The sequence below is a fragment of the Pseudophryne corroboree genome, chromosome 10 (genome assembly GCF_028390025.1).
Source record: "Pseudophryne corroboree isolate aPseCor3 chromosome 10, aPseCor3.hap2, whole genome shotgun sequence".
NCBI classification, from domain to species: domain Eukaryota; kingdom Metazoa; phylum Chordata; class Amphibia; order Anura; family Myobatrachidae; genus Pseudophryne; species Pseudophryne corroboree.
In genome coordinates, this window is record NC_086453.1 from 336,392,952 (window position 1) to 336,681,309 (window position 288,358).

General features: G+C 48.1%; 1 protein-coding gene and 1 pseudogene across 1 annotated transcript; both read right to left on the bottom strand.

Annotated features, from left to right (window-relative positions):
* Positions 1 to 36,429: 36,429 nt before the first annotated feature.
* LOC134967201 (5S ribosomal RNA) lies at positions 36,430 to 36,547 on the bottom strand (annotated as a pseudogene).
* A 3,453-nt stretch (positions 36,548 to 40,000) lies between these two features.
* JAM3 (junctional adhesion molecule 3) lies at positions 40,001 to 209,044 on the bottom strand. Its single transcript, XM_063943610.1, has 9 exons — positions 208,858 to 209,044; positions 121,269 to 121,334; positions 118,926 to 119,039; positions 79,760 to 79,918; positions 72,816 to 73,018; positions 72,625 to 72,724; positions 71,219 to 71,351; positions 51,353 to 51,407; positions 40,001 to 43,343 (listed from the first exon to the last, which is right to left on the bottom strand). Exons 1-9 carry the CDS (start codon positions 209,033 to 209,035, stop codon positions 43,308 to 43,310), a joined length of 1,044 nt encoding a protein of 347 aa, XP_063799680.1. The 5' UTR covers positions 209,036 to 209,044; the 3' UTR covers positions 40,001 to 43,307.
* Positions 209,045 to 288,358: the final 79,314 nt, after the last annotated feature.

Sequence of the window (288,358 nt, forward strand, 5' to 3'; positions counted from 1 at the left end):
TTGTTTTTTTTTTTTTCTATCTTCTTGATACTAGTAGCTTACTTTAGGAGTCTGCAGTGCTGAGCTGACAGTGTCCAGCAGGTCCGTCATTATATAATATATACCTGTCCGGCTGCAGTAGTGATATATATATATATATTTTATATCTCATTATCATCTAGTCTATATTAGCAGCAGACGCAGTACGGTAGTCCACGGCTATAGCTACCTCTGTGTCGGCAGTCGCTCGTCCATCCATAATTGTATACCACCTACCCGTGGTGGTTTTTTTTTTCTATCTTCTTGATACTAGTAGCTTACTTTAGGATGCTGCAGTGCTGAGCTGACAGTGTCCAGCAGGTCCGTCATTATATAATATATACCTGTCCGGCTGCAGTAGTGATATATATATATATATTTTATATCATTATCATCCAGTCTATATTAGCAGCAGACGCAGTATGGTAGTCCACGGCTGTAGCTACCTCTGTGTCGGCAGTCGCTCGTCCATCCATAAGTATACTAGTATCCATCCATCTCCATTGTTTACCTGAGGTGCCTTTTAGTTGTGCCTATTAAAATATGGAGAACAAAAATGTTGAGGTTCCAAAAATAGGGAAAGATCAAGATCGACTTCCACCTCGTGCTGAAGCTGCTGCCACTAGTCATGGCCGAGACGATGAAATGCCAGCAACGTCGTCTGCCAAGGCCGATGCCCAATGTCATAGTACAGAGCATGTAAAATCCAAAACACCAAATATCAGTAAAAAAAGGACTTCCACCAAGCAATTGACTGTCCAACAGTCCTTTGCGAGGAAGATGAAATATCACAGCAGTCATCCTGCTGCAAAGCGGATAACTGAGGCCTTGGCATCCTGGGCGGTGAGAAACGTGGTTCCGGTATCCATCATTACTGCAGAGGCAACTAGAGACTTGTTGGAGGTACTGTGTCCCCGGTACCAAATACCATCTAGGTTCCATTTCTCTAGGCAGGCGATACCGAAAATGTACACAGACCTCAGAAAAAGACTCACCAGTGTCCTAAAAAATGCAGTTGTACCCAATGTCCACTTAACCACGGACATGTGGACAAGTGGAGCAGGGCAGGCTCAGGACTATATGACTGTGACAGCCCACTGGGTAGATGTATGGACTCCCGCCGCAAGAACAGCAGCGGCGGCACCAGTAGCAGCATCTCACAAACGCCAACTCTTTCCTAGGCAGGCTACGCTTTGTATCACCGCTTTCCAGAATACGCACACAGCTAAAAACCTCTTACGGCAACTGAGGAAGATCATCGCAGAATGGCTTACCCCAATTGGACTCTCCTGTGGATTTGTGGCATCGGACAACGCCAGCAATATTGTGTGTGCATTAAACCTGGGCAAATTCCAGCACGTCCCATGTTTTGCACATACCTTGAATTTGGTGGTGCAGAATTATTTAAAAAACGAGAGGGGCGTGCAAGAGATGCTGTCGGTGGCCAGAAGAATTGCGGGACACTTTCGACGTACAGGCACCACGTACAGAAGACTGGAGCACCACCAAAAACGCCTGAACCTGCCCTGCCATCATCTGAAGCAAGAAGTGGTAACGAGGTGGAATTCAACCCTCTATATGCTTCAGAGGTTGGAGGAGCAGCAAAAGGCCATTCAAGCCTATACAACTGAGCACGATATAGGAGGTGGAATGCACCTGTCTCAAGCGCAGTGGAGAATGATTTCAACGTTGTGCAAGGTTCTGCAACCTTTTGAACTTGCCACACGTGAAGTCAGTTCAGACACTGCCAGCCTGAGTCAGGTCATTCCCCTCATCAGGCTTTTGCAGAAGAAGCTGGAGACATTGAAGGAGGAGCTAACACAGAGCGATTCCGCTAGGCATGTGGGACTTGTGGATGGAGCCCTTAATTCGCTTAACAAGGATTCACGGGTGGTCAATCTGTTGAAATCAGAGCACTACATTTTGGCCACCGTGCTCGATCCTAGATTTAAAACCTACCTTGGATCTCTCTTTCCGGCAGACACAAGTCTGCTGGGGTTCAAAGAACTGCTGGTGACAAAATTGTCAAGTCAAGCGGAACGCGACCTGTCAACATCTCCTCCTTCACATTCTCCCGCAACTGGAACATATGGGAACATATTGTATGATTTAACAATATTTCTCTGCAACTTGCTGGAGGTAAACCAGCAGTCATCTGCAAACACTCATTATAATAATCTGGGCAGTGTGCCAGAATCCTTTAGATGAGCCAGTACAACAACATTGTTACATCTATTAGTCTGGGAGAATTAAAGAGTAACATTTGTGTAATATTTCAGAGAAACCCAGAAGCAAATATCTGTTCCTTTATTACTGCAGTACTATTGTATTAGAAAACACTATTAGTCAGATAAGACAATATACATTAGCTAGTAGACATAAAAGACGCCCAGCTGGGAGTTTTTAAACCAACTTATTTTTGTTTTTCTTTATTACACACAGTCTTGTCTATTTTCGTATCACCTTATATTTTGTTTTGTTTTAATATTTCGCATTTAGTGCATCCAGGTAATTCTGGATGCAATAGTAGATTCAATCCAATCATTTTAAGGAAATAATAAAAGTTAATTTTTATTAAAAACTTATGTGCACCGGAGACAGATCTCTTTCTCTCTTCTCTCTTTTGTCTACATTAATGTTAAGATCTGTGGTAGCACCCCCTATTCATATACTCTTATAATAGAAAAATGAATAACAGGGTTTTTTTTCAAGCATATATTCTGTAACTCATAATAAATAAAATCAAGTTCATCTGAGTCTCCTGTGCAACGAATTTCCCTCTTCCCTTTAATGTGATAGATATAGATATAGACATAGATAGATAGATAGATAGATAGATAGATAGATAGATAGATAGATAGATTTTAGACACATACTGTGCATGTTACATGTACATCGTAAAAACAGGATTTTAATACCTACCTGTAAATCCTTTTCTTTTAGTCCGTAGAGGATGCTGGGGTCAGATGGGATCCGCAGAAGACATGGGCACTTTAAGACTTTGAAAGGGTGTGAACTGGCTCCTCCCTCTATGCCCCTCCTCCAGACTCCAGTTATAGGAACTGTGCCCAGGGAGACGGACATTTCGAGGAAAGGATTTATTGTTAAACTAAGGTGAGATTCTCCATTTATTGTCTTTAGTTATCACGATTGCCAAAAAGATTATTCTCATTCACTGGATTCATTCCTCCTCTCCCTCGCTATCAGAGGTCAAACAAAAACTGTTGCAAATAATGTATTACGAGCGAAGGGCTACTATTCCTGATATTGATATGGGCGTGGAGAAATTTTACCGTAAATGGGAATTTTTTATTAACACTTTGGAAATACAGACACAAAATCATATTCTTAAATTATTCGAAAATACTACCTGGAACTTGCTTAGGAATCTCTCTGCCGATTCTTAAATATGTCTCAGCTATATAAGTATTTTAAATATTATATATGACAGGGTTATGAACCCCTGATTCCCGTTCACAGTTTCTCACCTCCCTTCCCCCCCCTCCCGCTCCCTTCCCTTCTTCCCCTGGATGTTGTTTGTAGTGTTTTGTTTTGTTCGTCTTTCCCCCCTCTTTTTTTTGGGGTTTTATATTCATACTGTACCGTACCATGAAGATTATTGTTAGACTCTCGTATTATTTTATGTTATGTCTGCCAATGAGCTGGTAGAGTTTATTTTTTTTTTACATATCTCCCCCTAACCCTCCAGCTAATGTGGTAAGATTGTTTTTCTGTTGAGATTTTCATTGTCTATGCAAGCCACTAGCCTAATTGTACTTGTTCATGCCTATTCGGTACTGTAATTGATTTTCTCTATTCCTATTAGAAAACCAATAAAATATATTTACAAAAAAAAAACTAAGGTGAGATTCATACCAGCTCACACCTCAAGCATGCCGCAGAACGTGGCATTCAACAGAACACAAGCCAACGGCATGAACAATTGCAGCAACATGCTGACAATAACGTAACACAACATGTGTGTAACCACAACGAATAACTGCAGATACAGTACGCACTGGGATGGGCACCCAGCATCCTCTACGGACTAAGAGAAAAGGATTTACCGGTAGGTATTAAAATCCTATTTTCTCATACGTCCTAGAGGATGCTGGGGTCATCATAGAACCATGGGGTTATACCAAAGCTCTCGAATGGGCGGGAGAGTGAGGATGACTCTACAGCACCGATTGACCAAACTTAAGGTCTTCATCGGCCAAGGTGTCAAACTTGTAGAACTTTGCAAATGTGTTTGACTCCGACCAAGTAGCTGCTCTGCAAAGTTGCAATGCCGAGACCCCCCGGGCAGCCGCCCAGGATGAGCCCACCTTTCTAGTAGAATGGGCCTTCACCGATTCCGGTAACGGCAATCCAGTCATGGAATGAACATGCTGAATCGTGTTACTATATATTATATACTGGTGGTCAGCAAACTGTGCAAAACTTAAATGCACCACAGGTATGGATGGATAGTATACTTGATGACACAGAGGTAGGTAGAGCAGTGGCCTACTGTACCATACTGCTATATATTATATACTGGTGGTCAGCAAACTGTGAAAAACTGAAATGCACCACAGGTATGGATGGATAGTATACTTGACGACACAGAGGTAGGTAGAGCAGTGACCTTCTGTACCGTACTCCTATATATTATATACTGGTGGTCAGCAAAATCATGCACTGTACTCCTACTATATACTACAATGCAGCACAGATATGGAGCGTTTTTCAGGCAGAGAACGTATAATACTGGTGGTCACTGGTCAGCAAAACTCTGCACTGTACTCCTCCTATATAATACTGCTGGTCCCCAGTCCCCACAATAAAGCAGTGTGAGCACAGATATATGCAGCACACTGAGCACAGATATGGAGCGTTTTTCAGGCAGAGAACGTATAATACTGGTGGTCACTGGTCAGCAAAACTCTGCACTGTACTCCTCCTATATAATACTGCTGGTCCCCAGTCCCCACAATAAAGCAGTGTGAGCACAGATATATGCAGCACACTGAGCACAGATATGGAGCGTTTTTCAGGCAGAGAACGTATAATACTGGTGGTCACTGGTCAGCAAAACTCTGCACTGTACTCCTCCTATATAATACTGCTGGTCCCCAGTCCCCACAATAAAGCAGTGTGAGCACAGATATATGCAGCACACTGAGCACAGATATGGAGCGTTTTTCAGGCAGACAACGTATACTGGTGGTCACTGGTCAGCAAAACTCTGCACTGTACTCCTCCTATAATACTGCTGGTCCCCAGAATAAAGATATTTGCACTGCAGCCCCCTGAAACAAAGTGAGAGGACGCCAGCCACGTCCTCTCACTATCATTTCCAATGCACGAGTGAAAAATGGCAGCGACGCGCGGCTCCTTATATAGAATCCGAATCTCGCGAGAATCCGACAGCGGGATGATGACGTTCGGGCGCGCTCGGGTTAACCGAGCCATACGGGAGAATTCGAGTATGCCTCGGACCCGTGTAAAATGGGTGAAGTTCGGGAGGGTTCGGATTCCGAGGAACCGAACCCGCTCATCACTAGTGAAAATCCTCGGAGCCGTGGACAGACCAAACGGCAACGTTTGAAATTGGTAATGACAATCCTGAATTGCAAACCTCAGGTAAGCCTGATGCGGAGGATAAATGGGAACATGTAAGTAGGCAACCTTTATGTCCACCGACACCATAAAATCCCCTTCCTCCAGACTGGAGATCACTGCTCGGAGAGACTCCATCTTCAATTTGAATTTCTTTAGGTAGAAATTTAGGGATTTCAGGTTTAGGATTGGTCTGACCGAGCCGTCCGGCTTCGGGACCACAAACAGGCTCGAATAAAAACCTTCTCCCTGTTGTGACTGGGGAACCCTGACGATAACTTGATTTTGACAAACTACCTCCCTGTCCGGAAGAGAAGCTGGTAAGGCCGATTTGAAAAAACGGCGAGGGGGAACGTCTTGAAACTCCAGTTTGTACCCCTGGGATACTATTTGGGATACTATTTGTAAAACCCATGGGTCTAGGTCCGAACGTACCCAAAACTGACTGAAGAGTTTGAGACGTGCCCCCACCGGTGCATGGGAGACCCAACGTCATGCGGTGGAATTGGCAGAAGCCTGGGAGGACTTCTGCTCCTGGGAGCCTGACAAGGCTGGTGATCGTTTACCTCTTCCCCTTCCTCTAGTAGCAAGCAAGGAAGAACCTCGGCCCTTTCTGTATTTATTGGGCCGAAAGGACTGCATCTGATAGAGATGAGTTTTCTTTTGTTGTGGAGGAACATAAGGCAAAAAGGATGACTTACCCGCGGTAGCTGTAGATACCAAATCATCAAGGCAGTCATCAAATAAGGCCTTACCTTTATATGGTAGAGACTCCATACTTTTCTTGGAATCAGCATCAGCATTCCATTGGTGAATCCACAATGCTCGTCTAGCTGAGACTGCCATGGCATTGGCCTTTGATCCCAAAAGACCAATATCTCTGGCAGCTTCCTTAAGGTATGCTGCAGCGTCCTTGATATAACCCAGCGTCAAGAAGATGCTATCCCTATCTAGGGTATCTATTTCAGAAGACAAGTTGTCTGCCCACTTTTCGATAGCACTACTTACCCACGCAGATGCAATGACAGGTCTGAGTAGCGTACCAGTGGTCGCATAAATGGACTTTAACGTAGTTTCTTGTTTACGATCCGCAGGATCCTTAAGGGCCGCCATGTCAGGTGACGGGAGCGCCACCTTTTTAGATAAACGTGACAGGGCCTTGTCCACGGAAATGGATAAGCTACCGAGGGAAATGGATAAGCTACCGTAATTCTTTTGGGAATCTGAAACTGTTTGTCAGGAGCTTCCCAGAGTTTTTCAAATAACATGTTCAGTTCATGAGAGGGAGGAAACATTACCTCAGGTTTACTTTCCTTATACATACAGACCTTTTTATCACGTATAGCCGGGTCCTCAGTGATATGTAGTACCTCTTTAACCGCCACAATCATGTACTGAATGCTTTTTTTTGCCAATTTTGGATCTAATCTGGAATCGCTATAGTCGACACTGGAATCAGAGTCCGTGTCGGTATCAGTGTCTGCCAACTGGGCCAGCGTACGTTTCTGTGACCCTGTGGGGACCTGACTTTGCAATAACATATCTTCTACAGATTTCTTCCATGCCTGGGTCTGAGACTCAGACTTATCTAGCCTCTTACTAATAAGAGCCACATTAGCATTCAAGGCGTTCAACACATTTATCCAATCCGGCGTCGGCGGTGCCGACAGGGTCATCCCCACAGCCGTTTGTGTCCCTAATACAGCCTCCTCCTGGGAAGAGCCTTCAGCCTCAGACATGTCGACACACATGCTCCAAACACCCACAGACACACCGGGCATATAGGCGACAGACCCACAGTAAAGCCTGTTAGAGAGACACATAGGGGATTTGCCAGCTCACACCCCAGCGCCCAATCAGCGGTTCTGAAGCGCCCAATAAATGCCTCAGACCTGTAGCGCTTTTAATATAAAGTATATTGCACCAAATTAGCCAGTGCCCCCCCCCCCCCATTTTGCACCCTGACACTTGTCAGTGTGAAGGAAGGACCAGCGCCTCTGCAGTCTGATGGAGAGAAATGGTGCCGAGTGAGCTGTGAGGACAAAGCTCCGCTCCCTTAATGGAGCGCTTCCATCCCGCTTCTTCTGTAATTATACTGGCGGGGGTTTTGGACAGTGCCGCGGCACTAATGTCCCTCTTTTGCCAGTGTCCACTGAGGATTTATTTGCAGCCAGGGCGTCCCCTTCCCCCCGCGCCCTGCAGTGCTGTGTATATGTGGGAGCTTGGTGCGCAGAGAATGCCGTCACTGAAGTCTTCTTTTCTTCAGCTACTCACCTGTCTTCTGACTTCTGGCTCTGTAAGGGGGTGACGGCAGGCTGCGGGAGTGAGCATCTAGGCGTACCCAGCAATCAGCACCCTCAGGAGCTAATGGTATACTAATGGTATGTAGCCAGAAGCAGAGCCCTTGAACTCACTGGAAGTGGGTCATACTTCTCACCCCTAAGTCCCACGAAGCAGGGAGACTGTTGCCAGCAGTCTCCCTGAACATAAAAAAACCTAACAAAAAGTATTTTTTCAGAGAAACTTAGTAGAGCTCCCTGTAGTGCCTCCAGTCTCACTGGGCACAATTCTAAAACTGGAGTCTGGAGGAGGGGCATAGAGGGAAGAGCCAGTTCACACCCTTTCGAGTCTTAAAGTGCCCATGTCTCCTGCAGATCCCGTCTATACCCCATGGTTCTATGATGACCCCAGCATCCTCTAGGACGTATGAGAAATTACTGTGATGGCAGGGTCACTGGCTCAAATCCCAGGTTTGAATCCTGGGTTCGACCTGTGTTTATAGTATTGGTCATTTTCCACCTGATAATGATAACAGTCTCAGAACATGATCGGCCACGTGGTGGTTTAGTGAATACCCTGTAAAAGCTTCCATATGGCTTAGATTACCCTGAGCTTGTGAATGATGTTTGTTTTCTCAGTTGGGTGTTGCAATGTGTTTGTTATTATTATTATTATTGATTTTATTAAAGTTCACCATCAATACTAAATACACATTGAGAAAAGTATCTCTACTATGCAAACACGTGGGCAGGCTCTGTGGACTAGTGGTTAGGCTTCCCACCCACAATGCAGACGATGATGGCAGGGTCACTGGTTCGACTCCTGGGTTCATATTGATGGCAGGGTCACTGGGCAGACGATGATGGCAGGGTCACTGGTTCGACTCCTGGGTTCATATTATTGGTCATTTTCTGCCTGATCAGTTGGATGACTGAGAACAGTCTCAGAACATGATTGGCAATGTGGTTGTTTAGTGAGAACCTTGGAAATGCTTCCATGTCTTAGAGTACCCTGGGATGTTGTGTTCATTATTATTATTATTAATATTTTTATTAAAGTTCGCCATCAATACTAAATACACAGAATACACATAGAGAAAAGTCTCTCTGCTATGCAAAAACTTGGGCAGGCTCCGTAACCTAGTGGTTAGGCTTCCTATCCACAGTGCAGATGGTGATGGCATGGTTTGTTTTCTCAGTTGGTTGTTGCAATGTGTTTGTTATTATTATTATTATTAATTTTATTAAAGTTCACCATCAATACTAAATACACAGAATACACATTGAGAAAAGTCTCTCTGCTATTTAAAAACCTGAGTAGGCTCTGTAGCCTAGTGGTTAGGCTTTCAGCACACAGTGCAGATGATAATGGCAGGTTCACTAGTTCGAATCCTGGGTTTGACCTGTGTTTATAGTATTTGTCATTTTCCGCCTGATATTGATAGCAGTCTCAGATTATGATTGGCCATGTGGTGGCTCATTGAGTACCTTGGAAAGGTTTCCATATGGCTTAGAGGACCCTGGTCTTGTGGCTCATGTTTGTTTTCTCAGTTAGATGCAGCAATGTGTAAAATTGATTTTATTAAAGTTCACCATCAATACTAAATACACATTCAGAAAAGTGTCTCTGTGCTTGCTTAGGTTTCCTCCAGGTGCTTCCCAAGAAAAATGTACCCTAGGTGTGTGCAAGAGTGATTCTTATCTGCCGTCAACATTTCTATGTAGTTTTGTAATACGATTTTGCTGAAAAATGTAATTTTACAAAAAATAAAAAAAATTGTCAGAGCTAGGACTCGTTACATTATGTAAGAAATATCTGACTGGGTTCCTCTCTTTCTTCAACATATGTGTGGGCCTTATCCAAAATAATATGTCTACCCTAGAATGTCTTATGTGTTTCTATAGGTTTGCTAAATATATGACAAAAGAAACCCATGCATGGAAGAATGGATACTAAATATCAAATCTATTTTGGGGAGATATTACTTTTTTTTTTTCACACTAGGGAACAATTATCTATACAAAAAAAAAAGATAATACAGACAGAGCATATTATCAGCAAAACAAAAACAAAGTATGATTAACAGAGACGACCCCGCAATGCACACGTGTCTGGATCATGAGAATACACTGGTATGTTCCCTCGTGTGCTCAGTGTGAACTTTGGTTACTATTAAGTCTCTGAACATGCTCAGTGCAGATTTTCTATCCAACCACCTCCAGCTGTAACATACTGTATCCTTGTGATCACTGGACTCAAAGGTAAGCAGTGCCAGATCATTAATTCACATTATTTCCTCTCTTTCCTTGACCCCAACCCCCACTGTAGTCCTCATACCTACTCTGGTAATTGTCCGTGGCTTGACTCCTGAAATACCCATGGTAAGCTTGCTCTTGGAACATATACCCTTTTTCCTGCCATAATAAACAGCATTGTTAACTTCAAGTCTGGCTGCAGCTGTATTCATCCCAGTGTGGTCTATAGCTGAAGAGACATCAATTTCCATCTACTTATACACTTGAGACAAGTCAGCCAATCAGAATACAGCACTGTCATCACACAGGGAATCTGGAATTAGGACAACCACATGTGTCACTGGTCTGAAGACATTGCTAATTATTAGGAAATCATTTAGAATGTCAAAATTTGGGTGTGGATGAAGAACAATCGTTCACTAGCTACAAATCACACATCTGTATACAAGCACATGTATGTAATATGCTTAGAGATGAAAGGAGAAAAAATTTACTCCGATACAGCAAACATTTAACTATGTTTAAAACCATGGTGGTCATTCCGAGTTGTTCGCTCTGTAAATTTTTTCGCATCGCAGCGATTTTCCGCTTAGTGCGCATGCGCAATGTCCACAGTGCGACTGCGCCAAGTAAATTTGCTATGCAGTTAGGTATTTTACTCACGTTTTTTTCTTCGTTCTGGTGATCGTAATGTGATTGACAGGAAGTGGGTGTTTCTGGGCGGAAACAGGCCGTTTTATGGGCGTGTGGGAAAAACCGCTACAGTTTCTGGGAAAAACGCGGGAGTGGCTGGAGAAACGGAGGAGTGTCTGGACAAACGCTGGGTGTGTTTGTGAAGTCAAACCAGGAACGACAAGCACTAACCTGATCGCACTGGCAGAGTAAGTCTCGAGCTACTCAGAAACTGCACAGACTCTCAGCTTCCACGCTGCACATTTACCATTGCATTTGTTTCTGTTATTACCAAGTATTCCTGCTGCCATATTGTACCATACTGTTCAATAAACAACATTGCGCACATGCGCAGAAATCTAATCCGGCCTCCTCACTTCTTCCATCCTACCTCCACTGACCCACTAGCGCACCCTCCGGGGACACACACACTAAACAGAACCTGACAGTAAGTCCAGGACCGATGGACTCGGATGGTGGTCAGATTGTGGGGTCAGGGGCCTTACAAAATCTGGTCTCCCGCTTGGATGGTCAAGAGGCTGCGCAGCAGCAGATGTTCTAGTTCCTGCAAGGAATGTCCTCCCGTCTCAATACACTACAACAATCTCTGCCTAGTGCTCTTGTTTCTTCAGTTCCAGTCACCCCTGCTCCTGCAAGTGCAGCGGGTTCTCCTTCACCGGCTGCATCAACTCCAGTGTCACGCTTGCACCTGCCCAGCAAATATGATGGCAGTCCCAAGCTGTGTCGCAGGTTTCTTAATCAATGTGAAATCCAGTTTGAGTTGTTACCACACAATTTCTCCAAGCCAAGATCCAAGGTTGCCTACATTATATCACTGCTCTCTGGATCAGCTTTGAGTTGGGTGTCTCCTCTGTGGGAACGTGCTGACCCTCTTATGAATAACTATACAGAATTTGTGTCAACCTTCAGACACATCTTTGATGAACCAGGTCGCGCAACATCAGCTTCTGCAGATCTTATCCAACTTCGTCAAGGTACCCGTAGCATGGGTCAAAACGTCATCCAGTTCTAGACGTTAGCCGCAGAGATTCAATGGAATAACCAAGCGCTGGTAGCAGCCTTCTGGCATGGACTCTCTGATCGGATCAAAGATGAACTAGCCACCCGTTACATTCCTGAGCAATTATCAGAGTTAATTTCCTTGTGTATCAAGTTGGACTCTCGCATTCGCGAACACAACAGTGAGTGTGCTCGTAGTGAGTCCTGCAAGCCAAGAATGGTACCTCCGACACAATTTCAGCCTCCACCTTCTGACAAGCCTATACAAATTAATAGGTCCCGCTTAACCCCTGAGGAGCGGTCAAGAAGACTTCGAGAGAGACTGTGTCTTTATTGTGCGGCTACAGGTCACCAAATCAATTCTTGTACAGCACGTCGGGAAACGCCAGATCCTGACTTGTTAAGGAGGAGTCAAGTTGGGATCTTCTAGACAAGCTCCTTCAAATCAAGACCTTATCCTTCCTGTGACTTTAGAGACTAGGGCGGGACTCCAGTCTGTATCCGCGTTAATGGACTGTGGAGCGGCCGGAAACTTCATTACCCAAGCTGCAGTTGATAAATTCCGTCTGCCTATCTGCGAACTCATATATCCACCCTATATCACTGCAGTGGATGGTAGCCGAATTTCCAAGGGTACCATCTCTCATCAAACCAAGCCAGTTGTTCTGAAGTCGGGTTTCTGCATTCAGAATTAATTGAGTTTCTAGTCATCCCTCAGGCAACCCAGGAGATCGTTTTGGGAATGCCCTGGCTCCAGCTACATAATCCGCAGATGGACTGGTCCACGTTACAACTGACTTCTTGGGGTTCACACTGCCATCAGTCCTGCCTAGCCCAAGTTCATCCTGTGAGGTTTTCAGAAGGTAAAATTCAGTCAAGTCTTCCTGTGGCCGACCAAGATTTCTCTGACGTCTTCAGCGAAAAGGCCGCCGATGTTCTGCCGCCTCATAGAGAGTGGGATTGCCCCATCGATCTCATTCCCGGCAAGAAGCCACCTAGAGGGCGTACTTATCCGTTATCCGTACCTGAAACCGAGGCAATGAGTGAGTACATCAGGGAGAATTTACAGAAAGGATTCATCTGCCCTTCGTCTTCACCCGCTGGAGCGGGTTTTTTCTTTGTTAAATAGAAAGATGGAGGATTATGTCCATGTATCGATTACTGGGGGCTCAATGATATTACCGTCAAAAACAGCTATCCACTACCTCTCATCACTGAATTATTTGACAGAGTCAAGGGAGCCCGCATCTTCACTAAGTTAGATCTCCGCGGTGCCTACAATCTCATCAGGATCCGAAGTGGTGATGAATGGAAAACTGCCTTTAATACTCGGGATGGTCATTACGAGTACCTAGTAATGCCATTCGGGTTGAGCAATGCCCCAGCAGTGTTCCAGCACTTTGTTGACGAAATTTTCCGTTATGTCCTGTATAAATATCTCGTAGTCTACCTTGAGGATATCCTTATCTTCTCTCAAGATCTCTCCTCACATCGCCTACAAGTTCGTGAGGTCCTCCGACGTCTTCGTGAGAACCGTCTCTACGGCAAGTTGTCTAAATGTATCTTCGAAGTTTCTTCCATACCCTTCCTAGGGTATATAATTTCTGGATCGGATCTCCAGATGGCCCCGTCAAAATTAGAAGCTATTGCTAATTGGTCTATTCCGAGTACTCTCAAGTCCATTCAGCGATTCCTGGGATTCGCTAATTATTATAGGAAGTTCATCAGAGGATTCTTAACTCTCATTGCTCTTATTACCAGCCTAACTCGAAAGGGGGCAGATCATTCCAACTGGTCAGAAGATGCCTTGGCTGCGTTTTAAAAAATCAAGCAGGCTTTCATGTCCGCCCCAGTTCTGTCGCAACCAGATGTTAACAAGCCATTCGAGTTGGAGGTAGATGCTTCCACAGTGGGAGTTGGAGCAGTTCTCTCCCAAATAGGGGCTGATGGGAAGATTCATCCTTGTGGGTTCTTCTCTCGCAAATTCCTTCCTGCGGAAGCTAATTATTCCATTGGTGACCAAGAATTACTGGCGATCAAGCTGGCTTTTGAGGAGTGCAGGTATCTCCTGGAAGGGGCAAAGTTTCCATTTAACATCTACACGGATCACAAGAACTTGCTCTACTTAAAGGCAGCCCAGTGTCTTAATCCTCGCCAGTGCCGGTGGGCTATGTTTTTCTCTCGTTTCAACTTCAAGCTTCATTTCCGCCCAGGTTCTCAGAATACCAAAGCTGATGCTCTGTTCCGATCTATGGAATCCGAAGAGGAGACGTCAGTTCCAGTTCCGCATTCCATTCTGAATCCAGTTGTGTTTGCCTCGTCTCAAGTTACTCCTGGCAAGATTTTTGTTTCTCCTGAGCTTCGTTCCAAGTTGCTGTCTTGGGCTCATCAGTCTAAGTTAACTGGGCATCCTGGTGTCCTAAAGACTTTCAAGTTCCTGTCTGAAACTTACTGGTGGCCGAAAATTAAGGTCGACATCAAGGACTTCATGGCATCCTGCCCCAAGTGTGCTCAACACAAGACTCCCCGTCAGTCTCCGGCAGGTCAGTTACAGCCGTTATCAGTACCCAGCCGTCCCTGGTCACACCTGTCCATGGACTTTATCTCTGATCTACCCTCCTCTCAAGGATTCAATACCATCTGGGTAGTTGTCGACAGGTTTACCAAAATGGCCCATTTTGTTCCACTCCAAGGTCTTCCTTCTGCTCCGAAACTTGCTCAAGTCTTCCTACGGGAGATTTTTCGTTTACATGGACTGCCTACTGAAATTATATCTGACCGTGGAGTTCAGTTCGTGGCAAGATTTTGGAGAGCCCTTTGTTCTGCCCTGCAAGTCAACCTTAAGTTTTCGTCAGCCCACAACCCTCAGACGAATGGACAGACGGAAAGGGTGAATCAAGAATTGGAGACCTTCTTAAGACTTTATGTTTCATCTTCCCAAGATGACTGGGTAGACCTGCTTCCGTGGGCTGAATTCGCTCACAACTTTCGCTATCATACTGCCACGGAAACCACTCCGTTCTTTGCTGTATATGGGCAACATCCTCGTGTCCCAGATTTCCAAGATCTACCTAACATCGATGTTCCTGCAGCCACTTCTGTTCTAAGTCCGTTTTCATCAATTTGGAAGAAAATTCATGTTTCCCTTAAAAAGGCCTCAAGTCGATACAAGTTCTTTGCCGACTGCAAAAGACGTGCAGTTCCCAGCCTAAAACCCAATGATAAGGTTTGGCTTTCCACTCGGAACCTTCGTCTCAGAGTGCCGTCGATGAAGTTTGCACCACGCTTCATTGGTCCCTTTCCCATTGACAAAGTCATCAGTCCTGTGGCCTACAAGCTCAAATTGCCTCCTTCTTTACGAATTCCTAATGCCTTTCATGATTCTCTCCTCAGACCTTTGATCCTGAATCGTTTCCAAAGAGCTCTTCCAGTTGGTCCCAAAATACGAACCCAGCGGGGTATTGAGTTCGAAATAGAGAAGATTCTGGATTCCCGTTGCCGGTACGGTCGTCTGCAATATCTCATCGACTGGTCCGGTTATGGTTCTGAGGAGAGGAGTTGGGTAAATGCTACAGATGTCCATGCTCCAAGGTTGGTCCATGTTTTCCACAGAACTCATCCCTCCAAGCCACGTGGGTGTTCGGTGCCCACCCGTAAAGGAGGGGGTACTGTCAGGAATCTACTTACCACAGCTGCATCTGTCCGTCGGTGCGGTCTCCATCCGGGGTCCCTACATCTTGCTGTCGCTGGTCTCCCTGTCGCCGGATGCCATCCTGGGCCTAGGGACGCTCCTGTTGTCAGCGGGCGTGCATGCACACCGCATTCCTGCCGGGCCGCGGCATGGGCGCCGCCAAGACAGTTTTCCTCAGACTGCCGCGTCAGCCAATCCGGAGCTTGGCTGGCACCTCCTCATTTCACTTCCAGCCAATGCCTGCAGACCGGGGGTATATCGGGAGCAGCAGGGTGAGTCAGTCCTTGTCCTGGACTTCGTGTCACTCCTACGACCTGCGTGTCTGGCTCCGTTCTCCAGTTCCTCTGTGTACCTGCTTGCCTTCCAGTTTGTTCCGGTACTACCGTGGAACCACAAGCACCAGCGATCCTTGCATTTGTGATCAAGCTTCACACCTTAAACAACCACAGTGTGCTCCAGCCATCTGCAGTAGAGACTCTCCTCCAGGTGCATCTCATCATCTACACCTGTTCATCAGCCTGCAAGCTGCCAGTGTTATTTCCAACTGCACTGAGAACTTTTTACACTTGTCTCCTGCAATTGCTACCAGGCTTGACACTTCCATCACCATCTCTGCTGGCTCCACGGACTAACTACCTTCGGTTCCCATACCGACATATCGATCCCCTGATCGATTGAACTACCATACAGACTTTGCCATAGACTCTCAGCTTCCACGCTGCACATTTACCATTGCATTTGTTTCTGTTATTACAAAGTGTTCCTGCTGGCATATTGTTTACCTTACTGTTCAATAAACAACATTGCGCACATGCACAGGAATCTAATCCGGCTTCCTCACTTCTTCCATCCTACCTCCACTGACCCACTAGCGCCCCCTCCGTGGACACAAACTAAACAGAACCTGACATCAATATAGTCACATTAGGAGGCAGAAGTACATGAACAAGATGATGCACAGATAGATTGAAATCTATTTTGCAGAAAATATTCTTCAACTAACCAGAGATTGTGGTCCAAATGCAAGAGTCTGCGAGTTGTGCAAAAGAGACATTACAGGCATGTAGCCACTATACTTATAGCGGCAATTTCTTCTTTAAAAAAAAAAAATCTTAAATAAAAAAAACTGCTGACTTTAATTCAGTGACAAAATCATGAAAGACACTGATGGCTACAACTCCTAGGGGTCTATTCAATTAGAGTTGGAATTTCCCACACCCACTATTCAATTGTGGGCTATTCTGACAGTTTTTTGGCCCATTTTCGACTATGCCGATTCGACTAACATTGTCAAAAACGGCCTAAAAATACTGTCGGAATCGGCCACAGATTCGCCAAAAACCCGTGGATCTGCTGCTAATCCGCCCCATCCACCTGTTTTCCGACAAGTCGGATTTTTAAAAAGCCGGAAAAACGGCACTATAATTTAATAGGTCGAATCCAAATTTGACCTGAAAAAGTAGAAATATACGTTATGGTAAGAACTTACCGTTGATAACTGTATGAAGCGACAGCGGATTTGCACCAATCGGGAAAAGTTTTTCGGCCTGCCAGCATGCAACGGGCCCGTCCATATATCCCCACCTCCAAGCTCAGGGAAATCAGTTGTATTTCCAAAGCTCAAGGCAGAAGCATCATAGAAACCCTAATCAGGCGAGAAGAACACAAATACACACCATTCCGTACAAGAAGGAAGAGGTTAGTGAGTAAAAGGATCCTCAAATCAGGTGCATCAGGGTGGGATCCCTGTGGAACCTGTGGACTTAGGAGAAATACCGTTATCAACGGTAAGTTCTTACCATTACGTATATTTCACTGGCAGGGTCCACAGGTTATCCACAGGATAACAATGAATTCTCCAAAGCAATTTAGTGGTGGGGTCGCTCCTAATTGGACAGGAGAATCCTTCGCCCGAATTTAGCGTCGTGAGAGGCAAAGGTATCCACGGCCTAATGTCTAATGAATGTGTTAATGGAAGACCATGTGGCTGCCTTACATATCTGTTGTGCTGCCCATGATGAACCTACCTTACGAGTAGAGTGAGCAGTGACATTATACAGAACAGGGAGATCAGCTTGAGAATATGCTTCTGGAATAGTCATCCGAGGCCACCTTGCCAGTGTCTGCTTATCAGCAGACCATCCTCTCTTGTGAAATCCTTTCTGATGGCACTGGTACAATCCACGTTGATTCTTAAGGCACGGACCACGTCCAGCCATGCATCTCCCGCAGAAAGGCCTGGTACCTGGAAAGCCGGGACTACAATTTATTTGTTAAGGTGGAATTTAGACACCACCTTAGGAAGATACCCAGATCTAGTTCTGCGAACTGCTTTATCTGGATAAAAAAAAAAAATCAGAAATGGGGAACGACATGACAATGCTCCTAAATCTGACACTCTTCTAGCGGACGCCATGGCCAGTATAAAAAATAGGATTTTGGTTACTTACCGAATGCTGGGGTCCACATTAGTACCATGGGGTATAGACGGGTCCACTAGAAGCCATTGGCACTTTAAGAGTTTGAGAGTGTGGGCTGGCTCCTCCCTCTATGCCCCCTGGTACCAGACTCAGTCTAGAAACTGTGCCCGAGGAGACGGACATCTTCGAGAGAAGGATCTAAACACAGATAGTGGCGAGATTCATACCAGCTCACACATACAAGGCACATCAAGCTAGCTTAGCTTGAAAACTCAGCAACTGCTGAAACATTACCAAGTAACAATGCAGTACATAACTAAACAAAGTCGTACTGAACCAGATAACGGTTGCAGGAAAACGAAGCGCTCGGCGGGCGCCCAGCATCCTCTACGGACTACGAGAAAAGGATTTACCGGTAGGTAACCAAAATCCTATTTTCTCTTACGTCCTAGAGGATGCTGGGTCCACATTAGTACCATGGGGACGTACCAAAGCTCCCAGAACGGGAGGGAGAGCACGGAGGCTCCTGCAGAACTGATTGACTGAACTTCAGATCATCAGAGGCCAAAGTATCGAACTTGTAAAACTTTGTAAATGTAATCGACCCAGACCAAGTTGCAGCTCGGCAAAGTTGTAATGCCGAGACACCCCGGGCAGCCGCCCAGGAAGACCCCACCTTACGATCAGAGTGGGCCTTAACAGATATTGGATACGGCCATCCTGCGGTAAAATAAGCGTGCTGGATAGTGAACCGAATCCAGCGAGAAATAGTCTGCTTAGAAGCAGGACACTCAATCTTCTTGGGATCATATAGGACAAACAGAGTCCGACTTTCTGTGACGAGAAGTTCTCTTCACATATATCTTCAGAGCCCTTACAACATCCAAGGACTTTGATGTAATTAAGGAGTCAGTAGCTACTGGTACCACAATAGGTTGGTTGATATGAAATGCCGACACAACCTTCAGAAGAAACTGCTGACGTGTCCGGAGTTCAGCTCTATCTTTGTAGAAGATCAAGTAAAGACTTTTACAGGACAAAGCCCCTAATTCTCTCTCTCTTAGAGGTTCAAACCAATCCGACTGGAGAAACTGCAACACCACGTTAAGGTCCCAAGGCGCCGTAGGCGGTACAAAGGGAGGTTGGATGTGCAGAACTCCCTTCAAAAAAGTCTGAACCTCAGGGAGGGCAGCAAATTGTTTCTGGAAGAAGATGGAGAGGGCAGAAATCTGGACCTTCACAGATCCCAACATCAGGCCCATATCCACACCTGATTGCAGGAAAAGGAGAAACCGTCCCGAGTTGAAACTCCACCGTAGGAAACTTCTTGGTTTCACACCAAGAAACATAATTCTTACAAATACAATGGTAATGTTTAGACGTTACCCCTTTCCTTGCCTGTATCAGGGTAGGAATGACCTTCTTCGGAATGCCCTTCCGAGCTAGTATCAGGCGTTCAACCTCCATGCCGTCAATCGTAGCCGCGGTAAGTCTTGATAGGCGACCGGTCCCTGCAGCAGCAGATCCTCCCGAAGAGGAAGAATCCTCGGCTTTTCCTGCAAGAGATTCAGAAGGTCCGCGTACCAAGCCCGCCTTGGACAATCCGGAGCAATGAGGATCACCTGAACCCTTGATCTCCTTACGAGCTTTAGAACTGTTGGAATGAGTGGAAGAGGTGGAAACACATACACCGATCGGAACACCCACACCGACCGGAACACCCACGAAGACACCAGGGCATCCACTGCCACTGCTTGTGGGTCCTTCGACCTGGAACTCGAAGCTTCTTGTTGAGACAAGAGGCCATCATGTATATTTGGGGTAACCCCCAAAGATCTGTAATTTCCTTAAACACCTCCGGATGGAAACCCCATTCCCCTGGATGAAGATCGTGTCTGCTGAGGAAGTCTGCTTCCCAGTTGTCTACTCCGGGAATGAAGATCGCTGAGAGTGCCAACGCGTGTCTTTCTGCCCAGAGGATGATTCTTGTCACCTCCGACATTGCAGCTCTGATCTTCATTTCGCCCTGTCGGTTTATGTAGGCCACTGTCGTTACATTGTCCGACTGCACTTGAATGGCCCAATTTCTTAGAAGATGGGCCGCCTGGAGAAGACCATTGTAGACGGCTCTTAATTCCAGGATGTTGATGGGCAGGCCGGCTTCCAGACTTGACCACCTACCCTGGAATGTTTCCCTCTGAGTAACTGCGCCCCAGCCCCGAAGGCTCGCATCCGTGGTTAGAAGGACCCAGTCCTGAATCCCAAACCTGCGGCCCTCCAGAAGGTGAGGCAATTGGAGCCACCAGAGGAGCGAAATCCTGGCCTTTGGCGACAGACGAATCCTCTGGTGCATGTGGAGATGAGATCCTGACCACTTGTCCAGGAGATCCAGTTGGAAGGCCCGAGCATGGAACCTCCTGTATTGGAGAACCTTGTAAGAGGCCACCATCTTTCTCAAAAGGTGAATGCAGTGATGAACTGACACCCGGGCTGGCTGCAGGACATCCCGGACCATTGTTTGTATCACCAATGCCTTTTCCTGCGGAAGAAACACCCTCTGCACTTCTGTGTCGAGGATCATCCCCAGAAAAGACAACCTCTGGGTCGGTTCCAAATGTGACTTTGGGAGATTCAGAATCCAACCGTGGACTCTGGGTAGGTGCATTGGGAAAACAATGGACTGCAACAGCTTCTCCTTGGATGAAGCCTTTATCAGCAGATCGTCCAGATATGGAATAATGTTCACCCCTTGTTTGCGGAGAACCATCATCTCTGCCATCACCTTGTGAACACCCTCAGTGCTGTTGAAAGGCCAAATGGCAGGGCCTGGAACTGGAAATGACAGTCCAATAATGCGAAACGGAGATAAGCCTGATGCGGCAGCCAAATCAGAATGTGGAGGTAAGCATCCTTGATATCCAGGGATACCAGGAATTCCCCCTCTTCCAGACCTGATATCACCGCCCTGAGAGACTACATCTTGAACTTCTTTAGAAAGGGGTTCAGTGATTTTAGGTTCAGAATGGGCCTGATCGAACCATCCGGTTTCGGTACCACGAAAAGGTTCGAATAGTAACCCTTGGTACAATGACCTGTGCCTCCACCAACTTCTGGACTGCTTTCTGTAGTACAGTTCTGTCTGCCAGTAGAACTGGCAAGCCTGATTTGAAAAATCGGTGAAGAGATTTTAAAATTCCAGTTGTATCCCTGGGACACAATATCTATCACCCAGGGATCCAGGCCGGATGATACCCAGATGTGATTGAAATGCCTGAGTCTCGCCCCCACCGGTCCCACCTCCAGGACGCAAGGTCCACCGTCATGCGGAGGACTTTGGTGTACCTGAAGCAGGCTTTTTGTTCCTGGGAACCTGCAGCAGCAGGTTTCTTGGATTTAACTCGACCTCCCCTAAAGAAGGTATTGGACGGTTTGGCCCTTCTAGGCTTGATAGACCGAAAGGAACTGTGATGCTGATGAAGAGAAGAATTTCTTCGGAGCAGGTGCAGCTGAGGGAAGAAAAGGAGACTTACCCACTGTAGCCGTGGATATCAACGCATCCAAAGATTCCCCAAAAAGAACCTGATCTGTGTAGGGTAGGGACTCCACACTCTTTCTGACTTCCGCGTCAGCAGACCACTGGCGCAGCCACAGTCCCCGACGAGCTGAAACAGACATGGAAGAGATCCCCGCAGCCATGGAACCCAGGTCTTTCATGGATTCTACCATAAAACCTGCTGAATCGTGAATCCTCTAGTAAGGTAGCCGACCACTTTACTATAGCCCTTGCAATCCATGCACTTGCAATAGTGGGACGTAATATGGCCCCTGAAGCAATGTACATTGATTTAAGTGTATTATCAATTTCTCTATCAGCCGGCTCCTTTTAGGCGGTAGATACTATAACAGGTAAAACCTCCTTTTTTGAGAGTCTGGACACAGATGCGTGTTTTCGCATTTTTTAATATCCTCCTCCGGGAAAGGAAAGCCACCTGGACCCTTTTAGGGTTCTGGAATTTTTTTCTCCGGGTTTTCCCATTCTTTCTCAAATATAGCATTCAATTCCTTTGACACAGGGAAGGTTAGCGAGGCTTTCTTACTTTCAGTGAAAAAAGCCTCCTCAACCTGTTCAGGTGTGGTATTCATTTATATTTAACACATCCCGGATAGCCTCTATCATTAATTGCACCCCCTTTGCAAGAGAGGCAGACCCCGCAACACAACCCCATTACCATCTGTGGTATCAGAATCCGTATCTGTGTCATCTTGCGTGATGTTAACAAGCGCACGTTTTTGGGGGTATATAGCGGGACATTCTGAGGTACCAGAATCGGGCCATACTGCCATGGAGTTCTGTAATACCTGGGTTGCAGACTCATTACTCGCAACCCTGTCAGAAATCTGAGTAATCCAAGATTTGATAGAGTAAATCCATTCAGGTTCCCTTGCTGGAACTGTGCTAGCAGACTAGATGGGCCAAGTGGTTCTTATCTGCCGACAAATTCTATGTTACCTATGTAAATTCTATGTGCTAAACCAGTGCTATCCTGATTACATGGACCGGGATCATCCTGTGATGACATATCCTCCGCAGCATATGACACAGTGTCCCTGGACATAGCTGAAGGGAACCACCAAACACTCCACACACAGGTGAGGGCAGACAGTTTCCCCCCCAAGAATGGCAAGAGAGAGACAGAGATTGGAGCCAAACCACACACAGCGCTTTTACCAAAGGGAGACCCCTTGTCAGCGCCGACTGTGCACCTTAATAGGATACACAGTTGTATTGCAGCCTCCCCCTCCCCCCCTTCTACAACCCCCTGGTACCGTTTACAGATAGCTGGAGTTGCTGTGGAGGGACCTTCTTTCCTGGTCAGCGCTGTGAAGGCAGGAAAATGGCGCTGAAACGCTGCTGGGTCCGCACCAGAAGCTCCGCCCCCAAAATGGCACTGTCTTCCCACTCTTCTTCTGCTTACACTGGCCTGAGGATTTAGTACTGGCTGAGATCCTGGGACCCCGACAGGCTTCTGGACCAATGTAGGGTGTAGTGCTGGCTCAGGGCGCCCCTCACAGCGCTGCACAATGTACCACTGAGCCATCCACAGAGCGCAATTAATACTGCGCTCCTACCCTGTTGCTGCCATCTTCACACCGACCTTCCGCTTGCTAAGGGGGTCGGTGTCTCACTCGCCACCTATTCTTCAGCTCTGCAAGGGGGTGGCGGTATGCTGCTGGGGCGAGCAGTCCCCTGTGGCGGAGAACGATCAGACTCCTCTGGAGCTCAGTGTCCAGTTAGCGGCTCAGACCCCGCAGGGCGGACACTGCTCCCCCCCTCAGTCCCTCGATGCAGGGAGGCTGTTACCAGCAGCCTCCCTGTAAAACAAAAAACTAGAAAACATCATTTTACTAGGAAAACTCAGGAGAGCTCCCCTAACTGTGACCGGCTCCTCCGGGCACATTTTCTAAACTGAGTCTGGTAGCAGGGGCATAGAGGGAGGAGCCAGCCCACATTCTCAAACTCTTAAAGTGCCAATGGCTCCTAGTGGACCCGTCTATACCCCATCGTACTAATGTGGACCCCAGCATCCTCTAGGACGTAAGAGAGATAACTTTAGCTATCAACCATTTAAGATCCACTTTATTAAGTGGTTCAGATGGGGCAACTTGAAGGGCCTTTAGGACTAAATTTAAGTTCCAAGGCACTGTAGGAGGAACAAAAGGAGGTTGAATGAGCAGCATTCCCTAGAAAAAAGTACGTACATCCTGTAAGTTGGCAATTTTTTTTTTTTTGAATCATAGTCAATGCTGGCACTGGCACTCTCAAGGAAACCACCTTCAAACCTTTTATCCATTCCTGCCTGAAGGAATGCTAAGACCCTGGAAACTCTGAAAGACCTAGGGTCCATTTTCCGTTCACTGCACCAATGAATATAGGTTCTCCATATTCGGTGATAAATGCGAGCTGAGTAAGGTTTCCTTTGTCTGAGCATTGTTTGAATTACCTGTTGTGAGAATCCTATTGACTTCAGGATAGAGGTTTCAAGAGCCACGCCGTCAAAGACAGTCGATCCAGATGTCTGTGATAACAAGGACTCTGCATCAGTAGATCTGGACATTGAGGGAACAGGAGTGGAGCATCCATCGACATTCTCTGAAGATCTGTGCACCAATGCCTTCTGGGCCAAGCCGGAGCTATTAGTATCACGGAACCCTTTCCTTGATTTATCTTTCTCACCAACCTGGGTAATAGGGTGATTGGTGGAAACACATAAGCCAGATTAAAGTCCCATCTCACCGACAGGGCATCCACAGAGATTGTTCTGGGACCCTTTGTTCTTGACCTGTATGCAAGAACCTTGTTGTTCTGACGGGACAACATGAGATCTCTGTCTGGCAACCCCCACTTGTCTACTAGAGTCTGGAAGACCTCCGGGTGTAGAGCCCATTCGCTTTCCTGAATAGCGTGTCAACTGAGAAAATACGCTTCACAGTTTAGGACTCCCGAAATGAACACTGCGGACAAGGCTGGATGATGAAGTTCTGCTCACTTTAGTATATGACTTACCGCCTTCATCGATTTTTGGCTACGAGTTCCTCCCTGATGGTTGAGGTACGCTACTGCCGTCGCATTGTCCGAGCGGATCTGAACTGGTTTTCCGTGAAGAATGTCCTTTGCCTGAATCAGTGCCATGTATATGGCCCGAAGTTCCAATATATTATTGGCAGGCAACATTCTTCCTTGGTCCATTGCACATGGAAACACAACCTTCCTGACACTGCTCCGCAGCCCTGGAGACTGGCATCTGTTGTCAAAATTTCCCAATCTGATATCCAAAAGGGTCTCCCCTTGTCCAGATGGGATGTCTGTAGCCACCAGGCTAATGACCTTCTTACTTCTATCGCAAGAACCATAGTCTGCATTTTTATCATCTGATGCAACCCATTCCATTTGGCAAGAATCAGATGCTGCAGAGGCCTCGAGTGGAACTGTGCATACCATGTCGAATGTTGACACCATCAATCCCATCACACACATTGCTGCGTGAATTGATACCTTTTGACTGTGTAGTAAGTCCTGAATCCTTGACTGTACCTTTGATATCTTGTTCAAGGTAAAATTATTCTCTGAAGACTCAAATCCAGTTCAGCCCCCAAGTGAGTCATCCGCTGTGACGGAACCAGAGAAGATTTTGCCCAGTTTATGAGCCACCCGTGCCTTTGCAGACACGTTATTGTCTGTTGCAGATGAGCTAGGAGCAATTCCTGCAACTGTGCCAGGACTAAAAGATCGTCGAGGTATGGAAAAAATTCTTATCCCCTGCTGGTGGAGAAAAGCTGCCATTACCACCATAATCTTGGTAAATACTCTGGGGGCTGTGGCTAACCCAAAAGGTAGGGCCTGGAACTGAAAATGCTGTTGGAGGATAGCGAACCTGAGATAACACTGATGGGACAGTGCTATAGGAACATGTAGGTAAGCATCCTGTATATCCAGGGATACCATATAATCCCCTGGCTCCATGGCCAAAATTATGGAACGTAAAGTCTCCATAAGAAACCGAAGACCCAAATGTACTTGTTGAGCACTTTGAGATTGAGAATGTGTCGAAATGACCCATTTGGTTTCTGAACTACAAACAGGTTGGAGTAAAAACCCTGTCCTCGTTGTGCAGTAGGAACTGGAATGACTACTCCTGACTGAAGAAATTTCTGAACTGCCTCTTGCAAAGCCCTGGCCTTCGTCTCTACCCGAGACAGGCTGGTACAAAAAAAAACCTTTGAGGAGGGTGCTATTTGAAGGCAAAAGCATAACCTAGAGATACCGCTTCCTGCACCCAGGCATCTGTGGTAGTCTGCTGCCAGATCTGTGCAAACTGAAGAAGTTGGTCCCCCACCCCGGGATCCCCCAGGTGGAGGCCCCGCCCCATTAGGCTGATGGCTTATATCTGTTTTACCAACTGGTCCTCTGGTAGCACAATGCTTTTCAGTCTTAACAGACTTGTTGTATTAGGACTGCCTGCCATCACTTTTTCCTTTAGCTTTTCCTTGAGACTGAAAGGGCAGAAAAGCCGGAACTTTAGGTTTGAAATTGTATGTGGAAGGAAACTTTACCTTCTTGGAGTCAGCTTCTGACTACAAAATATCTGTCAATTCTTTACCAAAAAGAATATCTCCAGAAAAAAGCAAAGATTACAAAACCTTCTTAGATTCTGAATCAGCTTTCCACGATCGTAGCCAAACTGCTCTTTAGATGCTGCTATTATTATTATTATTATTATTATTATTATTAGTACTACATTTTATGTATAAGGCGCCACAAGTGTTTTGCAGCGCCGTACAAAGGACAGTACCGGGAGACAAAATGTAGCATTACAGTAAATAAATAACAAATAGAGTACAGATAACAAAGAGCACCACAAGTCTCAGGACATAATACAGCTAAGATGTAAGTAGTGAGGGAGTGATCATCATACTACTAGGGGCTGGTGGCCATCGATGGAGATGAGCCTTTACCAGCAGGAGAAAATAGGATTTTAATACCTACCGGTAAATCCTTTTCTCTTAGTCCGTAGAGGATGCTGGGGACAGTTCAAAAACCATGGGGTATAGATGGGATCCGCAGGAGACATAGGCACTTTAAGACTTTCAAATGGTGTGACCTGGGTCCTCCCTCTATGCCCCTCCTCCAGACTCCAGTTTAAAGGAACTGTGCCCAGGGAGATGGACATTTAGAGGAAAGGATTTGTTAGACCACGGTGAGCATTTTACCAGCTCACACCTTAAGCATGCCGCAGAACGTGGCATTCAACAGAACACACGCCAACGGCATGAAGAACATGCAGCAATATGCTGACAAAAATCGTAACACAACCTGTGTGTAACCACAACCAATAACTGCAGATACAGTACGCACTGGGACGGGCGCCCAGCATCCTCTACGGACTAAGAGAAAAGGATTTATCAGTAGGTATTAAAATCCTATTTTCTCATACGTCCTAGAGGATGCTGGGGACACTTCAAGAAACATGGGGTTATACCAAAGCTCTAAAACGGGCGGGAGAGTGCAGATGACTCTGCAGTACCGAATGACCAATGTGAGGTCAACCTTGACCAAGGTATTCATACTGCAAAACTTAGCCCAAATGTTTGCTAAATAGCTTCTCGGCAAAGATGCAATGCCGAAATTCTCTGGTCAACCGTCCCGGACGAGCCCACTTTTCTAGCAGAATGGGCCTTCACCTATTTCGGTAACGGCAAACCTGCCGTGAGATGAGCATGCTGAATTGTATGCTGTATTGCTGGGAGCAAACCGGACAGACAGAGCCTGTTTTCCTAAACGGAGCCGTACTGCCGACATACATTTACAAAACTCTGACCACATGCAGAGACATTGACTCAGCGAAGACATCCGTAGCCACAGGCACCCAATAGGTTGGTACATGTGGAAAGAAGGAACCACTTTCGTAGAAATTGTTGACGAGTTTCCAACTCTGCTCTATCCTCGTGGAAGATCAAATAAGGTCTCTACTAAGACCAGACCACTAACTCAGACACTCGCCTTGCGTATGCCAAGGCTAACCTGACGACCCCTGAACAAGTGAGGAATTTCACTCCGCCTTACGTAAAGGTTCACACCCATGTGATTGAAAGAACTGTAACACCCCATTAAGATTCCCTGGTGCCACTGGGGCACAAAAAGAGGTTGGATGTGCAACACTCCCTTCACGACAGTCTGAACTTCTGACAAGGAGTCCAATTGATTCTGAAAGAAAACCGATAAGGCAGATTTTAATAGTTGAAAACTCTGCCGTAGGAGTCTTCTTGGATTCACACCCAAGAAACTTATTTCCTCCAAAAACGGTAGTACTGTTTAGACATTACCCCTTTTCTAGTCCGAATAAGTGTGGGAACTACTTCCGTGGGAATACCCTTACGGACTAATATCTGGCGATCAACCGCCATGTCGTCAAACGTAGCTGCTGTAAGTCCTAAAACACGCATGGCCCCTGTCGCAACAGGTCCTTGCACAAAGGAAAAAGACAGGGATCTCCTATGAGTAATTCCTGAGCTCTGGACACCAAGCTCTCGTTGGCCAGTCTGGGACCATGAGGCTGGGCCGAATTTTCTTTGTATGAACCCAGAACTTTCGGAACAAGAGAAAACGTAGGGAATACATATACCGACTGAAAACACCCACGGTGTCACCAGTGTATTCACTGTTCCTGTTTGAGGGTCCCTTGACCTGTAACTCTGAAGCTTCTTGTTAAAACGAGATTCCATCATTCCTACTTGAGGAAATCCCAACAACATGTCACCCTTTCGAAGACTACTTGAAGGAGGTCTCCCCACTCCTGGATGTAGACAGTCTGCTGAGATATTTGAATATCTTCACTTTATATGAACTGTTGGAAGCAAATATCAATATACAGCTTGGTCTTAAATAAGTGATTCTTTGGTTACAAAAGTGTCAATGAAGTATAAATCCTCATCTTGATTGGAATAGAGACATTTTAACATCTAAAATAGAGCTGGTACACTTTGTAACATCTTATAACATTCAAGTGAAACAGTGTGAGGTGATCGGCTAAAGCTGTATGCTGTGTGTAGTAAGGGAGAATTAAGTGGTTTTAGAGAGCAGAGGATTACCACTAACTATGTTGTGATTGTTTATTTATTAAGCCATGATTTTAGTTAACAATATTTTTATAATTGCATGCAATTAGCCTAAAGGCCCATACACACTTGACGATAAAATGAGCGACGTCGTTCATTTCAGACCTCATCAACGACGTCGCTCATTATATCGTCAAGTGTGTATGCATCCGACGACCACCGATGCGCGGCCCCGCAGGACGTTAACGACCCTCGCTTATCTGTGGAGCATGTATGCTCAATTTCCACTATGGTCGTTACCGACCAGAGACGTCGTTGAATGTGTATGGTGTGAACGACCAACGACCAAGCCACTGTTCACCAGCCCTGTTCCCAGCTCATTATTTTAATAAACTGTTCAGCTTGGATGCTTCAACGATGAATGGTCTTTGGTCGTTGGTAGTGTGTATGCTCATGTCGCTTGCTCAGCTGTTCAAGGGAAGTCGTTAACGACAAGTGCATCGTCAAGTGTGTATGGGCCTTTAGAGGTAAGAAAGCGATGATTATTTAGAGTTAGGAATAGAGGATAATAGATTAAATGAATAAATTAGTATTTTAATAAGAAATCAGCTAGCGCTGTCTGTGTTTTCTTTTTTTCTGTTAGCACACATACTAGCAGTCAGTCACATGTTAAGGCATTATATATTGTCATATGAGAATACAACCCCCATAACAACTTACAAGTAAGTAGGAAAATTGTACTTCTGTTTTAACTGATTTTCTCAAACATAACATGCAGAAAACACAGTAATATACAGATCTCATATGCAATATGTACTAAAAATTAACAATTCATACTAACAAGTAGAGAGAATTTTTAGTACTGTATACCCTTCCTCCGTAGAGTGGGATATAGGGAGACTCACCACACTTCCATATCCACAAATACGCTCGCAAGACGCTGAGTGGATTCAGACGCTACTGGTGTACACTGCCTTTCGGATAACTGATGCAAGACACGGACGCTCAGTGACTTACACGTGTATACAGACGCTAAGGCCTGCGACTCGGTCTAGGTGGGTTCTCTAGTGTACACAACCGCAGCGTCTAAGCTGCGACCGAGTACCCTCGTGGTAGCATTTGAGACGGAAGTGAGGTCATTCAGTTCATGGACGGGAGACACCCGGAAACCGGTCATGAACTTGGAGGAGGGACTGCCAGGAGAGCGTCTGATTCCCCCCGTTGACTTAAACTTTAAGGATCGCAGTCTCAACCTAGTTCTGGCGCCTATGATCCCTAGAGCGTAGCGCTGTCGCACTCGAGGTGTTCGGCGCATCAACACACTGATTGTAGTCTCCACCAATACAGTGTAGCTGTGTCCGGAACCCCTAGAAAGAGGAAATCCATAGACTTAACTTCCCCCCATGCTCCGGCAACTGCCTGGTTACGTCTGCTGGACCAGCTAAAACATCAGACACAGATGCTCGTAGAGACAGCACTCTACCACAAAGGCAAGTGTTCTTGCGACCCGGTGGGGAGTTGTTGGAGCGACTCTTTCCCTATGCGTTTAAGACGCTGTTAGGAAAAAGTCACTCAAAAAAACATAGTAAGACTATAAAAACAAAATAATAAAAAGCTTCAGCCTGCTTTATCTACAGCAGCCCTGTGACCATGGTCCGGCTCCTGCCGCACCAAACAAAAACTGATTTGACTTGAGTCAGTGGGCGGGATTACATGGTGAAGCCCCGATGCATCCTGGGAGGCCAGAAAGCTCGTGACCATGTTGGTGCCATTTCCGCTGTCGCTCCGGCATATCCCAATGTTATCCTGTGGATAATCCTGTGGACCCAGCCACAGAAAAGGGGAATCTGTATCTATTATGCCGAAATGACTGCATCCGACAATGATGCGTCATCATCCGTTGTGAGGGAACATATGGCAAGAAGGTAGACTTACCAGCGTCATCTGCCGAGATCAAACTAACGAGGCCGTCACCAAACCAGGCTTTACCTTCATAGGAAAAGAAACTCCATTTTTTCCAGGAGTCAGCACCAGCATTCCAATGGTGAATCCACAACACCCTCCTAGCCGAGACCGCCATGGAATTGGCCAGCGAACCCAAGAGTCCTACATCCCTTGTAGTCGCACGGCAGTATGCTGCAGTGTCCTAGAAATGACCCAATTTAAGGAGTATCCCATCTCTCCCCAGGGTATCTATATCAGATAACAAGGTAACCGATCATTTCTGACTACTACTACTCCCCCATGCACATGCAATAGCAGGTATAATTAACGTACGCGTGGACACATAACTTGAACTTTCTTTTTATTTTTTGGCCAGATATTGGTGGTGACGACAGGGTCACCCACACACTTCTGTGTCCCCATATAGTTTTCTCTTGGGAAAAACATCTACCGACATGTTAACACTTTTTTCCATGCACCATCAGGAGTCGGCGGTGCTGACAGGGTCACTCCCACAGCCGTTTGTGGCATAGCACTCAGCCTCACACATGCCAACACACGTGTAGGAAACACTCACCGACATTACACTGGCTATAAGGGAAGGACCCCAGTACATTCTGTCAGGGAACACAAAAGGAGTTTACCAGCTCACCATCCAGCGCTCAATCCTTATATATTGTGCTTTATTATTAACTTATCTTGCACCAATCAACTGTGCCCCCCCCCTTCATTTTTCACCCTGTTATGTACAGTAGTGTTTTGGAAGGACCAGCGTCTCTGTGGAGAGAAAATGGCGCTGATGTGAGCCGAGAGGGCTAAGCCCCACCCCCTCAATGGTGCGCTTCAGCCCCGCTATTTCTTTAATATATTTATACTGGCAGGGGTTGGATATAGTGCCTAGGCACTCATATTAGTGTTTGCCAGTCTTTATTTGAGGATTTATATGCTGGATTTATATGCTGCCCTACACCCTGTAGTGCCGCTGTGTGTGGGAGCATGGTGCGCAATGCGATTGCTGTGCGGTACCTCAAAAGCAGTCACTGAAGTCTTCTGATCTTCTTCTACTCACCTGTCTTCTGGCTCTGCAAGGGGGGTGACGGTATGCTCTGGGAGTGAACCCCTAGGTGTACCTAGTGTTCCAAACCCTCAGGAGCTAATGGTGCCCTGTAGCCAAGAAGCAGAGCCTTTAAACTCATCAGAAGTAGGTCTGACTTCTCTCCCCTAAGTCCCACGATGCAGGGAGACTGTTTCCAGCAGTTCTTCCTGTAAATAACAAACCTACCATAAGTCTTTTCCGAGAAACTCAGTAGAGCTCCTCAGTGTGCATCCAGTCTGTCTGGGCACAGATCTAAACTGGAGTCTGGAGGAGGGGCATAGAGGGAGGAGCCAGGTCACACCATTTGAAAGTCTTAAAGTGCCCATGTCTCCTGCGGATCCAGTCTAAACCCCATGGTTCTTGAAGTGTCCCCAGCATCCTCTAGGACGTATGAGAAAAAGCGTGTATAGATGGTCGGTGAGTAGGGGAGAGCCGCTAGTGAAATGTGTCGAGAAGAGGGCTTAGATAACAAGAGGAAAGAGGGCCCTGCTCTGAAGAGCTAACAATCTAGTGGGAAGGGTCGACAGACAGATGACATGAGGTGCAAGCAAGCGGGCGGTAGCCTGATGGCAGTATGTAAGCAAAGCTGAGATGTTCAAGGCATGAGGCAGGGGGATGGAGGAGCGGCCTCAGGACTCGGTTATGCGTCAGGAGGGTATGCTTTGATGAATAGGTGGGTTTTTAGTGCCGTTTGAAGCTTTGAAAGATCGGGGAGAGTCTAATGGAGCGGGGGAGTGCGTTCCACTGAAGGGGTGCAGCACGGGCATAGTCTTAAACTTGAGCATGGGAAGCAGTGACCAGGGTGGTGGACAGGCGACGGTCATTGGTCGATCGTAGGGAGCGGGAGGGAGTATGAAGGGAGAGGAGGCTGGAGATGTAGGGAGCAGTGGAATTAGAGATGGCCTTGTATGTGAGGGTGAGGAGTTTGAAGAGGATTCTGTAGGGGGAATGGGAGACAGTGTAGATTTTGTCGAAGGGGAGTGGCAGATGTGGTGCGACGGGAGAGGAAGATGAGCCTAGCTGCGGAGTTCAGGACAGATTGGAGGGGAGCAAGTGAGGCCAGTGAGGAGCACATTGCAGTAGTCGAGTCGTGAGATGACCAGTTAGTGGATGATAAGTTTAGTTGCACTCTGGGAGAGAAATGGCATGATGCGAGCAATGTTGCGTAGCTAGAACAGACAGGATTGTTCCAGAGCTTGGATGTGGGGTGCAAAGGAGAGGGAGGAGTCAAGAGTGACACCCAAGCAGCGGAGTTGGGGAACGGGGGAGATGGTGGTGTTGTCAACAGTGATAAGAGATAATGGTAGGGAGTGTTTCTCTGGATGGGGGAAATAGGAGTTCAGTTTTGTCCATGTTGAGCTTCAGAGAGCGCTCCGACATCCAGGAGGAGATTGCAGAGAGGCAGCTGAAAACCTGAGAGAGGACAGAGGGGGACAGATCAGGAGAGGAGAGATAGAGTTGTGTGTCATCAGCATAGAGGTGGCATGGAAGGCCAAAGGAGTTAATGAGCGCACCCAGGGAAGAGGTATACAGGGAGAACAGAAGGCTGCCAAGGACAGAACCCTGAGGGACACCAACAGGAAGGATGGAAGGTTGTGAGGTGGTGTCGGAGGCAGACACAGAGAAGGAAGTTAGTGAGGTAAGAAGAAAACTAGTCAAGGACAGTGCTACAGAGGCCAGAGAGGCATGCTATTGAAAAATCCCCCTCCAATGCATCAGCCCAAGCAGACAGCTTTTGCCATCCAAGCTCAAGCCATGGCTGGGCTTATGACTGCCCCAGGCAGGGAAAAAATGTTTTTTAAAAAATCATCCACTCTCCTATCCGTGACATAATTTAATGATTTTGAAGGCAAAGGTAATTAGATTTTAGCACTAATCGAATCACATGCGTATCTACTTTAGGAGCCACCTCCCTTTTTAAACAATCCCCATGCTGGAAGAGGATAATTGGAATTCCATTTCATAGGAATTCTAAACTTCTTACTGGGCGTGGTCCAAGCGTCTTCCATGATTTCCGTCAGCTGATCTGACCCTGAAAACTCAGTCTTAACTGTTCTGGGACGTTTAAAAACAGGTGCCTTGGTTTTTAACACAGGCTCTGCTGAATCCTCTAAAGATAGAATGGCTTTCATTGCTTTAATTAACTCAGCTATATCTACTGAGCTGAGACCTTCCTCCTCCTCTTCATATGCCAAAGTAAGAGTTTATTGAGCTTCCAACCTCTGAAGAATCCTCATCTGAAACGTGTGTAGCCTGTGTGGATTAAGATTTACTTTCCACTGGCTTCTCAGCCTGTTTCTTTTGAGGGTGCTGCTGGAAGTGATAAACTGCAGGTGGGAAGCTGCATGTAAGGGTTAATCGTGTAACCTATCCCTGGTACAGGAGTTGGAGGAATGATCTGTTCAGCTATACTGGATAATGTCTGTGCAAACATAGCCCAAGGTGGATCAACTTTCACCTGAACCTACCTTGTATTTTTCAAGAGACCTTGGTGAAAGCTAAAACAATTTGCACACAAACCATCCTGAACCGCATCCTGAGAGGTTAACCCAGCTTTGCAAAACAAACATGATGAGCGTTGGTGTTGCCGCTCTTAGACATGATAAATAATCAACACTTCCCCAGTGTACTACAAAATTTGTGACTGTAATCACTTTAAGCTTTTTAAAGTGACATACAATCCGACCCTTACCCATGCACCAGCATTGAGGATCAGAATAGAAAAAAAACCTGACAGAATATATAGTAATGTCAGCAATCACACTAGCAGTCAGTCATATGTTATACATTAGTATAAGCAATATGAGCACATCATCAACTACAATTCAAGTATGTAGGAGAACAGATCTACTGTATTCAGAAGCATAGCAAAAGAAACAACTGCAATAGTATACAGACTCATATGCAACTGGCATTTAGCTAACTATTCGTACTCAAAATATACGTTCTGGTAAGAACTTACCGTTGATAACGGTATTTCTCCTAAGTCCACAGGTATCCACAGGATAACATTGGGATATGAGGGAGTGACAGCGGATTGGCACCAAACGATCACAAGCTTTCAGGCCTCCCAGAATGCACCGGGCTCGTCCATATAATCCCACCCACTGACTCAGTCAAATCAGTTGTTTCCAAAGCATATAGGCAGGAGCATTATGTAGAACCCTATTCAGGCAAAGAAAACCCACATGCACACTCTTCCATGCAAGAGGAAAGAGTTTAGTGAGTATACAGACTCTCAAATCAGGTGCGTCAGAGTGGGATCCCTGTGGACTTAGGAGAAATACCGTTATCAACAGTAAGTTCTGACCATAACGTATATTTCTCCGGCAGGGTCCACAGGTTATTCACTGGGTAACATTGAGATTTCCCAAAGCAATTTTTAGTGGTGGGGACGCTCCCGATTAAAAGGAGAACCTTACGCCCGAATTGAGCATCATGAGAGGCAAAGATATCCCAGGCATAATGTCTGATTGATTCTGTTTATTGGAAGCCATGTGGCTACCTTACATACCTGTTCTGCTCAAGCACAATATTGTGCTACCCATGAAAGATCTTCCTTACATGTAAAGCAAGCAGAGACATTAGCTGGGACAGGGAGAACAGCTTAAGAATATGCTTCTGAAATAGTCATTCGAAGCCATCTTGCTAGCGTCTGTTTAGTAGCAGGCCATCTCCTCTTGTGAAAACCGTAAAGGATGAAAAAAGAATTTGTCTTTCTAATGGCACTGGTACAATCCATGTAGGTACTTAATGCCCGGACTACGTCCAGCGACGCATCTCCCGCAGAAAATCCCGATTCCTGAAAAACCGGGACCATATTATCTTTTTTAAGGTGGAATATAGATCACCCCTTAGGAAGATACCCAGACCCAGTTCTGAGTACTATTTTATCTGGATATTATCAGAAAAGGAGATTAGCATGAAAGTGCTCCTAAATCTGACTCTCTTCTAGCTGATGCCATAGTCAGCCGAACGAGAACTTTAGCTGTCAACCATTTAAAATCCACTTCTCTTAGTGGTTTAAACAGAGCAACTTGACAGGCTTTTGAGGACTAAATTTAGCTTCTTGCACGCAGGCATCTACTTGTAGACTACGATCAATCTGTGCAAACTGAAGAAGTCGGCCCCTTATCCTTCTGGAATCAGCCAGAAGGAGACCTGCGCCAACATACTGATGGCCTCTGGTTTGGAAGCTGGCCTCTGGTTGCCTTTGCTTCTTTGCCTTACCAAACTTATTGTATTAAGGCTGTTACGTTCCTTTATTACCGACAAGGCCGAAACAGACCCCATTTTGGGGTTGTATGTGGAAGGGAACGTGACCTTCTTGGACTCTGGAATAACTGTTAAAAAAAGAGACTTCCATCCAAGGCAAAAAAAAAATCCAGAACCTACTTAGATTCTGAATCAGCTTCCTATGTACAGATGAAAGATTTATACTATAAGTCATGTTGTGCCTAGGCACTAAACTAGTCAAGATAACCGAGGACCTATCTGTACGTGAACCAAGCTGTTCTTGAACAGCGATTGTTATGCTGATGCCCTAGAACAGAGGTTTTCAAACTCGGTCCTCGGGAGCCCACACAGTGCATGTTTTGCAGGTATTAATTACTCCGACACATTTTAAAAGGTCCACAGGTGGAGCTAATTATTTCACTTGCGATTCTGTGAGACCTGCAAAACATGCACTGTGTGGGCCCCCGAGGACCGAGTTTGAGAACCTCTGCCCTAGAACTTTAGTGTCCATATGAGCTACATGGGATTCTTACTTCCTTGCAGGCGCTGAATCCTGGCTTCCGGTACCTAAGCCTAAAGAACCTACAGCACCTGGTATTTCAAGGTGGTCCCCCTCCAAGAACTAACCAGGCCGAACACTGCTTAGCTTCCAAAATCTATTGAGATTGGGCATATCCAGTGTGGTGTAGCCGCAGACTACAAGGTGAAGTCCTGGCTGGCCTTATCACTGCCCCAGACAAAGACAATATGGTCTTATTCTTTTGATGACAGAGGCCCTACAGATTTTTGCATCATCAATGATATGCATATCTATTTTGGGAGGCACTTCCCTATTTAACACAGTCCCTAAAAAGATATTAGAATCCCATTTACTGGGCTTCTACTTTATTGGGTGTAACCCAAACCTTTTTCCTGAAATCTGCCCTCGTGCAGAGACCTTTTGGGACGTTTAAACCGAAGTGCCTTATTTCCCCAGGCTCTGCTGCCTCTGTTGACAGCTAGCCTATTTTTGCTCTCATTTATTCAGCTTATTTATTTAGCTGATATCTTCTACCTGTTCTTCGTATGCTGAGGTAGAGTATATGGAGCTTTCATCATCTGATGATTTCATGTGTAGTCTGTGATAGTCGATTTATTTACATTCGGTTCATCAGCTTGTCTTATTGAAGACGCTGTTGGGGATACCACAATTAATGAGCAGCATGTGTTAATATTGTAAGATTTCACATTTCAGCTAAACTGTACAAGGTCTGCAACATTGTCCATCTATAAATGATGTAATCAGGAAATGTATTATGCTAAACAGCAAATCAATTTTATACATAACGATCTTGTACCAATCATAGAGGATATTACAGTTTTTGCCGATCAACATATAAGTGTTTTGCTACCCTTAGGCATGATAAATACTCAGCACTTTCACAGTGTACTACACAATTTTGTGACTGTAATTAGCTTTCTCTAAAGTGATGTGTGACCCTTCGCATGCACCTGCATTAAGGATCAGAAATATCAACAATCTATTAAATCAGCAACACACTAGCAGTCGGTCATATATATATATACACATATACACACACATACATACTCATATATATATATATATATATATACACACACACATCATATGAGCAGATTATCAACTACGAACACATCTCAAAGCATGTAGTACTGAATTCTGTCTTATACAGATATTTAAAGTATTCAGCCGCATTGCGAAGAAAACTACAGTATTGTACATAAAACTAATATGCAATAGGCACTAAAGTTTACTATTCATACTACAAAGGTAGATAGAATTTTATTGCTGTATAACCTGTACTCAGTAGAGTGGGATACAGGGAGACACACCCCACTTCCAGGATCGATCAATACGTTAGCAAACGCTGAGTGGATCTAGGCGCTACTAGTGTACACTACCGCTCCGGTCATTATTTGTGGACACAGACGCTCAGTGAATGTTAGTGCATGCAGACGTTCCTGTCTGCGACCCCGTCTCTTTGCAGTAAACCTTAGTGTATACAGACGCAGCCCTAGGCTGCGACGAGTCCCCTCGTGGTAACGTCTGATACGGAAGTGAGGCAATCAGTTCATGACGGGAGACGCACGGTAACTGGTCATGAACTGGGGGGGAGGGGCGACCAGGAGAGCGTCTGGCTCCCCACTTCTGGCATCAACCCTAGGGATCGCAGCCTCAAACTAATCCTGGCGCCTTATGATCCCTAAAGTCTAGCGCTGGAGCACCCGTGGTAGTGCGCGCCAGCTACTGTTTGGTAGTCTCCTCCCAAACAGTGCGGCTGTGTCCGTATTCCCCTTCTAAGCGGAACCGATGCCTTACCTTCTCCCCATGCTCCGGCCACAGCCTGGTAACGTCTGCTGGACCTGCTAGTTACATCCGACACAGACACCCGTCGAGACAGCACTTGTACCGTGGGTAAGCATTGTTGCGACCTGGTGGAGAGTTGTTGGAGCGACTCTTTCCAATATGTGTGTAAGACGCTGTTAGGCAAGATTACTCAGAAAACATAGTAAGACTATAAAAAATAACTCAAATAAAACATAGGGCTGCCAAACACAGCAGCCCAGTGACCATGGTCCGGCTCCTGCCGCAACAAACAAAAAACTGATTTGACAATCAGTGGGTGGGATTATATGGACAAGCCCGGTGCATTCTGGGAGGCCTGAAAGCTTGTGATCGTTTGGTGCCAATCCGCTGTCGCTCCATCATATCCCATTGTTATTCTAATGTTATCCTGTAGATAACCTGTGGACCCTGCCGGAGAAAAGGTAGATAGAGACTTAGTGCTGTATTACCCGTACTAAATAGAGTGGGATACAGGCAGATTCACCTCGCTTCCAGGACCGATCAATACGTTTACGAACGCTGAGTGAATCCAGACGCTACTAGTGTACACTGCCGCTCCATGAACCTATAGTGAACACAGACGCTCAGTGAACACTGACGCACCAGTCACACAGCCGCCTATGCTGCGACTGGGTCCCTTTCATGTAAAGCGTCCGAGACGGAAGCAGGAAAACAGTTCATGGCAGGAGACTCGGAGGAAACTGGTCATGAACCGGAGGGAGCAGGGACCAGGAGAGCGTCCGACTCCCCACTGCCGACATCAACCCTAGGGATCGCAGCCTCATACTATTCCTGGGGTCTCTGATCCCTAAGGCCTAGCGCTGGAGCACCCGAGGTGGCAGACGCATCAGCGACTGTTTGGTAGTCTTCTCCCAAAACAGTGCGGCTGTGTCTGTATTTCCCTTCTAAGCGGAACAGATGCCTTACCTTCTCCCCGCGCTCCGGACACAGTATGGTTACGTCTGCTGGACCTGCTAGCATATCACTGTACTCGTGGGTAAGCGTTGTCGTGAACCGGCAGAGAGTTGTTGGAGCGGCTCTTTCTAAGGTACGTATAAGACGCTTTTTAGAAAGATCACTCAAGAAAAAAATAGACTATAAAAATAAAATAAGAAAGCTTAGGGCTGCTAAAAACCAGCAGCCCTCTGACCATGGTCCGTCTCCTGCTGCACCAAAAAAAAAAACTAATTTGCTTGAGCCAGGAGGCGGGGATATATGGACGGGCCCGTTGCATACTGGGAGGCCGAAAAGCTATGACCGAATGGTGCAAATCCACTGTCACTTCATCTTATCCCACTGTTATCCTGTGGATAACCTGTCGACCCTGCCGTAGAAAAGTAGTTTTCCCGAATTTTCGGAAAATCCGACACGAATTGAATAGACCCTCTAAACTCTTACTTTTGGGATTGTCTTTTGCCAAACAGTATACAGTAGAATAGGAAATTAAAAATCATATTCTATGAGCAATCCCACCTGGTCTATTCAGAAACCTGGTGGCTCTTTGTCACAAATGGGCATGTGTATAAATGATGTATGCAGCACCTATATTATACAACAATCATTTAAAGTATGGCTTTGCGGTTTAGTTTGATGAAAGTGTAGAAAGCCCCGGCGAATAGATTTGGGTACTGCATAAACTATTCTCCAATAACAAAGAAATGGGCCCTCTGAATTATAGCTTAGGGGCAGTGAAGGAGGACTACTGTATTGTCGTGTGCACTCTTAAAGTGAGAGTATTACTTTGACAACGAGAACACGTAATTGACAATTACCAACACTGTGAGGTTTTGCATTTCTGTAGTTAAACTGTATTGGTTATAAAGTAACATTTCACAGTAAAAATCACAAACTCCGCAACTTGCCTTGACATTTGAGAATCTAGAATCAAACGGTTACTAACTTACAATAGCAACTAATCCCACATTGCCTTTTGACATTTGCCTGGTGTCCACTAGGGGTCGCACTGTTCTATTTTTAACAACAACAAAAAAAAATGGATTGTCAATTCCATATGGTGCCGTTTTTGAATGATGTCTCTTTCCTGAAAACAAGCGTTGCATGGTAACCGTCTCCGTTACTGGCTCTCATCCACTGGAAGAGTGAAAAGAATCAAAGGGGGCAATTCAATTCAGAGGATGTGTCGTGATGATCAGATGGGCACATACAGTACCTGCCATATACGGTACCTGCAACATCACAAAGCTTCCAGCACACACCTAACGGTATGATGTTGCTGGACGCGATATGCAGTTCCGAAACAGCACACAGCATTTTACTGAATCCCCCCCCCCCACCCCCCCAAAATTCTATTCTAGGTGTACAGATGTGTCCTTACTTAACTTTGCCCTCCGCATGACATTCAACACAGTAGTGTGAGATGGTGCACTCCGCCAAATATACCATATCGCAGTAAAATCACAAAACATAAGTAGAAAATTAACAAAAAAAAGTAGCAAAACAATTTTGCAAAATAAAAAAATAACAGATTAACAAACAGAAATATTAGTTGTTTGCTACAAGTCATAGATTGTTGTATATGTACAACTTCATCTTCCACTTTTAACGCGATCGTATCGGGATATCGGCACTTGTAATGCTGGCGGTCAGACTACAGACAGCGGCATCCCGACACCTGTAAGGTAAGTGTTCTAACCCTAAGCTGCCCTTCCCGCAGCCTGACCCTAACCTTCCCTGGTAGTGCCTAACCATAACCATCCGTCCCTGCAGCCTAACTCTCCTACCTTAGTGCCTAACCCCCCCCCCCCACACACACACACTTCGTGCACAAACCTAACACTCCCTCCTGGCAGCCTAAATTTAAGCCCCCCCTGAACTTAATCCGTCCCCTCATACTTACGATTGGGATGCCAGCATTGAGATCCATGATGGGATCTCCGGGTTGGTATTTCGACTGCCAGCACCTTGACCGCTGGTATGCTGATCAGACCCCCTTTAAACCACATTGACAGTCTTATTAACAAACCGCAATTTTGACTAGTCTTTAATATCTGTGCTGGGTTTATTTTTGTTAATTTTTAGCAAATGGTTTTTTTTTTGGTTTTTGCAAATATTCACAAACAGGAATCTTTTGGGAGAACTGGCAAATTCCGAGAACTGTGTTAAGTTAAAAGTGTGTGTGTGTGTGTGTGTGTGTGTGTGTGTGTGTGTGTGTGTGTGTGTGTGTGTGGGGGAGGGGGGGGGGGGGGGAGGTAGAGAAAAAGAAGGCTCTTGTGTGGGCGCACTCTTAACTACTACTACTGTTTCATAAATTAGAATACAGGTAAAATAGTAATTTTATTAATAATCCACCACACTGACACGGTAATGAAGGAACAGACTCAAAGAGGTTTAGAAATAACAAATGTTCTGATCTTTGACGTTTAGTTGGATACATTGAAAGAGATGTAGACACAATCAGTAAGTACTGCATCTGTTTCCCTTTGACCAGTACAGATAAATCTGTATTAATAAGACCATCACAGGTCAGTAGGAGACATATCGCTACCACAAATGGTCAGAACACCTCGAGTAGCCTCACTCCAAATTTATGTGGGGGGGTCCTGCGTAAAAGAATATCTCTATGCATACAGGTCCTCTTAATAATATAAGTACTGATTGCTGTGCTGTTACAGACTAAAATTAAAATAGAAAGGAAAGTGGTGATACTGCTGTTAGAGTTGCATCATATGGAGGCCCAATAGATCGTATTTGTATTCTAATTTATGAAACGTTATTAGTTACACAAGAGCCCTCTTTTTCTCGACCCCCTTTACTTAACAATGTTTATTACTGGATCAGGGCGCACCACCAAGCGATATTAATCAATCTATTCTTAGATAGTATCCTTTTATTCTCAGTTATAGTGTATCCTAGGACATATTAGGAGACTTGTGCGGAATCACAATTTCTTACATTACCAAATTCCGAGAGCTCACAGGTTACAGGCAGAACACTGGACACCTGGTGGCTGAGTTTAGCATTGCTTTTTTTGGAGGGCAGCCGATAACATGGCGTTGCGCTCTATAGAGGGGTTTTTGGCGCGATTTCAGCAAAGCAAAAGTACGGACACATCTGTATAAGAAAAAAGTGGTCTCATCCTTTTCCTGGCAGAATATCTATCATGTTAACTCACTGCGGTATCATTCTCCCCCTCTGCACTGTCTGTACCAGAACTCCTTTAATGCAAGACTTACACGTATAAAAATAACGCAATAAAAACAATACTGAACGTATCAAAGGAAGAATAAAAAATACTGGAAAAACCTTGTGCCACAACCCTGGTGCCCAAAAACATAAATATATCAGGAAGAGCTTGCTGTGAGGTCACTGCTAACACTAAATATAATCAATACATCATAGGGGAATAGGTCATTACCATGTACTTAATCACTTCTGTCCTAGCAGGTCTATTACCCAAGTAAGGGTTCTCCAGATGGGACCCACAATATTAACCAACAGCTACAATCATTTTTATCATCTGGGACCGGAGAAAAATAAAACAGAATAAAAAACTATTTACATTTAAATAGAATAGTCTGCTAAGTAGTCATAGCATCAATAACACCGCCTTTAACCCAGTCCGTGCCTGAGAGAGTCAGCAAAGAGGGGCAACCTCTTCTGCTCACAGGGCATTCAGAAAAACATCACAAAGGTTTAGAGTTTTTTTATGTTTTTTTTTTTTTAAGTACTGGAGCCTTTTGTGCTTTGGTGTTTGGATTAAAGAAGGGGGGGGGGGGGGGGGCGGAAAATCGGTTAAAAAGCTCCTTGTAACCTCTTTATAAAAAAAAAAACACTGTATGGAAATCCCATTTCTGGCAGATGAAGGTTTTCTGTCAGCTTACAAATAAAACTTGTATTTGGCAGTGATCTTGTTAATACTGTAAATTGGGTCCCTTAGCCGGCGGTTCCAAAGTCACATCCAGCCACAAAGGTTTCTGTCTTGTTTCCATCAGATGCTGTCCGTGTTCCAGCTGAGGGCAGACTGGTTATACTTTGGCAAAACATGAAAGGGTCCATACGGACGTGTGGTCTTCACCCTTTGGAGTGCAATTTTGGGGTCGATTTCTCAAAGTCCCTTGTCCAAGCCATTTTTTTAGATGACAAACGAGGATTTGTGTCTGAAATCTCCCTGGAAGATAGAAGAAGCCAGATTAGTCTAGGCCGTTATTCATCAGCTTAAGCAAAGGAGAATTTTGGAGTTAAAAAGCCACTAACCCTGATTGTAAGTGAAAAGGCATGACTAAATGTGCACTAACAACTGTGTACATACACATACACATTATGGTTTGTAACGCCAACACATATAGTAGTAAAGATAGATGGACAGCTATAGATCGATCATCAACTAAAAAGGTTGCCCTCTAGTGGAGGATATTGAAATTTAACCAGTGCTCACAACAATCTGTCCCAAGAGTGCAGGCATATAAATAAAACAGCATAGCAACATCTCATCTGCTTATAGATCTCTCTTCCAGATTCCCCTGAATGTCTCCTCAGACATCACTTTGCAGTTGAGTTCAAGGGTGGAGTCATTCAGATGAGGAAATGGGATCAGTATGTAATCCCGGTGCATGGGATCACTGCGTTCGAAATACCGACGCCAGGATCCCGCTGGAAAAAATCTGACAGGGGTGAGTAAGAGGTGTTCTCCACTCTCCCCAACCCCCTTAACCCTCTCTACCCACAGTCTAACCCTAACCTCCCCCCTTAGCCTAACCCTCCGAGGGGGTCCCTAACCCTACCTACCCCAACCCCCCACACCCGCAGCTTACCTGTCCAGCGTCGCGGTATCTCTTCATTCAGGATCCAGGCTGTCGGTATTCCGGCGCCAGGATGGTACACCCGTTCTGGATGCCGGTGTTGACAGTCAGAATGGTGTCGAGATTCCGCCGCCTGTATTCTGACAGCTTCCCAAGGAAATATATAAATATAGCTTGTATTTTTCTGAGGTCTTAGCAGACATTAAAAAGAATCCAGAGTAGACAGATGTAAGCAGACTACTACATATACTATTTTCTTATATGCTAGCACTTCTGTGGACAGATTTTGGTTAAATTCAATATTAATATAGTCCACTAGAGGGCACCTTTTACATTTATAGTTTTTAGATATTCATCTGATCGAATACCAGTTTCTGGGAAACAGCAGCCCAATGAAGTTACAGGAGTGGATCCTTAATAAAAATATTTACTTTAAAAACAAAAAAAAACCCGGTAAATCCTTTTCTCGTAGTCAGTAGAGGACGCTGGGGTCCATATTAGTACCATGGGGTATAGACGGGTCCACCAGGAGCCATTGGCACTTTAAGAGTTTAACAGTGTTGGCTGGCTCCTCCCTCTATGCCCCTCCTATCAGACTCGGTCTAGAAACTGTGCCCGAGGAGACTACATACTTCGAGAGAAGGAAATACACAGATAGTGGCGAGATTCATACCAGCTCACACAACAAGGCAAATCCGGCCAACATGCCGGATAAACTCAGCAACAGCTGAAACAGTACTTAAACAGTAAAAAAACGCAGAACTTACCTATAAACCAGGCAGTACTGAACCACAAGTTCCACAGGGAATAACATCGGGGATGTCCTAAAGCAGTTCCTCATAGGAGGTGACGCACTGTAGCGGGCACAAAAACCCGGTGTTCAAAGGAAGCATCCTGGGAGGCGAATGTATCGAAGGCATAGAACCTTATGAACGTGTTCACTGAGGACCATGTAGCCGCCTTGCACAATTGTTCAAGGGTCGCACCACGTCGGGCCGCCCAAGAAGGTCCAACAGACCGAGTAGAATGGGCCTTGATAGTAGCAGGAGCTGGACGACCAGCCTGTACATAAGCATGCGCAATCACCATTCTAATCGATCTGGCCAGGGTCTGCTTGTGAGCAGGCCAGCCATGTTTGTGAAAACCAAACAGTACAAAGAGAGAATCAGACTTCCTAATGGGAGCTGTTCTCTTCACGTAGATATGGAGAGCCCGTACCACATCCAAAGACCGCTCTCTGGAAGACAATTCAGGAGAGACAAAGGCCGGAACCACAATCTCCTGATTAAGGTGGAAAGAAGACTACCTTAGGTAAGTACCCGGGACGTGTTCTAAGAACCGCCCGGTCACAGTGAAAAATCAGATAGGGGGACCTACAAGACAAGGCACCCAAATCCGACACCCGTCTAGTAGAGTCAATAGCCAGCAGAAATATTTCCTTAAGAGAAAGCCACTTAAGGTCTGCTGATTCAAGAGGCTCAAACGGAGACCCTTGTAATACCTCCAGAACCACCGACAAATCCCAAGGAGCCACAGGCGGGACGTAAGGAGGTTGAATCCGTAACACACCCTGAGTGAATGTATGAACATCAGGTAGAGTCGCAATTTTTCTCTGGAACCAAACAGACAAGGCAGAAATATGAACCTTGATGGAGGCCAGACAAAGGCCCAAGTCCAGGCCCTGTTACAGAAAGGCCAAAAGTTTGGCCGTGCTAAACTTGTAAGCGTCGTGATTGTTAGTTGCACACCAAGCAAAGTAAGAATTCCAGACCCTATGATAAATCGGGGCAGAAGCCGGTTTCCGGGCCTTCAACATGGTTTAAATGACCGCCTTAGAAAAACATTTGGCCCTCAGGACCGAAGCTTCAAGATCCACGCCGTCAAAGCCAACCGAGCCAAATCCTGATATACACAAGGGCCCTGAACGAGGAGATCTGGGCACTGCGGAAGTAGAAAAGGGACGCTATATCGAGAGACCCTGAAGGTCTGAGAACCAATGCCGTCTGGGCCACGCTGGGGCAATCAGAAGCAGAAGTCCTCCTTCTTGCTTGAACTTCCTTATTACCCTGGGCAGAAGTGACACCGGAGGGAACACGTAGGGCAGCCGAAAGTTCCATGGAATTGCCAGTGCGTCCACGAACGCTGCTTGAGGATCCCTTGTTCTTGCTCCGAAGACCGGAACCGTGTGATTGTGTCGAGACGCCATCAGGTCCACATCTGGGAGGTCCCACTTGTCCACTAGGCGTTGAAATACTTCTGGATGGAGGCTCCACTCTCCGGCGTGTACATCCTGGCGACTGAGGAAGTCCGCTTCCCAGTTTAAGACCCCCGAATGAACACTGCCGATATGGCCGGCAGATAGCGTTCCGCCCACTGAAGAATCCTTGATACTTCCCTCATTGCCATACGGCTTCGAGTGCCCCTTGATTTATTTACGCCGCTGTGGTGGCGTTGTCAGACTGTACTTGAACAGGTCTGTTCTGTATTAAATGCTGGGCCAAGTTTAGTGCACTGAACACTGCCCGCAGTTGTAGAATGTTTATCGGGAGGAGAGACTCCTCCTTGGTCCACCGACCCTGAAGGGAGTGTTGCTCCAACACTATGCCCCAACCTCTCAGACTGCCATCCGTCGTTAGAAGGACCCAGTTGGAGATCCAGAAGGGACGATCCCTGCTCAATCGCTGATCCTGCAGCCACCAACTTAGTGACAGACGGACCTCCGGAGACGAGAAGATCATGTGAGAACTGATCCGGTGAGGCAGGCCGTCCCACTTGGCAAGAATCAGTTTCTGTAGAGGGCGGGAATGCAATTGAGCATACTCTACCATGTCAAAAACCGACACCATGAGACCTAGCACTCGCATCGCCGAGTGTATCGACACTTGCGGACGAGATAGGAAGCATCGAATCCTGTCCTGAAGTTTCAGGACCTTCTCCTGAGACAAGAACAACCGCTGATTGTGAGTGTCCAACAATGCCCCCAGGTGCACCATGCTCTGAGCAGGGACCAGGGAAGATTTCTTCCAGTTGATGAGCCACCCGTGGGCTTGCAGAAACTGGAGCGTCAGATCCAGATGACTTAGGAGAACTTCTGGGGAATTTGCCAGGATCAACAAGTCGTCCAGATACGGGAGGATCCTGAGCCCTTGACGCCCGAAATTGATAATGGAGGTTGCCGACGGCAAATCTCAGGTACTGCTGATGCGACATTGCAATAGGAATATGCAGGTAAGCATCCTATATGTCCAGGGAGACCATATAATCACCGGGCTCCAAGGCTAGAACAATAGAGCGAAGAGTTTCCATACAAAACTTGGAGACTCTCACAGATTTCTTCAAGGACTTGAGGTTGAGAATGGGCAAAGAGGACCCATTCGGTTTTCGGGACTTGGAACAGCGGTGAATAGTACCCCTTGCCTCTCTGAGCCTAAGGCACCTGTACTAACACTCCTGTGTCCAGGAGGGACTGTACCAAGGAATGAAGAGTTTTTGCCCTCACCTGATCCGAAGGGACGTCTGTCAGGCAAAATTGATGAGGGGGACGATTCTTGAAGGATATGGCATAACCACGAGTGACGACTTCCCGTACCCAGGCGTCGGAAGTGGTCTTCAACCATTCCTGGGTAAACCCTAGAAGTCGGCCTCCCGCTCTGGGATCCCCCAGAGGGAGGCTCACCCCGTCATGCAGCAGGCATGTCAGTTTTGGAAGCTGGCCGACGGGCAGCCCAGGCACGTTTAGATTTGGGCTTAGTGGTTTTTGAAGTGCGAGCCTGTTTCGGATACATCTGACCTTTTGCTTTACCTGAAGGACGAAAGGAGTGAAAGGAAATACTCTTAACCTTCAGCACCGAAGGAGCAATACTAGGTAGACACGCTGTTTTAGCAGAAGCTAAGTCGGCCACTATCTTGTTGAGGTCCTATCCAAAAAGAATGTCTCCCTTAAAAGGGAGCACCTCCAGGCTTTTCTTAGAATCTAGATCGACAGACCAGGACCGTAACCATACACATCGGCGAGCCAAAATGGACGTAGTAGAAGCCTTGGCCGCCAGAATACCGGCATCAGAAACCACCTCCTAAATGTAATGAGAGGCTGTGACAATATACGAGAGACATTGTCTAGCATTATCAGAAAAGTTGGAAGGCAGCTCCGCTTCCACCTCCTGAGCGAAAGCTTCAATAGCTTCTGCAGGCCAACTAGCTGCAATAGTGGGCCGATGCACTGCTCCTGCTAGGGTGTAAATCGCCTTTAAGCAACCCTCCACGCGCTTATCCGTCGGTTCTTTCAGAGAAGTGACGGTAGTTACAGGCAGAGCTGTGGATACCACCAGCCACGCCATTTGCGAATCCACTGGCAGGGGTGTTTCCCAATTTTTACTTCGCTCCGCAGCGAGGGGATAGCGAGCCAGCATTTTCTTGTGAGGTGTGAATTTCTTTCCTGGACTTTCGCAGGATCCCTGACGTATTTCAACTAAATGGTCAGAGCGAGGTAAAATTTGTTTAACTATCTTCTGACGTTTAAATCTGTCTGGTTTCTTAGAGGTAGCATCAGGCTCTGGGTCATCAGTAATTTGAAGAATTAGCCTGATAGCCTCCAATAAGCCAGGAACATCCACCTGAGAGACAGATTTCCCATCAGAAGTATCTGGATCAGTGTTTGTGGGGTCAGTATACACGCCATCCTCATCAGATGAGGTGCCTGGGACATGGGTGGATTGTGAGGAAGTAATGGCCCGCTTAGAGGACACCTTGGTCTTAGGCGGGCGAGGGTTAGATTTCTGTTTAGTCAGTAAGTGATTCAATTGCTGTAATTGAGTGGACAGGAGATCTGCCCATGGCGGATTACCGCAGGGACAATGTGTGGCTGTACAGACACGTGAGGTCCCATAGGGGGCGTAAGTCTAGTTACCAGCGTATTCAGTAAAGTAGAGAAAGTAGCCCAAGGTGGATCATTGTGGACCCCCGTTGCTACGGCCATACTGGGGGGCAAACCCCCCCCCCAGAACCTGAACCCTCCACAGCTATGTTTTCCTCAAATGTGTCTGTAGCGTCACCACCACGTGTTGTGGGATCAGTCGCAGACCCATCGCCCTGAGAAGCTGACATAATATGACAGAGTGAACCACGGGCAACACAGAACAATATCAGCAGAATAATACCTGACCAAGAACCCCCTGTGCAGTGAAAGCACAAACAGAGGATTCAAGAGGTATTTGGTGACTGAAAATCACAGAGAAAAATACACAGAGTATATCCTGTGAGACACCTATATTAACTAGTAACCCTGACACACTTAGCCCCCTGCAGGGTACAGAATATAGGGATAGCAATCTGAGTGAGATACACGGAATGGAAGTCACGCAGCAGCTGTATATGCACAGAGTCACATGTACAATGCAGAAATTATGACAGGCAATAAAACTGCACTGGACTAGCAATACTAAGTAACACTAAGTAAAGCTATACAGATTAACAGATATATCAATGCACAGTAAAACACTGGATGTATATCACAGGGAACTTGTACTACATTATCCTGAATAAATGCACTGTTTCTTAACTAACACTGTCAACAGACATGTAGAATACTTAAGTGTCCTGTAAAATGCACAGCGCTGACATGCAGGCGGCTTTACAGAGGAGGATTTGCCCAAGCAGTCCCAGTATCAGCTCAGCATGTGAAAATGGCGCCCAAACGCTAACAGGGAGTGAGGGGGAGAGAGAGAGAGATGCAGTTCCGGGGAGGGAACATTTACTCTAAATGGCGCCCTGGGGCTGGGGGAGGGGCTACAGGTCAAAGCCTTATCCCCTTGCTGGATTTCACAACCGGATACTGTGGGCCACATAACAAACGGCTTTTGCCAAAACCGACCTGTGCCCTTGCCCTGGTGGTCTAGTGGGGTCCCTGTACTGCCACAATTTCCACACCAGCGCGCGCGGCCCGCCTCCCACCAGATAGCGATTTCCAGCAGGTCCCGCCTGGGGGAACCTCTTACCTTCTCCCTGAGTGCGGCCACGCGATCCTGGAGACTGCGGTGGTGTGTGTGCCTGTATGTTGAAACAGGAGCCCCCGCTGTAAGTACCCGGCAACCAGGGCGTGGGAGTATACAGCGCCGCTGGGGGAGGTGATGGAGCTGCAGCAGGAGATGTCAGACTGACATCTAACACCCACAGTGTCTCTGCTGCAGCCCTTGAAGTCTTCAATTTTCACTTAAAAAAACTCTTCTGAGGGCTACTTGGAGCAGCCCTGCCTGTTGTCTGCCTGCACTGCAGGCACCAACTACAAAACTGAGCTCCTGTGCACGGAGGCGCGGTTATAGAGGAGGCGGCGCTATGCATCCTGGGAACAGTCAAAGCTTTTAGCCTCTTGGTGCCTCGGATCAAGATCCTACTCTACACCCCGATGTTATTCCCTATGGAACCCATGGTACCCCGCTGCAGAACGGTATCCGTTCACATGGTCGACCATGTTATGGTCGACAGTCATTAGGTCGACCACTATTGGTCGACATTGACATGGACACATGGCCGACACATGAAAATGGTCGACACATGAAAAGGTCGACATGAGTTTTTTAACTTTTTTTCTTTTGGGGAACTTTTCCATACTTTACGATCCACGTGGACTACGATTGGAACGGTAATCTGTGCCGAGCGAAGCGGTAGCAGAGCGAAGGCACCATGCCCGAAGCATGGCGAGCGAAGCGAGCAATGCGAGGGGACGCGGTGCACTAATTGGGGTTCCCAGTCACTTTACGCAAAAAACAACACCAAAAAAGTTAAAAAACCCATGTCGACCTTTTCACGTGTCGACCATTTTCATGTGTCGACCAATAGTGGTCGACCTAATGACTGTCGACCATAACATGGTCGACCATTCATACCGGAACCCTGCAGAACAATTTGTGGTTTTATGCACTGTGGTGCACACCCCTTCTTAATTGAGTTGTATATCTATCTATATCTCACTACAGAGATCCTATTGTCTGGTCCTAACCCCCTCCTTGTCCCCCAGCACGCGGTCTAACCTCACCCACTATAATATGTGATGGGACCCAGATATAGTGGAGTAGGACCCCAATTTTTTTAAAGTGAAGGGTCCCTGGGACCCACAAATTTTTTCACTTAGCGCAATCACTGTGCACATGTTACGGACACTCTGAAGGCATGTAACGGATGATTTGTGGTGGTTCGCTTGTGTAAATGCAGCTCTCACACAAGGACACGGACAATCTTATACAATGTAGGCGAGAACATGTGGATAAGCAGAAGTACTTGTCCATATCAATTCACATGGACGAGGAACTACCCACATTTACATCCCCTTACAATGACGAGAAGAGGGCACAGAAGGGAACAACAGATGTCAGCCGCTTCTCACCTCATCACTTGTCCGCAAGTAGTTCACCCCATCAGTCTTCGTTGCATTCTTGTAGCTGCACAAGGAGGGGCAGAGGAATCATTAGTAACAGAATAACTCAGACATCAATCTAAGCAAAGTGGAAAACATCACATTACCTGAGCACTATACCATGTCTACATAGGAGTCCTAAAACCCCTGCACACCACACGTATTAATACAGTCATGTCGTCCTGTGCATTGCTGCAACAAACTAGAACAACTTTTATTTAAAAAAACAAAACAAAAAACAACAATATCAGAGGAGCAGATGTACTAAGCCTGGAGAAGTGATAAAGAAGTGATAAATGAAAGGTTATAACACATCAGCCAATCACTACGGTTTGAAGAATGACAGTTAGGAGCTGATTGGCTGGTGCGTTCTCACCTTTCACTTATCACTGCTTTTTCCATTTCTCCGAGCTTAACAGATCTGCCCCATAATTTGATAGGTAACAATTATACAATCCAATGACAGAGTACATAAGTATTGTCTGTATTATTAATAGTGTGCACACAGAAATTAATTCAACTATAGAATGATAGATCAATGAAGATTAATCATGATCCAACTGAAGATGACCCGTATAACTAGTAATTTAGGAAATAAAGTGAAAACATAATGGTTCTTAAGTTAGTAAGGGGGAGAGTTATCAAATCCTGAAGACATATGAGAAGTAGAGAAAGATAAAGTACCAACCAATCAGCTTCCAGTATTCGTCTCAGGCTAGTAGCAGAATCCCGCGTTACTACATGTGAATGCGCAGCAACCCAGGAATGTGCTCGGTCTGTAATACCACTTTCACACGGCACAAATAACCCGGTATCGACCCGGCATATTGTCGGGTCGGCGTGCGGTGTGAAAGGGGCATAGCCGAAATCGCGGGTCGCCTGACCCAGCAATTCAACCCGTTTACTACAGCAGGGAGAGGCGGCGCGGAGATGATCTCATCTCCCAGCCCCGCCTCCACCTCCGTCCCCGCTGCTATGGTAACCCGTCCGGCTTATTGCCAGGTCGGGGAAGCCTGCAGCAGCGGCCAATGTCGGATCCCACCCGGGAAGGACCCGTTTCCAAATCCTGGGTGAGATCCGGCATTGGCAGTGTGAAAAGGGTATAAAGGGCCAGGAAAAATAACCCTGCATTTCAACCTGGGTACTTACCAAGGTTGGACACAGGATTGACCCAGGTTGCTGTGCAGTGTAAACAGGTTACCCGTGTCATACGACATGGGACCTGTTTAAAGTAAAGGAAGAGCCAGTGCTTGGAGATGATCTCACCCATGTTCAGTGACGTGGCCGACTCGGAAATAAACCGACTGTGATAAAGGGGCCAGAGTTGGGTAGCAGCCAGGTTGGATACGTGTTCAAAATCCCCATGTGACCCGGTATTTAGATACGAAAGGGGAATAACTGTCGTTTTATTGGTGCTGAAAAAAGGAGATTTATGGTAGAATTACCATTGTTAAATCTCTTTCTGCGAGGTATACTGGATTCCATAAGGAATAACATCGGGATGTAGAGTTGGATCTTGATCCGAGGCACCAACAGGCTAAAGCTTTGACTGTTCCCAGGATGCACTGCACCACCTCCTCCTCTATATCCCCGCCTTCAGGCACTGGAGCTCAGTTTTGTTAACCTGTCCAATGCAGTAGCAGATAAGAGAGACGATAGTAGTTAGCCACATAGAAACACATTCTCACAACAGGAGAAGGTACCAGCGGCTAATGCCATACAAACCCAAAGAAGCTAAGTGCGTCAGGGTGGACGCTCTGTGGAATCCAGTGTACCTCGCAGAAAGAGATTTAACAATGGTAAGTCTTACCATAAATCTCCTTTTCTGCAGCGGGGTACACTGGGATTCCATAGGGAATAACATTGGGGATGTCCTAAAGCAGTTCCTCATGGGAGGGGACGCACTGTAGCGGGCACAAGAACCCGGAGTCCAAAGGAGGCATCCTGGGAGGCGGAGGTATCAAAGGCATAGAACCTGATGAATGTGTTCGCTGAGGACCACGTAGCCGCCTTGCACAATTGTTCTAGGGACGCGCCACAGCGGGCCGCCCAGAAAAGTCCAACAGATCGAGTAGAATGGGCCTTGATAGCAGCAGGAGCTGGAAGGCCAGCCTGCGCATAAGCTTGTGCAATCACCATTCTAATCCATCTGGCCAAAGTTTTCTTATTCGCAGGCCAGCCACGTTTGTGAAAACCAAAAAGGACAAAGAGAATCAGATCTCCGTAAGGGAGGCAGTTCTCTTCACATAGATACGTTGAGCCCGTACCACATCCAAAGACCACTCTTTGGAGGACAAACCAGGAGAGAAAAAGGCCAGAACCACAAACTCTTGGTTAAGGTGGAAAGACGACACCACCTTAGGTAGATAACCAGGGCGAGTTCTAAGAACTGCACGGTCACGGTGAAAAATCAGAAAGGGTGACCGACAGGATTAGGCACCCAAGTCTGAAACCGGTCGAGCAGAGGCAATAGCCAGCAAAAATGCGACCTTAAGCGTAAGCCATTAAAGGTCCACAGACTCAAGAGGTTCAGATGGAGACTCTTGTAGGGCATTCAGAACAACAGACAGATCCCATGGAGCCACAGGAGGAACATAGGGAGGTTGAATCCGCAAAACATCCTGAGTGAAAGTGTGAACATCAGGAAGAGACGCAATCTTTCTCTGAAACCACACCGACAAGGCAGATATATAAACTTGGGGGAGGACTAGTGATGAGCGCCGGAAATTTTTCGGGTTTTGTGTTATGGTTTTGGGTTCGGTTCCGCGGCCGTGTTTTGGGTTCGACCGCGTTTTGGCAAAACCTCACCGAATTTTTTTTGTCGGATTCGGGTGTGTTTTGGATTCGGGTGTTTTTTTTCAAAAAACACTAAAAAACAGCTTAAATCATAGAATTTGGGGGTCATTTTGATCCCAAAGTATTATTAACCTCAAAAACCATAATTTACACTCATTTTCAGTCTATTCTGAATACCTCACACCTCACAATATTATTTTTAGTCCTAAAATTTGCACCTAGGTCGCTGGATGACTACGCTAAGCGACCCTAGTGGCCGACACAAACACCGGGCCCATCTAGGAGTGTCACTGCAGTGTCACGCAGGATGTCCCTTCCAAAAAACCCTCCCCAAACAGCACATGACGCAAAGAAAAAAAGAGGCGCAATGAGGTAGCTGTGTGAGTAAGATAAGCGACCCTAGTGGCCGACACAAACACCGGGCCCATCTAGGAGTGTCACTGCAGTGTCACGCAGGATGTCCCTTCCAAAAAACCCTCCCCAAACAGCACATGACGCAAAGAAAAAAAGAGGCGCAATGAGGTAGCTGTGTAAGATAAGCGACCCTAGTGGCCGACACAAACACCGGGCCCATCTAGGAGTGTCACTGCAGTGTCACGCAGGATGTCCCTTCCAAAAAACCCTCCCCAAACAGCACATGACGCAAAGAAAAAAAAGAGGCGCAATGAGGTAGCTGTGTGAGTAAGATAAGCGACCCTAGTGGCCGACACAAACACCGGGCCCATCTAGGAGTGGCACTGCAGTGTCACGCAGGATGGCCCTTCCAAAAAACCCTCCCCAAACAGCACATGACGCAAAGAAAAATTAAAGAAAAAAGAGGTGCAAGATGGAATTGTCCTTGGGCCCTCCCACCCACCCTTATGTTGTATAAACAGGACATGCACACTTTAACCAACCCATCATTTCAGTGACAGGGTCTGCCACACGACTGTGACTGAAATGACGGGTTGGTTTGGACCCCCACCAAAAAAGAAGCAATTAATCTCTCCTTGCACAAACTGGCTCTACAGAGGCAAGATGTCCACCTCATCATCATCCTCCGATATATCACCGTGTACATCCCCCTCCTCACAGATTATCAATTCGTCCCCACTGGAATCCACCATCTCAGCTCCCTGTGTACTTTGTGGAGGCAATTGCTGCTGGTCAATGTCTCCACGGAGGAATTGATTATAATTCATTTTAATGAACATCATCTTCTCCACATTTTCTGGATGTAACCTCGTACGCCGATTGCTGACAAGGTGAGCGGCGGCACTAAACACTCTTTCGGAGTACACACTTGTGGGAGGGCAACTTAGGTAGAATAAAGCCAGTTTGTGCAAGGGCCTCCAAATTGCCTCTTTTTCCTGCCAGTATAAGTACGGACTGTGTGACGTGCCTACTTGGATGCGGTCACTCATATAATCCTCCACCATTCTTTCAATGGTGAGAGAATCATATGCAGTGACAGTAGACGACATGTCCGTAATCGTTGTCGGGTCCTTCAGTCCGGACCAGATGTCAGCATCAGCAGTCGCTCCAGACTGCCCTGCATCACCGCCAGCGGGTGGGCTCGGAATTCTGAGCCTTTTCCTCGCACCACCAGTTGCGGGAGAATGTGAAGGAGGAGATGTTGACAGGTCGCGTTCCGCTTGACTTGACAATTTTCTCACCAGCAGGTCTTTCAACCCCAGCAGACTTGTGTCTGCCGGAAAGAGAGATCCAAGGTAGGCTTTAAATCTAGGATCGAGCACGGTGGCCAAAATGTAGTGCTCTGATTTCAACAGATTGACCACCCGTGAATCCTTGTTAAGCGAATTAAGGGCTCCATCCACAAGTCCCACATGCCTAGCGGAATCGCACCGTGTTAGCTCCTCCTTCAATGTCTCCAGCTTCTTCTGCAAAAGCCTGATGAGGGGAATGACCTGACTCAGGCTGGCAGTGTCTGAACTGACTTCACGTGTGGCAAGTTCAAAGGGCATCAGAACCTTGCACAACGTTGAAATCATTCTCCACTGCACTTGAGACAGGTGCATTCCACCTCCTATATCGTGCTCAATTGTATAGGCTTGAATGGCCTTTTGCTGCTCCTCCAACCTCTGAAGCATATAGAGGGTTGAATTCCACCTCGTTACCACTTCTTGCTTCAGATGATGGCAGGGCAGGTTCAGTAGTTTTTGGTGGTGCTCCAGTCTTCTGTACGTGGTGCCTGTACGCCGAAAGTGTCCCGCAATTCTTCGGCCACCGACAGCATCTCTTGCACGCCCCTGTCGTTTTTTAAAAAATTCTGCACCACCAAATTCAAGGTATGTGCAAAACATGGGACGTGCTGGAATTGGCCCATATTTAATGCACACACAATATTGCTGGCGTTGTCCGATGCCACAAATCCACAGGAGAGTCCAATTGGGGTAAGCCATTCCGCGATGATCTTCCTCAGTTGCCATAAGAGGTTTTCAGCTGTGTGCGTATTCTGGAAAGCGGTGATACAAAGCGTAGCCTGCCTAGGAAAGAGTTGGCGTTTGCGAGATGCTGCTACTGGTGCCGCCGCTGCTGTTCTTGCGGCGGGAGTCCATAGATCTACCCAGTGGGCTGTCACAGTCATATAGTCCTGACCCTGCCCTGCTCCACTTGTCCACATGTCCGTGGTTAAGTGGACATTGGGTACAGCTGCATTTTTTAGGACACTGGTGAGTCTTTTTCTGAGGTCTGTGTACATTTTCGGTATCGCCTGCCTAGAGAAGTGGAACCTAGATGGTATTTGGTAACGGGGGCACACTACCTCAAGAAATTGTCTAGTTCCCTGTGAACTAACGGCGGATACCGGACGCACGTCTAACACCAACATAGTTGTCAAGGCCTCAGTTATCCGCTTTGCAGCAGGATGACTGCTGTGATATTTCATCTTCCTCGCAAAGGACTGTTGGACAGTCAATTGCTTACTGGAAGTAGTACAAGTGGTCTTCCGACTTCCCCTCTGGGATGACCATCGACTCCCAGCAGCAACAACAGCAGCGCCAGCAGCAGTAGGCGTTACACGCAAGGATGCATCGGAGGAATCCCAGGCAGGAGAGGACTCGTCAGAATTGCCAGTGACATGGCCTGCAGGACTATTGGCATTCCTGGGGAAGGAGGAAATTGACACTGAGGGAGTTGGTGGTGGGGTGGTTTGCGTGAGCTTGGTTACAAGAGGAAGGGATTTACTGGTCAGTGGACTGCTTCCGCTGTCACCCAAAGTTTTTGAACTTGTCACTGACTTATTATGAATGCGCTGCAGGTGACGTATAAGGGAGGATGTTCCGAGGTGGTTAACGTCCTTACCCCTACTTATTACAGCTTGACAAAGGCTACACACGGCTTGACACCTGTTGTCCGCATTTCTGATGAAATACCTCCACACTGAAGAGCTGATTTTTTTGGTATTTTCACCAGGCATGTCAACGGCCATATTCCTCCCACGGACAACAGGTGTCTCCCCGGGTGCCTGACTTAAACAAACCACCTCACCATCAGAATCCTCCTGGTCAATTTCCTCCCCAGCGCCAGCAACACCCATATCCTTCTCACCCTGGTGTACTTCAACACTGACATCTTCAATCTGACTATCAGGAACTGGACTGCGGGTGCTCCTTCCAGCACTTGCAGGGGGCGTGCAAATGGTGGAAGGCGCATGCTCTTCACGTCCAGTGTTGGGAAGGTCAGGCATCGCAACCGACACAATTGGACTCTCCTTGTGGATTTGGGATTTCGAAGAACGCACAGTTCTTTGCGGTGCTTTTGCCAGCTTGAGTCTTTTCAGTTTTCTAGCGAGAGGCTGAGTGCTTCCATCCTCCTGTGAAGCTGAACCACTAGCCATGAACATAGGCCAGGGCCTCAGCCGTTCCTTGCCACTCCGTGTGGTAAATGGCATATTGGCAAGTTTACGCTTCTCCTCCGACAATTTTATTTTAGGTTTTGGAGTCCTTTTTTTACTGATATTTGGTGTTTTGGATTTGACATGCTCTGTACTATGCCATTGTGCATCGGCCTTGGCAGACGACGTTGCTGGCATTTCATCGTCTCGGCCATGACTAGTGGCAGCAGCTTCAGCACGAGGTGGAAGTGGATCTTGATCTTTCCCTATTTTTGGAACCTCAACATTTTTGTTCTCCATATTTTAATAGGCACAACTAAAAGGCACCTCAGGTAAACAATGGAGATGGATGGATACTAGTATACAATTATGGATGGACTGCCGAGTGCCGACACAGAGGTAGCTACAGCCGTGGACTACCGTACTGTGTCTGCTGCTAATATAGACTGGATGATTGATAATGAGATGAAATCAATATATATATGTATGTATATATAATATCACTAGTACTGCAGCCGGACAGGTAGATAATATATTTATTAGGTATTGGTAATGATGACTGATGACGGACCTGCTGGACACTGTCAGCTCAGCAGCACCGCAGACTGCTACAGTAAGCTACTATACTATAGTAGTATGTACAAAGAAGAAAGAAAAAAAAAAACCACGGGTAGGTGGTATACAATAATATATATATATATATATATATATATATATATATATATATATATATATATATATATATATATATATATATATATATATTTATTATATACAATTATATATATATTAAACTGGTGGTCAGGTCACGTTGCAACTTGCAACTAGTACTCCGAGTCCTAAGCAGACAATCACAAAATATATTATTATACTGGTGGTCAGTGTGGTCACAACAATGGCAGTGTGGCACTGACTCTGGCAGCAAAAGTGTGCACTGTACGTTATATGTACTCCTGAGTCCTGCTCTCAGACTCTAACTGCTCCCCACTGTCAGTGTCTCCCCCACAAGTCAGATAATACACTTACAGTCACACTATCTAATCTATAAATATCACTTCAGCAAGTAGTATACAGTATAGTAGTACTCCTCCTAATAATGCTCCCCAAAATACTGTGTCTCTCTCTTCTCTAAACGGAGAGGACGCCAGCCACGTCCTCTCCCCCTATGACTCTATAATATCACTTCAGCAAGTAGTATAGTAGTATACAGTATAGTAGTACTCCTCCTAATAATGCTCCCCAAAATACTGTGTCTCTCTCTTCTCTAAACGGAGAGGACGCCAGCCACGTCCTCTCCCTATGACTCTATAAATATCACTTCAGCAAGTAGTAGAGTAGTATACAGTATAGTAGTACTCCTCCTAATAATGCTCCCCAAAATAGTATACTGTGTCTCTCTCTTCTCTAAACGGAGAGGACGCCAGCCACGTCCTCTCCCTATGACTCTATAAATATCACTTCAGCAAGTAGTATAGTAGTATACAGTATAGTAGTACTCCTCCTAATAATGCTCCCCAAAATACTGTGTCTCTCTCTTCTCTAAACGGAGAGGACGCCAGCCACGTCCTCTCCCTATGACTCTATAAATATCACTTCAGCAAGTAGTAGAGTAGTATACAGTATAGTAGTACTCCTCCTAATAATGCTCCCCAAAATACTGTGTCTCTCTCTTCTCTAAACGGAGAGGACGCCAGCCACGTCCTCTCCCTATGACTCTATAAATATCACTTCAGCAAGTAGTAGAGTAGTATACAGTATAGTAGTACTCCTCCTAATAATGCTCCCCAAAATACTGTGTCTCTCTCTTCTCTAAACGGAGAGGACGCCAGCCACGTCCTCTCCCCCTATGACTCTATAAATATCACTTCAGCAAGTAGTATAGAAGTATACAGTATAGTAGTACTCCTCCTAATAATGCTCCCCAAAATAGTATACTGTGTCTCTCTCTTCTCTAAACGGAGAGGACGCCAGCCACGTCCTCTCCCTATGACTCTATAAATATCACTTCAGCAAGTAGTATAGTAGTATACAGTATAGTAGTACTCCTCCTAATAATGCTCCCCAAAATACTGCGTCTCTCTCTTCTCTAAATGGAGAGGACGCCAGCCACGTCCTCTCCCTATGACTCTATAAATATCACTTCAGCAAGTAGTAGAGTAGTATACAGTATAGTAGTACTCCTCCTAATAATGCTCCCCAAAATACTGTCTCTCTCTCTTCTCTAAACGGAGAGGACGCCAGCCACGTCCTCTCCCTATGACTCTATAAATATCACTTCAGCAAGTAGTATAGTAGTATACAGTATAGTAGTACTCTTCCTAATAATGCTCCCCAAAATACTGTGTCTCTCTCTTCTCTAAACGGAGAGGACGCCAGCCACGTCCTCTCCCTATGACTCTTAATGCACGTGTGAAAATGGCAGCGACGCGCGGCTCCTTATATAGAATCCGAGTCTCGCGAGAATCCGACAGCGGGATGATGACGTTCGGGCGTGCTCGGGTTAACCGAGCAAGGCGGGAGGATCCGAGCCTGCTCGGACCCGTGGAAAAAAGCTGAAGTTCGGGCGGGTTCGGATTCAGAGGAACCGAACCCGCTCATCCCTAGGGAGGACAGTCGAAGGCCTAAGTCCAGGCCCTGTTGCAGAAAAGCCAAAAGTTTGGCAGTACTAAACTTAATAGCATCAAAATTCTTAGCCGCACACCAGGTGAAGTAAGAATTCCAGACCCTATAATAAATCCGAGCCGAAGCTGGTTTACGGGCTTTCAACATAGTTTGAATGACCGCCTCAGGAAAACCTTAGGACCTCAGGAGTGAAGCTTCAAGAGCCACACCGTCAAAGCCAGTCGAGCCATATCCTCGTAGACACAAGGTCTGGGAGTTGAAGTTGAAGAGGATGCTCTATCGAGAGACCCTGCAGGTCTGAGAACCAATGCCGTCTGGGCCACGCTGGAGCGATTAGAAGTAGTATTCCTCCTTCTTGCTTGAACTTCCGAATAACCCTGGGCAGGAGCGACACTGGAAGGAACACATATGGCAGCCGAAAGTTCCATGGAATTGCCAGTGTGTCCACGAACGCTGCTCGAGGATCCCTTGTTTTGATCCGAAGAGCGGAACCTTGTGATTGTGTCGAGACGCTATTAGGTCTACATCTGGTAGGCCCCACTTGTCCACTAGCAGTTGAAAGACTTCCGGATGAAGACTCCACTCTCCGGCGTGTGTACGTCCTGACGACTGAGGAAGTCTGCTTCACAGTTGAGGACCCCCGGAATGAACACTGTCGATAAGGATGGCAGATGGAGGTTCCGCCCATTGAAGAATCTTTGACACTTCCATCATTGCCATGCGGCTTCGCGTGCCTCCTTGATGATTTATGTACGCCACCATGGTGGCATTGTCCGACTGTACTTGAACAGGCCTGTTCTGTACCAGAGGCCGGGCAAGTTTCAGAGTATTGAACACTGCCAGCAACTCCAGAATATTTATCGGGAGGGAAGATACCTTCCTGGTCCACCGACCCTGAAGAGAGTGTTGCTCCAACACCGCGCTCCAACCCCGCAGACTGGCATTTGTCGTTAGGAGGACCCAGTTGGAGATCCAGAAGGGACGACCCCTGCTCAATTGTTGATCCTGTAGCCACCACCTCAGTGACAGACGAACCTTCGGAGTTCAAGGAGAACATGTGAGATCTGATCCGGTGAGGAAGGCCGTCCCACTTGGCAAGGATTAGCTTCTGCAGAGGGCGAGAGTGAAAATAGGATTTTGGTACTTACCAGGTAAATCCTTTTCTTTGAATCCATAGGGGGCACTGGAGTACTCTTGGGATATGGACGGCTTCCATAGGAACATGGCACTGAATAGTTAAATTTAGAACTCTCCTCCCCTCCATATCCCAGAGTACCTCAGTGTTTTTTACTGAGCCGAACAGGAGCTAAAGAGAGGTTGACAATGAAGAATTACATATAACATAACGGACAACAATAAAGTTGACACATAACGTGACTGACAACTAAACAGTTGGCACTATAACCGCTAGAACTTGAAACTTTGAACCAGTCGGTGAGAATGTGTTACCAGAAGATCCTCTGAACTTACCACAAACCAGGTAAAACTGCTCTGGGTGGGCGTCCAGTGCCCCCTATGGATTCAAAGAAATGGATTTACCTGGTAAGTACCAAAATCCTATTTTCTTTTTCATCCACTAGGGGTCACTGGAGTACTCTTGGGACGTACCAAAGTTTCCCCCGTGGGCGGGAGAGCTGTTTGGCACCTGATTCACTAGGCGGCCAAAGCTAGATGCGGATGCCGCAAACGTATCAAACTTATAAAAGCCCACAAACGTGTGCACTGATGACCATGTAGCCGCACGGCAAAGCTGCGTCGTAGAAGCCCCACAACCAGCTGCCCACGAAGTTCCCACGGAACGTGTGGAATGAGCTGTTACTGATGTAGGCAGCTGTAACCTAGCATGAAGTTAAGCCTGACGAATGGTCAGTTTAATCCATCTGGATAAAGTCTGCTTAGAAGCTGACCAACCCATCTTGGCAGCATCATAGAGAACAAACAACGTATCAGTCTTCCGAACTGTAGACGTTCGGGATACATAAACGCGTAATGCGCGTACCACATCCAAGGTTCCAGAATTTCCTGTCAACACAGGAACTACTATTGGTTGATTGATGTGAAATGATGACACTACCTTTGGTAAGAAAGTGGAATTCGTCCGAAGTTCCGCTCTGTCATCATGAAACACCAAATACGGTGGCTTGCATGACAAGGCACCCAAATCTGAAACACGCCTTGCCGAAGCTAAGGCTAGTAGAAAAATTGTTTTCCAAGTGAGAAACTTTATATCCACTTGTTGTAAGGGTTCAAAATATGAAGACTGTAAGAAATCTAAAACCAGATTCAAGTCCCATGGCGCTGTAGGTGGAATGAATGGAGGCTGTACTCTGAGGACTCCTTGCAGAAAAGTGTGTACCGACGGCAATAGAGCCAATCGTCTTTGAAAGTAAATTGACAACGCAGATATCTGCACCTTTAGTGTAGATAAACGCAGTCCTCCATCTAACCCTGTCTGTAGAAATAACAAAAGACGGGATAACTTGAAAGATGAAGTCGTAAACTTCCGATCTTCACACCAAGCAATATAGACACGCCAAATTCTGTAATAATGAGCCGCCGTAACCGGCTTCCTAGCTCGTAACATGGTTGGTATAACTGATTCTGGAATGCCCTCTCTTCTTAAGGGGGAGGTCTCAACAGCCACCCCGTCAAACGCAGCCGCGCTAAATCGGGGTAAAGGAACGGACCCTGTTGTAACAGGTCCGTACGTAGTGGGAGCGGCCAAGGATCGTCTGCGAGTAGTCCGCGGAGATCCGAGAACCAAGCTCACCGAGGCCAATGAGGCGCCACTAGTATTACTGTGACGGACTCTCTTTTGATCCGTTTTAGCAACAGAGGGAGCAGCGGAAACGGTGGAAACAGATACACAAGGCTGTACGGCCACGCGATGGTGAGAGCATCCACCGCCACTGCCTTTGGATCTTGTGTTCTGGACACATACTGGGGCGTTTGGCGATTGTGGCGAGATGCCATCAGGTCCACTTGAGGGTAACCCCACCTCTGGACCAACATGTGAAACACTTCTGGATTTAATGCCCATTCTCCTGGATGAAAATCCCGACGGCTGAGATAATCCGCCTCCCAGTTGTCCACTCCCGGAATGAACACTGCTGACAATATCACTTGATGATGCTCGGCCCAATTGAGGATTCGAGCTACTTCCCGTATTGCCATGCGACTTCTCGTTCCTCCTTGTTTGTTGATGTATGCGACCGCCATCGCATTGTCTGACTGCACCTGAACAGTCTGAGACCGAAGCATGTGCACTGCTTGTCGTAGCGCATTGTAAATTGCCCGGAGTTCCAGGACATTTATAGACAGCAATCTTTCGTGATCCGCCCAGAGACCCTGGAGCTGACAATTTTGAACTACAGCTCCCCAACCTCTGAGACTCGTGTCCGCCGTTAGAATTATCCAATTCCAGGCACTGAACCGTTTCCCTGCGGTTAGATTTTGTACTTTGAGCCACCAGAGTAGAGACAATCTGGCCCGTGGCGACAACCTCACCCTGTGGTGAATCTGCAGATGCGAGCCCGACCACTGTGCGAGCACATCCAGTTGAGAAGGACGCGAGTGAAATCTCCCGAACTGAAGCGCTTCGAAAGCCGCCACCATTGTGCCTAAGAGGCGAATGCACAAATGTACCAGATGACGAATGACCTGTACTTTCTGTTCTGGTAGGTAAATTCTTTGATTTACCGTAACGAGAATCATACCTAGGAATTGAAGTCGTTGAGACGGAATCAGATGCGATTTCTTGAAGTTGACAATCCAACCGTGCTGAACCAGTACATTGTACGTAAGCAACGCATGTTGGAGGAGCATCTGGTGAGACGGAGCCTTGATGAGCAAATCGTCCAAGTACGGAACTATTATCACTCCCAGGGATCTGAGATGAGCTATCATCACAGACATCACCTTGGTGAATACCCGAGGCGCTGACGAGAGGCCAAACGGTAGAGCCTGAAACTGATAATGGTTCTGCCGTATTGCAAACCGCAAGAACCTCTGATGAGTTGGCCAAATCGGAATGTGTAAGTACGCATCCTTGAGATCCAGTGCAATCATGAATTCCTGTGGCTCTAAACCTGCAATTACTGACTGCAGAGATTCCATCTTGAATCTGTAGTAAGTGATGTACTGATTGAGACCCTTTAAGTTCAATATTGGCCTTACCGAGCTATCCGGCTTTGGTACCACAAACAGCCTGGAATAATAACCCTGACCTCGTTGGTGTACAGGGACCGGAATCAAAACTGTTGCATCCAGCAGAGACTGAATGGCAATTTGCAGAACCGCTCTCTTGTCGTCCGACACAGGCAGTCCTGTCTTGAAAAACCGCAGTGGCGGTAGACATTCGAACTCTATTTTCTAACCCTTTAACACTAAATTGCGGATCCACCCATCTGTGGACGTCTGTAGCCACGCCAACTGGAACGTCTGAAGGCGTGCTCCCACAATTGGAGATCCGAGATGGGCTGGGAGCCCGTCATGCCACTGGCTTGTCAGTGACCTTTGCGTCCTGACGACTGGTGTTGGTTTGTTGGAAACCACGTCCTCGACCTCGTCTACCAGGCGTGGCTGTTCCTCTGCCACGCCCGCGAAAGGACTGAGGTCTAAAGGATTTGAACGCAGGTCCTGAGTATCTCCGTCTAGGTACTGTTGGAGGCAATGGTAAGAAAACAGACTTTCCTCCTGTGGCCTCAGAAATCCATTTGTCCAATTCAGGACCAAACAACTTCTCGCCACCGTAAGGTAACGCCTCTATACCTTTTTTGACCTCCGCCTCCGCTTGCCAAGACCACAGCCAGAGTGCTCGTCGTGCTGTAACTAGCGAGGATGAAAGGCGAGAAGTGAGCTGACAGACGTCAGTAGAAGCTGTACAAAGAATCAGCAGCTTCCCAGATTTGATCAGCGAGAAGTATAAGGTGATCGTCACTTAAGGCAGACTTGAGTTCTGTTATCCATACCATTAACACCTTAGTTACCCAAATGCCAACCAACCCAGGTCTAAGCAGCACTCCTGCTGCTGTATACATGGACTTTAGCATAGCTTCTATTTTACGGTCCGAATGGTCTTTAAGCGTAGTAGCAGTTGGTACTGGTATGGTTCATTTCTTTGTAAGTTTAGACACAGACGAATCCACCAATGGCGGATTCTCCCATGTAGCTGTCACAGACTCTGGAAACGGGTAACTAGACTTAAATCTGCGAGGTATAGAAAACCGTTCATCCGGATTCTTTCGTGTTTCTAGTAACATCTTATTAAGAGACTCCGAAACAGGAAAACACATTGGAGTTCTCTGTCGTTTAGTAAAGACGACCTCATCATTTGTCAGAGGCTCCTCAGTTTCTGTAAACTTCAGAGACTGACGCACTGCTCTGATGAGATTATCAATGCCCGGGCTGTCATAATCGTCACTATCTGACTGCTGGTCTACTTCGCCCTGCTCACCGTCATCTTGCGCAAAGAGGTCAGGCATAAAATCGTCAGAATGCAACATAGCAGAAACTGGTAAATCATAAGACAAATGAAATTTCTCCCTTTTACCCAAAGTGGACTTGGACTTTTGGCAAGGCTGAGACCCCTCCGGTAGTTCTAGCGGTCTCACCCTAGACTCAGATCTTGCCGCTTCCCGCTCTTGTCGAACGGCGGCCAATTCTGATTGCAATCCAGCCATAACCTGTGTTAGCATAGCCCATGGAGGGTCTGGGGATGAAACCAGCTTTGTAACCGGAGTCAAACTTGTATTCGTAGCTGAATCCACAAAACATACTGTACATGTGGTAGATCCATCCGGTAACACATTCTTACAGACATGGCAGTGAAACTGCTTTTTTGTTTTTGCTGATGCCTTAATCATTATGCAGACAGACAACACAGAATACAAAGACAGACAACTTGCACGACTCAGTAAAATTGTACTAAGGTGTCTCTATATATATATATATATATATATATATATATATATATATATATATATATATATATATATCTGGCCAAGTGCAGTGCACGCCAGTCTATATGAAATCTGATCCCAAATTCCCCCTAACACCCCTGCGCCTTCTGTGTAGTAGAGATGTAGTACAGGAACGTCTGGAATCACAACAGGAAGAAACAGGGAGCATGGTGAAAATGGCCCCCCCATGCTTACAGTATAAAAGAAAGTGCAGATTATAACTTCCCAAACAGATATAATCAGTAAATATCCTGTTAAAAAAGGCTTAACAGCCTCTCTATCTAATAACCCATGCAGCGTTCTGCTGCTGCTATGGGCACACTCTCCCCCCTTGTGTGTGTGCTCCCCCCCCCCCCCCCCCCGTACTCCGTGTACCGCTATCTATTACACGGAGCCGGGGATTACCTGCGGGGAGCTGAGGTAGAGGGAGCCGAGGAGCTGAGGTAGAGGGAGCCGGGGAGCTGTAGAGGGAGCCGGGGAGCGCACTGCATAGAGCCGTAGGGCGTAACAATACAATATAGCCAGACACAGTACAGGTTGAGTCTCCCTTATCCAAAATGCTTGGGACCAGAGGTATTTTGGATATGGGATTTTTCCGTATTTTGGAATAATTGCATACCATAATGAGATATCATGGTGATGGGACCTAAATCTAAGCATAGAATGCATTTATGTTACATATACACCTTATACACACAGCCTGGAGCTCATTTTAGCCAATATTTTTTATAACTTTGTGCATTAAACAAAGTGTGTCTACATTCACACAATTCATTTATGTTTCATATACACCTTATACACAGCCTGAAGGTCATTTAATACAATATTTTTAATAACTGTGTATTAAACAAAGTTTGTGTACATTGAGTCATCAAAAAACAAAGGTTTCACTATCTCTCACTCACTCAAAAAAGTCCGTATTTCGGAATATTTGGATATGGGATACTCAACCTGTACCTGATTAGAAAAAACCTGTGGCGTGTGACTGCAAATGCAGAACACAAACAGAGGATTTAAGTGGTATATGGTGACTGAAATACACAGAGAAAAATACAAAACAGTATATCCTGTGAAACACTAAAAAAATATACACACATATATTTATATATATATAATGACCCTGATGCACTTAGCCCCCCTCAGGGTACACAATATAGTGATAGCAATATGTGATACACGGAATGGAAACCACACAGCAGCTATAGGCACACACAGTCACATGTACAATGCAGAAATTATTACACACAACAATAAGACTGCACGGAACTAGTAATACTACATAAAACTATGTATACAGATATAACAATGCACAGTAAACACTGGATGTATATCACAGAATACTTGTACTAAATATTCATATAATTATGCACTTGTTCTTAAGTTTTCTACATGTCATTTAGACAGTGTTAGTTAAGTGTCCTGTAAATGCACAGCGCTGATAAGGCAGGTGGCTTTACAGAGGAGACAGGGGGTCATTCCGAGTTGATCGCTTGCTGCCGATTTTCGCAGCGCAGCGATCAGGTAAAAAAAACGGCAAAACTGCGCATGCCAATGCGCAGGCGCGTCGTACAGGTACAAAGAGGCTCGGTGCTGGATTTAGCAAAGATTCCATTCGCACAGCCGAACGCAAGGTGATTGACAGAAAGAGGGCGTTTATGGGTGTCAACTGACCGTTTTCTGGGAGTGTTTGGGAAAACCCAGGCGTTTGCAGGGCGGGTGTCTGACGTCAAGTCCGCCTCCAAAAAGACTGAAGTGATCGCAAGGGCTGAGTAAGTCCAGAGCTACTCTGAAACTGCACAAAATGTTTTTTGCTGCGCTCGGCTGCAAAGGCGTTCGCACACCTGCACAGCAAAAAACACTACCCCGTGGGAGGCGACTATGCGTTTGCACGGATGCTAAAATTTGCTAGCGAGCGATCAACTCAGAATGACCCCAACAGTGCCCAGCAGTCCCAGAATCAGTGCAGCTCTGTGTAATGGCGCCCAAATGCTGACAGGGAGTGAGGGAGAGAGAGAGAGATGCAGCTCCAGGGCGGAAACATCTGCTGTACAGATGGCGCCTGGGGCTGGGGATACAGGTCAGCGCCTTATCCCCTCTGCTGGACTTCACCACCGGGTACTATGGAGCCTGTAATAAACGGATTTTAGTAAATCCGACCTGTGCTCCTTGTCCTGGTGGATATAGTGGGGTTCCTGCACGGCCACAGTGTCCATGCCAGCGGCGCGTTCAGTCTCCGGAGACTGCAGCCGGATCGCAAATTCAGCGGGTCCCACCTGGGGGGCCCTCTTACCTCCTCCCTAACGTGCGGCCACGCGATCCAGGAGAGCAGCGGCGGTATGTGTGCCTGATGAGACCGGAGCGCCGGTAAGTACCCGGCAAACAGGCGCGGAAATATACAGCGCCGCTGGGGGAGGTGATGGAGCCACAGCACGATATGTCAGAAAAGCTCTTTTCAGGGCTGCCGAACGGAGCCCATCCTGTTAGCTGCCTGCACTGCAGGCACCAACTTACAAACTGAACTCCAGTGCCTGGAGGCGGGGATATAGAGGAGGCGGTGCTGGGCATCCTGGAAACAGTCAAAGCTTTAGCCTGTTGGTGCCTCAGATGAAGTTCCAACTCTACACCCCGATGTTATTCCCTGTGGAATACCAGTGTACCCCGCTGCAGAAAATAACATTTACTCCCAAGTCTGAGGGGCTGGATCAGATAACAAATCAAAAATGTGATACCAGTTTAACAGGAGATGGTTTTTCTTATTTAATGTTGTGAAGTTCGGCCTCCATATACTGCATTAAAGTACTATGAGTCGAGAATTTCCACAATGCTATAAATTATTTTCTGCATACATTAAGTTACCATTTCATTCTAAGCTTGCTCCGGACAATTGTTACATGTAAAACTCTATGCAATGAATGTACCGAAAAATACATTGTTAATCCAAACGGCTCAGATAGGGGAAAACAATATTGCACTCTAATTTTGCCGACAGGGCAGGTAGACCACTGCATCCCCTCACGCTCATCAGACTGCTCCTTATAACAGTTAATAGAGCAAAAGTCGTGTTTTAGCCAACGTGACTCCATTTTGTGTGTTCAATTGAAAGGTAACAGACAGAGCCATATGAGAAGGGTTTTTTTTTTTTTAAGACAGTTATACTTCAGTCAGGAATGTATCCATGCACCATAAATCCTTTTTAAATAGCATGTTTCTTTTTAACCAGTTAGAACCACAAGATATATGCTTATACTAAAGATAAGATTATGTTAAAGAATGTAGACCAATTATAATTTTGTAGATCGCCATTGTCAAATGTATCTTGTCCAAGGCCAATGAATATCTTTGTAGACTATAATTGATGACTCCCTGTTAATTAACATGAATAATGCTCGTTAGAAAAATGTAGTTTGCTTATTAATAAATTTAGCCAATATTAGTAAGTTAGGCAATACTGCCCTCTATTGATGAATTATGTAATGCATATGTAATGTTTAAAACCAGTTGACATGTGCATTAATCAGAAAACAATAAGAACCTACTGTATATACCCCTTTGAACACAATAAAACACGTCAGAGTGATTTAAAAACATTAAGCTGGTCATGTCAATTCACTCTTCTTGGCCACATCTGTATGCTGATCTGAAGACTGCTTGCTGTAATTCGGTTAACTGAAGGGTGACAGAAGCCGCAGCTTTATCACAGTCATACTGTGCCAACATCAGGTGCAAGATGGCGGGGCTGATGGAAACGTGGCCAAACATTCAGGTGCGTAATGAGATCAGATCTCTGCGCCTAAAGGGCACATCCGCAGCTGAAATTCATCACCTACAAATGCTTCTGTCCTCCTGAATCAGACCTTCAATGCGGCACAAATTGTCAGCTGTAGTGGACTTGCTTGGCCTGCCGGATTGATGCTCATCTTGAACGTCTGTCCTGCCATTATCAAAGGCAGTGCACCAAACTTGTTTCCAAGACTTGACGGTATCACAGTACACCTCGACAAGTTCACAATGAATTTCGGCTGCTAATGTGAACTTTAGACGCAGAAATCGGTTCACATTACGCACCTCAATGATGTTGGGACAGTATGACGGCTATGAGGCGCAGTCTAAAGGGCGTGAGGAGAAGCAGCGGTCTACCTGCTCTGGCGGGAAGTTAGAATGAAATAGGGAACCTTATACATGTAAGAGGTCTTGTTACCTTACTTATTGAGCCACCCTAGTAAATTCATGTAACCAAGACATCTGCTTTTACCATAGTTATACATAAATGTTTTAAAAGACGTCTTTTTTTACAGTCTGCCATAATTGTAGGTGGGGAACATTTCATTTGTGCAGGCATAGCAAATTTCCCCTTAATTGCATGTCCCTGAGTTCCCCCAAAACATTAGCATACTGAAATCCTTTAAAAGGGGCAATTCAATGATGCATGTAGCATATGGGGACTTTCATGAGGGCTCCTACTCAGCTCCATTGTAGAGCCCTAGATGGATGAAAGTGGCCCAAATGAGAACCGCAGCACTATACAGTCCTAACAGCCACCATTTCTCACATGGTAGGGAGGGGGGACAACTGGACAACCCCTGTAAAGTCACAAGGGACTAACTAAGGATGGTAATCACGCACCTCTGTCCATTGGGTCTGCTATTACCGGCAAAGTAACCTTTCCGATAGGCACAGCAAATGCCTACTGTGATAAGGACAAGCACCACCACCACCACTAGGATTCCTCCCACGATACCACCAATGTTCAAGTCATCTGTGAAGAAATACATACTTGTTAAAGAAACACCCAAAACTATAGCTAAAAAATTAAGAAAATCAGATTTAACTATTCCATTTACACAACATTAACCAGAGATATTGAGAAATAGCTATTGAAATCATTTGTGGTCATTCAGTGTTCTCCCCACGCTTTAAATTACGGGCGGTCAGCCTGGCAAGTCCCCCCTTGTCGCTCGGCAGCCAAGACCCCCTGTCGCCCGGCAGCTCCTACCGCCACTGTGTCCCCTGCAGGATCGCCCGGCAGCCCCAGTAATGTGCACATTCCCCGACGTTCTCCTGACACCCTCTCCAATGTTAACATGTTTCCGGTGGAAAGGGATGCTGGACGGAGCTCCGGATGTGACATCTGCTTCAGTCACAGTTAGTGCGCTCCATCCGGCATCCGGGGACGTGCACACTGTGACGTTGATGGAGGGCAGAGATCCCTCCCACTACTTAAAGGAAGACGCGCGCTGTCTAGGAGGGAACAGATGCCTGAGCATATTAGAGAGTGATCAACCAACATCCACCCTCAGAGACTCTGTTCTGTATATCACTGTGTTTTGAGTCAGGAGCTGTAAAAACTTGTGGAGCTATCAAGTGGGGGCAAATACTTGTTTTAGTATCTGAGAGCTGTTTGTTGGGGCAATTCGTATTCCGAAAAGCTGTTTAAAAAACAATTGTGCCAGTATCTGAAAGCTAATTTAAACATTTATTGTGAAGGCCCCTACCCGGCAACTTCTTGATGCCACCTGGCTGGAAAAATTTACTGGGGAGAACACGGTCATTATTAAATGGACCCTTGTGCAGTAACGAAGAAGATCCTCATCCTCAAGCTGTACTGACAAATCTTTGTTCCTTGGATTCAAGGGGTCCTTGAGAGGTCTTAGGGGACCTCAATATGGGACCTAGGTTGCATCTTCTGAGCCACATGGGATTACATTCATATGTTATAAGTAATGTTATACTAACCAATACATTAAGGATAATATGCTAGGTTGGTGGTGCTCCCAAGAGTCAAAAAAGCAATGTTAGAATTGTAGAGAGAAAAGAGGACTCTGGTGAGAGCATCCCAGCACCAGAGTCCTCCTTTCTAGCTACAATTCTTAAGGTTCAGGTCTATAACAACATATAATATGTTACCCCTGATGAAAAGCATAACTGACGCAGACAGCAGGAGAGGGGAGCAGGTAAGTAAGCCACTGAGCAGAAGGTGCACCATGTGAGTAGCTGGCCACCATTACCAATCCCTAGTAGTGAGAACTTACACACTTCCAGCAGCTGAGCATCACACTGTGCCGAGCCAGCACCATTGCTGGCGATACAGTAATACTGCCCCATGTCGCCTTTGTTTACTACTGAAAAAACCTGGGGAGAGAAAGATGAGAACAGTGAGAACGGTGAGCTCGGCGTCAGGTACTGCAGCCACAGTGTCACAACCAGACCCCCTGGCACTTACCACGGTACCTGTATTTGCATTTAGCTTGAAGGAGGAGTTGAGGAATTTTGGGTTGTCTTTGGAGTCTGCAGGAAGAGAATCACTGTAGCGGAACCAGCTGTACACAGACTTGGGATAGCCCTCACTCTCCTGACAATGCAGAACGGCAGATTTGCCCACAGGGACGGACTTGGGCACTTGGCATTTTGGAGTCACTGGTTTCACTGAAGAATGGAACAAAGTAACAGTCAGCTCCATAGAGATAATATACTTGGATAAACAGGGACAGTTCCAGGAGACAGCAGCCATTAACTAATTGTACTCCTGTGTTAAGCGAGTTGGAAGCCATCCATGCTAACTCTTACCAGTACCTGAAGTGCACTGACGCATCGTAAAGCAGGCTAATATACTTATTACACTGTATGGCATGCTGGAAAACATTGATGGGGGGAAAAAAAGCTAAAAGAACTTTTTAATAAAACAAACAAGAAGTTTGTAAAATAAGATTCCTTCACCTCCAATCTCTACGGGGTTACGTACATCACTGAATCAGGCCCTTAGTTTGTAAATAGTGTACTAGGTACTTAGGATTACTGCTCTGGCTCAGCTAGGTAGCAAATGCAATAAATTGGGCTACTTGGCGCAATTTGAGGATATGTGCGTGTGGGCGCATCTGTACATGCATGTGACATCCAACAGATCTAATCGCAGACTCGCCAGAATGGTAGTCTCTGACGTTATCTATAGTTACATATGGGATCTCAGAGTTCCCTCAACACATTCTATACATACAAGTCGTATCCAACTGAGTCACCAGAACCAATGTTCCTGACAAATTCTACATACATGTGGGAGCAAATTGACCTAGCCTGAGAGGACTCTCCAGAATCAATGTTCCCAACATATTTAATACATGCAAGTGGGAGCTAACTGACCTAGCCTGAGGCTCTCCAGAACCACTTTCCCAAATACTATGGATACATATATGTGGGATCCAACTGATCTAACCCAAGGATTCTCCAGAAACCCTTTCCCAAATACTACAGATACATACATGTGGGATCTAACTGACCTAACCTGAAGACTCTCCAGAACCACTTTCCCTGATACTATAGGTACGAGGGGTGATTGCTAAGTACCCGTGTTTGGCAAGAAAATAAAATTGTGTGTGTGTGTAGGGGGGGGATTTTGGTTCTTACCGGTAAATCCATTTCTCTGATTCCACAGGGGACACTGGAGGATCTTTACGGTAAGGTATAGATGTTGGACTAGTGGGAGCCTGGCACTTTAAATTGTTTAGAATAGTGACTGGCTCCTCCACTCTATGCCACCCCTACAGACCAGTTTGAAAACTGAGCCCAAGGGGAGATGGATCAACATACTCGAACAGAGGAGGAGGTGAAATATAGAAACAGTCAAAAAAAAAGAAAAAGGATTTTAATTACCTAACGGTAAATCCTTTTCTCGTAGTCCATAGAGGATGCTGGGGTCCACATTAGTACCATGGGGGAATAGACAGGTCCACCAGGAGCCAATGGCATTTTAAGAGTTTGAGAGTGTGGGCTGGCTCCTCCCTCTATGTCCCTCCTACCAGACTCCGTCTAGAAACTGTGCCCGAGGAGACGGACATCTTCGAGAGAAAGATTATACACAGATAGTAGCGAGATTCATACCAGCTCACACATACAAGGCAAACCAAGCTAACTAGCTTGAAACTCAGTAACGGCTGAATGTACTGAACCAGACAACCACTGCAGGATAACGAAGCGCTGGGTGGGCGCCCAGCATCCTCTACGGACTACAAGAAGAGGATTTACCGGTAGGTAATTAAAATCCTATTTTCTCTTACGTCCTAGAGGATGCTAGGGTCCACATTAGTACCATGGGGATGTATCAAAGCTCCCAGAACGGGAGGGAGAGTGCGGAGGCTCCTGCAGAACTGATTGAACAAACTTTAGGTCCTCAGAGGTCAAATTATCGAACTTGTAGAACTTAGCAAACGTGTTCGACCCAGACCAAGCAGCTGCTCGGCAAAACTGTAAAGCCGAGACACCCCGGGCAGCCGCCCAGGAAGAACCCACCTTATGAGTAGAGTGGGCCTTAACAGTCCTGCCACAGAATATGCATGCTGAATAGTGAACCTGCTCCAGCGAGAGATCGTCTGCTTAGAAGCAGGACACCCAATTTTCTTGGGATCATACAGGACAAACAGAGAGTCCGATTTTCTGTGATGAGCAGTACTCTTCACATAGATTTTCAGAGCCCTCACAACATCCAAGGACTTTGACAGAATTGAGGATTCAGCAGCAACTGGTACCACAATAGGTTGGTTGATATGAAAAGCCGACACAACCTTTGGAAGGAACTGTTAACATGTCCGGAGCTCCGCTCTATCTTCATGGAAGATCAAATAGGGGCTTTTACAAGACAAAGCCCCCAACTCCGACACACATCGAGCAGAAGCTAAGGCCAACAAAGTGACAGCCTTCTACGTGAGAAACTTGACTTCAACCTCCTGTAGAGGCTCGAAGAATCCGATTGGAGGAACTGTAACACCACGTTAAGATCCCAGGGTGCCGTAGGCGGTGCAAAGGGAGGTTGGATGTGCAGAACCCCTTTCAAAAAGGTCTGATCCTCAAACCTGAAGCCAGCTGTTTCTGGAAGAAAATGGTTAAGGCCGAAATCTGGACCTTTACGGATCCCAACCTCAGGCCCATATCCACCCCTGCTTGCAGGAAGAGGAGAAACCATCCCAGTTGAAACTCCACCGTAGGAAACTTCTTGGATTCACACCAAGATACATACTTTTTGCAAATGCTATGGTAATGTTTAGACATTACTCCTTTCCTAGCCTGTATGAGGGTAAGAATGACTTTGTTCGGAATGCCCTTCCGAGCTAATATCTGGCGTTCAAACTCCATGCCGTCAAACGTAGCCACATTAAGTCTTGATAAGCGAATGGCCCCTGTTGCAACAGGTCCTCCCAAAGAGGAAGAGACCTCGGATCTTCCAGCAGTAGACCCGCGTACCAAGCCCTTCTTGGCCAGTCCGGAGCAATGAGGATTGCTTGAACTCTTGTTCTCCTTATGAGTTTTAGAACTCTTGGAATGAGTGGAAGTGGAGGAAACGCGTACACCAACTGGAACATACACGGAGACACCAGGGTGTCCACTGCCACGGCTTGCGGGGTTCCTTAACCTGGAACAATACCTCCAAAGCTTCTTGTTGAGACAAGAGGCCATCATGTATATTTGAGGTACACCCCAAAGATCTGTCACCTCCGTAAACACCTCTGGATGGAGGCCCCACACTCCTGGATGGAGATAGTGTCTGCTGAGGAAGTCCGCTTCCCAGTTGTCTACTCCCGGAATGAAGATTGCTGACAGCGCCAACACATGTTTTTCTGCCCAGAGGATGATTCTTGTTGCCTCTACCATTGCAGCTCTGCTCTTCGTTTCGCCATCGTTTTATGTAGGCCACCGTTGTTACATTGTCCGACTGCACTTGAATGGCTCGATCTTGCAGAAGATGGGCCAATTGGGGAAGACCGTTCTAGACAGCTCTTAGTTTCAGAATGTTTATTGGAAGGCTGGATTCCTGGCTTGACCACCTTCCTTAGAAGGTTTCCCCCTGAGTGACTGCGTCACAGCCCCAGTGACTTGCATCCGTGGTTAGAAGGATCCAGTCCTGAATCTCAAACCTGCGGCCCTCCAGGAGGTGAGGTATTTTCAGCTACCAGAGGAGTGAAATCCTGGCTTTCGGCGACAGACGTATTCTCTGGTGCATATGTAGATGAGATCCCGACCACTTGTCCAGGAGATCCAGTTGGAAGGACCGAGCATGAAACCTTCCGTACTGTAGAGCAACCATCTTTTCCCGGACCATTGATTGAATCACCAACGCTTTCTCCTCCGAGAGAAACACCCTCTGCACTTCCATGTCGAGGAGCATTCCCAAAAAAGACAATCTCCTTGTAGTCTCCAAATGTAATTTTGGAAGGTACAGGATCCAACCGTGTTCCCTGAGCAGATGTGTTGTGAGAACAATGGACTGCAACTACGTCTCCCTGGACGATGCCTTTATCAGCAGATCGTCCAGATATGGGATTATGTTCACCACCCTGCCTGCGGAAGAGAACCATCATCTCTGCCATCACCTTGGTGAACACCCTTGGTGCTGTGGAGAGGCCGAATGGCAGCACCTGAAATTGATAGTGGCTGTCTAACAATGGAAATCTGAGATCAGCCTGGTGCGGCAGCCAAATCGGAATGTGGAGGTATGCATCCTTGATATCCAGGAATACCAGAAACTCTCCCTCCTCCACACCTGATATCACTGCCCTGAGAGACTCCATTTTGAATTTGAACACCTTCAGGTAAGGGTTCAGTGATTTCAAGTTCAAAATTGGTCTGACCGAACCATCCGGTTTCAGTACCACGAAAAGGTTTGAAAAATAATCCATGTTTTGCATATGAGGTGGAACTGGAACAATGACTTCTAACTTTTCCAATTTTTGGATGGCTTCCTGTAGGATAGCCCTGTCTGTCAGCAAGGCTGGCAAGCCTGATTTGAAGAATCGGTGAGGCGGGAGTTCTTGAAACTCCAGTCTGTACCCCTGGGACACAATATCCTGTACCCAAGGATCCAGGCCGGACGACCCCCAGACGTGGCTGAAACGTCTGAGTCTCGCACCCACCAGACCGTCCTCCAGGCTGTGCGGTCCACGGTCATGCTGAGCACTTTGATGAACCAGGAGGTGGTTTCTGGTCCTGGGAGCCTGTGGGAGCAGGCTTTTTGGATTTCGCCCGACCACCTCTAAAGAAGGTGGTAGGAGGTTTGGACTTTTTTGCCTTAGCGGTCCGAAAGGACTGCGGAGCAGCTGAAGAAAATGGTTTCTGTGTAGGGTGTGCAGCAGAGGGAAGGAAAGGTGACTTACCCACGGTTGCCGTGGAAATCCACGCATCCAATGCTTCCCCAAATAGAGCATGACCTGTGTAGGGTAGCTTCTCCACACTTCTCCTGGACTCTGCGTCTGCAGACCATTGGCGTAGCCAGAGTCCCCTGCGAGCTGATACCGACATGGAAGATATTTGCGCAGTCACCGTATCAAGGTCCTTCAACCATGAACCCCGCAGAATCCTGTAAGTTATGTAAAAACAATTCAATGTCACTTCTATCCATTGTATCCAAATCCTCTAGTAATGTGCCGGACCACTTTACTATGGCTTTAGAAATCCACGCACAGGCAATAGTGGGTCTTAACACCACTCCTGAAGCAGTGAAAATGGATTTGAGCGTAGTGTCAATCTTACGATCATCCGGCTCTTTTAACGTGGTAGATCCAGGGACAGGTAAAACCACCTTTTTTGACAGTCTGGAAACACATGTATCAACAATGGGTGTGTTTTACCATTTTTTCCTATATACAAATATAGCGTTTCATTCTTTAGACGCAGGGAAGGTTTTCTTATTGTCCGTGAAGTAAGCCTCCTCAACCTGCTCAGGTGGCGTGTCTGTAATGTGTAACACATCTCTAATGGCCTCAATCATGAGCTGCACGCCCTTAGCAAGGAATGCTGCCCCCCTCAGCACATCCCCATCACCGTCTGCTGTGTCAGAGTCAGTATCCGTGTCATCTGGCATAATTTGGGCAAGTGCACATTTTTGTGGGAACATGCTAGGGGATTTTGCAGGAATAGTAACAGAACCTGACCAAACTGCCATAGACTTCTTCAACAACTGAGTTTCAGTCTCAGTATTAGCTACACTAGTAGAGATCTGAGATATCATTCCTTTGATAGAAGTTAACCACTCAGGCTCAACAATAGGGATCTGAGACAAAGTATTACATTCCTGTGTACATGGAATGAACTCCTCCTGAGAGGAAACATCTTCTGCAGCATATGACACAGAGTCCCTAGACATGGCTATGGGAGATATTAAACACCCACACACACAGGGAAATGTCAGACACAGTTTCCCCCCAAGTATGCCACAGAGAGACACAGAGATTGGAGCCAACCCACACACAGCGCTTTCTGAGGTATAACTAATAAAACTACCAGAGCCATCTGTGCACCTTAATAGACTACACAGACTTTACACAGCCCCCCCCCCCCACCTTCTACAACCCCCTGGTACCGCACAGGATAGCTGGAGTTGCTTGGAGGGACAGCTCTCCCTGTCAGCGTCTGTGAAATAGGAGCTGCAGGCAGGAAAATGGCGCTGAACGCTGCTGGGTCAGCTCTGAAAAGAAGCTCCGTCCCCTGAAGATGGCGCATCTTCCCGCACAAATTCCTTATACTGGCCTGAGAATTCCTTCGCTAGCCGGGGGATTCAGTCACCGGTTAGAGTCTGTGTACCCCCCCCCCCCCCCCTGAGTCACACGAAGCTGTTGCCAGCAGCCTCCCTGTGCCTAAACTCTAATTAAATAATAAAACTAGAAAAACTCCTATGGAGCTCCCCTAGCTGTGACCGGCTCCTCCGGGCACATTTTCTAGACTGAGTCTGGTAGGAGAGGCATTGAGGGAGGAGCCAGCCCACACTGTTAAACTCTTAAAGTGCCAATGGCTCCTGGTGGACCCGTCTATACCCCATGGTACTAATATGGACCCCAGCATCCTCTAGGACGTAAGAGAAACACAGGAACACGTCAGTGGTGCCATCTGTCTTCAAACACGGGTACTTATCAATCACCCCTCGTGCATACATGGGGATCTAACAAGCCTAACCCGAGGACTCTTCAGAACCACTTTGCCCAATACTATAGATACATACATGTGGGAGCTAACTTGCCTAACCTGAGGACTCTCCAGAATCAATGTTCCCAACATATTTCATACATGCATGTGGGAACTAACTGACTTAACCCAATGAGTCTCCAGAACCACTTTCCAAGATACTATGGATACATACGTGCAAGGACCTAAAAAAATCCCCATCTCAGTTTCTGCTGTGGGACTTACCTTTCACTGTTAGGTTGATATTAATCTCAGAAAACTTGTTGTTATCATCATCATTCATAGCGGCCACCTCACAGCGGTAATTCCCAGTGTCTGCGCGGCTGGCATTGAATATGACCAGAGAACTGTGTGACTCTATTTCAGCTCGATTTTTCAGGTCTCCTGACAATAAGAGGAAAAACTGTTTTAGCATCTGGCACAAGAGGAGATCATAGACCATGTTATTACAGCAAGAGAGCATCATAGGGGAACCGTAATAGCCTTATACAAGAGTGACAAAAACCAATGTACGTAAGCATTATAATAGAGAGAAGAAAAATTATTATATAGCGTATAAGGACACTAGGAGGCGGCCAGTAATATTTTGCAGTAATAGTGTCATTCCTTCAAACACAAGGATTACTTTTATAAGTAATTTCCCATACTACCTGTAGTGCTCATTATCAGAGTACTTTTGTACAGTATTCACACAACCACAAGGTGACAAAGCAAAGCCTTCACTTACTATTGGTGCGGCAACAGCCGCAGTCCTGCGACCGCTTCCTAGCCACAATGAGCATGGCTACATCTGTAAACCTACTATACCCCTATAGCCACCAAGTTGCAGATTCAGAGTTGGGAGTAGAGAAAAAGGAAACGGCACACCTTTGCACCCGGCCACACCTGTGCAGGCCTAATTTAATTTCTACACATAAAAAGAGAAAATGCAGGTGCACACTGTAAGTACTGCGAACACTGATAATACGAACAATTATTTAAAAAAAAACCTCTGAAACTGAGGTTCTTAGCATAATTGTGGCCAAAAATATGGGCCCACCTACCACGGACAGGTGACCTCATAAGGTGTTTTCCAGTTCTTCCATTTGTTAACTGATCAGATAATGGCTGCTGAGTGCACCATGCGCATCACTGTGTTGGCCCGAGCGCACGTGCATAGCGGATCTATCCCGAGCCTGGACTGTTATTAAACTTTACAGAGAGATATTGCCATCATTCTGTATTTGTTCAACGGGGAGTGAGGACAGGGTTACAGGGTGCAAAGGGTCACACTTGAGGGACGGTGTGCATCATATGCCTGTTCAGTCTGACATGCATGAGCTCGCCCCAATGTGAAGGCATCATTTTTTATCAGCACTTTATTTTATTATTTAAATCATTGACATTTTTTCTCATCTTCTTTACTATTGTACTTTCGGGACATCCTCAACTTTTCTCAGTTTTTCTTTGTGTACAGTATGTGGCCTGTGCAGCACTACCCTTTCCTTTCTCCTATACGGTTATTTTGGTTGTGGAGAATGTTGCCACTGGGTGATTTTTATGAGTGTTTGTTTCCATCATGAGATGGGTATGTGATAAATATGAAAAATTATAGAAGTGTTTGGAGACCATAGATGTGTGTTACACCGGGACTTTCTGGAAGTGACATCACTGACACTGGTGGGAGGGGTCAAACCAACTGTCATTACATGGAATGTGATGACATAATATTTAATCAGCAGTTGACTTTATTATATATCCAACCTTGCACACTTTACTATATAAACATGTACATTTATTTGTATATACTCTGACAGATCTGGCATAATTTACTGGCTTTATAATATTCTTATATGATGGAGTCACAGACGAAACAATAGACTTCAATGTACTAAGAGAGAGAGTGGAAATGGCAAAGTATCTATTTGTTTAAAGCAACTGTAATAGTATTTAATGAAAAATCACCCAGCGCCAGCTGATAATATTTAAATATCTGCAGCCTCTAAAGTGGGTATGCTCCTCCCACAATATAGCAAGAGGACTAAAAAGTTTTTTTCCACGAATGGAAAAAGATAGAGGCGCTGATATAGAAATATTGTTGATAAACATACAATGTAACAATGTATATAATTAATAATTTATTTAAGCAATAAAAAATGGTTACTTATATTAATATCGGCCGGTAAGTATAATCAAATACATTTCATGATTTATACAATCCTTAAAAGTAAACAATTTAAAACAAATTAATTCCTGTATCTAAAGAACTACAATACAGAGTGTCCTTTAGAGTGAACACATATCCAGGTACTAGTGATATGTTTCACCAATGCGTATGCCCAACTCAATAATTATAATCACTCTTCCCGTCCGCTGGTAGCAGTTCCTTTATATGCGGACATATCTGGAAATGAGGTGAGTATATTTAATTCAAAGCTGTTTTTTTGCGATACCCAGAATTGATGTTGGTTTGCCCAATAAGGTTAACTGTGAGGCAGTCCCTTAATTGCTATAGCACAGGAGGGGCACAGTTTTCCTTTATACAGATGGTAATTTAATTGGTGATAGGAGAGCTAGACGGCAGTGTTTCCATTTAGGCGAGGTGTATAATAAAGTGCTCACCTCGTCTTCTATACTGGACTACACACCGCTTCCAAGCTGAGCCGCCGGCGCTACCCCAAGCGCTCGTCTCCCCTGCAGCCGCTTCTCGACCTGCTCCCTCTGTGCTATAGTGTCGGGCTCCACACTGCACACGAGCCGCACAGCAATCACTGCTCCCAGTGCTGCTCGCCTCCGGACCAAGCTGCCGGCGCTGCCCTGAGCGCTCGTCTCTCCCGCAGCCGCCTCCTGGTTAGCTCCCTCTGTGCCTGCAGTGTCGGGCTCCACACTTTTTGTGAGCCGCACGGCAAGTTGCTGTTCCCAGTGCCGCTTCTCCTCAGATCTCGGTTCACTTTTAGGACATGTGAGCCAATAAATGAAATGCCGGCTTGTAGTAAAAAGTATAGAAAGGTTTACGCGTTTCTCTGCCTTTAGATCCACTCGGCAGCTTCCTCAGAACATAATGAGGTTGTCTGTATGGACAAAATTGTTTATATAAACAACACCTATTATAATCTGAGCAGAGGAGAAGTGGAGTGACAGATTACTATAATACCACCTACCGCTAAGTTTAAAACAATTTCTAGTTCAGATATATATAATTTCATAGAGAGAGAGAGAGAAAGACTTCCAAAAGTTAGCACGGTCGTTCCATGTATAGTGACATAGTGGTATGGTTATTTTATAAATATACGTAGTAGATATATAATGTATACACATGGAAATTAACTATATCTACAGACTCAATATCAATATAAATATGTGTATATATACATAATAATAACCATATAGACAGGAAATAAAATATATATTAGTATATATTCCATATTTATATAACCATAAGTTGGTTGACACAGAAAAAAAAACCCAATTATAAGAGAAATATATGCAAACACTCTGTGGGAACATATCCTAATGAAGCTATAAAAATATACACACTTTGTATCTTTTTGTGATTTTAATATGTATATACATAAGCAATGAGAGGCTGTCTGTATTGGTAACAACATATTGGAAAGAGTTAAAATAGGAGTGGTTAAATTTAAATTCCATACAGGTGTATGGAATCATGAATGTTTTAAAAACACACTTCCATACAGACAACCTCATTATGTTCTGAGGAAGCTGCCGAGTGGATCTAAAGGCAGAGAAACGCGTAAACCTTTCTATACTTTTTACTACAAGCCGGCATTTCATTTATTGGCTCACATGTCCTAAAAGTGAACCGAGATCTGAGGAGAAGCGGCACTGGGAACAGCAACTTGCCGTGCGGCTCACAAAAAGTGTGGAGCCCGACACTGCAGGCACAGAGGGAGCTAACCAGGAGGCGGCTGCGGGAGAGACGAGCGCTCAGGGCAGCGCCGGCAGCTTGGTCCGGAGGCGAGCAGCACTGGGAGCAGTGATTGCTGTGCGGCTCGTGTGCAGTGTGGAGCCCGACACTATAGCACAGAGGGAGCAGGTCGAGAAGCGGCTGCAGGGGAGACGAGCGCTTGGGGTAGCGCCGGCGGCTCAGCTTGGAGGCGGTGTGTAGTCCAGTATAGAAGACGAGGTGAGCACTTTATTATACACCTCGCCTAAATGGAAACACTGCCGTCTAGCTCTCCTATCACCAATTAAATTACCATCTGTATAAAGGAAAACTGTGCCCCTCCTGTGCTATAGCAATTAAGGGACTGCCTCACAGTTAACCTTATTGGGCAAACCAACATCAATTCTGGGTATCGCAAAAAACAGCTTTGAATTAAATATACTCACCTCATTTCCAGATATGTCCGCATATAAAGGAACTGCTACCAGCGGACGGGAAGAGTGATTATAATTATTGAGTTGGGCATACGCATTGGTGAAACATATCACTAGTACCTGGATATGTGTTCACTCTAAAGGACACTCTGTATTGTAGTTCTTTAGATACAGGAATTAATTTGTTTTAAATTGTTTACTTTTAAGGATTGTATAAATCATGAAATGTATTTGATTATACTTACCGGCCGGTATTAATATAAGTAACCATTTTTTATTGCTTAAATAAATTATTAATTATATACATTGTTACATTGTATGTTTATCAACAATATTTCTATATCAGCGCCTCTGTCTTTTTCCATTCGTGGAAAAAAACTTTTTAACTGTAATAGTATATTGGCACCATTGCATTATAAACCGGTAACTATACAGTGTCAATCTCTCTGCAATTCCCTGACTTGGTTACTAGGTACAGTATGTAGTTGCTTATGTGCAGTTTCGCCATAGGACGGAGATTCATACAGCGATTCATGTGTGCAGAGATTTACAGCACTTTCAAGGAAACACTAACTTTCTGACTAGTATTAAGGCTTCTACATGGAATACTCCTCCTTACTTGTAGAGAGACAGTTTTATGCAGTGGTATACTTGTGTAATCAGAATAAGCTAATTAAACCAATGATTGCAAGAGCATGGAATTCCTGGTGCGGTTACCGTCTATGTACTAAGCCTTGGAGAGAAATAAAGTATATGGAGATAAAGGCGCCCAGTGCTTCTACGGACTACGAGAAAAGGATTTACCGGTAGGTAATAAAAATCCTATTTTCTCTGACGTCCTAGAGGATAATGGGGTCCACATTAGTACCATGGGGATGTACCAAAGCTCCCAAACCGGGTGGGAGAGTGCCGAGGTCCCTGCAGAACTGATTTACTAAACTGAAGGTCCTCAGAGGCCAAAGTATCGAACTTGTAGAACTCAGCAAATGTGTTCGAACCTGACCAAGTCAGCTGCTCGGCAGAGTTGTAAAGCCAAAACTCCCCGGGCAGCCGTCCAGGAAGAACCCACCGACCTAGTAGAGTGGGCCTGTACAGATTTTTAATACTGCAAACCTGCCTTGGAATAAGCATGCTGGATAGTAAGCCTGATCCAGCGTGCAATTATATGCTTTGAAGCAGGACACCCAATTTTATTGGGATCATAGAGAACAAACAGCGAGTCAGATTTTCTGTGACTTGCTGTCCGCTTGACATAGATCTTCAAAGCCCTCACCACATCCCAGGACTTTGAAGTAGCAGAAATGTCGGTAACCACCAGAACCACAATACAGTAGGTTGGTTGATATGAAACGCAGACACCACCTTTGGAAGAAATTGCTGACGAGTTCTGAGTTCAGCCCTATCTTCAAGAAAAATCAAATAGGGGCTGTTGTGAGACAACGCCCCCAGCTCCGACACAGAAGCCAACGCCAACAGCGTGACGGCCTTCCACGTAAGAAACTTGACGTCAACATCCTGTAAAGGCTCAAACCATTCCGATTGCAGGAACTGCAACACCACGTTGAGATACCAAGGTGCCGTAGGAGGCACAAAGGGCAGTTGGATGTGCAGAACTCCCTTCAAAAGTGTCTGAACCTCAGAGAGAGAAGACAATTGTTTCTGTAAGAAAATGGATAAGGCCGAAATCTGGACTTTTATGGAGCCCAAATGTAGGCCCACATCCACACCTGACTGCAGAAAAAGGAGAAAACGTCCCAGTTGAAATTCCACCGCAGGAAATGCCTGTACTCGCACCAAGAGACGTATTTTTTCCAAATACGGTGGTAATGTTTAGATGTTAGCCTTTCTGGCTTGGATCAGGGTTGGAATAACCCTATCCGGGATCCCTTTCTGGGCTAGAATTTGACGCTCAACCTCCATGCCATCAAATGTAGCCGTGGCAAGTCTTCATAGACAAACGGCGCCAGTTGGAGAAGGCCCTTGCGAAGAGGTAGAGGCCACAGGTCCTCTAGGAGCATCTACAGTAGATCCGCATACCAGGCCCTTCTTGGCCAGTGTGGAGCAATGAGAATTGCTTGAACCTTTTCCCTTTTTGTTCTTTTGAGAATCTTTGGGATCAATAGGAGTGGTGGAAACACGTATACCATGTGGTAGACCCATGGAGTCACCAGAACGTCCACCGCCACTGCTTGCGGGTCCCTTGACCTGGAACAATACCGCTTGAGCTTCTTGATGAGACGAGAGGCCATCATGTCGATTTGTGGCATTCCCCACCAACGTGTCAAGCACCTGAACACCTCCGGGTAAAGGCCCCACTCTCCTGGGTGGAGGTCGTGTCTGCTGAGGAAGTCTGCTTCCCAGTTGTCTACTCCCGGAATTAAAATTGTGGACAACGCCACAGCATGTCTTTCTGCCCAGAGTAGAATCCTTGTTACCGCTGACCTTGCTGACCTGCTGTTCGTTCCGCCTTGTCGGTTTATGTACGTTACTGCCGTCACATTGTCCGACTGAACCTGAATGGCTTGATCTTGAAGAAGATGCGATACCTGTAAAAGGGCGTTGTATATGGCCCTTAGTTCCAGAATGTTGATTGGAAGAATGGCTTCCTGACTTGACCATTTTTCTTGGAACTGTTCCCCCTGGGTGACTGCTCTCCTACCTCTGAGGCTTGCGTCTGTGGTTAGCAGAATCCAATTTTGAATGCCGAACCTTCTGCCCTCGGTCAGGTGAGAAGTCTGAAGCCACCACTGAAGAGAAATCCTGGCTTTTGGCGACAGACGGATCCTCTGATGCATGTGAAGATGCAATCCGGACCATTTGTCCAACAGATCCAGCTGGAAGGGCCTTGCGTGAAACCTTCCGTACTGCAGCGCCTCGTAAGCAGCTACCATCTTCCCCAGAAGGCGAATGCATAGATGCACCGATATCTGGGTTTGTCTCAGGACATCCCACACCATTGACTTTTCCAACGGAAGGAATACCTTTTGTACCTCCGTATCCACTATCATCCCCAGGAACGGAAGCCTCCGTGTTGGTTCCAGATAAGATCTTGGTAGGTTCAGAATCCACCCGTGATCCTGGAGAAGTCGGGTTGAGAGGGCAATGCTGACTAACAACCTCTCCCTGGATGGAGCTTTTATCAGCAGATCGTCCAGGTATGGTATTATGGTGGTCATTCCGAGTTGATCGAAGCCAGCAACTTTTTGCTGCTGTTGCGATCAACTAGTACACGCCTATGCGGGAGTGTATTTTAGCTTAGCAGGGCTGCGATCACTTGAGAGTGGTCTCAAACCAGGAAAAGATCCATCTTTCTGTCAGAATTATAGACCGATCGCATTACTGAACACCGCTCTAAAAATCTTTTCCAAACTTATTGCTAATAGGCCATCTCCCCTTATCCCAGCATTAATCCATCCGGACCAAGTAGGTTTTGTGAGAGGACGACAGGCTTCAGATAACACGAGGAGAGTCTTTGACCTGACCGAATATGTCTCTCACTGGGGTGAGGAGGCAATTTTTCTTTCCCTTGAGGCTGAGAAAGCGTTCTACAGGCTACATTGGGGCTTTCTCTACGATACTCTGTCCAAATTTGGTTTACAGGGCCCCATCCTGTCCTCTATTTCAGCGCTGTATAGTTCCGACTGCTGTTGTATTTAGTAACAGTTTCTCTTCTTCTCATTTTAAAATTTTGTAACGGGACCAGACAGGGGTGCCCTCTGTCTCCCCTTATGTACGTATTAGCTATAGAACCCCTTGCAATGGCAATACGTCAGTCCCCTGCTTTCCCTGGTATAAACGTGGGGTCATCTCTCCATAAAGTAAGTCTATTTGCTGACGATGTCCTCCTATTTATTACGAAACCTGTCACTACATTACCGGTCCTCCATGAGATTATAGACCGCTTCTGCGCAGCGTCATTTTAGAAGTTAAACAAAGGCTTTGCCATTTAATCTGAGTTTAGAGAAGCTTTCCACACTCCAACTCCACTATAAATATAACTGGAAGAAGGACTTTCTTATCTATCTTGGTATTAATATCCCTAACTCCCTATCTGCTGTAATGGAAATTAATTACAATCCGATGTTGTCCCAGATTGAAGCCCTTTGTAAATCATGGTTTGGTCCGGAGATTTCCCCTATATAGTTCCCCTGAGAATTATAGGTCGCATACACTCACTAATATTGAACTATATTTGGAAGAAGAAACCACCCCCTCACCCCCCCCGAGAAACAATGGGTGGACTTAGAGAGACAGTTATATACCCCCACTCCCTTACTTGATCTACTGTGGATCCCGACCCAAAAGAGACCCTACTCATTTATCTCCACACGTGCTATCACAGACTCCCTCACTGCAAGGGAATGCCTAGTGGTTTCCTCTAAAACTATTTCTCTCCCTTCTCGTAAGTTGTCCCTACTTGCTCTTTCGAAATTGATTCCTGACTTGAACCTCACTAGGTGGATTTCTTGTGGTTTTGAGAACGCCAAATTGTTTCCTCACAAATATTTAAAATGCCCGCTCTAATATATATTGTAAACGCCTGCACCTTTTATTGCCATATCCCATGAATGTGCGCTATACATCGCAAAACACTGCATCCCATAAGAGAAAACAATACACCCACACATTATCTGAGTTCCAAAGCTCATTGATGTATATATTTGTTATTAAAAGGATATGGATTCAATATATTACAAAGTACAGTATACCTATAGTTACATGGTTACACTCACAGAGTTAGCAGCTAATACATACAGTTACATGCCATTACATAGTTTCAGTTACAAGCCAGCGATACAATTACCATTCCCTTCAATGCATCTTATGTCTCTCTCTCATTGTAAATAAATACAGGAACTGATCTGCCAGCAACTACTTCATCCTTTGGTCCCAAAAAGCCACTAAGCTCCTGTGTGATCAATGTGTTATCTAGTTTCTGGGGGAGGGATTCACGAAGAGTCACTAGTTTCTTTGTATATGCTGAACAGGTTCAGCCTTGAGGACGTCCAAAGGGGCTGGCCTGAGCTTCCTGTTTGGAATATCTATTGTTCTAATAAAAGTGATTTTAGCTTTCATACATTCAATCATAACTATCTGTCACAATGTCCTACAACTTAATAACAAGTATCAAATGAATCTACACATCAATCTGGTTGCTTCAATAGTAAACATGACCGGTCTATCTTGTTTTGTTCAAATAATACACATACATGACACCACTTCATTACATATACCGTAATTTTAAATCACCATGATGTCCGGCGCTTGATATTATAATCATGTACTGCATGAAATAAGTGTTGAATCCATCTCTGTGGCATGTCCGTGTAAATGCGTGTGTTACCATATTTTGCTGTGCTCGCTGCGCGTATTTGCAAGTATAGCGACTCATATGTGTGTAGTCTGTATGTTCTCTTTATGTATTTTTTTTTACTTCGACAGTCCACCCTTTGACAGTAAACAATAACTGCCATCAATTATTAACAGAAGAAAAAATATTTCATACCATAATCGGTGACCTAGATACAAGTATGTATGCATTTCGCAAATCAAACACTTGACTATACTAGGGGAGGATGACGAGACATCCTATATATGCACTCGGTGGTCACGGGACCACTGGTTGGGTGTGGGACAACATTCAACCTATAGAGTATGCTGGGACAGTGCTTTGGCCTATAATGTCTGATTTGCGACGAACATTTCACACATACATGCACCTACGTCTTCGTACACTGATGTTTGGATTCGATTGAGGTTCTGCTGGGTAGATGAAGAAGACACAAACAAATCGTGAAAATGACATCTAAAATTTTCATGATCTACATATTCCTATCATTTTCTGAACATTGTTAGCATTTCTGGAACGTATGCTAGGTCTGTTTAATCATTGAACAAGGGATATAAGTAGTGTCCTTCCTAAATAACATAAACCTTCGGAGTTCGGGGAGAGCCACTCATAAACCTTTCTTCCACATATATTAATGAGCTCTTTATCTGCAATGTGTGAATAGCCATTGTCTGATTGTTCCTGATTACCTCTGAACTCCATAACTACTAGAACTTTGATTTTTCTCTGATTTTAACAAACTGATCGGCTAATCCTGGGATCCTATAAGGAAATCACTCCTTCCTCCAGAACCAGTTCCATTCCCACACTCGACTCCTCATAAAAAAAAACTCACAAAAATAGAATATCCTGAAAGAAAATGTTTGTCAGCGGGAAAGAGAGAAAAGAGAAATAGAACAAAACAACTCTTGTTCATAACCAATCAATTACAATGACTGGTCTTTCTGCAATCCTTTAGTACACTCAGGTAGTGTTCAACGGTGCCGCCTCTCAGTCTTCACGGAACAGAGTCTCTGGTGATACTTTTGCGATCTCTTTGCCTTGCTCTTTGAACACACAGTTCACTTGGAACACACAGTTCACTTTGCTCTCTACCTTGCTCTTTGAACACACAGTTCACTTCGAACACACAAACTCGATGAATGTGAGCAATAAACTACTTTGTCACGAGTTCTCTCCGGGTCAGCGACCTTCTTGCAGTGGGACGAGTGGACCCAAGTCTCTCTTTCGGCGACCTTTAGTGCTGTCAGCAAATCTTGGTATGGTCCTTCACACCTGTCTATTAGACAACCGGAGCATAAGAACAATCACACAGTCTCTTGGTTCACAATCAAGACAGTTAGTATTTGGCATACCAGCAATCAACAGTTTCAAGTTCTTTTGTCAAGTTCTCAAATGCTGGCTCATCTCAATAAGGTACTGTACTGTCACCTCATTGGTGTATTTCTGATCATTGTGCGGATCAATCATGACATGAGGTTGTCTTCCAAAAACAACCAAAAAAAAATAAGAATTTACTTACCGATAATTCTATTTCTCATAGTCCGTAGTGGATGCTGGGGACTCCGTCAGGACCATGGGGAATAGCGGCTCCGCAGGAGACAGGGCACAAAAAGTAAGCTTTTAGGATCACATGGTGTGTACTGGCTCCTCCCCCTATGACCCTCCTCCAAGCCTCAGTTAGGTACTGTGCCCGGACGAGCGTACACAATAAGGAAGGATCTTGAATCCCGGGTAAGACTCATACCAGCCACACCAATCACACCGTACAACTTGTGATTTGAACCCAGTTAACAGTATGATAACAACGAAGAAGCCTCTGAAAAGATGGCTCACAACAATAATAACCCGATTTTTGTAACAATAACTATGTACAAGTATTGCAGACAATCCGCACTTGGGATGGGCGCCCAGCATCCACTACGGACTATGAGAAATAGAATTATCGGTAAGTAAATTCTTATTTTCTCTAACGTCCTAGTGGATGCTGGGGACTCCGAAAGGACCATGGGGATTATACCAAAGCTCCCAAACGGGCGGGAGAGTGCGGATGACTCTGCAGCACCGAATGAGAGAACTCCAGGTCCTCCTTAGCCAGAGTATCAAATTTGTAAAATGTTACAAACGTGTTCTCCCCTGACCACGTAGCTGCTCGGCAAAGTTGTAATGCCGAGACCCCTCGGGCAGCCGCCCAAGATGAGCCCACCTTCCTTGTGGAGTGGGCATTTACAGATTTAGGCTGTGGCAGGCCTGCCACAGAATGTGCAAGTTGGATTGTGCTACAGATCCAACGAGCAATCGTCTGCTTAGACGCAGGAGCACCCATCTTGTTGGGTGCATACAGGATAAACAGCGAGTCAGATTTTCTGACTCCAGCCGTCCTTGAAATATATATTTTCAATGCTCTGACAACGTCCAGCAACTTGGAGACCTCCAAGTCGCTAGTAGCCGCAGGCACCACAATAGGCTGGTTCAAGTGAAAAGCCGAAACCACCTTAGGCAGAAACTGAGGACGCGTCCGCAGTTCTGCCCTGTCCGAATGGAAAATCAGATATGGGCTTTTGTACGATAAAGCCGCCAACTCTGATACTCTCCTGGCTGAAGCCAGGGCCAGTAGCATGGTTACTTTCCATGTAAGATACTTCAAATCTACCGATTTGAGCGGCTCAAACCAATGGGATTTGAGAAAATCCAAAACTACGTTGAGATCCCACGGTGCCACTGGAGGCACAATCGGGGGCTGTATATGTAGTACACCTTTGACAAAGGTTTGTACTTCAGGCACTCAAACGCAGTCGCGGTAAGTCTTGGAACATACAAGGTCCCTGCTGAAGCAGATCCCTTCTTAACGGTAGAGGCCACGGCTCTTCCGTGAGCATCTCTTGAAGTTCCGGGTACCAAGTCCTTCTCGGCCAATCCGGAGCCACGAGTACTGTTCTTACTCCCCGTAGCCGTATAATTCTCAGTACCTTTGGTATGAGAGGCAGAGGAGGAAACACATACACGGACTGGTACACCCACGGTGTTACCAGAGCGTCCACAGCTATTGCCTGAGGGTCTCTTGACCTGGCGCAATATCTGTCCAGTTTCTTGTTGAGGCGGGACGCCATCATGTCCACCTTTGGTTTTTCCCAACGGTTCACAATCATGTGGAAGACTTCTGGATGAAGTCCCCACTCTCCCGGGTGGAGGTCGTGTCTGCTGAGGAAGTCTGCTTCCCAGTTGTCCACTCCCGGAATGAACACTGCTGACAGTGCTATGACATGATTTTCCGCCCAGCGAAGAATCCTTGCAGCTTCTGTCATTGCTCTTCTGCTTCTCGTGCCGCCCTGTCTGTTTACGTGGGCGACTGCCGTGATGTTGTCCGACTGGATCAACACCGGCTGACCCTGAAGCAGCGGTTTTGCCAGGCTTAGAGCATTGTAAATCGCTCTTAGCTCCAGTATATTTATGTGAAGAGACGTCTCCAGGTTCGACCACACGCCCTGGAAGTTTCTTCCCTGTGTGACTGCTCCCCAGCCTCGTAGGCTGGCATCCGTAGTCACCAGGACCCAGTCCTGTATGCCGAATCTGCGGCCCTCTAACAGATGGGCACTCTGCAACCACCACAGAAGAGACACCCTTGTTCTTGGTGACAGTGTTATCCGCTGATGCATGTGCAGATGCGATCCGGACCATTTGTCCAGCAGATCCCACTGAAATATTCGTGCGTGGAATCTGCCGAATGGAATTGCTTCGTAAGAAGCCACCATCTTTCCCAGGACTCTTGTGCATTGATGTACTGACACATTTCCTGGTTTTGGGAGGGTCCTGACAAGTTCGGATAACTCACTTGCTTTCTCCTCCGGGAGAAACACCTTTTTCTGAACAGTGTCCAGAATCATTCCCAGGAACAGCAGACGTGTCGTCGGGGTCAATTGAGATTTTGGAAGATTCAGAATCCACCCGTGTTGTTGAAGCACTACTTGGGTTAGTGCTACTCCGACTTCCAGCTGTTCTCTGGACCTTGCCCTTATCAGGAGATCGTCCAAGTAAGGGATAATTAATACGCCTTTTCTTCGTAGAAGAACCATCATTTCGGCCATTACCTTGGTAAAGACCCGAGGTGCCGTGGACAAACCAAACGGCAGCGTTTGAAACTGATAATGACAGTTTTGTATCACGAACCTGAGATACCCTTGGTGTGAAGGGTAAATTGGGACATGCAGATAAGCATCTTTTATGTCCAGGGACACCATGAAGTCCCCTTCTTCCAGATTCGCTATCACTGCTCTGAGTGACTCCATCTTGAACTTGAATTTCTGTATGTACAGGTTCAAGGATTTCAGATTTAGAATAGGTCTTACCGAACCGTCCGGCTTCGGTACCACAAATAGTGTGGAATAATACCCCTTTCCCTGTTGTAGGAGGGGTACCTTGACTATCACCTGCTGAGAATACAGCTTGTGAATGGCTTCCAATACCGTCGCCCTTTCTGAGGGAGACGTTGGTAAAGCAGACTTTAGGAACCGGCGAGGGGGAGACTTTTCGAATTCCAACTTGTAACCCTGAGATACTACCTGCAGGATCCAAGGGTCCACCTGTGAGCGCGCCCACTGTCTGTTGAAAATCTTTTGTCGACCGCCCCTGAGTCCGCTTGCACAGCCCCAGCGTCATGCTGAGGGCTTTGTAGAAGCCGGGGAGGGCTTCTGTTCGTGGGAAGTAGTTGCTTGCTGCACCCTTTTACCCCTTCCTTTGCCTCTGGGCAAATATGACTGTCCTTTTGCCCGCTTGTTCTTATAGGAACGAAAGGACTGCGGCTGAAAAGACGGTGTCTTTTTCTGTTGGGAGGTGACCGGAGGTAAAAAAGTGGATTTTCCGGCTGTTGCCGTGGCCACCAGATCCGATAGACCGACCCCAAATAATTCCTCTCCTTTATACGGCAATACTTCCATATGCCGTTTGGAATCCGCATCACCTGACCACTGTCGCGTCCATAAACTTCTTCTGGCAGATATGGACATCGCACTTACTCTCGATGCCAGAGTGCAAATATCCCTCTGAGCATCTCGCATATAAAGAAAAGCATCCTTTAATTGCTCTATAGTCAATAAAATACTGTCCCTATCCAGGGTATCAATATTTTCAGTCAGGGAATCCGACCACACCACCCCAGCACTGCACATCCAGGCTGAGGCTATTGCTGGTCGCAGTATAACACCAGTATGTGTGTATATACTCTTCAGGGTAGTTTCCAGCCTCCTATCAGCTGGATCCTTGAGGGCGGCCGTATCAGGAGACGGTAACGCCACTTGTTTTGATAAGCGTGTGAGCGCCTTATCCACCCTAGGGGGTGTTTCCCAGCGCGCCCTAACCTCTGGTGGGAAAGGGTATAATGCCAATAGCTTCTTTGAAACTAGCAGTTTTCTATCGGGGTTAACCCACGCTTCATCACACACGTCATTCAATTCCTCTGATTCTGGAAAAGCTACAGGTAGTTTTTTCACACCCCACATAATACCCCCCTTTGAGGTACCTGCAGTATCAGAGATATGCAAAGCCTCCTTCATTGCCGTGATCATATAACGTGTGGCCCTATTGGAAAATACGTTTCTTTCTTCACCGTCGACACTAGATTCATCTGTGTCGGTACCTGTGTCGACTGACTGAGGTAAGGGACGTTTTACAGCCCCTGACGGTGCCTGAGACGCCTGGACAGGTACTAACTGGTTTTCCGGCCGTCTCATGTCGTCAACTGACTTTTGCAGCGTGCTAACATTAAAGCCATCCATTCCGGTGTCGACTCCCTAGGGGGTGACATCACCATTACCGGCAATTGCTCCGCCTCCACACCAACATCGTCCTCATACATGTCGACACACGTACCGACACACAGCAGACACACAGGGAATGCTCTTATCGAAGACAGGACCCCACTAGCCCTTTGGGGAGACAGAGGGAGAGTTTGCCAGCACACACCAAAGCGCTATAAAAATGTATATAAACAACCCTAAAAGGTGTTGTTTCTGTTATATGTGCTTAATATATAAAAATATCGCCAAAATATGCCCCCCTTCTCTGTTTTACCCTGTTTCTGTAGTGCAGTGCAGGGGAGAGTCCTGGGAGCCTTCCTCACAGCGGAGCCGAGCAGGAAAATGGCGCTGTGTGCTGAGGAGAATAGGCCCCGCCCCCTAAAACGGCGGGCTCTTCTCCCGGAGTTTGCGATATATGGCAGGGGTTAAATACATCCATATAGCCTCAAGGGCTATATGTGATGTATTTTAGCCATAGAAAAAGGTATTATACATTGCTGCCCAGGGCGCCCCCCCCAGCGCCCTGCACCCTCAGTGACCGCTGGTGTGAAGTGTGCCGACAACAATGGCGCACAGCTGCAGTGCTGTGCGCTACCTTATGAAGACTGAAAGTCTTCTGCCGCCTGTTTCCGGACCTCTGGACCTCTTCAACTTCGGCATCTGCAAGGGGGGTCGGCGGCACGGCTCCGGGACCGGACTCCATGGCTGGGCCTGTGTTCGATCCCTCTGGAGCTAATGGTGTCCAGTAGCCTAAGAAGCAAATCCATCCTGCACGCAGGTGAGTTCACTTCTCTCCCCTAAGTCCCTCGTAGCAGTGAGCCTGTTGCCAGCAGGACTCACTGAAAATAAGAAACCTAAAAAACTTTTTCTAAGCAGCTCTTTATGAGAGCCACCTAGATTGCACCCTGCTTGGACGGGCACAAAAACCTAACTGAGGCTTGGAGGAGGGTCATAGGGGGAGGAGCCAGTACACACCATGTGATCCTAAAAGCTTACTTTTTGTGCCCTGTCTCCTGCGGAGCCGCTATTCCCCATGGTCCTGACGGAGTCCCCAGCATCCACTAGGACGTTAGAGAAAAACAAATACCAAAACAAAAACAAATTTCGAAGAGGGTGATTCGTTAAGTGAAGATCTGGGAGTGGTTCCGAAGCTACACAATACTAGTGGCAGTATCTATGATCACAATAGTACAATTTCAAGCTTTGCTCCTACTTCTAGGGGTACTATTATCTACACACAAATTTCTGCGCAATTTCTCTTTGCGGTAAACACAGAAGCATCCGTGGCGGCAGGAAATGCCTCTACCCAGTTTGAGAAAACATCAGTGCACACCAATACATAACAATAATTCCTAAAGGGTGTTAACTGTACGAAGTCGATTTGTATTTCCTGAAAAGATCCGTCTGCAGGAGGGATATGGGATGGCTCTGTTGGTATTGCTTTACCAATATTCTTCCTCAAGCAAGCAAGACAGGTCATTGCTCTCTTTACCTGCATGGGAATAGAATCCTGGCGCACACCAGTAGGCTCTCATCAGCCTGCACCTACCCTCTTTGCCTAGATGAGTCAGACCGTGTGCCACCTCAGCTAGACTTGGAAGGTATGCTCTGGGGGCTACTGGCTTACCGTGTCCACCTGCCCACAGTCCTGAGGACTCCTGGCCATACCCCTTTGTCCTCCAGACTGCCTTTTCCTGTAGGGAACACAATTTTTTTTTTATCTTAATTTAACTATCGTGTGTTTGCAGTGTAGAGTACCATGAGCATAACTCCTAAAAAAAAGAAATATCTCTAGAGGAGAGAAAGAAGAAGAAAATGAAAAAGGAAATGTCAGGTTTGCCATTCACCAACAGACATATCAGTGTCTATACAAAATTTCCCTTTACCAGTATTCCCATTCTCCACCCTTTGTGTATGACAAGGCACACTGCAGTAATACTGATGTCATTGTGCTGTTGAGATATAATGGGTTTGGGCAGAACTCTGAAGTACCTAGGCATGTGGAGTTTGAACTGTACTTGGGTCCATGTATTGTACCACCCTGTGTGAACGCAAAAGATGAAGAGGAAAACTGTAGAGAAACAGAATAGAGGTTGGTGACAGATGAGTTTGTAGAGGTGAAGAAGATTTTATAAAAATTTGACAACTGGATTGGGCACTACGGGGAAGTGATTTTTTTACTTGGTCTACTCCCCTTAAAAAAAATTCTGTGTTTATCGTATCGCTATTGGGACTATCCCAGCCATCAATCCAGTGTCCTGTCCATCCTAAATTCATAGGGAACCCGGTATCTGTGAGATAATTTCCTCTACCTGTGATGGACATGCATCTAGAACAGTAGGATGCGACATTAGCCTTTGAGGGGTGTCTAGTATATTTTGTACTTCTTGAGCATGGTTCTCAGGTATATCCAAGAAGACACCCTCAGGAGTACAATATATGACACACCGCATTTTACACAATTTTAAGTCTCTGCCGAGTAGATTAGTCGGAGCCGATGCAGCCAGCAGAAAAAACTGTTTGGTTTGCAAGGGCCCTATCGTAATCTCTGCAGGTCTACTCAAAAGGGTATTGTTGCATCGTTCCTGTTACTCCCATTGCCCGAATCTGTGTTTTCTATATGGCTCGTGATTCCTTACTATATGTCCCTTGGTCCCGTCTATGTGTTTAATAATGTGGCTTGTGTTTTCTGTCTAGGGGATCTATATTGACTGTGTGTCCTACTACTCCCACAATCTCTGGCAAAATGCCCTTCCTTTCTACAAATGTAACATATTATTGACCATTAGGGATCTGGGGTTTGGACTGATGGGTCTTTCCTGTATGTGCCAGTATACTTACCATCCTCAACCTCTCCACCTGTTGTTCTCTGCGCCTAGCACTATTCTTGTGATGTTCAATAGCACACTACCTAAGATTAGCTACTGTGACCCCTTTCCAATTTTGCAAATAAGTCTGCACCCTGACACTCAATGCCTTATTGAGCACGTCCATTTGCACAGAGACAGCCACCTCTCATTTGCCGACTTAGTGTTTACCAGTGATCTTATCCAGATGGAGAGTTTTCTATTTCTGCAAGAGACAAAAAAAAAAAAAAAAGTTTAACAAGCTTCTAGGTCATGCGAAGTATTTCATTCAATCCTTCTCATCCCGTATTAAGGGTCTGTACATGGTCCAACAAACATTTCCAAGCTTCTTATATGGTAACTGAAAGAAATACCCTGGGGTGACCTTGTCTCTGTCCGCTTTCCTACTGGCAAATACTAATGTGCGGACAGGTTTTTCTCCATTTCTGACGTTACTTTCTTGATTTTTTTTTTGTTTTTGTTTTATTTTTGGGTTTTACTATATATGTATACAAATGATACCATACTTACCTGTTCCACTGGTCTCAACCACTTCCCCACAGGCTACTGCTCTTCTTTTACCGGTTGGATACTCCTCTGGGTGCATGAGAAATGGCTGAAAACGATTAGGTCACCTTCTCCTCCTAAATAAAACTTCAACATTCATTAGTACATATATAGGTTACAGTCATATTTTTCATATTTTTATTATTTTCTATAGTTTGTATGCTGGCCGGAACTGCTTCCACATCTACATAAGGCGGTGTACTTGCATTCTCTTTTTTTTTCTTCCTACTTATTTATTGTTGCTACAAGTTCAAACAGTTCTTATATTTCCATTCTTGTCTTGTATGACTTTGGTTAGACATACCACCTGCAATACCTTAAGATCAAACTCACCAACCCCTCTTGCTGTCACAGGTTTAAACAATTTGTATGTCTGACCCTTTGTTTTCGGGATTTTATCAGACACTCTTATCCTTAAGTTCTGCAATACCTCTGGTTCAAAACTGTCCACCCTAGGGAATGGTACCCTATTTTTGTCAGTCATACATTCCCATTTAGACAAAAAGTCTTTCCCACACATAATACTATTTCCTTAAAACTTCGCTGACCCCCTGGGCCGCGGCTCTTCAACCTGAACCCTGGTTAAACGTCCCTTATTTGAGCAACTGGCTCCCATAATTGTGGGCCTTTTCCCACAAACACCAAAATACTCAATATAAGGTGACAGTGAAAGTTCTCCGAGCGCTCTTCACCCGCTCACCGCCCACGTTGGCCAGTACTACCATACACTGTCGATAGCGAAGGCAATGTACCCAACCTAGGGCCCTATCGGACCTATATTTACTGGAAGTTTTTAGGAATTACTTACCCTTTCCAGTAAAGTATCGGTCGTTGGAGATCTTCCTGAGACCAGCGAAAACTCCCTATGCGCTTTATTATACACAAATCATGCTTGCGTATGCTCTATACAGCGCTAATGATACCGCGATTTTACGCAAAATCTCGTAAAAAGGATATCACGTTGCGCTATATATCGCACCCACAAACGCGCGGTCCAATCGCACAGCATATAGGTACTTGTTACTTATCTGCCGTACGACCACTGGAATCGAATCACAAGCTGCGAAACCTCAGCCGGAGCGTATCAAAAACTATATGGGTCACAACACAATTCACAATTCCCTACCATGCTCCTGTGTCTCCTCACGACCTACGTATTAAACCTTATACTAACGTGAGTCAGCCGCCTCACGCCACCAAGCCTCCACTCACTCGGTGTACCACACGACGGGATCCCGAATTCCCTGGGTTCGAATATCCACTCACTCCTACGTTCACTCACTCAAATACACTTTGGTTTTTCTGTACAGAAAATTTTAATTCACTCAGATAGGTAGCTTTACCCCAGAGGAAACACAGTTTTTAAACTAAATTTTTTTATACTAATCTGCTTTTGAAACCGGGCAGTTTTGTGCTATTGTAGCATGGCTACTGTCCCACCTTTAAACTAAACGAACTATCGTGTGGTTTTATTATGCGCACACAACCCTACGCAAGCTTGCGTAATTACGCAACCGTGAGTACCTCTATGCCACGTGTGCGGCCTTGCGCCACGTGCGCGTTTTTTTTTGTACGCTGTCCCCACGTTCCGTACCACGTGTACCAATGTGCGTACGCAATAAAACAAATCACACAACTTCTATAAATGTGAGCAATACTAACTATAATCGCTCACTTAACACAACACACAGTTTCTTTCTGTATAAACCTTTACAACCAGGCCAGACTGCGTTTGTGCTTTACACTTACCTCCTTAAACATTAATTTTAGTTTTAACTATATAGCAACAAATGTATCCGGTTTCACACAGATCTATAATGAATCTAGCAACAATCAATAATTTAAATGATATGATTCAGATTGGATAGCTATCTTGCAGAACATACACTGATATAAATATACACATAATTATAATATTATATATAATATACCATTCACTGGTCTCCTATGAGACACCTTGCCCATTCAGTGCTTCTAATTTGCATATCAAAGCTATGTGCTTTTGCCTGCCTGTAAAAGTGGTTTTCACTGCTAAGAAAAAGCAGTTACACAGGTTAATTAACATTTCAATGGCTATCCTAAACTAGCAAGCAGAGTTAACTAAATCCTAGAGGTAAAAGAAAAAAAAAAAACTTTGTTTATATCTGTGTGTAATTCTTACATCAAGTATTCATCTATTAACTCTCACTAGGCCCAGCTGAAACTATTTGTAATTGACTATGGCATGGGTTAAATTAATGCATTGGTAACTCATAAATGGTGTTTGATGTGACCAAGGAAAGCTGATTATTCTGAGCAGTGATAATCAGCCATTTAGAAAATGACCTTTCCAAAATGGCCGCTGCTCCTCCCCCTTCCACATCCATGAGGCTTACACAAAATGGTGGACAGGCCATGTGGTTAGTCCAAAATGGAGGACAAACCATGCAGCTTCCTTTGTCACAAAGAAATCACACATCATACAAGCACCAGAAGTTATTTTAGGCCTGAGTTAAAAATAAAAACTATATCAAGGCTATGGGGTATATGCAATTCACGGCGAATCGCGGCAAATTATCGCCGTTTTTAAATTCGACTCAATTCGACAGGTGAATTCCGGAAGGTGGCTTCCGGAATTCACCATATTCAATGAAAAACGGATTCGCCAGAGTCGCGGGCGAAAATCGGCCGATTTGGCGGATTTTGCCGCGATTTTAAAAAACGGGAAAAACCCGGAAAAAAAAATGGCGTGGGGTCCCCCCTCCAAAGCATAACCAGCCTCGGGCTCATCGAGCTGGTCCTGGTTCTAAAAATCCGGGGAAAAATTGGCCAGGGATCCCCCGTATTTTTAAAACCAGCACCGGGCTCTGCGCCTGGTGCTGGTGCCAAAAATACGGGGGACAAAGAGTAGGGGTCCCCCGTATTTTTAACACCAGCATCGGGCTCCACTAGCTGGACAGATAATGCCACAGCCGGGGGTCACTTTTATGCCGTGCCCTGCGGCCGTGGCATTAAATATCCAACTAGTCACCCCTGGCCGGGGTACCCTGGGGGAGTGGGGACCCCTTCAATCAAGGGGTCCCCCCCCCCAGCCACCCATGGGCCAGGGGTGAAGCCCGAGGCTGTCCCCCCCCATCCAATGGGCTGCGGATGGGGGGGCTGATAGCCTTTTGTGATAATAAAAAGATATTGTTTTTTCCAGTAGTACTACAAGTCCCAGCAAGCCTCCCCCGCAAGCTGGTACTTGGAGAACCACAAGTACCAGCATGCGGGAGAAAAACGGGCCCGCTGGTACCTGTAGTACTACTGGGAAAAAAATACCCCAAAAAAAACAGGACACACACACCGTGACAGTAAAACTTTATTACACACTACCGACACACACATACTTACCTATGTTGACACGCCGACTGCCACGGTCTCCGACGATCCGAGGGTACCTGTGAAAAAATGATACTCACCTTCCAGCGTCCAGAGATAAATCCACGTCCAGAGAGATAAATCCACGTACTTGTAAAAAAAAAAGAACACGCAAATACCCGCTCCATACCGGACTAGAAAGGGGTCCAATGCTTTCACATCAGACCCCTTTCTACCGAATGCCGGGACATCACGTGACTCCTGTCACTGAAGTCCCTTCAGCCAATCAGGAAGCGCTACTTCCGTGGCGCTCACCTGATTGGCTGTGCGCTGTCTGTACTGTGACAGCACATCGCAAAGCCGCTCCATTACTTTCAATGGTGGGAACTTAGCGGCTAGCGGTGGGGTCACCCGCCGGTCAGCCGCTGACCGGCGGGTGACCTTACCGCTAGCCGCTAAGTTCCCACCATTGAAAGTAATGGAGCGGCTTTGCGATGTGCTGTCACAGTACAGACAGCGCACAGCCAATCAGGTGAGCGCAACGAAGTTGCGCTTCCTGATTGGCTTAGAGACCTTTCTGTGACAGCTGTCACTGACAGGTCTCATTCGTGGAAAGGTGTCCCATGTGTCAGCATGGGACCCCTTTCAGTCCGGCATGGAGCGGGTGTTCGGTTTGTTTTTTTGCCAAGTACGTGGATTTATCTCTGGACCATGGCTGGGGTGAGTATATTGATCTTTTCTTTTCAGGTATCCGTGGATTCTACATGGAGAAGAGGACCGATGTCGGCGTGTGAACATAGGTAAGTATGTGTGTGTCGACGTATGAAATAAAGTTTTACTGTCGACGGTGTGTGTGTCCTGTTTTTATTTGGGTATTTTTTTCCCAGTAGTACTACAGGTACCAGCGGGCCCGATTTTCTCCCGCATGCTGGTACTTGTGGTTCTCCAAGTACCAGCTTGCGGGGGAGGCTTGCTGGGACTTGTAGTACTACTGGAAAAAACAATATCTTTTTATTATCACAAAAGGCTATCAGCTCCCCCATCCGCAGCCCATTGGATGGGGGGGGGGGACAGCCTCGGGCTTCACCCCTGGCCCTTGGGTGGCTGGGGGGGGGGGACCCCTTGATTGAAGGGGTCCCCACTCCCCCAGGGTACCCCGGCCAGGGGTGACTAGTTGGATATTTAATGCCACGGCCGCAGGGCACGGCATAAAAGTGACCCCCGGCTGTGGCATTATCTGTCCAGCTAGTGGAGCCCGATGCTGGTGTTAAAAATACGGGGGACCCCCTGTCAATTTTCCCCCCGCATTTTTAGAACCAGGACCAGCTCGAAGAGCCCGAGGCTGGTTATGCTTTGGAGGGGGGACCCCACGCCATTTTTTTTTATGATTTCACCGTTCCAGCATAAAAAAAAAAAAAAAAAAAATTTAAATAAAATATATAAATAATTTGTGCCTCCAAAAAAAAAAAAAAAAAAAGTACCTAATCCCTTCTAATATAAATAGATCTGTTATTCCCCCCAAAAAAAACACAAAAAAAAACATGTTTAAAATTTTTTTATTTGTTTTCACCCTCCAAAGTGTGGCGGATTGAAAATGACGAATTTGCTGTCTAAAAGCACTGCTGTCGAATTTCCAAACTTGAATTGAATATGCTTTGGTCGAATTGCAGCACTTGTATCATTGCAGAAAAGTCGAATTTGCAAAAAGTCGAATTTCAAAAAGTCGAATTTTGAAAGTCCGTTTTTTGGTCGGAAAGCACTGAATTGCATAGGCGATTTTTTTTTTTGGTCGAAAATGACCCGAAATTCGACAATTTCGGAAATTCGACCGCAATTGCATATACCCCTATGCAGCAACTTTTAAATATACTTTTAGACCTACTTAAACAGATAAACAATCCAATCTGAATCAAACACAATATGACCTAGTTTTGCAACAATAAAAATACATTTTAGCATCTTAAATATTATGAGAAACGCATTGTACCTTGAAATTTCATATCGTTGGCTTACTGATAACACAACAATACATTACCGTGGATGTTATTTTCATCAGCTTCGCAATGCGTCCATCGGAGCCGGTCAATTACAGAAGCGTTTGTAATGTACAGTGCATCATTAAGACCCTGATATCCCGTAAGAGCCCCGATCTGAGAACGCCAAATTGTTTCCTCACAAATATTTAAAATGCCCGCACTAATATATATTGTAAAAGCCTTCACCTCTTATTGCCATATCCCATGAATGTGCGCTATACATTGCAAAACACTGCATCCCATAAGAGAAAAATAGGATTTTGGTACTTACCAGGTAAATCCTTTTCTTTGAATCCATAGGGGGCACTGGAGTACTCTTGGGATATGGACGGCTTCCATAGGAACAAGGCACTGAATAGTTAAATTTAGAACTCTACTCCCCTCCATATCCCAGAGTACCTCAGTGTTTTTTACTGAGCCGAACAGGAGCTATAGAGAGGTTGACAATGGAGAATTACATATAACATAACGGACAACAATAAAGTTGACACATAACGTGACTGACAACTAAACAGTTGGCACTATAACCGCTAGAACTTGAAACTTTGAACCAGTCGGTGAGAATGTGTTACCATAAGATCCTCTGAACTTACCACAAACCAGGTAAAACTGCTCCGGGTGGGCGTCCAGTGCCCCCTATGGATTCAAAGAAAAGGTTTTTACCTGGTAAGTACCAAAATCCTATTTTCTTTTTCATCCACTAGGGGTCACTGGAGTTACTCTTGGGACGTACCAAAGTTTCCCCCGTGGGCGGGAGTGCTGTTTGGCACCTGTAATACTAGGCGGCCAAAGCTAGATGCTGATGCCGCAAACGTATCAAACTTATAAAAGCGCACAAACGTGTGCACTGATGACCATGTAGCCGCCCGGCAAAGCTGCGTCGTAGAAGCCCCACGACCAGCTGCCCACGAAGTTCCCACAGAACGTGTGGAATGAGCTGTTACTGATGTAGGCGGCTGTAACCTAGTATGAAGTTAAGCCTGACGAATGGTCAGTTTAATCCATCTGGATAAAGTCTGCTTAGAAGCTGGCCAACCCATCCTGGCAGCATCATAGAGAACAAACAACGTATCAGTCTTCCGAACTGTAGACGTTCAGGATACATAAACACGTAATGCGCGTACCACATCCAAGGTTCCAGAATTTCCTGTCAACACAGGAACTACTATTGGTTGATTGATGTGAAATGATGACACTACCTTTGGTAAGAAAGTGGAATTTGTCTGAAGTTCCGCTCTGTCATCATGAAACACCAAATACGGTGGCTTGCACGACAAGGCACCCAAATCTGAAACACGCCTTGCTGAAGCTAAGGCTAGTAGAAAAATTGTTTTCCAAATGAGAAACTTAATATCCACTTGTTGTAAGGGTTCAAAATAAGAAGACTGCAAGAAATCTAAAACCAGATTCAAGTCCCATGGCGCTGTAGGTGGAATGAATGGAGGCTGTACTCTGAGGACTCCTTGCAAAAAAGTGTGTACCGACGGCAATAGAGCCAATAGTCTTTGAAAGTAAATTGACAACGCAGATATCTGCACCTTTAGTGTAGATAAACGCAGTCCTCCATCTAACCCTGTCTGAAGAAATAACAAAAAACGGGATAACCTGAAAAATGAAGTCGGAAACTTCCGATCTTCACACCAAGCAATATAGACACGCCAAATTCTGTAATAAAGAGCTGCCGTAACCGGCTTCCTAGCTCGTAACATGGTTGGTATCACCGATTCTGGAATGCCCTCTCTTCTTAAGAGGACGGTCTCAACAGCCACCCCGTCAAACGCAGCCGCGCTAAATCGGGGTAAAGAAACGGACCCTGTTGTAACAGGTCCGGACGTAGTGGGAGCGACCAAGGATCGTCTGCGAGTAGCCCGTGGAGGTCCGAGAACCAAGCCCTCCGAGGCCAATGAGGCGCCACTAGTATTACTGTGACGGACTCTTTTGATCCGTTTTAGCAACAGAGGGAGCAGCGGAAACAGTGGAAACAGATACACGAGGCTGTACGGCCACGCGATGGTGAGAGCATCCACCGCCACTGCCTTTGGATCTCGCGTTCTGGACACATACTGGGGGGTGAGATGCCATCAGATCCACTTGAGGGTAACCCCACCTTTGGACCAACATGTGAAACACTTCTGGATTTAATGCCCATTCTCCTGGATGAAAATCCCGACGGCTGAGATAATCCGCCTCCCAGTTGTCCACTCCCGGAATGAACACTGCCGACAATATCACTTGGTGTCGCTCGGCCCAATTGAGGATTCAAGCTACTTCCCGCATTGCCATGCGGCTTCTCGTTCCTCCTTGTTTGTTGATGTATGCGACTGCCGTCGCATTGTCTGACTGCACCTGAACAGTCTGAGACCGAAGCATGTGCACTACTTGTCGTAGCGCATTGTAAAATGCCCGGAGTTCCAGTACATTTATAGACAGCAATCTTTCGCGAGACCCTGGAGCTGGCAATTTTGAACTACAGCTCCCCAACCTCTGAGGCTCGCGTCAGTCGTTAGAATTATCCAATTCCAGGCGCCGAACCGTTTCCCTGCGGTTAGATTGTGTACTTTGAGCCACCAGAGTAGAGACACTCTGGCCCGTGGTGACAACTTCACCCTGTGGTGAATCTGCAGATGCGAGCCCGACCACTGTGCGAGCACATCCAGTTGAAAAGGACGTGAGTGGAATCTCCCGAACTGAAGTGCTTCGAAAGCTGCCACCATTGTGCCTAAGAGGCGAATGCACAAATGTACCGAGACTGTGCGTGGCCTGAGCACTAATTGAACCAGATGACGAATGACCTGCACTTTCTGTTCTGGTAGGTAAATTCTTTGATTTACCGTATCGAAAATCATACCTAGGAATTGAAGTCGTTGAGACGGAATCAGATGTGATTTCTTGAAATTGACAATCCAACCGTGCTGAACCAGTACATTGTACGTTCGCAACGCATGTTGGAGGAGCATCTGTTGAGACGGAGCTTTGATGAGCAGATCGTCCAAGTACGGAACTATTATAACTCCCAGGGATCTGAGATGAGCTATCATCACAGACATCACCTTGGTGAATAACCGAGGTGCTGACGAGAGGCCAAACGGTAGAGCCTGAAACGGATAATGGTTTTGCCGTATTGCAAACCGTAAAAACCTCTGATGAGGTGGCCAAATCGGAATGTGTAAGTACGCATCCTTGAGATCCAGTGCAATCATGAATTCCTGTGGCTCTAAACCTGCAATTACTGATTCCATCTTGAATCTGTAGTAAGTGACGTACCGATTGAGACCCTTTAAGTTCAATATTGGCCTGACCGAGCCATCCGGCTTTGGTACCACAAACAGACTGGAATAATAACCCTGACCTCGTTGGTGTACAGGGACCGGAATCAAAACTGCTGCATCCAGCAGAGACTGAATGGCAATTTGCAGAACCGCCCTCCTGTCGTCCGACAGAGGCAGTCCTGTCTTGAAAAACAGCAGTGGCGGGAGACATTCGAACTCTATTTTGTAACCTTTTAACACTAAATTGCGGATCCACCCATCTGTGGACGACTGGAGCCATGCCAACTGGAACGTCTGAAGGCGTGCTCCCACAATTGGAGATCCGAGATGGGCTGGGAGCCCGTCATGCCACTGGCTTGTCAGTGACCTTAGCGTCCTGACGACTGGTGTTGGTTTGTTGGAAACCACGTCGACGACCTCGTCTACCAGGCGTGGCTGATCCTCTGCCACGCCCGCGAAAGGACTGAGGTCTAAAGGATTTAAAGGCCAGTCCAGAGTATCTCCGTCTAGGTACTGTTGGAGGCAATGGTAAGAAAACAGATTTTCCTCCCGTGGCCTCCGAAATCCATTTGTCCAATTCAGGACCAAACAACTTCTCGCCACCGTAAGGTAACGCCTCTATACCTTTTTTGACCTCCGCCTGCCAAGACCGCAGCCAGAGTGCTTGTCGTGCTGTAACTAGCGAGGATGAAAGGCGAGAAGTGAGCGGACAGACGTCAGTAGAGGCTGTACATAGATAATCAGCAGCTTCCCAGATTTGATCAGCGAGAAGTATAAGGTGATAGTCACGTAAGGCAGACTTGAGTTTTGTTATCCATACCATTATCGCCTTAGTTACCCAAATGCCAACCAACCCAGGTCTAAGCAACACTCCTGCTGCTGTATACACGGACTTTAGCATAGCTTCTATTTTACGGTCCGACGGGTCTTTGAGCGCAGTAGCAGTTGGTACTGGTATGGTTAATTTCTTTGTAAGTTTAGACACAGACTAATCCACCAATGGCGGATTCTCCCATGTAGCTGTCACAGACTCTGGAAACGGGTAACTAGACTTAAATCTGTGAGGTATAGAAAACAGATTATCCGGATTCTTTCGTGTTTCTAATAACATCTTATTAAGAGATTCCGAAACAGGAAAACACATTGGAGTTCTCTGTCGTTTAGTAAAGACGACCTCATCATTTGTCAGAGGCTCCTCAGTTTCTGTAAACTTCAGAGACTGACGCACCGCTCTGATGAGATTATCAATGCCCGGGCTGTCAAAATCGTCACTATCTGACTGCTGGTCTACTTCGCCCTCCTCACCGTCATCTTGCGGAAAGAGGTCTGGCATAGAATCGTCAGAATGCAACATAGCAGAAACTGGTAAATCATAACACAAATGAAATTTATCCTTTCTCCCCAAAGTGGACTTGGACTTTTGGCAAGGCTGAGACCCCTCCGGTAATTCTAGCGGTCTCACACTTGACGAGCGGCGGCCAATTCTGATTGCAATCCAGCCATAACCTGTGTTAGCATAGCCCATGGAGGGTCCGGGGATGAAACCGGCTTTTTAACCGGAGTCGAACTTGTATTCGTAGCTGAATCCACAAAACATACTGTACATGTGGTAGATCCATCCGGCAACACATTCTTACAGACATGGCAGTGAGACTGCTTTTTTGTTTTTGCTGGTGCCTTACTCATTATGCAGACAGACAACACAAAATACAAAGACAGACAACTTGCACGACTCAGTAAAATTGTACTAAGGTGTCTCTCTATATATATATCTGGCCAAGTGTAGTGCATGCCAGTCTATATGAAATCTGATCCCAAATTCCCACTAACACCCCTGCGCCTTCTATGGAGTAGAGATGTAGTACAGGAACGTCTGGAATCACAATAGGAAAAAAAGCATGGTTAAAATGCCCCCCCCCCCCTGTGCTAACAGTATAAACAGAGTACAGATTATAACCTTCCAATCAGACATAATCAGAGCATTTCCCGTTTAAAAAAAGACTTAATAGCCTCTATCGAAAAACCCATGCAGCGTTCTGCTGCTGCTATGGGTCACTATCACTTCCTAATGTGTGTGCTTCCCTCCCCCCCCCGTACTCCGTGTACTCTATTACACGGAGCCGGGGATTACCAGCGGGGAGCTGCTGGAGGGAGCCGGAGAGCGGTAGCGGGAGACGGGGAGCGCGCTGCCTAGAGCCGTCGGCGGCTCAGCACAGTGAATGCGGCCGGAGCGGGTCTATGAACGGAGGCAGCACAGCGCTGTCAGGTAGCGGCGGCGGGCCATCACGCGGCGGTGTCCTGGAGGCAGCGGAGCGCTCACAATCATACAGTGTCCCCACACAGCGGCCCCGTCCCCACATACCTGGACGCCTTGTAGTGAGGGCTTCTTCTGCAAGCTCCGTCCAGCTTCTCCTGCAGGATCCTGCACGTGGCTGTGAGGGAGCTCTTTTTAGAGAGGCCTGACACGCCAGTAGCTGCTTGTTAAGCAGCTTCCACTATCCTGGAACCTCGCCTATTGGAAGGGGGGAAGGGATGTGGAAAATGTTCAAAATAAAAATAAAAATATTCAAAGAAGTGTGTATAATCCACACAAGCCTTGTTGCTACAATGAGCACAGAAAAAACACTGAGGTACTCTGGGATATGTAGGGGAGTAGATTTCCAAATTTAACTAATTAGTGCCTTGTTCCTATGGAAGCCGTCCATATCCCAAGAGTAACTCCAGTGTCTCCTAGTGGATGAAAAAGAAACAACACACCCACACATTATCTGAGTTCCAAAGCTCATTGATGTATATATTTGTTATTAAAAGGATATGGATTCAATATATTACAAAGTACAGTATACCTATAGTTACATGGTTACACTCACACAGTTAGCAGCTAATACATACAGTTACATACAGTTACATGCCACTGTATGCCATACATACAGTTTCAGTTACAGGCCAGCGATACAATTACCATTCCCTCCAATGCATCTTATGTCTCTCTCTCTTTGTAAATAAAATAAGATTTTACTAACCGGTAAATCTATTTCTCGTAGTCCGTAGAGGATGCTGGGACTCCATAAGGACCATGGGGAATAGACTGGCTCCGCAGGAGATAGGGCACTTTAAGAAAGCTTTGGATTCTGGGTGTGCACTGGCTCCTCCCTCTATGCCCCTCCTCCAGACCTCAGTTAGGGAAACTGTGCCCAGAGGAGACGGACAGTACGAGTAAAGGATTTTGGAAATCCAAGGGCAAGATTCATACCAGCCACACCATTCACACCGTATAACATGGGATACACGAACCAGTCAACAGTATGAAACAAAACCAGTATCAGTCCAAAACTGATCCAAACTGAAAACATAACCCTTATGTAAGCAACAACTATATACAAGTCTTGCAGGATGTTGTCCGCACTGGGACGGGCGCCCAGCATCCTCTACAGACTAGGAGAAAAAGATTTACCGGTAGGTTTAAAATCTTATTTTCTCTTACGTCCTAGAGGATGCTGGGGACTCCGTAAGGACCATGGGGATTATACCAAAGCTCCAAAACGGGCGGGAGAGTGCGGATGACTCTGCAGCACCGAATGAGCAAACATGAGGTCCTCATCAGCCAGGGTATCAAACTTGTAGAATTTTGCAAAAGTGTTTGAACCCGACCAAGTACGAGGAAGGATTTTTGTAAATCTAAGGGCGAGATCCATACCAGCCACACCAATCACACCGTATAACTTGTGATAAACTACCCAGTTAACAGTATGAACAACAACATAGCCACGGTTCAACCGATAAACTATAACATAACCCTTATGTAAGCAATAACTATATACAAGTCTTGCAGAATAAGTCCGCAGTTGGGACGGGCGCCCAGCATCCTCTACGGACTACAAGAAATAGATTTACCGGTAAGTAAAATCTTATTTTCTCTAACGTCCTTGAGGATGCTGGGACTCCGTAAGGACCATGGGGATTATACCAAAGCTCCCAAACGGGCGGGAGTGCGGATGACTCTGCAGCACCGAATTGAGCAAACAGGAGGTCCTCCTCAGCCAGGGTATCAAACTAACAGAACTTTGCAAAGGTATTTGACCCCGACCAAGTAGCAGCTCGGCACAGCTGTAGTGCCGAGACCCCTCGGGCAGCCGCCCAAGAAGAGCCCACCTTCCTAGTGGAATGGTCCTAAACCGATTTAGGTAACGGCAATCCCGCCGTAGAATGCGCCAGCTGAATCGTGTTACAGATCCAGCGAGCAATAGTCTGCTTTGAAGCAGGGCCGCCAACCTTGTTGGCTGTATACAGGACAAACAGTGCTTCTGTTTTGCAAATCCTAGCCGTTCTGGCCACGTAAATTTTCAAAGCCCTGACCACATCAAGGGACTCGGAATCCTCCAAGTCACGAATAGCCACAGGCACGACCATAGGTTGGTTCATATGAAAGGATGAGACCACCTTTGGCAGGAATTGAGGACGGGTCCGCAATTTCGCTCTATCCATATGGACAATCAGATAGGGCTTTTAGTGATAAAAGCCTCCAATTCCGAAACTCGCCTAGCCGTAGCCAAGGCTAACATGATCACCTTCCAGGTGAAATATTTCAACACCACTGACTTAAGTGGTTCAAAACAATGTGACTTAAGGAACCGTAACACCACGTTAAGGTCCCAAGGCGCCACCGGCGGTACAAAAGGAGGCTAAAAATGCAGTACTCCCTACACAAACGTTTGTACTTCAGGAAGAGAAGCCAATTCTTTTTGGAAGAAAATGGATAAGGCCGAAATTTGAACCTTGATCGATCCTAATTTCAGGCCCAAGATCACTCCAGTTTGAAGGAAGTGAAGCAGACGGCCCAAAAGGAATTCCTCCGTAGGAGCATTCCTGGCCTCACATCACAACATATTTTCGCCATATTCGGTGATAATGTTTCAATGTCACTTCCTTCCTAGCCTTAATTAGGGTAGGAATGACCTCCTCCGGAATACCCATTACCGCTAGGATCCTGCGGTGAACCGCTATGCCGTCAAACGCAGCTGCGCTAAGTCTTGGAACAGACAGGGCCCCTGCTGCAGCAGGTCCTGTCTTAGAGGAAGAGGCCACGGATTCTCTGTGAGCATTTCCTGCAGATCTGGATACCAGGTCATCCGTGTCCAATCTGGAACAATGAGAATTGTTCTCACTCCTCTTTTTCTTATTATTCTCAACATCATGGGTATGAGAGGAAGAGGAATTAACACAGAGACCGACCGGTACACCCACGGTGTCACTAGGGCGTCCACAGCTTACTGCCTGAGGGTCTCCTGACCTGGCGCAATAACTCTGCGGCTTTGTGTTGAGGCGGGACGCCATCATGTCTATCAGTGGCAGTCTCCACCGAATTGCAATCTGTGCTAAGACTTCCTGATGAAGTCCCCACTCTCCAGGACGTAGGTCGTGTCCGCTGAGGAAGTCTGCTTCCCAGTCGTCCACTCCCGGAATGAACACTGCTGACAGTGCGCTCACATGATTCTCCGCCAGCGAAGAATTCTGGTGGCTTCCGCCATCGCCACTCTGCTCCTTGTGCCCCCTTGGCGGTTTACATGAGCTACTGCAGTGACGTTGTCTGACTGGATCAGAACCGGTTGGTCGCGAAGTAGGGTCTCTGCCTGACGTAGGGCGTTGTATATGGCCCTTAGTTCCAAGAAGTGAAGACAAGTCTCTTGACTTGACCAAAGACAATGGACATTTTATTTTTCCCTGTGTGACTGCTCCCCAACCTCGGAGGCTCGCGTCCGTGGTCACCAGGATCTAGTCCTGAATGCCGAACCTGCAGCCTTATAGAAGGTGAGCACCCTGCAGCCACCACAGGAGAGATACCCTGGCCCTGGGGGAAAGGGTGATCAACTGATGAATCTGTAGATGTGACCCGGACCACTTGTCCAGTAGGTCCCATTTGAAAGACCTCGCATGGAACCTGCCGAAGGGAATGATTTTCCCCGGACTCAGGTGCAGTGATGCCGACACCTGTCTTGGTTTCAATAAGTTCCTGACCAGAGTCATGAGTTCCTGGGCCCTCACTATCTGAAGGTAAACCCCTTTCTGGTCCGTATCCAGAATCATACCCAAGAAGGGCAGACTAGTCATAGGAACCAACCGTGACTTCGGGATATTGAGAAACTAGCCGTGTTGCTGTGACACCTTCAGCGAAAGTGACACGCTGTTCAACAACTGCTCTTTTGATCTCGCCTTATAGGAGATCGTCCAAGCATGGGATAACTGTGACTCCTTGCTTGCGTAGGAGCACCATCATTTCCGCCAATTTCCCTGAAATTGGTAATGACAATACTGTACCGCAATTCTCAGGTACGCCTGATGGGGTGGATAAATGGGAACATAAAGGTATGCAGCCTTTATGTCTAGATACACCATCAAATCCCCCCTTTCCAGGCTGGCCATGAACGCTCTGAGCGATTCCACTTTAAATTTGAACCTTTTCCAGTATAGGTTCAGAGGTTTTAAATTTAAATATGTCTGACCGAACCGTACGTATTCGGCACTACAGCCAAGGTTGAGTAATAGCCTCCTCCTTGTTACAGGAGGAGAACCTTGAGCACCACCTGTTGGAGATACAATGTGTGAATTATATTTAATATAACTCCCCTTCTGGGGGAGAAGCCGGTAGGTCCGATAAGGAAAACCGGCAAGGAGGCACCTTTCGAATTCCTTTGTAACCCTGAGAACTATTATTATTATTTTTTTTTTTATTGCCCCGGGATCCACCTGTGAGTGAACTCAGATGTGGCTGAAGAGTCGAAGACGTGCTCCCCCTGGGACGGACTCCCTTAGCGGAGCTCCCGCATCCTGCGGTGTATGTAGTAGAGGCCGGGGAGGACTTCTGTTCCTGGGAACTAGCTGTGCCCCGTGCCCTTACCTCTGGTAAGAAAGGACGCTCCTCATACTTTCTTGATATTCTGCGACCGAAAGGACTGCATTTGATAATGTCGTGCTTTCTTAGTCTGTGAAGGAATATAAGGCAAAAGATCAGAATTACCAGCTATAGCTGTGGAGACTAGGTCCGAGAGCCCTTCTCCACAGAATTCCTCAGCCTTGTGAGGTAAACCCTCCATATGCCTCTTTTAGTCGGCATCACCTGTCCATTGCATGTTCCCCAGGACAAGTCTAGCAGAAATCGACATAGCGTTGACTCTAGAACCCAGTAGACTAACGTCTCTTTGGGCATGTCTTGTCTTGCTATAAACCCATGCCGACACAATCGCCGGTCTGAGCAGTGTACCAGAATGTGTGTAAATGGACTTCAAAGTACTTTTACTGCATGCTATCTGCAGGATCCCTGAGGATAGCTGTTAAGTCAGCGCTACCTTTTTGGGTAAACGTGTCAATGCCTTGTACACCCTAGGGGAAAATTCCCATCGTATCCTGGCCCCATTAGGGAAAGGATACTCCCTGAGAATTCTTTTTGGGAAGCTGCAGCTTCTTGTCTGGAGATTCCCGCTCTTTTTCTTCATGAGAGGAGGGAAATTTACCTCAGCTTTCTTCCCCTTAAACATGTGTACCCTTGTGTCAGGGACAGATGAGTCATCAGTTATATGCAAAACATCTTTTATTACAATAATCATATATTGAATACTTTCCTGCCATTTTGGCTGTAACTTTGCATTATCGTAGTCGACACTGGAGTCAGACTCCGTGTCGATAACAGTGTCTATTATTTTGGATAGTGAGCATTGTGAGACTCTGAAGGTCTCTGTGACATAGGGGCAGACATGGGTAGATTCCCTGTCTGTTCTCTAATCTTTTGTAATAATTTCACATATCCAAACAGGTGTCGGCGTTGTCGACGGAGACACCACGCACCCACACAGATTTGCTCCATCTCTTCCTTAGGAGAGCCTTTTACCGCAGACATGTCGACACACACGTACCGACACACTCCACACACACAGGGAATCTCTTTTCTGAAGACCGGTTCCCCCCTAGGCCCTTTGGAGAGACAGAGAGAGAGTATGCCAGCACACACCCCAGCGCTATATAACCCAGGAAAAAAACCACAAAATGTTTTACCCAGTAGCGCTGATATAATGTATAATCGCCAAATATGTGCCCCCCCCCCCCCCCCCCTCTACTTTAAAACCCTCTTCACCGTGTGTCAAGCAGGGGAGAGTCCGGGGAGCTTCCTCTCAGCGGTGCTGTGGAGAGAAAATGGCGCTGGTGAGTGCTGAGGGAGAAGCCCCGCCCCCTCGGCGGCGGGCTTCTGTCCCGCTCAAACTTACTAAAATATGGCGGGGGCTCTTTTATATACATGTACAGTGCCCACCTGTACATGTATATAGACTTTTGCCATAGGAAAGGTGTTTTATTGTTGCCCAGGGCGCGCGCCCCCCACCCCCCTGCACCCTTACAGTGACCGGAGTATGTGAGGTGTATGGGAGCAATGATACACAGCTGCAGTGCTGTGTGTTACCTCAGTGAAGCTCTGAAGGCTTCTGCCGCCTGAGACGTCTTCTGACTTCGTTTCTTCTGGCTCTATGAGGAGAACGGCGGCGCAGCTCTGGGGGTGGACGCCCAGTAAGAACCTGCGTTCACCCCCTCTGGAGCTAATGGTGTCCAGTAGCCGAGGAAGCAGAGCCCATCTTAGACAAGAAGGTCTGCCCCTCTCTCCTCAGTCCCTCGATGCAGGGAGCCTGTTGCCAGCAGTGCTCCCTGTAAAAATGTAGAAAAATCCAAACAAAAATGCTTTCAAGGCAGAGAACTCAGGGAGCTCCCTGCAGTGCACCCATCTCGCTCTGGGCACTGTGTAAAACTGAGGTCTGGAGGAGGGGCATAGAGGGAGGAGCCAGTGCACACCCAGAATCCAAAGCTTTCTTAAAGTGCCCTATCTCCTGCGGAGCCCGTCTATTCCCCATGGGCCTTACGGAGTCCCAGCATCCTCAAGGACGTTAGAGAAATACAGGAACTAATCTGCCAGCAACTCCTTCATCCTCTGGTCCCAAAAAGCCACTAAGCTCCTGTGTGATCAATGTGTTATCTAGTTTGTGGGGGAGGGATTCACGATGAGTCACTAGTTTCTTTGCATATGCTGAACAGGTTCAGCCTTGGGGACGTCCAAAGGGGCTGGCCTGAGCTTCCTGTTTGGAATATCTATTGTTCTAATAAAAGTGATTTTAGCTTTCATACATTCAATCATAACTATCTGTCACAATGTCCTACAACTTAATAACAAGTATCAAATGAATCTACACATCAATCTGGTTGCTTCAATAGTAAACATTACCGGTCTATCTTGTTTCGTTCATATAATACACATACATGACACCACTTCATTACATATCATTTTAAATCACCATGATGTCCGGCGCTTGATATTAATATAATCATGTACTGCATGAAATAAGTGTCAAATCCATCTCTGTGGCATGTCCGTGTAAATGCGTGTGTTACCATATTTTGCTGTGCTCGCTGCGCGTATTTGCAAGTATAGCGACTCATGTGTGTAGTCTGTATGTTCTCTTTATGTAATATTTTTTTGACTTCGACAGTTTCGACACCATCTCTGAACTGGTAGACGGTACGGCGATTACTCCGTTTATTGTTTTACAACATCAATACCATCTCCTCGCTGGAGAACTGTTTTCATATACTCGTATTGTACATTGGCTAACTTGTTCCTTCCGATCTTCCGGTCCAATACTTTTGCCTTCTCCCAATATACTGACTAAACTGGCTCTGGGTAATTGTAGAGGATCTATTAGGTTCTGGTATTCTATTATACAGGATGATGAGTGGGGGGGGGGGGGGGGGGGAATCTTCCATGCAAATTAAATGGGAAACGGACATAACCTGCTCCTTTTTCCTGCAGCAATGGGAGTCAATATTCCGCTCATCCCATAAGATGTCCAAATGTAACAACCACATAGAAATGCATTTTAAATTGTTACACGGTCTCTACTTTACCCCTGTCAAACTCCATAGAATCTGGCCTACGGTTCCCAATTTATGTTGGAGAAATTTGTCAGAGGTGGCTGACACTTTTCATATATTTTGGTCCTGCCCAAAAATACGCCAGCTATGGAGGGAGGTGTTTGCACTGGCCTATACCGTTCTCCGCACCCACATTCCGGAATCGCCTTCATTGGCTTTATTACATGTTTACCCTAATAATATAGAAAATGGAGACCGCTATGTTTTGGGTCATGTTTTCATTGCTACTAGAGCCGCGATAGCACAAAATTGGAAGAACCCTTCACCGCCCTCACTCCTTAAAATTGTTCGGAAAATTCACCACTCTTTTCAGATGGAGACCATGAGTTTACCGTGTTCCTCTATAACTAACTCCCTGCTGGTTAAGTGGTCACGTTGGCAAGAGTATTCGACCTCGAGTGACGGGGCTAATGTGTTATTTGATTCGGATTAATAATTTTAACAGGGGATCCCAAGTGTCTACGTGTATTGAGTCTTGTATCCACAGTTCTGCCCTGCCCTCCAGATATGCTCTTCTATTATGCTTATACTGTATTGTATTTGTATGCATCTTATTTATATATATATACGCCTGTATTTTTTATATTTGGACTTGTTTCCCCCCTTACCCTTCCCTTTGCCCTCTTTCTTTTTTCTGTATCCTTCCCCCCTTCCGTGTTTAACGGAACAAAACTTCAAATAAAAATTATTATGGTTAAAAAAAAAAAAAACACAGTTAACCCACACAGAGCCCTCCTAGGGAGACACAGAGTACAATGGGGCCAGCTACACAGCGCCCCTAAAGCTAAATAACAAGTTAAGCTGGGTGGCAAACTAAGTACCCTTCATGGGGCTTAGTACACCAAATATTGATCCTCCCCCTGCTATGACCCCCTGGTACCGCTGAGGTGTTCTGGAGTCCTTGTGGAGAAGCTGCACTTCCCTGTCAAACTGCCTGTGTATAGCTGCAGAGGGAAAATGGCGCTGGTGAGCTGCTCAGAGTGAAGCACCGCCCCCTTAATGGCGCATGGTCTTCCCGGGGTTTTTATACTGGCTGAGGTAATTATTCTGTTCTACAGTGAGTTAAAACCCTTGTAGTGAACTGCCATTGTGGTTATCGGAAGTGGCTTCAGCTCGCCCCTCACAGTGGTTACTAGTGTCTCTGAAGCCGGGAGCGCAGCTTGCATGTCAGCGCTGCGCTCCTACCCTTGTGCCGCCATTACAGCTGGCGACCCGCTAACCGGGACGCCGGCCACCTACTCACCACTCTTTTGACTTCTGGCTCTGTTAGGGGTTGCGGCGTGCTGCAGGTCTGTACGCTCGCCATGGTGGGGCTTGCGAATAGGACTCTCAGGAGCTCAGTGTCCTGTCAGCGGGGAACGGGACCATTAACCCTAGAGAGTTAGGGACGTTCCCCCCCACCACCCCCACCCCCAAGTCCCACGAAGCAGGCAGTGTGGTGATAACTATAGGGGCTGATTGGTTTGTACTTTTTTTCTCTCTAAAGCTTAGTTTATAGACCCCTATGTGACATAGATTGGCTTAAGGACAGCCTCATTGAAAGCAGCAAATGCAGTAATATTGTAAAAAAGAGTTCCTGGAACTGTAATACTGTGTAACACGCGCTAAAACACGTAAATCATTGATAACTTTAGAACGTAAGCTCTCACGAGCAGGGCCCTCAACCCCTCATGTGCTTATCCTTCTCTTACTTAAACCATCTTCAACGGCACCAAACCCCGCGATTTTCTGCCACCCTGATACTTATGTCAGTGTTTATTAACGCTGTACTTGTCCTATATGGTCTTCAACTGTAAGTCACTATTTTCAGGTTTTGATTATTTTGTTCAGGTACTCTGTAATTGGGCGCTGCGGATCCCTTGTGGCGCCATATAAATAAAGTATAATAATAATAACAACAATAACATACCTTGAATTGTATTATCCAAGTAGACAATCGATACATCGCTATTTTTTATCTTCTTCCATTCAATCCGGGGTTCGTTTGTGCTGGTGTGTTGAATGATACACGAGAGCTTAACCCCTGGGATAAAGGAGACAACATTAACTTAGAAGTTCTCTAGGAAGACCTTAGGTGTAATCACTGGCAGGTGAAGAGTTAATCAAGGCACTATGTTTAATCATTAACACATATAAAGAGATTTAGAGGGGTAAATGTAACAGCCTGCAAATCCTAGGCATCGGCAGATCCCCCGCGAGTCTGCCTGATGTTTTAAAGTAGCATTCGTTTAAATGGCAAAAACAACCTGGTTGGGGGTGTAGGAATATATGCACCACAGCCACTAAGTCAGCCAGTGCAGCACTCAGCACTGCAGGGGTTAAGTGACTCAGTATGTACAGTAACCGCACAGTCACAGGTATGCAGATTATGGCGCTGGACAAAATAATATCCAGCGCTGCAGCATGATAATTCATTGGCTCCATGTAACTTGTTCATTGTGATTACTGGGCTTAATTTTGTGTTTGTACGCAGTGGCCGATTATCACACATTTTGCTACTCATGTTATCCTGGATTACCTAGAAATTCTGGAAACAGAATGAATTCAACCCTACTGCTCTGGGTGGAGATAGATTTAAAAGGATGTCTACCCAAGATGTTTCCTGGACTCAGAGATTGAACAGTTTTAGGCCAGCAGGACTGTATGAGGGACTTCCAACACATAGAATGAATAGATCTGCCAAGGGTGTGTGTTTAGGATCAAACCATTGGCCTAATTCAGATCTGATCGCAGCAGCAAATTTGATAGCTGATGAGCAAAACATCGTGCACTGCAGGGGGGGGGGGGGCACATGTAACATGTGCAGAGAGAGTTAGATTTGGGTGGGTTATATTGTTTATGTGCAGGGTAAATACTGGATGCTTTATTTTTACACTGCAATTTAGATTTCAGTTTGAACACACCCCACCCAAATCTTACACTCTGCACATGTTACATCTGCCCCACCTGCACTGCACATGGTTTTGCCCGTTAGATAACAAATTAACAAATTTGCTGCTGCAATCAGATCTGAATTAGGGCCCATATACGGACACATAATTTCTTCCTAAAATCCCACCATCACCTTTTTCTTCTTTATACCACTCAGATAATCCTGCTGGATCACCAAAATTCTGTCTCTCCGGTCTGTTTATGAAGGAAAGAATGTATTTATATTTCCATCTTAGAAATAGATTTCTTACACTGGAATGTATCCACTTGTAGTTTCCTGTTTAGGGGGGTACACACGGAGCGATAATCTAAGCAATCTGACTAGATTGCTTAGATTTTCAGCAAGATCGCTCCGTGTGTAGCCCTAACAGCGATAGCGATGCGCATCGCTGCTGCTAGATTGGCCTGCATGCAGGCCAATCTAGCGGGTCGCTCACTTCACCCGCTGGGTGAAGTGAGCGGCCCCCCCGTTTCCCCCCGCACGCTCAGCACAGATCGCGCTGTGCTGAGCGCCGGGAGAGATGTGTGCTGAGCGGTTCGCTCAGCACACATCTCTCTAGCATTGGGCCGTGAGTACTGGCCTTTTGGGAGATTTCAAAAATAGCTAATAAGCACTTTTCTCCAGATTCATATTGTAATCACTTATACCAGGACACTCATGAATAACACAGGTTTTATCCGTAGTAAGATAACACAGAAATCCCAACGTGCTATCAAAGTGGCCTGAAAGGGGTTGTCGGCCCCAAAGCACTAATCTAAAACTAAGGATTGCTGGGGGTATAGAGGGGGAGGAGTCGGCTACATTCTAAAGAAATTTAAAGTGTCAGGCTCCACTCATCGTCGTCTATACCCCAATGTATATACTCCAGTGTCCCCTAGTGGATGAAGGAGAAAGAAAACAATATGTATAACCGGGCAAATTAAATACAAAAGATGGATGAGATCATAAAATCAAGATTTAATAATGTATATATTAAAATGTTTAGACTTCTGCTTTATGCTGGAAGTGTGTGCACGAATTCCTTCCTCCACCGTGAATCAGGTAACAGCTGGTTTATCATTAAGTGCCCGACTATTGACTTGGTGTCCTATACCATTACTGAGTCCGGGATATAACTTGTAGTCTATGTCATAGGTGGCAGAATTGTACCAATACATTCTGATTCCCAGTATTATTATGTTATTGTATTAACCTTTTTTAACTTTTAACAGATTCTATGGCTGATTAAAACAAGGTAAAATACAGACTAGAATTAAGCAAGCCACAGAAGCGGTGGAATTCTGTATGGTAAGAAATAAATATATACAGTGGATGTCTTACTCTGATATTCGTTCACCTCTGGATTTGGATTATCAGTAATCAATTTCACTGCCAGCACACTGCAACCTACAATCAGAGAACATAAGATTTAGACTTCTGTTACTGCGATACATTACTTGTGTACAATTATATAGTCTAACACTGAAAATTGTTTCACTAGAGGGGGGGGGGGGGGGGGGGAAGTAATGGTGTTGCTTTTGCAGTCTTTTGTATGCTGCAGTGTAGGTAGAGATGATTGGCACAGAGCAGTAACCATCACACGCTGGGCTGACAAGAAGCCCTCGCTCTCCTCTGTCTTTCAAGGCACCTGCCTGGGTGTCATCCTGAACTGTGCACGCACATTCAATCCTTCTCCCAATCTTACCACTTGCACAGCCAGAATCGGTCTCTCTCTCACCGTAGAGGCCGCAAAACCACCGATCCATGCCGCTGTCTCGCAAAGATTACTGCAGCCTCCTCCTCGTCAGCCTCCCAGTTCTTTAGTACATACGCAACACTGCTGCCTGCTTAACTTTCATCACTCTACAGTACATCTGCTGCCCCCTCTGGCTCCCTGTCTTCTTCAGACTCAAGTTCAAACTACTCACTAGTACCCCTTACACACATTATGCCACACAGTAGTACCCCTTACACACATTATGCCACACAGTAGTACCCCTTACACACATTATGCCACACAGTAGTACCCCTTATACACATTATGCCACACAGTAGTACCCCTTACACACATTATGCCACACAGTAGTACCCCTTACACACATTATGCCACACAGTAGTACCCCTTACAGTATGCTACACAGTATTATTGTCCATTTAAAACGCAGGTCATGCTGCTTGATCAGCCTTAGGAAGATGAGGGAAGGAGGGGGGGTGGGAGTATTAGAATTCAACCATTACATTGAGGAACAATAAAATATTGTTTATTCTAACACACCTCCCCACCCCACCCCCACTGCCTAAGTCTGCTCTAGGAGCACTTTATTGGTTTTTAGGTGTGTATAATTTGTGAGGGAGCAGTGTGGGCAGGTGTAGGAAGCAGGGTGGAGGGAGAAGTGAGTAACGGTCGGTGTAGAGCACAGTAATGGAGGGTAGGAGTAGAGAGAAGTGAGGGTGGGGTGGGGAGTCGAGGATGGGTGTAGGGAGCAGTGAGTGAAGGTCGTGGTAGAGAGCAGTGAGTAAGGGTGAGTGTAGGGAACAGCGAGGGTGAGTGCAGAGAGCGAGTGTAAGGAACAGTGAGGGTGGGTGTAGAGTGCAGTTAGTGAGTGTAAGGAACAGTGAGGGTGGGTATAGAGTCCAGTTAGTGAGAGTGGGTGGGTGTAGGGAGCAGCGAGTGAGTGTAGGGAGCAGCGAGTGAGTGTGCAGTGTAGGGAGCAGTAAGGGAGGGTGGCAGTAGGAAACAGTGAGGGTGAGTGTAGGGTGCAGTGAGTGAGGGTGGGTATAGGGAGCAGTGAGTGAGGGTAAGTGTAGGAAGCAGTAAGGGAGGGTGGGAGTAGGGAGCAGTGAGGGTGAGAGTAGGGTGCAGTGAGTGAGTGTAGGGTGCAGTGAGTGAGGATGAGTGTAGGGTGCAGTGAGTGAGGATGAGTGTAGGGAGCAGTGAGGATGAGTGTAGGGAGCAGTGAGGATGAGTGTAGGGAGCACTAAGGGACGGTGGGAATAGGAAGCTGTGAGGGTGAGTGTAGGGTGCAGCGAGTGAGGGTGGGTGAGTGTAGGGAGCAGTGAGTGAGGGTGGGTGGGTGTAGGGAGCAGTGAGTGAGGGTGGGTGGATGTAGGGAGCAGTGAGTGAGGGTGAGTGTAGAGAACAGCGAGGAAGAGTGTAGGGAGCAGTGAGGGAGGGTGGGAGTAGGAAGCAGTGAGGGTGAGTGTAGGGTGCAGTCGGTATATTCTGTTTCATCATCACTTGCTATGTCCAGAGTTACGGCCCTGGTAACAATGCATTACATCTAAAATATGCCCTCCTCACTCATTAGGTGCAGGGTGCTAGAATGAACACTAAACAAACAGAAGATGATAGTACTTCTTGACAACGTATATATGTTGTGTCCACAAAAAAATAAATTATCTTTTGAATCTTTAAAATCTTCACCTATGGACACGTTTCGCGTTGCAATATTGCGAGTTAGCGCTGCTATCATGCTGCATCACTGTACCAGATGGGTGAGCTTTAATTACGTGGCTCATACTACACAGATCCAGACCAGTAATATCCCTTACTAGAGAACTACAGATAACCACAGCTCCTCCCATCCATACACAGGCTGCCAACCACAGTGCTATCATCACTAACACATGTGCGAGCGTATGACTGAAAGCCATCCCTTATTATAGATCTTTTTGCCAACTTACTCCCAGAGGACACGTGACACAAATTGGCATATGGTGATACATTATATGGATTACACGTGTTGACTACTATCCACTAATATCCTCCACAGCGCGCCAGGTCCTGTGTGACCGCTGGTGCTTACCCAATAATGTAATGTGACTAGGACACGCCTGGAGACCGTGGTGATTACCTGGATATGCAACACTTGTATATTTGCGTGCAACCAAGTCTGAATCAGCATACAAAGTGCTACCATGCAGCTGCCGCAGCTTTTGTCACGCCATGTTCTGTTGCGCTTCGTATACAGCCTCCGTCGCACACAGATACACAAGTGTCGCATATCAAATTACTCAGCACAGTCGGCTGGTGCATAATAGTCACATCACATGACGATTAACATGCATTTTTGGGTAATAAGTCGTTATATGGTATATTGAGGCTAGTCATACGAGGAAACCTATGTAGCTGCGTCATAACACTAATACATGTTTGTCTATTATCCCGGAACGGCTGGGAGTCTTCCAAAAATCGTGTGGTGCCCCTGGCCCCACAGGAAAGTGGACAAGCCTACACAATCCGCCCCCCCCCCCCCCCACATCTGTCTGCGAAAGTGGGCGGTCACGGGGGCCGATGACACGATTCGTGCTGAATAGAGTCCATGTATAATCTGGGCATTGTAGCGCAGGGGGTGGGGCAGTGATGAGCATTACCAAGCCTAGTCCTGCCTTTGGTTTCGGTATAATTGACCGCTGCACGGGATGCCGAATGTCAGTATACAGACATCCTGAGCGGTAGAATGCCAGTAGGGGGGTGAGCGCAACTAAGCCCTTTGCGGGTTGGTGAGCTTCGTACGCCACAGGTTCTATTCTCCCTCGAGGGTTGTCGTGGACGGGTGTGTATTGCGTGACCGGCGTCAGGAGACTGCCCATCAGCATACCGACGCCAGTATCCTGGGAGGGAGCGAGCACAAGAAGCCCCTTGCGGGCTCGCTGCAGTTTGACACGGGTTCTATTCCCACTCTATGGGTGTCGGGTGTATCCACGAGTGGGAATAGTCCCTGTTGGTCGGCATGCCAACCGTCGGGATTGTGAGGGTGTGGGATGTACAGGGAGGTCATGTGACCACATAACTACATCCCTCGTGGACACCCATAGAGGGGGAATCACCTACATCGCCGGTATAGTGGCGGCAGTATGGTGCCCCCGTCAGGATCCGGTGTCAGTATTTTGTCCGCCGGGATCCCGGCGATCGGTATGCTAGCCGCAGACCCTGACTTTATGTAATGTGCACCCCACACATTAGTGATACTTGGTTTACAAAAATAAATATATTATAAATAAATAAAATAAAAAGGTTTCAAAACAGCCAGTAATAAATAAAGGTAGAAGCAGGCCGGATGGGTCACGGAATGCTGCTGCAACATGATTAAGTTCCCTGTTTGTTTTTCTCGCATGTCATGAATGACGTCTGACATTTCCTGTGTATAACTATTCTGACTCTGGCACCAGGCTTTATGCTGTACAGGGAGAGAGACCGTTTCCCTATAACGCACATATAACATACAGGATACAGTTTCCCTTTTCTTTTCTTTTTTAATTTACTTCTTTGGGGGGGGAGATGACCTAACCCAGCCAGCCAAATACTTTTGCTGCTTCTGCTCAGCTGACTCTATCCACATTATTGGAATTGTAGGTTAATGGAACTTGGGGAATGCACGTGACCCCCCAATAAAATTCAACTACTTAAAACGGTGCAAATACTTACCCAATACAACATATACTGCAGGTCACATAAAATGAAAATGACACCAATATACAGAACAAGCTACATGGCACTGTACCGCTATCTATAAGCGCAGGCTAAGAAGACCAACTAAATAGGAGATGGAAGTCGCAAGGGGGCATGTAATAGAGGCGCTGTTACCGCTATACCAACATGGGCCTTATACAAAGGTGAGCAGTATACACAGCTGGAAACTTTGGTGAGGTTTGATCAGAGATGTGCAGACAAGGTAGGCAGGGGAGGCACTACTTTTCCTGCCATAGACCAGTATACAGAGTATTCACAATTATAAGAATAATACAAAGAAGATATTTAGAATATCTTCTTTGTATTTTTCATATCCTTTTTATAGTCAAAACTCTGGCGTGTACTGGAGAATGACAGGAGTGGCTCTGCCTCACCTGACTGCACATCACTGCTGAGGCTTACAGACAACATACTGAACACCCATTGTACTGTACAGTTATATATACTATACAGACTGGGAACAGATACTGAGAATTACACCCAGCATACAGTAAAGTCATTGTACTGTACCCTTATATATACACATAAGGACTGAGAACAGATACTGAGAATTACACCCAGCATACAGAAGAGTCATTGTACTGTACCCTTATCTATACATACAGACTGAGAACAGATACTGAGAATTACAGCAGCATACAGTAAAGTCATTGTACTGTACCCTTATATATACACACACATAAGGACTGAGAACAGATCCTGAGAATGACACCCAGCATACAGAAGAGCCACTGTACTGCATCCTTATATATACATACAGACTGAGAACAGATGAGAATTACAGCCAGCATGCAGAAGAGTAATTGTACTGTACCCTTATCTAACTGAGAACAGATACTGAGAATTACAGCCAGCATACAGAAGAGCCATTGTGCTGTAGTTATATATACATACAGACTGAGAACAGATAATGAGAATTACACCCAGCATTCAGAAGAGCCATTGTACTGTACAGTTATATATACATACAGACTGAGAAGAGTAATTGTACTGTACTCTTATCTGAGAACAGATACTGAGAATTACAGCCAGCATACAGAAGAGCCATTGTACTGTACAGTTATATATACATACAGACTGAGAACAGATAATGAGAATTACAGCCAGCATACAGAAGAGTTATTGTACTGTACCCTTATCTATACATACAGACTGAGAATAGATACTGAGAATTAAACCTAGCATACTGAAAATCAATTGTACTGTACCCTTATCTATACATACAGATTGAGAACAGATACTAAGAATTACAGCCAGCATACAGAAGAGCCATTGTATTGTAGTTATATAAACATACAGATACTGAGAATTACACCAAGCATACAGAAGAGCCATTGTACTGTACCCTTATCTATACATACTAGTGATGAGCGGATTCGGTTTTACTCGGTTTTACTCGGTTCTCAAAACCGAATCTTATTGGCTCACTGATGTCACGTGTTTTGGATAGCCAATAAGATTCGGTTTTGAGAACCGAGTAAAACCGAATCCGCTCATCACTAATACATACAGACTGAGAATTACAGCCAGCATATATGAGAGCCATTGTACTGTACCCTTCTCTATACATAGACTGAGAACAGATACTGAGAATTACACCCAGCATACTGAAGAGCCATTGTACTGTACCATTATCTATACATACAGATTGAGCACAGATACTGAGAATTACACCCAGCATTCAGAATAGCCATTGTACTGTACAGTTATATATACATACAGACTGAGAAGAGCCATTGTACTGTACAGTTATATATACAGAGAAGAGCCATTGTACTGTACAGTCATAAATACATACAGACTGAGAAGAGCCATTGTACTGTACCTCTTATCTAACTGAGAACAGATACTGAGAATTACAGCCAGTATGCAGAAGAGCCATTGTACTGTACAGTTATATATACATACAGACAGAGAAGAGCCATTGTACTGTACCTCTTATCTAATTGAGAACAGATACTGAGAATTACAGCCAGCATGCAGAAGAGCCATTGTACTGTACCATTATCTATACATACAGATTGAGCACAGATACTGAGAATTACACCCAGCATTCAGAATAGCCATTGTACTGTACAGTTATATATACATAAAGACCGAGAAGAGCCATTGTACTGTACCTCTTATCTAACTGAGAACAGACACTGAGAATTACAGCCAGTATGCAGAATAGCCATTGTACTGTACAGTTATATATACATACAGACAAAGAGCCATTGTACTGTACAGTTATATATACATACAGACAGAGAAGAGCCATTGTACTGTACAGTTATATATACATACAGACTGAGAAGAGCCATTGTACTGTACTCTTATCTAACTGAGAACAGATACTGAGAATTACAGCCAGCATGCAGAACAGCCATTGTACTGTACCCTTATCTATACATAGAGACTGAGCACAGGGGCAGTTTGAGAGAGGAGAGGGCGTGTGCAGGCTCCGATCGGGCCCCCTCCTCTCTGGTAGAGCTGTAGACTCTGATTTTGTGACAGAGTCCACTGTACATGCACAAATCACCAGGAAAATGGCCACTGCACCTCACAGCCCAATCTTGCAGCAGACCACGAGTCTGGCGGTACTGTAAGTGTGGCATATGTATTTTTTATTTTACTTTATTATTCAATTTGAAAGTTCCATGCAGTATCCACAGAGAGCAGCTGCAGACATGTCTGTGACGATCACCAATTCAGCATTATCATCCCTAATTATGGGCGAGAATTGAAGCGCAGGGTGTTTTATGTCTTCATGCTTTGTGCATGTTTATGCAGCAAGACATACCAGACTGGGTAATTATGGGGAATATATCTAAACCACACGAATGCAAATTCATTAAGTAGGAGCGTATTTAGGAGATGATTACATAGCAGCCCCATTCATGCTCTGTATATCTCCAAGCCAGTGTAACAGTGCATTTATAGTACATACTGTATGTCACTGACCTGGGTTGGAGATTTTGTGAACTCGGGGGTTCTTCCGATGGTCGGGAAGAGGAACCACAGCTGGGTCGGAGCAGAGATAGTCGGATATAGGTTTTCCTCATACAAGACTCTGATAGTTAGGATTGGTGAAAAATGCTGAGGAACTTTATTATGGGAAGGGAGCATTACAGCGACACATGAAAGAAAGAGAACTTGTGGGCAATGTCAAAGGCTACTGGAGAATTTGTGAGCGATGTTTAAAGATACTGATGAATGAAGAACTTGTGAGCGATGGTGAATGACACTGAAGAACTTGTGAGCGATGTTTTGAAGACACTGATGAATGAAGAACTTGTGAGCGATGATGAAAGACACTGAAGAATTTGTGAGCAATGTTTAAAGACACTGATGAATGAAGAACTTGTGAGCGATGGTGAATGACACTGAAGAATTTGTGAGCGATGTATAAGGACACTGATGAATGAGGAACTTGTGAGCGATGGTGAATGACACTGAACGCTGGAAACACTAAAGTTGGTTCAGCCCGCAGGCCATGCTGAATCCAGAGAGCGCTGGCAACTGCACTGCAGAGGAACACACTAATGGCTAGGATCACTGGAGACTGTGCTGCAGGAAGGCGCCCTGAATGCTAGAAGCACTGGAGTATAGCTGCTGGGAAACACACTGCGTACGGGAGCTCTGGCATCCACTTCAGAAAAGAGATGATACTCAGGCGCCGAGGCTCTGCCCGGCGTCAGGTTTTGAATCTCCCGCCTCTACTGGATTGGTGAAGCGGGTTAGTGACGTCACCAGCTCCCCGCCCACGTGACGCCAGCTGTCATGGCAGCGCCCACGCTCTGGGGAGCCGCGCCAGCCAGACGCCGGGACCCGAGGACCGCCAAACAGACCAGCAGCCACGCAGGGGTAAGCGCGGCGGCGCTGCCCCTGGCGTGCGACACTGTAGCGTATTAATATACACCAGCTCTGACACAGTACAGGTTCCACTAGTTACCCTTTCCCTGTGCGTACTAAGGAAGCAGACTGCCTGCATAGCACATAGCCACCCTTACTCGCACAGATTTGCAGAGCAAGTCTTATGGGCCCTACACACTGGCAGATAATACTGAAAGATATGAACGATCTCGTTCATTATTGAACGAGATACCGTTCCTATCTTTCAGTGTAGAGTCACCAGCGATGAACGATGCGCGGCCCTTCACTCCCCCCCCCGGTTCGCCTGTCGGCCGTATCCGCCGTCAGGCAGCTCGGTGGCGGATCTACCAGTGAACTGCAACCACCAGTAGGGACCCACCCGAACACCAGCTCTAAGGGAACTGGAATGGTGGCGGGATGTTGCTGGGTACAACTCGAACATTGGGAAGGGGGGGGGGTACTTGCCATAACAGCTGTAAGGGAACCAAAATTTTGGTATAATGTCGCTGGTGGCGATTCAATCACCGCAGACCACCCATGGAAGGACCTGCTAGAACCAGCTCTGCGGGAACAGAGACGGTGGTATTATGTCACCTGGTGCTCCTCAATCCTTAGTGTAGTGTTCACTCTAGGTTTCTTTCACAGGGCGCTGCGCCCTGCCCCTTTTTTAGACGGCTAAATCCCGCCCTGCCCGTTTTTGCGCGCCCTGCCGCCCCGCTGGACCCAGCCGTGTGCCGCCGGACCCAGCCGTACGCCGCCGGACCCAGCCTCAGAGATCCCTACACCGCCCGGCCTCCCAGATATATCCATTCACCCGCGGGTCACCCTCAGAGATCCCTACACCGCCCGGACTCCCAGAAAGCTTCCAACACCACCGGAGCAAACGGCCGCGCTGATGTCCCCGACTAGCTGGTATTTCGCGCACGGTATAGGAGTCTCCGGGAAGAGAGGTGAGAGCCGCCTGCCAGAGGCCGTCACCTATATCTATGTCCTATGTGTGTATATAATCAGTGTATAGAGGCTCAGTGATACAGTGCTGTGTGTATAATCAGTGTATGGGGGTCTCAGTGATACAGTGCTGTGTATATAATCAGTGTATGGGGGTCTCAGTGATACAGTGCTGTGTATATAATCAGTGTATGGGGGTCTCAGTGATACAGTGCTGTGTATATAATCAGTGTATGGGGTCTCAGTGATACAGTGCTGTGTATATAATCAGTGTATGGGGGTCTCAGTGATACAGTGCTGTGTATATAATCAGTGTATGGGGGTCTCAGTGATACAGTGCTGTGTATATAATCAGTGTATGGGGGTCTCAGTGATACAGTGCTGTGTATATAATCAGTGTATGGGGGTCTCAGTGATACAGTGCTGTGTGTATATCAGTGTATGGGGGTCTCAGTGATACAGTGCTGTGTGTATATCAGTGTAAGGGGGGCTAAATTTACCTTGTAACAATGTGCCCCAGTGCTCTCTACCTGGTGCAATGTGCCCCAGTGCTCTCTACCTGGTGCAATGTGCCTCAGTGCTCTCTACCTGGTGCAATGTGTCTCAGTGCTCTCTACCTGGTGCAGTGTGTCTCAGTGCTCTCTACCTGGTGCAGTGTGTCTCAGTGCTCTCTACCTGGTGCAGTGTGTCTCAGTGCTCTCTACCTGGTGCAGTGTGTCTCAGTGCTCTCTACCTGGTGCAGTGTGTCTCAGTGCTCTCTACCTGGTGCAGTGTGTCTCAGTGCTCTCTACCTGGTGCAGTGTGTCTCAGTGCTCTCTACCTGGTGCAGTGTGTCTCAGTGCTCTCTACCTGGTGCAGTGTGTCTCAGTGCTCTCTACCTGGTGCAGTGTGTCTCAGTGCTCTCTACCTGGTGCAGTGTGTCTCAGTGCTCTCTACCTGGTGCAGTGTGTCTCAGTGCTCTCTACCTGGTGCAGTGTGTCTCAGTGCTCTCTACCTGGTGCAGTGTGCCTCAGTGCTCTCTACCTGGTGCAGTGTGCCTCAGTGCTCTCTACCTGGTGCAGTGTGCCTCAGTGCTCTCTACCTGGTGCAGTGTGCCTCAGTGCTCTCTACCTGGTGCAGTGTGCCTCAGTGCTCTCTACCTGGTGCAGTGTGCCTCAGTGCTCTCTACCTGGTGCAATGTGCCTCAGTGCTCTCTACCTGGTGCAGTGTTTCTCAGTGCTCTCTACCTGGTGCAGTGTTTCTCAGTGCTCTCTACCTGGTGCAGTGGGCCTCAGTGCTCTCTACCTGGTGCAGTGGGCCTCAGTGCTCTCTACCTGGTGCAGGGTGCATCAGTGCTCTCTACCTGGTGCAGGGTGCATCAGTGCTCTCTACCTGGTGCAGTGTGCCTCAGTGCTCTCTACCTGGTGCAGTGTGCATCAGTGCTCTCTACCTGGTGCAATGTGCCTCAGTGCTCTCTACCTGGTGCAATGTGTCTCAGTGCTCTCTACCTGGTGCAGTGTGCCTCAGTGCTCTCTACCTGGTGCAGTGTGCCTCAGTGCTCTACCTGGTGCAGTGTGCCTCAGTGCTCTACCTGGTGCAGTGTGCCTCAGTGCTCTCTACCTGGTGCAGTGTGTCTCAGTGCTCTCTACCTGGTGCAGTGTGCCTCAGTGCTCTCTACCTGGTGCAGTGTGCCTCAGTGCTCTCCACCTGGTGCAGTGTGCCTCAGTGCTCTCTACCTGGTGCAGTGTGTCTCAGTGCTCTCTACCTGGTGCAGTGTGCCTCAGTGCTCTCTACCTGGTGCAGTGTGCCTCAGTGCTCTCTACCTGGTGCAGTGTGCCTCAGTGCTCTCTACCTGGTGCAGTGTGCCTCAGTGCTCTCTACCTGGTGCAGTGTGCCTCAGTGCTCTCTACCTGGTGCAGTGTGCCTCAGTGCTCTCTACCTGGTGCAGTGTGCCTCAGTGCTCTCTACCTGGTGCAGTGTGCCTCAGTGCTCTCTACCTGGTGCAGTGTGCCTCAGTGCTCTCTACCTGGTGCAGTGTGCCTCAGTGCTCTCTACCTGGTGCAATGTGTCTCAGTGCTCTCTACCTGGTGCAATGTGTCTCAGTGCTCTCTACCTGGTGCAGTGTTTCTCAGTGCTCTCTACCTGGTGCAGTGTGTCTCGGTGCTCTCTACCTGGTGCAGTGTGTCTCAGTGCTCTCTACCTGGTGCAGTGTGTCTCAGTGCTCTCTACGTGGTGCAGTGTGCCTCAGTGCTCTCTACCTGGTGCAATGTGTCTCGGTGCTCTCTACCTGGTGCAATGTGTCTCGGTGCTCTCTACCTGGTGCAGTGTTTCTCGGTGCTCTCTACCTGGTGCAGTGTGTCTCAGTGCTCTCTACCTGGTGCAGTGTGTCTCAGTGCTCTCTACCTGGTGCAGTGTGTCTCAGTGCTCTCTACCTGGTGCAGTGTGTCTCAGTGCTCTCTACCTGGTGCAGTGTGTCTCAGTGCTCTCTACCTGGTGCAGTGTGCCTCAGTGCTCTCTACCTGGTGCAGTGTGCCTCAGTGCTCTCTACCTGGTGCAGTGTGCCTCAGTGCTCTCTACCTGGTGCAGTGTGCCTCAGTGCTCTCTACCTGGTGCAGTGTGCCTCAGTGCTCTCTACCTGGTGCAGTGTGCCTCAGTGCTCTCTACCTGGTGCAGTGTGCCTCAGTGCTCTCTACCTGGTGCAGTGTGCCTCAGTGCTCTCTACCTGGTGCAATGTGCCTCAGTGCTCTCTACCTGGTGCAATGTGTCTCAGTGCTCTCTACCTGGTGCAATGTGTCTCAGTGCTCTCTACCTGGTGCAGTGTTTCTCAGTGCTCTCTACCTGGTGCAGTGGGCCTCAGTGCTCTCTACCTGGTGCAGTGTGCCTCAGTGCTCTCTACCTGGTGCAGGGTGCATCAGTGCTCTCTACCTGGTGCAGTGTGCCTCAGTGCTCTCTACCTGGTGCAGTGTGCCTCAGTGCTCTCTACCTGGTGCAATGTGCCTCAGTGCTCTCTACCTGGTGCAATGTGCCTCAGTGCTCTCTACCTTGTGCAGTGTGCCTCAGTGCTCTCTACCTGGTGCAGTGTGCCTCAGTGCTCTCTACCTGGTGCAGTGTGCCTCAGTGCTCTCTACCTGGTGCAGTGTGCCTCAGTGCTCTCTACCTGGTGCAGTGTGCCTCAGTGCTCTCTACCTGGTGCAGTGTGCCTCAGTGCTCTCTACCTGGTGCAGTGTGCCTCAGTGCTCTCTACCTGGTGCAGTGTGCCTCAGTGCTCTCTACCTGGTGCAGTGTGCCTCAGTGCTCTCTACCTGGTGCAGTGTGTCTCAGTGCTCTCTACCTGGTGCAATGTGCCTCAGTGCTCTCTACCTGGTGCAATGTGCCTCAGTGCTCTCTACCTGGTGCAGTGTGTCTCAGTGCTCTCTACCTGGTGCAATGTGTCTCAGTGCTCTCTACCTGGTGCAATGTGTCTCAGTGCTCTCTACCTGGTGCAATGTGTCTCAGTGCTCTCTACCTGGTGCAATGTGTCTCAGTGCTCTCTATCTGGTGCAATGCGTCTCAGTGCTCTCTACCTGGTGCATTGTGTCTCGGTGCTCTGCCTGGTGCAATATGTATAACGTGCTCTACCTGTCGCAGTGTGTATAGGAGGTTCTACCTGGTGCAATGTGTATTAGGTGCACTACTGTGTGGTGTAATGTGAATTGCCACTATTATGTGGCTACGCCCCTTCCCCACGAAACGCCCCTAAATTTTTGCTGCGCGCCCTCGGCGCGCACTGTTCATGCTTTTACTTATGCAGATGGGAGCACCAAGCATTATAGTATGTACCTAATTTTGCCCTCCCGAATGAAAAATGTGCCCTCCCCGTGATCAGCACCCTGCCCTAAAAAAATCCTAGAGTGAACACTACTTAGTGGACTAGGTAAGTGGAGAAACATAGGACACCAAATCGAACGATAAAACGGTGAAATAATGTAGCTGGGTACAGCTTGATGCCCACTGGACCACCAAGAAGGGGGGCCCACCGAGAACACCAGCTGTTAGGGAACAGGAAAGCTGGACATTTATACCAAACTAGGGGTCTGATGCAGAGACTGTTGCAAATTCCGGATGCAGCGGACTTGCAAATATATGCTCCCCCCAAGAATGTAATAGCTACATAATGGGGATGAGGTGCAATCAGGGAGATTGCTGGTCTATTCAGGGAGTGAGGGAGATTACTGCTATTTCAAGGAGTCTCCTGCAGAATGAGGGAGGGTAAGCAACTATGCGTCAGACAGTTACATTTCAGCCATCTGTGAATCACCCTATGTTCTGCTTCACATACAAGAGGCAGGACAGAATCTGTCTCACAGGACAGAATAAAATGAGCAATAGAAAAAAACATGGGTGGGGGGGGGGAACCCTTGTGCAGGACGGAAGAAGAAATATATTCATGTGGAGAAGGACAATTGCCCAATGCATGGCACACACAAGGGGCTTAATTCCAAAAATAAAAAACAGTATCCTGGAGTCACCCAGCCAAAGGCCAGGGTTTAAATGAATGGATAATCGAGAACCAAATGAAAACGAGGGTGCCCATATGACTCGGAAGGACAGAGACAATAGTACAGATAATTAAGGCGGCCTCACAGCTGTACCTGCAGCTAATCAGCCTCATTTCTTCTACGTGTAATCAGTCATCTGCTTATTTCTATGAATGGAAGCTGTAGGCCTGTCCTCGTTTGCTGTATGACACAGTATTGTGTGCTGATGAATGGCATTCCTTCCCAAATACATCATTCCCATACCATGATGCAAGACAACGCCAACAAGTGAATACTATTTACTGCCCAACATACGCAATGGATTTACTTCTCCCTAATTATCCGGACGCTGGGACTTGTAGTTCACATCAGCCAGCTCTTCTATACATGCTGTACAGTATATTGCACACTAGGCTGTACGGAATCCCATCCCGCTGTCTGCTCCAGACCTGTGAGGCTGAATAAGCACAGCTGTGAGAGTCATTAGTCCAGCACTGTATGGAAACCGATATCCTGTGTGTTTCCTCTCATGCCTGGTACCGGTAGGCAGGAGAGAGATAGGACGGCCTGGGGGATGGGAGGGGAGATTCCAGTTTCCAGGTTCTTCCTGCGGCTGTCTACTCTTTCCCGTCTGTCAGACCTTGCTGTCTGGGCATTCTACCCCAGCACACCATAGAGCAGGCCCGAGTCTCATAATGAGCACACTCACATGGAAGATCTCCCGAAGAGATCAGATCCAGGCCGTGCCGCCACCTACAGCTCTCAAAATGAAGGGCATTAAATAATTCCCCAATAAACCAGATACTGGACCCTACCCGCCTATAATCCTGTATACCATGCAGACCCTCATTACCACTGGGGACCTACTGATTGTTTACAGATTTCTGTATTATGAATTTTATAAATATACATACACATACTATAAAAAAAAAAAAAAAAATTATATATATATATATACACACATATATATATACATATATATATATATATAAATATACATACTAGGTGCTTCATCGCGCCCTACGGGCGCTCTTCACACCGTCGCAAGGGGCTACGCCCCCTTAACCCTTGCATGCCTTTCTGGGGTTCAATATTTGTGTTATATGGAGTATCACCTGCATTCCTTTGTTAGTGGTTAAATATTGCACAATGAAAGGGTGTGCGATGGTGAAGGAGGCGCAGCCCCTTGCGATGGCGTGAACAGCACCTGCAGGCCACAATGTACAGAATGTAGCGGGTGCGGGGGGTACTGCGGATGGTGTCTGTAGATGCTGCGGATGGAGGGGGGGGCGGAAGTGGGGGTGGGGCCCGGATGGGGAAGGGTTGGGAGGTGCTGCGGGTGGGGGAGGGGCAGAGGAGTGGGGGATGCAGATGGGGGAGGGGTCCGGATGTTGCAGATGGGTGAAGGGTTCCGGAGGTGCTGTGGGATGGGAAGGGGCGGGAGTGCCACTGGTGGGGTAGGGGTCCGTAGGCGCCATGGGTAGGGGAGGGGCAGGTACGGGTGTTGCGGCAGATGGGGAAGGAGGTCCGGAGGTGCTGCAGGTGGTGGTGGGGCAGGTGCGGGGGTGCCATTGGTGGGGGAGGGGTGGGTGAGGGGGGGACCGCGGATGGAGGAGGGTGTCTGGAGGGGGGCAGGTGTGGGGGAGACATATAAGGGGGGTGAATGGTGGAGGGGGCCTGGAGATTGCTGGGGGTGGTGAAGGGGCGGAGGAGTGGGAGCCGCGGGTGGTGTAGGGGGTCTGGAGGCACAGCATGTGGGGGAGGGGTGGAGTGCCGCATGTGGTGGAGGGGAAGGTGCGGAGGTGTGGTGCATTGGGGAGAGGTCTGGAGGTGCTGCGGGTACTGTACCTGCCAAAAAGGTAGTTGGAGGGTATGCAGTAACAGGGCCAGGACAGGGGTGACAGGGTCAGAACAGGGTTGACTGGGCCAGGACAGGGGTGACAGGGTCAGAACAGGGGTGACAGGGTCAGAACAGGGGTGACAGGGTCAGAACAGGGGTGACAGGGTCAGAACAGGGGTGACGGGGCCAGGACAGGGGCGACGGGGCCAGGACATGGGCGACGGGGCCAGGACAGAAATGACAGGGACAGGATAGGGGTGACAGGGTCAGTGTAGGGGCGGCAGGACCAGGACACGGGTGACAGGGCCAGTATAGGGTTGACAGGGCAAGCACAGGGGTGACAGGGCCAGGATAGGGGTAGCAGGGCCAGCATAAGGGTGACAGGGCCAGGATAAGGGTGAAAGGGCCAGGATAAGGGTGAAAGGGCCAGGATAAGGGTGGCAGGTCAAGGCCAGGGGTGACAGGGACATGACAGAACACAGGGCACGGGAGAGATTGGTATTAGGGACAGAACAGTGGTGACAGACAGATGTGTCTTACCGGAGTCACTGCTGCTGGCTGCTGCTGTTCCACTCCAACCTGTTGGCATCTGCTGCTGGTGGAGACTTGGCATGGCTGACTCTCTTAGGCTGTATTCCTGCTTCCTCTGCCCGTCCGCATCACTCCCCCCCCCTCCTCAGTCACACACCGCAGACCTCGCGCAGCTGCCGGGCACTGTGGTAAGGTGAGACTGGGAGTGACTGGTTAGCCCCCAGGAGATGCTGCGGCTGGAGGGAGGAGGGGGTCATAGCATGCACGTGGCGCGGACCTCACGGCTGCTGGGCACTATGGTAAGGGGAGACTGGGAGTGACTGGTTAGCTCCCAGGAGACGCTGATGCTGGAAGGAGGAGGGGGTCAGAGCCTGCAAGCAGCGCGGACTTCTGCAGCGCTACCCGCCGGCTAAAGTGTGTGAAGGAGCTGGGCGCAACTCACTGCGGGTGGCAGCGCTGCAGCTAGCGGTGGGGTCGCAGGGCTGGAGATAACAGAGGCAGTACGGAAAGTGCACAGCGGCTGGTGACCCACAAAACTACAGCTAAGAAGCGTGGAGTGTGCCAGAATGTGACGCTCCTCCCCGCCAGAGAGACCCTGCTGAGTATGCTGATGTGGGGGTATAGTATGGCATACCCCCTCACACACCCCCATACCTCCCAAATGTCCCAATTTTCGCGGGACAGTCCCATTTTTTGGGGTCTGTCCCGCTGTCCCACCCGCAGGTCGCAGTGTCCGGCGGTGGGGGGGGAGCAGTTGGAAAGCTCCTGTACTCGCTGTTCTGCTTAGCAGAGCAGCGGTGAATAGTGGAGACAGAGGGAGAGGGGGAATCAGGGGGTACGGATTAAGGGGGGGTTCCAGCAGCAGAGCCGGATTAGGGGGGTGGGTGAGGCGGTACGTACCGTTGGCCCCACAGTTTTAGGGGCCCCCCCGGCTTGAGTAGCTCTGTCCCAGCTCAGAAGCTCCCCCGTCCTGCCAGCAACAGCGGCAGCATTGTGCTACAGTCAGCACACGCTGCTGCGTATTGGCAGGTCTGTGGTGTTACAGGGAGGCAGCAGTCTCCCTGCTTTCTTCTGCCTGTGCGGGTGTGTAGGGGGAGCGACCACCTCCTCTGGATTTAGCCCTAGCTGAGGGGCCAAAATTCCATTTAAAAAGAAAAAAATCCCGGAATTTGCATAATGGGGCGTGGCCTCGCGGGCCGCGATTAGGCCACGCCCCCAACCCACAGCAGGCACAGCAATGAGATAGGGCTCCCCTGTCTCAAGTACCCTGTGCCCCCCGGACTCATAATCAGCCCTGGGGGCATGCCAGCAGCTCACAGAGCGCTGGGCATGCCCCCTCACTGACGAAAACAGGGCCCTCCCGTGAAGCCACGCCCGTGTGTGTGTGTGTGTGTGTGTGTGTGTGTGAAAGCTGGGAGGTATGCACCCTGCCTGTGCCATGTCCATACTATCTGCTTCTGCAGCTGCTCCTAGTGTCCTATAGATTTGGCCAGATCTGTGACTCATTTGGCTAACTCCGCCCACTGTTGTGACTCCGCCCAGCGTTAGCAAATGAATCACAAGATCACAGATCTGGGCTATTATATAGGAGAGATATATATATATATATATATATATATATATAAATACACACACATACACACATTTATTTATTAACAGTTTCTTATATAGCGCAGCAAATTCCGTTGCACTTTACAATTACACACACACACTGTACTGGAAATAAGAAAACTGACTTAGATTCAAGATGGCCGATTTCAAGATGGCGCCCATGTTTGGTACACACCCTAAAAGACAGCCCACCTCACCCATACCTTACTGGAGAAATCAGTTCTCCCATTTCCTGCACAGTTTTTGAAACAAAAGGGTGTACTGCAACTTTTTAATCACCCTGCATATATGGGACGCAGTTAATTTACCGACTGTCAGGATCCCGGTGGTCAGGAGATCCAGATCCCACTTGGGTGCCACCACCCGAGGGGGAATATAATAGTGCGGCTAGCAAAGCTTGCCACCGGGCCCTAATAGTGACAAGCGCAGTGAGCCCACGAGGGGACTCGCTGCGCTCTCCGCCAGGATTCCGGCATTAGTCTCCTGACTGCCGATATCACATACCGAACCCATATACTACATACACACACACACACACAATATTGCTGTCAATGGACTCTAACACTTTAAATCCAATTTTGGAAGACATGGCTTCCCAAATTGAAATCAGAAACGTGACTAAGTATCTAAGCCGATTCACATACAAAAGATTGTTGAACTAATCTTAAATTGGTTTACGGAGGCAGAGCTGTTTCTGTTTGTTTCTCCTTCATCCACTAGGGGACACTGAAGCATATACCATGGGGTATAGTCAATGGACCTTTAATTTCTAAAAATCAAAATGTATAAAGTCATGCACAATGATCTAGGGAGCATTATTAAATAGCATTTTACCACACTGGTTCTGAGCTCTTGCACCTTTGAAGTCCTTCTGCTAAATGATAATGCCAAGTTCCGGCACTCCAACCCATCATCTCATTACACCAATCTCGGCTACTCTGCGCATCACTCTACCAGAAACCTATACAATGCGGCATGAACATAAATAGGAGCAGTACGGATGGTGTAATGGTTAGCATTACTGCCTCACAGCACTCAGGTCATGGGTTCCATTCCCACCATGGCTCTGCCTATGTGGAGTTTGTATATTCTCCCTGGACTTGCATGGGTTTCCTCCAGGTACTCCGGTTTTCTCCTACAATCCAAAAATATACTGGTAGGTCAATTGGATCCCAACAAAAATTAACCCTAGTATAAATGTGTGTGTGTGTGTGTGTGTACATGTCGTATGGAATATAGACTGTAGGATCCACTGGGGCAGGGACTGATGTGAATGGGCAAATATTCTCTGTAAAGCGCAACGGAATATGTGTGCGCTATATAAATAACTGGTAATAAATAATAAACACAGGCTGAAAGCCAACCCAAAACTTTACTTGTACAGCAGATGGGTCATTGCGTGCTTGGCAAGTGACCTTCAGAGTGAGTAGTCTCTGTTCATGCACCACAAACCCTGTAATTACATCTCACATCAATAAGGGACAGTAAATATATTCTATGAATATAAATTATTTGGGACGTAAAGCACAGATCAGCAGAACGCGGTGTTTTGTCTAGGTTAGAAGAAAACAAGGTCATGCCCTCTTTGACCACATACCATCCTGATGAGGTTGTCGTGCTGGGCACCGTCCGCAGGCGACGCACAGATCAGCCGCCACCTGCCAACCTCTTTCCCTTCATTCATACTGTCATGAAAATGTGTGAACAAAGCTTAATGGGGATCAGTCAGGCGTGCAGCCTTTTCACCAGGGACCCTGCCATGTAAAGAGGATAAATCTGTGTCTGCCCATTAATCCGCAGTAAGAAGAGGGCAGAGGGAAGCTAAGGGAGGGGGGAGCAACCTCCTTTGCTTTGGGTGGGGACAGTAGTCTGAAGTTGAAACATGCAGCAAGAGCACAACACAAACAATAAAAAGAAGACTACAGGCGAGACTTTGTAATATAACGTGCAGAAAGGCTTACAGGGATTATTCAGGTTTGTTAGCAAACCCAAAAAGCATACTAAATGTGCACTGCAGGTGGGGCAGATATAACATGTGCAGAGAGAGTTAGATTTGGGTGGGGCGTGTTCAAACAAACCTAAGAAAGCAGCCAGTATTTACCCTGCACAGAAACAAAATAACCCAGCCCCCTTTTTGCTTTGATGACAGCTTTGCACACTCTTGGCATTCTCTCAGTCAGCTTCATGAGGTAGTCTCCTGGAATGGATTTCCAACAGTCTTGAAGGAGTTCCCAGAGGTGCTGAGCACTTGTTGGCTGCTTTTCCTTCACTCTGCGGTCCAACTCATCCCAAACCATCTCAATTGGGTTTAGGTCGGGTGATTGTGGAGGCCAGGTCATCTGACGCAGCACTCCAGCACTTTCCTTCTTGGTCAAGTAGCCCTTACATAACCTGATGGTGCGTTTGGGGTCATTGTCTTGTTGAAAAACAAATGATGGTCCCAGTAGGCGCAAATGATTTGTTTAAAAACTTTTTGTTTACAACATAATTCCATGTATTCTATCATAGTTTTGATGTCTTCAGTATTAATCTACAATTTAGAAAAATAAGAATTTACTCACTGGTAATTCTATTTCTCGTAGTCCGTAGTGGATGCTGGGACTCCGTAAGGACCATGGGGAACAGCGGCTCCGCAGGAGACTGGGCACAACTATAAAGAAATCTTTAGACTACTGGTGTGCACTGGCTCCTCCCACTATGACCCTCCTCCAGACCTCAGTTAGGATACTGTGCCCGGAAGAGCTGACATAATAAGGAAGGATTTTGAATCCCGGGTAAGACTCATACCAGCCACACCAATCACACCGTATAACTCGTGATACAATACCCAGTTAACAGTATGATAACAACTGAGCCTCTCAACAGATGGCTCAACAATAACCCTTTAGTTAGGCAATAACTATATACAAGTATTGCAGACAATCCGCACTTGGGATGGGCGCCCAGCATCCACTACGGACTACGAGAAATAGAATTACCAGTGAGTAAATTCTTATTTTCTCTGACGTCCTAAGTGGATGCTGGGACACCGTAAGGACCATGGGGATTATACCAAAGCTCCCAAACGGGCGGGAGAGTGCGGATGACTCTGCAGCACCGAATGGGCAAACTCTAGGTCCTCCTCAGCCAGGGTGTCAAACTTGTAGAATTTAGCAAATGTGTTTGACCCCGACCAAGTAGCTGCTCGGCAAAGTTGTAGAGCCGAGACCCCTCGGGCAGCCGCCCAAGAAGAGCCCACCTTCCTAGTGGAATGGGCTTTCACTGATTTAAGATGCGGCAGTCCAGCCGCAGAATGTGCAAGCTGAATCATACTACAAATCCAGCGAGCAATAGTCTGCTTTGAAGCAGGTGCACCCAACTTGTTGGGCGCATACAGGATAAATAGCGAGTCAGTCTTTCTGACTCCAGTTGTCCTGGAAACATAAATTTTCAGGGCCCTGACTACGTCCAACAACTTGGAAGCCTCCAAGTCTTTAGTAGCCGCAGGCACCACGATAGGTTGGTTCAGATGAAAGGCTGATACCACCTTAGGGAGAAATTGGGGACGAGTCCTCAATTCTGCCCTATCCATATGGAAAATCAGATAAGGGCTTTCACATGACAAAGCCGCCAATTCTGATACACGCCTGGCCGAAGCCAAGGCCAGCAACATGACCACTTTCCACGTGAGATATTTCAATTCCACGGTCTTAAGTGGCTCAAACCAATGTGACTTTAGGAAATCCAACACCACGTTGAGATCCCAAGGTGCCACTGGAGGCACAAAAGGGGGCTGAATATGCACCACTCCCTTGACAAAAGTTTGAACTTCAGGTAGTGAAGCCAGTTCTCTCTGGAAGAAAATCGATAGAGCCGAAATCTGAACCTTAATAGAACCCAATTTTAGGCCCATAGTCACTCCTGACTGTAGAAAGTGCAGGAAACGGCCCAGCTGAAATTCTTCCGTTGGGGCCTTCCTGGCCTCGCACCACGCAACATATTTACGCCATATGCGGTGATAATGGTTTGCCGTTACTTCTTTCCTAGCTTTAATCAGCGTAGGAATGACTTTCTCCGGAATGCCCTTTTCCTTCAGGATCCGGTGTTCAACCGCCATGCCGTCAAACGCAGCCGCGGTAAGTCTTGGAACAGACAGGGCCCCTGCTGCAGCAGGTCCTGTCTGAGCGGCAGAGGCCATGGGTCCTCTGAGATCATTTATTGAAGTTCCGGGTACCAAGCTCTTCTTGGCCAATCCGGAACAATGAGTATAGTTCTTACTCCTCTTCTCCTTATTATCCTCAGTACCTTTGGTATTAGAGGAAGAGGAGGGAACACAAACCGACCGGTACACCCACAGTGTCACTAGAGCGTCCACAGCTATCGCCTGCGGGTCTCTTGACCTGGCGCAATACTTTTCTAGCTTTTTGTTGAGGCGGGACGCCATCATGTCCACCTGTGGCCTTTCCCAACGGTTTACAATAATTTGGAAGACTTCTGGATGAAGTCCCCACTCTCCCGGGTGGAGGTCGTGCCTGCTGAGGAAGTCTGCTTCCCAGTTGTCCACTCCCGGAATGAACACTGCTGACAGTGCTACAGAATTAGCACTGCTGACAGTGCTAACACGTGATTTTCGGAGAATCCTTGTGGCTTCTGCCATCGCCGTCCTGCTTCTCGTGCCGCCCTGTCGGTTTACATGGGCGACCGCCGTGATGTTGTCTGACTGGATCAGTACCGTTTGGTTTAGAAGCAGGGGTTTTGCCTGACTTAGGGCATTGTAAATGGCCCTTAGTTCTAGAATATTTATGTGCAGGGAAGTCTTCTGACTTGACCATAGTCCTTGGAAGTTTCTTCCCTGTGTGACTGCCCCCCAGCCTCGAAGGCTGGCATCCGTGGTCACCAGGACCCAGTCCTGTATGCCGAATCTGCGGCCCTCTTGAAGATGAGCACTCTGCAGCCACCACAGCAGAGATACCCTTGTCCTTGGAGACAGGGTTATCAGCCGATGCATCTGAAGATGCGATCCGGACCACTTGTCCAACAGGTCCCACTGAAAGGTTCTTGCATGGAACCTGCCGAATGGAATTGCTTCGTAGGAAGCTACCATCTTTCCCAGGATCCGCGTGCAGTGATGCACAGACACCTGTTTTGGTTTTAGGAGGCCTCTGACTAGAGATGACAGCTCCTTGGCCTTCTCCTCCGGGAGAAACACTTTTTTCTGTTCTGTGTCCAGAACCATCCCCAGGAACAGTAGACATGTCGTAGGGACCAGCTGTGACTTGGGAATATTTAGAATCCAGCCGTGCTGTTGAAGCACCTCCCGAGATAGTGCTACCCCGACCAACAACTGCTCCCTGGACCTCGCCTTTATCAGGAGATCGTCCAAGTACGGGATAATTAAAACTCCCTTCTTTCGAAGGAGTATCATCATTTCGGCCATTACCTTGGTAAAGACCCTCGGAGCCGTGGATAGACCGAACGGCAACGTCTGGAATTGGTAATGACAATCCTGTACCACAAATCTGAGGTACTCCTGGTGAGGATGGTAAATGGGGACATGCAGGTAAGCATCCTTGATGTCCAGTGATACCATGTAATCCCCCTCGTCCAGGCTTGCAATAACCGCCCTGAGCGATTCCATCTTGAACTTGAATTTTTTTATATATGTGTTCAAGGATTTCAAATTTAAAATGGGTCTCACCGAACCATCCGGTTTCGGTACCACAAACACTGTGGAATAGTAACCCCGTCCTTGTTGAAGTAGGGGCACCTTCACTATCACCTGTTGTGAATACAGCTTGTGAATTGCCTGTAACACTGCCTCCCTGCCTGAGGGAGTGGTTGGTAAGGCAGATTTGAGGAAACGGCGGGGGGGAGACGACTCGAATTCCAGCTAGTACCCCTGAGATACTACTTGAAAGATCCAGGGATCCACCCGTGAGCGAGCCCACTGATTGCTGAAATATTTGAGACGGGCCCCCACCGTACCTGGCTCCGCCTGTGGAGCCCCAGCGTCATGCTGTGGACTTAGAGGAAGCGGGGGAGGACTTTTGCTCCTGGGAACTGGCTGTATGCTGCAGCTTTTCCCCCCTACCTCTGCCTCTGGGCAGAAAGGACGCGCCCTTAACCCGCTTGCCCCTATTGGGCCGAAAGGACTGTACCTGATAATACGGTGCTTTCTTTGGCTGTGAGGGAACATGGGGTAAAAATGTAGACTTCCCAGCTGTTGCTGTGGAAACGAGGTCCGAGAGACCATCCCCGAACAACTCCTCACCCTTATAAGGCAAAACTTCCATGTGCCTTTTGGAATCTGCATCTCCTGTCCACTGCCGAGTCCATAACCCTCTCCTGGCAGAAATGGACATTGCACTAATTTTAGATGCCAGCCGGCAAATATCCCTCTGTGCATCCCTCATGTATAAAAGTGCGTCTTTAATATGCTCTACGGTTAGCAAAATAGTGTCCCTGTCTAGGGTATCAATATTTTCCGACAGGGAATCTGACCATGCAGCTGCAGCACTGCACATCCATGCTGAAGCAATAGCTGGTCTCAGTAGAACACCTGTGTGTGTATATATTGACTTCAGGATAGCCTCCTGCTTTCTATCAGCAGATTCCTTCAGGGCGGCCGTATCCGGAGACGGTAGTGCCACCTTCTTTGACAAGCGTGTGAGCGCTTTATCCACCCTAGGGGATGTTTCCCAACGTGCCCTATCCTCTGGCGGGAAAGGGTACGCCATTAGTAACCTCTTAGAAATTACCAGTTTCTTATCAGGGGAAGCCCACGCTTCTTCACACACTTCATTTAACTCCTCAGATGGAGGAAAAGCTACTGGTAGTTTTTTCTCTCCAAACATAATACCCTTTTTTGTGGTACCGGGGGTAACATCAGAAATGTGCAACACATTTTTCATTGCCTCAATCATGTAACGTGTGGCCCTACGGGAAGTTACATTAGTCTCATCGCCGTCGACACTGGAGTCAGTATCCGTGTCGACATCTGTGTCTGCCATCTGAGGTAGCGGGCGTTTTAGAGCCCCTGATGGCTTTTGAGACGCCTGGGCAGGCACAGGCTGAGAAGCCGGCTGTCCCACATTTGGTATGTCGTCAAACCTTTTATGCAAGGAGTCGACACTGTCGCGTAATTCCTTCCACAGCACCATCCACTCAGGTGTCGACCCCGCAGGGGGTGACATCACATTTATAGGCATCTGCTCCGCCTCCACATAAGCCTCCTCATCAAACATGTCAACACAGCCGTACCGACACACCGCATACACACAGGGAATGCTCTGACAGAGGACAGGACCCCACAAAGCCCTTTGGGGAGACAGAGAGAGAGTATGCCAGCACACACCAGAGCGCTATATAACACAGGGATCCCACTATAAATGAGTGTTTTCCCTTATAGCTGCTTATTTTATATATACTGCGCCTAAATTTAGTGCCCCCCCCCCTCTCTTTTTTACCCTTGTGTAGCTTGACAACTGCAGGGGAGAGCCAGGGAGCGTCCTTCCAGCGGAGCTGTGAGGGAAAAATGGCGCCAGTGTGCTGAGAGAGATGGCCCCGCACCTTTTCCGGCGGACTTCTCCCGCTTTTTCTGGAATTCTGGCAGGGGTATTTTTACACCTATATAGCCTTCCTGATTATATATGGTGTAGATTTGCCAGCCAAGGTGTCTTATATTGCCCTCAGGGTGCCCCCCCCCCCCCCCAGCGCCCTGCACCCATCAGTGACCGGAGTGTGAGGTGTGCATGAGGAGCAATGGCGCACAGCTGCAGTGCTGTGCACTACCTTGTTGAAGACTGAAGTCTTCTGCAGCCGATTTTCCGGAACACTTCGTGCTTCTGGCTCTGTAAGGGAGCCGGCGGCGCGGCTCCGGGAACGAACACCAAGGTCGGGTCCTGCGGTCGATCCCTCTGGAGCTAATGGTGTCCAGTAGCCTAAGAAGCCCAAACTACCACCAGTTAGGTAGGTTCGCTTCTTCTCCCCTTAGTCCCTCGCTGCAGTGAGTCTGTTGCCAGCAGATCTCACTGTAAAATAAAAAACCTAAATATACTTTCTTTCTAGGAGCTCAGGAGAGCCCCTAGTGTGCGCATCCAGCTCAGCCGGGCACAAGATTCTAACTGAGGTCTGGAGGAGGGTCATAGTGGGAGGAGCCAGTGCACACCAGTAGTCTAAAGCTTTCTTTATAGTTGTGCCCAGTCTCCTGCGGAGCCGCTATTCCCCATGGTCCTTACGGAGTCCCAGCATCCACTTAGGACGTCAGAGAAATAATTAAAACTATTGAATGAGAAGGTGTGTCCAAACTTTTGACTGGTACTTTATATATGTATATATACACACAGTATAAACACATGCACGCAACAGAAAAACCGCAACGGAACACTACAGTATCGTAGGTCGGCACTGGAAGTGACTGTCACGTGGTCACCGGGACATGGAAGAAGGTGAAGGAGCCATCGCTACCACCGGGAGAAGGTAAGGACCCTCTAGACCACCAGGGGCGGTTTGACAATGGCACACCTTTCCTCTGCTACCAACTGAACAGGCTTGGTGGAAGTTACTTGGCCAAAACAAGGGCTCATTCCTACTAGGTTTTGATGACTGCACTATAATCACATGATAAACAGCTAAAGGAAGAACAAAATAAGGCTTCTGTCTATAAATGTAGTGACAGTAAAGACTTACTTTCGCAAATATTTACAAAAATAAAATTGTGGCAGGTGTAAGAGGCGTTCTACCGCTTCGTCAGAGTGTCCTGGTACCCTCTGCGCATGTCACGTGGCTTTTCCTGTTCACAGATGTATACCGCAGTGGAGCAGGATGGGCATGACTGCCCACTATCCCCCGCCACCCAACCTTTGCCTGGGTTGCACCCATCCCATCATGTGAAACCCCCCCCCACTGCAAACAGTGTGTCGTTGTCCCCGTCTATTCCACTGGAGCTGGGAGATTTGGTAGAACAATTTGCAGTGTATTTTCTTTCCTGCTAATGTGTCTCATACACATGAATCGTAATATGCAGGAGATTGTGCAATAACTTGCCCAGATAAATAAGAACTGTACACACAGGACATCGTCCATTACCGAAACATGCTGGAAACAACCTCTACATATATGGTGCAGGGTATATTAGAAACTGCAGCGAGCAGAGGCTTTCGCCTCCTGAAACCTTACACTGAGAGGATAGAAACATTGCTGGTAATTATGTTGGGTATGGATCAATGGGCAGACAGGCAGAAAGTCAACACCAAATGGTCGACATGGTGAAAAGGGGGCGAAATGGAAACGGTTGACACATGAAAAGGTCGACATAACTTTTTAATAATTTTTTTTGTGTCAAACTTTCCCTTACAGCATGTGAACCCCCCAGTTAGTGCACTGTGTCCCCTCACATGGCTCTCCATACTTCGGACAGGTTACTATTCCCAACCGTAGTCCACCTGGACAGTAAAGTATGAAAAAGTCCTGAAAATGAAAAACCTCATGTTAACCTTTTTATGCGTCGACCATTGTTGTGTCGACCTTTCATTCGGATACCAATTCTGTTACAGTGAAAGCCATGCCACAAATATTTTGAAGAGGATTAGTGACTGAGGGGTTCCCGTGTGCCGTGTCTCATTTTCTCTACATCAGGTCTCTCCTGCAGGAAGTGCTGCTTTCCCTGGAATGGCTCAAAGTGTGATCAGACAGGATCTGACAGACTGCCCAGCAATCCCCTTATCCTTTCTAATTCCCAGGCCGTTCCTAAATCAAATATGCTGTATTGCCAGTGCACAGTGATTAACATAGCATACATACCTAGTCCCACGAACCGCTGCACAATATATCGCCACCCCCCTTCAGCTATAATATACCCCCAAAATCAGCTACAGACTATACCCCCACCTCCCAAAGCAAGCAACAGAATATACCCCCCACTCCCAGTCAGCTACACAATATACCCCAACCTCCCCAAGTCAGCTACGGACTATTACCCCACTTCCCATGGCCAGCAACAAAATATACCCCCACCTCCCAGTCAGCCACAGAATATCCCCCGTCAACTATAATATACCCGCACTTCCCAAAGCAAGCAACAGAATATACCCGCACCTCCCAGTCAGCTACAGAATATACCCCCCCTGTCAACTATAATATACCCCCACGTCCCCAGTCAGCTACAAAATATACCCCCACGTTCCCAGTCCGCTACAGAATATACCCCCACGTCCCCAGTCCGCTACAGAATATACCCCCACGTCCCCAGTCAGCTACAGAATATACCGCCACGTCCCCAGTCAGCTACAGAATATACCCGCACCTCCCAGTCAGCTACAGAATATACCCCCCCGTCAACTATAATATACCCCCACTTCCCAAAGCAAGCAACAGAATATAGCCGCACCTCCTAGTCAGCTACAGAATATACCCACCCAAGTCAACTATAATATACCCCCACGTTCCCAGTCCGCTACAGAATATACCCACCCAAGTCAACTATAATATACCCCCACGTTCCCAGTCCGCTACAGAATATACCCCCACATCCCCAGTCCGCTACAGAATATACCCCCACGTCCCCAGTCCGCTACAGAATATACCCCCACGTTCCCAGGCAGCTACAGAATATACCCCCACGTTCCCAGGCAGCTACAGAATATACCCCCACGTTCCCAGTCAGCTACAGAATATACCCCCAACCCAGCTACATAATATACCTCCACCCCCCTAGTCAGCTATAACAGTTAGTAACAGAGGTAAAAATAAAAAAAAATGCATTATATAAATTGGGTATTTTATTGGGTATTCTATACATAGAAATTTATAATAAAACCTATATAAAGCAAATGAGAGCGGATTGCATGGTCTCCGGGGAGTTATTAGGACACCACTCGCAGACACCCTCCAGTTGTATACAGAAGTACTAATGACTCGTCTGCCTTCAAAAGCACCTGACGTACAGAACAAAACACTGGCTGCTGACGCTGAACAGCCTGCGCTGATACCCGCTGGCAGGTCCTATGTGCTGTTTGGACTCAGGCCCAGATGTATTAAGCCTTAAAAAGTGGAGCGTGATAATGTACCAACAAATCTGCTTCTAACTCATCTTTCAAACACATCCTGTAACATGACAGTTAGGCGCTGATTGGCCAGAACTTTATCACTCTCCACTTTAGCACTTTTTAAGGCTTAATACATTCGGGCATCAGTGATTTTCATGCACAATTATTCCTATGAAGTCCAGGTTGTAAAATAAGTGCTGAGCTTTACTGTTATTCCACTAATGCATGGAGGGTAACAGGCCGAGACGAGAGTTGAGACTAGCAGGTCCGAGATGAGACGAGAGTTGAGACTAGCAGGTCCGAGATGAGACGAGAGTTGAGACTAGCAGGTCCGAGATGAGACGAGAGTTGAGACTAGCAGGTCCGAGATGAGACGAGAGTTGAGACTAACAGGCCGAGATGAGACGAGAGTTGAGACTAACAGGCCGAGATGAGACGAGAGTTGAGACTAGCAGGCCGAGATGAGACGAGAGTTGAGACTAGCAGGCCGAGATGAGACGAGAGTTGAGACTAGCAGGCTGAGTTGAGACTAGCAGGTCCGAGATGAGACGAGAGTTGAGACTAGCAGGTCCGAGATGAGACGAGAGTTGAGACTAGCAGGCCGAGATGAGACGAGAGTTGAGACTAGCAGGCCGAGATGAGACGAGAGTTGAGACTAGCAGGCCGAGATGAGACGAGAGTTGAGACTAGCAGGCCGAGATGAGACGAGAGTTGAGACTAGCAGGCCGAGATGAGACGAGAGTTGAGACTAGCAGGCCGAGATGAGACGAGAGTTGAGACTAGCAGGCCGAGATGAGACGAGAGTTGAGACTAACAGGCCGAGATGAGACGAGAGTTGAGACTAGCAGGCCGAGATGAGACGAGAGTTGAGACTAGCAGGCCGAGATGAGACGAGAGTTGAGACTAGCAGGCTGAGTTGAGACTAGCAGGTCCGAGATGAGACGAGAGTTGAGACTAACAGGCCGAGATGAGACGAGAGTTGAGACTAGCAGGCCGAGATGAGACGAGAGTTGAGACTAGCAGGCCGAGATGAGACGAGAGTTGAGACTAGCAGGCCGAGATGAGACGAGAGTTGAGACTAGCAGGCTGAGTTGAGACTAGCAGGCCAAGATGAGACGAAAGTTGAGACTAGCAGGCTGAGTTGAGACTAGCAGGTCCGAGATGAGACGAGAGTTGAGACTAGCAGGTCCGAGATGAGACGAGAGTTGAGACTAGCAGGTCCGAGATGAGACGAGAGTTGAGACTAGCAGGTCCGAGATGAGACGAGAGTTGAGACTAACAGGCCGAGATGAGACTAACAGGCCGAGATGAGACTAACAGGCCGAGATGAGACTAACAGGCCGAGATGAGACTAACAGGCCGAGATGAGACTAACAGGCCGAGATGAGACTAAAGGGCCCCATACACTACTACGATATGTCTGATGACTGAAGTCGGAGTCGATTTCCCTTGAACTCTCCCGGGAGCGGTTCCATACGATTTGGAACATGTGTGCTTTTTTTTTTTTGCATGCGATATGTCATGCGATTTATCGCAATGCATTCACATGTACCATTAGATATATCTGATGGGCTGGATTAGGGTGCTAGGGGGGCTGGGCCAAATAGCATATAAATAGCAGCAGCCATTTTAGCCCTGTGCACACTGCTGCTCTGTGAATAGTGAGGCTGGTTTATACCTTCTGAGCGTTCCACATTGCTACCGTGCTTTGCTTTGTTTGGTTTTTCTGAACAAAGTGCTCTTTATCCTGTTCTGTGATGGATTCCTACAGGTATCAACTTCTGTTAGCCTATGGCTATATGAAGCTGAACCGTGACAGGGATCTGAAACAGAAGAGGTTGAGGTCTGCTTGGAGCAAGGAGTGGCTGCTGAAGAGGGGGACTCTCTCTCACATGTCGCTCCTGACAGAGATTAGGGATAATAACCCTGAAGATTATCGCAACTACCTTCGAATGGATGACGATATCTTCCAGGAGTTGCTGGGCCTTGTGACTCCCTACATAGAGAGGCAGGACACCAAGATGCGGAGGGCCATCCCGGTTGAGGAGAGGCTGACTGCTACGCTGAGGTTCCTGGCTACAGGGCGATCGTTGGAGGACATGAAGTTCGGGACCCTCATCTCCCCCCAGGCTTTGGGTCGGATAATCCCTGACACCTGCAAGGCCATTGTGAAGGTGCTGCAGGACCAGTATTTAAAGGTAAATAAAATACACAGCACACCTGTTTAGTTACTTAAACGGTTTATAGAAAAAAAGTAGTTTTTTTTGTTTTTGTTTTAAACAATTGTGCAATATGAGCTATGCAATGATTTGCCAACATGGCACACACAAATATAAAACATGACATCACAATTTGGATATATATATGTTATAAAATAGATAAAATTATTAAATAACAATTAATTTTACTTTGAATTCCCAATAAATAGGGTGCAGTACTTTCACTCCTAAGATGGAGGCTATATGGTGTTTTGGACACAGCTTTGATTGGGAGAATACACACATGCTGTAAAGTGCAGAATGAATGGGCCCGACCCCATTATTACACACCTTCAGCATGCGTGTATCCTCCGCCAAAAATCTGCCCCCAAAACATATAACCTATACCGCACCATATTTATTGGGAATTATAAGATGCCCACAAAATTGCAAACTGGGGCATGTCCTCCTATGCCTCCAGCATAGAGTATATGGCTGAGGAGCAGGTGGGTGGGGCAGTAGGCTGTTGTTGGGTGGATGAGTAGGCTGTTGGGTGGGCGGAATAGGCTGTGGTTGGGTGGTCGGAATAGGATGGGTTTGGGTGGGAGGAGCAGTGAGAGGAAGGCGGTCGAACAGTACGACACTGTCATGTAGTTGCGCTTTTCGGGCCTTGTTAATCATCTTTAAATTTAGACGCTCAATCTGCTCCGCTTGCCCAGGTGGCAGGTTGCGCATGGCAGATGCCAAGAATCCCCCAAATCTTGTGTAGTAGTCAGGGGGCTGGGCAAGTCTTGCCTTGATCTCCTCAAAGATGAGGTCTTCGCCCTCCTGGCCGGTGTTTTTTTTTTGGGGGGGGGGGTTCTCTTCCGGGGGCGCAGCGGAGGAGCTGGTGCTGCAGAGGTATCAGGGGTAGCTGGTGCTTCAGGGGTCGTATCTTGAGTCTGGGATTCCTCGGTATCCAGGATGAGACTGAGGTCTGGCGTGGTGGGAATCTCCACACTTCCACTCTGTATTAGATTTAAAAAAAAAAATAAAAAAAATTCACTGTATAAATATTAAGAATTTACTTACCGATAATTCTATTTCTCGTAGTCCGTAGTGGATGCTGGGAACTCCGTAAGGACCATGGGGAATAGCGGCTCCGCAGGAGACTGGGCACAAATAGAAAGCTTTAGTACTACCTGGTGTGCACTGGCTCCTCCCCCCATGACCCTCCTCCAAGCCTCAGTTAGGATACTGTGCCCGGACGAGCGTACACAATAAGGAAGGATTTTGAATCCCGGGTAAGACTCATACCAGCCACACCAATCACACCGTATAACTTGTGATCTGAACCCAGTTAACAGTATGATAACAGAGGAGCCTCTAGAAAAGATGGCTCACTACAACAATAACCCGATTTAGTTAACAATAACTATGTACAAGTATTGCAGACAATCCGCACTTGGGATGAGCGCCCAGCATCCACTACGGACTACGAGAAATAGAATTATCGGTAAGTAAATTCTTATTTTCTCTGACGTCCTAGTGGATGCTGGGAACTCCGTAAGGACCATGGGGATTATACCAAAGCTCCAAAACGGGCGGGAGAGTGCGGATGACTCTGCAGCACCGAATGAGAGAACTCCAGGTCCTCCTCAGCCAGGGTATCAAATTTGTAGAATTTAGCAAACGTGGTTGCCCCTGACCAAGTAGCTGCTCGGCAAAGTTGTAAAGCCGAGACCCCTCGGGCAGCCGCCCAAGATGAGCCCACTTTCCTTGTGGAATGGGCTTTTACAGATTTAGGCTGTGGCAGGCCTGCCACAGAATGAGCAAGCTGAATTGTACTACAAATCCAACGAGCAATAGTCTGCTTAGAAGCAGGAGCACCCAGCTTGTTGGGTGCATACAGGATAAACAGCGAGTCAGATTTTCTGACTCCAGCCGTCCTGGAAACATATATTTTCAGGGCCCTGACTACGTCCAGCAACTTGGAGTCCTCCAAGTCCCTAGTAGCCGCAGGTACCACAATAGGCTGGCTCAGGTGAAACGCTGAAACCACCTTAGGGAGAAAATGAGGACGAGTCCTCAATTCTGCCCTATCCGTATGAAAAATTAGGTAAGGGCTTTTATAGGATAAAGCCGCCAATTCTGACACGCGCCTGGCTGACGCCAGGGCCAACAGCATTACCACTTTCCATGTGAGATATTTTAAGTCCACAGTGGTGAGTGGTTCAAACCAATGTGATTTTAGGAACCCCAAAACCACATTGAGATCCCAAGGTGCCACTGGAGGCACAAAAGGAGGCTGTATATGCAGCACCCCTTCGACAAACGTCTGAACTTCAGGAACTGAAGCCAGTTCTTTTTGGAAGAAGATCGACAGGGCCGAAATTTGAACCTTAATGGACCCTAATTTTAGGCCCATAGACAGTCCTGTTTGCAGGAAATGCAGGAACCGACCCAGTTGAAATTCCTCTGTAGGGGCCTTCCTGGCTTCGCACCACGCAACATATTTACGCCAAATACGGTGATAATGCAGCACGGTTACATCCTTCCTGGCTTTGATCAGGGTAGGGATGACTTCATCCGGAATGCCTTTTTCCTTCAGGATCCGGCGTTCAACCGCCATGCCGTCAAATGCAGCCGCGGTAAGTCTTGAAACAGACAGGGTCCCTGCTGGAGCAGGTCCCTTCGTAGAGGTAGAGGCCACGGGTCCTCCGTGAGCATCTCTTGAAGTTCCGGGTACCAAGTCCTTCTTGGCCAATCCGGAGCCACGAGTATAGTCCTTACTCCTTTCCTTCTTATGATTCTCAGTACCTTGGGTATGAGAGGCAGAGGAGGGAACACATACACTGACTGGTACACCCATGGTGTTACCAGAGCGTCCACAGCTATTGCCTGAGGGTCCCGTGACCTGGCGCAATACCCGTCTAGTTTTTTGTTGAGGCGGGACGCCATCATGTCCACCTTTGGTTTTTCCCAACGGTTCACAATCATGTGGAAGACTTCTGGGTGAAGTCCCCACTCTCCCGGGTGGAGGTTGTGCCTGCTGAGGAAGTTTGCTTCCCAGTTGTCCACTCCCGGAATGAACACTGCTGACAGTGCTATCACATGATTTTCCGCCCAGCGAAGAATCCTTGCAACTTCTGCCATTGCCCTCCTGCTTCTTGTGCCGCCCTGTCTGTTTACGTGGGCGACTGCCGTGATGTTGTCTGACTGAATCAGCACCGGCTGACCTTGAAGCAGAGGTCGTGCTAGGCTTAGAGCATTGTAGATGGCCCTTAGCTCCAGGATATTTATGTGAAGTGATGTCTCCAGGCTTGACCACAAGCCCTGGAAATTTCTTCCTTGTGTGACTGCTCCCCAGCCTCTCAGGCTGGCATCCGTGGTCACCAGGACCCAGTCCTGAATGCCGAATCTGCGGCCCTCTAGAAGATGAGCACTCTGCAACCACCACAGAAGAGACACCCTTGTCCTTGGGGACAGGGTTATCCGCTGATGCATCTGAAGATGCGATCCGGACCATTTGTCCAGCAGATCCCACTGGAACGTTCTTGCGTGGAATCTGCCGAATGGAATCGCTTCGTAGGAAGCTACCATCTTTCCCAGGACTCTTGTGCATTGATGCACTGAGACTTGCCCTGGTTTCAGGAGGTTTCTGACTAGGTCGGATAACTCCCTGGCTTTTTCCTCCGGAAGGAACACCTTTTTCTGGACTGTGTCCAGAATCATCCCTAGGAACAGAAGACGTGTCGTCGGAATCAGCTGCGATTTTGGGATATTTAGAATCCAGCCGTGCTGCCGTAGCACTACCTGAGATAGTGCTACTCCGACTACTAACTGTTCTCTGGATCTTGCCCTTATCAGGAGATCGTCCAAGTAAGGGATAATTAAAACGCCTTTTCTTCGAAGAAGAATCATCATTTCGGCCATTACCTTGGTAAAGACCCGGGGTGCCGTGGATAATCCAAACGGCAGCGTCTGAAACTGATAGTGACAGTTTTGTACCACAAACCTGAGGTACCCTTGATGAGAAGGGTAAATGGGGACATGGAGGTAGGCATCTTTGATGTCCAGAGACACCATAAAGTCCCCCTCTTCCAGGTTCGCGATCACTGCTCTGAGTGACTTGAACCTTTGTATGTAAGTGTTCAAGGATTTCAGATTTAAAATAGGTCTTACCGAGCAGTCCGGCTTCGGTACCACAAACAGCGTTGAATAATACCCCTTCCCTTGTTGCAGGAGGTGTACCTTGATTATCACCTGCTGGGAATACAGCTTGTGAACTGCCTCCAAAACTGCCTCCCTGTCGGAGGGAGACGTTGGTAAAGCAGACTTCAGGAACCGGCGAGGGGGAGACGTCTCGAACTCCAATTTGTACCCCTGAGATACTACTTGAAGGATCCAGGGGTCCACTTGCGAGTGAGCCCACTGCGCGCTGAAATTCTTGAGACGGGCCCCCACCGTGCCTGAGTCTGCTTGTAAGGCCCCAGCGTCATGCTGAGGACTTGGCAGAAGCGGGGGAGGGCTTTTGTTCCTGGGAATTGGCTGTCTGTTGCAGTCTTTTTCCCCTTCCTCTGCCCCGGGGCAGAAAAGAGGAACCTTTTGCCCGCTTGCCCTTATGGGGACGAAAGGACTGAGCCGGATAAGACGGCGTCTTTTTATGTTGAGAGGCGACCTGGGGTAAAAATGTGGATTTCCCAGCAGTTGCCGTGGCCACCAGGTCCGATAGACCGACCCCAAATAACTCCTCCCCTTTATAAGGCAATATTTCCATATGCCGTTTAGAGTCCGCATCACCTGACCACTGTCGCGTCCATAATCCTCTTCTGGCAGAAATGGACAGCGCACTCACTCTTGATGCCAGAGTGGAAATATCCCTCTGTGCATCTCGCATATATAGAAATGCATCTTTTAAATGCTCTATAGTCAACAATATACTGTCCCTATCCAGGGTATCAATATTTTCAGTCAGGGAATCCGACCAAGCCACCCCAGCGCTGCACATCCAGGCTGAGGCGATTGCTGATCGCAGTATAACACCAGTATGTGTGTATATACTTTTTAGGATATTTTCCAGTTTTCTGTCACCTGGTTCCTTGTGGGCTGCCGTATCAGGAGACGGTAACGCCACTTGTTTTGATAAGCGTGTGAGCGCTTTATCCACTCTAGGGGGTGTTTCCCAACGCGCCCTAACCTCTGGCGGGAAAGGGTATAATGCCAATAACTTTTTAGAAATTATCAGTTTTTTATCGGGGGAAACCCACGCTTCATCACACACCTCATTTAATTCGTCTGATTCAGGAAAAACTACAGGTAGTTTTTTCACACCCCACATAATACCCTTTTTAGTGGTACTTGCAGTATCAGAAATGTTTAACACCTCTCTCATTGCCGTGATCATGTAACGTGTGGCCCTACTGGAAGTCACGTTTGTCTCCTCACCGTCGACACTGGAGTCAGTATCCGTGTCGACGTCAGTATCCACCACCTGAGGTAACGGCCTTTTTAGAGCCCCTGATGGTTTCTGAGACGCCTGGACAGGGACTAGCTGATTAGTCGGCTGTCTCATGTCATCAACTGTCTTTTGTAAGGAGCTGACACTGTCACGTAAATCCTTCCATAAAGCCATCCACTCAGGTGTCGACTCCCTAGGGGGTGACATCTCTATTATAGGCAATTGCTCCGCCTCCACATCATTTTCCTCCTCATACATGTCGACACAAACGTACCGACACACAGCACACGCACAGGGAATGCTCTGATAGAGGACAGGACCCCACTAGCCCTTTGGGGAGACAGAGGGAGAGTATGCCAGCACACACCAGAGCGCTATATATAGATATAGGGACAACCTTATATAAGTGTTTCTCCCTTATAGCTGCTGTATTGTTAATAACCCGCCAATTAGTGCCCCCCTCTCTTTTTTACCCTGTTTCTGTAGTGCAGGACTGCAGAGGAGAGTCAGGGAGACGTCCTTCCAGCGGAGCTGTGAGGGAAAATGGCGCCTGTGTGCTGAGGAGATAGGCTCCGCCCCCTTCTCGGCGGCCTTTCTCCCGCTTTTTGTGAAAATCTGGCAGGGGTTAAAATTCATCCATATAGCCCAGGGGCTATATGTGATGTATTTTTAGCCAGCCAAGGTGTTTCTATTGCTGCTCAGGGCGCCCCCCCCCCAGCGCCCTGCACCCTCAGTGACCGGAGTGTGAAGTGTGCTGAGAAGCAATGGCGCACAGCTGCAGTGCTGTGCGCTACCTTGTGGAAGACAGGATGTCTTCTGCCGCCGATTTGCCGGACCTCTTCTTGCTTCTGGCTCTGTAAGGGGGCCGGCGGCGCGGCTCTGGGATCGAGCTCCAAGGCTGGGCCTGTGATCGGTCCCTCTGGAGCTAATGGTGTCCAGTAGCCTAAGAAGCCCAATCCACTCTGCACGCAGGTGAGTTCGCTTCTTCTCCCCTTAGTCCCTCGATGCAGTGAGCCTGTTGCCAGCAGGTCTCACTGAAAATAAAAAACCTAAACTAAAACTTTCACTAAGCAGCTCAGGAGAGCCCCTAGTGTGCACCCTTCTCGTTCGGGCACAAAAATCTAACTGAGGCTTGGAGAAGGGTCATGGGGGGAGGAGCCAGTGCACACCAGGTAGTACTAAAGCTTTCTATTTGTGCCCAGTCTCCTGCGGAGCCGCTATTCCCCATGGTCCTTACGGAGTTCCCAGCATCCACTAGGACGTCAGAGAAACATGTTTTAATTATTTATTTCTATTTTTTTTTATAGCTCCCTGCAAGTACATCTGAATGGCAAGCCGTGGCAGAGGAGTTTGCCATCACCTGGCAATTTCCTAACTGTGGGGGAGCGATAGATGGCAAACACATCCGCATCAACCCTCCTGCAAACAGCAGATCCCTTTATTATAATTATAAAGGGTATTTCTGCATCGTGCTGATGGCGGGTGTAGTACGGTATGCCGGCACTCGGGCTCCCGGTGACCAGCATACCGGCGCCGGGAGCCCGACCGCCGGCATACCGACAGCGGGGCGAGCGCAAAGGAGTCCTTTGCGAGCTCGGAGGCGCGCTACGCGCGCCACACTATTTTATTCTCCCTCCAGGGGGGTCGTGTACCCCCACGAGGGAGAATAGCTGTCGGTATGCCGGGTGTCGGGATTTCGGCGCCGGTATACTGTGCGCCGGGATCCCGACATTCGGCATACTAAAGACCACCCCTAATGGCAGTGGTGAATGCCAACTATGAATTCATCTTCACCGACGCTGGCAAAAACGGACGTGCATCAGACGATGGGTCGCTGAAGAATACCACCTTCTATGAGCGGCTCACCACAAAGACCCTGAACTTGTCATATAGGGAGCAAACCAAGCACGGCCTCAATTTTGTTTTCGTGGCTGATGAGGCATTCGCACTCCACAAGAACATTATGAAGCCGTACCCCCAAAGGCACCTGACAAGGGAGAAGCGCATCTACAATTATAGGCTATCCCGGGCATGACGAATTGTAGAGAACACCTTTGGCATCCTGTCTAGCCGCTTCCGCATATTCCTAACGGCTATCAATTTGCAGGCAGAGAAGATAGACTGGGTGGTGACTGCGTGCTGTGCCCTGCATAACTATTTGCACAGCAAAACCACCCAGCATAGGACACAGCCCAGAGGAGCGCCAGGAGACCAAGACCCAGAACACCCAGAGGAGACTTCACCATTTCCCTCTGTGGAACCACCTCCACTCCATGGCGAGTCTACGGGCAAAACAGGTCAGGGACGAGTACCTGGCCTATTTTAACGGGGTGGGTGCAGTCGATTGGCAGGAGGACCACATTTAAAGTGTACTGCGTTGGACTGATGATTGAACTTGCAAAAACTTTTAAAAACTTATTAAAAAAAATAAGAATTTACTTACCGATAATTCTATTTCTCGGAGTCCGTAGTGGATGCTGGGGTTCCTGAAAGGACCATGGGGAATAGCGGCTCCGCAGGAGACAGGGCACAAAAGTAAAGCTTTACGATCAGGTGGTGTGCACTGGCTCCTCCCCCTATGACCCTCCTCCAAGCCTCAGTTAGGTACTGTACCCGGACGAGCGTACACAATAAGGAAGGATTTATGAATCCCGGGTAAGACTCATACCAGCCACACCAATCACACCGTACAACCTGTGATATAAACCCAGTTAACAGTATGATAACAGAAGAGCCTCTAAAAGATGGCTCCCTACAACAATAACCCGAATTAGTTAACAATAACTATGTACAATTATTGCAGATAATCCGCACTTGGGATGGGCGCCCAGCATCCACTACGGACTCCGAGAAATAGAATTATCGGTAAGTAAATTCTTATTTTCTCTATCGTCCTAGTGGATGCTGGGGTTCCTGAAAGGACCATGGGGATTATACCAAAGCTCCCAAACGGGCGGGAGAGTGCGGATGACTCTGCAGCACCGAATGAGAGAACTCCAGGTCCTCCTTAGCCAGAGTATCAAATTTGTAAAATTTTACAAACGTGTTCTCCCCTGACCACGTAGCTGCTCGGCAAAGTTGTAATGCCGAGACCCCTCGGGCAGCCGCCCAAGATGAGCCCACCTTCCTTGTGGAGTGGGCCTTTACAGATTTAGGCTGTGGCAGGCCTGCCACAGAATGTGCAAGTTGGATTGTGCTACAGATCCAACGAGCAATCGTCTGCTTAGACGCAGGAGCACCCATCTTGTTGGGTGCATACAATATAAACAACGAGTCAGATTTTCTGACTCCAGCTGTCCTTGCAATATATATTTTCAATGCTCTGACAACATCCAGTAACTTGGAGTCCTCCAAGTCACTTGTAGCCGCAGGCACTACAATAGGCTGGTTCAGATGAAATGCTGACACCACCTTAGGGAGAAAATGCGGACGAGTCCGCAGTTCTGCCCTGTCCGAATGGAAAATCAGATATGGGCTTTTGTAAGATAAAGCTGCCAGTTCTGACACTCTCCTGGCCGAAGCCAGGGCTAGTAGCATGGTCACTTTCCATGTGAGATATTTCAAATCCACATTATTTAGTGGTTCAAACCAATGAGATTTGAGAAAGTCCAAAACAACATTGAGATCCCACGGTGCCACTGGGGGCACCACAGGAGGCTGTATATGCAGCACTCCCTTAACAAAAGTCTGGACTTCAGGAACTGAAGCCAATTCTTTCTGGAAGAAAATCGACAGGGCCGAAATTTGAACCTTAATAGATCCCAATTTGAGACCCATAGACAATCCTGATTGCAGGAAATGTAGGAATCGACCCAGTTGAAATTCCTCCGTCGGAGCACTCCGATCCTCGCACCACGCAACATATTTTCGCCAAATGCGGTGATAATGTTGCGCGGTTACTTCCTTCCGTGCTTTAATCAAAGTAGGAATGACTTCTTCCGGCATGCCTTTTTCCTTTAGGATCCGGCGTTCAACCGCCATGCCGTCAAACGCAGCCGCGGTAAGTCTTGAAACAGACAGGGACCCTGCTGAAGCAAGTCCCTTCTCAGAGGTAGAGGCCACGGATCTTCCGTGATCATCTCTTGAAGTTCCGGGTACCAAGTTCTTCTTGGCCAATCCGGAACCACTAGTATCGTTCTTACGCCTCTTTGCCGTATAATTCTCAATACTTTTGGTATGAGAGGCAGAGGAGGAAACACATATACCGACTGGTACACCCAAGGCGTTACCAGCGCGTCCACAGCTATTGCCTGCGGATCTCTTGACCTGGCGCAATACCTGTCCAGTTTTTTGTTGAGGCGAGACGCCATCATGTCCACCATTGGTCTTTCCCAACGGGTTACCAGCATGTGGAAAACTTCTGGATGAAGTCCCCACTCTCCCGGGTGAAGGTCGTGTCTGCTGAGGAAGTCTGCTTCCCAGTTGTCCACTCCCGGGATGAACACTGCTGACAGTGCTATCACATGATTTTCCGCCCAGCGAAGAATCCTTGCAGCTTCTGCCATTGCACTCCTGCTTCTTGTGCCGCCCTGTCTGTTCACATGGGCGACTGCCGTGATGTTGTCCGACTGGATCAACACCGGCTTTCCCTGAAGCAGAGGTTCTGCCTGGCTTAGAGCATTGTAGATTGCTCTTAGTTCCAGAATGTTTATGTGAAGAGACGTTTCCAGGCTCGTCCACACTCCCTGGAAGTTTCTTCCTTGTGTGACTGCTCCCCAGCCTCTCAGGCTGGCGTCCGTGGTCACCAGGATCCAATCCTGTATGCCGAATCTGCGGCCCTCCAATAGATGAGCACTCTGTAACCACCACAGAAGAGATACCCTTGTCCTTGGAGACAGGGTTATCCGCTGGTGCATCTGAAGATGCGACCCTGACCATTTGTCCAACAGATCCCTCTGGAAAATTCTTGCGTGGAATCTGCCGAATGGAATTGCTTCGTAAGAAGCCACCATTTTTCCCAGGACTCTTGTGCATTGATGTACAGACACCTTTCCTGGTTTTAGGAGGTTCCCGACAAGCTCGGATAACTCCTTGGCTTTTTCCTCCGGGAGAAAAACCTTTTTCTGAACCGTGTCCAGAATCATCCCTAGGAACAACAAACGTGTTGTCGGAATTAACTGGGATTTTGGAATATTCAGAATCCACCCGTGCTGTTTTAGCACTTCTTGAGACAGTGCTAATCCCATCTCTTTCTCGCAAATGTGACCAACGCTCCACTTATATGAATAATACGGGGGTGGCAGCAGTACGAGTGAGAGGCTAAACCCAAATGCCTCCAATGATTGGCATATGTCAAGGAAATTACACAACTGCGCCTGCATGCATATAGAATGACATAAATGTGTGATTTGAAAAAGAGAAATCACAGCACTGTATTTGTAAAATTAACTGACATTTATTCTTATGAAAAATGAAGAGTGAAAAATATATATATAAATAAAAATTGAAACAAAGGAAGATGCAAAAACAAAAACAAAAAAACACCTTTTAATACAGGTAAAATATATGTCAGAATATTTATATGATAATCGGTCAGACTAATCTTCCTGCACCTTTATAATATTGGAAAAACTTTGAAAAAAAACTTTGTAAAAAGACTTGAAAAAATAGTAAAGTTCCAAATGTCTGGTGTGAATAGAGTGTGGCGTCCCACCTCTTTTCCACCTTGTTGTGGCTGGTTAAGTAGTATACTGCAGATAAGGTAGATATCTCTGGATAATAGGGGAATGTTCAACTTCCAAGTATAGCCCAGTGGTGATAATAATTGTGAATCCCAGTGGAGGCAAGATCTTATTTTGTAGCTGCTGTGTGGTTGCGGGGTACCCCAACGTCGGTAAAAGTGGGATAAGGTAATCAGGGAAGAAGGTACAAAAGAACCCCGGACTCCCCGCTAATTCTCTCCGTTATATTCAGCCGGAGGCGCCTGCACTCACAGGTGTCTGCCGACCGCTATGACGGGGGGACGCGGTCATGCCACTGGGGGGAAGGTAACACTGACTTCGGGACCCACAAGGGGACTGTCCGTCGTGAACCTTCCCTCCTGCGGGGTCAAATACCTTTTTCTCCTGCGCTTGATCCCGACGTGTACTATCCCTGTTCTCTTCTTTCTTCCTTCGGCCTGTTTTCTCGGTGTTCCGCTTGTTGGTCTGTCCCCTCTCAGCCGCGCGGCTCCGTTCTACCTTCACGGGATCACTGGTCTGTGCGGTTTTGTTCCGTCCAGATCTCCTTCTCGGTCTTGCAGTGTTTTATAGTAGTATAGTCTATTATGAAGGTAGTGATGTGTTGATATGCTATTTCTCCAACGCGTATCGACCCGTCTGGGTCTTCCACAGTGTTGTTATAGAAAATGATTCTACTAATACTTCTATTAGTAGAATCATTTTCTATAACAACACTGTGAACACACAATCATTTCTCAGTATCCAAGTTTTCCTTATTATTTATCTATTTATTTATTTATTGATTATTCAATATTTTTATTTTTATTTTTATTATTTTTTCATTATTATTATTATTATTATTTTTTCTATTTCCAATTTCATTCTTTCGCTTTATAATTTTCTCCATATTAATACAACCAATATCATAACCCGCAGCAAAAACTATAACATAGCGACTGCCCTGTCGTTTCAAGCACAAAAAACCATTATATACTACCATTTCTGCAGCAATAGTTAAAATAATTAGAGCTTTATACTTTTTTATTTAAAATTCATTTCATCTAACTCCTCCCACTTTTTCTAAATTTATCCATTCATTATAATGAATTTATATTGTAATTTTTCTACTATCTATATCAAATACCATAATATAGGAGCAAACAGGTGGTTTTCTTGTTATATACTTTTCTTAATTAATATGTTATTACATACAGCCATTTAGTATCTATAATCACTCAGACTAGATTCAATTTAGTCATGTAACAACTCCGTAGATACAATTGTATCCAGCACCACAGAGAAAACATGGACACTCCCATTATGATGTCACAATGAACTATGGGCATAAAAAGCCCTCAAATAAGATGGCGGACACGGACTCCCTGAGGAAGACCCAGACGGGTCGATACGCGTTGGAGAAATAGCATATCAACACATCACTACCTTCATAATAGACTATACTACTATAAAACACTGCAAGACCGAGAAGGAGATCTGGACGGAACAAAACCGCACAGACCAGTGATCCCGTGAAGGTAGAACGGAGCCGCGCGGCTGAGAGGGGACAGACCAACAAGCGGAACACCGAGAAAACAGGCCGAAGGAAGAAAGAAGAGAACAGGGATAGTACACGTCGGGATCAAGCGCAGGAGAAAAAGGTATTTGACCCCGCAGGAGGGAAGGTTCACGACGGACAGTCCCCTTGTGGGTCCCGAAGTCAGTGTTACCTTCCCCCCAGTGGCATGACCGCGTCCCCCCGTCATAGCGGTCGGCAGACACCTGTGAGTGCAGGCGCCTCCGGCTGAATATAACGGAGAGAATTAGCGGGGAGTCCGGGGTTCTTTTGTACCTTCTTCCCTGATTACCTTATCCCACTTTTACCGACGTTGGGGTACCCCGCAACCACACAGCAGCTACAAAATAAGATCTTGCCTCCACTGGGATTCACAATTATTATCACCACTGGGCTATACTTGGAAGTTGAACATTCCCCTATTATCCAGAGATATCTACCTTATCTGCAGTATACTACTTAACCAGCCACAACAAGGTGGAAAAGAGGTGGGACGCCACACTCTATTCACACCAGACATTTGGAACTTTACTATTTTTTCAAGTCTTTTTACAAAGTTTTTTTCAAAGTTTTTCCAATATTATAAAGGTGCAGGAAGATTAGTCTGACCGATTATCATATAAATATTCTGACATATATTTTACCTGTATTAAAAGGTGTTTTTTTGTTTTTGTTTTTGCATCTTCCTTTGTTTCAATTTTTATTTATATATATATTTTTCACTCTTCATTTTTCATAAGAATAAATGTCAGTTAATTTTACAAATACAGTGCTGTGATTTCTCTTTTTCAAATCACACATTTATGTCATTCTATATGCATGCAGGCGCAGTTGTGTAATTTCCTTGACATATGCTAATCCCATCTCTAGCTGTTCTCTGGACCTTGCACTTATTAGGAGATCGTCCAAGTATGGGATAATTAATACGCCTTTTCTTCGAAGAAGAATCATCATCTCGGCCATTACCTTGGTAAAGACCCGAGGTGCCGTGGACAATCCGAACGGCAGCGTCTGAAACTGATAGTGACAGTTCTGTACGACGAACCTGAGGTACCCCTGGTGTGAGGGGTAAATTGGAACGTGGAGATACGCATCCTTGATGTCCAAGGATACCATAAAGTCCCCTTCTTCCAGGTTCGCTATCACTGCTCTGAGTGACTCCATCTTGAACTTGAACTTCTTTATGTACAGGTTCAAGGACTTCAGATTTAGAATAGGTCTTACCGAGCCATCCGGCTTCGGTACCACAAATAGAGTGGAATAATACCCCTTTCCTTGTTGTAAAAGAGGTACCTTGACTATCACCTGCTGAGAGTACAGCTTGTGAATGGCTTCCAAGACCGTCACCCTGTCGGAGGGGGACGTTGGTAAAGCAGACTTCAGGAAACGGCGAGGTGGATTCGTCTCTAGTTCTAACCTGTACCCCTGAGATATTATCTGCAGGATCCAGGGATCTACCTGCGAGTGAGCCCACTGCGCGCTGAAATTCTTGAGACGACCCCCCACCGCCCCCGAGTCCGCTTGAGAAGCCCCAGCGTCATGCTGAGGCTTTTGTAGAAGCGGGGGAGGGCTTCTGTTCCTGGGAAGGAGCTGCCTGTTGCTGTCTCTTCCCCCTTCCTCTGCCTCGTGGCAGATATGAATATCCCTTTGCTCTCTTGTTTTTAAAGGAACGAAAGGGCTGCGGTTGAAAAGTCGGTGTCTTTTTCTGTTGGGGAGTGACTTGAGGTAAAAAGGTGGATTTCCCGGCTGTAGCCGTGGCCACCAAATCCGATAGACCGACACCAAATAACTCCTCCCCTTTATACGGCAAAACTTCCATATGCCGTTTTGAGTCCGCATCGCCTGACCACTGTCGCGTCCATAAACTTCTTCTGGCCGAAATGGACATAGCACTTACCCGTGATGCCAGTGTGCAGATATCCCTCTGTGCATCACACATATAAAGAAATGCATCCTTTATTTGCTCTAAAGACAGTAAAACATTGTCCCTATCCAGGGTATCAATATTTTCAATCAGGGACTCTGACCAAGCTACCCCAGCACTGCACATCCAGGCTGTCGCTATAGCTGGTCGTAGTATAACACCTGTATGTGTGTATATACTTTTTTGGATATTTTCCATCCTCCTATCTGCTGGATCTTTAAGTGCGGCCGTCTCAGGAGAGGGTAACGCCACTTGTTTTGATAAGCGTGTGAGCGCCTTGTCCACCCTAGGAGGTGTTTCCCAGCGCGCCCTAACCTCTGGCGGGAAAGGGTATAAAGCCAATAACTTCTTTGAAATTAGCATTTTTTTATCGGGGGCAACCCACGCTTCATCACACACCTCATTTAATTCTTCTGATTCAGGAAAAACTATAGGTAGTTTTTTTACACCCCACATAATACCCTGTTTAGTGGTACCTGTAGTATCAGCTATATGTAACGCCTCCTTCATTGCCAAAATCATATAACGTGTGGCCCTACTGGAAAATACGGTTGATTCGTCACCGTCACCACTAGAATCAGTGCCTGTGTCTGGGTCTGTGTCGACCGACTGAGGCAAAGGGCGTTTTACAGCCCCTGACGGTGTTTGAGGCGCCTGGACAGGCACTAATTGATTGTCCGGCCGTCTCATGTCGTCAAACGACTGCTTTAGCGTGTTGACACTATCCCGTAATTCCATAAATAAAAGCATCCATTCTGGTGTCGACCCCCTAGGAGGTGACATCCCCATATTTGGCAATTGCTCCGCCTCCACACCAATATCGTCCTCATACATGTCGACACACACGTACCGACACACAGCAGACACACAGGGAATGCTCTTAACGAAGACAGGACCCCACTAGCCCTTTGGGGAGACAGAGGGAGAGTTTGCCAGCACACACCAAAAGCGCTATATATGACAGGGATAGCCTTATAATAAGTGCTCCCTGTATAGCTGCTTTAATAATATATTTTTGCCACAATTTTGCCCCCCCCTCTCTTTTTTACCCTGTTTCTGTAGTGCAGTGCAGGGGAGAGCCTGGGAGCCGTCCTGACCAGCGGAGCTGTGTAAGGAAAATGGCGCTGTGTGCTGAGGAGATAGGCCCCGCCCCTTTTATGGCGGGCTCGTCTCCCGCTCATTAGTGGATTCTGGCAGGGGTTAAATATCTCCATATAGCCCCCGGAGGCTATATGTGAGGTATTTTTAGCCAAATTAGGTTTTCATTTGCCTCCCAGGTCGCCCCCCTCCCAGCGCCCTGCACCCTCAGTGACTGCCGTGTGAAGTGTGCTGAGAGGAAAATGGCGCACAGCTGCAGTGCTGTGCGCTACCTTTAGAAGACTGAGGAGTCTTCTGCCGCCGATTCTGGACCTCTTCTCGTTTCAGCATCTGCAAGGGGGCCGGCGGCGAGGCTCCGGTGACCATCCAGGCTGTACCTGTGATCGTCCCTCTGGAGCTAATGTCCAGTAGCCAAGAAGCCAATCCATCCTGCACGCAGGTGAGTTCACTTCTTCTCCCCTAAGTCCCTCGTTGCAGTGATCCTGTTGCCAGCAGGACTCACTGTAAAATAAAAAAACCTAAGCTAAACTTTTCTAAGCAGCTCTTTAGGAGAGCCACCTAGATTGCACCCTTCTCGGCCGGGCACAAAAATCTAACTGAGGCTTGGAGGAGGGTCATAGGGGGAGGAGCCAGTGCACACCACCTGATCGTAAAGCTTTACTTTTGTGCCCTGTCTCCTGCGGAGCCGCTATTCCCCATGGTCCTTTCAGGAACCCCAGCATCCACTAGGACGATAGAGAAATATATACTTACAGATACAAAGATAGTTCACCCTCTTCAGGCTCTGGTGTGGCAGTCCGAGGGAGGGAGGTGAAACCTGTCCGGGTAGCCTCCTGGTCCAGGACAAACTCCAGCATGGGGTAGTACCAGAGCGAGGTCTTGTAAACCTGGGAGGAACCAGCACAAGATCTTTTGGACTGTTCCATTTTCTTGTGTTCTTTGAGGAACACCATACGCAGGTTCTGTATCTTTTTCTTTGTGTCCGATGCTGACCAGGACTGGGTAAAGGACCTGCTGTACTCCACTAGCTCCTCCAAAGCCGCATTCCGCCGCACTTTATCTGAATAACCCTTATTATTATTATTACCAGTTATTTATATAGCGCACACATATTCCGCAGCGCTGTACAGAGAATGTTTCCCCTTTCACATCAGTCCCTGCCCCAGTGGAGCTTACAATCTATATTCCCTATCACATGTACACACAGACACATTCACGCTAGGGTTAATTTTGTTGGGAGCCAATTAACCTACCAGTATATTTTTGGATTGTGTGAGGAAAATAAGAATTTACTTACCGATAATTCTATTTCTCGGAGTCCGTAGTGGATGCTGGGGTTCCTGAAAGGACCATGGGGAATAGCGGCTCCGCAGGAGACAGGGCACAAAAGTAAAGCTTTCCGATCAGGTGGTGTGCACTGGCTCCTCCCCCTATGACCCTCCTCCAAGCCAGTTAGGTACTGTGCCCGGACGAGCGTACACAATAAGGGAGGAATTTTGAATCCCGGGTAAGACTCATACCAGCCACACCAATCACACCGTACAACTTGTGATCAAAACCAGTTAACAGTATGATAACAGAGGAGCCTCTGAAAGATGGCTTCTTAACAATAACCCGAATTAGTTAACAATAACTATGTACAATTATTGCAGATAATCCGCACTTGGGATGGGCGCCCAGCATCCACTACGGACTCCGAGAAAGAGAATTATCGGTAAGTAAATTCTTATTTTCTCTATCGTCCTAGTGGATGCTGGGGTTCCTGAAAGGACCATGGGGATTATACCAAAGCTCCCAAACGGGCGGGAGAGTGCGGATGACTCTGCAGCACCGAATGAGAGAACTCCAGGTCCTCCTTAGCCAGAGTATCAAATTTGTAAAATTTTACAAACGTGTTCTCCCCTGACCACGTAGCTGCTCGGCAAAGTTGTAATGCCGAGACCCCTCGGGCAGCCGCCCAAGATGAGCCCACCTTCCTTGTGGAGTGGGCCTTTACAGATTTAGGCTGTGGCAGGCCTGCCACAGAATGTGCAAGTTGGATTGTGCTACAGATCCAACGAGCAATCGTCTGCTTAGACGCAGGAGCACCCATCTTGTTGGGTGCATACAATATAAACAACGAGTCAGATTTTCTGACTCCAGCTGTCCTTGCAATATATATTTTTAATGCTCTGACAACGTCCAGTAACTTGGAGTCCTCCAAGTCACTTGTAGCCGCAGGCACTACAATAGGCTGGTTCAGATGAAATGCTGACACCACCTTAGGGAGAAAATGCGGACGAGTCCGCAGTTCTGCCCTGTCCGAATGGAAAATCAGATATGGGCTTTTGTAAGATAAAGCTGCCAGTTCTGACACTCTCCTGGCCGAAGCCAGGGCTAGAAACATGGTCACTTTCCATGTGAGATATTTTAAATCCACCTTTTTTAGTGGTTCAAACCAATGAGATTTTAGAAATTCCAAAACCACATTGAGATCCCACGGTGCCACTGGAGGCACCACAGGAGGCTGTATATGCAGCACTCCCTTAACAAAAGTCTGGACTTCAGGAACTGAAGCCAATTCTTTTTGAAAGAAAATCGACAGGGCCGAAATTTGAACCTTAATAGATCCCAATTTGAGACCCATAGACAATCCTGATTGCAGGAAATGTAGGAATCGACCCAGTTGAAATTCCTCCGTCGGAGCACTCCGATCCTCGCACCACGCAACATATCTTCGCCAAATGCGGTGATAGTGTTGCACGGTTACTTCCTTCCTTGCTTTAATCAAAGTAGGAATGACTTCTTCCGGCATGCCTTTTTCCTTTAGGATCCGGCGTTCAACCGCCATGCCGTCAAACGCAGCCGCGGTAAGTCTTGAAACAGACAGGGACCCTGCTGAAGCAAGTCCCTCCTTAGAGGTAGAGGCCACGGATCTTCCGTGATCATCTCTTGAAGTTCCGGGTACCAAGTCCTTCTTGGCCAATCCGGAACCACTAGTATCGTTCTTACGCCTCTTTGCCGTATAATTCTCAATACTTTTGGTATGAGAGGCAGAGGAGGAAACACATACACCGACTGGTACACCCAAGGCGTTACCAGCGCGTCCACAGCTATTGCCTGCGGATCTCTTGACCTGGCGCAATACCTGTCCAGTTTTTTGTTGAGGCGAGACGCCATCATGTCCACCATTGGTCTTTCCCAACGGGTTACCAGCATGTGGAAGACTTCCGGATGAAGTCCCCACTCTCCCGGGTGAAGGTCGTGTCTGCTGAGGAAGTCTGCTTCCCAGTTGTCCACTCCCGGGATGAACACTGCTGACAGTGCTATCACCTGATTCTCTGCCCAGCGAAGAATCCTTGCAGCTTCTGCCATTGCACTCCTGCTTCTTGTGCCGCCCTGTCTGTTCACATGGGCGACTGCCGTGATGTTGTCCGACTGGATCAACACCGGTTTTCCTTGAAGCAGAGGTTCTGCCTGGCTTAGAGCATTGTAGATTGCTCTTAGTTCCAGAATGTTTATGTGAAGAGACGTTTCCAGGCTCGTCCACACTCCCTGGAAGTTTCTTCCTTGTGTGACTGCTCCCCAGCCTCTCAGGCTGGCGTCCGTGGTCACCAGGATCCAATCCTGTATGCCGAATCTGCGGCCCTCCAATAGATGAGCACTCTGCAACCACCACAGAAGAGATACCCTTGTCCTTGGAGACGGGGTTATCCGCTGGTGCATCTGAAGATGCGACCCTGACCATTTGTCTAACAGATCCCTCTGGAAAATTCGTGCATGGAATCTGCCGAATGGAATTGCTTCGTAAGAAGCCACCATTTTTCCCAGGACTCTTGTGCATTGATGTACAGACACCTTTCCTGGTTTTAGGAGGTTCCTGACAAGCTCGGACAACTCCTTGGCTTTTTCCTCCGGGAGAAAAACCTTTTTCTGAACCGTGTCCAGAATCATCCCTAGGAACAGCAGACGAGTTGTCGGCATTAACTGGGATTTTGGAATATTCAGAATCCAGCCGTGTTGTTTTAGCACTTCTTGAGACAGTGCTAATCCCCTCTCTAGCTGTTCTCTGGACCTTGCCCTTATTAGGAGATCGTCCAAGTATGGGATAATTAATACGCCTTTTCTTCGAAGAAGAATCATCTCGGCCATTACCTTTGTAAAGACCCGAGGTGCCGTGGACAATCCGAACGGCAGCGTCTGAAACTGATAGTGACAGTTTTGTACAACGAACCTGAGGTACCCCTGGTGTGAGGGGTAAATTGGAACGTGGAGGTACGCATCCTTGATGTCCAAGGACACCATAAAGTCCCCTTCTTCCAGGTTCGCTATCACTGCTCTGAGTGACTCCATTTTGAACTTGAACTTCTTTATGTACAGGTTCAAGGACTTCAGATTTAGAATAGGTCTTACCGAGCCGTCCGGCTTCGGTACCACAAATAGAGTGGAATAATACCCCTTTCCCTGTTGTAGAAGAGGTACCTTGACTATCACCTGCTGAGAGTACAGCTTGTGAATGGCTTCCAAAACCGTCTCCCTTTCGGAGGGGGACGTTGGTAAAGCAGACTTCAGGAAACGGCGAGGCGGATCTGTCTCTAGTTCCAACCTGTACCCCTGAGATATTATCTGCAGGATCCAGGGATCTACCTGCGAGTGAGCCCACTGCGCGCTGAAATGCTTGAGACGACCGCCCACCGCCCCCGAGTCCGCTTGAGAAGCCCCAGCGTCATGCTGAGGCTTTTGTAGAAGCGGGGGAGGGCTTCTGTTCCTGGGAAGGAGCTGCCTGTTGGTGTCTCTTCCCCCTTCCTCTGCCTCGTGGCAGATATGAATATCCCTTTGCTCTCTTGTTTTTAAAGGAACGAAAGGACTGCGGTTGAAAAGTCGGTGTCTTTTTCTGTTGGGGAGTAGCTTGAGGTAAAAAGGTGGATTTCCCGGCTGTAGCCGTGGCCACCAAATCTGATAGACCGACTCCAAATAACTCCTCCCCTTTATACGGCAAAACTTCCATATGCCGTTTTGAGTCCGCATCGCCTGACCACTGTCGCGTCCATAAACTTCTTCTGGCCGAAATGGACATAGCACTTACCCGTGATGCCAGTGTGCAGATATCCCTCTGTGCATCACGCATATAAAGAAATGCATCCTTTATTTGCTCTAAAGACAGTAAAACATTGTCCCTATCCAGGGTATCAATATTTTCAATCAGGGACTCTGACCAAACTACTCCAGCACTGCACATCCAGGCTGACGCTATAGCTGGTCGTAGTATAACACCTGTATGTGTGTATATACTTTTTTGGATATTTTCCATCCTCCTATCTGTTGGATCTTTAAGTGCGGCCGTCTCAGGAGAGGGTAACGCCACTTGTTTAGATAAGCGTGTGAGCGCCTTATCCACCCTAGGAGGTGTTTCCCAGCGCGCCCTAACCTCTGACGGGAAAGGGTATAAAGCTAATAACTTCTTTGAAATTAGCATCTTTTTATCGGGGGCAACCCACGCTTCATCACATACATCATTTAGTTCTTCTGATTCAGGAAAAACTATAGGTAGTTTTTTCACACCCCACATAATACCGTTTAGTGGTACCAGTAGTATCAGCTAAATGTAACGCCTCCTTCATTGCCAAAATCATATAACGTGTGGCCCTACTGGAAAATACGGTTGATTCGTCACCGTCGCCACTGGAATCAGTGCCTGTGTCTGGGTCTGTGTCGACCGACTGAGGCAAAGGGCGTTTTACAGCCCCTGACGGTGTTTGAGGCGCCTGGACAGGCACTAACTGATTGTCCGGCCGTCTCATGTCGACAAACGACTGCTTTAGCGTGTTGACACTATCCCGTAATTCCATAAATAAAGGCATCCATTCTGGTGTCGACCCCCTAGGAGGTGACATCCCCATATTTGGCAATTGCTCCGCCTCCACACCAATATCGTCCTCATACATGTCGACACACACGTACCGACACACAGCAGACACACAGGGAATGCTCTTAACGAAGACAGGACCCCACTAGCCCTTTGGGGAGACAAAGGGAGAGTTTGCCAGCACACACCAAAAGCGCTATATATGACAGGGATAGCCTTATAATAAGTGCTCCCTGTATAGCTGCTTTTATAATATAATTTTTGCCACTATTTTGCCCCCCCTCTCTTGTTTTACCCTGTTTCTGTAGTGCAGTGCAGGGGAGAGACCTGGGAGCCGTCCTGACCAGCGGAGCTGTGTAAGGAAAATGGCGCTGTGTGCTGAGGAGATAGGCCCCGCCCCTTTTCCGGCGGGCTCGTCTCCCGCTCTTTAGTGTATTCTGGCAGGGGTTAAATATCTCCATATAGCCCCGGAGGCTATATGTGAGGTATTTTTTAGCCAAATAGGTTTTCATTTGCCTCCCAGGGCGCTCCCCTCCCAGCGCCCTGCACCCTCAGTGACTGCCGTGTGAAGTGTGCTGAGAGGAAAATGGCGCACAGCTGCAGTGCTGTGCGCTACCTTTAGAAGACTGAGGAGTCTTCTGCCGCCGATTCTGGACCTCTTCATGTTTCAGCATCTGCAAGGGGGCCGGCGGCGAGGCTCCGGTGACCATCCAGGCTGTACCTGTGATCGTCCCTCTGGAGCTGATGTCCAGTAGCCAAGAAGCCAATCCATCCTGCACGCAGGTGAGTTCACTTCTTCTCCCCTAAGTCCCTCGTTGCAGTGATCCTGTTGCCAGCAGGACACACTGTAAAATAAAAAACCTAAGCTAAACTTTCTCTAAGCAGCTCTTTAGGAGAGCCACCTAGATTGCACCCTTCTCGGCCGGGCACAAAAATCTAACTGGCTTGGAGGAGGGTCATAGGGGGAGGAGCCAGTGCACACCACCTGATCGGAAAGCTTTACTTTTGTGCCCTGTCTCCTGCGGAGCCGCTATTCCCCATGGTCCTTTCAGGAACCCCAGCATCCACTAGGACGATAGAGAAACCGGAGTACCCGGAGGAAACCCACGCAAGAACAGGGAGAATATACAAACTCCGCACAGATAGGGCCATGTTATATATTTATATATATGTTATATATTTTGTGTTTAAAAATGGTTTTACTTAAGGTACATGGTTAAATGGTTATATGGTTAAATTTGGTTAAGACATGGTTTAAAAACTAAGGGTTTTTTTTTCATTTTCAAAATGGTTTAAAAATATACTTTCAAAATGTTTTGATATATGCCTCAATTTGGATAATATATGGTTTTAAAATAAAGTTATTTTTTTGAAAATAGTTTCCTCATTACCCAAACATCAATGGTGCAGCATTGGGGTAGTGGCGGGGAAAACACATGGCCATTAGGGGGTCTTAAAATGACTTTGGGCCCACAGAAATTAATAAAATGTGAACAATAGAATACATTGGTGAACAGTGATATTGGTGGTCAGTGTGGATTAAATACATACTTGAGGCTATGTGAAATCCAATCAAATCGGATATATCAAGCTCTCCTCCTGCTGCGTCGCTGCTGCCGCTGATGGGAGTGTCCTGAGAATGCCAGTCAAACTTCCTACAATATATTACATGCGATATATCGCAGGGACGGAAAAAAAAACCACACCTTTTTCCATACAATTCCATGCGATTACGATATATCACGAGTGCAGCACTTGCGACCTAGGGGATCCGACACGACACTCACGGGAACGCGGATCGGATCGGATGGAAAACACATACGATGTGATATAACGGACTGAATGGTCGAAATCGCAGGAAATCGTCTATTATCGTTCTAGTGTATGGGGCCCTTAACAAGCCGAGACGAGACTAACAGGCCGAGACGAGACTAACAGGCCGAGACGAGACTAACAGGCCGAGACGAGACTAACAGGCCGAGACTCTTGGACCGAGTCTTTAAACCACAAGTGTAGACAGATTGAACCAGCATCTTTAACCTTTTGGGCGCTGGGTAGAGTCACATGTGAAGTCTGGCAAAGTGTACATTAGCAGCTGGGAGATCCCCTACAGATGTCAGGAAGGATGGTTTGGGGGAGCAGTACAGTATTTTGAGCTGAACGGATGGGTACAGTGGGCAGCATTGGTACACTATAAGCACACAATACAATACCGAGTATGAAAATAGACAACGGTTACAGGATATGAAGTCAATATAGCAACTAATAAGCAAATTAGGAGTTCCAGGCTTTATAGATCGACAGGAAAGCGCAACCTGGGGATTTGGAGACTGGAATTATTACAATGAGAGGAATTCAATTGTATTTGGGCGTGTCTAAGTAAAGAGCGCCCGACCGGCGATATTCCATTGTTCGGCGAGTGCCGTAGGTGGGCATTACTTATTGTGCCAAAATGCACCAATATTAGATGTGTAAAGTGGCAGTTTGGGTGACCAAAAACCCGACATTTCACATATTTCTGCTCTCACCTCAGGAGGTAGTAAGCAGAAATAATGGGCGCCCAGGTCCAAGTCACCTGAATAGATACGGGCACCCAGAAACAATTAACCCCACCCCAAATGTGTCACCGCTCCCAAATCTCATGACCACTAGGCCCTTTACCTGGCCGCGCCGACATGTGGAGGTCACTGGCGTTTCCTTGTAACGCCGGCCTTAGGAGATGGGGAACTTCCACGTGAGAAGCGATAGCTGTAAACACACACGTGGATGGATTATAAAGCATGTGTAGGTATGTAAAGAATTTAGAGCTATAAGTATTTCAGCTGCTGGAAAGAGTTAAATCATAACACGGAAACCAGATGTTGGGCTCTATAAGAAGGAAATATTAATCATATTCAAACAAACCCTGGAAACAAAGAGTCTAGGGAATGAGGGGCGAGCAGGGTCAGGAACTAGCATTTATGGGATAATGTATAAATACATAGACCCTTATTAACACTGCAGAACCAGGCGGGCAGCAGCCATAACCTGGCCTTATAAAACATCAGGCTCAGCTTGTGTGCAAGTTATATCCGTACAGTCCCCACCCCAAGGAGGGAAGTGTCCCAGCTATGATAAGACTTCCGCAATATGTACATGGAAGTAAACAATCGCCACCTCCTGCTGTGTGACACGGACTCGCTCACAGAAAATACATAAACCTCACATTGTGATTGTCACGCAGAGACTTAATACATCTGCCCCAATGTGTGTAAAAACATTAGTTTGCTGAAAAACACTATCATCATATTTTTTCTCCATAAAACGTACATTTGATACCTTTTAAGGGGTATGGGACTCCAGGTCGACACCAAAAAGGTCACTATTGACCTCAACACTTCCACCGAGATCATGATCAGGTAACATGGTGGTCTGAGGGCCACACGGTCCTGTGACATGGGGGGTCATTCCGAGTTGTTCGCTCGTTATTTTTTTCTCGCAACGGAGCGATTAGTCGCTAATGCGCATGCGCAATGTCCGCAGTGCGACTGCGCCAAGTAAATTTACTATGCAGTTAGGTATTTTACTCACGGCATTACGAGGTTTTTTCTTCGTTCTGGTGATCGTAGTGTGATTGACAGGAAGTGGGTGTTTCTGGGCGGAAACTGGCCGTTTTATGGGTGTGTGTGAAAAAACGCTGCCGTTTCTGGGAAAAACGCGGCAGTGGCTGGAGAAACGGAGGAGTGTCTGGGCGAACGCTGGGTGTGTTTGTGACGTCAAACCAGGAACGACAAGCACTGAACTGATCGCACTGGCAGAGTAAGTCTCGAGCTACTCAGAAACTGCACAGAGAAGTCTTTTCGCAATATTGCGAATCTTTCGTTCGCAATTTTGATAAGCTAAGATTCACTCCCAGTAGGCAGCGGCTTAGCGTGTGCAAAGCTGCTAAAAGCAGCTTGTGAGCGAACAACTCGGAATGACCCCCATTGTCACCAGGATCAGCAATTTTGTCAGTGTTTAGTATCTTAAGGTCCCAACTCTATCTCTTCTTGATCACGTGGAATTACGGAGCAGTTGAGCGGCAATAGATGAAAAGCTGCGATAGGAGCGCGGCCACACTGAGTGAAGCCAGATAAGTATTACAGCATGTGAGCGGCCAGAGGTAGATTTTACACTGTGGATAACAGCTCTCTTCTAATCCAGGCACACAGCGTCTACGCATCCATCATATCACAAGATAAAAGGAGCAGCAAGTACAGTATATACAATACTGGGAAATATCCTGCCTGCAGAAATCCGGCTCTTCATCCTGCCAGCATGACGTCAGTCCACAGAATCCAACCAGTTTAATAAAGATAAATACGTGTTGATTAATGTAACACCTTCTCTGACAGCCGAGAACAAGGAAAAGTGATAAAAAGTTAGGAAAGGGTGCGTTATACAAGTTTTGGGTGTGGATCATTGGGTCAAACAGGGTGTAGTATGTGATGCTGGCGGCCAGCATGCCGGTGCCGGAATCCCGACCGCCAGCATACTGACAGCTGGGCGAGCGCAAATGAGCCCCTTGCGGGCGCTATCTATTTTCCCTCCAGGGGGGTCGTGGACCCCCAAGAGGGAGAAAAGATGTCGGTATGCCGGCGGTCAGGATTCCGGCGCCAGTATGCTGGTCGTGGGGAGCCCGGCCGCCGGTAACTTGAAGACCACCCGGATTAACAGTAACTAGGTCGACAGTCACTAGATAGACACCTGAAATAGGTCGACATGAACAAAGGTTGACATGAGTTTCTTGTGGGGGGTTTTGTGTCGTTTTCATCGTAAAGCGACCGGGAACCCCAATTAGTGCACCGCTCCGCTCGCCATGCTTCGGGTAAGGTTACCGTTCCCAAATGTAGTCCACGTGGATCGTAAAGTATGAAAAAGTAAGAAAAAAAAATAAGATTTTACTTACCGATAAATCTATTTCTCATAGTCCGTAGTGGATGCTGGGGACTCCGTCAGGACCATGGGGAATAGCGGCTCCGCAGGAGACAGGGCACAAAAGCAAGCTTTTAGGATCACATGGTGTGTACTGGCCCCTCCCCCTATGACTCTCCTCCAAGCCTCAGTTAGGTACTGTGCCCGGACGAGCGTACACAATAAGGAAGGATCTTGAATCCCGGGTAAGACTCATACCAGCCACACCAATCACACCGTACAACTTGTGATTTGAACCCAGTTAACAGTATGATAACAATGAAGTAGCCTCTAAAAAAGATGGCTCACAACAATAATAACCCGATTTTTTTGTAACAATAACTATGTACAAGTAATGCAGACAATCCGCACTTGGGACGGGCGCCCAGCATCCACTACGGACTATGAGAAATAGATTTATCGGTAAGTAAAATCTTATTTTCTCTAACGTCCTAGTGGATGCTGGGGACTCCGTCAGGACCATGGGGATTATACCAAAGCTCCCAAACGGGCGGGAGAGTGCGGATGACTCTGCAGCACCGAATGAGAGAACTCCAGGTCCTCCTCAGCCAGGGTATAAAATTTGTAGAATTTAGCAAACGTGTTTGCCCCTGACCAAGTAGCTGCTCGGCAAAGTTGTAAAGCCGAGACCCCTCGGGCAGCCGCCCAAGATGAGCCCACCTTCCTTGTGGAATGGGCATTTACAGATTTTGGCTGTGGCAGGCCTGCCACAGAATGTGCAAGCTGAATTGTACTACAAATCCAACGAGCAATAGTCTGCTTAGAAGCAGGAGCACCCAGCTTTTTGGGTGCCTACAATATAAACAGCAAGTCAGACTTTCTGACTCCAGCCGTCCTGGAATTATATATATATATATACATATATATATATATATATACATATATATATATATATATATATATATATATATTTTCAGGGCCCTGACAACGTCTAGCAACTTGGAGTCCTCCAAGTCCCTAGTAGCCGCAGGCACCATAATAGGTTGTTTCAGGTGAAACGCTGACACCACCTTAGGAAGAAACTGGGGACGAGTCCGCAGTTCTGCCCTGTCCGAATGGAAAATCAAATATGGGCTTTTGTAAGACAAAACCGCCAATTTTGACAATCGCCTGGCCGAGGCCAGGGCCAACAGCATGGTCACTTTCCATGTGAGATATTTCAAATCCACAGATTTGAGTGGTTCAAACCAATATGATTTGAGGAATCCCAACACTACGTTGAGATCCCACGGTGCCACTGGAGGCACACAAGGGCTGTATATGCAATACTCCCTTGACAAACGTCTGGACTTCAGGAACTGAAGCCAATTCTTTCTGGAAGAAAATCTATAGGGCCGAAACTTGAACCTTAATGGACCCCAATTTGAGGCTCATAGACACTCCTGTTTGCAGGAAGTGCAGAAATCGACCTAGTTGAAATTTTTTCGTGGGGCCCTCCTGGCCTCACCCACGCAACATATTTTTACCACATGTGGTGATAACGTTGTGCGGTCACCTCCTTCCTGGCTTTGACCAGGGTAGGTATGACCTCTTCCGGAATGCCTTTTCCCTTAGGATCCGGCGTTCAAACCGCCATGCCGTCAAACGCAGTCGCGGTAAGTCTTGGAACAGACAAGGTCCCTGCTGGAGCAGGTCCTTTCTTAAAGGCCGATGCCACGGTTCCTCTTGGAACAGACATGGTACTTGCTGAAAGCAAATCCCTTCTTAGCTCCCGAGGCCATTAGTCCTCTGTGAGCATCTCTTGAAGTTCCGGTTACCAAGTCCCTCTTGGCCAATCCGGAGCCACGAGTATAGTTCTTACTCCTCTATGTCTTATAATTCTCAATACCTTGGTTATGAGAAGCAGAGAAGGGAACACATACACCGACTGTTACACCCACGGTGTTACCAGGACGTCCACAGCTATCGCTTGAAGGTCTCGTGACCTGGCGCAATACCTGTCCCATTTTTTTGTTCGGGCGGGACGCCATCATGTCCACCTTTGGTCTTTCCCAACGGTTCACAATCATGCGGAAAACTTCCCGATGAAGTTCCCACTCTCCCGGGTGGAGGTCGTGCCTGCTGAGGAAGTCTGCTTCCCAGTCGTCCACTCCCGGAATGAACACTGCTGACAGTGCTATCACATGATTTTCCGCCTAGCGAAAAATCCTTGCAGTTTTGCCACTGCCCTCCTGCTTCTTGTGCCGCCCTTTCTGTTTACGTGGGCGACTGCCGTGATGTTATCCCACTGGATCAATACCGGCTGACCTTGAAGCAGAGGTCTTGCTAAGCTTAGAGCATTATAAATTTGCTCTTAGCTCCAGTATATTTATGTGGAGAGAATTCTCCAGACTTGATCACACTCCTTGTGTGACTGCTCCCCAGCCTCTCAGGCTGGCCTCCGTGGTCACGAGCATCCAATCCTGAATGCCGAATCTGCGGCCCTCTAGAAGATGAGCACTCTGTAATCACCACAGGAGAGACACCCTTGTCCTTGGATATAGGGTTATCCGCTGATGCATCTGAAGATGCGATCCGGACCATTTGTCCAGCAGATCCCACTGAAGAGTTCTTGCGTGAAATCTGCCGAATGGAAGCGCTTCGTAATAAGCCACCATTTTTACCAGGACTCTTGTGCAATGATGCACTGACACTTTTCCTGGTTTTAGGAGGATCCCGATTAGCTCGGATAACTCCCTGGCTTTCTCCTCTGGGAGAAACACCTTTTCCTGGACTGTGTCCAGAATCATCCCTAGGACCAGCAGACGTGTCGTCGGAACAACTGCGGTTTTGGAATATTTAGAATCCACCCGTGCTGTCGTAGAACTACTTGAGATAGTGCTACTCCGACCTCCAACTGTTCTCTGGACCTTGTTCTTATCAGGAGGTCGTCCATTTTCTTTGAAGACGAATCCTCCTTTCGGTCATTACCTTGGTAAGGACCCGGGGTGCCTTGGACAATCCAACGGCATCGTCTTGAAACTGATAGTGACAGTTCTGTACCACGAACCTGAGGTACCCTTGGTGAGAAAAGGCAAATTTTGGGACATGGAGGTAAGCATCCCTGATGTCCCGGGACACCATATAGTCCCCTTGTTCTTTGCTATCACTGCTCTGAGTGACTCCATCTGGATTTGAACCCTTGTAAGTGTTCAAATTTTTCAGATTTAGAATAGGTCTCACCTAGCCTTCAGTACCACCATATAGTGTGGAGTCATACCCCTTTCCTTGTTGTCGGAGGGGTAAATTTATCACCTGCTGGGAATACAGCTTGTGAATTGTTTTCAATACTGCCTCCCTGTCGGAGGGAGACATTGGTACAGCAGACTACAGGAACCTGCGAGGGGGGAAACCTCTCGACATTCCAATCTGTACCCCTTGGATACTACTTGTAGGATCCAGGGGTCCTGTACGGTCCCAGCGTCATGCTGAGAACTTGGTAGAAGCGGTGGAGGGCTTCTGTTCCTGGGAATGGGCTGCCTGCTGCAGTCTTCTTCCCTTTCCTCTATCCCTGGGCAGATATGACTCTTATAGGGACGAAAGGACTGAGGCTGAAAAGACGGTGTCTTTTTCTGCAGAGATGTGACTTAGGGTAAAAAACGGTGGATTTTCCAGCAGTTGCCCTGGCCACCAGGTCCCATGGACCGACCCCAAATAACTCCTCCCCTTTATACGGCAATACATCTTTGTGCCGTTTGGAATCTGCATCACCTGACCACGGTCGGGTCCATAAACATCTTCTTGCAGATATGGACATCGCATTTACTCTTGATGCCAGAGTGCAAATATCCCTCTGCGCATCTCGCATATATAGAAATGCATCCTTTAAATGCTCTATAGTCAATAAAATACTGTCCCTGTCAAAGGTATCAATATTTTTAGTCAGGGAATCCGACCAAGCCACCTCAGCTCTGCACATCCAGGCTGAGGCGATCGCTGGTCGCAGTATAACACCAGCATGTGTGTGTATACTTTTTAGGATATTTTTCAGCCTCCTATCAGCTGGCTCCTTAAGTACGGCCCTATCCGTAGATGGTACCGCCACTTGTTCTGATAAGCGTGTGAGCGCCTTATCCACCCTGAGGGGTGTTTCCCACCGCGCCTTAACTTCTGGCGGGAAAGGGTATACCGCCAATAATTTTCTATCGGGGGAAACCCACGCATCATCACACACTTCATTTAATTTATCTGATTCAGGAAAAACTACAGGTAGTTTTTTCACCTCACACATAATACCCTTTTTTGTGGTACTTGGAGTATCAGAAATATGTAACACCTCCTTCATTGCCCTTAACGTGTGGCCCTAAAAGAAAATACGTTTGTTTCTTCACCGTCGACACTGAAATCAGTGTCCGTGTCTGGGTCTGTGTCGACCGACTGAGGTAAATGGGCATTTTACAGCCCCTGACGGTGTTTGAGACGTTCCATAAATAAGCCATCCATTCCGGTGTCGACTCCCTAGAGAGTGACATCACCATTACAGGCAATTTGCTCCGCCTCCTCACCAATATTTACCTCATACATGTCGACACACACGTACCGACATACAGCACACACATAGGGAATGCTCTGATAGAGGACAGGACCCACTAGCCCTTTGGGGAGACAGAGGGAGAGTTTGCCAGCACACACCAAAACGCTATAATTATCCAGGGACAACCTTTATATAAGTGTTCCTTTTATAGCATTTTAATATATATACATATCGCCAAATCTGTCCCCCCCCTCTCTGTTTTAACCCTGTTTCTGTAGTGCAGTGCAGGGGAGAGCATGTGAGCCTTCCCACCAGCCTTTCTGTGAGGGAAAATGGCGCTGTGTGCTGAGGAGAATAGGCCCCGCCCCCTTTTCGGCGGGCTTCTTCTCCGGAGTTTTAGATATCTGGCAGGGGTTAAATACATCCATATAGCCTCAAGGGCTATATGTGATGTATTTTTCGCCATACAGGTATTATACATTGCTGCCCAGGGCGCCCCCCCCCAGCGCCCTGCACCCTCCGTGACCGCTGTGTGAAGTGTGCTGACAACAATGGCGCACAGCTGCAGTGCTGTGCGCTACCTGATGAAGACTGAGAGTCTTCTGCCGCCTGGTTCCGGACCTCTTCATCTTCAGCGTCTGCAAGGGGGGTCGGCGGCGCGGCTCCGGGACGAACCCCAGGGCGAGCCCTGTGTTCCGACTCCCTCTGGAGCTATGTCCAGTAGCCTAAGAATCCAATCCATCCTGCACGCAGGTGAGTTGAAAATCTCTCCCCTAAGTCCCTCGATGCAGTGAGCCTGTTGCCAGCAGGACTCACTGAAAATAAAGAACCTAAAAACTTTTTCTAAGTAACTCTTTAAGAGAGCCACCTAGATTGCACCCTTCTCGGCCGGGCACAAAAACCTAACTGAGGCTTGGAGGAGGGTCATAGGGGGAGGGGCCAGTACACACCATGTGATCCTAAAAGCTTGCTTTTGTGCCCTGTCTCCTGCGGAGCCGCTATTCCCCATGGTCCTGACGGAGTCCCCAGCATCCACTAGGACGTTAGAGAAAAAATGTAAAAAAAAAGTGAAAACCATGTCAACCTAGTGACCATGTCGACCAATAGTGGTCGACCTAATGAGTGTCGACCGGTTGAAGAGGGGAGAGAGGATGCTCGCACGGGGGCTCATGCAGAATTTGCACTTAATTCACAAGCGCAAGACATGTCCTGGAAAAAGCCTGCGTTGGCCGCACGATGCGTCCAGCAGGGCACGGAAATATATGTGCCTGCAGAGATTTCTATAGACTGTATACACCTTTACATGCAATAGCACTACACATGTAGCATACGTGATCTAATTTAACCATCTTTCATGTGTGTCATAAGTAAAACTTGGAGAAATAATTATATTCTGGTTGAAATAAAAATGGACCTATGCCTTAACTATAATAGAGGCAGCCGTACTCTGGGGAATATTATCCAGCCTGCATTCAGCAATGAGACCATTCCTTCCAAATCAGGACAACAGTACCGAGTGTTGGTGGCTACACTGCGTCTTTATATCCGTTCCACAAGTCACCCATTGTGGGAACATTAAACAGTAAAAAGGAAGCAGCTCCATAAATTCCAGCAGCGGGGCCACCATCAGATTTCACTCAGCTGCTGTATTGTCCTTGACCAAGGCATGCCCTGGGACGCCTCAGATCTCAGGATAGAAGCAGGACGGCAGGCAGGCAGCTGGTGTGACAGCGGTGGCATCTGTCTCTCTCCGGAGCGACAGGTGTGTGCCAGCTGAACACATATATGTCATCTGTCCTCTCACCGTGTGGAAGTGCAGCAAACCAACATCTCCTTTCTGCAGAATAATAATAATGTATTATACAAATACATGCACCAGGTTAATGGACGCGCACTCTCCTACTGGCTCCTTGGTTAATGGTACATAATTTTGCAAAAAAAAATCTTTCTCCACCTATACCAGGGGTGGGGAACCTGCAGCCATCCAGCTGCACGTTCTACACATCCCAGCATGCCCTGCAAAAGTTTTAACATGGCCAAATAACAAAACTGTAGCAGGGGATGCTTGTATGTGTAGTTCAAAAACAGCTGGAGGTCCAAAGGTTCCCCACCCCTGATCTATACAGACACAATAATTGAGTGGGGGGGGGGGGGGGGGGGGGGATCTAAAACTGCCAGCCAATTCAAGCAGCGGGTGTTACTCTGCACGCTAAGCCACAGAGGTGGACTATTCCTCACAGCTCTTGAAAATCACCAGTAAAAGTCGGCCTCTGGTGACACCCATTTATTCCGCAGTTTATGTGAAATCTGTGGGTTAGCGGGTGTTTACCCATGATTTACCACGCGTGGCAAAGGCTGTATTACTGAATAGCAGCAGGTGTGAAACTTGGGAGAGTAGCCTGCAGCTAACTGGAATGTAGGTATTGACAATATAAAAGAATGGCAAAGATGTCGACATACAGGATATCGACAGGTTCACAACGTCGACAATGACGTACGGTTTACATGGTCTAAGTAACATTATGAATGTTGACAGTCCTATTTGACCCTAACCGCAGCATAGGGTCAACATATGTTTATGTCACAATGCTGACATCAGGGCCGATTCGATAATTATTGCAGCGACCACCACTAGAGGGCGCCCAACGGCAGCAATTCCATTGTTCTGCCGTTTGGGCGCCAGGCAGCCTCGGAGGACACATTTTTCCTTGCAGCTTCCACAGGTGTGAGGAAAAACGTGTTCAAACGGGAGTTTGGACGCCCAAAGCAGGGAGTTTAGACGGGTTTAGCCGTTTTACACGGCTATACCCTGTCTGCTTGGGCGTGACATGCGCAATGTGCATGGGGTGCTTAAATACAACTGAATTGTGACAACTGTTTGGGCATCTAAAAAGTCTTGTTTAGACGGGTTTTTTTAGACACCCAAAACAATTAAATCTGCCCCATTATGGGTGAACATGACATTTAATTGGAATGTCAACATGGTGACTACATACCATAAAACAAACATCTTCTACAAATGAGCTGCAAATGACAATTACACACATGGCAATAACACAGCATGTACTCCCTCAACCCCCCCTATAATAATACAGATATCCTTTAGCATGCTCAACTTTCTGACAAATGAACAGACCCCAGTCATGGCCGGAGCAACACCGCTACTGTCTGACACACCGAACAGTCAGATAATGTCCAATATGGCCACCAACATATGTGGAACCAGACAGGACATTGAACCTGTGGGGGAACATATTTCCGTACACACATCAGTTTCTTTCAGCGATCTTGTTCAGAAAATGGCTGAATCGTTATACTCCACAAGTGTACCTACAATATTTAATATTTCTGTCATAGTATTAGGACTTGTACACATATCTGGGAAAGTAATTAGTAGTTTTTTTTATATAAGCAAAGTTGTATTTCATGTTTAGTGGCTCGTACTGAATCCTCTAGAAGTGCTCCTTACAGAGGAAAACACTCAGTGGCCATACACCTTTGTCATTTATAGACAGTATAGTCTTCACACGCTTATTAAACGGTCGAGTCACATTATTATAACCACTAGCTAATACCCAGAGTAACCACCGTGTGCAGCATGGACAGCAGCTAGACGGGCTGAACTGCCATTTTAGACACACGTCTGGTAGCCCCCAGGTTAATTTCAATGGTGAGCCGCTCCACTGCAGCGAGTCGGTCGGCCCTCACGCACCTTCCTAGCCGACGTTTACCTCTCACATCAATGGCACATGGTGCTCCGCAGTCGGTTACTCGCAATGGTGCCATTTGTCCAGTCACGATACACCATCACCACAGCAGCACGCAGATAGCTAACAAACTGCGCTGTGTCAGAAATACTGCCACCCTTGGCCCAAACGCCGATAATCATCCCTTTCTGCAACCCGGAATGAGTGATATGTGTACAGACAGACTATTGCACACCTTATATACACATGATGTACTTCATGGGCTACACGCTGCTGGCATCAAATGTAGGAGGCGGTCATTGTAATGTTACTCGATTGTGTCTATTGCAGGCTTTTGCGATGTGCAGTCTGAAATCAAGTGAAATCCTATCTGACCTTTCCACATTTAATGTGACCTCAACAACAATAAAATGCACGTGGATTTTCTTTTTTTCCCCAAAATAAAAAAAACTAGAATACCCTGGTTGCTATCCCATTCGTCCCTGCACTATAGTTTAAGGTCCATCAAACAGTGAGAACTCCTGAGCGACTTGGCAACAAAACAAAATGAAAGTTAACAGAAAATATCTAGGAGAAAATCTACTGTACCCTGGTTGCATAAGTATTCACATCCTTTCACACTGGGGCTGTAGCAGAGCTCCGAGGGAACCAACACATTCAAACTCCTGTTCAGAGGTAAGTAGCATACACCAGCATTGACCGTGATTATCACCAAATAGAGATCGGCTGTTCATGTAGGATTTTACTGCGCTTATCTTACATTATGCCGAGATGACCATGGACTACAAGGTCCATTCTGCAGGGTCAACAATCTCCAGAGAAGTACATCCAAGCCCATTTACATTCAATTACCAAATACGAAGTTAGAAAATGGTTGGCCTGAGGAGACCAAGGTTACATTTTGTGGTCTTAACCTAAAAAGATATATTTGGCATGAAACCAACACTGCTCATCACCAAAGGAGCACCAGACCTACTGTGACACCTCCAAATAATAATATATCTTGGCATGACACCTGCTGGACTCTCCCAGAAAGCTGGGGATGACGAGGAATTATTACACCTTCCAATAGGATAATGATCCAAAGCATACATCTAAGTCGGCCACGGGCCGGAAGCAGAAAAGGAAGATCCCAGTCTTGGTATGGTCCCAGACAGAGTCCAGACCTCAACGCCCATAGGAAGGATCTATCTTGGTCTCTTGCACTAGACATCTCATGGCCATTTGAACTTTAGTGCAGGATAGGATTACAAAGTCCAGCTGTGCAAAGTTGACAGACACTTACTCAAAAAGGACTCACTGGTAAAATATAGGCAAAAAGTGTCCCAATGCAGTATTTGTTTAGGGGTGTGCACATTTCAGCAAGCAGTGTATTACAGGTATTTTATTTTCACTTTTTCAAAAAGTTTCTTGCAGGACCAGTCATTTTTGTGGCTCACGTCGCACTGCCCAGCGGCTAGAAATGGCCTCATACACACTCGAATATAATTGACATCTGCCTAGAAAATGGCGGCCACTCCAGTCGAGGTGTTCTGGTCCAGCACTGCTGAGGCGAAAGGGTTAAACTGAAGGTGTTAAGTCTCAGCTGCTGAATAGGGGCAAAAGTAAAATGTGCCCAACGCATAGTAATATATATGTGCATTGCACCCAGAAGTATTAAGTCTCAGGCCGGGACTGCAATAGTGTGTCCGGCGAAGGCTGCACCAGCAGCCCGTGGATCAAGTAGCAGCCAATCAGAAAGACCCAGCCAGCAGCAACATTCATGGGCAGATGTATTAAGCCTGGAGAAGTGATAAAGCAGTGATAAGTGCAAGGTGATAACGCACCAGCCAATCGGCTCCAGTATGTAAATCGAAAGTTAGGAGCCGATTGGCTGGTGCGTTATCACCTTGCACATACATACATACAGATACACATAGGTGAGTGTGACACAGCAATATATACAGACACACTGGTGCGTGACACACAGCGAATATTATATATATATATATATATATATATATATATTATATATATATATATATATATATATATATATATACACACACATATACACATACATACACATACATATACATACATATACACACACACAGCAAGTGTTTCCCATTTCTGCAGAACACACATGGTGCAACACAGGGGTAATATGGTGCTGACAACTGCTGCCAGGTAGTACAGAATGGTGATTACAGGCAGGGTTACTGGCCATCACTCTTAGGGGGTAATTCAGACATGATTGCAGCAGCAAATTTGTTATCAGTTGGACAAAACCATGTGCACTGCAGGGAGGCAGATATAACATTTGCAGAGAGACTTAGATTTGGGTGGGTTATATTGTTTCTGTGCAGGGTCAATACTGGCCGCTTTATTTTTACACTGCAATTTAGATTTCAGATTGAACACACCCCACCCAATTCTAACTCTCTCTGCACATGTTATATCTGCCCCCCCTCCAGTGCACATGGTTTTGTCCAACTGATAACAAATTTGCTGCTGCAATCAGGTCTGAATTACCCACTTTGGCATAGGATGACTATATAGATGGCCCTGAGCCCCGGGCAGCTGGGGATGTGTGACCATAGGGGCTGCCTGTCTTTTACAAGCACTTGCTCGGTGGCCAGTTGCTGAGCCTATGACAGATGATCACCGCCCTGGCAGCCGAGCTGTACAGACAGAAAGCATTTAGTCCCGCTCAGCTGCACAGCAGTGTAACAAGTAATCTTTAGCACTTCAGGGGTTAACCCTCCTCTTTGGTCTCTTTTATCCGGTCACTTCCTCCATTAAAGTCAGTTTACACATAAACCCACATTTCAGGCCCACTAATGAGTCCGTGGGACACATCACCCAAACACCCTTTCTGCCACTGAAAGGACAGACTTTCAGACAATTAAAGGGGACAATGTGTGCGGGAAGAAGCGCAGCCTTTGTTTGTTTGGCACGGTCTAAAGCTGGCATCTAGCACTGCCAGCACATTCCTGGCACTCTCCCACCCGGGTATAACACAAACTGGTATTCTTAACCCGTCCTACTCCATACAAGGGCATTACACAAAACTACGACGTGGAGGAAGCACTATGCTAGCCTGTGTAGCGTAGCTTGTGCGAGTGTGTGTGTGTGTGTGTGTGTGTGTGTGTGTGTGTGTGTGTGTATATATATATATATATTATATATACATACACACACACACACACACATATACACACACACAAACAAAAAAACAACTGCGCTCAGTATATAGCCTTGAAGCAAACGTGTAATTAAGGGGCAGATGTATTATCCTGGAGAAGGCATAAGGAAGTGATAAACCAGTGATATGTGTACGGTGATAAATGCACCAGCCAGTCAGATCCTAACTGTTAATTTACATAATGGAGCCGATTGGCTGGTGCCTTTATCACCTTGCACATATCACTGGTTTATCACTTCCTTATGCCTTCTCCAGGTTATTACATCTGCCCCTGTATTCTTGATTCCATATAGAATCCGAGACTTTCTCTTTTCACGGTATAGGTTGTGTACCTATAAATACAACCTCACACCAAAGGATCACCCAAAATAGAGAGAATGGCCAAAGGCCACAATTAGATACCAAATTTACGTTTTATTAAAAGATACATATACAATTAAAATCTCAATACAGTTTAGGAAATCCGTCAGTCTCAACAGTTGGGAAAACACCTTCACAGGTGTGAGCTCAAGAAGATGTAGTAGTGGACTGAACAGAAGACCGCGACTGATTTAACCCAACTCGTTTCGCCAAGATGACTTCTTCAGGGGTTAGCTTTTGGTATCACAAAAAAGAAATAGAAATAAGGAAACAACTTCACACTTGGCAGAATCTATATTTCATATATTGAAAATGTCTACCCGGAATTAGGGGGCAATAACACCAAGACACGTGGAGCTCTCTCTCACAAGTGTCCAGCTCAGTTTATTGAGCCTGATTGCAATTTTTTTTCTACCCAAAAATAAGATTTTAAACCTACCGGTAAATCTTTTTCTCCTAGTCCGTAGAGGATGCTGGGGACTCCGTAAGGACCATGGGGAATAGACGGGCGCCACAGGAGACATGGGCACTAAAAAGAACTTTAGATATGGGTGTGCACTGGCTCCTCCCTCTATGCCCCTCCTCCAGACCTCAGTTAGAGAAACTGTGCTCAGAGGAGACGGACAGTACGAGGAAAGGATTTTTGTTAATCTAAGGGCAAGATTCATACCAGCCCACACCATCCACACCGTATAACATGGATATACGAACCAGTCAACAGTATTAAACAAAACAGCATCAGCCCGAGACTGATCAAAACTGTAACATAACCCTTATGTAAGCAAACACTATATACAAGTCTTGCAGAATGTAGTCCGCACTGGGACGGGCGCCCAGCATCCTCTACGGACTAGGAGAAAAAGATTTACCGGTAGGTTTAAAATCTTATTTTCTCTTACGTCCTAGAGGATGCTGGGGACTCCGTAAGGACCATGGGGATTATACCAAAGCTCCAAAACGGGCGGGAGACTGCGGATGACTCTGCAGCACCGATTGAGCAAACATGAGTTCCTCCTCAGCCAGGGTATCAAACTTGTAGAACTTTGCAAAGGTGTTTGAACACGACCAAGTCGCTGCTCGGCAAAGCTTGAATACCGAGACACCTCGGGCAGCCGCCCAAGAAGAGCCCACCTTCCTAGTGGAATGGGCCTTTACTGAATTTGGTAACGGCAATCCAGCCGTAGAATGAGCCTGCTGAATCGTGTTACAGATCCAGCGAGCGATAGTCTGCTAAGAAGCAGGAGCGCCAACCTTGTTGGCTGCATACAGGACAAACAGTGCCTCTGTTTTCCTCACCCGAGCCGTTCTGGCCACATAAATTATCAATGCCCTGACCACATCAAGGGACTCGGAATCCTCCAAGTCCCGCGTAGCCACAGGCACCACAATAGGATGGTTCATATGAAAAGATGAAACCACCTTTGGCAAAAATTGAGGACGAGTCCGCAACTCCGCTCTATCCACATGGAAAACCAGATAGGGGCTTTTGTGAGATAAAGCCGCCAATTCCGACACTCGCCTTGCCGATGCCAAGGCCAACAACATGACCACTTTCCAAGTGAGATACTTTAATTCCACCGTTTTAAGAGGCTCAAACCAGTGAGACTTAAGGAACCGCAACACCACGTTAAGGTCCCAGGGTGCCACTGGAGGTACAAAAGGAGGCTGGATATGCAGCACTCCCTTCACAAAAGTCTGTACTTCCGGAAGAGAAGCCAATTCCTTCTGAAAGGAAATGGATAGAGCCGAAATCTGAACCTTAATGGAGCCTAATTTTAGGCACAAATTCACTCCAGTCTGTAGCAATTGAAGGAAACGACTCAGATGGAATTCTTCCTGAGGAGCATTCCTGGACTCACACCAAGAGACATACTTCCTCCAAATACGGTGATAATGTTTTGCTATCACGTCCTTCCTAGCCTTTATCAGAGTAGGAAGGACCTCATCCGGAATGCTCTTTTCAGCTAGGATCCGGCGTTCAACTGCCATGCCGTTAAACGCAGCCGCTGTAAGTCTTGGAACAGACAGGGCCCCTGTTGTAACAGGTCCTCTCTGAGAGGAAGAGGCCACGGATCTTCAGTGAGCATTTCCTGCAGATGCAGATACCAGGCCCTTCGAGGCCAATCTGGAACAATGAGAATTGTCTGTAATCCTCTTCGTCCTATGATTCTCAATATCTTGGAGATGAGAGGAAGAGGAGGAAACACATAGACCGACTGGAACACCCACGGTGTCACCAGGGCGTCCACTGCTACCGCCTGAGGGTCCCTTGACCTGGAGCCATCATGTCTATCTGAGGCAGTCCCCACTGACTTGCAATCTCTGCGAAGACTTCCTGATGAAGTTCCCACTCTCCTGGATGTAGATCGTGTCTGCTGAGGAAGTCTGCTTTCCAGTTGTCCATTCCCGGAATGAAGACTGCTGTCAGAGCGCTTACAAGATTTTCCGCCCAGCGAAGAATCCTGGTGGCTTCTGCCATTGCCACACTGCTCTTTGTTCCACCTTGGCGGTTTACATGAGCCACTGCGGTGATGTTGCCTGACTGAATCAGAACCGGTAAATCGCGAAGTAAAAGTCTCCGCTTGACGAAGGCCGTTGTATATGGCCCTTAATTCCAGTACGTTGATGTGAAGACAAGTCTCCTGGCTTGACCAGAGACCTTGGAAATTTCTGCCCTGTGTGACTGCTCCCCAACCTCGGAGGCTCGCATCCGTGGTTATCAGAACCCAGTCCTGAATGCCGAACCTGCGACCCTCTAGAAGGTGAGCACTTTGCAGCCACCACAGGAGAGATACCCTGGCCCTGGGGGAAAGGCTGATCATCTGATGAATCTGTAGATGTGACCCGGACCACTTGTCCAGAAGGTCCCACTGAAAAGTCCTGGCATGGAACCTGCCGAACGGAATGGCCTCGTAAGACGCCACCATCTTTCCCAGAACTCGAGTGCAGTGATGCACCGACACCCTTTTTGGCTTCAAGAGGTCCCTGACCAAACTCATGAGTTCTTGGGCCTTTTACATCGGGAGATAAACCCTTTTCTGGTCTGTATCCAGAATAATGCCTAAGAAAGGCAAACGGGTCGTCGGAACCAACTGTGACTTCGGGATATTGAGAATCCAGCCGTGCTGCTGCAACACCCTCAGTGAGAGCGATACGCTGTTCAGCAACGGATCTCTTGATCTCGCTTTTATTAGGAGATCGTCCAAGTACCGGATAATTGTGACACCCTGCTTGCGCAGGAGCACCATCATTTCCGCCATTACCTTGGTGAAAATCCTCGGGGCCGTGGAAAGCCCAAACGGGAACGTCTGAAATTGGTAATGACAATCCTGTACAGCAAATATCAGGAACGCCTGATGAGGCGGATATATGGGGACATGAAGGTATGCATCCTTTATGTCCAGGAACACCATATAATCCCCCCCCCCCCCCCCCTTCCAGGCTGACTATGACCGCCCTGAGCGATTCCATCTTGAACTTGAACCTTTTTAAGTATAGGTTTAAGGATTTTAAATTTAAAATGGGGCTGACCGAACCGTCCGGTTTCGGGATCACAAACAGGGTTGAGTAATACCCCATCCCCTGCAGGGGAACCTTGACCACCACTTGTTGAAGACACAATTTTTGAATTGCATTTAAAACTATCTCCCTCTCTGGGGAAGAAGCCGGTAGGGCCGATTTGAAAAACCGGAGGCACCTCTTCGAATTCCAGCTTGTAACCCTGGGAAACAATTTCTATTGCCCAGGGATCTACCTGTGAGTGAACCCAGACGTGGCTGAAAAGTCGAAGACGTGCCCCCACTGGGGCGGACTCCCTCAGCGGAGCCCCAGCGTCATGCGGTGAATTTTGTAGAGGCCGGGGAGGACTTCTGCTCCTGGGAACTAGCTGTAGTTGGCAACTTTTCCCCCCTGCCCTTACCTCTGGCAAGAAAGGAAGATCCCCGTATTCTCTTGGTTTTATGCGATCGAAAAGGACTGCATCTGATAATGTGGCGTTTTCTTAGGTTGTGAGGAAACTTAAGGCAGAAAAGCTGATTTACCTGCAGTAGCTGTGGAAACCAGGTCCGTGAGACCTTCCCCAAACAATTCCTCACCCTTGTAAGGCAAAACCTCCATATGCCTCTTCGAGTCGGCATCACCCGTCCATTGTCGGGTCCATAGGGTTCATCTAGCAGAAATCGCCATAGCGTTGGCTCTGGACCCCAGTAGGCCAACGTCTCTCTGAGCATCTCTCATATACAGGACAGCATCCTTAATATGACCCAGGGTCATTAAAATGGTTTCCTTATCCAGCGTATCTATATCAGCAGATAAGGTATCTGTCCACGCTGCTACAGCGCTACAAACCCAAGCCGACGTTATCGCCGGAGTAATGTACCAGTATGTGTGTAAATAGACTTCAAGGTAGTCTCTTGCCTGCGATCAGAATCTCAAGAATCTGCAATCAGGTTCCGTACACAGAGCTAGATACTTGAGAGAGAGAGAGAGAGCTCTTTGTGACTTGGTGTTATTACCCTTTAATTTCTCTTAGGTCCTAGAGGATGCTGGGGACTCCGTAAGGACCATGGGGAATAGACGGGCTCCGCAGGAGACATGGGCACTAAAAAAGAACTTTAGATATGGGTGTGCACTGGCTCCTCCCTCCATACCCCTCCTCCAGACCTCAGTTAGAGAAACTGTGCCCAGAGGAGACAGACAGTACGAGGAAAGGATTTTGGAAATCCAAGGGCAAGATTCATACCCGCCACACCATTCACACCGTATAACATGGGATACACGAACCAGTCAACAGTATGAAACAAAACCAGTATCAGTCCAAAACTGATCCAAACTGAAAACATAACCCTTATGTAAGCAACAACTATATACAAGTCTTGCAGGATGTAGTCCGCACTGGGACGGGCGCCCAGCATCCTCTACGGACTAGGAGAAAAAGATTTACCGGTAGGTTTAAAATCTTATTTTCTCTTACGTCCTAGAGGATGCTGGGGACTCCGTAAGGACCATGGGGATTATACCAAAGCTCCAAAACGGGCGGGAGACTGCGGATGACTCTGCAGCACCGAATGAGCAAACATGAGGTCCTCATCAGCCAGGGTATCAAACTTGTAGAATTTTGCAAAAGTGTTTGAACCCAACCAAGTCGCCGCTCGGCAAAGTTGTAAAGCCGAGACGCCTCGGGCAGCCGCCCAAGATGAGCCCACCTTCCTAGTGGAATTGGCCTTTACCGAATTCGGCAACGGCAATCCAGCCGTAGAATGAGCCTGCTGAATCGTGTTACAGATCCAGCGAGCAATAGTCTGCTTAGACGCAGGAGCGCCAACTTTGTTGGCTGCATACAGGATAAACAGGGCCTCTGTTTTCCTAACCCGAGCCGTTCTGGCCACATACATTTTAAATGCCCTGACCACATCCAGGGACTCGGAATCCTCCACGTCCCTAGTAGCCACCAGCACCACAATAGGTTGGTTCATATGAAAAGAAGAAACCACCTTAGGCAGAAACGGAGGACGAGTCCGCAATTCAGCTGTATCCACATGAAAATCAGATAAGGAATTTTGTGTAAATGGATAGGGCCAAAATCTGAACCTTAATGGAGCCTAACTTTAGGCCCAAATTCACTCCCGTTTGCAGGAAGTGGAGAAAACGGCCCAGCTGGAATTCTTCCGGAGGAGCAGTCCTGGCTTCGCACCAAGATACATACTTCCTCCAGATACGGTGATAATGTTTCAATGTCACCTCTTTCCTAGCCTTTATCAGAGTAGGCATGACCTCATCCGGAATGCCCTTTTTCGCTAGGATCCTGCGTTCAACCGCCATGCCGTCAAACGCAGTTGCGGTAAGTCCTGGAACAGACAGGGCCCTTGTTGTAAAAGGTCTTCCCTGAGAGGAAGAGGCCACGGATCTTCTGTGAGCATTTCCTGCAGATCCGGATACCAGGCCCTTCGATGCCAATCTGGAACAATGAGAATTGTCTGAATCCCTCTTCGTCTTATGATTCTCAGTATCTTTGAGATGAGAGGAAGAGGAGGAAACACATAGACCGACTGGAACACCCACGGTGTCACCATGGCGTCCACTGCTACCGCCTGAGGGTCCCTTGACCTGGAGCAATATCTCGGAAGTTTCTTGTTGAGGCGTGAAGCCATCATGTCTATTTGAGGCAGCCCCCACTGACTTGTAATCTCTGCGAAGACTTCCTGATGAAGTCCCCACTCTCCTGGATGCAGATCGTGTCTGCTTAGGAAGTCTGCCTCCCAGTTGTCCACTCCCGGAATAAAGACGGCTGGCAGAGCGCTTACATGACTCTCTGGCCATCGAAGAATCTTTGAGGCTTCTGCCATTGCCACTGTGCTCCTTGTGCCGCCTTGGCGGTTTACATGAGCCACTGCTGTGATGTTGTCTGACTGAATCAGAACCGGTAGACCTCGAAGTAAGGTCTCCGCTTGACGAAGGCCGTTGTATATGGCCCTTAATTCCAGTACGTTGATGTGAAGACAAGTCTCCTGGCTTGACCACAGACCTTGGAAGTTTCCTCCCTGTGTGACTGCTCCCCATCCTCGGAGGCTCGCGTCCGTGGTCACCAGAACCCAGTCCTGAATGCCGAACCTGCGACCCTCTAGAAGGTGAGCACTTTGCAGCCACCACAAGAGAGATACCCTGGCCCTGGGGGACAGGCGGATCATCTGATGAAGCTGTAGATGTGACCCGGACACTTGTCCAGAAGGTCCCACTGAATAGTCCTGGCATGGAACCTGCCGAATGGAATGGCCCCGTAAGACGCCACCATCTTTCCCAGAACTCGAGTGCAGTGATGTACCGACACCCTGTCTGGCTTTAACAGGTCCCTGACCAAGCTCTGAATTTCCTGGCCCATTTCCATCGGGAGAAAGACCGTCTTTTGTTCCGTGTCCAGAATCATGCCTAAGAAAGGCAATCGGGTCGTTGGAACCAACTGTGACTTCGGTAGATTGAGAATCCAACCGTGTTGTTGCAACACCCTCAGGGAGAGAGATACGCCGTCCAGCAACTGTTCTCTCGATCTCGCTTTTATCAGGAGATCGTCCAAGTATGGGATAATTGTGACACCCTGCTTGCGCAGGAGCACCATCATCTCTGCCATTAATTTGGTAAAAAACCTCGGGGCCGTGGAAAGCCCAAACGGCAACGTCTGAAATTGGTAATGACAATCCTGCACCACAAATCTCAGGAACGCCCGATGAGGTTGATATATGGGAACATGAAGGTATGCATCCTTTATGTCTAGGGACACCATATAATCTCCCCCTTCCAGACTTGCGATGACCGCTCTGAGCGATTCCATCTTGAACCTCTTTAAGTATAGGTTTAAGGATTTTAAATTCAGAATGGGTCTAACCGAACCGTCCGGTTTCGGGACAACAAACAGGGTTGAGTAATAGCCCATCACCTGCTTCAGCAGGGGAACTTTGACCACCACTTGTTGAAGGCACAACTTTTGAATTGCTGCCAAAACTACCTCCCTCTCTGGGGAAGAAGTCGGCAGTGCCGATTTGAAAAACCGTCAAGGAGGCACCTCTTCGAATTCCAGCTTGTACCCCTGGGAAACAATATCTATTGCCCAGGGATCCACCTGAGAATGAACTCAGACTTGGCTGAAAAGACGAAGACATGCCCCCACAGGAGCAGACTCCCCCCGCGGAGCCCCAGCGTCATGCGGTGGATTTAGTAGAAGCCGGGGAGGACTTTTGTTCTTGGGAACTGGCTGTAGCTGGCAGCTTTTTCCCTTTGCCCTTACCTCTGGCAAGAAAAGAAGATCCCCGAGCGCTCTTGGATTTATGCAACCGAAAGGACTGCATCTGATAATGTGGCGCTTTCTTAGGCTGTGAGGAAACATAAGGTAAAAAGGTTGATTTACCTGCAGTAGCCGTGGAAACTAGGTCCGCGAGACATTCCCCAAACAATTCCTCACCCTTGTAAGGCAAAACTTCCATATGTCGTTTCGAGTCGGCATCACCCGACCACTATCGGGTCCACAGTGCTCGCCTGGCAGAAATCGCCATAGCGTTCGCTCTGGACCGCAGTATGCCCACATCCCTCTGAGCCTCCCTCATATAAAGGACCGCATCCTTAATATGGCCCAGGGTCAATAAAATAGTTTCCTTATCCATCGTATCCATATCAGCGGATAAGGTATCGGTCCACGCTATTACAGCGCTACAAACCCAAGCCGACGCTATTGCCGACCTGAGTAATGTACCGTATGTGTGTAAATCGACTTCAAGGTAGTTTCCTGCTTGCGATCAGCAGGATCCCTGAGAGCAGCAGTATCCTGAGACGGCAGCGCCACCTTTTTGGAAAAGCGCGTCAACGCTTTGTCCACCCTTGGGGAGGATTCCCACCGTATCCTGTCCTTTATCGGGAAAGGATACGACTTAAGAATCCTTTTGGGAATCTGCAGTTTCTTGTCTGGAGTTTACCAAGCACTTTCAAATAACTCATTTAATTCAAAAGAAGGTGGAAAAGTAACCTCAGGCTTCTTTTCTTTGAACATGTGGATCTTTGGATTAGGAACAGCGGGGTCATGTATAATATGCAGCACAACCTTTATAGCAATAATCATATAATGAATACTCTTTGCCAATTTTGGCTGCAACCTCGCATCATCATAATCGACACTGGATTCAGAATCCGTATCGGTATCTGTGTCGACTACCGGAGAAAGTGGGCGTTTTGAGACCTGTGACATAGGGAAAGGCAGGGCATGACCCCCTGTACCGTCCCTGGACTCTGCTTTGTCCAAACATTTGTGCAATAAATTCACATTTGCATTTAAAATATTCCACATATCCATCCAGTCATGTGTCGGCGTTGCCGACGGAGACACCACACATGCGCTCCACCTCATCCCTAGGAGAGCCTTCCGCTTCAGACATGCCGACACGCACGTACCGACACACCACACACTCAGGGAAAGCTCTAATCTGGAGACAGTTCCCCCACAAGGCCCTTTGGAGAGACAGAGAGAGAGAGAGGAGTATGCCAGCACACACCCAGCGCCAATAACCCTGGAAAAAATTACCCAGATACAGCGCTTCTTTATATATGTACTGCGCCAAATTATGTGCCCCCCTTCTTTAAAACCCTCTGTCACCGGTGATCAGCAGGGGAGAGTCCGGGGAGCCAGCTTCTCAGCGTGCGCTGTGGAGAAAATGGTGCTGGTGAGTGCTGAGAGAAGCCCCGCCCCCTCAGTGGCGGGCTTCGGTCCCGCTCTTTTAAAACAACTGGCGGGGATTCACTGTAAATACCACAAAAAAAGTGTATATATATGTATTGCCAGTCTTAGAGGTATACATTGCTGCCCAGGGCGCCCCCCCCACCCCCACCCCTGCACCCAACAGTGCCGCGCGTTACCTCAGTGAAGCTCTGAAGTCTTCTGCCGCCTTTGAAGTCTTCTGTCTTCCTATACTCAACCGGCTTCTATCTTCCGGCTCTGCGAGGAGGACGGCGGCGCGGCTCTGTGACGAACCGCTAGGGGAGACCTGCGTTCTGACTCCCTCTGGAGCTAATGGTGTCCAGTAGCCTAAGAAGCAGAGCCTATCACTTAAGTAGGTCTGCTTCTCTCCCCTTAGTCGCACGGTGCAGGGAGCCTGTTGCCAGCAGGTCTCCCTGAAAATAAAAAACCTAACAAAATACTTTCTTTCAGGAAGCTCAGGAGAGCTCCCTGTAGTGCACCCAGTCTCCTCTGGGCACAGTCTTAAACTGAGGTCTGGAGGAGGGGCATGGAGGGAGGAGCCAGTGCACACCCATACCTAAAGTTCTTATTTAGTGCCCATGTCTCCTGCAGAGCCCGTCTATTCCCCATGGTCCTTACAGAGTCCCCAGCATCCTCTAGGATGTAAGAGAAAAATAAAATAAAGAGGACTGTCTAAAAAAGAAAATAAGATTTTACTTACCGGTAAATCTATTTCTCGTAGTCCGTAGTGGATGCTGGGGACTCCGTAAGGACCATGGGGAATAGACGGGCTCCGCAGGAGACAGGGCACTCTAAGAAAGAATTAGGACTACTGGTGTGCACTGGCTCCTCCCTCTATGTCCTTCCTCCAGACCTCGGTTAAGGAAACTGTGCCCGGAAGAGCTGACAGTACAAGGAAAGGATTTTGGAATCCAGGGTAAGACTCATACCAGCCACACCAATCACACCGTATAACTCGTGATAAACTTACCCAGTTAACAGTATGAACAACAACAGAGCATCAGACCAACCTGATGTAACCATAACATAACCCTTATGAAAGCAATAACTATATACAAGCATTGCAGAAGAAGTCCGCACTTGGGACGGGCGCCCAGCATCCACTAAGAAGAGCCCCCCTTCCTTGTGGAATGGGTTTTTACTGATTTTGGAGGCGGCAATCCAGCCGCAAAATGAGCCTGCTGAATCGTGTTACAGATCCAGCGAGCAATAGTTTGCTTTGAAGCAGGAGCACCCAGCTTGTTGGATGCATACAGGATAAACAACGACTCAGTTTTCCTGACTCCAGCCGTTCTGGTTACATAAACCTTCAAAGCCCTGACTACCTCTAGTAACTTGGCATCCTCCAAGTCACAAGTAGCCGCAGGCACCACAATAGGTTGGTTCAAATGAAAAGAGGACACCACTTTTGGCAGAAATTGCGGACGAGTCCGTAATTCTGCCCTGTCCATATGGAAACCAGATAGGGGCTTTTATGTGACAAAGCCGCCAATTCTGACACACGCCTAGCCAAAGCTAAGGCCAACAGCATGACCACCTTCCATGTGAGATATTTTAACTCCACGGTTTTAAGTGGCTCAAACCAGTGTGATTTCAGGAAACTCAACACCACGTCAAAATCCCACGGTGCCACAAAAGGGGCTGAATATGCAGCACTCCCTTTACAAAACGTCTGAACTTCAGGAAGAGAAGCCAGTTCCTTCTGAAAGAAAATGGATAGGGCTGAAATCTGGACCTTAATGGACCCCAATTTTAAGCCCAAAGTCACTCCCGACTGTAGGGTGTGAAGGAACCGGCCCAGCTGGAATTCCTCTGTAGGGGCCTTCCTGGCCTCACACCAAGCAACATATTTTCGCCATATACGGTGACAATGTTTTGCCGTCACGTCCTTCCTAGCCTTTATCAGCGTAGGAATAACTTCATCCGGAATGCCCTTTTCCGCTAGGATCCGGAGTTCAACCGCCATGCCGTCAAACACAGCCGCGGTAAGTCTTGGAACAGATAGGGCCCCTGTTGCAACAGATCCTGTCCGAGAGGCAGAGGCCATGGGTCCTCTGTGAGCATTTCTTGTAGTTCCGGGTACCAAGTCCTTCTTGGCCAATCCGGAACAATGAGTATTGTTCTCACTCCTCTTTTTCTTACGATTCTCAGCACCTTGGGTATGAGAGGAAGAGGAGGAAACACAGACCGACTGGAACACCCACGGTGTTACTAGTGCGTCCACAGCTATCGCCTGAGCGTCTCTTGACCTAGCGCAATACATTTGTAGCTTTTTGTTGAGGTGGGATGCCATCATGTCCACCTGTGGCAGTTCCCCAACGACTTGTAATCTGTGTGAAGACTTCTTGATGAGGTCCCCACTCTCCCGGGTGGAGGTTGTGCCTGCTGAGGAAGTCTGCTTCCCAGTTGTCAACTCCTGGAATGAACACTGCTTACAGTGCGCTTACGTGATTCTCCGCCCCGCGAAGAATTCTGGTGGCTTCCGCCATCGCCACCCTGCTCCTTGTGCCGCCTTGGCGGTTTACATGAGCCACTGCAGTAATGTTGTCTGCCTGAATCAGCACCGGTTGGTAGCGAAGCAGAGGCTCCGCTTGACTTAGGGCGCTGTATATGGCCCTTAGTTCCAGGATATTGATGTGCAGACAAGTCTCCTGACTTGACCACAGACCCTGGAAATTTCTTCCCTGTGTGACTGCCCCCCACCCTCGGAGGCTTGCATCCGTGGTCACCAGGAGCCAAACCTGAATGCCGAACCTGCGACCCTCGATAAGGTGGGCACTCTGCAGCCACCACAGAAGAGACACCCTGGCCCTGGGGGATAGGGTGATCAGCAGCTGCATCTGAAGATGCGATCCGGACCACCTATCCAACAGATCCTACTGAAAGGTCCTCGCATGGAACCTGCCGAAGGGAATGGCTTCGTATGACGCCACCATCTTTCCCAGGACTCGCGTGCATTGATGCACCGACACCTGTTTTGATTTTAAGAGGCCTCTGACCAGAGTCACGAGCTCCTGAGCCTTCTCAGCCAGGAGAAAAACCTTCTTCTGGTCCGTGTCCAGAATCATGCCGAAGAAGGGCAGACGCGTCGTAGAAATCAGCTGCGACTTTGGAATACTCATAATCCAGCCGTGCTGTTGCAACACCTCCCGAGAGTGTGCTACGCTGATCAGCAACTACTCTCTGGACCTCGCCTTCATGAGGAGATCGTCCAAGTATGGGACAATTGTTACTCCTTGCTTTCACAGAAGCACCATCCTTTCTGCCATTACCTTGGTAAATATTCTCGGTGCCGTGGACAGACCAAACGGCAACGTCTGGAATGGGTAATGACCATCCCGTACCACAAATCTGAGGTATGCCTGATGAAGTGGATAAATGGGGACATGAAGGTATGTCCAGAGACACCCCTTTATGTCCAGAGACACCATAAAATCCCCCCCTTCCAGGCTTGCGATGACCGCCCTGAGCGATTCCATCTTGAACTTGAACCTTTTCAGGTATATGTTCAGGGATTTTAAATTCAGTATGGGTCTGACCGAACCGTCCGGTTTCGGTACTACAAACATGGTCGAATAATAACTCCTTCCTTGTTGAAGGAGGGGAACCTTGACCACCACCTGCTGAAGATACAATTTGTGAATTGCATTTAACACGGTTTCCCTCTCGTGGTCGGAAGCCGGCAGGGCCGTCGGTGAGGGGGCATCTTCTCAAAGTCCAGCTTGCATCCCTGAGACACAATATCTATTGCCCAGGGACCTAACAGGGAGTGAACCCACTTGTGGCTGAACTTACGCAGGCATGCCCCCACCGGGCCTTGCTCCGCGTGTGGAGCCCCAGCGACATGCGGTGGATTTTTGTAGAGGCCGGGGAGGACTTCTGTTCCTGGGACCTAGCTGTGTTGTGCAGCTTCTTTCCTCTGCCCCCGCCTCTGGCAAGAAAGGACGCACCTCGGACTTTCTTGTTTCTTTGTCTAGAGGCTGCATTTGATAATGTCGTGCTTTTCTAGGCTGTGCAGGAATATAAGGCAAAACAACAGAATTACCAGCTATAGCTGTGGAGACCAGGTCCGAGAGCCCTTCTCCACACAATCCTCAGCCTTCCATATGCCTCTTAAGTCGGCATCATCTGTCCATTGCATATTCTACAGGACATGTCAAGCAGAAATCGACATAGCTTTGTCTCTAGGACCCAGTATACTCATGTCTCTTTGGGCATGTTTATGTTTATTTATATATATATATATATCTCTTAAGACAGCATCATTAATATAGATATATATCTCTATATATACATATATCTATATATATCTACATACTAGGGTCTCAATCTCTGCTGATAAGGTACCCGTCCACGCTGCCCCAGCGCTATAAACACATGCCGACACAATCGCCGGTCTGAGTAGTGTACCAGAATGTGCACGCTATCTGCAGGATCCCTGAGAATAGCTGTTTTGGGCAAACGTGACACCCTAGGGGAAGATTCCCATTGTATCCTGGCCCTAGTGGGGAAAGGATACTGCCTGAGAATTCTTTGTGGGAAGCTGCAGTCTCTTGTCTGGAGATTCCCGCTCTTTTTCCTCATGGGAGGAGGGAAATTTACCTCAGCTTCCTTCCCCTTAAACATGTGTACCCTTGTGTCAGGGACAGATGAGTCATCAGTGATATGCAAATCTTTTATTACAATAATCATATATTGAATACTTTTCTGCCATTTTGGCTGTAACTTTGCATTATCGTAGTCGACCCTGGAGCCAATCTCCGTGTCGACATCAGTGTTTATTATTTTGGATAGTGAGCATTGAGAGACACTGAAGGTATCTGCGAGAGAGGGACAGACATGGGTAGATTTCCTGTCTGTTCTCTAATCTTTTGTGCAATAAATTCACCTCAGCACTTAATTACACATATTCAACAGGTGTCGGCGGAGACACCCTCACACACACATATTTGCTCTATCTCCTCCTTAGGGGAGCCTTTTACCTCAGACATGTCGACACACACGTACCGACACACCACACACACAGGGGATGCTCTATTTGAAGACAGTTCCCCCACAAGGCCCTTTGGAGAGACAGAGAGAGAGTATGCCAGCACACCCCCCAGCGCTATATGACCCAGGAATCACACAGTAACGTAGTGTTAACCCAGTAGCTGCTGTATATATTGTATTTACGCCAAATTTATGTGCCCCCCCTCTCTTTTCACCCTCTTCTACCGTGTAACTGCAGGGGAGAGCCTGGGGAGCTTCCTCTCAGCGGAGCTGTTGAGAGAAAATGGCGCCGGTGAGTGCTGAGGAAGACGTCCCGCCCCCTTAGCGGCGGGCTTCTGTCCCGCGATTGTGTGTAAAATAATGGCGGGGGCTCATGCATATATACAGTGCCCAGCTGTATATATGCTCTATTATGCCAGGAGGTACTCAATTGCTGCCCAGTGCGCCACCCCCTGCGCCCTGCAGTGACCGGAGTGTGTGGGTGTAATGTGGGAGCAATGGCGCACAGCTGCAGTGCTGTGCGCTACCTCATATGAAGACAGGAGTCTTCTGCCGCCGATTTTGAAGTCTTCTTGCTTCTCTCGCCGGCTTCTGTCTTCTGGCTCTGCGAGGGGGACGGCGGCGCGGCTCCGGGATCGGACGACCAAGGGTGAGTTCCTGTGTTCGATCCCTCTGGAGCTAATGGTGTCCAGTAGCCTAAGAAGCACGACCTATCCGCAGTAAGTAGGTTTGCTTCTCTCCCCTCAGTCCCACGTAGCAGAGAGTCTGTTGCCAGCAGATCTCTCTGAAAATAAAAAATCCAAACAAAATACTTTCTTATTAGCAAGCTCAGGAGAGCTCACTAAAGTGCACCCAGCTCTGTCCGGGCACAGATTCTAACTGAGGTCTGGAGGAGGGACATAGAGGGAGGAACCAGTGCACACCAGTAGTCCTAATTCTTTCTTAGAGTGCCCTGTCTCCTGCGGAGCCAGTCTATTCCCCATGGTCCTTACGGAGTCCCCATCATCCACTAGGACGTTAGAGAAATATGATTTAAGGCATCAGTATCCATGTCCTTTCTAATCACATCAGTCAGGTAGGTATTTAGCCCTGGGTATACTTCTGTTCTGAATATATAAGTAGGCAGTCACCCAATATACTTCAGGACAGTATTATGGCACAGCAGAGTGCAGCCAAGCCCCCACTTCCCAGATAGGCATTGCCTCTATGGAGAACGGAGACTGGGGTTAAGTGTAATAGCCTTTCAGTCATTGGTGAGTTCCCAATGCGACTGTTTGCTGGCAAACTTACCCGCAGTATACGCCACTATGAGCACTTTGTGGCAGTGCGTGCCATTGTCAGACTCCGTGGCAGCGGGTGCCCTTGTGGAAACACACCACTGCTCTGCTCTCTCTACACCACCTCCTTCCTAGGCTTTCAGCCTTCACTACCCTCTCTGAGGATGACAGTCACATTTATCTCTTATGCTACATGTACATCCGCCCCTCTGCCACTTGTACCTGGGTGTGTCTGCCATCACTACCTACATGAGCTCATCTTTTTTTCCCCTACTAAAGCCGCTGTCCCTCCACACATCTCCTTTAAAGTTGAAGATATGAAGCCAAAACCTATCGCCCACGACTGCTATCTTGGCTACATCCACCTTATGCTTCACTCCTCATATGTAGATCCACTTGCAGTCCTGTCCCCGTTCCTTACTGGGAAAATAATCTAAGCCCTGGTACACTCGTTGCCTACCTCCTGACTGGCCTTTCCCCTTTACAACCTATCCTAAATGCCACAGCTAAACTCTCCCGTCACCCCACTCTGTAACTCTCCATCTCACCCAGAATGCTCACCCGCACTTCAGAGCTATCACCAATACCTGGCTTGTCACCAGATGCAGCCCGTCACATCTCCTGGTCACTCCCGTCTCCAAGACTTCTCCTGCGCTGCCCACCACCTAACTACATTCTCACCCAGCGTACAATCCTTCAAACAGTGCCGCAAACAACCACCAACTTCCATTACCACCCCCGCCCTAGAATGTAAGCTCCCACAGGTAGGGTCCTCTCTATTCTATGGGTGAGGGGCATCCAACTGACTAAAGCGTGCAGGTGAAGTCGCCCATAGCAACCAATCAGATTCTAGCTAACATTTTATAGAATGTACTTGATTAATGATAGCTATAAGCTGATTGGTCACTATGGGCACTTTGCCATTTGTCCTCTCTAGAAGGTTTTAATACATCTTCAAGTGGCCGCGGACTTTTAGCTCCCAAGTTAAATCACTTACAGCCCACGGTAAGCCCGGAGGGTGCACTTAATGCAGGTTAATGGCAACCACAGAATTTACTGCGCACAGTAATCACATAGCTTCTGGAATATATGCCTTTCCGTGGAACAGAAATTAATAGCTCTGGCCTCTTAATCCTGGAGCTAAAATCTAATCAAGAAACTCAATACACAGTTTATCAACACAAGGAACCACCATCAGATCTAATACACCTTTTATAGACACCTAGCATCCAACAGACCCATGGGTCGATTCAATTCAGCTCAAGTTAAGTCGGCGAATACTCGTTCTCCCGGACTTAACAGGTTGATTTGTCGGGAGAATGGGTATTCTCCGACTTAACCGCCCAGCGCGATGCTGATTCCCGACAGAATCAGCCTCACGGCAGAATTTTTGTCGGATTTCCTCTCGCATCCCCCGGGGGTGAGAGAAGAATTCCTAACAATTGAGTGTCACTTGGCGCTGTATTGAATAGCACCGGGAGCTAATTCCCGGCGCTATTCAACTGTCTGAGAATTGACTCGACCCCAATATACTCTTTATAAACACCAGGCATCCACCGTCAGACCAAATATATTCACTGCAGAGGTGGGCAATAAGCATCCCTCCAGCTGCTGTAGGACTACGCCTCCCAGCATACCCTTCCTCAGTTTTGCCGTCAGGGCATGCTAAAGCCGGGCAAATACTAAATGGTGTGTGTACCCGGCTGTCGGCACGACCGATGTAAAAATATATTGCCGCATACACCAAGCGACATATAGTGCAATATATATCATTCACGCCCGCATTCCCCTGCATCTGGTCGTTGCCGGGATTGTCCCGTCGGGTGTGCCGCACGACCAATGGGACGACCCCGGCAAACAACCCATGAGAGAATGCAATTGACAGTACACAGTAGACGATGTGCCCGATCCGTCGGATCGGACGACATATCGCCTAGTGTGTACAGCTTAAAACTGTGGCATGGCATGCTGGGATGTGTAGTTCAACAGCACATGGCGGGACGCTTATTGCCTAGCCCTTATACCAGGCATCCACCGACAGGGCCAAGACAAGAGTTAACAAAAGGAAAGATGGATCATGAAACGTCTTCACCTCTATTGCTGTGTAAGGTAAAGTAATAAGAGCTGACGACGCAGATTGTTACTCTCCTGGCATGAGCCTTGTAACACTTGGGGAAAAGTTCAGCACCAACAGCAAACAATAAACCACGGAGCAGCTACGAAGCCCCTCTCCCACTACACACAGGTCTTGTTCACAGAAATAACAAAGCATCATATAATGCAGAATAACGGAGGAAGAGACCTGGCTGCGGTCATGAGACAGAGGAGGGTTGGAGCTAACAAAGACCTCAGTATCCACACGTCCAGCTCCAAAACTTCCCTCACACGGAGCGTCTCCACTGTACTGTGTGTCCCACATAACTACATGCACAATCTGTACAGCATCACCTCGGAGGACACCCCCTGCTCACACCAGGACCTGACAACAATGGCATCGGCATCCTTTGTGCGATCTGCAGGCTGGGACACAGCATGCAACAGCTGTCCCTCCATCCATCCTGAGGAAGCCATATCCAGGGAGATAATCCCAATATCCCCATTACAGATCAGGGAACGGCTTATCCTGTGGGATGGACATTCCCGGGATCATCCGGCTGACTGTAATAAATACAGAATACACCTATAGCATCTGAGGGGGAAAGGTGCAACTCACCCCAAAGTCATCTCCCAACTTACCCCATCACACGGGGAGAGAGGCCCCCATATCACACATCATATACTGTGTATACACCTATAACTTAAAATTTACTAGCACATCACTGTGTGTGTGTGTATATATATATATATATATATATATATCCATACACACACTAACAAATGCATGCATGTACATAAAGAGGAGAGCACATCATGTACTGTGTATACACCTATAACATTATATATTTACTAGCACACATATATATATATATATATATCTATATATAAATATATATATATATATATATATATATATATATCTATATATATATATATATATATATATATATACACACACACACACTTACAGATACATGCATGTAGAAAGAGAGAGAGCACACCAGTGGGAGCAGCACATGGCTATTATGGATGACATCACTGGGAATAACACATATCACACATACAGCACACTCTCCCCGGGATACAAACAATGAGGCTGCCCAGCTCACACTCAGACACACAGGGGCCGGGGATGACGGTCCCGGGGACTCACCCTGGAGGAGGAGGAGCAGAAATCCCGATGCCGCCATCTTGTGCGCTCCAGGGGACGGGAAAACACGGCCAGAGAGTGTAGATACCCAACCGTCAGACAGCCCGGTACGCGGGAAAGCCCCGCCCCTCAACCCACGCCCTGCCCCTCGCGCTGATCCCCGGGAGAGCCACACCCTCATCCTGGCTGATCCCCGGGAGAGCCCCGCCCATCATCCTGGCTGATCCCACGGGAGAGCCCGCCCCTCATCCTTATTGGATGACTGCCGCAAGCGTCTAACGGATCGTGCAGCCACGCCCCTCCTGGAAAACCGTTACCTCGGCTCATCATCGCATCAAGCAGCTACACGCTGCGCTCTGCCCTCTCCCGGCCATTGTTAGTATTGCACGCTTTTTGGTACCAGTCAGTACTATAGCCAGTGATTATGTTTCTCTCTGCCCCAGCCTGGTCACTTCTGGGTGTAACACGCTGGGTCCCTCTCAGCAGGGATTATACAGCACTCTGCCCCACCCTGCTCACCTCTGGTTATCGCCCTTTTGGTGCCTCTCAGCAGTGATTATACCATACTTGCCTACCTGACCCTCTCCATGAGGGAGAAAATGCTCTGTTCCTGGACTTTCCTGGTAATGTATGATTGCCATCACCTGTGGTGAGCTAGGTAATTGATAAGAAAGGTGTTTCACCACAGGTGACGGCAATCATACATTACCAGGAAAGTCCAGGAACAGAGCATTTTCTACCTTATGGAGAGAGTCAGGTAGGCAAGTATGGATTATACAACAGTCTGTCCCTGTCTGGTCACCTACAGTATGTGTATCATCAAACAACTGGTTCCTGTCAGCAGTGATTATAGAGCCCCCGCCTGGTCTTCTCTGGGTATAACACGTCTGGTGCTTCTCGTCAGTGATTATACAGCGTTCTCCCCCGCATGGTCTCCTCTATGTATGAACTGCCTGGTGCCTTTCAGCAGTGATTATACAGCGCACTATCCCAACCTGGTCTCCTCTGGGTATGACACACCTGGTGCCTCTTAGCAGTGATTATACAGCGCTCTGCCCCCACCTGGTCTACTCTGGGTATCACACTCCTGGTGCCTCTTAGCAGTGATTATACAGCGCTCTGCCCCCACCTGGTCTCCTCTGGGTATCAGACGCCTGGTGCCTCTCAGCAGTGATTATACAGTGCTCTCCCCCAGCCTGGTCACCCCTGGATATCACATTCTTGGTGCCTCTCAGCAGTGATTATACAGTGCTCTGCCCCCACCTGGTCTCCTCTGGGTATCACACGCCTGGTGCCTCTCAGCAGTGATTATACAGCGCTTTGCCCCCGCCTGGTCTCCTCTGGGTATCACACGCCTGGTGCCTCTCAGCAGTGATTATACAGCGCTCTGCCCCCGCCTGGTCTCCTCTGGGTATCACACGCCTGGTGCCTCTCAGCAGTGATTATACAGCGCTCTGCCCCCGCCTGGTCTCCTCTGGGTATCACACGCCTGGTGCCTCTCAGCAGTGATTATACAGCGCTCTGCCCCCGCCTGGTCTCTTCTTGGTATCACACACCTGGTGCCTCTCAGCAGTGATTATACAGCACTATCCCCCAGCCTGGTCGCCTCTGGGTATCACACTCTTGGTGCCTCTCAGCAGTGATTATACAGCGCTCTGCCCCTACCCTGTCACCTTTCCGTATGACACTACTGGGGTATATTTACTAAAGTTTGGGTTTATAGAAGTGGAGAGAGGGCGATTGTAGAAACCAATCAGATTCAAGCTATTATCTTGTAGAAGGTGCTAGATAAATAAGTAGAATCTGATTGGTTGCTATGGACAACATCTCCACTTCTATAAATCGCTCTTTAGTAAATATACCCCCTGGTGACTGTTAGCCGTTATTATACAGCGCTCTGCCCCGTCACTTTTGGATATCCTATCACAGTTCTGGTGCCTGTTAGCGGTGATCATACAGCTTTCAGGTCTAGATTTATCAAGCCTTGGAGAGTGATAAATTGCACGGTGATAAATTATCAACCAATCCGCTCCTAACTGTCATGCTACAGGCTGTGTTTGAAAAATTACAGTTAGGAGCTGATTGGTTGGTACTTTATCACCATGTAATTTATCTCTCTCAAAGGCTTGATAAATCTGGGCCTCAGTCAGAGCCGGATTAAGGAGGGGTGCAAGGGGGTAAGTACCCCAGACTCCCTGTTTTTAAACCCCCCCCCCCCCCCCCCAGCACCTGCACACAGTTTGGACCTCCACCCTGCGCTCCCAGCGGCTCCCTATACTGCAGGTTGCCCTGGCAACCTAACAGCAGCGGCGCTGGTGCCGCATAGAAGTACAGGACAGCTGTGCGACGGCTCAGTTGTCCAATCGTGTGTAAAGGCGCTGCGCTCCCAGCGGCTCCCTATAGGTTGCCCTGGCAACCTAACAGTGCTGCCGCTGCTTAGAAGTACAGGACAGCTGAGCGACAGCTCAGCTGTCCAATCGTGTGTAAATGTACAGCCTGTGGCCCAGTCATTGGCTGGCTGGCAGGCTGCAGAGTGTGGAACCAGCGGAGGGTGCGAGGAGAAGCGAGCTTTCACTCTCCTGCGTCACCAGCTTCAGAGAAAAAAATGTAAACTGGATGTATTGGGTTTTGTTGTTATTTTTTTTTACCATGCTGCCAATCATGTTGTTAGATTGGAACTATTGGAGTGTTGGCATTGTGTGTGTGTGTGTGTGTGTGTGTGTGTACACGTTGTCGTGGACTCCCACAAGTTGGAATAGTCCCTCTCAGTTGGCATGCCGACTATTGTGTGTGTACACGTTGTCGTGGACTCCCACAAGTTGGAATAGTCCCTCTCAGTTGGCATGCCGACTATCGGGGTTGTTAGGGGTCGGGATCCCAGTGTTGGTATTGTGACCAGTGGTCTCCTGACCGCCGGCCACCTAACTACATCCACCCCCCCCCCCCCCCCTCCCATATGCGCGCGCTCCTGGAAAAGTGGATGTGGCCTCTGGAAAAGTGGGCGTGGCCTCGTAACTTCATATCATCAAACTATAAATATATTTCTCTGACGTCCTAGTGGATGCTGGGGACTCCGTCAGGACCATGGGGATATAGCGGCTCCGCAGGAGACAGGGCACAATAATAAAAGCTTTAGGATCAGGTGGTGTGCACTGGCTCCTCCCCCTATGACCCCCCTCCAAGCCTCAGTTAGATTTTTGTGCCCGACGAGAAGGGTGCAATCTAGGTGGCTCTCCTGAGCTGCTTAGAATAAAAGTTTAAGTTAGGTTTTTTATTTTCAGTGAGTCCTGCTGGCACTTAGGGGAGAGAAGAAAACTCACCTGCGTGCAGGATGGATTTGCTTCTTAGGCTACTGGACACCATTAGCTCCAGAGGGAGTCGGAACACAGGTCTCACCCTGGGGTTCGTCCCGGAGCCGTGCCGCCGACCCCCCTTACAGATGCCGAAGTTGAAGAGGTCCAGAAACAGGCGGCAGAAGACTTTCAGTCTTCATAAGGTAGCGCACAGCACTGCAGCTGTGCGCCATTGTTGTCAGCACACTTCACCAACAGTCACCAACTGTCACTGAGGGTGCAGGGCGCTGGGGGGGGCGCCCTGGGCAGCAATGTATAATACCTTTTTTATGGCTAAAATACATCACATATAGCCCTTGAGGCTATATGGATGTATTTAACCCCTGCCAGATCTCACAAACTCCGGGAGAAGAGCCCGCCAAAAAGGGGGCGGGGCCTATTCTCCTCAGCACACGGCGCCATTTTCCAGCTCAGCTCTGCTGTGAGGAAGGCTCCCAGGCTCTCCCCTGCACTGCACTACAGAAACAGGGTTAAAACAGAGAGGGGGGGCACTTATTTGGCGATATTACATATATAAAAATGCTATAAGGGAAAACACTTGTATAAGGGGTTGTCCCTGTATAATTATAGCGTTTTTGGTGTGTGCTGGCAAACTCTCCCTCTGTCTCCCCAAAGGGCTAGTGGGGTCCTGTCCTCTGTCAGAGCATTCCCTGTGTGTGTGCTGTGTGTCGGTACGTGTGTGTCGACATGTAGGAGGACGATGTTGGTGAGGAGGCGGAGCAAATTGCCTGTATTGGTGATGTCACTCTCTAGGGAGTCGACACTGGAATGGATGGCTTATTTAGGAATTACGTGATAATGTCAACACGCTGCAAGGTCGGTTGACGACATGAGACGGCCGGCAAACAAATTAGTACCTGTCCAGGCGTCTCAGACACCGTCAGGGGCTTGTAAAAACGCCCATTTACCTCAGTCGGTCAACACAGACACGGACACTGACTCCAGTGTCGACGGTGAAGAAACAAACGTATTTTCCTTTAGGGCCACACGTTTCATGTTAAGGGCAATGAAGGAGGTGTTACATATTTCTGATACTACAAGTACCACAAATAAGGGTATTATGTAGGGTGTGAATAAACTACTTGTAGTTTTTCCTGAATCAGATAAATTAAATGAAGTGTGTGATGATACGTGGGTTTCCTCCGATAGAAAATTATTGGCGGTATACCCTTTCCCGCCAGAAGTTAGGGCGAGTTGGGAAACACACCTTAGGGTGAATAAGGCGCTCACACGCTTATAAAAACAAGTGGCGTTACCGTCTCCAGATACGGCAGCCCTCAAGGAGCCAGCTGATAGGAAGCTGAAAAATATCCTAAAAGTATATACACATATACTGGTGTTATACTACGACCAGCAATCGCCTCAGCCTGGATGTGCAGCGCTGAGGGGGCTTGGTCGGATTTCCTGACTGAAAATATTGATACCCTTGACAGGGACAAGATTTTATTGACTATAGAGCATTTTAAGGATGCATTTCTATATATGCGAGATGCGCAGAGGGATATTTGCATTCTGGCATCAAGAGTAAATGTGATGTCCATATCTGCCAGACGACAGTGGTCAGGTGATGCAGATTCCAGACGGCACATGGAAGTATTGCCGTATAAAGGGGCGGTCCATCGGACCTGGTGGCCATGGCAACAGCTGAAAAATCCACCTTTTGTTACCCCAAGTCACATCTCAGCAGAAAAGGACACAGTCTTTTCAGTCTCAGTCCTTTCGTCCCCATAAGGGCAGGCGGGCAAAAGGGCCAGTCATATCTGCCCAGGGGTAGAGGAAAGGGAAGAAGACTGCAGCAGGCAGCCCATTCCCAGGAACAGAAGCCCTCCACAGCTTCTGCCAAGTCCGCAGCATGACGCTGGGGCCGTACAAGCGGACTCAGGTGCGGTAGGGGGTCATCTCAAGAGTTTCAGCACGCAGTGGGCTCACTCACAAGTGGACTCCTGGATCCTACACGTAGTATCCCAGGTGTACATTGGAAATTCGAGACGTCTCCCCCTCACAAGTTCCTGAAGTCTGCTTTACCAACGTCTCCCTCCGACAGGGAGGCAGTATTGGGAACAATTCACAGGCTGTATTCCCAGCAGGTGATAATCAAAGTACCCCTTCTACAACAAGGGAAGGGGTATTATTCCACACTATATTGTGGTACTGAAGCCAGACGGCTAGGTGAGATCTGAAATATTTGAACACTTACATACAAGCGTTCAAATCAAGATGGAGTCACTCAGAGCAGTGATAGCGAACCAGGAAGAAGGGGACGATATGGTGTCACTGGATATCAGGGACGCTTACCTACATGTCCAAATTTGCCCTTCTCACCAAGGGTACCTCAGGTTCGTGGTACAGAACTGTCACTATCAGTTCAGACGCTGCCGTTTGGATTGTCCATGGCACCCCGGGTCTTTACCAAGGTAATGGCCGAAATGATGATTCTTCTTAAAAGAAATATGGACGCTTTCCTGATAAGGGCAAGGTCCAGAGAACAGTTGGAGGTCGGAGTAGCACTATCTTAAGTAGTTCTACGACAGCACGAGTGGATTCTAAATATTCCAAAATCGCAGTTTTTTCCGACGACACGTCTACTGTTCCTAGGGATGATTCTGGACACAGTCCAGAAAAGGATGTTTTCTCCCGGAGAAGAAAGCCAGGGAGTTATCCGAGCTAGTCAGGAACCTCCTAAAACCAGGAAAAGTATCAGTGCATCATTGCACAAGGATCCTGTGAAAAATGGTGGTTTCTTACAAAGCGATCCCATTCGGTAGATTTCACGCAAGAACCTTTACGTGGGATCTGCTGGAAAAATGGTCCGGATCGCATCTTCAGATGCATCAGCGGATAACCCTGTCTCCAAGGACAAGGGTGTTTCTTCTGCGGTGGCTGCAGAGTGCTCATCTATGAAAGGGCCGCAGATTCGGCATTCAGGACTGGGTCCTGGTGACCACGGATGCCAGCCTGAGTGGCTGGGGAGCAGTCACACAAGGAAAAAATTTCCAGAGAGTGTGATCGAGTCTGGAGACTTCTCTCCACATAAATATACTGGAGCTAAGGGCAATTTACAATGCTCTAAGCTTAGCAAGACCTCTGCTTCAAGGTCAGCCGGTATTGATCCAGTGGGACAACATCACGGCAGTCGCCCACGTAAACAGACAGGGCGGCACAAGAAGCAGGAGGGAAATGGCAGAAACTGCAAGGATTCTTCGCTGGGCGAAAAATCATGTGATAACACTCTCAGCAGTGTTCATTCCGGGAGTGGAAAACTGGGAAGCAGACTTCCTCAGCAGGCATGACCTCCACCCGGGAGAGTGGGGACTTCATCGGGAAGTCTTCCACATGATTGTAAACCGTTGTGAAAAACCAAAGGTGGACATGATGGCGTCCCGCCTGAACAAAAAACTAGATATTGCGCCAGGTCAAGGGACCCTCAGGCAATAGCGGTGGACGCTCTGGTAACACTGTGGATGTACCAGTCAGAGTATGTGTTCCCTCCTATGCCTCTCATACAAAAAGTACTGAGAATCATAAGAGGGAGATGAGTAAGAATGATACTCGTGGTTCCGGATTGGCCAAGAAGGACTTGGTACCCGAAACTTCAAGAGATGTTCACGGAAGACCCGTGGCCTCTACCTTTAAGAAAGGACCTGCTCCAGCAGGGGCCTTGTCTGTTCCAAGACTTACCGCGGCCGCGTTTGACGGCATGGCGGTTGAACGCCGGATCCTGAAAGGGCATTCCAGATGAAGTCATCCCTACCCTGGTCGAAGACAGGAAGGATGTAACCGCAAAACATTTTCACCGCATTTGGCGAAGATATGTTGCGTGGTGTGAGGCCAAGAAGGCCCCTACAGAGGAATTCCAACTGGGTCGTTTCCTACATTTCCTGAAAACAGGACTGTCTATGGGCCTAAAATTAGGGTCCATTAAGGTTCAAATTTCGGCCCTGTCGAATTTCTTCCAGAAAGAACTGGCTTTAGTCCCTGACGTTCAGATGTTTGTAAAAGGGGTACTGCATATACAGCCTCCTTTTGTGCCCCAGTGGCACCTTGGGATCTCAATGTTGTTTTGAGTTTCCTAAAGTCACATTGGTTTGAACCACTCACCACTGTGGACTTAAAATATCTCACATGGAAGGTGACGATGCTATTAGCCCTGGCTTCAGCCAGGCGTGTGTCAGAATTGGCGGCTTTATCATATATAAAGCCCTTACTTAATTTTTCATTCTGACAGGGCAGAATTGAGGACTCGTCCTCAATTTCTCCTTAAGGTGTTTTCTGTTTTTCACATGAACCAACCTATTGTGGTACCTGCGGGTACTAGGGACTTGGAGGACTCCAAGTTACTTGACGTTGTCAGGGCCCTGAAAAATATGTTTCCAGGAAGGCTGGAGTCAGAAAATCTGACTCGCTGTTTAGCCTGTATGCACCCAACAAGATGGGTGCTCCTGCTTCTAAGCAGACGATTGCTCGCTGGATTTGTAATACAATTCAGTTTACACATTCTGTGGCAGGCCTGCCACAGCCAAAATCGGTAAAAGCCCATTCCAAAAGGAAGGGGGCTCATCTTGGGCGACTGCCCGAGGGGTCTCGGCTTTACAACTTTGCCGAGCAGTTACTTGGTCAGGGGAAAACACGTTTGCAAAATTCTACAAATTTGATACCCTGGCTGAGGAGGACATGGAGTTCTCTCATTCGGTGCTGCAGGGTCATCCGCACTCTCCCGCCCGTTTGGGAGCTTTGGTATAATCCCCATGGTCCTGACGGAGTCCCCAGCATCCACTAGGACGTCAGAGAAAATAAGATTTTACTTACCGATAAATCTATTTCTCGTAGTCCGTAGTGGATGCTGGGCGCCCATCCCAAGTGCGGATTGTCTGCAATACTTGTACATAGTTATTGTTACAAAAATCGGGTTATTCTTGTTGTGAGCCATCTTTTCAGAGGCTCCTTCGTTGTTATCATACTGTTAACTGGGTTCAGATCACAGGTTGTACGGTGTGATTGGTGTGGCTGGTATGAGTCTTACCCGGGATTCAATATCCTTCCTTATTATGCACGCTCGTCCGGGCACAGTATCCTAACTGAGGCTTGGAGGGGGGTCATAGGGGGAGGAGCCAGTGCACACCACCTGATCCTAAAGCTTTTATTATTGTGCCCTGTCTCCTGCGGAGCCGCTATATCCCCATGGTCCTGACGGAGTCCCCAGCATCCACTACGGACTACGAGAAATAGATTTATCGGTAAGTAAAATCTTATTTTCTCTAACGTCCTAGTGGATGCTGGGGACTCCGAAAGGACCATGGGGAATAGCGGCTCCGCAGGAGACTGGGCACAAAGTAAAAGCTTTAGGACTAGCTGGTGTGCACTGGCTCCTCCCCCATGACCCTCCTCCAAGCCTCAGTTAGGATTTTGTGCCCGAACGAGAAGGGTGCAATCTAGGTGGCTCTCCTGAGCTGCTTAGAGTAAAAGTTTAAATAGGTTTTTTTATTTTCAGTGAGACCTGCTGGCAACAGGCTCACTGCATCGAGGGACTAAGGGGAGAAGAAGCGAACTCACCTGCGTGCAGAGTGGATTGGGCTTCTTAGGCTACTGGACATTAGCTCCAGAGGGACGATCACAGGCCCAGCCATGGATGGGTCCCGGAGCCGCGCCGCCGGCCCCCTTACAGAGCCAGAAGAGTGAAGAGGTCCGGAAAATCGGCGGCAGAAGACGTCCTGTCTTCAATAAGGTAGCGCACAGCACTGCAGCTGTGCGCCATTGCTCTCAGCACACTTCACACTCCGGTCACTGAGGGTGCAGGGCGCTGGGGGGGGCGCCCTGGGACGCAATGAAAATACCTTAAATGGCTAAAAATACATCACATATAGCTCCTGGGCTATATGGATGTATTTAACCCCTGCCAGTTTTCCACAAAAAAGCGGGAGAAAGGCCGCCGAAAAAGGTGCGGAGCCTATCTCCTCAGCACACAAGCGCCATTTTTTCCTCACAGCTCCGTTGGAGGAAGGCTCCCTGACTCTCCCCTGCAGTCCTGCACTACAGAAACAGGGTAAAACAAGAGAGGGGGGGCACTAAATTGGCATATTAATATATACAGCAGCTATATTAGGGAAAAACACTTATATAAGGTTATCCCTATATATATATATATAGCGCTCTGGTGTGTGCTGGCAAACTCTCCCTCTGTCTCCCCAAAGGGCTAGTGGGGTCCTGTCCTCTGTCAGAGCATTCCCCGTGTGTGTGCTGTGTGTCGGTACGCTGTGTCGACATGTATGAGGAGGAAAATGGTGTGAAGGCGGAGCAATTGCCTGTGTTAGTGATGTCACCCCCTAGGGAGTCGACACCTGACTGGATGGTCTTATGGAAAGAATTACGTGATAGTGTCGGCACTTTACAAAAGACTGTTGACGACATGAGACAGCCGGCAAATCAGTTAATACCTGTACAGGCGTCTCAAACACCGTCAGGGGCTATAAAACGCCCGTTACCTCAGGTCGATACAGACACTGACACGGACACTGACTCCAGTGTCGACGGTGAGGAAACAAACGTATTTTCCAGTAGGGCCACACGTTACATGATCACGGCAATGAAGGAGGTTTTGAACATTTCTGATACTACAAGTACCACAAAAAAGGGTATTATGTGGGGTGTGAAAAAACTACCCGTAGTTTTTCCTGAATCAGATGAATTAAATGAGGTGTGTGATGAAGCGTGGGTTTCCCCCGATAAAAAACTGCTAATTTCTAAAAAATTATTGGCATTATACCCTTTCCCGCCAGAGGTTAGGGCGCGTTGGGAAACACCCCCTAGCGTAGATAAGGCGCTCACACGCTTATCAAAACAAGTGGCGTTACCGTCTCCTGATACGGCCGCCCTCAAGGAACCAGCTGATAGGAAGCTGGAAAATATCCTTAAAAGTATATACACACATACTGGTATTATACTGCGACCAGCAATCGCCTCAGCCTGGATGTGCAGTGCTGGGGTGGCTTGGTCGGATTCCCTGACTGAAAATATTGATACCCTGGACAGGGACAATATATTATTGACTATAGAGCATTTAAAGGATGCATTTCTATATATGCGAGATGCACAGAGGGATATTTGCACTCTGGCATCAAGAGTAAGTGCGATGTCCATTTCTGCCAGAAGAGGATTATGGACGCGACAGTGGTCAGGGGATGCGGATTCCAAACGGCATATGGAAGTATTGCCGTATAAAGGGGAGGAGTTATTTGGGGTCGGTCTATCGGACCTGGTGGCCACGGCAACGGCTGGAAAATCCACCTTTTTACCCCAAGTCACCTCGCAGCAGAAAAAGATACCGTCTTTTCAGGCTCAGTCCTTTCGTCCCCATAAGGGCAAGCGGGCAAAAGGCCACTCATATCTGCCCCGGGGCAGAGGAAGGGGAAAAAGACTGCAGCAAACAGCCTCTTCCCACGAACAGAAGCCCTCCCCCGCTTCTGCCAAGTCCTCAGCATGACGCTGGGGCCTTACAAGCGGACTCAGGCACGGTGGGGGCCCGTCTCAAGAATTTCAGCGCGCAGTGGGCTCACTCGCAAGTGGACCCCTGGATCCTGCAGGTAGTATGTCAGGGGTACAAATTGGAATTCGAGACGTCTCCCCCTCGCCGGTTCCTGAAGTCTGCTTTACCAACGTCTCCCCCCGACAGGGAGGCGGTATTGGAAGCCATTCACAAGCTGTATTCCCAGCAGGTGATAATCAAGGTACCCCTCCTACAACAGGGAAAGGGGTATTATTCCACGCTGTTTGTGGTACCGAAGCCGGACGGCTCGGTGAGACCCATTTTAAATCTGAAATCCTTGAACACTTACATAAAAAGGTTCAAGTTCAAGATGGAGTCACTCAGAGCAGTGATAGCGAACCTGGAAGAAGGGGACTATATGGTGTCTCTGGACATCAAGGATGCTTACCTCCATGTCCCAATTTGCCCTTCTCACCAAGGGTACCTCAGGTTTGTGGTACAGAACTGTCACTATCAGTTTCAGACGCTGCCGTTTGGATTGTCCACGGCACCCCGGGTCTTTACCAAGGTAATGGCCGAAATGATGATTCTTCTTCGAAGAAAAGGCGTCTTAATTATCCCTTACTTGGACGATCTCCTGATAAGGGCAAGGTCCAGACAACAGTTAGAGGTCGGAGTAGCACTATCTCAAGTAGTACTACGACAGCACGGATGGATTCTAAATATTCCAAAATCGCAGCTGATTCCGACGACACGTCTGCTGTTCCTAGGGATGATTCTGGACACAGTACAGAAAAAGGTGTTTCTCCCGGAGGAGAAAGCCAAGGAGTTATCTGACCTAGTCAGGAACCTCCTAAGACCAGGCCAAGTGTCAGTACATCAATGCACAAGGGTCCTGGGAAAGATGGTGGCTTCTTACGAAGCGAATCCATTCGGCAGATTCCACGCAAGAACTTTTCAGTGGGATCTGCTGGACAAATGGTCCGGATCGCATCTTCAAATGCATCAGCGGATAACCCTGTCTCCAAGGACAAGGGTGTCTCTCCTGTGGTGGTTACAGAGTGCTCATCTCCTAGAGGGCCGCAGATTCGGCATTCAGGATTGGGTCCTGGTGACCACGGATGCCAGCCTGAGAGGCTGGGGAGCAGTCACACAGGGAAGAAATTTCCAGGGCTTGTGGTCAAGCATGGAAACGTCACTTCACATAAATATCCTGGAACTAAGGGCCATTTACAATGCCCTAAGTCAGGCAAGACCTCTGCTTCAGGGTCAGCCGGTGTTGATCCAGTCGGACAACATCACGGCAGTCGCCCACGTAAACAGACAGGGCGGCACAAGAAGCAGGAGGGCAATGATGGAAGTGGCAAGGATTCTTCGCTGGGCGGAGAATCATGTGATAGCACTGTCAGCAGTGTTCATTCCGGGAGTGGACAACTGGGAAGCAGACTTCCTCAGCAGACACGATCTTCACCCGGGGGAGTGGGGACTTCACCCAGAAGTCTTCCACATGATTGTGAACCGTTGGGAAAAACCAAAGGTGGACATGATGGCGTCCCGCCTCAACAAAAAACTGGACAGATATTGCGCCAGGTCAAGGGACCCTCAGGCAATAGCTGTGGACGCTTTGGTAACACCGTGGGTGTACCAGTCAGTGTATGTGTTCCCTCCTCTTCCTCTCATACCAAAAGTACTGAGAATCATAAGAAGGAGAGGAGTAAAGACTATACTCGTGGCTCCGGATTGGCCAAGAAGGACTTGGCACCCGGAAATTCAAGAGATGCTCACGGAAGACCCGTGGCCTCTACCTCTAAGAAAGGACCTGCTCCAGCAGGGACCATGTCTGTTCCAAGACTTACCGCGGCTGCGTTTGACGGCATGGCGGTTGAACGCCGGATCCTGAAGGAAAAAGGCATTCCGGATGAAGTCATCCCTACCCTGATCAAAGCCAGGAAGGATGTAACCATACAACATTATCACCGTATTTGGCGAAAATATGTTGCGTGGTGCGAGGCCAGGAAGGCCCCTACAGAGGAATTTCAACTGGGTCGTTTCCTGCATTTCCTGCAAACAGGACTGTCTATGGGCCTCAAATTAGGGTCCATTAAGGTTCAAATTTCGGCCCTGTCAATATTCTTCCAAAAAGAACTGGCTTCTGTTCCTGAAGTTCAGACGTTTGTCAAGGGAGTACTGCATATACAGCCTCCTTTTGTGCCTCCAGTGGCACCTTGGGATCTCAATGTAGTTTTGGGATTCCTAAAATCACATTGGTTTGAACCACTCACCACTGTGGACTTAAAATATCTCACATGGAAAGTGGTAATGCTGTTAGCCCTGGCTTCAGCCAGGCGTGTCTCAGAATTGGCGGCTTTATCCTATAAAAGCCCTTACCTAATTTTTCATACGGACAGGGCAGAATTGAGGACTCGTCCTCAATTTCTCCCTAAGGTGGTTTCAGCATTTCACTTAAACCAGCCTATTGTGGTGCCTGCGGCTACTAGGGACTTGGAGGATTCCAAGTTGCTGGACGTAGTCAGGGCCCTGAAAATATATGTTTCCAGGACGGCTGGAGTCAGGAAATCTGATTCGCTGTTTATCCTGTATGCACCCAACAAGCTGGGTGCTCCTGCTTCTAAGCAGACGATTGCTCGTTGGATTTGTAGTACAATTCAGCTTGCACATTCTGTGGCAGGCCTGCCACAGCCAAAATCTGTAAAAGCCCATTCCACACGGATAGTGGGCTCATCTTGGGCGGCTGCCCGAGGGGTCTCGGCTTTACAACTTTGCCGAGCAGCTACTTGGTCAGGGGCAAACACGTTTGCTAAATTCTACAAATTTGATACCCTGGCTGAGGAGGACCTGGAGTTCTCTCATTCGGTGCTGCAGAGTCATCCGCACTCTCCCGCCCGTTTGGGAGCTTTGGTATAATCCCCATGGTCCTTTCGGAGTCCCCAGCATCCACTAGGACGTTAGAGAAAATAATAAGAATTTACTTACCGATAATTCTATTTCTCGGAGTCCGTAGTGGATGCTGGGGTTCCTGAAAGGACCATGGGGAATAGCGGCTCCGCAGGAGACAGGGCACAAAAAGTAAAGCTTTACGATCAGGTGGTGTGTACTGGCTCCTCCCCCTATGACCCTCCTCCAAGCCTCAGTTAGGTACTGTGCCCGGACGAGCGTACACAATAAGGAAGGATTTATGAATCCCGGGTAAGACTCATACCAGCCACACCAATCACACCGTACAACCTGTGATCTAAACCCAGTTAACAGTATGATAACAGCGGAGCCTCTGAAAAGATGGCTCACAACAATAATAACCCGATTTTTGTAACTATGTACAAGTAATGCAGATAATCCGCACTTGGGATGGGCGCCCAGCATCCACTACGGACTCCGAGAAATAGAATTATCGGTAAGTAAATTCTTATTTTCTCTATCGTCCTAGTGGATGCTGGGGTTCCTGAAAGGACCATGGGGATTATACCAAAGCTCCCAAACGGGCGGGAGAGTGCGGATGACTCTGTAGCACCGAATGAGAGAACTCCAGGTCCTCCTTAGCCAGGGTATCAAATTTGTAGAATTTTACAAACGTGTTCTCCCCCGACCACGTAGCCGCTCGGCAGAGTTGTAATGCCGAGACCCCTCGGGCAGCCGCCCAAGAAGAACCCACCTTCCTTGTGGAGTGGGCTTTTACCGATTTTGGCTGTGGCAGGCCTGCCACAGAATGTGCAAGCTGAATCGTACTACAAATCCAGCGAGCAATAGTCTGCTTAGACGCAGGAGCGCCCAACTTGTTGGGAGCATATAGTATAAACAGCGAGTCAGATTTCCTGACTCCAGCTGTCCTTGAAATGTATATTTTTAAAGCTCTGACAACGTCCAACAACTTGGAGTCCTCCAAGTCGCTTGTAGCCGCAGGCACTACAATAGGTTGGTTCAGATGAAATGCTGACACCACCTTAGGGAGAAAATGCGGACGAGTCCGCAGTTCTGCCCTGTCCGAATGGAAATCAGATATGGGCTTTTGTAAGATAAAGCTGCCAGTTCTGACACTCTCCTGGCCGAAGCCAGGGCTAGTAGCATGGTCACTTTCCATGTGAGATATTTCAAATCCACAGTTTTTAGTGGTTCAAACCAATGAGATTTGAGAAAGTCCAAAACAACATTGAGATCCCACGGTGCCACTGGAGGCACCACAGGGGGCTGTATATGCAGCACTCCCTTAACAAAAGTCTGGACTTCAGGAACTGAAGCCAATTCTTTTTGGAAGAAAATCGACAGGGCCGAAATTTGAACCTTAATAGATCCCAATTTGAGACCCATAGACAATCCTGATTGCAGGAAATGTAGGAATCGACCCAGTTGAAATTCCTCCGTCGGAGCACTCCGATCCTCGCACCACGCAACATATTTTCGCCAAATGCGGTGATAATGTTGCGCGGTTACTTCCTTCCTTGCTTTAATCAAAGTAGGAATGACTTCTTCCGGCATGCCTTTTTCCTTTAGGATCCGGCGTTCAACCGCCATGCCGTCAAACGCAGCCGCGGTAAGTCTTGAAACAGACAGGGACCCTGCTGAAGCAAGTCCCTTCTCAGAGATAGAGGCCACGGATCTTCCGTGATCATCTCTTGAAGTTCCGGGTACCAAGTCCTTCTTGGCCAATCCGGAACCACTAGTATCGTTCTTACGCCTCTTTGCCGTATAATTCTCAATACTTTTGGTATGAGAGGCAGAGGAGGAAACACATACACCGACTGGTACACCCAAGGCGTTACCAGCGCGTCCACAGCTATTGCCTGCAGATCTCTTGACCTGGCGCAATACCTGTCCAGTTTTTTGTTGAGGCGAGACGCCATCATGTCCACCATTGGTCTTTCCCAACGGGTTACCAGCATGTGGAAAACTTCTGGATGAAGTCCCCACTCTCCCGGGTGAAGGTCGTGTCTGCTGAGGAAGTCTGCTTCCCAGTTGTCCACTCCCGGGATGAACACTGCTGACAGTGCTATCACATGATTCTCTGCCCAGCGAAGAATCCTTGCAGCTTCTGCCATTGCACTCCTGCTTCTTGTGCCGCCCTGTCTGTTCACATGGGCGACTGCCGTGATGTTGTCCGACTGGATCAACACCGGTTTTCCTTGAAGCAGAGGTTCTGCCTGGCTTAGAGCATTGTAGATTGCTCTTAGTTCCAGAATGTTTATGTGAAGAGACGTTTCCAGGCTCGACCACACGCCCTGGAAGTTTCTTCCTTGTGTGACTGCTCCCCAGCCTCTCAGGCTGGCGTCCGTGGTCACCAGGATCCAATCCTGTATGCCGAATCTGCGGCCCTCCAATAGATGAGCACTCTGCAACCACCACAGAAGAGATACCCTTGTCCTTGGAGACAGGGTTATCCGCTGGTGCATCTGAAGATGCGACCCTGACCATTTGTCCAACAGATCCCTCTGGAAAATTCTTGCGTGGAATCTGCCGAATGGAATTGCTTTGTAAGAAGCCACCATTTTTCCCAGGACTCTTGTGCATTGATGTACAGACACCTTTCCTGGTTTTAGGAGGTTCCTGACAAGCTCGGATAACTCCTTGGCTTTTTCCTCCGGGAGAAAAACCTTTTTCTGAACCGTGTCCAGAATCATCCCTAGGAACAGCAGACGTGTTGTCGGAATTAACTGGGATTTTGGAATATTCAGAATCCACCCGTGCTGTTTTAGCACTTCTTGAGACAGTGCTAATCCCATCTCTAGCTGTTCTCTGGACCTTGCCCTTATTAGGAGATCGTCCAAGTATGGGATAATTAATACGCCTTTTCTTCGAAGAAGAATCATCATCTCGGCCATTACCTTGGTAAAGACCCGAGGTGCCGTGGACAATCCGAACGGCAGCGTCTGAAACTGATAGTGACAGTTCTGTACGACGAACCTGAGGTACCCCTGGTGTGAGGGGTAAATTGGAACGTGGAGATACGCATCCTTGATGTCCAAGGATACCATAAAGTCCCCTTCTTCCAGGTTCGCTATCACTGCTCTGAGTGACTCCATCTTGAACTTGAACTTCTTTATGTACAGGTTCAAGGATTTCAGATTTAGAATAGGTCTTACCGAGCCATCCGGCTTCGGTACCACAAATAGAGTGGAATAATACCCCTTTCCTTGTTGTAAAAGGGGTACCTTGACTATCACCTGCTGAGAGTACAGCTTGTGAATGGCTTCCAAGACCGTCACCCTGTCGGAGGGGGACGTTGGTAAAGCAGACTTCAGGAAACGGCGAGGTGGATCCGTCTCTAGTTCCAACCTGTACCCCTGAGATATTATCTGCAGGATCCAGGGATCTACCTGCGAGTGAGCCCACTGCGCGCTGAAATTCTTGAGACGACCCCCCACCGCCCCCGAGTCCGCTTGAGAAGCCCCAGCGTCATGCTGAGGCTTTTGTAGAAGCGGGGGAGGGCTTCTGTTCCTGGGAAGGAGCTGCCTGTTGCTGTCTCTTCCCCCTTCCTCTGCCTCGTGGCAGATATGAATATCCCTTTGCTCTCTTGTTTTTAAAGGAACGAAAGGGCTGCGGTTGAAAAGTCGGTGTCTTTTTCTGTTGGGGAGTGACTTGAGGTAAAAAGGTGGATTTCCCGGCTGTAGCCGTGGCCACCAAATCCGATAGACCGACACCAAATAACTCCTCCCCTTTATACGGCAAAACTTCCATATGCCGTTTTGAGTCCGCATCGCCTGACCACTGTCGCGTCCATAAACTTCTTCTGGCCGAAATGGACATAGCACTTACCCGTGATGCCAGTGTGCAGATATCCCTCTGTGCATCACGCATATAAAGAAATGCATCCTTTATTTGCTCTAAAGACAGTAAAACATTGTCCCTATCCAGGGTATCAATATTTTCAATCAGGGACTCTGACCAAGCTACCCCAGCACTGCACATCCAGGCTGTCGCTATAGCTGGTCGTAGTATAACACCTGTATGTGTGTATATACTTTTTTGGATATTTTCCATCCTCCTATCTGCTGGATCTTTAAGTGCGGCCGTCTCAGGAGAGGGTAACGCCACTTGTTTTGATAAGCGTGTGAGCGCCTTGTCCACCCTAGGAGGTGTTTCCCAGCGCGCCCTAACCTCTGGCGGGAAAGGGTATAAAGCCAATAACTTCTTTGAAATTAGCATTTTTTTATCGGGGGCAACCCACGCTTCATCACACACCTCATTTAATTCATCTGATTCAGGAAAAACTATAGGTAGTTTTTTCACACCCCACATGATACCCTGTTTTGTGGTACCTGTAGTATCAGCAATATGTAACGCCTCCTTCATTGCCAAAATCATATAACGTGTGGCCCTACTGGAAAATACGGTTGATTCGTCACCGTCGCCACTGGAATCAGTGCCTGTGTCTGGGTCTGTGTCGACCGACTGAGGCAAAGGGCGTTTTACAGCCCCTGACGGTGTTTGAGGCGCCTGGACAGGCACTAATTGATTGTCCGGCCGTCTCATGTCGTCAAACGACTGCTTTAGCGTGTTGACACTATCCCGTAATTCCATAAATAAAGGCATCCATTCTGGTGTCGACCCCCTAGGAGGTGACATCCCCATATTTGGCAATTGCTCCGCCTCCACACCAATATCGTCCTCATACATGTCGACACACACGTACCGACACACAGCAGACACACAGGGAATGCTCTTAACGAAGACAGGACCCCACTAGCCCTTTGGGGAGACAGAGGGAGAGTTTGCCAGCACACACCAAAAGCGCTATATATGACAGGGATAGCCTTATAATAAGTGCTCCCTGTATAGCTGCTTTAATAATATAGTTTTGCCACAATTTTGCCCCCCCTCTCTTGTTTTACCCTGTTTCTGTAGTGCAGTGCAGGGGAGAGCCTGGGAGCCTTCCTGACCAGCGGAGCTGTGTGAGGAAAATGGCGCTGTGTGCTGAGGAGATAGGCCCCGCCCCTTTTTCGGCGGGCTCGTCTCCCGCTCTTTAGTGGATTCTGGCAGGGGTTAAATATCTCCATATAGCCCCCGGAGGCTATATGTGAGGTATTTTTAGCCAAAAAAGGTTTTCATTTGCCTCCCAGGGCGCCCCCCTCCCAGCGCCCTGCACCCTCAGTGACTGCCGTGTGAAGTGTGCTGAGAGGAAAATGGCGCACAGCTGCAGTGCTGTGCGCTACCTTAAGAAGACTGAGGAGTCTTCTGCCGCCGATTCTGGACCTCTTCTCGTTTCAGCATCTGCAAGGGGGCCGGCGGCGAGGCTCCGGTGACCATCCAGGCTGTACCTGTGATCGTCCCTCTGGAGCTAATGTCCAGTAGCCAAGAAGCCAATCCATCCTGCACGCAGGTGAGTTCACTTCTTCTCCCCTAAGTCCCTCGTTGCAGTGATCCTGTTGCCAGCAGGACTCACTGTAAAATAAAAAACCTAAGCTAAACTTTTCTAAGCAGCTCTTTAGGAGAGCCACCTAGATTGCACCCTTCTCGGCCGGGCACAAAAATCTAACTGAGGCTTGGAGGAGGGTCATAGGGGGAGGAGCCAGTACACACCACCTGATCGTAAAGCTTTACTTTTTGTGCCCTGTCTCCTGCGGAGCCGCTATTCCCCATGGTCCTTTCAGGAACCCCAGCATCCACTAGGACGATAGAGAAAAGAATTTACTTACCGATAATTCTATTTCTCATAGTCCGTAGTGGATGCTGGGCGCCCATCCCAAGTGCGGATTGTCTGCATTACTTGTACATAGTTATTGTTACAAAAATCGGGTTATTGTTGTTGTGAGCCATCTTTTCAGAGGCTCCTTCTGTTATCATGCTGTTAACTGGGTTCAGATCACAAGTTGTACGGTGTGATTGGTGTGGCTGGTATGAGTCTTACCCGGGATTCAAAATCCTTCCTTATTGTGTACGCTCGTCCGGGCATAGTATCCTAACTGAGGCTTGGAGGAGGGTCATGGGGGGAGGAGCCAGTGCACACCAGCTAGTCCTAAAGCTTTTACTTTGTGCCCAGTCTCCTGCGGAGCCGCTATTCCCCATGGTCCTTTCGGAGTCCCCAGCATCCACTACGGACTATGAGAAATAGAATTATCGGTAAGTAAATTCTTATTTTTCACACCCCCTCTACGCACACAATTAGCAGCCTTACACATAGCCATAGTGTTCCTTACACACAATGGCCCTCATTCCGAGTTGTTCGCTCGGAGATTTTCATCGCATCGCAGTGAGAATTCTCTTAGTGCGCATGCGCAATGTTCGCACTGCGACTGCGCCAAGTAACTTTACTATGATGAAAGTAAGTTTACTCACGGCATTTTCATCGCTCCGACGTTCGCATTGTGATTGACAGGAAATGGGTGTTACTGGGCGGATGGACGGCGTTTTAGGGGCGTGTGGCTGGAAACGCTACCGTTTCCGGAAAAAACGCAGGAGTGGCCGGAGAAACGGTGGGAGTGCCTGGGCGAACGCTGGGTGTGTTTATGACGTCAGCCAGGAACGAAAAGCACTGAACTGATCGCACAGGCAGAGTAAGTCTGAAGCTACTCAGAAACTGCTAACTCGTTTGTAATCGCAATATTGCGCGTACGTCGGTCGCAATTTTAAGAAGCTAAGATTCACTCCCAGTAGGCGGCGGCTTAGCGTGTGTAACTCTGCTACATTCGCCTTGCGAGCGAACAACTCGGAATGAGGGCCCATGTCTCCAGTATAGTGCCAGATACACATAATGTGCAGTGCCAGATAGACATGACATGCCCCGCAGCAGTGCCAGCTACACATGACATGCCCCGCAGCAGTGCCAGCTACACATGACATGTCCCGCAGCAGTGCCAGCTACACATGACATGCCCCGCAGCAGTGCCAGCTACACATGACATGCCCCCCAGCAGTGCCAGCTACACATGACATGCCCCCCAGCAGTGACAGCTACACATGACATGCCCCCCAGCAGTGCCAGCTACACATGACATGCCCCCCAGCAGTGCCAGCTACACATGACATGCCCCCCAGCAGTGCCAGCTACACATGACATGCCCCCCAGCAGTGCCAGCTACACATGACATGCCCCGTAGCAGTGCCAGCAACACATGACATGCCCCCCAGCAGTGCCAGCTACACATGACATGCCCCCCAGCAGTGCCAGCTACACATGATAGTGTTCACTTTTTAAGGCAGGGTGCTGATCACAGGGAGGGCACATTTTTAAGTTAGGAGGGCAAAATTATGTACATACTGTAATGCTTGTTGTTCCCAAACCTATATGCGCAGCAAAAATTAAGGGGAGTTACTTCGTGGGGAAGGTACGTGGCCACATAATAGTGGCAATTCGCATTACACCACACAGTAGTGCAGCTAATACACACTGCACCAGGTAGAACCTCCTATACACTTTGCGCCAGGTAGAGCACTGAGACACATTGAACCAGGGAGAGCACTGAGACACACTGCACCAGGGAGAGCACTGAGACACACTGCACCAGGGAGAGCACTGAGACACACTGCACCAGGGAGAGCACTGAGACACATTGCACCAGGGAGAGCACTGAGACACACTGCCTAGCCACAGACGCCTAGCGGGAACACTACATGACATGCCCCCCAGCAGTGCCAGCTACACGTGACATGCCCCCCAGCAGTGCCAGCTACACGTGACATGCCCCCCAGCAGTGGCAGCTACATAAATGGCCACACAGTGCCAGATATGCCCCCACAGTTCAGATACATAAAGGCCCCCACAGTGCCAGATACATAAATGCCCCCACAGTGCAGATATGCCTCCACAGTGCCAGATACATAAATGCCTCCACAGTGCCAGATACATAAATGCCTCCACAGTGCCAGATACATAAATGCCCCCACAGTGCCAGATACATAAATGCCCCCACAGTGCAGATATGCCCCCACAGTGCAAGATACATAAATGCCCCCACAGTGCAGATATGCCTCCACAGTGCCAGATACATAAATGCCCCCACAGTGCCAGATACATAAGTGCCCCCACAGTGCCAGATACATAAGTGCCCCCACAGTGCAGATATGCCCCCACAGTTCCAGATACATAAATGCCCCCAGTGCCAGATGCATAAATGCCCCCACAGTGCCAGATGCATAAATGCCCCCACAGTGCCAGATGCATAAATGCCCCCACAGTGCAGATATGCCTTCACAGTGCCAGATACATAAATGCCCCCAGTGCCAGATACATAAATGCCCCCACAGTGCCAGATACATAAATGCCCCCACAGTGCAGATATGCCCCCACAGTGCCAGATACATAAATGCCCCCACAGTGCAGATACATGTGCCCCCACAGTGCAGATATGCCTCCACAGTGCCAGATACATAAATGCCCCCACAGTGCCAGATACATAAGTGTCCCCACAGTGCAGATATGTCCCCACAGTGCCAGATACATAAATGCCCCCACAGTGCAAGATACATAAATGCCCCCAGTGCCAGATGCATAAATGCCCCCACAGTGCCAGATACATAAATGCCCCCAGTGCCAGATGCATAAATGCCCACAGTGCCAGATATGACCCCACAGTACCAGGTATGTCCCCACAGTGCCAGATATAAAAATGCCCACACAGTGCCAGACATGTCCCCAGTCCCAGATATCACCCTCACCTGCCCCCGTGCTGCTCACCGGTCACCGCGTCTATTGCTGAGGCTGCTGCTCGGTGCTGCTCTTTGGCTGAGGGCATTGAGGAGAGCGCAGTGTGCGCCTCTCCTAGGAGCCGTCAATCTCCGGCGGCAGCGGCGGTGTACAGGTTCAACTAGGCGTCGGTCCGCAAACCAATCAAAGCTCGCGGTCCAGCAGCCAATCAGCCTCAGCTGCCGGACCGCGAGCTCTGGTTGGCTCACGGGCCGGCGCCGGTTAGCGGGGAGGGGAGCGGACTGCAGCTGTAGCGACGGCTCCAGGCTCCAATATGGTGGCCGGAGCTAGCGGCGCCCATAAAGTGCGGCGCCCTGTTCGGCCGCTCTATTGGAACATGCCTGGAGCCGCACATGGGTCACGCAGCCGACCGATGGTGTCGGAGAAGATCTGATACTGTGTCCTAGGACGCAGTTCGGATCAGTAATGCAGCAGGAGACATGACGCCCCCTTCTGCATTACCATATTACTGCTATAGCTGCTGCATCTATGTAAGCGTAACACCCACTGCTGCATTACCATATTACTGCTATCGCTGCTGCTTCTATGTAAGCGTAACACCCCCTGCTGCATTACCATATTACTGCTATCGCTGCTGCTTCTATGTAAGCATAACACCCACTGCTGCATTACCATATTACTGCTATCGCTGCTGCTTCTATGTAAGCGTAACACCCACTGCTGCATTACCATATTACTGCTATCGCTGCTGCTTCTATGTAAGCGTAACACCCACTGCTGCATTACCATATTACTGCTATCGCTGCTGCTTCTATGTAAGCGTAACACCCCCTGCTGCATTACCATATTACTGCTATCGCTGCTGCTTCTATGTAAGCGTAACAACCCATGCTGCATTACCATTTCTCTAACGTAATAAGTGGATGCTGGGGACTCCGTAAGGACCATGGGGAATAGCGGCTCCGCAGGAGACTGGGCACATCTAAAGAAAGCTTTAGGACTATCTGGTGTGCACTGGCTCCTCCCCCTATGACCCTCCTCCAAGCCTCAGTTAGATCTTTGTGCCCGAACGAGAAGGGTGCACACTAGGTGGCTCTCCTGAGCTTCTTAGTGAAAGTTTTAGTTTAGGTTTTTTATTTTCAGTGAGACCTGCTGGCAACAGGCTCATTGCATCGAGGGACTAAGGGGAGAAGAAGCGAACTCACCTGCGTGCAGAGTGGATTGGGCTTCTTAGGCTACTGGACATTAGCTCCAGAGGGACGATCACAGACCCAGCCTGGATGGGTCCCAGAGCCGCGCCGCCGGCCCCCTTACAGAGCCAGAAGGCAGAAGAGGTCCGGAAAATCGGCGGCAGAAGACGTCCTGTCTTCAACAAGGTAGCGCACAGCACTGCAGCTGTGCGCCATTGCTCTCAGCACACTTCACACTCCGGTCACTGAGGGTGCAGGGCGCTGGGGGGGGGGGGGGGGGCGCCCTGAGACGCAATAAAAAACACCTTGGATGGCAAAAAATGCATCACATATAGCTCCTGGGCTATATGGATGCATTTAACCCCTGCCAGAATACATAGAAAAACGGGAGATAAGGCCGCCGATAAGGGGGCGGAGCCTATCTCCTCAGCACACTGGCGCCATTTTCCCTCACAGCTCAGTTGGAGGGAAGCTCCCTGTCTCTCCCCTGCAGTCACTACACTACAGAAAGGGTTAAAAAAGAGAGGGGGGGCACTAATTCCGCGCAGTATTAAAGATACAGCAGCTATAAGGGGAAAAACACTTATATAAGGTTATCCCTGTATATATATATAGCGCTCTGGTGTGTGCTGGCAAACTCTCCCTCTGTCTCCCCAAAGGGCTAGTGGGGTCCTGTCCTCTATCAGAGCATTCCCTGTGTGTGTGCTGTATGTCGGTACGTTTGTGTCGACATGTATGAGGAGAAAAATGATGTGGAGACGGAGCAGATTGCCTGTAATAGTGATGTCACCCCCTAGGGGGTCGACACCTGAGTGGATGAACTGTTGGAAGGAATTACGTGACAGTGTCAGCTCTGTATAAAAGACAGTGGTTGACATGAGACAGCCGGCTACTCAGCTTGGGCCTGTCCAGACGTCTCATAGGCCGTCAGGGGCTCTAAAGCGCCCGTTACCTCAGATGGCAGATATAGACGCCGACACGGATACTGACTCCAGTGTCGACGGTGAAGAGACAAATGTGACTTCCAGTAGGGCCGCACGTTACATGATTGAGGCAATGAAAAATGTTTTACACATTTCTGATAATACGAGTACCACCAAAAAGGGGTATTATGTTCGGTGAGGAAAAACTACCTGTAGTTTTCCTGAATCTGAGAAATTAAATGAGGTGTGTGATGATGCGTGGTTTTCCCCCGATAACAACTGATAATTTCTAAAATGTTATTGGCATTATATCCTTTCCCGCCAGAGGTTAGGGTGCGTTGGGAAACACCCCCTAGGGTGGATAAAGCGCTCACACGCTTGTAAGGGCTCTACCCTCTCCTGAGATGGCCGCCCTTAAGGATCCTGCTGATAGAAAGCAGGAGGGTATCCTAAAATGTATTTACACACATACTGGTGTTATACTGCGACCAGCAATCGCCTCAGCCTGGATGTGCAGTGCTGGGTTGGCGTGGTCGGATTCCCTGACTAAAAATATTGATACCCTAGATAGGGACAGTATATTTTTGCCTATAGAGCATTTAAAAGATGCATTTCTATATATGCGTGATGCACAGCGGAATATTTGCCGACTGGCATCAAGTCTAAGTGCGTTGTCCATTTCTACCAGTAGAAGGTTATGGACACGTCAGTGGTCAGGTGATGCGTATTCCAAACGGCATTTGGAAATATTGCCTTATTAAAGGGAGGAGTTATTTGGGGTCGGTCTTTCAGACCTGGTGGCCACGGCAACAGCTGGGAAATCCACGTTTGTACCCCAGGTCGCCTCTCAACATGAGAAGACGCCGTATTATCAGGCGCAGTCTTTTCGTGGACAAGCGGGCAAAAGGTTCCTCATTTCTGCCCCGTGACAGAGGGAGAGGAAAAAGGCTGCAGAAATCAGCCAGTTCCCAGGAACAGAAACCCTCTCCCGCCTCTGCCAAGCCCTCAGTATGACGCTGGGGCTTTACAAGCAGAATCAGGCACGGTGGGGGGCCCGTCTCAATGAATTTCAGCGCGCAGTGGGCTCACTCGCAAGTAGACCCCTGGATCCTTCAGGTGATATCTTAGGGGTACAAATTAGAATTCGAGACGTCTCCCCCTCGCCGTTTCCTAAAGTCGGCTTTACCGATGTCTCCTTCTGACAGGGAGACAGTTTTGGAAGCCATTCACAAGCTGTATTCCAAGCAGGTGATAATCAAGGTACCCCTCCTGCAACAGGGAACGGGGTATTATTCCACACTGTTGTGGTACCGAAGCCGGACGGCTCGGTGAGACCGATTCTAAATCTAAAATCTTTGAACACTTACATACAGAGGTTCAAATTCAAGATTGAGTCACTCAGAGCAGTGATTGCGAACCTGGAAGAAGGGGACTACATGATGTCTCGGGACATCAAGGATGCTTACCTTCATGTCAAAATTTACCCTTCTCATCAAGGGTACCTCAGGTTTATGGTACAGAACTGTCACTATCAGTTCAGACGCTGCCGTATGGATGGTCCACGGCACCCCGGGTCTTTACCAAGGTAATGGCCGAAATGATGATATTCCTTCGAAGGAAGGGAATTTTAGTTATCCCTTACTTGGACGATTCCCTGATAAGGGTAAGATCCAGGGAACAGTTGGAGGTCGGTGTAGCACTATCTCAGGTAGTGTTGCGGCAGCACGATTGGATTCTCAATATTCCAAAATCGCAGCTGGTTCCGACGACTTGTCTTCTGTTCCTAGGGATGATCCTGGACACAGTCCAGAAAAAGGTGTTTCTCCCGGAGGAGAAAGCCAGGGAGTTATCCGAGCTAGTCAGGAACCTCCTAAAACCGAGCCAAGTCTCAGTGCATCAATGCACAAGGGTTCTGGGTAAAATGGTGGCTTCCTACGAAACAATCCCATTCGGCAGATTCCACGCAAGAACTTTCCAGTGGGACCTGCTGGACAAATGGTCCGGGTCGCATCTTCAGATGCATCAGCGGATAACCCTGTCACCAAGGACAAGGGTGTCCCTCCTGTGGTGGTTGCAGAGTGCTCATCTTCTAGAGGGCCGCAGATTCGGCAGTCAGGACTGGGTCCTGGTGACCACGGATGCCAGCCTGCGAGGCTGGGGAGCAGTCACACAGGGAAGGAATATCCATGGCTTATGGTCAAGCCTGGAGACATCACTTCACATAAATATCCTGAAGCTAAGGGCCATTTACAATGCTCTAAGCTTAGCAAGACCTCTGCTTCAAGGTCAGCCCGTGTTGATCCAGTCGGACAACATCACGGCAGTCACCCACGTAAACAGACAGGGTGGCACAAGAAGCAGGAGGGCAATGGCAGAAGCTGCAAGGATTCTTCGCTGGGCGGAAAATCATGTGATAGCACTGTCAGCAGTATTCATTCCGGGAGTGGACAACTGGGAAGCAGACTTCCTCAGCACGACCTCCACCCGGGAGAGTGGGGACTTCACCCAGAAGTCTTCCACATGATTATAAACCGTTGGGAAAAACTCGACAGGTATTGCGCCAGGTCAAGGGACCCTCAGGCAATAGCTGTAGACGCTCTGGTAACACCGTGGGTGTACCAGTCAGTGTATGTGTTCCCTCCTCTGCCTCTCATACCCAAGGTACTGAGATTGATAAGATGGAGAGGAGTAAGCACTATATTCGTGGCTCCGGATTGGCCAAGAAGGACTTGGTAACCGGAACTTCAAGAGATGCTCACGGAGGATCCGTGGCCTCTACCTCTAAGAAGGGACCTGCTCCAGCAAGGACCCTGTCTGTTCCAAGACTTACCGCGGCTGCGTTTGACGGCATGGCGGTTGAACGCCGGATCCTGAAGGAAAAAAGGCATTCCGGATGAAGTCATCCCTATCCTGATCAAAGCCAGGAAGGATGTAACCGCAAAACATTATCACCGCATTTGGCGAAAATATGTTGCGTGGTGCGAGGCCAGTAAGGCCCGACGGAGGAAATTCAACTGGGTCGATTCCTACATTTCCTGCAAACAGGAGTGTCTATGGGCCTGAAATTGGGGTCCATTAAGGTTCAAATTTCGGCCCTGTCAATTTTCTTCCAAAAAGAACTAGCTTCAGTCCCTGAAGTTCAGACGTTTGTAAAAGGGGTACTGCATATACAGCCTCCTTTTGTGCCTCCAGTGGCACTTTGGGATCTCAATGTAGTTTTTTGGGTTCCAAAAGTCACATTGGTTTGAACCACTTAAATCTGTGGAGTTAAAATATCTCACATGGAAAGTGGTCATGCTGTTGGCCCTGGCCTGGGCCAGGCGCGTGTCAGAATTGGCGGCTTTATCCTGTAAAAGCCCTTATCTGATTTTCCATTCGGACAGGGCGGAATTGAGGACTCGTCCTCAGTTTCTCCCTAAGGTGGTTTCAGCGTTTCACCTGAACCAACCTATTGTGGTGCCTGCGGCTACTAGGGACTTGGAGGACTCCAAGTTGCTAGACGTTGTCAGGGCCCTGAAAATATATGTTTCCAGGACGGCTGGAGTCAGGAAAACTGACTCGCTGTTTATCCTGTATGCACCCAACAAGCTGGGTGCTCCTGCTTCTAAGCAGACTATTGCTCGTTGGTTTTGTAGTACAATTCAGCTTGCACATTCTGTGGCAGGCCTGCCACAGCCAAAAATCTGTAAATGCCCACTCCACAAGGAAGGTGGGCTCATCTTGGGCGGCTGCCCGAGGGGTCTTGGCTTTACAACTTTGCCGAGCAGCTACTTGGTCAGGAGCAAATACGTTTGTAAAATTTTACAAAATTGATACCCTGGCTGAGGAGGACCTGGAGTTCTCTCATTTGGTGCTGCAGAGTCATCCGCACTCTCCCGCCCGTTTGGGAGCTTTGGTATAATCCCCATGGTCCTTACGGAGTCCCCAGCATCCACTTAGAACGTTAGAGAAAATAAGAATTTACTTACCGATAATTCTATTTCTCGTAGTCCATAGTGGATGCTGGGCGCCCATCCCAAGTGCGGATTGTCTGCAATACTGGTACATAGTTATTGTTACCAAAAAATCGGGTTATTGCTGTAGTGAGCCATCTTTTCTAGAGGCTCCTCTGTTATCATGCTGTTAACTGGGTTCAGATCACAAGTTGTACGGTGTGATTGGTGTGGCTGGTATGAGTCTTACCCGGGATTCAAGATCCTTCCTTATTGTGTACGCTCGTCCGGGCACAGTATCCTAACTGAGGCTTGGAGGAGGGTCATAGGGGGAGGAGCTAGTGCACACCAGATAGTCCTAAAGCTTTCTTTAGATGTGCCCAGTCTCCAATGAAGCCGCTATTCCCCATGGTCCTTACGGAGTCCCCAGCATCCACTACGGACTACGAGAAATAGAATTATCGGTAAGTAAATTCTTATTATTACTGCTATCGCTGCTGCTTCTATGTAAGCGTGGCGCCCCCTTCTGCATTACCATATTACTGCTATCCCTGTTGCTTCTATGTAAGCGTAACACCCCCTGCTGCATTACCATATTACTGCTATCGCTGTTGCTTCTATGTAAGTGTGACGCCCCCTGCTGCATTACCATATTGGTGCTATCGCTACTGCTTCTATGTGAGCGTGACGCCCCCTGCTGCATTACCATATAAGTGATATCACTGCTGCTTCTATGTAAGTGTTACGCCCCCTGCTGCATTACCATTTTAGTGGTATCGCTGCTGCTTCTATGTGAGCGTGACGCCCCCTGCTCGATTACCATATTAGTGATATCGCTGCTGCTTCTATGTAAGTGTGACGCCCCCTGCTGCATTACCATATTAGTGCTATCGCTGCTGCTTCCATGTAAGCGTGACGCCCCCTGCTGCATTACCATATTAGTGCTATCGCTGCTGCTTCTATGTAAGCATGACGCCCCCTGCTGCATTACCATATTACTTCTATCGCTGCTGCTTCTTTGTAAGCGTAACACCCCCTGCTGCATTACCATATTAGTGCTATCACTGCTGCTTCTATGTGAGCGTGACGCCCCCTGCTGCTTTACCATATTACTGCTATCGTTGCTGCTTCTATGTAAGCATGATGCCCCCTGCTGCATTACCATATTACTGCTATCGCTGCTGCTTCCATGTAAGCCTGATGCCCCCCTGCTGCATTACCATATTACTACTATCGCTGCTGCTTCTATGTAAGCATGACACCCCCTGCTGCATTACCATATTACTGCTATCGCTGCTGCTTCCATGTAAGCCTGATGCCCCCCTGCTGCATTACCATATTACTACTATCGCTGCTGCTTCCATGTAAGCATGACACCCCCTGCTGCATTACCATATTACTGCTATCGCTGCTGCTTCTATGTAAGCGTGGCGACCCCCTGCTGCATTACCATATTACTCCTATCGCTGCTGCTTCTATGCAAGCGTGATGCCCTCTGCTGCCTTACCATATTAGTGCTATCGCTGCTGCTTCTATGTGAGCGTGACGCCCCCTGCTGCTTTACCATATTACTGCTATCGTTGCTGCTTCTATGTAAGCGTGACGCCCCCTGCTGCGTTACCATATTACTGCAATCGCTGCTGCTTCTATGTAAGCGTGACGCCTCCTGCTGCATTACCATATTACTGCTATCGCTGCTGCTTCCATGTAAGCCTGATGCCCCCTGCTGCATTACCATATTACTGCTATAGCTGCTGCTTCCATGTAAGCGTGACGCCCCCTGCTGCATTAGTATATTTGTGAGAGGGCAGCGGGTTGCGGGGGACGGGGGCAGTTGCTTGCCCCCACTCCCTCGGTCGGCGGCGGCATTGCGGCGGGTCCCGAGTGCGGAGGGGCTTGCATCCGTTGGGATTCAAGCCCCTCCAATCGCGGCACGGAGCGGCGCCGGGCGGGAGCCAATCAGGGCTCGCGCCCGGTCAGCCAATCAGGACATGCCGCGACGAGCCAATCGAGGCTCGTCGCGTCATAGCTCCGCCCCCTCCCAGCGTCTTATAACAGACGCGGCGGAGCGGGAGCAGTCAGTCGGCGCCGGGGACGGAGCAGAGAAGAGCTCCAGAAGAAAAAGAAGAAAGAAGACGGCGGCGGTGCCCGGGAAGCGGCAGAAGCGGCGGCGACGACGACGACGACGAGAGCGGCCCGGAAGCGGCAAAAGAAGACAGAAGAGGTCACAGCTGGAAGAACCTGTCTACGCCCGGAAAGAGGACGAAGACGTCGGAACGGCCAGGACAGAGGAGCCCACCGGAAGTCCCGGCGGAGAGTGCCGCGGTGTGTGGGAAGCGAAAGAGCTAACGAAGCTCCCCACCGCGGCCTCTCCCAACGGCCCGGTAAGCGGCCTCGCGCCGAGCCTCCTACCACTAGACCACCGGGTGTTCGGGCACTAGGCCCGTGGGCATGGTCAGGCCCTCTCGGCCTGTGGGTAGTTAGTCGGGCCCCTCCGGCCCGTGGGCACCGAGTCGGGTCCTCCTGGCCCGTGGGGCATATTGTTGAGTCCTTGTGGCCAAGTGGGACGAATAAGGTGACCCTGGGTATTAGGCCCAGGTCACCCAACGGGCGCCAGTTAGGCGGGCACTAGGCCCGGGGCGCAAGCCAGGCACTAGGCCTGTGGGGCATTAGGGTATTACAAGGTGACCCGGTAACAGACCCACCAGGGGAGGAGAACACCATCGGGCTGTTGTCCTAATAGGTGGAACCCCGTGCCTTGCGTACCTCGACGAGTGTGCTGTGCGGCCGCTCGGCGGGGTGCGCTGTAGGTGAGGCGCGGAGGGTCGGCTGACCCTCGCGTCGGGTGTACGCTCCCAGGTGGGTAAGGACCGTGGGGAGTGGGGCCTCACCAGGAGGGGCAGCAGAACCTGTGACGGACCGGATGACAAGGTACTCCTCATAATAAATGTATTCGCATTTGAACTTGCACTTGCTTGACCTGTTAGTGATTAGGAGACGTAGCCGGCCCAATAAGTTGTAGTTTCTAACAATTAGGCTCAGTTTGTTGTTAGCCATTGTTGAGTTGTAGGGAGGTTGCTGTCGTCCTTTTTCCCCAGGAGCGGAGGGGCGCTTCAAGCAAGCTGACAAGATTGCCTGCGTAAGTACTAATTGTGAGTTGTGTATTTGTCCGTGTCGAGCACCGGTTGCAGGATCCCGCTAGGCCTAGCGGACCCGCTCACACCTCGGTGCGCAAGTGCCAATAGGTGATGATTGGGTAGCTGAGGCCCACGGGCCGATGATGACATTCACCTAATCGGTGAACGTCGCAGCTACCCCGGTGTGCCACCTATTCCCTGGAGGGAACCAGTGGCCCCGCAGTAAGACTGTTTCTTGTCCTTTTCTAGCCGTCGAGTTCCGGCTGGGCCACGGCGGGAAGGGCTCCGAAGAAGCGACCCCAGAAGCCCAGGTTGAGGGCAGCGCATAAGACGTATACAGAGGTAAGGAGGGATTTACTTGCACGGGCGCAGACTTCGTACCATATACTGATCCGCTTACATTTGGCGTAGTCGGCAGGATCCTGAGAAAAGATGGATCAGGAAGTGGAACGTCCGGAGGATGAGGATAACGAGTCCCCCGAGGAGACGAAGGACGCGCCTCGAGACAGGGTACCCATTGGGGCGGCCCTTAACCACCTCGATAAGTTCGATGGACGGAATATGCCCTTGACAGAGTGGATCGAGCAGTTGGAAACTACGATCGACCTCTACCAAATTCCGAGGCGGATCCAGGTGAATTTGGCTTTGAAGGTTCTGACTGGCGATGCCCGCAAGACCGTGCGAGTACGCCCCGAGCGGCTACGGAAGAACCTGGCCGATGTCTTCACCATCCTGAAAGGCGTGTATGGGGAGAAGGCCACCACCACCACCCTGAAGAAGCGTGTGTTCGCACGGGTTCAACGGGAAGATGAGACGATCTCCCAGTTCGCGAACGCGATCCAGGAGTACATGAGCGAGATCCAGACGAGAGAAGATGAGGACTTGATGACAGGGGACCCGGATTCCACCTTGCGAGGTATTTTAATTGGTGGACTGAGGAGCAGGTCCCTGCGGAACTACCTCCAGGATAAGATCGACGGGGATGGCGAACTCACCTTCTTCGAAGTATTAGGGATGGCGCTGAAGAAGGAGGAAAATGCGGAGCTTAGTTCCAGCGCCGTGGCCGCACCACCCACCCAACCGGTAGATAGGGTCCGAACACCGGAGGTTAGTCCCCTGGAAGGATGTATCAAGGAGTTAACCACCACGCTCCTTCTCGTCCAGGACGAAGTGTCCCAGTTGAGGCAGCGGGTGGAACGGGCCGAAAACCGTGACGCCGACCCTGAAAGGAGGAGCTGGGATGACGAGGACCGGCCCAAGGAAAGGAACCCTCGGAAAAAAAAGGAAACGGAGACCGCCGGACGTCGAGGAGGCGAGGGGCGCTCGAGAGGACCCCGCGAGCTGGTGTGTTGGGAATGTGAGGAGCCTGGACACTTCGCTCGGGATTGCCCAGGACGCCGCTCCGGACGGGAGGGGCGTAGGAGACCTTTAAACTAAGGTCCCTCGCGGTAACGGGACAATCCGCGGGGGAAGGCGGCGCGCAAGTAGACGTCGTCAACTCATCGGACTTGTTCGGTGAGTGTCCCACGGTAGTGGCAAAGCTAGGAGGGAGGGATCAACGTTGCCTTTTGGATACCGGATCCCAAGTGTCCACCATGTCCGAGAAACGGTTTAGGGAAGATTATGCCCATCTCACGACCACCAGCGTCGGAAATTGGGTAACCCTAGTGGCCGCAAACAACCTCCCCATTCCCGTGACAGGTGTCGTGTGGATTGAGATGGAGGTGTATGGGCAGTCCCTTGGGAGAAAAGGGTTCGTAGTGGTGAGTGGCGAGGAGTTTCACCATGGGCCGGTGATTCTGGGGATGAACATCCTACGGAGTCTAGATCGAGTACTTGTACACGATAAGGGCCCCCAGTACTGGAAGTACCTGGGTGTACAGAGGCCGGTGCAGCAGGCTTTCCAGAGGGTCGTCCAGCAGAAGGAGGAGACCGCCTCTATAGAAACCCTGCATCCTCTCGGCTTGATCAAGACGCGATATAATCAAAGGGTGAGGGTTCCGGCGAGACAGGAGGTGGTCCTGGAAGTACCCGTCCGTGCACAGCAGCGGTTAGAAGGGAAGGAGGTTGTGATAGAGCCTTGTTGGTTCCGACAAGTGGAGGCCGGGTTGCTGCTGGCCCGAACCGTAGCGGTCGTACGGAATGGTACCGTACCCCTACGGGTGTGCAACCTGGGAAACTCTCCAATTAAGATCCCGGGCAGGTCAGTGCTGGCCCATCTAGAGGCTATCCCCGAGGGTGGTATTGAACCCGGCCCTAGGGTTACTTTAAAGCCAGACGCATGCGAGCCTTGGACGTTGGCCGTCGCCCTCGAGGAAAAACAGGAACCCACCGCGGAGTGGAACGGGGACGTGATACTGAACCAGATGGACGTATCACTGGAGGGCCTTAGTACCGCCGAGGTGGACCGGGTAAAGCGCATGTTGTGGGCACGACAGAAGTCGTTCTCCCGCAGCGAGGAAGATTTCGGGCACACGACCGAGATAGAGCATGAGATAAACACCGGTGACAGCCTGCCCGCTCGGGAGCGCTATCGGCAGATTCCCCCGAAGCTGTACCAAGAGGTTAAGACCATGATCCAGCAGATGTTGGCCAACGGCGTCATCAGGGAGAGTAAGAGCCCATGGGCTGCCCCCATCGTGCTGGTCAAGAAGAAGGACGGGACGATCCGATTCTGCGTGGACTACCGGAGGTTAAACAGCTGCACCGTCCGGGACGCTTATCCCTTGCCCCGCATTGAGGAGTCGTTGGCGGCCCTGGGGAAGTCGCGCTTCTTCTCCACCTTGGATCTGGCCAGTGGGTACTGGCAGGTGCCCGTTGCGGAGAAGGATCAGGCGAAGACGGCGTTCGTGACGCCCATGGGGCTTTTTGATTTTTGTCGAATGCCCTTCGGGCTCTCCAATGCACCGGCCACGTTCCAGCGCCTTATGGAGCGCTGTCTCGGGGACTTGAACTTCGAGGCAATCCTCATTTACCTGGATGATATCATAGTGTTCGCCCCCACCCTGGAGGAACACTTGCGGAGGCTGGAACAAGTGCTCCAGCGATTGGAGCAATACGGCCTCAAATTGAAGCCAAGGAAGTGCCACCTCCTGAAGTCCAGCCTGGAGTACCTGGGCCATGTAGTCTCAGAGGAAGGGGTGCGGCCCACCCCCGATAAAATTGCCGCAGTCCAGGAATGGAAGACCCCGGGCAACGTGACGGAGGTGAGGGCGTTTCTGGGGTTGGTGGGCTATTATCGGCGGTTCATTCGGGATTTTGCCAAAATTGCCGGCCCTCTGCATGGACTGTTGCGAGGTGTTGCCACGGATGTGCGGAATCGGGCAGTGGCGTGGGACCAAGCACAGGAGGTTGCCTTCACGGGGCTTAAACAAGCCCTCACCCAGGCGCCCGTGCTGGCTTATGCGGACTTCGATAAGCCATTCATATTATACACCGACGGAAGTCACCAAGGCCTGGGGGCCGTCCTCTCCCAGTTACAGGAGGGCCAGGAGCGAGTCATCGCGTATGGGAGTCGGAGTCTCCGGGAGTCGGAGCGGAACCCTGACAACTACAGCTCGTTCAAGCTGGAGTTGCTGGCAGTTGTTTGGGCGGTCACCGAGAAGTTTGCAGAGTACTTGACCGCCACCGACTTCGAAGTGGTCACGGATAACAGCCCCCTGTCACATCTGCATACGGCCAAGTTGGGCACCCTGGAGCAGCGTTGGGTAGCCCGCTTGGCCAAGTTCTCCTTTAAGATTCGATACCGGCCGGGTAAGGCGAATGCCAACGCAGACGCCCTGTCCCGCTATCCGGTAGGGCTACCTATGGGGCCCACGGATGAAGAGAGAGAGGGTCAGGAGATGCCTGACCTTACCCGGATGACCCCCAGCCCGAACGGGCCCAAGGCAGCACGCGGGATTCTTCTACAGCAGACCTTGCCGGACTGGGCTACGGCCCAAGGGCAAGACCCGGAGGTGCGGTATGTACGGGGGTGGAAGGAGCGGGACCACTGGCCGACCTCCGCGGAGAGGCTGCGGCTTAGCCCGTGGGGCAGGAGGCTGGTACGTCAGTGGGAACGACTGGCCGTACGAGGAGGGGTGTTGTGCCGCCAAGCTTACCTCGAGCATGAGCTCCGGAAAGTATGGCAGGTGGTTCTACCCCGCGAGTCGGCCCGTGGCCTGGTGACAGAGGCCCACGAAGAAGGCGCCCATTTTGGTACAGAGAAGACCCTGCAATGGGTCCGCCGACAGTATTTCTTCCCGGGGTTGCAGACCCTGGTAGAAAGCGTGTGTCAGACCTGTAGGAGGTGTGCAGTCACCAAAGGTGGCGAACAACGGGCACCGGTGCAGACCATCCGGACCACCAGACCCCTGGAGCTCCTCATGGTGGACTATGTTTTGATCGGAGAGTCGGTGCGTGGGTGCCAGTATGCCATTGTCATGACCGACCACTTCACCAAATTCACAGTGGTTGTCCCTACCAGGGACCAGACGGCCGACACGGCGGCTAGGGCCATTGTGGAGCATTTCATCCGGCGGTACGGCTGCCCGGAGCGCCTCCATTCGGATCAAGGTGCGTGCTTCCAGGGGCGGGTGATGGAGCGGTTGTGTCGCACCTATGGCATGAATAAATCAAGGACCACCCCGTACCACCCCCAGGGAAATGGGGCCTGCGAACGATTCAACCGGACGTTGCTACAAATGCTGAGGGTCCTGGAGGCTGACAAGAAGCGACGTTGGCCCGACTTCGTTCCAGAATTGGTGTGGGTCTACAATAACAGAGTGCATCGGACCACTGGGTTCTCGCCGTATTTCCTGTTGTTCGGCCGACCTGAGAAGGACCTGCAGGACCTCGATCTGTCTCTACCGGCGGAGGAGGAAGAGTGGACACACAGTGGGTGGATTGAGGAACAGAAACGCCGCCTGACGTTCGCCCAGGAGGTGGCAGCGGGGAACATCGGGTCCAACCTGCACCCCAGCCCCGGGAGGTCACTAGGAGGACCGTTCGCGGAGGGGCAAAGAGTGCTAGTCCGCGAGAAACGTCCTGGGAACAAGTTGAGCGAACGGTGGGAGGTGATGCCCTACGTTGTGCAGCGGCGAGTGTCTCCTGACAACCCCGTCTACGAAGTAAAGGCCGAAGATGGGAGTGGGCGTGCCCGCACCTTACATAGGAACATGCTGCGTCCCTGCCTATTTGAGGATCTGCTTCCCCTGGAGACAGTCTCAGGGAACACTCCGGACCCGGAGGAGGATGATTGGTGGATGCCGCCGCCGGAAGGGGTCCCAGGGCCTCCACCATCGGGGGAGTCGGCCGGGAGTGAAGAACTGGTGACTTCGGTGTCAGAAGTTCCCGTCCCCGCCTCCGCAACCCTGCCCAGGCGGTCGACGCGAACTACCCTTGGGGTGCCGTCCCCCCGTTTTGCGGACCCAGATTTTGAGTGGGCCGCAGCTCGCATTTTTGTAGGGACTACAAAGGAAACAGGGGGGGGAAATGTGAGAGGGCAGCGGGTTGCGGGGGACGGGGGCAGTTGCTTGCCCCCACTCCCTCGGTCGGCGGCGGCATTGCGGCGGGTCCCGAGTGCGGAGGGGCTTGCATCCGTTGGGATTCAAGCCCCTCCAATCGCGGCACGGAGCGGCGCCGGGCGGGAGCCAATCAGGGCTCGCGCCCGGTCAGCCAATCAGGACATGCCGCGACGAGCCAATCGAGGCTCGTCGCGTCATAGCTCCGCCCCCTCCCAGCGTCTTATAACAGACGCGGCGGAGCGGGAGCAGTCAGTCGGCGCCGGGGACGGAGCAGAGAAGAGCTCCAGAAGAAAAAGAAGAAAGAAGACGGCGGCGGTGCCCGGGAAGCGGCAGAAGCGGCGGCGACGACGACGACGACGAGAGCGGCCCGGAAGCGGCAAAAGAAGACAGAAGAGGTCACAGCTGGAAGAACCTGTCTACGCCCGGAAAGAGGACGAAGACGTCGGAACGGCCAGGACAGAGGAGCCCACCGGAAGTCCCGGCGGAGAGTGCCGCGGTGTGTGGGAAGCGAAAGAGCTAACGAAGCTCCCCACCGCGGCCTCTCCCAACGGCCCGGTAAGCGGCCTCGCGCCGAGCCTCCTACCACTAGACCACCGGGTGTTCGGGCACTAGGCCCGTGGGCATGGTCAGGCCCTCTCGGCCTGTGGGTAGTTAGTCGGGCCCCTCCGGCCCGTGGGCACCGAGTCGGGTCCTCCTGGCCCGTGGGGCATATTGTTGAGTCCTTGTGGCCAAGTGGGACGAATAAGGTGACCCTGGGTATTAGGCCCAGGTCACCCAACGGGCGCCAGTTAGGCGGGCACTAGGCCCGGGGCGCAAGCCAGGCACTAGGCCTGTGGGGCATTAGGGTATTACAAGGTGACCCGGTAACAGACCCACCAGGGGAGGAGAACACCATCGGGCTGTTGTCCTAATAGGTGGAACCCCGTGCCTTGCGTACCTCGACGAGTGTGCTGTGCGGCCGCTCGGCGGGGTGCGCTGTAGGTGAGGCGCGGAGGGTCGGCTGACCCTCGCGTCGGGTGTACGCTCCCAGGTGGGTAAGGACCATGGGGAGTGGGGCCTCACCAGGAGGGGCAGCAGAACCTGTGACGGACCGGATGACAAGGTACTCCTCATAATAAATGTATTCGCATTTGAACTTGCACTTGCTTGACCTGTTAGTGATTAGGAGACGTAGCCGGCCCAATAAGTTGTAGTTTCTAACAATTAGGCTCAGTTTGTTGTTAGCCATTGTTGAGTTGTAGGGAGGTTGCTGTCGTCCTTTTTCCCCAGGAGCGGAGGGGCGCTTCAAGCAAGCTGACAAGATTGCCTGCGTAAGTACTAATTGTGAGTTGTGTATTTGTCCGTGTCGAGCACCGGTTGCAGGATCCCGCTAGGCCTAGCGGACCCGCTCACACCTCGGTGCGCAAGTGCCAATAGGTGATGATTGGGTAGCTGAGGCCCACGGGCCGATGATGACATTCACCTAATCGGTGAACGTCGCAGCTGCCCCGGTGTGCCACCTATTCCCTGGAGGGAACCAGTGGCCCCGCAGTAAGACTGTTTCTTGTCCTTTTCTAGCCGTCGAGTTCCGGCTGGGCCACGGCGGGAAGGGCTCCGAAGAAGCGACCCCAGAAGCCCAGGTTGAGGGCAGCGCATAAGACGTATACAGAGGTAAGCAGGGATTTACTTGCACGGGCGCAGACTTCGTACCATATACTGATCCGCTTACATATTACTGCTATCGCTGCTGCTTCTATGCAAGCGTGATGCCCCCTGCTGCCTTACCATATTAGTGCTATCGCTGCTGCTTCTATGTAAACGTAACCCCCTGCTGCATTACCATATTACTGCTAGCGCTGCTGCTTCTATGTAAGCGTGGCGCCCCCCTGCTGCATTACCATATTACTCCTATCGCTGCTGCTTCTATGCAAGCGTGATGCCCCTGCTGCATTACCATTTCTCTGACGTCCTAGTGGATGCTGGGGACTCCGTCAGGACCATGGGGATTAGCGGCTTCGCAGTAGACAGGGCACAAAAATAAAGCTTTAGGATCAGGTGGTGTGCACTGGCTCCTCCCCCTATGACCCTCCTCCAAGCCTCAGTTAGGTTTTTGTGCCCGTCCGAGCAGGGTGCAATCTAGGTGGCTCTCCTAAAGAGCTGCTTAGAAAAAGTTTTTAGGTTTTTTATTTTACAGTGAGTCCTGCTGGCAACAGGCTCACTGCAACGAGGGACTTAGGGGAGAAGAAGTGAACTCACCTGCGTGCAGGATGGATTGGCTTCTTAGGCTACTGGACACCATTAGCTCCAGAGGGATCGAACACAGGCCCAGCCATGGAGTCCGGTCCCGGAGCCGCGCCGCCGACCCCCTTGCAGATGCCGAAAAGTGAAGAGGTCCAGAAACCGGCGGCAGAAGACTTTTCAGTCTTCATGAGGTAGCGCACAGCACTGCAGCTGTGCGCCATTGTTGTCACACACTTCACACCAGCGGTCACTGAGGGTGCAGGGCGCTGTGGGGAGCGCCCTGGGCAGCAATGAAATACCTATACTGGCTAAAAGATACACCACATATAGCCCCTGGGGCTATATGGATGTATTTAACCCCTGCCAGGTCTCAGAAAAACGGGAGAAGAAGCCCGCCGAAAAGGGGGCGGGGCCTATTCTCCTCAGCACACAGCGCCATTTTCCCTCACAGAAATGCTGGTGGGAAGGCTCCCAGGCTCTCCCCTGCACTGCACTACAGAAACAGGGTTAAAACAGAGAGGGGGGGCACTTATTTGGCGATATGATTATATATATTAAGATGCTATAAGGGAAAAACACTTATATAAAGGTTGTCCCTGTATAATTATAGCGTTTTGGTGTGTGCTGGCAAACTCTCCCTCTGTCTCTCCAAAGGGCTAGTGGGGTCCTGTCCTCTATCAGAGCATTCCCTGTGTGTGGCTGTGTCGGTACGTGTGTGTCGACATGTATGAGGACGATGTTGGTGAGGAGGCGGAGCAATTGCCTGTAATGGTGATGTCACTCTCTAGGGAGTCGACACCGGAATGGATGGCTTATTTAAGGAATTACGTGATAATGTCAACACGCTGCAAGGTCGGTTGACGACATGAGATGGCCGGCAAACCAATTAGTACCTGTCCAGGCGTCTCAAACACCGTCAGGGGCGTTAAAACGTCTTTTTACCTCAGTCGGTCGACACAGACACAGACACGGACACTGACTCCAGTGTCGACGGTGAAGAAACAAACGTATTTTTCTTTTAGGGCCACACGTTACTTGTTAAGGGCAATGAAGGAGGTGTTACATATTTCTGATACTACAAGTACCACAAAAAAGGGTAATTTGTGGAGTGTGAAAAAACTACCTGTAGTTTTTCCTGAATCAGGTAAATTAAATGAAGTGTGTGATGATGCGTGGGTTTCCCCCGATAGAAAATTATTGGCGGTATACCCTTTCCCGCCAGAAGTTAGGGCGCATTGGGAAACACCCCTTAGGGTGGATAAGGCGCTCACACGCTTATCAAAACAAGTGGCGGTACCGTCTCCAGATAGGGCCGCCCTCAAGGAGCCAGCTGATAGGAGGCTGGAAAATATCCTAAAAAGTATATACACACATACTGGTGTTATACTGCGACCAGCGATCGCCTCAGCCTGGATGTGCAGCGCTGGGGTGGCTTGGTCGGATTCCCTGACTGAAAATATTGATACCCTTGACAGGGACAGTATTTTATTGACTATAGAGCATTTAAAGGATGCATTTCTATATATGCGAGATGCACAGAGGGATATTTGCACTCTGGCATCAAGAGTAAGTGCGATGTCCATATCTGCCAGAAGTTGTTTATGGACACGACAGTGGTCAGGTGATGCAGATTCCAAATGGCACATGGAAGTATTGCCGTATAAAGGAGAAAAAGACAACGTCTTTTCAGCCTCAGTCCTTTCGTCCCCATAAGGGCAAGCGGGCAAAAGGCCAGTCATATCTGCCATGGGATAGAGGAAAGGGAAGAAGACTGCAGCAGGCAGCCCATTCCCAGGAACAGAAGCCCTCCACCGCTTCTGCCAAGTCCTCAGCATGACGCTGGGGCCGTACAAGCGGACTCAGGTGCGGTGGGGGGTCGTCTCAAGAGTTTCAGCACGCAGTGGGCTCACTCGCAAGTGGACCCCTGGATCCTACAAGTAGTATCCCAGGGGTACAGATTGGAAATTCGAGACGTCTCCTCCTCGCAGGTTCCTGAAGTCTGCTTTACCAATGTCTCTCTCCGACAGGGAGGCAGTAGTGGAAACAATTCACAAGCTGTATTCCCAGCAGGTGATAATCAAAGTACCCCTCCTACAACAAGGAAAGGGGTATTATTCCACACTATATTGTGGTACTGAAGCCAGACGGCTCGGTGAGACCTATTCTAAATCTGAAATATTTGAACACTTACATACAAAGGTTCAAATCAAGATGGAGTCACTCAGAGCAGTAATAGCGAACCAGGAAAAAGGGGACTATATGGTGTCCCGGGACAGATGCTTACCTCCATGTCCCTATTTGCCCTTCTCACCAAGGGTACCTCAGGTTCGTGGTACAGAACTGTCACTATCAGTTTCAGACGCTGCCGGTTGGATTGTCCACGGCACCCCGGGTCCTTACCAAGGTAATGGCCGAAATGATGATTCTTCTTCAAAGAAAATGGACGATCTCCTGATAAGGGCAAGGTCCAGTGAACAGTTGGAGGTCGGAGTAGCACTATCTCAAGTAGTTCTACGACAGCACGGGTGGATTCTAAATATTCCAAAACCGCAGCTGTTTCCGACGACACGCCTGCTGTTCCTAGGGATGATTCTGGACACAGTCCAGAAAAAGGTGTTTCTCCCGGAGAAGAAAGCCAGGGAGTTATCCAAGCTAGTCAGGAACCTCCTAAAACCAGGAAAAGTGTCAGTGCATCATTGCACAAGGGTCCTGGGAAAAATGGTGGCTTCTTACGAAGCGATTCCATTCGGCAGATTTCACGCAAGAACTTTTCAGTGGGATCTGCTGGACAAATGGTCCGGATCGCATCTGCAGATGCATCAGCGGATAACCTTATCGCCACGGACAAGGGTGTCTCTTCTGTGGTGGTTGCAGAGTGCTCATCTGTTAGAGGGCCGCAGATTCGGCATACAGGACTGGGTCCTGGTGACCACGGATGCCAGTCTGAGAGGCTGGGGAGCGGTCACACAGGGAAGAAACTTCCAGGGAGTATGGTCAAGCCTGGAGATGTCTCTTCACATAAATATACTGGAGCTAAGAGCGATTTACAATGCTCTAAGCCTGGCAAAACCCCTGCTTCAGGGTCAGCCGGTGTTGATCCAGTCGGACAACATCACGGCAGTCGCCCACGTAAACAGACAGGGCGGCACAAGAAGCAGGAGAGCAATGGCAGAAGCTGCAAGGATTCTTCGCTGGGCGGAAGATCATGTGATAGCACTGTCAGCAGTGTTCATTCCGGGAGTGGACAACTGGGAAGCAGACTTCCTCAGCAGACACGATCTACACCCGGGAGAGTGGGGACTTCATCCAGAAGTCTTCCACATGATTGTGAACCGTTGGGAAAAACCAAAGGTGGATATGATGGCGTCTCGCCTCAACAAAAAACTGGACAGGTATTGCGCCAGGTCAAGAGACCCTCAGGCAATAGCTGTGGACGCTCTGGTAACACCGTGGGTGTTCCAGTCAGTGTATGTGTTTCCTCCTCTGCCTCTCATACCAAAAGTACTGAGAATTATACGGCAAAGGGGAGTAAGAACGATACTCGTGGCTCCGGATTGGCCAAGAAGAACTTGGTACCCGGAACTTCAGGAGATGCTCACGGAAGATCCGTGGCCTCTACCTCTAAGACGGGACCTGCTTCAGCAGGGACCGTGTCTATTCCAAGACTTACCGCGGCTGCGTTTGACGGCATGGCGGTTGAACGCCGAATTCTAAGGGAAAAAGGCATTCCGGAAGAGGTCATTCCTACACTGGTAAAAGCCAGGAAGGAGGTGACTGCACAACATTATCACCGCATTTGGAGAAAATATGTTGCGTGGTGTAAGGCCAGGAAGGCCCCCACGGAGGAATTTCAATTGGGTCGATTCCTACATTTCCTGCAAACAGGATTGTCTATGGGCCTCAAATTGGGGTCCATTAAGGTTCAAATTTCGGCCCTGTCGATTTTCTTCCAGAAAGAATTGGCTTCAGTTCCTGAAGTCCAGACTTTTGTAAAAGGAGTACTACATATACAGCCCCCGGTTGTGCCCCAGTGGCTCCGTGGGACCTTAATGTAGTTTTGGATTTTCTCAAATCCCATTGGTTTGAGCCACTCAAATCGGTGGATTTGAAATATCTTACATGGAAAGTAACCATGCTACTGGCCCTGGCTTCAGCCAGGAGAGTGTCAGAATTGGTGGCTTTATCGTATAAAAGCCCATATCTGATTTTCCATTCGGACAGGGCAGAACTGCGGACGCGTCCTCAGTTTCTGCCTAAGGTGGTGTCAGCGTTTCACCTGAACCAGCCTATTGTGGTGCCTGCGGCTACTAGCGATTTGGAGGATTCCAAGTTGCTGGACGTTGTCAGGGCATTGAAAATATATATTTCAAGGACGGCTGGAGTCAGAAAATCTGACTCGCTGTTTATACTGTATGCACCCAATAAGCTGGGTGCTCCTGCTTCTAAGCAGACGATTGCTCGTTGGATTTGTAGCACAATTCAACTTGCACATTCTGTGGCAGGCCTGCCACAGCCTAAATCTGTCAAGGCCCATTCCACAAGGAAGGTGGGCTCATCCTGGGCGGCTGCCCGAGGGGTCTCGGCATTACAACTCTGCCGAGCAGCTACGTGGTCGGGGGAGAACACGTTTGTAAAATTCTACAAATTTGATACCCTGGCTAAAGAGGACCTGGAGTTCTCTCATTCGGTGCTGCAGAGTCATCCGCACTCTCCCGCCCGTTTGGGAGCTTTGGTATAATCCCCAGGGTCCTGACGGAGTCCCCAGCATCCACTAGGACGTCAGAGAAAATAAGATTTTACTTACCGATAAATCTATTTCTCGTAGTCCGTAGTGGATGCTGGGCGCCCATCCCAAGTGCGGATTGTCTGCAATACTTGTACATAGTTATTGTTACAAAAAAATCGGGTTGTTATTGTTGTGAGCCGTCTGTTCAGAGGCTCCTACGTTTGTCATACTGTTAACTGGGTTCAGATCACAAGTTGTACGGTGTGATTGGTGTGGCTGGTATGAGTCTTACCCGGGATTCAAAATCCTTCCTTATTGTGTACGCTCGTCCGGGCACAGTATCCTAACTGAGGCTTGGAGGAGGGTTATAGGGGGAGGAGCCAGTGCACACCACCTGATCCTAAAGCTTTATTTTTGTGCCCTGTCTCCTGCGGAGCCGCTAATCCCCATGGTCCTGACGGAGTCCCCAGCATCCACTACGGACTACGAGAAATAGATTTATCGGTAAGTAAAATCTTATTATTACTGCTATCGCTGCTGCTTCCATGTAAGCGTGACGCCTCCTGCTGCATTACCATATTACTTCTATCGCTGCTGCTTCTATGTAAGCATGACGCCCCCTGCTGCATTACCATATTACTGCTATCGTTGCTGCTTCTATGTAAGCATGATGCCCCCTGCTGCATTACCATATTACTGTTATCGCTGCTGCTTCCATGTAAGCCTGATGCCCCCCTGCTGCATTACCATATTACTACTATCGCTGCTGCTTCCATGTAAGCATGACGCCCCCTGCTGCATTACCATATTACTGCTATCGCTGCTGCTTCTATGTAAGCGTAACACCCCCTGCTGCCTTACCATATTAGTGCTATCACTGCTGCTTCTATGTGAGCGTGACACCCCCTGCTGCTTTACCATATTACTGCTATCGTTGCTGCTTCTATGTAAGCGTGACTCCCCCTGCTGCAATACCATATTACTGCTATCGCTGCTGCTTCCATGTAAGCCTGATGCCCCCTGCTGCATTACCATATTACTGCTATCGCTGCTGCTTCCATGTAAGCGTGACGCCCCCTGCTGCATTACCATATTACTGCTATCGCTGCTGCTTCTATGTAAGCGTGGTGCCCCCCTGCTGCATTACCATATTACTGCTATTGCTGCTGCTTCTATGTAAGTGTGACGCCCCTGCTGCATTACCATATTACTGCTATCGCTGTTTCTTCTATGTAAGCGTAGCATCCCCTGCTGCATTACCATATTACCTCTATCGCTATTTCTTCTATGTAAGCGTAGCATCCCCTGCTGCATTACCATATTACCTCTATCGCTGTTTCTTCTATGTAAGCGTAGCACCCCCTGCTGCATTACCATATTAATGCTATCACTGCTGCTTCTATGTAAGCGTGGCGCCCCCTGCTGCATTACCATATTAGTGCTATCACTGCTGCTTCTATGTAAGCGTAACACCCCCTGCTGCATTAGCATATTACTGCTATCACTGCTGCTTCTATGTAAGCGTGACGCCCCCTGCTGCATTACCATATTGGTGCTATCGCTGCTGCTTCTATGTAAGTGTGACTCCCCCTGCTGCATTACCATATTAATGCTATCACTGCTGCTTCTATGTAAGCGTAACACCCCCTGCTGCATTAGCATATTACTGCTATCACTGCTGCTTCTATGTAAGCGTGACGCCCCCTGCTGCATTACCATATTGGTGCTATCGCTGCTGCTTCTATGTAAGTGTGACTCCCCCTGCTGCATTACCATATTAATGCTATCACTGCTGCTTCTATGTAAGCGTAACACCCCCTGCTGCATTACCATATTACTGCTATCACTGCTGCTTCTATGTAAGCGTGACGCCCCCTGCTGCATTACCATATTGGTGCTATCGCTGCTGCTTCTATGTAAGTGTGACTCCCCCTGCTGCATTACCATTTTAGTGGTAACTCTGCTGCTTCTATGTGAGCGTGACGCCCCCTGCTGCATTACCATATTAGTGGTATCGCTGCTGCTTCTATGTAAGTGTGACGCCCCCTGCTGCATTACCATATTAGTGGTATCGCTGCTGCTTCTATGTGAGCGTGACGCCCCCTGCTGCATTACCATATTAGCGATATCGCTGCTGCTTCTATGTAAGCGTGACGGCCCCTGCTGCATTATCATATTACTGCTGTCGCTGCTGCTTCCATGTAAGCGTGATGCGCCCTGCTGCATTACCATATTACTGCTATCGCTGCTGCTTCTATGTAAGTGTGACGGCCCCTGCTGCATTACCATATTACTGCTGTCGCTGCTGCTTCCATGTAAGCGTGATACCCCCCGCTGCATTACCATATTACTGCTATGGCTGCTGCTTCCATGTAAGCGTAACCCCCCTGCTGCATCACCATATTACTGCTATCGCTGCTTCGTTGTAAGTGTGATGCCCCCCGCTGCATTACCATATTACTTCTATCGCTGCTGCTTCCATGTAAGCGTGATGTCCCCTGCTGCATTACCATATTACTGCTATCGCTGCTGCTTCTATGTAAGCGTGACGCCCCCTGCTGCATTACCATATTACTGCTATCGCTGCTGCTTCTATGTACGCGTGACGCCCCCTGCTGCATTACCATATTACTGCTATCGCTGCTGCTTCTATGTAAGTGTGACGCCCCCTACTGCATTACCATATTATTGCTATCGCTGCTGCTTCTATGTAAGTGTGATGACCCCTGCTGCATTATCATATTAGCGATATCGCTGCTGCTTCTATGTAAGTGTGACGCCCCCTGCTGCATTACCATATTATTGCTATCGCTGCTGCTTCTATGTAAGTGTGATGCCCCCTGCTGCATAACCATATTACTGCTATCGCTGCTGCTTCTATGCTATCCTGTTACTATAAAGTGCTATGGAAACGGACAGGGCAAACCAAACATGTGAAACTGGGCCTGATTTGTATCTGTACACAAACCTGATGGTTTACATAGAAATCCCACTGTTGGGGGTCTGCACATGTGCTGAACAGGTCCTGCGAGATCTCTCGCAGGCCACTCTTAGCAGCATGCTGCGGCATTTGGGGGGGGGGAGCACGGGCTGCTACTGGGTTCGCGGAGCCCAGGTTCTGCATTGTCGACTTCCTGAGCCCAGCTGACCGGTTCAGATGACCATTCTGAGTAAGCTTCTTCATACGAAGACTGGCCGAATGCTGCAAACCATCTCTCCCGATGGTCTTAATGCATCTTCGGACACAACACTCAGATCACAGATGCATGCAGTAGGCAGAGGCGTCGGAATTGGGGTGGGGGGTAAGGGGCAGCTCGACCCAAAAAAAAACTTGAGAGGCGCTGACTGATGTACAGGAGGAGCAATATGCGGTCACTTGAAAGGCCGCACATCACAACCTCCATGCAGTGAATGTATTGCAGGCCAGCCAGGCAGGGACCAAGCAATACTCCCCACCCCTGACTCCCAGCAGAGCAGTGACTGAGTGCCGCGATTCGCAGGTGTTAAGGGGGCGTGGTCTAATGCCAAGGAGTGTGCGCCTGCATGAGAGACCTGTGGTTGGCTGTGCTGCTGACTGCTAAGTAATCAATGAGGTAGTGTCTCTCCCCGTCTCGCTCCACTGAGTCCTCTCCATCTCTCTTTCAATAACACTCCTCTTGCTCCCCTTCCTAGCACTCTCTCTCCTCTTGCTCCTCTCTCTCTCTCTCTCTCTCTCTCTCCCTAACACTCTCTCTCCTCTTGCTCCACTCTCTCTCTCCCTAACCCTCTCTCTCCTCTTGCTCCTCTTTCTCTCCCTAACACTCTCTATCCTCTTGCGCCTCTCTCTCCCTAACACTCTCTCTCCTCTTGCTCCACTCTCTCTCTCCCTAACCCTCTCTCTCCTCTTGCTCCTCTTTCTCTCCCTAACACTCTCTATCCTCTTGCGCCTCTCTCTCTCTCTCCCTAACACTCTCTCTCCTCTTGCTCCCCTCTATCTCCCTAACACTCTCTCTCCTCTTGCTCCTCTCTCTCTCCCTAACACCCTCTCTCCTCTTCCTCTTCTCTCTCTCCCTAACGCTCTCTCTCCTCTTACGCCTCTCTCTCTCTCCCTAACACTCTCTCTCCTCCTCTGTCTCTCCCTAACACTCTCTCTCCTCTTGTGCCTCTCTCTCTCCCTAACACTCTCTCTCCTCCTCTGTCTCTCCCTAACGCTCTTTCTCCTCTTGCTCCTCTCACTCCCTAACACTGTCCCCCTCTCTCCCTGAAACTCTCTCTTTCTGACACTTGGTCTCTCTCTCCCTCTGACTATCCCTGACACTCTCCTTCTCCGCTCTCTCTCTCCACCTTGCTTCCGCCTTTATTTTTTTCCTATACTATTGCCTCCTCCTCCCTAGTGGCTCCGCGGCCCCCAGGGGTGCCAAAATGAGGATCTATTCTGCCCCCCGCCCCAACGTATAAGTGTTCTGACGCCCCTGGCAGTAGGCGTTTATTTCCTACAGCTGCGGAAGTGCAATGCCATGCAGATCAGAATAAGGCCCTCTGCTCGGCCTCTCACTTCTGTATCAATGATAAACAATCACTTGTAGTAAAATGTTTTATTGAACATATAGTACAGCTAGAGTAACGAGATCCGGTCAGAATCCCGGCGGTCAGAATATTGACGTCGGAATCCAGGCACTATTTGGAATGCCGACACCGCCATCCCGAATAGGGTCTCCACCAGAATCCCGACAGCCAGAATCCAGAAGAGCGAACACCGCCACGCCGGACTGGTAAGCCGCGCGGGGGGATTAAGTTACCCACCCATGGAGGGCTAGGTTTAGGCTATGGGAAGGGTGGGGGGGTTAGGTTTAGGCACCACCAGGGAGTGTTAGGGTTAGGCTGCGGGGGATGTGGGGGGGTAGGTTTAGGCACCAGAATGGGAGGGTTAGGATCCCAGGGGTGGGGTGGGGGGGGGGAGGTAAGTATACTGACTTTCCCCTACCAGGATTCTAAACTTCGGGATGCTGCTGACGGTATTCTTACCGCCGGCGAATAATACCCAACCCAAGGTAACTAGACAATGTGATAGCCCTGGAATCTCAAATGTTGCGCAGGAAAGTGTTTGCTTTCCAACACGGAGGATAATGAGGCTAGTAATGTTATTAAGGGGTTGGTGTGAGTATTAATACTATGGGACTCATCCAGATCTGATCGCTGGGCTGCTAAATTTGCTGTCCTGTATTCAGATAGTCGCCGCCTGCAGGGGGAGTGTATATTCGCCGCGCAAGTGTGAAATCGCATGTGTACGCCGAGCTGCTACAATCCGCTGTGTGCAGTGTGTGCGCAGCCCAGGACTTACTCCTACAGTGTGATGAGAACAGGCTGATCGAGGCCGGAGCTGACGTCACACACCGCCCTGATAACGCTTGGGAACGCCTGCGTTTTCCCTGACACTCCCATTAAACGGTCAGTTACCACCCACAAACGACTTCCTCCTGTCAATCACCTGGCGAAAGCTCGTGCGATCGGATTTTTCGCACCATACCGTCGCTGACCAGCGATGCCCGTTGTTGATGTCTGACGTGCATGCGCATTGCAGGGCATACGCATGCGCAGTTAGTACCTGATCGCCCGCTGGGCGAAAACGCACAACAGCGATCAGACCTGAATTACCCCCAAGGTGTGGCTGGTGAGGGATATTAATCTAATGCAGGGGCTATTAATGTAAAGTGAAATTGGAAGGGGCTATTATTAGCTTGCAGAGACCATAGAGCAGCGCTGCAAGTATGGCGGTGCGGCGTACCGGTAAGATATTCCCAGCCGGTAATCCATACCGCCGGGCCGTCCACTATACTGCGGGCGGGAGGTACTAACCTCCCCCGCCGTGCTATTTGGCTTTTCTAAGCGCTCTTTGTATTATCTTCGTGGCTACTGCTCACCGCTCCGCTGCCCGGTGCTAGCCGTTGCTCCCCACGCTCCCCGTCATTTTTCTCCTCTCTGCCATCCGCATCATCACCGCCGCGGCCACCGATTCCTCCGCTCTCCGTAGAGCTTGGTCAGCGCTGCGCATCGTGGAGTCTCTAGTACAGTAAGTAAGGATGGCTACTAAATGGCATGACTAATTGAGGGGCATTTGAATGCAATTATGCTGAGCCTAGTGAAGCTAAAGAAATATGTATATTTATGAAATGCTGTAAATTTGATGTCAGGGTATGAGGGGGAGGGCGGCTGGTTGGGAAGTAAGTAGGCGTATTAAGCTTTAGCATGGGTCCTACTGATTTAACGTTGGGCTGATGGAGTGAGAGTGGCTTAAAGTATTCATTCACAACTCAGCTTTCCAGAATTTACATAGTACCTATCCCATTTCCAAGCAGAATACCAATATTCCATGATGTGGCCAAGCAGCAACTGAGCATGATAAATTAGCAACAGCACCATTTAATCAAAGCAGCAAGTACTGTACAGGTAGTAGAGAGCACCAATGTCTGCCATCTGTCCTGATTCGGATAGGAATAACCAGACCCTGCTAGAGTATTTGTGCAAATTTGCATGCCAGGCGCTTATCGATCGACTGCACATGCGTACGAATCGTAGTACGCCTGCGCAAGTCCAAACAGCAAAAAAATTCTGAAACTTTTTTGATTGCTAGCATTACGCAAGTTGATTGACAGGAAGCCGGTGTTTGGGGGTGGTAACTGCCCGTTTTCTGTGAGTGTCAGGGAAAACACAGGTGTGGCCAAGCGTTTTCAGGGCAGGTGTGTGACGTCAGCTCCTGCCCCAATCCTCCTGATTCTATCACACTGAAGGAGTAAGTCCTGGGCTATGCACAGATTGTACAGACTGAAAAAATCATTAGATGGTGAGTGAGTTATGAACGGATTTGCAGCTGAGCGGGGATTGCAAGGATTTTCGCACGGTGGCCCTCATTCCGAGTTGTTCGCTCGCTAGCTGCTTTTAGCAGCATTGCACACGCTAGGCCTCCGCCCTCTGGGAGTGTATCTTAGCTTAGCAGAATAGCGAACGAAAGATTAGCAGAATTGCTACTAAATAATTCTTTGCAGTTTCTGAGTAGCTCCAGACCTACTCACAGATTGCGATCAGCTCAGTCCGTTTAGTTCCTGGTTTTGACGTCACAAACACGCCCTGCGTTCGGCCAGCCACTCCCCCGTTTCTCCAGACACTCCCGCGTTTTTCCCTGACGCGCCTGCATTTTTTTGCAAACGCCGGGAAAACGCTGAGTTGCCGCCCAGAAACTCCCCTTTCCTGTCAATCATTCACCGATCAGCAGAGCGACTGAAGGCCCTCATTCCGAGTTGTTCGCTCGCTAGCTGCTTTTAGCAGCATTGCACACGCTAAGCCGCCGCCTACTGGAGTGAATCTTAGCTTAGCAAAATTGCGAACGAAAGATTCTCAAAATTGCGAATAGAAATTTCTAAGCAGTTTCTGAGTAGCTCGATACTTACTCTGCCACTGCGATCAGTTCAGTCAGTTTCGTTCCTGGTTTGACGTCACAAACACACCCAGCGTTCGCCCAGACATTCCCCCGTTTCTCCAGCCACTCCCGCGTTTTTCCCAGAAACGGCAGCGTTTTTTCACACACTCCCATAAAACAGCCAGTTTCCGCCCAGAAACACCCACTTCCTGTCAATCATATTACGATCACCAGAACGAAGAAAAAACCTCGTAATGCCGTGAGTAAAATACCAAACTTCTTAGCAAATTTACTTGGCGCAGTCGCAGTGCGAACATTGCGCATGCGCAATTAGCGGAAAATCGATGCGATGCGAAGAAAATTACAGAGCGAACAACTCGGAATGAGGGCCGAAAAGCGCAGCAGGATCCACAACAAATCTGCTAAGTTTTTAGTTAAATAACTAAGCGCATGCGCCCTGTGTGCCTTGCACATGCGCAATTAGCAACAAATCGCAGCATAGCGAAAATCGGCAACGAGCGAACAACGCGGCGTGACCCCCCCCGTGTACGCACACTTGCACAGGGCAGGTTTACACCATGCTTACCTACCTGACCCTCTCCATGAGGGAGAAAATGCTCTGTTCCTGGACTTTCCTGGTAATGTATGATTGCCATCACCTGTGGTGAGCTAGTTAATTGATAAGAAAGGTGTTTCACCACAGGTGATGGCAATCATACATTACCAGGAAAGTCCAGGAACAGAGCATTTTCTCCCTCATGGAGAGGGTCAGGTAGGCAAGTATGGTTTACACTCTGGGCGGTGGCTATCTGATCGCAGACCTTTGCAAATTCGCAGAGGAGCAATCAGGTCTGAATGACCGCCTATGTCCTAACTTTCCCACTTCATGCTGCTCTGCTAGAGCAAAGGGAGCAGCATGCACCCAACGGTAGATGATGCAGCAACGAATTTGGGGTCAGCTCAGCACAGAGGTGGTCATTCCGAGTTGTTCGCTCGGTAATTTTCTTCGCATAGCAGCGATTTTCCGCTTAATGCGCATGCGCAATGTTCGCACTGTGACTGCGCCAAGTAAATTTGCTATGCAGTTAGGAATATTACTCACGGTTTTTTCATCGTTCTGTTGATCGTAATGTGATTGACAGGAAGTGGGTGTTTCTGGGCGGAAACAGGCCGTTTTAGGGGCATGTGGGAAAAAACGCTACCGTTTCTGGGAAAAACGCGGGAGTGGCTGGAGAAACGGAGGAGTGTCTGGGCGAACGATGGGTGTGTTTGTGACGTCAAACCAGGAACGACAAGCACTGAACTGATCGCACTGGCAGAGTAAGTCTCGAGCTACTCAGAAACTGCACAGAGATGTCTTATCGCAATATTGCGAATCTTTCGTTCGCAATTTTAAGATGCTAAGATTCACTCCCAGTAGGCGGCGGCTTAGCGTGAGTAAATCTGCTAAAAACAGCTTGCGAGCGAACAACTCGGAATGACCACCAGAGATTCAATCCCTAGTGTGTACATTGACAATGGCCTGATAGGGAGGTGGTTGCCCCTGTTTGGAATGAAAGCAATAACAATTATAGGATGACTCTAGGGGGGTAATTCAGAGTTGATCGCAGCAGCAAGTTTGTTAGCAGTTGGGCAAAACCATGTGCACTGCAGGGGGGGGGGCAGATTTAACATTTGCAGAGAGAGTTAGATTTGGGTGGGTTATTTTGTTTCTGTGCAGAGTAAATACTGGCTGCTTTATTTTTACACTGCAATTTAGATTTCAGTTTGAAAACACCACACCCAAATCTAACTCTCTCTGCACATATCTGCCCCCCCCCCCCCCTGTAGTGCACATGGTTTTGCCCAACTGCTAACAAATCTGCTGCTGCGATCAACTCAGAATTAGGCCCATGGGGGGTCATTCCGAGTTGATCGTAGCTGTGCTAAATTTAGCACAGCTACGATCTTCTTCCCTGACATGCGGGGGGTCGCCCAGCACAGGGCTAGTCCGCCCCGCATGTCAGTGCCCCCCCCCTCCCCCTCAAAAGTGCAAAGGCATCACACAGCGGCAATGCCTTTGCACTTCAGGAGTAGCTGCCTGCCAGTGCAGCTTTAGCGTGCTGGCCGGGAGCTACTCATCGCTCCCTGGCCCGCAGCGACTGTGTATGACGTCATGCAGCTGCTGCGGCCCGCTCCCGTTCGGTCCGGCCACGCCTGCGTTGGCCGGACCGCGCCAACGAAACGACGGCCAAACGCCGCCGTTTTGCCCCCTCCCGCCCATCGTTCGCCTCTGCCTGTCAATCAGGCAGAGTCGATCGCTGTCCTGCTACGGCCCTCCGCCGTCCGTCATGCGCTGGCGCACTACAGCACCGGTGCACGCGCAGCAGGGACCCGTTCGCTCTGCTGCGTTAAAACGCAGCGAGCAAATGGGTCGGAATGACCCCAATGATTGCTAAACCACAACTGAGCAAACACAAACTTTTTGCAGTGAGAGAAGCCGACACCTGTGAGCAGTTACAAAAGTGCTTAGCATGGAGGTAATGGCTGATAAGGTAAAAATTCAGTTTCCTAGGATACATGGTTGCCATAGAAACACAGGATTCCGTGGTTATCCCAATAAATTGGGTTACAAATTTGTGATAACAGTTTGTAAGTGTTCTTAATTCAAGTACTCTACATCTGATAATAAGCCTGAACAAATGTTCCGCAGGTTCTCCATTAAAGCCAATAAGCTTTCAAAGATGGAAAGGCCTGGACCAGACCAAGCTAAAAGAAACATACCCCACATACAACCCTAAGAACGCAGCTCCTGGTTTATAAGCAGCACTTGTATTTCTCTATCGTCCTAGTGGATGCTGGGGTTCCTGAAAGGACCATGGGGAATAGCGGCTCCGCAGGAGACAGGGCACAAAAAGTAAAGCTTTTTCCGATCAGGTGGTGTGCACTGGCTCCTCCCCCTATGACCCTCCTCCAGACTCCAGTTAGATTTTTGTGCCCGGCCGAGAAGGGTGCAATCTAGGTGGCTCTCCTAAAGAGCTGCTTAGAAAAAGTTTAGCTAGGTTTTTTTATTTTACAGTGATTCCTGCTGGCAACAGGATCACTGCAGCGAGGGACTGAGGGGAGAAGGAGTCAACTCACCTGCGTGCAGGATGGATTGGCTTCTTGGCTACTGGACATCAAGCTCCAGAGGGACGATCACGGGTACAGCCTGGATGGTCACCGGAGCCACGCCGCCGGCCCCCTTGCAGATGCTGAAGACAGAAGAGGTCCAGAATCGGCGGCTGAAGACTCCTGCAGTCTTCAAAAGGTAGCGCACAGCACTGCAGCTGTGCGCCATTTTCCTCTCAGCACACTTCACACGGCAGTCACTGAGGGTGCAGGGCGCTGGGAGGGGGGCGCCCTGGGAGGCAAAATGATTACCTATAAAGGCTAAAAATACCTCACATATAGCCCTAGAGGCTATATGGAGATATTTAACCCCTGCCTGATTTCTCTAAATAGCGGGAGACGAGCCCGCCAGAAAAGGGGCGGGGCCTATCTCCTCAGCACACGGCGCCATTTCCTCTCACAGCTCCGCTGGTCAGGACGGCTCCCAAGTCTCTCCCCTGCACTGCACTACAGAAACAGGGTAAAACAGAGAGGGGGGGGCACATTTATGGCGAAAATTTGATATAACAAAGCAGCTATAAGGGAGCACTTATTATAAGGCTATCCCTGATATATATATAGCGCTTTTGGTGTGTGCTGGCAAACTCTCCCTCTGTCTCCCCAAAGGGCTAGTGGGTCCTGTCTTCGTTAGGAGCATTCCCTGTGTGTCTGCTGTGTGTCGGTACGTGTGTGTCGACATGTATGAGGACGATATTGGTGTGGAGGCGGAGCAATTGCCAAATATGAGGATGTCACCCCCTAGGGAGTCGACACCGGAATGGATGCCTTTATTTATGGAACTACGGGATAGTGTCAACACGCTAAAGCAGTCGTTTGACGACATGAGGCGGCCGGACAATCAATTAGTGCCTGTCCAGGCGACTCAAACACCGTCAGGGGCTGTGAAACGCCCTTTGCCTCAGTCGGTCGACACAGACCCAGACACAGGCGATGACTCCAGTGGTGACGGTGACGAATCAACCGTATTTTCCAGTAGGGCCACACGTTATATGATTTTGGCAATGAAGGAGGCGTTACATTTAGCTGATACTACAGGTACCACTAAACAGGGTATTATGTGGGGTATGAAAAAACTACCTATAGTTTTTCCTGAATCAGAAGAATTAAATGACGTGTGTAATGAAGCGTGGGTTGCCCCTGATAAAAAACTGATAATTTCAAAGAAATTATTGGCATTATACCCTTTCCCGCCAGAGGTTAGGGAGCGCTGGGAAACACCTCCTAGGGTGGACAAGGCGCTAACACGCTTATCTAAACAAGTGGCGTTACCCTCTCCTGAGACGGCCGCACTTAAAGATCCATCAGATAGGAGGATGGAAAATATCCAAAAAAGTATATACACACATGCAGGTGTTATACTACGACCAGCTGTAGCGACTGCCTGGATGGGCAGTGCTGGGGTAGTTTGGTCAGAGTCCCTGATTGAAAATATTGATACCCTGGACAGGGACAATATTTTACTGTCGTTAGAACAAATAAAGGATGCATTTCTTTATATGCGTGATGCACAGAGGGATATCTGCACACTGGCATCACGGGTAAGTGCTATGTCCATTTCGGCCAGAAGAGCTTTATGGACGCGACAGTGGTCAGGCGATGCGGATTCAAAACGGCATATGGAAGTTTTGCCGTATAAAGGGGAGGAGTTATTTGGAGTCGGTCTATCAGATTTGGTGGCCACGGCTACAGCCGGGAAATCCACCTTTCTACCTCAAGTCACTCCCCCACAGAAAAAGGCACCGACTTTTCAACCGCAGCCCTTTCGTTCCTTTAAAAATAAGAGAGCAAAGGGCTATTCATATCTGCCACGAGGCAAAGGTCGAGGGAAGAGACAGCAACACGCAGCTCCTTCCAAGGAACAGAAGCCCTCCCCGGCTTCTACAAAAGCCTCAGCATGACGCTGGGGCTCCTCAAGCGGACTCGGGGATGGTGGGCGGTCGTCTCAAAAATTACAGCGCGCAGTGGGCTCACTCGCAGGTAGATCCCTGGATCCTGCAGATAATATCTCAAGGATACAGGTTGGAATTAGAGACGGATCCACCTCGCCGTTTCCTGAAGTCTGCTTTACCAACGTCCCCCTCCGAAAGGGAGACGGTTTTGGAAGCCATTCACAAGCTGTACTCTCAGCAGGTGATAGTCAAGGTACCTCTTCTACAACAAGGGAAGGGGTATTATTCCACTCTTTTTGTGGTACCGAAGCCGGATGGCTCGGTAAGGCCTATTCTAAATCTGAAGTCCTTGAACCTGTACATAAAGAAGTTCAAGTTCAAAATGGAGTCACTCAGAGCAGTGATAGCGAACCTGGAAGAGGGGGACTTTATGGTATCCTTGGACATCAAGGATGCGTATCTCCACGTTCCAATTTACCCCTCACACCAGGGGTACCTCAGGTTCGTTGTACAAAACTGTCACTATCAGTTTCAGACGCTGCCGTTCGGATTGTCCACGGCACCTCGGATCTTTACAAAGGTAATGGCCGAAATGATGATTCTTCTTCGAAGAAAAGGCGTATTAATTATCCCATACTTGGACGATCTCCTAATAAGGGCGAGGTCCAGAGAACAGCTAGAGATGGGATTAGCACTGTCTCAAGAAGTGCTAAAACAGCACGGGTGGATTCTGAATATTCCAAAATCCCAGTTAATGCCGACAACTCGTCTGCTGTTCCTAGGGATGATTCTGGACACGGTTCAGAAAAAGGTTTTTCTCCCGGAGGAAAAAGCCAAGGAGTTATCCGAGCTTGTCAGGAACCTCCTAAAACCAGGAAAGGTGTCTGTACATCAATGCACAAGAGTCCTGGGAAAAATGGTGGCTTCTTACGAAGCAATTCCATTCGGCAGATTCCACGCAAGAATTTTCCAAAGGGATCTGTTGGACAAATGGTCAGGGTCGCATCTTCAGATGCACCTACGGATAACCCTGTCTCCAAGGACAAGGGTGTCTCTTCTGTGGTGGTTGCAGAGTCCTCATCTATTGGAGGGCCGCAGATTCGGCATACAGGATTGGATCCTGGTGACCACGGACGCCAGCCTGAGAGGCTGGGGAGCAGTCACACAAGGAAGAAACTTCCAGGGAGTATGGACGAGCCTGGAAACGTCTCTTCACATAAACATTCTGGAACTAAGAGCAATATACAATGCTCTAAGCCAGGCAGAACCTCTGCTTCAGGGAAAACCGGTGTTGATCCAGTCGGACAACATCACGGCAGTCGCCCATGTGAACAGACAGGGCGGCACAAGAAGCAGGAGTGCAATGGCAGAAGCTGCAAGGATTCTTCGCTGGGCAGAGAATCATGTGATAGCGCTATCAGCAGTGTTCATCCCGGGAGTGGACAACTGGGAAGCAGACTTCCTCAGCAGACACGATCTTCACCCGGGAGAGTGGGGACTTCATCCAGAAGTCTTCCACATGCTGGTAACCCGTTGGGAAAGACCAATGGTGGACATGATGGCGTCTCGCCTCAACAAAAAACTGGACAGGTATTGCGCCAGGTCAAGAGATCCGCAGGCAATAGCTGTGGACGCGCTGGTAACGCCTTGGGTGTACCAGTCGGTGTATGTGTTTCCTCCTCTGCCTCTCATACCAAAAGTATTGAGAATTATACGGCAAAGAGGCGTAAGAACGATACTAGTGGTTCCGGATTGGCCAAGAAGGACTTGGTACCCGGAACTTCAAGAGATGATCACGGAAGATCCGTGGCCTCTACCTCTAAGGAGGGACTTGCTTCAGCAGGGTCCCTGTCTGTTTCAAGACTTACCGCGGCTGCGTTTGACGGCATGGCGGTTGAACGCCGGATCCTAATGGAAAAAGGCATGCCGGAAGAAGTCATTCCTACTTTGATTAAAGCAAGGAAAGAAGTAACCGTGCAACATTATCACCGAATTTGGCGAAAATATGTTGCGTGGTGCGAAGATCGGAGTGCTCCGACGGAGGAATTTCAACTGGGTCGATTCCTACATTTCCTGCAATCAGGATTGTCTATGGGTCTCAAATTGGGATCTATTAAGGTTCAAATTTCGGCCCTGTCGATTTTCTTTCAAAAAGAATTGGCTTCAGTCCCTGAAGTCCAGACCTTTGTTAAGGGAGTGCTGCATATACAGCCTCCTGTGGTGCCTCCAGTGGCACCGTGGGATCTCAATGTAGTTTTGGATTTTCTAAAATCTCATTGGTTTGAACCACTAAATAAGGTGGATTTGAAATATCTCACTTGGAAAGTGACCATGCTTCTAGCCCTGGCTTCTGCCAGGAGAGTGTCAGAATTGGCAGCTTTATCTTACAAAAGCCCATATCTGATTTTCCATTCGGACAGGGCAGAACTGCGGACTCGTCCGCATTTTCTCCCTAAGGTGGTGTCAGCATTTCATCTGAACCAGCCTATTGTAGTGCCTGCGGCTACAAGTGACTTGGAGGACTCCAAGTTACTGGACGTTGTCAGAGCATTAAAAATATATATTGCAAGAACAGCTGGAGTCAGAAAATCTGACTCGTTGTTTATATTGTATGCACCCAACAAGATGGGTGCTCCTGCGTCTAAGCAGACGATTGCTCGTTGGATTTGTAGCACAATCCAACTGGCACATTCTGTGGCAGGCCTGCCACAGCCTAAATCTGTAAAGGCCCACTCCACAAGGAAGGTGGGCTCATCTTGGGCGGCTGCCCGAGGGGTCTCGGCATTACAACTTTGCCGAGCAGCTACGTGGTCAGGGGAGAACACGTTTGTAAAATTTTACAAATTTGATACTCTGGCTAAGGAGGACCTGGAGTTCTCTCATTCGGTGCTGCAGAGTCATCCGCACTCTCCCGCCCGTTTGGGAGCTTTGGTATAATCCCCATGGTCCTTTCAGGAACCCCAGCATCCACTAGGACGATAGAGAAAATAAGATTTTACTTACCGATAAATCTATTTCTCGGAGTCCGTAGTGGATGCTGGGCGCCCATCCCAAGTGCGGATTATCTGCATAAATTGTACATAGTTATTGTTAACTTATTCGGGTTATTGTTGTAGGAAGCCATCTTTCAGAGGCTCCGCTGTTATCATACTGTTAACTGGGTTTAGATCACAAGTTGTACGGTGTGATTGGTGTGGCTGGTATGAGTCTTACCCGGGATTCAAAATCCTCCCTTATTGTGTACGCTCGTCCGGGCACAGTACCTAACTGGAGTCTGGAGGAGGGTCATAGGGGGAGGAGCCAGTGCACACCACCTGATCGGAAAAAGCTTTACTTTTTGTGCCCTGTCTCCTGCGGAGCCGCTATTCCCCATGGTCCTTTCAGGAACCCCAGCATCCACTACGGACTCCGAGAAATAGATTTATCGGTAAGTAAAATCTTATTATTACAGTAGATAAGCATAACATCACATGGTAATCCATGATGCATAGGCGTGCGCAGCACATTTTATTAGGGGGTGCACGGGTGGGGGTGGGTGGTCGAGCACCACCTATTGGCATTCCTTTTAATTCCATACCTATATGGTGGTTTCTCACAAAGGACAACCTGTAAAGAAATATATCCTTTCTGGCAGACATCGTCTTCGGTCGGTAATCACTATTCATGTAGGATATCACATGGTCCAGAAGATGCCTGTTTGTGCAGGAATAAAATCAATGTCATCATCATACAACAGAGATTCAACTAGACTCGTGTCTCCTTCTGCCCTCTGCGTCTCACAGCCACACCATTATCTCCTCCGTGTCTCTCAGCCACACCATCAACTTTCACCTGCATCTCTCAGCCACACCCTCTCCCCCCTGCATCTCTCAGCCACAGAAGCATCTCTCCCCCGCGTCATCTCTCATTCACACCATCATCTCTCGCCTGCGTCTCTCTGCCACGCCATCATATCCCGTCTGCATCGCTCACCATTGTGAGAGGCACGTTTGGTCTTTCAGCCTTCACCCTTCACTGTGTCTCTCAGGCTCACCCCTTTTACTCTGTGCATCTACGCCTCCCACCTTTGTGCCTTTCAGCCTTCCCCCTTCACTCTGTGCCTCTCAGTCTCTCACCCTTCACTCTTTGCCTCTTACCCCTTGCCTCCATGTCTCTCAGTCTCCCCCCTTCGCTCCGTGCCTCTCAGCCTCCCACCTCTATGCAGAGTCTCACCCTTCATTCTGTGCCTCAGTATATCCCTTCTGGCTGGTCCCCCTCTTTCCCCTGAAAAGCAGGCTCAGCTGCAGCAGTTTATACTACTTACATTAGTCACTGAAGTGACAGTACCGCTGTAGTGTTGGCAGCCACATGAGCAGAGAGAGCATGGGTATGCGGCATTTCGCTGCATCACATTGCGCTAGGAACAGAGCCGGGAGGAGGGTTAGGTGATGTCATCAGTGTTCCCTGAGCAGGGAGGAGGGTTATGTGATGGCCGGCCGGCGCCGGTAGCCACTAAGGTAATAAACATCGGCGGGCGGCGGTACACAGGAATGAACAGGATGCTTGGCTATTACTTCAGCAGCGCACTGCTACAGGCGTGTGTGCGGGGGGTGCCGGACATTAGGGGGTGCCTGTGTGCTCCAGGAACCCCCCGTACACACGCCTATGCCATGATGTCCTTGGTTATGGCTAAGGGGGTAATTCAGAACTGATCGACAGGCAGAGATTTTAGCAGCCCTGCGATCAGATAGTCGCCGCCTACAGGGGGAGTGTATTTTAGCTGTGCAAGTGTGCGAACCCATGTGTAGCAGAGCTGTACAAACTGATTTTGTGCAGTCTCTGCGCAGTCCAGGACTTACTCAGCCGCTGCGATCACATCAGCCTGTTCGGGGCCGGATTTCACGCCAGACACCATCCCTTCAAATGCTTGGTCCCGCCTGCGTTTTTCCAGACACTCCCAGAAAATGGTCAGTTGCCACCCACAAACGTCCTCTTCCTGTCAGTCTCCTTGCGAACGCCCCGTCCGAATGGATCCTTCGCACAAACCCGTCACTAACCGGCGATCCGCTTTGCAGCCGTCCATCGCGCCTGCACATTGCGCTGCATATGCATGCGCAGTTTGGATCTGATCGCCTGCTGTGCGAAAATGCACAGCAACGATCAGGTCTGAATTACCCCCTAAGTGTGGATGAAATCCACAGAGCAGACAAAGCTTTGGGGTTTCTGGCTCAGCAATGTAGCATTGAGACCACTCTGTCCCTTCTCCTGCACATCTCAGTCATTTGGTAAAGTCACTATTGCCCTGTGATAGAATTATTCCCCTCTGAATAATCCTGGAAGATGGCTTGAAGGACGTTGTACTTCTGGTCTTTTGCTTTGAAAATATCAGTTGGCTATGTTCATTTCTATTGGCTCAATGACCTCAATTCATCTACAGCAGGGGTCGCCAGACTTTTGGAGCCGGTGATCTACTTTGAAAGCTGAAAAGCTTTTGTGATCTACCTACGTGGGATAATTTGGCACGCGCCCAAAAAAGGGGCATGGCATAACAAAAAAGGGGCGTGGCCTTGCTGCACAGGGTGTAATGACTGTCTCGCACGAAATCACACATTGGCCCCCACAGGTAAAAACCTCAAACACATATGCCCCCACAGTGCCAGATACACATATGCCCCCAGTGCCATATATGCCCCCACAGTGCCACATATTTATTTTATTTATTATTTATTAACAGTTTCTTATATAGCGCAGCATATTCCGTTGCGCTTTACAATTAGAACAACAGTAATAGAACAAAACTGGGTAAAAACAGACAGACAGAGGTAGGAAGGCCCTGCTCGCAAGCTTACAATCTATAGATTACATACATATGCCCCCACAGTGCCAGATATGTCCCCACAGTGCCACATATGCCCCCACAGTGCCACATATGCCCCCCACAGTGCCAGATATGCCACCCACAGTGCCAGATATGTCCCCACAGTGCCACATATGCCCCCACAGTGACACATATGTCCCCACAGTGACATATATGCCCCCACAGTGCCATGTGCCCACAGTGACACATATGCCCCCACAGTGACACATATGCCCCCACAGTGACCCATATGCCCATAGTGCCAGATATACTTACTTTAGCTGGCTGGATCCCCACTGGCTGGCTCGCTGTCTCCCCGCTGGCTGGACCCTGCTCCCGTGCCTGCTCCCGCTTCCCGCCACTGCTGCTGTCCTGCTGCTGCCGGCGCTGACTGGATCAAACCAGATCCAGCAGACACACAGGCTCCTCACATCGCTTTCCCAATCATGCATTGCGCGGGTGCGCAGCTGACGTCATGACATCACCCGTGCAATGCATTATTGGGAATGCTCCGGACTCAGGTGGCAGAGGCGGCAAGTCGCATTTGGATCGCGATTTACCGGCGAGAGCTCAGCGATCTACTGGTATATCGCGATCAACATTTTGGCTGCCTCTGATCTACAGGTACCTATCAAAATGTACTCAGGGAACAAGGTCTGTTCACTTCTGCAATACCATTTAGCTTGAAAATATGTCATATATACTACTAAGTATCAAGATGAATCCACCTATTGAATGTTGGATGCACCGTACTGTGCATGCTTGTATAATTCAATATGGAAGCTTTTGTGTATCGTTGACATTCGTTTGTGCCTGGAGAGGCAGAATGGGGAGGAAAAATAGGCTGAGTACAGTCATTGTGACAATATTAGACGTGGAGCTCATTTAGTTTTGGGTGCATAAGAGCTTTGGACCTATAATACAGATAATCAGACAGATTGCGATATGTTTTCCACTTATTTCCATCCCACCAAAAAAAAACAAATCCAACTAAATTGGCCTCCAGTAAGGCGAACTCATTCATGCAGACCAGATACTAGATGGAACATATCCCATTTTACAATGTAATTCAGTGAAGATATATTGATGATATATGGAAAGGGAAGAAAAAAATATACATATCTACATACAAGGGGGAGGCTGAGATACTAGGGCGAGGGGATGGTAACAGGTCCCTATTGACTTGCTTATGCCTAATGTCTTCTGCCTGTCTCCCCTAACCTTAGATTGTAAGCTCCTAGTAGCAGGGGCCACCTCCATCCTGTACTCTCAGCTATCTTCTCTTGCACTTCAATCACAGCCCTCACCCACACACTTCTGGAATTCCGCCAGCTTGTGGCTGCTTATGCCTTCCACTGGCTCTTAAATTACTAATCTTACCATTGTTATTGATGACATGTCCCTACCTTAGCCGCTCACATGCTTACCAACTGTATTGTGTACTGAGATGTGTGCTGCCAGGGGTGTGTGCTAAAATTACCACTAAGGTGGTCATTCCGAGTTGATCGCTCGTTATTTTTTTTTTTGCATTGGAGCGATTAGTCGCTAATGCGCATGCGCAATGTCCGCAGTGCAACTGCGCCAAGTAAATTTGCTATTAAGTTAGGTATTTTACTCACGGCATTACAAGGTTTTTTCTTCGTTCTGGTGATCGTAGTGTGATTGACAGGAAGTGGGTGTTTCTGGGAGGAAACTGGCCGTTTTATGGGTGTGTGCGAAAAAACGCTGCCGTTTCTGGGAAAAACGCGGGAGTGGCTGGAGAAACGGAGGAGTGTCTGGGCGAACGCTGGGTGTGTTTGTGACGTCAAACCAGGAACGAAACTGACTGAACTGATCGCAGTGGCAGAGTAAGTCCCGAGCTACTCAAAAACTGCTAAGAAATTTCTATTCGCAAATCTGCTAATCTTTCGTTCGCAAATCTACTATGCTAAGATTCACTCCCAGTAGAAGGCGGCTTAGCGTGTGCAATGCTGCTAAAAGCAGCTTGCGAGCGAACAACTCGGAATGAGGGCCTAAGTCATTTTCTTTACTTCCACCACTGGTCAAAAGCTGGAATCTGGTATCAGTCCTCAATCTCTCATAAGTAATTTTCAGATGTTTCCCTCTCACACCCAGACTACATATTATCAGCCTGTGTCATCCATATCGATTCCAGTCTGGTCCAGTCTGCATATCTGTAGTCTGTTTTCCAGCTGCAATATTCTGAGGTATACTGCTTTATAGCATTGACCGTTATGCTTCAGTCCAATATCATCAGTGACTTCAAGCAAGTCTTCTGTTTGCAACTCCCCTGCTCATTGCAGGTCCAAGTGGACCATTGCTATAATAGATACTTCAGACTGTATTACTGATCAGTGAATTCTTCATCATTTACTGCATTCTCAGCACCACAGCTCCAAGACTGTTTCATGGACTCTATTGATTACACCATCACCGTGACCATCTATGGTGGTTGCCTCCGAAGGGTCCTCTGTCTGAGTGGGGTTAGTGCTAAGTCACCAGTGGTTTGGTCTATTCCAGATACTGGGGACTGGGTATGGGATCTATACCCCTCTCTAAGGGTTTAGATTCCAGGTACCAGCTCAGGCATCTGGGGTGACTCATTCTCAGTGGATTCCAGGTGGGCTATTGATTACCTGTTTACTTTCTGTTTTGCTCATGAGTTCTAAAGTACTGGTTGCAGCCCCGCAGTCCTGAGGTTCAGGTATGGAGTTCAGTACTTATCAGTTGGTGCCAAGAGCAGACTTGGGGTTTCTAGTGATCGCTGACCTCCCTGAGGACACTAAGGGGGTAATTCAGATTTGATCGTGGATGTGCATAAAAACGCACATCTACGATCAACTTCTTTGACATGCAGGGGGGCACCCAGCAAAGGGTAAATCCACCCCGCATGCCTGGTCCTGCCCCCCTGTAGACATTTAAAAGCATCACACGGCGGCGATGCTTTGTATGTTTTGAGTACCCATCATGCAAGAAAATTCTGTGTTTGCCCCTGCCGGTCCCAGCGATTACTGGTTCCAGCCCAGTCTCAGTGTTCATCAGTTTCAATCAGGTTCAAGCATACAGGTTCCAGCCCGGTTTCAGTATTTTCCAGTTCCAGCCCTGCTCCAGCGTAATCTGCTCCACAGCCCGGTTCTCTAATCCTGCAGCTGTGTTCTAGCTACCCTGCAAACTGGTCCTGGGTTATTCCACACCAAATCAACACAGGTTTCAGACTCACCATTTCAGCTTGTAATGAAATTTGGTGTAATAAATGCTGCCATGGGTGTAAAGAAAAGCCCCAAATCTTAGGCTGATACGTGTAACAGGTTTCCCTGCACTAGTGCAAGACAGCGGGCTTCCTATGTGTAATAGGTCTCCCTGCACTAGTGGAAGACAGCGGACTTACTACGTGTAACACAGGTCTCCCTGCACTAGTGGATGACAGCGGGCTTCCTACGTATAACACAGGTCTCCCTGCACTAGTGGAAGACATCCACCAAACTATACAGAAACCGGTTTTGAAGTTATACGCCTTTAAAGCTGCACCTTTTTTCACAAAAAATGTGCTATTAATTTTTTTTATTTGTTTTTATTGCACTTGCAGCTCACCTAATTGAGCTAGAGAGTTGAGCAATGCCTAATTTTATATCTCTTGTTTCGGGCTTTCATATGATGTATAACATAGCAGTATGTTTCCCTAAAAGTAAAAAATAAAAATAAAAAAAACAATTTCGATTTTCTCAAAAAGCCAATATTTTACATTTTTGAAAAAAATCCCAATTGCTCATACTGTTGTTAATACATCCTCAAAGTATTATTTTGGGATCATGATGGGATCACATGCTATAAGAACTTTCATTTTTGAGTGATTCATGAAACTTGTATTTAAAAATCAACAAACTAATTTTTTTTCAGTTCAATACATTAGAGGAATGCGCGTTCCTCTTTAGGTGAGATTGGGGCCGAGATTCTACAGACAGTGCCTGCACCCACTTCTGTGCAGGAGAATAATCTAAAGTGGAAAGATACTCCATGTAGAAAGACACTTCAATTGTGTTGAATGGGTCCACCTTTCCTGGACCACTACAAGTGGTTCAAGAAGAGGATAGAGACAAGTGGTCCAGGGACAGGATAGGTTTAGTTACACTTATTCAGCTTCAGTCCTCAGCAGTTCATGTTTTTGAGTTTCACTCATTCCAGTTACAGTCTTCCACAGGTTGTGCTTTCAAGTCTCTACAACTACAGTAACCACCCTCCTTACTCCCATCCTCCTGAGGTCTCATCTTCCCCAGCTTCAGTCCACTCACTGGAACCCTCTCACAAGCCTGACCTGAGAGTGTGTGTTTGTTTGGTAGAGAATGGTGTCCTTTCTAGATACGCCACTGTTTTTTGTGGCTGTCTGTAATATTAAATAGATTACTATAATAAGCATCACATAGATAATAGAATATTAATTGTCTATGTTTATTTCAGTCGACTCAAAGACCTCAGTTCATCTACTTGTGAAAATGTACTCAGGGAACATGGTCTGTGTACTTCTGGAATTATATTTGATACTGCTATTCTTTTGATAAATTTGTCACATGGACACTGAAATGTGTCAGAACAGAACAAAAAAGAAAACAATTCAAGAATGAGTCAATTGAAGAGCTACTGGTTCTGGCAGTCATAGTAGTACATCTTCCACATCTACTTAAGGGGTGGTCTTCAGTATTTCACAATACCTGCCAGCAAATTGTTAGCTTAAGTGGCACATTACACAATGACGTCTCCTGCTTCAGCTTCTCCTGCGTATACTGCTGGCAGGAAAAAATTGACCCTTTCCAAGAGCTACTGGTTTTGATGGTGAGTCAACTCATCGCACCAGAGTGAAACATCATTATGATATCTGTTCAGGCTTGAAAGAATTGCCCACATACCCACATATATTGACACTTCTACTGTGACTCAGTCTGATACAATAAACATCGATAGAATGGTGGATGATTATTTTAATGATAATGTACAAGTTAGTCCCTTTAAATACTGGGAGGATAAAGGCAATTTGGAGGCCCTTTTACAAACTTGGATGGGTGTACTAAAGCTGCCCACCCTCCACCCTTCAGTGTGTACTCGGAGAGAGCTTTTAGCACCGCCGGGAACCTTGTGAGCAATCAGCATTGGTGGTTCCAAAAAATGTTGAAAACCTGATATTTAGCAAAACGAAGTACACATTCTGTAAGGAAGACCTTTGCTGCCAATTACAACAACCAGAGACATCTTCAGTTATGGTGGAGTCCAGTGGGGATGACCAATTATTATTAGGTTCCTGGTGCTCAGAACAAGGGAGATGTTGCGTAGTGAGTCCTGAGCACCAGAACGTGACGCTGAAACAAGGTGTGGTGTGGAAATAGCCCCTAGCACCCTACCTCCGTTGTTTTACCCGTGTGGTCAGTTCACGCCTGCATGACTATGGTTTCTTGGGCCCATGGCAGCCGCGTTTGAAGGGCGGATTAGGTCTGCCCAACTCCGATGCCCCAGCAGGTCTTAAAGGGAGACAAAGCGTGAACTGAGACAGGGTTATAACAAGGGGACCTCTAACTGAAACAACCAAAGCCAGGGGCTACTGACTAGCCTAAAACTAAATGTATGTGCGGCTTGCCGCCAAAGGAAAAGAACAACCAAAGGAAATGCTGTCCACACGCCGACACAATACTTTTGTGTACCGGCGGTGACAGCATAAGCAGAACCCTCTGCAAAACACCAGTAACTAAATATAACAAAGGAATACAGCGGCCTAGGCCGACGGACGCGGCAAAGCCGCTACTCACAGAACCGGTACAAATACTGGCAAACGGACAGGAACCCCCAATGCTGCCGACACAGACTCTCAGAACTGGAGGACAGGCAGAATCCCAAACGACAGACCGGTGGACACCAGAAGCCAGAAACTCGACCAGGCACAGGCAAAGCCACAGGACTTCTGGACAGGAATGCTTCACGGCAGGACACGGAATCAGACACAGGAACTGACACAGGAATCGACACAGGAACCGACACCGGAAGCAGCTAGACAGACACTGCTAGACAGGAGCTCAGGCACTGGCAGGGACTAGCTCAGAATTCAAGAACTCTGGAACCCAGGAAATATCACCAGCGTCTGTGAATTGCACTGAGCCAGAATATAACAGAGAGTCTTAATTAATTATGTCGTGCAGCTGACCTGCTGCACAACTGAGAGGTGCAATCAACAGACAGGTGAGGCTGAACACATGGGAACAAGCTGCAATTACACAGACTCACCACCGGTAGCAAACAAGAATACTCTAAAACCAGAGCAACGGGAAATCCTGGCCTGCAAGACAACAATAAACATAAAATAGGAATGAACCACTACCTGTGGTTCATAACAGTACCCTCTCTTTAAGGGTGAGCTCCGAACACCCCATGACACCCACGGGAAACATAAACAGAAGTATAACATAAAATACATAACCAAAATGCAAAACAGGAATAAGCCACAGCTGTGGCTCATAACATTACCCCCCCCCCTTGAGGAGGGGTCAAAGGACCCCAAAATTCAGACTTTCCCAAAACAAGGGATACAAAAAAAAACTGACACACTGGTCTAACAGAAACAAACTGTGGCAACAGCTTGTAACGGTGCCCCCCCTTGACGGTGACCACTGGACACAAGACAAGGGGGAAAAAATCTTTTTTTTTTCTTTTTTTTTTAACAAGGCAAGAGTCAATAATCATTTCTTTTTCTTCTTCTTCTTATTTTTACAAAGTTCTTGAGGTCTGACCAAGGTAATTCCCCAAACATTGTCTGAACTGATGGTACCACCCAGCAAGGCTGCGTTCAAATCAGAGATAGGTTTCTTAACCTTGGGAGCTGAACTTTCAGGCAAAGTACTACTATAAGAAGAAGACAGAAAAGCACATCCTGCAGTCAAAACAATGGGCTGAGACTCTTGTGCCGAGTTTACAGTCTACGGTGAACTCTCAGCAGATAAGACGGGTGACCTAGAGGAACCTGAACCAATTTCCTTGGAACCATATCTTTTAATAACTATCACTGAATGCTGGGGGATCCTGAAGAATGGGATCTTCAGCTTTCATTAGGCTGGTCGCCCACTCAAAAGGCTCTCCTCTAAAGGAATATATCAGATAGAGCACAAGGTTCTCTGGAGTGATGCCCAGAAATGGTCTAGACAACAAAATGGTGTAATAGTGTTTGTAAAGCACCAGAAATTGGACTAAGTCCCCATCAAAGATTATAGATGTTGAGATATCTACAGAGTCAGGATCTGCTTCCTTCCCATCTGACTGACTAAAGTGCTTAGCTAGGACCTGGTCACTATTGACCTTACTCGAGGCTGAGACTTTCTGAACCCCACCTGGGGCAGTGACTTTCTGAACCCCACCTGGGGCAGTGACTTTCTGAACCCCACCAGTGGCAGTGACTTTCTGAACCCCACCCGGGGCAGTGACTTTCTGAACCCCACCCGGGGCAGTGACTTTCTGAACCCCACCCGGGGCAGTGGCCTTCAGGAACCCTGCTGGGGCAGTGGCCTTCGGGAACCCCGCTGGGGTCAGCACCTCGGATTCTTTTACTGGGACTGGGCCGTTGGCCTCCCTCACTGGGATCGAGCCGTCAGCCTCCCTCTCTGAGTCGATAATTATCGAAACTTCTCCCGGGACTATGACTTCCAGGACTTTTGCTGAAGCTATAACCTTCAGAACCTCCACTAACGCTATGCCTCTTGAGTCCTTTCCTGGGGAAGCGACTTCTAGACCCTTCTTTGGGGCTTTGTCTCTCGAGACCCCACTTGGGGATATTACTTCAAAGATCCCTTCTGGGGTTTTGCTTCTCGAGTTCCCTTCTAGAACTATGGTTTTAGACACCTTCTCTGGAGTTGCGCTTTTCAAGTCTCTACCTGGGGTAACAGCTTCTGAGACCCCTTCTGGTATTGACACCTGAGCTATAATATTCAATGTCCCTCTATAACCAAGAGCATCGGGTACCGCTCCAGGACTCTGGGCATCGGGCACCGCTCCAGGACTCTGGGCATCGGGCACCGCTCCAGGACTCTGGGCATCGGGCACCGCTCCAGGACTCTGGGCATCGGGCACCGCTCCAGGACTCTGGGCATCGGGCACCGCTCCAGGACCCTGGGCTCCGGGCACCACTCCAGGACCCTGGGCATCGGGCACCACTCCAGGACCCTGGGCATCGGGCACCACTCCAGGGGCTTGCAACTCTGCTTCAACAGGAAAATCAAGAGAGGAGAGAAACATTCTCCTTTGGTTCCTGAATCTATAATGGGGCTCCCTAGCCCAAGGACCCCAATTATAGGACAGAGTGCTTTTTAGTGTGGGTTGTGTGACAAGTACCTCTGCCACAGTAGAGACAGGAGTAGGTCTTGTATCCTGACCAAACTTGGCCAGAGGGCAGGACTTGTCGCCACACTTTGGCTTGCGCAACTCACAGGTCTGCAGATAGTGGCCTAAACCCCCACAATATAGGCATAAGTTTAAGTTTCTGCGACGCAGTCGCTCCTCTTCTGAGAGCCTGGGCCGCAGAAAACTTTCAAACTTTTTCTCTCTAATTGAACCAGAGGATTCTCTTGTCACCATATTGTGATCAAGAGTCTCTTTAGAGGTAGATGAACTCTCCATAACTTCTGGCAAGATAAGCAAAATTTTAGTCAGAAGGTTTTGCAGTTGCTTTAAGGATTGTTGCAAAACTTCCAGTTGCTCAGGTCTCAAAGCACTGAAAGCAGAGTTCAGGGCTGAAAGAGACGCCTGCAGGGCTTGCATAGTTGGCATAGGAGGATTTTAAACTAGACAAAACAAGACTAAACTAGACTAGACAAGACAGGACTGGACTTTTAAACACCGGACTGGATTTTTAAACACCGGACTGGATTCTAGACAGGACTGGATTCTAAACACCGGACTGGATTCTGCACACTGAACTCTAGACAGGACTGGATTCTAAACAAGACACTGGACTGGGCCAAAAAAGAAAAAGTTTTATTTCTTTTTTGCTGTAGGGCTGGTGATAATGTTAGGTTCCTGGTGCTCAGAACAAGGGAGATGTTGCATAGTGAGTCCTGAGCACCAGAACATGACGCTGAAACAAGGTGTGGTGTGGAAATAGCCCCTAGCACCCTACCTCCGTTGTTTTACCCGTGTGGTCAGTTCACGCCTGCATGACTATGGTTTCTTGGGCCCATGGCAGCCGCGTTTGAAGGGCGGATTAGGTCTGCCCAACTCCGATGCCCCCGCAGGTCTTAAAGGGAGACAAAGCGTGAACTGAGACAGGGTAATAACAAGGGGACCTCTAACTGAAACAACCAAAGCCAGGGGCTACTGACTAGCCTAAAACTAAATGTATGTGCGGCTTGCCGCCAAAGGAAAAGAACAACCAAAGGAAATGCTGTCCACACGCCGACACAATACTTTTGTGTACCGGCAGTGACAGCATAAGCAGAAACCTCTGCAAAACACCAGTAACTAAATATAACAAAGGAATACAGTGGCCTAGGCCGACGGACGCAGCAAAGCCGCTACTCACAGAACCGGTACAAATACTGGCAAATGGACAGGAACCCCCAATGCTGCCGACACAGACTCTCAGAACTGGAGGACAGGCAGAATCCCAAACGACAGACCGGTGGACACCAGAAGCCAGAAACTCGACCAGGCACAGGCAAAGCCACAGGACTTCTGGACAGGAATGCTTCACGGCAGGACACGGAATCAGACACAGGAACTGACACAGGAATCGACACAGGAACCGACACCGGAAGCAGCTAGACAGACACTGCTAGACAGGAGCTCAGGCACTGGCAGGGACTAGCTCAGAATTCAAGAACTCTGGAACCCAGGAAATATCACCAGCGTCTGTGAATTGCACTGAGCCAGAATATAACAGAGAGTCTTAATTAATTATGTCGTGCAGCTGAACTGCTGCACAACTGAGAGGTGCAATCAACAGACAGGTGAGGCTGAACACATGGGAACAAGCTGCAATTACACAGACTCACCACCGGTAGCAAACAAGAGTACTCTAAAACCAGAGCAACGGGAAATCCTGGCCTGCAAGACAACAATAAACATAAAATAGGAATGAACCACTACCTGTGGTTCATAACAGTACCCTCTCTTTAAGGGTGAGCTCCGAACACCCCATGACACCCACGGGAAACATAAACAGAAGTATAACATAAAATACATAACCAAAATGCAAAACAGGAATGAGCCACAGCCGTGGCTCATAACAATTATTGTGTGATGATGATATTAACAAAAGTGAGAAGGGTAATGATGAGGATGTTGACATTTTCCAAAAGTTATTATGATTAACAACACTGTGAGCCATGTTAAGTCTATTGGTAGCTTGGTTTAACCAAACCACCAAGATGCTGTCTTTTGTGGGGGCCCAAACAAACCAAGCACTTCAGCCACTAAAGTGGCACTCCTTGTCGCTAAAGTGCTTGGTTTGATTAACTGTGCATGTCCATTTTAATATACAACATAAGGGTGAGTTGGAGGGCCAAAGGACAATGCCATCATTATTAGCTTTGCCAAGATTGTGTGTGTATTTGACAGGCAACGTGTAATACTGTACTTTACTAGGGCATTGTTGTTCTGTATCTTGCAAGACCCTCTATCACCAGCTTCTAATACAAGGCATATAGGCCCTGTTTCCTCTCTGCCAGCTATTCCACAGATTTGAGTACTGTACTTTTTTTTCCGATCTCTGACTAGTTTATTATAAATAATGTAGACAATTACAAAAAAATACCCACTAATTCCAAAACAACTTTGGCTTTTCTAACCCGACACAACAGTTTTACTATATATGCAAATACAGTTTGGTTTAAATGTACAGACTGATGAGTGAAACAAAAATGTACAGCTGACTACAATCTTCCAAAAGGTGGAAATGCTAAGGGTCAAACATGACCAATTGTGAAGGGCTCCCATGGTTAAGAACTGGATGGGCTAAATAATTAAAGGTCTAATAAAGAATGTGTTCACAATTTGCAGGTTACCTCATAGAGAGTGACATTAGCAACTATCATTTTCAGGTCACTCAGTTTAGATGAACCAGCGCTAATGATCCGTATTTAGTATCCACAAACACTAAATCATCCGCTACAGCAGTTCAGCCTAATTTAAGATTACCTTTTACTGCTGATTAGCTGCTTAAATTGCTGCCAGCAGAGGCAGACAATGCAACATTATAAGATGTAATATGTCTAACAAACTTTAGCAGTGCTAAACATTACTCTTATCCAGTAGAATAAGTATCCAAAGCTATCCACACACATCAATACTCTACTTTCTTCTGTCTACTTTCTGAAATGTTCTGTTTCAATTTTCTTTCTATTTTTTTGAGGTCTGTGATGCTCTGCTTGGATGAATTGTGTTTGTAAAATCATATTTGGATGCTTGTACTTTTGAATACATTAGTTTGTTCCATATCTCTGTTTTACTTTTCTTATAGTTATCAATTAAGTTCAATCAATCAATCAATCAATCATTCATTTAATGTTACCTGGCTACCACTACATAAATACTAAGTCTCCATTTCCCTATACACAAGTAACAAGTTTTCGTGACAGTGCTTCCACCTGAGCTATTGTTTGTCCTTCAAGAAAGTGGGTTCAGCAGCGGTTAGTTCGGGGATACCCCTAATGGCATAGAGTATAGATTCAATCCTGTACCCTCCCCTTACCCTTCAAATGCCATCACCACTCAGATGTCACTGCTGATCCTCTCTAGACTGCTCTGCTGCTTACTGGGACACTTTGAATCATTGTCCCTTTACCTGGTTAGTGATGATGACTGACCTGAAAGAATAAAGTGGGAGATTAACTCTTTATATCCTTATCTATAACTTCTCTAAGTGTCCAGCTCTCATTGTGCATCTGAGTCCCAATACGTGTGTGATTGCACCGCCAATAGTGACTCTCTAACACAGGGGTGGGGAACCTTTTTTCTACCAAGGGCCATTTGGAGAATTAATAAAATCCTTCGGGGGCCATACAAAAATTATCAATTTCAAAATTAGCCTGCCCCCAATAGTTATGCCCCAGTAGATATGCCTCCAGTAGTTATGCCCCCAGTAGTTATGCACCAAGTCAGTAGTTATGCCCCCAATCAGTAGATATGCCCCCAGTAGATATGCCCCCAGTCACTTGTTATGCCCCAGTAGATATACCCACAGTCAGTTGTTATGCCCCAGTAGATATGCCCCCAATCCCTTGTATTGCCCCATTAGATATGTTCCTAGTCAGTTGTTATACCCTATTAAATATGCCCCCTGTAGTTATGCCCCATTAGATATGCCCCCTAGTAGCGCTGCTTACACACACACAGTAAAAGAAAAAAAAACATAATACTCACCAGCCCCACTCCTGCTTCCGGACTGCTGCCCTCCGCCTGGCCGCCCGTTCCTCGGAACTATGGGAGAGACGTCATGACATCTCTCCAATAACGCGCACAGCCGTACACTGCCTCCGGCTGCTGCTGAGGGGAAGGAGCCGGGCGTCCGCTGGTAACACAATCTCAGCAGGCGCCCGGCATCTTCCTCGGTTAGGTGAACTTGGCCAGATCAAGTGGCTTTGCGGGCCTTACACAGCCCACAGGCCAGAGGTTCCCCACCCCTGCTCTAGCAGAATGCATGACACAGCGCATACGAAGGTCTGTAACGCTGGCATTAACCCCGTCACTGCCTGCGGGGGGCCATATCAATCAGTGGGGACATTAAGCATTGAATATTCATAATATCAATATGTACTATTGTGCAAAAGCTCAGAGGAAGTTTACTTGCTGACCAGGGCCCCAGTGCAAGGCACCGCTTGCACTGCTGGTAGTTCGGCCACTGCCTATGTCAACACTGACACATAAAAAAACAGGAAAACCCATGTCGGCATTTCATATGTCAGTATTCTGACTATGTCGGCATTTTGAACATGTCGGCATAATGAATGTCAGTATTTTGACAGTGTATGTATTTTGACTGTCGGTCAATGGGTGTCGGGATTATGACCGTCGGTATTGTGTCCGTCGGTAAATCAACTGCTACCCCAGTACATGTCCCTTCTCTTCCTGTCTCCTTCACTTTTATAAATTACACCCCTACAAAACTTGGTTTGGGCAGAGTCAGCTTGTCCACCCCTCTTCTTCCGCATCTGGCCTAACCCAGGAACATAGAGACTTGTGTTTTCATTTTTCACATTTTTGAATATTTGCATATATACAGTTTTATATTTTACTGGTTTGATATTTTAATCAACTCATAGTGAAATCATTGTTATTATACTCACCGCCAGCGCTCTATATAATTATCAGTAAATAACTAGAATTTATTACAAAGATTCTGTGAGTTGAAAGTGACATTATGATTGCAATCTCTTGGTGATTTGTATTCACAATTGATTCTCTTCAATATGAATGGGAGGAGAGTGTTATCTCTTTCTTGTCTGAGGTTATCTGTGAAGCGCTTGGCAGCTCATCTGATATATATTGACAGACCTGCCAAACACTGCATATCTGTTAGCACCTGTGAGTCACAGTCTGCATTAAGGGTCTTAAGAAGTTTAATGCAGAATGTGCTTCCATCCAAATCAGCATCTCACCTGCTGGGATTTATCCAACCTCATGGTTTGAATGTGGTACCCTGGAAAATTGGTGTGCATGCCCCTTTAAGAGCGCAGCAGCAGCAGGGAAAGGCACTGGCGCAGCAGGAGTTAAGCTGAGCGCATTTTTTGGTCATGTGGTCCGAAAAAGGAGAGCTGATTGAACAGGTGAGAGCAGCGCTTCTGAAGAGTGAGCAGCGGAGCGCAGCCGGGGAGCCAAGTGCCGGAGAGCAGGTGTTGAGACACCGCAGCCAGAGACCAGACACCAACAGGCCTGGTGAGAGGCGCGGATTCCGCGGCCATCTTGTGTCAGTGAGGAACCAAGTAAAGCAGGTCCAGAAAAAATATAGAACACAAGAAAAAGGAAACAACTAAACTGCTGAATAGCGCCTCAAATAATGATAATATTATATAGATGTATAATTGCTCTATCACCTGCGCTGCCGTAAAACACTGTGTGTGTGTTTGTTGCAGATGAATAAATTAGGGAAAGGAGGAACGGCTGCGCAAATGTATAAGAGCAATTAATTGCTCTTATACATTTGTGCAGCCGTTCCTCCTTTCCCTAATTTATCCAGAAAAAATATACCTCCGATCCAAGGGTATAAATGAATACTTGGAGAAATTGACAGCCCAAGCCACAGGCAAGTGCGCCCATTAAGCTCTGCAACCCTTGTAATTGACTGTGCAGTGTTTAAAGGGTGCAGCCAGCAGCGCCATAGTTTACAAGTTAAACCCATTGAAGGGGATGAAAAAAACCTAAGATTGATGCAAGTACCAAGCAAACATTGGTCCTGAAAAAATTAGAATCATTCAGAGTACCGCAAGAAAGTGTTATGAGCCACGGCTGTGGCTCATTTCCATTTTTGCATTTTGGTTATGTATTTTATGTTATACTTCTGTTCATGTTCCCCGTGGGTGTCATGGGGTGCTCGGAGCTCACCCTTAAGGAGGGGATACTGTTATGAACCACAGGTAGTGGTTCATTCCTATTTTATGTTTATAAAGTTGTCTTGCATGCCAGGATTTCCTGTTGCTCTGCTTTAGAATACTCTTGTCTGCTGCCGCTGGTGAGTCTGTGTAATTGCAGCTTGTTCCCATGTGTTCAGCCTCACCTGGCTGCTAATTGCATCTTGTCAGTTTGGAGTCATGCAACAGGGCAGCTGCATGAGATTATTAATTAGGCCTCTCTGTTATATGCTGGCTGACTGCAATTCACAGACGCTGGTGATATTTCTGGGTATCTAGTCTGTTTGAGTTCTGAGCTTGGTTCCTGCTAGTTCCTGAGTTTCCTGTGTTGATTCCTGTGTCAGTCCCTGTGTCGATTCCTATGTCTGATCCCGTGTCCTGCCGTGAGGCGTTCCTGTCCTGAGGTCCAGTGCCTTTGCCTGTGCCTGGTCAAGTTTCTGGCTTCTTGGTGTCCACCGGTCTTTCGTTTGGGATTCTGCCTGTCCTCCAGTTCTAAGAGTCTGTGTCAGCAGCATTGGGAGTTCCTGACCGTTTGCCAGTATTCGTACCGGTTCCGTGAGTAGCGGCTCTGCCGCGTCCGTCGGCCTAGGCCGCTGTATTCCATTATTATTTCTGTCACTGGTGTTTTGCAGAGGGTTCTGCTTATGCTGTCACCGCCGGTACACAAAAGTATTGTGTGGGCGTGTGGTCAGCATTTCCTTTGTTGTTCTTTTCCTTTGGCGGCAAACCGCACATACATTTAGTTTTAGGCTAGTTAGTAGCCCCTGGCTTTTGGTTGTTTCAGTAAGAGGGCCCCTTGTTATCACCCTGTCTCGGTACACTCTTTGTCTCTCATTAAGACCTGAGGGGGCATCAAAGTTGGGCAGACGTAATCCGCCCTTCAAACGCGGCTGCCATGGGCTCAAGCAACCATAGTCTCGCAAGAGTGTACTGACAGCACGGGCGAGACAACGGAGATAGGGCGCCAGGGGCTATTCCCTTTCCATTCCCCTTTCCCAGCATTACGTTCCAGTGCTCCGGTCCTTGCAATAAGATCTCCTCAGACCAGAGTGCTGGAATCATAACAGAAAGAAGATATTTTTCATGTCATGAAAGACACCAACATTACCCTAAATGTGAAGAACACTATCAGCATCAAACCAATGAACTAGAGAAGGATAGGAACTATAATATGAATAATACACAAGACCACTACAGACATAGACACAGCCCACTACAGACATAGTTACAGCACAACCACAGCCGACCAAGGAATCCTCATTTGGAAAAAAGAAGACGAAACATGAACTATCAACATGAGCAATTTAACACCAGAAACCATAGAAACTACAGATCAAGATCTCGGTATTGGAGATACATCAGGAGTGATTCTCACCACAGAGACCAGACCACTGACTGATGGCCACCATATAGAACTCCTTCAAGAACAAACAGACAGGAACCCATAACAGAAAAACAATCAATCCAAACAGCCCCACCAAGAACCAGATTCCCTTTTCAAGAAGAAAGGAAGTGTTACAAGCTGTGAATGCAGCTTGCATTCTTTTTATGTTTTTATGTTGTGAGTCTGTTGTATTTCTGTTAGCATTCCAGGTTTTCTCATGTACCTTTTTGGGGTACTGTTGCGGGCTTTGGCGAGTCTGTGTAACTGCAGCCTGTCTCCTGTATGTGTGGCCAGTGCAGTCTCTCAGATAATTAGGCCATTACCTTGTGTCTGGTTTTCCAGCTGCAGTTAATCTGTGTTTCAGGAGGCTTGTCCTTTTCCAGCCATCCTGATTGAGGCTTGCTCCCTTTATTACCCAGCTTGCCCTTCACCTGACACCGGTTATAGCTTCTTGCTCCTGTTTGCACATGGTTCCAGTCCCTGTTCCTTGGTGGAATCTAGAATCTGTGTAGTTTGTGCTATTATATCACTGGTGATGCTCAGTCCAGTTTGTATCCTGTATATGCTGTCCTGCCAGAATCCTGAGTACATTACCTGTGTCACCTATGTAAAAACCTGTCAGCTCAGTGTTTTCCTGCAATTCTATTACTCAGTCCTTAAACAGTCTTCTGATCAGATATAGTACACCTCGAATTCAGGTTTTTGGTGGACCTTCCACACAGATTCTTATCTTTTGCTGTAATTCATTCTATAGTTATTTACCATCCTGTGCATTGTTGCATTTATATACAGTTTATACTTAATCACTTATACCACCTTGTGCATTGTTGCTTCCACGTACAGTTATTGTTAGTTGCTAACATTATCATGTGCATTGTTGCATCCACATAGTTATTATTAATATCATCCTGTGCATTATTGCATACACATGCATTCTGTTAATATTCTCAGATTTTGATTGGGTAGCTTAACTTGGTTGTATCTATTTGGCTTCTCTTCACACTTGTATTTTATTCTTGCCCAGTCTCCAATAGTCACCTTGTCCATCCATAAGACCTGGGGGCATCTGAGTACAGGGTGGACCTAAGTCACCCTGGAAAGGCGGCTGCTAAAGGTGAAGCCTAGCATTGCAGGAGGTTAAAAGACTGCTGGACAAGGGTAAATTGTGTGAGTACCACTTGGTACTGTCTGGTAGCCCCGTAACAG

What these genes read in the sequence shown, in the direction of transcription:
- JAM3 (XM_063943610.1), bottom strand. Translation starts at nt 209,035, where the DNA reads ATGAGGGTGTGGCTCTCCCGGGGATCAGCGCGAGGGGCAGGGCGTGGG. An exon ending in CTTGGATAATACAATTCAAG is followed by an intron (nt 79,919 to 118,925) that starts GTATGTTATTGT and finishes TCTTATTGTCAG; the next exon opens with GAGACCTGAAAAATCGAGCT. An exon ending in ACTTGCGGACAAGTGATGAG is followed by an intron (nt 43,344 to 51,352) that starts GTGAGAAGCGGC and finishes TCTATCTTCCAG; the next exon opens with GGAGATTTCAGACACAAATC.